At 41.2% G+C, this 263,315-nt stretch overlaps 1 protein-coding gene and 1 pseudogene across 5 annotated transcripts; one reads left to right on the forward strand and one right to left on the reverse strand.

Moving 5' to 3' along the window:
• Positions 1-27,680: 27,680 nt before the first annotated feature.
• Positions 27,681-237,925, forward strand: PRUNE2 (prune homolog 2 with BCH domain). Of its 4 annotated transcripts, XM_079790485.1 has the most exons (19): positions 27,681-27,829; positions 70,484-70,588; positions 73,520-73,722; positions 75,669-75,832; positions 87,603-87,755; positions 90,410-90,504; positions 158,813-158,971; positions 160,876-163,414; positions 167,117-167,425; positions 168,042-168,795; positions 196,095-196,174; positions 198,107-198,307; positions 208,815-208,988; positions 214,461-214,563; positions 215,205-215,336; positions 216,548-216,634; positions 220,769-220,867; positions 223,907-223,942; positions 234,486-237,923. In XM_079790485.1, the coding sequence occupies exons 1-19, from the start codon at positions 27,794-27,796 to the stop codon at positions 234,514-234,516; spliced, it is 5,460 nt and encodes a 1,819-aa protein (XP_079646611.1). In that variant the 5' UTR covers positions 27,681-27,793; the 3' UTR covers positions 234,517-237,923. The 4 variants fall into 4 exon arrangements, with proteins under 4 accessions (XP_079646611.1, XP_079646609.1, XP_079646610.1 ...); XM_079790483.1 differs by having other exon boundaries at positions 160,876-167,425; positions 234,486-237,925; XM_079790484.1 differs by lacking the exon at positions 223,907-223,942 and having other exon boundaries at positions 160,876-167,425; positions 234,486-237,925.
• Positions 34,331-35,046, reverse strand: LOC307111084 (small ribosomal subunit protein eS4-like; annotated as a pseudogene). The gene has a single exon. The product of its transcript is annotated as a small ribosomal subunit protein eS4-like (transcript).
• Positions 237,926-263,315: the final 25,390 nt, after the last annotated feature.

The raw sequence follows: 263,315 nt of genomic DNA on the forward strand, positions 1-263,315 counted from the left end.
TCAGTACATGAATTCTGAGGGAATGCAAGCATTTAGTCCATAATAACTGAATTTGGAAATTTGTAAGATGCATCTTTTTTAAAAAATGTCTTATTTGTAGCATAATATACAGGAAATTACACAAATTTTCTTTTTAACTCTTAATTATTTAATGCTAAGAGAACTTGATTGAAGTATAATCTATATACAATTGAATGTACACATTTTAATTGTACAACTTAAGGTTTTTAACAAGTGTTTACTGTCATTTACCCTTGTCATGATATAGAATACTAGAGACCCAGTGCACGAAATTCGTGCATGGAGGTGGGGGTGTGTCCCTCAGCCCAGCCTGCACCCTCTCCAATCTGGGATCCCTCTCACAATCCAGGACTGCTGGCTCCCAACCGCTTGCCTGCCTGCCTGCCAGATTGCCTCTAACCGCTTCTGCCTGCCTGCCTGATCACCCCCTAACTACTCCCCTGCCAGCCTGATCGACGCCTAACTGCTCCCCTGCCAGCCTGGTCGCCCCTAACTGCCCTCCCCTGCAGGCCCAATTGCCCCTAACTGCCCTCCCCTGCAGGCCTGGTCCCCCCAACTGCTCTCCCCTGCCGGCCCAGTCACCTCTAACTGCCCTTCCCTGCCCGCCTGGTTGCCCCCAACTGCCCTCCCCTGCAGGCCTGGTCACCCCCAACTGCCCTCCCTTGCAGGCCTGGCCCCTCCCAATTCTCTCCCCTGCAGGCCTGGTCGCCCCCAACTGCCCTCCCCTGCAGGCTGGGTCCCCCCCAACTGTCCTCCCTTGCAGGCCTGGTTGCCCCCAACTGCCCTCTGCTGGCCTGGTCACCCACAACTGCCCTCCCCTGCCGGCCATCTTATGGCGGCCATCTTGTGTCCACCTGGGGGCGGCAATATTGTGTGTTGGAGTGATGGTCAATTTGCATATTACTTCTTTATTATATAGGATATCCATCACTCCAAGATGGGGGGTGGGTGTTGACTATGGTGCCTCAATAAAGACTCTGGACACCAAAGCTCAGGTGAACTTCTCTGGTTATAAGTAGTACTTCATGGAAATGTAGAGGAGAAAGGTGATAGGCAGCTCTAGTAGTGATGATAAGGCGGTGAAATTTTTAAGGAGGTTGTTCAGGAGATGTTTCTCTCACAAGGTGGCCTCACCATCTATAGGGGGCATTCTAACAATTACAGGTACATTGAGCAATACTGGTGTACTGCTTAAAGCTGATTTTCAGTCATAATGAGTTTGGGTGCCTGCACCTCTCAGACATCTCATCCTTTTGACACCGATGGGTATGTGGAATCCCCAAGCAACTAACTTATGCGAAACAATATTGTCCTTTTATGTTGTAATAACACAACCAAAACTTTTCCTAAAGAACCGATAACAGTTCTTACGGGAAACTTTGCTGTCTTCTATATTAATATTTAATGGATGGAAAGATGCATTTGTTGGTGTTATTGAGATTCTCAGAAACAGAGATTCATTTATTCATTCAATATTTTATCTTATATATTTATTTAATAAATATTCATTGAGCACCTATTACATGCTGTGTTTTCAACTAGTTACTGAGGGAGACACAAATGAAAAGAAACTTCAGGGTCTCACAGTCAGGAGTGGAGGAGGCAGAACTTCTAATGAATTGCTCCTATTGTATCAAGAACAACTATAAAATAGTGTTGGGCTAGAGGAGATAGGAAAAAAAGGAGCAGCTGAAGAGGGGCACAGGGTTAATAAAATGGCTTTCAGATGTGAGAAGGGCTATAATAGTGCAACATACAAAATCTGATTGGGGTTCAGTGAAGGAAGAAATAATTCTCTGAGGGAGGTTGCCTAGATTTCACACAGAGTTCTCATTTTCCCCTCTTATTAATTCTTTTCTTTCAAAATGCTTTGAAAACATTTAAAGTAAAGATTAATAAAATCAAATAGTACCAAAAGTACTATAACCCCAAATAGTAATCTCTTACAGCAGTCACACCTCCTACTCCCATTGTATTCTCTAGAGGCAAACATTTTAGCTATCTCAGCTACTTCGTTTTGTATTGATCTAGGTACTTCTTAAGATTATGCTTATAATGATATTTCTTGATTTTTTTTTATCATGTTGACATTATCTATTTATTGATTTCCTGTTAAGGTAGATGAGAATTTTACCCTTTTAAATGTCACTCACTTTCTATTCTCTGTCCTTCCAAAAAACTTCTTAAGTCAACAGTCAGTGCTTACATTGTTATGATCACGTAAATATTGTTCTCTTTTCAATTTTCAAATATGCAATACAGTATTAACTGTAGTCATTATGCATCTCCATGATTTATTTTATAGCTAGAAGTTTGTACCTTTTGACTCCCTTCACCCATTTCACTCACCACTCTCAATCCTTGCCTCCAGCAACCACCAATCTGTTCTATACACTAGGTATACCGATTAATAATAGCAGATTTTGTAATCAAAGAAAACACGATAATTTCAAGAGAAACATGTCTTTAACTGGTTTTGAAGTGTGTGATGGTGCGTCATCATGAAGCAAAATTACTTTGCCGTGTCTTCTGGCACATTCTGGTCGTTTCATGATCAAAGTGTGGTTCAAATTGATTATTTGTTGTTGGTAGCGATCACTATTAATGGTTTCACCTGGTTGTAGAAGCTCTAATACACCACACCTTCCTGATCCCACCAAACACAGAGCATTGTCTTCTTTCCGAAGCGATTTGGTCTTGCAGTCCATGTTGATGGTTGACCTGGATCAACCCCTGATTTTGTGCATCTGGGATTTTCAAAATAAATCCACTTTTCATCGCCAGTCACAATTCGATGCAAAAAAAGACTTTTTTTCGTGCCATTGAAGCAACATTTTACTGATGACTTTTCGGTTTTCCATTTGTCTTTCGTTCAGTTCACGTGGCACCCATTTTCCTTCCTTTAAAATCTTTTCCATTGCTTGTAAATGATTGAAAATTGTTTGCTGATAATGCTTGTCATTGTTGGTCTTCAAACTTTTTCAGTTTACCTGGACGTCTTTGTCTTTCACATCAAAATCATTACTTTTAAAGCATTTAAACCAGCGTTCACAAGTATCTTGAGATGGAGCATGTTCACCATAAGATTCCTGAAGTATTCAGCAGCACATTTCTTCAAAATAAAGTAATAAATTAAAACTTCCTGCAAATGCTCTTTTTTTGGCACGAAATTTGACATTTTTAAGTGTAAAAGTATCTATGATGTTAACACCTTCAGCAAATTTGACATATGAAGTTTTGAAGCTTTTTGTCAATACAACAAAATAGCATACATATCAAATTGCATATATATCAACATATGTGTAACTCCATCTATTGAAAAAAATCCGCATTATTAACCGGTACACCTAGTATCTATGAACTTAGATGTTTGTTTAGATTCCATTTATAAGTGAGGTCATACAGTATTTGTCCTTCTCTATCAGACTTATTTCAGCATAATGCTCTCAAGGCCCATGCATGTTGTTGCAAATGGCATGATTTCCTTCTTTTTCATGGCTGAATAATATTCTATTGAGTGTGTGCCACATTTTATTTATCTGTTCATCCACTGATAGACACTTAGGTTGCTTCCATATCTTGGCTATTGTAAATAAGGCTGCAGTGAACACAGGTGTGCGGATATCTTTTCGAGTTAGTGTTTTTGTTTTCTTTGGTATTTACCCAGAGTTGAATCTTTAGATCATATGGTAGCTCCATTTTTAATTCTTTGAGGAACCTCCACACTGTTTTCCACTGTGGTTGCTCCAATTTACATTCCCTCCAAAAGTACACAAGCGTTCCCTTTTCTCCACATCCTCGCCAACACTTGTTGTTTCTTATATTTTTGATAATAGCTATTCTAACAAGTGTGATATGTAAAAATCTTGACTCCAGTGGAAAGCAATTGGTTGTTGCCTTATGAATAGACCTATTTTTCATCTATATGTAAATTCATTTTAGTTGTCCTTATGTGTGGTACCTTGAATTTCTCTTTGAACCATTCAAAACACATACCATATTTTTCTGTGTAAAGATGCCCTTATGTTTAAGATGCCGCCAACTTTTCCAACCCAAAATTAAAAAATCAATATTTTAAATATTAAACGGAACACATTTTTATTTAGTAATTACCACAGGTAATGTTTACATACCAGTACTATGATATTATGCAGTTTATCACTTTTCAGCCTCTGTTGCATCACTGCTCTCTTCTTCATCACTATTAGTTCCAGACATATCAATTTCTTCAACTTCTATTGTATCACTGCTGTCTTCTGAGTCACTGTCTATATATGTGAGATCTTCCTCATAAACTGGTGGCATTTTCTGAGCTAACTTTATTCGTGTTCTCATGGCAAACCCTTTTCTCCTCATGAAATTGAAGCACCATTTTGCCTTTCCTGTTTTCTCCACTGTCTGATCATACACCCAGTGGGAGGAGGTCCAAATTGTCTCTCTGCAGCTCTATTTCCATGCTCTTTTGCATAGCTGATTGCATTCAGTTTGAATTTTGCAGAGTAAGACAATCGCTTACTGGTATTTATCTTTTTAATTTTTGACATCTTTATGGGCTCAGAATGCTCTGGTCCCTGTTGCATCTATTCACTCTCCACCTCCACCTCCAGTTATGGCATCAGCTGACGTCAGTAACAATAAGGCTTGTGATTGGAGGAAGCCTGTTTGACAATGTATGGGCAGCTACGCACCTGTGTGGCTCCCTCCTCGGCTGACTTCCATGTATAAGACACCCCTCGATTTTCAGTCTAGCGATTTTAGAAAAAAATAGCGTCTTATACATGGAAAAATACGATACTCAATCCCTCATGAATTAATGAGTTAAACCTTTGACAGTTGTACATTTTATATCTGCATGAAAGTCATGACTACATCTTCTATCAAAAATCCTATCTAATGAAAGAATAATATGCAAATTAACTGTCACTCTGTCACAAAGATGGCGGTGCCCATAGCCACAAGATGGCGGCACTCAGTCCTCTCAGCCCCATCGGAGTCCCCTAGTTCCGGGGGGCGGCCACTGAGAGCGGGCAGTGTGAGCGGCCTGGCGGAATGCTTGTGTCATCGCCCCAGTGACGAGGCAAGCGTTCCACGCCTGGCCATGGATGGGCCTCTGGGCCACAGGGAGCCTCTGGGCAGCGGGTGCGGAGTGGCCAGGCCCCACAGAGAGCTACTGGTGCATGGATTCGTGCACAGGGCTACTAGTAATCTTATAATAGTCTTGGAGGTCATTCACCGAGGGATGTGGTAGAGTCACCTGACAGCCAGCTAACCTGTGTTGCCATCTTCAGCCCACTATGTCTTTTCTTGGCTCACAGAGGTGAATCTCAAGAAGCAATAGAACCTTAATTTTGCCTAATTTCCATTTCTCTAGCTTTTTTCCTTCCCTACTAATTTTAGTTAAAATTTCTTTGGTTTGCAGATGAAAAGCTCTTCCCTATTGATGGTAGCAATGTTTGGGAATTTGGATTTATGGTCTGACTAGTTGATGATCTCTGTAAATGGGATATAGAGGTCTATTTTCTATTGAGTGAGAGACAACAGAGAATCTGGATTGCTTGTCCTTTGTTTATATGTCATTATATTTATTTCAAATTTAAATCAATTAAGAATTTTATAGTCACCAAGAAGTACAACTTGTTGACAGGTAGTGGAAACCAATCTGTCAGTCCATGTGTAACACCTCCATCCTAGTCCATGGGTGACTTGGCCCAATCAAAAGAAGCATTCTACTCCCTCACCCAGTGATTGATTCAGTGGTGGGCATGTGACCCAACAAGAAGCAATAGGAAGTTTCCAGAGGGTCTTGTGAAAGAGGTAACACATTTTCAGCTGCACTTGCACATAAAGAATCTCACTTTGAACTTGCTGGCAGCATGTTTCCATACGAGCCTGAGAATGAAGAATCACATAAGAAGAGAGTCAAGAGAGAGGGAAAGTGAATCCCAAGGACATTAGTTGAGCTCCTAGAACGGCTCTGCAGTCAGAATACAGCCCTAGTCCCAGACTTGTCAATCCTTTCACTTCTGTTGTTTAAAACAGTTGCATTGTATTTTCTGTTATTTGTATTCAAATGACTCCTCACAATAAAAAGGGGTTCTTCGTTCTTGACACCATCTTCTGTCCTAGACCATCAAGTATATATTTATCTCTCTGTGCCTCCATTTACTCTCATGTTTAAAAAAAGATAAACAGATTTATTACTTCAAAGAGTTGTAAATATTAAATGATATTATTTAGAAAACATAAATTTGTTCAATAATGCTGAGGTGAGAGAAGCATCATATAGCTTAGGTTTTCAAATTTGAATTAGTTTAGGCTCTACAACTCTATTTACTAGAATGAGAAGCCACCCCATGCCAGGCAATATTATGGGCAACTTTTTCTCTTTAGCAAGGGATACCCTTGAATAAAATACGTAAGAACGATCTGATCCTTGGCCCATGATTGTTGTTACTGGAAGCTTTTAGTGCAAACCTGTATGGTCCACTACAAGGTGAGTGGTGCTACCACCTCTATGCTAAGTGTGTAGCCCCCAAAGCTATGATGATTGTTGGTTATTTCCTCTAGCAAACACACCAGCTCAACCCATGAGAAGTCCCACTGCATCAGTGTGCACATCCACTGCAGGACACGGGTGCTTGTTGAGCACATCTCCATAGTTCTTTCCTCAAACCGCTGGAGCCCCTAATAACCTTCGGCAGCTCCTCCTCTCAACCAAGCACCAATATCAACCCTCATCACTTTTCTCTCAGGAACACTCAGCTGACTTCCCCTCCCTATGAGAGCCTGGGTAGTGATGTATCACAGGTGTCTAGCCACTCATGCAGTTTCATTGCTGTGGCATTAAGTGTGGGGTGTAAGGTGTGGTGTTGTGTAACTCCAGAAAACTTTTAGTTCCTTTGTGTCTCATCTCGTTCGACCTGCTGCGTGTATATGAAAGTGCAATCAATGCACTGATAAGGTTTTATTACTGTCATCAATAAAGTGTTCTATAAATGTATTCTCTTCAAGGATATTATTCTGCTATACTGGGACTTCATGTTTCTCACATGCCTAGGGTAGAAGTTCTAGCAGCTGTCTGGCATTATTTTTTTCTTGTGGATAAATAAGGCCATCTGAATAAATATTGTAATTAGGACCATAATGACATATTTTGATTGCTTTCAATAAATAACAACAACCAGATTGTCTCATAGATGTGACACTAATGATCATTAATGGCCAAACTGTTAGATTTACATCAGAAATTCTTGGCTGAGGATTTTGTGAGTGCAAACTATGATGCTATCAAAGCAGAAAATAAATGTAAAACTTTCTGCAATTGCCTTGTTATCTTAGGATAATCTTCAGAAATTTATAACAGAAAAATGCAAGAAACTAGAAGCTGGTATAGCTTAACAGGTATTTTGTGCAGAAATATGGGTAAAAATGAGATTAAAAAGAACAGGGCTGAAACATTCTTAATAAGTCTGGGCTCTGCTCAGTCTTCAATTTTAGAAAATGTTAGTAAAATCTGGTCAAAAATAAAAAGTTGACATTTGTATGCTGATAGACTCTGAAACCCTCTAGTTCACTTAAAACTTTAGGATCATCGAATTTTGCCTTTTACTTTATTTTTTAAAAATATATTTTAATATGGTTTTATTGATTTCAGGGAGAGGAAGAGAGATAGAAATAGCAGTGATGAGAGAGAACCATCGATTAGCTGCCTCCTGCATGTCCTCACTGGGAATCGAGCCAGCAACTGGGCATGTGCCTTGACTGGGAATCAAACTGTGACCTCCTAGTTTATGGTTGAGGCTCAGCCACACTGGCCAGGCAGAATTTTGCTTTTTAAATTAGAAAGTAGTCAAATAAAGATGGCACATGTTGACATAACAGCACTATGACTCACTACTCTCTTTGTAATTACATCATGTTGCCATTTTATTTTTACACAAGTTTAAAAGATGCCAACACCTTCATTTATTTGCATCTTGCCCTTCCACTGTCCTTTGTAAAAATTAATCTTCCCATTTCTTTCATCTTATTGAGAGTTATTGATTCTGAACAAGTTCTTTATAGACTCAAAGTTTGTTATAGCTTTAAAAAAACATAAAAATAAATTGGTTTTTTATTAAAACTGCTAAAGGCTAGCTCTAAGAGTTCCCATGAAGTCTCAGTGGTGACACTGTTCAGCAGGTGCCAAGGAGAAGGTGAATCTGAGCTGCCACCAGCTGCTAGCAGTGGCACATGCCCTGAAGCTTCAGCAACATGACACCATTCCGCTTATTGAGACAAACTACTCCCATCCTCTGGACAGAGTAGGCTTTGGCAACACTGAGAAGTTAGCTGTGTGTCTCCAGGACCCTCTCCTCACCCTTCATTTATGTCACCATCACGTTGTGGAAGGAGCATCTTATACTATGCCATGCCTATGTAAAGCCCCCTTTCTGCCAGCCAGGACAGCCCACCTGGGTCTGTGCCTTCATTTACCCATTTCTGTGCATGCTGACCATGTTTCAGTCATTGTACCCACCTCATGTTTTTCCTGGGGAAAGAAAAAGTGGCATTGAGTTGGGTTTCGAGGAATAAGCCAAAATGACAAGGTAAATATGTGAAGAGGTTGCTCTAGTTCAGGGGTGGAAAACCTTTTTTCTGTCAAGGGCCATTTGGATATTTACAACGTCCTTCTCGGGCCATACAAAATTAGCCACTTAATAATTAGCCTGCTAAATGCAGTCAAACATCTAATTAACTCACCCCGAATGCTTTGGCAGGGTCAGACCATATGTTCCCCGCCCCTGCAGTTGGAGGGAATAGCATGAAAAAAACATGGAAGATTTCTGGCTTCCTGACTTATTTAGGGAAAGGCAAGTAGTCAGATGTGACTAGAGGCAGGTTATGTGGCATCTGGAGGAAGGAGGAAGTGATGGAACTGGAAGATAGGTGGAAGCTAGACTATGAAGGGCTGAGAACTAAATGTAGAAGACAGAAGAGAAATCATTCTTCCTCTCCCAGCAAACATTGGACTTTGAGAGACAACGTCTCCCCCATGGCTGTGTCACCACGTCTTTAGCATGGTGAGAATGTTAGGGTAGTTGGAGTGAGCATGGCCACGTTTGCAGTAGGGGTGGGCTACAGCTGAAGGGCCAAATCCAACCTTCTGCCTGCTTTTGTACAGCCCAAGGGTCTTTAAAAATTATGTTACATTTTTAAATGTTTGACTAAAAGGCAGACATGTGAAACTTATACAAAACTCAAATTTCAGTATTCACAAATAAAGTTTTATTGAAACACAGCCATGCTCTTTTGTTATGCATTGACTACAAGGGTGGAATTAAGTAGTTGTGAAAGAAACCATGTGGCCTTCAAAGCCTAAAACACTTACTGGTTGGCTCTGTTAGAAACATTTTTCTGAGTCCTGTTCTAAGCCCTTCAAAAACAAAGGAGTAGCCCGGCTGCAGTGGCTCAGTGATTGAGCATCGACCTATGAACTAGGACATCACGGTTTGATTCCCCATCAGGGCACGTCCCTGGGTTGAGGGCTCAGTCCCCGGTTGGGGGCATGCAGGAGGCAGCCAATCAAAGATTCTCTCTCAATATTCATTTTTTTCTCTCTCCCTCTCCCTTCCTCTCTGAAATCAATAAAAATATATTTTAAAAAACAAACAAGCCAAAACACCCCCCCCCCCAAAAAAAACCCCAAAGGATTAGAATACGACTGAGGAAACCAGTCCAAGATGTAGCCCTAGAAAGATATTTGAGGTTTTATGGAACTTAGTCTACAAAACACTTTAACTAAATTTACTAATTCCAGTGACTATGATTTCCCCAGCACTTATCTTCCTGTAGCATACTTGGAAGGTATAACATGTCATGTTTTCTTTAGTATGGCATATGTGGATTGAATATATATATTTTTAATTCAAAATGATTTCTGGGAAATCTGGAAGACTATGTTGACAGCTGTGGTTGACCTACATGTTTAGAAGCATTCCCATGGTTGAAGAATCATATAAAGAAGGAGTATCTTCCAGAAATGAGGTTCTAAACCAATATAAATAAATTGCTGAAAGATTTTCTAATCTTTTTATAATTCATGTCTCTTTATGAGAGCAGTAATGCCAATTACATATTTCTCCTTCAGTGTAGGTAATTTAAAAATTCTTTTTATATGGTTGGCAGACATTACGTTATATAATGTCTTTAAAAATTTTAAAGTAATCCTTACTTCCCGGTTCTACAAAAATTGTAATCACGTATTAATTCAGTTTAAAAGGAAAATTCATAATTGAGACGGTCTGGTTAAAGAAAGGTGAGTGAAGGCCATAATATAACGATAAGAGGGAAAAGCTGGTTGGTTGGGAGACCATACTAGAGTTCTCAGAGCTGCCTGCCAGTTGATGTATAGTATTTCCAAACAACCAGCATTCCCATCTGAGAACTTCTGCCCACCCCCCTGGAATGGTGAGAATAGAGGTTGTGTCAGCCAGGGTTCCATTGCTGCAAAGAGAAACATCTCTAGTTATATTAAACAGAAAAAGATTTAATACAGAGAATTAGCTGCTTATGAAATCAGTGGAAAAATTAATTACAATAAAAACTAGTCCAGCTGGTATATGGCAGAGCCAGTAGTTAGTTATTCTCAGAAATGTTTGGTTCTAAGAATGCACGTGACTCAAGCAATACTATGAATTGTGGAGGCTCGGACATCCTCAGAATTTCTTAACTGGAAATAGTTAAGACCAATAGTCACAGGTCTGCTTCTTTCTTTGTCAATAGGGGCTCTCTGTAAGTACTCAGGGTTGATAGCACAGACTCAGGTTTAATGGGTTAACCTCCTGGTCTTGGGTGACTTAAGTAGTCACTTTCAAGTTTCTCATGGCTGTTGTACACCATCCACAAGTGAAATCTCTTCCTTCCAAAAGTGAATAAAATACAATAATTTGGCAACGGTTTAAACTGAGAACTACTCTTTTCACTCTCCAACCTTCATCTTTAAGAGGAGGACATGGTGTTATACGCTAAAGCACTTGGAACTCTAATTTTTCTGCCCTTTGTATAATGTCTTATTTATGTCTTCATTGAGATCCTGTTATCAACATTCCTGACTACTAATAGTCTGCCCTCCCCATCTTGTAACTACTACACAATGACACATATTTTTTGGTAGAAGAATATAGATTAGAAAATATAGATGAATAAAAAAACAATAAATAAATGAACACAGAACTTGTATCACATAGAGATAACTACTATCAATGTAGGTGTTTATCTGTCTAGATGTTTCCAATGCAAAAATATGCATATATATCACTTATTATTAGGTTTGTCACAAAGTATTTCTGAAAATAAGCTGTCCAGAGCCCACGATCTCCTGATTTTGCCATTCCCTTATTCTGTATGTATGTTTCCAGCTCAAAGTCCATGATGGCTACCTGAGCCCTAACCATCATATCTAGTCCACTTGCAAGAATGAGGAAAGGGTAACAGCACACCCACTTTCTTAAGGGCACTTCCTTATACCCCACTGGCCAGAACTTAGTTGGGGAAATATTTTCTTTATTGCAAGTGGCTTTTTGCCCAATTAACCATCAGAGATTGTATTAACTAAGAAAAAAAAAAGGGGAAACAGATACTGGTAGGGGACAATTTTTTCTAAACACATATAGATAAAAAAGATTGTGTTATTTTTTGCTACTTTCCTAATGATTTTTTTTCATGTAACAATCTGACATTAATGCCTTCCTAAGTCATATGCACATATGTATAAAAATGTTATTTTGATGACATTATATTACTTTACAAGTACAAGCAATTTAATTATTTTTTATTGACAATGAGTTTTTTCAATGTTTTGATATTATAAACAACCTGTGGCAAATATTTCTGCATTTATGTACTTCTTTTCATACTTCTTTAGTCTGAGAATAGATTTTTTGAGTCAGATGGTAGGCACATTGTGAACATTTTTCATGTAGTCTTTTAGAAAAGGTCAGTGACAGGATCCAGCTTGTAGCAGCTCGTGAGAGTCAGTTGTCTGCATTTCTTTCCAACTTCGTGTTCATTGATGTCATACTGGTATCTTGAAATCAGCCACAGTGGGAGTATTTACAACATGGACATCAGCAAATACTACAAATCAGAGCTCTTTTTTATTTTTCCTCTGGAGAGCTGATTGTTAAACATTTACTAGCACACTACTGGAAAGTATATACAAATCTTCAGTCTTAATAGTTTATGAAGACCTATTTTTTTCACCTCAAAATTCGTAACAGTTCTTAAAACAGAAATAATTCCAGTTGTGATTGTATATCCCAATATTGATAATTTACAATACCCGCTGTTTCCTCTTGCCTTTCTTTTTATAGCTTGTTTAGAGATTGGAAAGAATTTGGGGTATATTTGGATATATTTTGTACTCAACCAGATCAGTATGGTCCACTAAGGACAACTAAATTTTTCAGAGACTTGGCATGATTGTGTGATAACTCCAAAGGGTGTCTGTATTCTGGAAAATTGTTATTTATAAAAACCTTTTAAATAATTGCTTTGGCACATATTGTTGTATTGCAAGGAACATCAAACTTGGTGACTCATGGAGAGGTAAAGGAAGTGATCAGAATCTCCAGGAGGTCTTTGGCTAACTTTCCACGATTATCCCAGGCACTCCACTTAAGCCCACAGGTGGGGTTCCTCCAGACCTTGACCCCCAACTCCCACTTAGGTAGCTAATAAACCACTGTATTAATGGGAATGTGTCACCTGTGCTGTAGTGGAATAAAAGTTTAGACCACCGAGTAATCTAGTTCTAAGAAGCTATAATTCTATGAGAAAGTATAAATGAAGGAGAAGCAGCTTGCATAATGAAAATGGTACTAATGTGGGAGTCAAGGTCTCCAGAATTCTAGGTCCTATATTGCCAATGGGCTGTGCAAGGAATCTGAGGGCTTCTTTTATCATGTTTGTATTCCACAGGCTTGATTTGCTGATCTAACCAACTACATTGTGCTTCAGTTTCCCTCACCATTCCTTCTAGGTCTTTCCTACAAGGACCTATAAGGAGCTATTCAAGAAATTACCATGTGGCCTTAGCCGGTTTGGCTCAGTGGATAGAGCATTGGCCTGTGGACTGAAGAGTCCCAGGTTTGATTCCCGGTCAAGGGCACATGCCCAGGTTGTGGGCTCCATCCCCAGTAGGGGGTGTGCAGGAGGCAGCCAATCAATTACTCTCTCTCTCTCATCATTGATGTTTCTATCTCTCTCTCCCTCTCACTTCCTCTCTAAAATCAATAAAAAATATATTTTAAAAAAAGAAATTACCATGTGGAAGAGTATTAGTTTTTCACCAATAGGAGCATAGGAACAGCCACTCTACTGCATATGGCTAATTATATGCTCTTAGACAAGTTTCAGCTTTCCCATCAGAACAAAAGGGGTGTGGGAGGGTTGGATTCAATTAGTGAGCCCTCGAGTTCAATGATTCTGTGAAAACAGTTCACCTGTATAGCAAATGTAGTGGAATCAAAATAGCCTTAGCAACAGAAACTAAACTCTCTTGAAAGAAGTGTTTGATCTAGCTTCCACAGAGTGCTCTATGAGAACATGATACTATGATGTTATATTTCATGTATGCTATAATTTGGTTCTCACTGGAAGAGTACTGCAATGATGTAAGAGACTGTTTATGAGATTATACCCTTGGGGAATGCTTGTGCCTCATGATCGTAAGGGCTATAATTCACTTACACAGAGACATCAAATGTTGTTACAAAGTCATTGGAAAATTTTTCATTATTTTAACATCATCCATAAATATGTCTTTTATTAAGTAATATGAATATGAAACAAGATCAAATTCTGTCTGAGCTCCCCTTTATACTGATCACCTATGGAGCATTTCAAATGTGTAGTCTCTCACAGCTCTCTTTTCTCATAAGTATCAATGGCAGTTATTCACCTAATGTAAGTTGGAGGGTGCAACTGAAATCACCAGAACACCCCAGAATATCTTTTCCACCAACACTTTCAAAATGTTTGCTACTTGATATGGAGAAATCCTTTTTCTAAGTTTTTATCTCCAGCATTCCCTAAAGAATATTGCAATATAAATTGGTCATTAGCATTGGCCTGAAATGGACAATGCCATTGCCAAATGTATAGTTTTCTAGGGCTGCTGTAAAAATCTACCACAAATGGGTGGCTTTAAGCAATAGGTATTTATTCTGTCACAATTCTGGAGGCCAGAAGTCCAAAACCAAGTCGGTTCCTTCTGGAGACCCTAAGGGAGAATCCGTTCCATGTTTCTCTTCTAGCTTCTGGGAGCTGCCAGAAATCCTTGGTATTTATGACCTGTAGACACATCACCAATCTGCCTCCATCTTCACATCACCTTCTCTGCTCTGTCTCTGTGTCTCAAATCTTCTGCCTTTCTCTTATAAGGACACTTGGCATTCGATTTAGGGCCCAAACAAAATCCAGGATGATCTCATCTCGGGATCCTTAGCTTAATTATATCTACAAAGACACTTTCCCCAAATAAGGTCACATTTATAATAGGTCCCAGGGGTTAGAACATGGACATATAGTTTTGGAAGGGAGTCACTATTCAGCCCACTATACTAAGGGAAGCCCGGACAAAAAGGGACCCAGGATAATAAATTTAGCCTGGAAGGCATGGTAAAAAGAAAGGTTTTAAAAGGTCACATCAAGATACTAGGTTGAAATTGAGAGCAGAGCTAGGGATGGGAAAAGGAGAAGTAATTTTCATTTTACTAGATGAACATTCTGAAAGGGGAGTTGATAATGCATGAAGAAAACTTTGCCTCTGGGCTCTCCTTGCCAATCACATTTGTTAGTCTGACAAATCATTGGCTCTCATGCTGTTGGTACCAACAGAGAAACTGGGAGTGTGACTAAAACTGAACTATAATGTGGGTGTTGTCTTTTCTGGCTCCTCATTTGTCTGTTGTTCATCAGTCTTCCATTTAGCAAACATTTATTGCGGACTTAATATGTTCCAGGAACATGGGATGTTACCTCCTTCTCAAGTGCATGTTGGGATCCTCTGTCCTTGTTTGCCCCCTGCATTGGGCTGGACATTTAGTGCAGTTGCATGTTGTCAAATCAGTCACTAAGATTACAATCAAGTAGAGTCCAAATTGCCCTGGAAAACTCCTTAAAACATCTATAAAGCACACTAATGTGGTTTTCTCTCTGTCTGAATAAATGGTTCAGACATAACAAGCAGTCACAGTATGAAGATGAATGGAGCACACCCTAGAATGATTAGCTTTCTTCTTCTAATGTTATTTCAGTTGTTTTTCCTGTTGCCAAGCTTATAGAATTAAGTTTCTGACAATTATATATTTGACTGTAGCCAAAGCCACATAAATAGCAGGTAGAGATATAGCAATTGGAAACTTCCAAAACTGTGTGAGCCAGAGGTAACTATAGGGATATTGTGTTTGCTTGTTTATTTAGAAGGCACTGTTGTGTGGTGAGGGAGTCAGACAGGTCAGGGGTTGAGTCCAGGTTCAACTACTTCTTTCTGTGTGATAGGGAAAATTCCACAAGAGACTCATACCACCTACCAAAGGCTAGGTTGCCTCCTGGTTCATTTGAATGGTACCATCATAAAGGAATCCTCAAAGCATTGACAACAGTTTAAATCTTTACTGAAACATCAAGAAGATGCATCAAAGAGGAAGTCCTTGCATGGTATAGAGAATACTTTCTTAAAACCCCTCTCCCTCATCTCTTTTCTAATACTTTACACATCACAGAAGGCAGTTATCTAAAATTCCAACTTTAAAAAATTATGTTATTATTGGTTTCAGAGAGATGAAGGGAGAGGGAGAGAGTGATAGAAATATCAATGATGAGAGAGAATAATCGAACAGCTGCCTTCTGCACGCCCCCTACTGAGAATTGAACCCTCAACCCAGGGATGTGCCCTGACTGGGAATTGAACCGTGACCTTCTGGTTCATGAGTCAACATTCAACCACTGAGCCACACTTGCCGGACTAAAATTTCAACTTTTTATCTTTTAAAATTCTGTGAATTCTCCCAAAGTTGTCTGCACACTGGTTGTCCCCTTCTCTCTCCCTGTCCTCTGAATTTCCTGATCTGAACTTTCTGCCCTTTTAAATCAAGGAGATGGTTTTAGTTTTTCTCAGTTCTCTTGTCCACTTTTCCTCAATCAGATGCACAAAGCACAAAGTAAAGCTACACAGAAAATTCTGAGATTAAATTTGAACCGAGCAGTCTGACTTTGCTTCTTCTTAGCTATATGATTTGGGGCAAGTCACCCTTAACTTTGTGATCCTCCTTTTTGTTTCTTAATTTGTAAAGTAAAGCTCAAAATACCAATTTGGTAAAAAGATGGATTGAGGAATAAAAACAAGATAAAATAAAATAAAATAAAATAAAATATATTCAAATTCCTAGCATAGTGCTGGCCCGTTACAGGCAATCAAGAATATGCTAGTCCTCTTCTTGCTCTTTTCTCTGTAGACAGACCTCTGTGTAGAGACAAACTGTAATCAAAGGCTGCTTGATCAATATGAAATCAGATCACATGAATGAAAGCTCTGAAGGCACCATGCTAGTAACTGACAAATCCATGCTACCATGAGAATCATTTCGCAATGGCTACTACAGGCTAGGGGTCTACTTTCCACCAAAATAAAGGTAGGATACTAGACAGTCATGAAACTTGCAGTGACTGCTACATTGGATAAATTTGATTTGGCTACTTTCTGTGGTTTCCATTTTGTGAAATTAGGAGTTATTATTCACCAGTGGTAAATTTTACAAGATGGGAATATGTCCGTCAGCACAATGTATATTTTAGCATTGCCAATGCCATGGAATAAATACATACAGCATTAGAAGTAGTTAGTCAATTAATGGGTTTTGAATTTACTTCCATGTTGGCTTTCCCGTCAAAATATATCTTCATTATTATTGTTGTTTTTGTTATTATTACCTTCTTTCTCTCCATCTCTACTACTCCCTCTCTTGGTCTAAGGCTAGACCACTAAAAGATCTACAACACTTTCTCCCTTACACAAGCAGGACTGACCTCCACATAGCAGTTCCAGTGGTTTTTATAAGAACATACATGAGGCCTCTGATGGTTTCCCACCATTATTTTATCTGGGATAAAATGCTAACATCCTACCTTGCCTCAAGGGTATTGATGAGCTGGCCCTGTCTCTCTATCGGAACACATTTCCGCTTCTCCCTCGTCCTGGGTGTTGCAGCCACGCTGGCCTGCCTTTTACTAGCACTTTTGCTCTCCTCTGCCTAGAGTGCCTTCTTCTCCATCTTTGCATGGCTGGCTTCCTGTTGCTCAGGCCACTTCATTTTAAGTAGACCTGGCCCTCCTCAGTTGTTCTCATGTCATTCTTTTTCTTCATTCCATCCACTACCCTCTGATATTTCGAATTGGTTGTTTATTTATTTAATTGCTTATTGTCTGTCTTCCTCCAACTGAAGTCTCCATGAGACCGCATGCCAATATGTATCTCCAGTGCCTAGAATAGTGCCTGGAACACTATAGGAGCTTATAAACATTATCCCTAGGTACAGGGATTTGTCACAGATATGAGTGCGAAGAGCAAACAAGTCCTTGATTTCTTTCACCTCCTTCTAGGTGTCTTTCCCTCATTTAGACTTGTCCCTTTCCAGAGCTCCCGGGATCTGTGGGTCATTAGGAGGCTTCTTTATCACAACGGGAAAGAATCCAGGTTTCCCGCCCCCTCCTCCTCCCTCTGGCAGCTTTCTCTACTTCAGGCTGCCTCTACTGTGTGAAAAGTTCAGCTGCCTCGATTTTTAATTATGCAGTGTTGCATGGGCATATTTGCATACGCAAATATTTGAGGAATTGAAATGGCAATTAACTAATGTATATTTGAGATTATTTTAAGCTCTCTGCTTGTCTTCCTGCTTTCTTTTTCTGTGGCTCAGTGATGCTGTTTCTCCATTCCGCATGTTTTCAAGTCAACGCTAACCTCAGTCAGAGTGCTGGAAGATACTGTCCTTGAATATAATTGAAAATCACCATTTTGATCCTTTTCTAAACTTAATAAGAGATGTCAAAGGTACCTGCATTTTTTCGATTTCTACCTGGTTAGTGAACCACTCTTTTTTTTTTTTTTAAATATATTTTATTGATTTTCTACAGAGAAGAAGAGAGAGGATAGAGAGCTAGAAACATCGATGAGAGAGAAACATCGATCATCTGCCTCCTGCACACCCCCCACTGGGGATGTGCCCGCAACCAAGGTACATGCCCTTGACAGGAATCGAACCTGGGACCCTTGAGTCTGCAGGCTGACATTCTATCCACTGAGCCAAACTGGCTAGGGCTATAGTTCGTTATTAATAACTAGAGGCTTGGTGCAAAGCTTGCCAATGGTTAGTGAATGGTTTTGGTGATAGCCAGCCAGAACATTTAAAAAAAAAATTTTAAATTTCAACTAACTACTCTATTGGGGAAAAGTGGATCTATATCAATTGATTGTTAAGTGAGCAAATGACCAAACTAGGTTCTTGTAGTTTGGAGTGATCATACAGCAAGCTTTCACCAACTACTGACTCCATATTCTAAAATTGTTTTTGGAATGTTTTTTTCCCTTCATTCACAGAAAGTAAAGTGTTGGGGCGATGGGGCACAGAACAAAGGATCCAGAATGCAGAAGAGGTAGTATCTGCTTCTGAATTCACTTTCTGAGCTAAGTTTAGTGGAATATTAACATCAATCTTTGAGAGGAGACAGAGCACTTAGATGGCAGCATTTCTCACAGGTGCTTAATTCCAAGTGGTGTAACCCAGGGAACTGGGTCAAGGAGAGCTTGACAAAGATGTGTGTTGGGGAGCAAATCCTGATGCCTGGGCTGAAGAAACTACAGCCAAGAAGCCAAATACTGCAGCTGGGCACCATGGCTCCATGTTAATGGAATTGGATTTTCTTCTTCCTTTCCTTCTGGAACTTTAGGAGTCTTATGATTCAGACATTTAGGGTAGGGACATGTAGAGCAAATAATTTTTGCCCTCATATAAATTGACATTTGGTTGGATTTTAAAAACATCAATTCAATTATACTTCTTTCTATACAGTATTACTGGAAACACATTGAACACTGATTTCTTTCTTTCTGAGTGAAATATCACCACCCTGCAAGAAGAGAGATCAATGGTTTTTGTTAAACAATAATTTAGCAGCATCCTTTTTAACCTGAAATTTGAGCCCTTTCCCCCCCAGGCTTCCTGTCATAAATAGATAATTCCTCTGAGGACATCAGCATTTAAAACAGAAGAAATCAGGTACCTTTAACAAATCCTGCTAATTAATTTTTCTTTTTCCAAGCTTGTTGGTTTACATCTCTTAATTACTGAGCAATAAATTGCTGTTCCTTAAAACACTTTTTTTTTCAAATGAAGATTTTTATGCTGTCTTAACATATTTCATCTGAGTTGTCTGCAAACATATTTTTATACTACAAAAATATTTAAAGACTTTTTATTGAAAATAAGACAATTTTTCTTATATTTTTCATGTTCCTTATGGATATAGGATGATTGCATTATTTAGTTTTGTAACCATAGAAGTTTAAAGTTGGAAATAACCTCATAAGTCTTTCATTTTTTCTAGAAAACAAAGTCCTTTTCTAGAAAACACATCCAAAGAACTAAAACTCAAGCCTTTGGCCATTAGTATGTGGTATTTTCCACTTATTTAGGGTAGAGAGTGAGTTTGAGGATAGGGGCTGGTTAAGGGAGCACATGGTGAAAAAGAAAAAACTCTGATAGCTTAGCCTTAATGTATGTACTTATGATACCCAAGCTTTGGGTACATTCACTTCTTTCTTTCTGGTGAATTTTCTGGTGCATCTGTGAATAGCAGGTGTGATATTTATTTGGCCAACCAGTATTGGGTGGGTGAGGGTGTGGCCAGGCCCCTTCTAAGTGTGATGGAAGTGTAATGTAATTGAAAGAGTAGTAATCTTTGTCTCCAGGTTCTTTTTTTTTTTTTTTTTTTTTGGTGTGCAGCCATGGACAGGCAGTGATATGCAATAGCTCAGCACCTGGACTCTGGGATTTGTCACCTGAGTTGGAATCCTAACTTGGTCATTTATTACTTGGGTAATTTTAGGCAAATTTCATCTTTGCGCCTCAATTTTCACATCTTTAAAACGAGAATAACAAGCCTGACCAGCATGGCTCAGTGGTTGGGCATCAACCTGTGAACCAGTAGGTCACAGTTCAATTCCCAGTCAGGGCACATGTTCAGTCCCCAGTGTGGGGAGTGCAGGAGACAGCCGATCAGTGATTCTCTCTCATCATTGATGTTTCTATCTCTCTTTCCCTCTCCCTTCCTCTCTGAAATCAATAAAAATATACTAAAAAAATAAAATGAGGATAACAATAGTACCTACTTAATTAATTTATTATGAGGAGTAAGTGCTATTAATAAACGATTAAAACAACATTTGACATAAAGTTAACTGCTCAATAAGCAATGACTTTTGTAATGAAAAGGGTTTGGATTTATTAATCCAGCGTCTGGATTTCAATATTTGGGCATGGCTGTACAGAATTTGGGGCCTCAGTTTTACTATCTCTAAAATGGGATCAGTTGTCTCTATTGCCCTGGATCTTGTAGGATTGTTGCAAGGACAAGAGATCACATAGGTAGGCTCTCAGGAATGGGAAATTATTAACATTGCACTCTACTTGTGAAATACTTGCTCAATAAAAATGCATAATGGGACCATAAGTTAAAAGTTATACTGCACTTCTGTACCGTGCAGGATCGTTTTGAAGGGACTTGAGATACTTTTCTGCAGGAAGAGAGTGTGTAAAGCCTGAACCACCTGCCCTGAGAGGAAGTGGAGACATTAAGACCATCATTCCCATCTTTCAGCAGGCCGCAGAGCTGAAAGCATGGCCACTGCCTCATTATCCTGATGACTCATAGGGCCAGAGCACTTACCCTCTCCGCTGCTGTTCCTTCAAATTTAATTCATTGTTCTGCAAGATGTCTGCAGTTCCCAGAAATGACACAAGTGGTGTGCACCCTAGTCAGAGCCTGGACATTTGACTCTCAGGACATTCTCCCAAGAGATCCTGGTCCTGCCACTCAGAAATACAGCCCCTGGCAATTCCATAAAACCCTCTTCTTTCTTAACAGAAACTCAGAGGATTGTAGCTTTATGGGCTCCTTTTTAAAAGTCTTGCGAAGCCTACTGTAAAAAATTGGATATCCCTGCCAAAACACATGGATAAAGAATGAGTTCCTTTTGATATTATTTTCATAATTGACAGTATTTGGTCATCCACAGGGTGAAAAGCAGACATTTGATAGTTGCTTAAACTCTAAATGAGAGGCACTAGTTAAATATATTAGCTAACCAGTTAATGCACATCAATCCTTCTTCAGTCTCTCATCCTTGAAGCAAGCTTGAAATGCTTTTAAGTCTAGTCGAAGTAGGAGGCACAGTCTCTGGACATCTTTTGTCACATGAAATAATTTAAAAGCAGTAAACATAACACCAAGGAGACAACCCCCATTGGAAGTGATGTTGACAAGTAAGGAAGCTCGATGGAAATGTGCCTGACTGGTGAGGCAGCAGCTGCCATTCAAGCCACATCAGTTTTAATTTTTTTTTTCACATTCCATTTTTAAATGTCAGGTATTTGTTTTAACCAAACAAAAAACTTTCCTCATTATTCTCCCTTCTGTTGTTAACATTTTCCAATATATGTAGGGATGTTAGCATTTGATATATATATTTTAATATATTTTATTGATTTTTTACAGAGAGGAAGGCAGAGGGATAGAGAGTCAGAAACATCGATGAGAGAAACATCGATCAGCTGCCTCCTGCACACCGCCTACTGGGGATGTGCCTGCAATCAAGGTACATGCCCTTAACTGGAATCGAACCTGGGACCCTTCAGTCCACAGGCCGAGGCTTTATCTATCCACTGACCCAAACCGGTTAGGGCAGCATTTGATATTTTATGACAATCTTGTAAAGTAACAAGGACAGGTATTATTTTCCCCATTTCACAGATGAGTAGATTGATGATCAGAGAGGTCATTGAACTTGCCCAACAGCACACAGGCAGGTCTCACATCCACGTTCCCTGATAGCATGCTGATGTGAGCCCCAGGGGTACTGACTCTATGGTAAGGAAACCTTCAGGTGCCTCTGTCTTGGTGCTGACTGCAGTAAGAGCCCCCTGAGGTGGATGCAGAGCTGCAGGGTTCCCATGAGAGACTGTGTATGTGTGTGTGTGTGGGGGGGGTGGGTGGGAGGGAGGGGGAAAGTGGTAATTTGGAAACATAAAACACACAAACCTTGCTGTAAGTGAGAAGTGCAGGCAGATACTTTATTGCAGAGAAACATCACAACTGGACCGGCTGCAGTGCTTTTCTCTGAAACAGGCGTCTCACTGTATGAGTCCCAGATTTCCAAAGGAGTGTAACCTTTACAAGGTGACTGCTAATCCATCTACAATTGAGCCAGATATTCCCCTCCTGTTGGGTTCTCTTCATAGAGACCCTTATGCCCACTTCTAGACCCTTTCTAATGACAACAATGGCAGCTATGGACTGGGAATTGGATACTTTGCATGTTTTATTGCATTAATTTTCACAGCAATCCTAAGAGAGAAGGTCATTCCTATTTTATAGATGAAGAGAATGAAACTTAGAGAGGATAATTTGTCCAAAGTTACTTCACCTGTCAATGGACAGATGCTCTGGTTACATATTGCTGCATAACAAATTACCCAGAAATCTATTGGCTTATAATAACAATCATTTTATTAGATCTCACTATTGTGTGGGACTGGAATTTAGACAGGGTACAGCAGAAACAGCCTAACTTTTCCACATGACATCAGCTATGGTGGCTTGACTGGGGCTAGGGAATCTATTTTCATGATGGCTCATTCATATGGTCAGCAACTGGACTGTTAGCCAGAGTTATTAGTTCTTTTCCACATGGGCCTTTGCATGTGGCTGCTTGGGTTTTCTCATAGCATGATGGGTAGGTTCCAAGGGTGTGTATTCCAAAAGACAAGAAGTGAAGGCTGCCAATCTCCTAAAACTGTTATGGTTTCTGCTGACTTTTATTGTTCAGGAAGTAACAGAGCTCTTCTGGATTCAAGGAAAGTGAACATAGACCTGACCTCTCACTGGGAGGAATGTCAAAGAATTTGTAGCCATGTTTAATCTACCACAGCAAGGATGAGAATCCAGGTTATAGTCATAACACCATATTGCATCTCAACTAGTTCAATACCAGATGTTGTTTTCAATGACCACATTTGTCTCTTTGTATTCTCGTGACCAGACCATGAACAACTTAAGGGCAGGGATCTTGCCTTATACATCTCAGGTTAGGCAGAATGCCTACCTGAACATAATCAATCTGTAATAATAAAAGTGTAATATGCTAATTAGACCGGACAGCCAAATGACCTTCCGGACATCATTCTGGACATCCTTCTGGACGAAGCTGTGGTGGCAAGGGCTGGGGCAGAAGCGGTTAGGGGCCATCAGGCAGGCAGACAGAATGGTTAGGAGCGATCAGGCAGGCAGATGAGCAGTTAGGGGTGATCAGGCAGGCAGATGAGCAGTTAGGAGTGATCAGGCATGCAGGCAGAGGGGTTAGGGGCAGGCAGGCAGGTGAGTGGTTAGGACCCAGCAGTCCCGGATTGTGAGAGGGATGTCTGACTGCCAGTGGGATCTGGCCTAAACCAGCAGTCAGACATCTCACAGGGGTACCGCATTGTGAGAGGGTGCAGGCCGGGCTGAGGGGACACCCCCCCACCCGTGCACAAATATCGTGCATCGGCCCTCTAGTGATTCATAAATGAGTGAATGATTGAGAGCTGAGTTCCAGTCCTGGCTCTGCTAAGCAACTCTGTTAGCCCAAACAGGATGTTGAAGTACTCTGGTTCTCTGTACCACTCAGTAAAATAAGGAGATGGAATTAGATTGATCCCTAAAGTCTCCCTTTTCCCAGCACTACCATTGCATTAGTCTGCTCAGGCTGCTATCCAAAATATCTTCTTCCTTCCTTGCAGGTGGCCACTTCTTGCTACATCCTCATGGAGACTTCCTGAGGATACATATTTCTTTCACATTGGATACAGGACAATAATTACCATTTATAGCTCATAGAGGTGGTGCTCGGGAACAAGATAACAATGAGGGATTCTGCGTTCTCTAGGCTCTGGTGCAGTGGGTGTGCCCTGAGGGATCTAGAAAAGGAGATCACTGTCATTTCAAAAGTATGTGCTTTTAGATGCAAAAAGACAATGGACAGACAATGATTGGCCTTTTTCAAGGAAGCTACAAGCCTAGGACATGACTACCCGCAATTACTTCATTTTTAGGAACTTTTATATTCAGACCATCCTATGTAGTTACTTTCAGTCTCCGGGTTTGTAAGACCCACCATGCAAGCCTCCCCTGAGCTTGTCAAGTTTAGTATGTGGGCCCTTTTTCATCTATAACATTAATATTTTTAAAAGCCTCCCAGGTGATTCCATTCTGCAAGCCAGGTTGATGATTTCTAATCTACAGTTAAAGGCGCTAGATTACTGGATGCTATGGAATGATAAGAAATTAAGGATCACAAGCTGACAGCCACTAAATAACTTGGGGTGTGCGTTGTATGGTATGTTGAATAATAGCTTCCCGAAGAGTCCACATCATAATCCTCAGAACCTGGGAATATGTTAGGTTACAAAGCAAAGGGTAATATGGGCTGCTAATCAACTGACTTTAAACGGGGGGAGATGATCCTGGGTTACCCAAGTAGGACCATGTAATCACAGAGGCCTTAGAAAGTGGAAGAGGGAGGTAGAAGAGAGTCAGAGGGAGGTGTGACTATGGAAGAATAATCAAAGAGATGAAACGTTGGTTTTGAAGATGGGAGAAAGCACCATGAATCAAGGAATGTGAGATACTTTTAGGAGCTGGAAAAAGCTAAATAAATGAATAAATGGATTCTCCCCTAGAGTCTTCAGAAAGGACTGCAGCCCTGTTGACAACTTGATTTCTCCTAGTGGCAGACTTCTGACCTACAGAACTGGGAGATTGTAAATTCACGTGGCTTTAAGCCACTGAGTTTGTGGTAACTTGTAACAGCAGGCTCAGGAAACTAGTATAGTTGGTCAGTTCAGGAGGGCTTCCTGGAGGAGGTAAATCTCAAGAAACTTTTGCAGGGACATTGTTGGTGGAGAAAAACTCTGGGTAATAGACGTTGGAATTTGAGTCCATCAGGAAAAATAACTAAATACATAAATAAATTAATTAGACAAATAAAAAAAGTAAGAAATTTCAGTGCTGTATAACACTTACCCAGAATGTTTAAAATCAAAAGTCAGAGGAATAAAACAGTATTGTGTGATTGCCACTAAATTCCCCAATGGAGTCAGAGGGAAATAATTATCGGGAATTTTTATCAGTAATGTTACTTGAATTGTGATCACTTCACAGACTTAAAGGCTGATGAAACACTTGTTATACCTGGATGGTTTTAAACTACTTAAGTCAGCAAAGAGAGCAGATAGGATCTGTAGCTTCCACACAGCTCATCGCCTGAATGTAAACTGGAGCTTAATGCTCCTATCACTCTCCTTTAATCAGGTCTCCAGACTCTGCTGATTTCTTTTTATTGGATCCTCCTGAATAAAAAATAATTGGATAACTTCTCTCCCTCCCTCTCTCTCTCTCTCTCTCTCTCTCTCTCTCTCTCTCTCTCTCTCACACACACACACACACACACACACACACACACACACATACACACACACAGAAATAGAGAGAGAGAGAGAGAGAGAGAGAGAGAGAGAGAGAGAGAGAGAGAATATGAGAGAGCAAAAAAGTCTTCCATATATAAATTTGTTCATTAAAGTATATTTACTGAGGATCTGTGTAAGACATGAACTGTATTAGGGATACATCCATGAATGAGGCAGGCAAGGTCTTTGTTCTCATGGATCTAACAGTCTGGGGGAGAACACAGGCAAATATCAGACAATTCATAGTGGAGTAGAAAATATAGGTTGTATGACAGAACATGGAAGGGCCAACTGACTCAGTCTGGGGGTGGACAAGGAGGAGTATATCAGGAGAGGCTTCCTGGAAGAAGACAACTTTTAAGCCAGTCACTCTCAATGTGTGGTACCTGGATTAGAAACATCAGCAAACACTGGAAGACTATTAAAAAGGAAAATTCTCAGGTCTATTAAGCCAAACCTATTAATCCTGAAATTCTGGGGATAAGGCACAGAAATCTGTGTTTTAATAGCTAAGTGGTTCAGATATAAGCTGACATTTGAGGATCATACCTGGGCTGCACATTAGAATCACGTAGAGCACTTTTATACCTGACTGATGCTGTAGCCCCACCCTCAGAGATACTGATTCAATTGGGCTGGGATAAAGCCTCGGACCCAGTATTTTTTAAGTCCTGGGTGATTACACTACAATTTTAATGTGCACTAAGCTGACAACTGAAGCATGTGTTAGCCAGGCAGTGTGGACTGGGAAGATGGCAAAAAGGGTATTGCAGGCAGATGTACAAAGGCCTAGATATAAGAGAAAGCCTGAGGTGGTATATCTGGGGTTCTGATCAGCTTAGAGAGTACACAGGACAAAACTCCATGGCTTAAAATAAGGTCCATAGCTACTTGTTTAAGTGCACAGTGCAGTACTTCTCAAACTTTAATGCACATAGAAATTGACTGAGAATCTTGTAGGAACACAGATCCCTGTGCACTAGGAAAGTTCTCTTGCCCCAGCTTCCCCTGAGTGTGCATGTCAGAGAGAGGATGCAGACTGCAGAAGGATGTGTCTCTGCATCAGCCCCAGGGCCAACATACGGGCCCCAGTTGGGGTGAACTGCAGATGCCCATTGCTGGGTGGGTATGTTTTGAGGCTAAGGAGGGTAGATGCATCCTAGTACAACCTTCCAGGCTGCTCTTCTGATTATTTCCCATCAAGGTCGTACTGCTTTTAGCTCAGTATTAACAGCCGCCTCACATCCCCGCCCCCCCCCCCCCTCCTCCGCCCCGCTTCACCCTCCTTCTCTCCCCATCTAGCTGAGCGCATCCCCTGGTCAGGCCAGCAGAGCCAGCTCATTAAGTGACCGCTGAAGCTCTCTGTAACCTGCCAGCCAGCCAGGGAGGCGCTGGCCGAGGAGGGTGGGCTCTTCAGGGGCCCTCTTTCCCCTCTCTCCCTCTTCCCACCTGCCCCTGGCTGTCAGAGCAGCGCCTGCGGCAGAGCCGCCCTCTGCAGCAGCCCCTTGCACTTGGCTCGCACTTCTGGGCGCTGTCCATGGTTGCAGCATCCTTAGGCGCGCCACGTCAGGAGGCCGCAGCAGGGCCCTGCGATTGGCCCAGGCGCCCTCGCCATCACCCCCCCAACACCCGCCCCCGGGTGCCGGTCTCCAGCTCCCGCCCCGCAGGAGCGTGCGGGCCAGCGAGCGGGGCGCGCCCTGGGGCTTCCGGCGGCACACCCACTTCCTTAATAGGAAAGGGTCCGGTGTCCCGAGGGGGCGGCGTAGCTCAGGGGTGGGGCTGGGAACCTTGAGACGCGACCGCCCCGGGCGCAGCCACAGCCGCCTCCGAGCGGCAGGAGGGAGCAGAAGGTCGCTGCGCCACGGGAGGCCACTACGCGGAGACCCGCGCCTCCCCTCCGACTGAGATCTTCCTCCGCACCCCTCCGGGTACCCCTGGTCCAAACCTCACACGATATGGAAGAATTTTTGCAACGCGCCAAGTCTAAACTGGTAAGTTGAGGAAGCAAGGCGTGTGTGCGTGTGCGTGTGTATGTGTTCTAATGGAGAGGAAAGGGCATTGCAGTGGAAGAGGAAGAAACAACTTTGCCACTTAGTTGTCAGGGTATGCGGGCTGTATCCTGGCAAGGCTCTCTGGAACTCGGGTGCTTTCAGCAAGCAGTCTGCCTCCAGAATCCTTCCCTACGCCAGACAGAACGCCGACCTGGGGGGTGGTCATCATAACCTAGCTCAAGTTGTGTGTCCAGTTTGGTTCCTTCAGCCTGAGGTTGGAGAGAGGCAGATCCAGCCAAATCTGCATTTTGCTCCCGAAGGCTAGAGGATGGGATGGGTGTGGTGCTTGGGGAAAGGAGCCCAGCCTCTGCAGAAGCAATAGGTGTCCGTGTAAAAGAAAAGTAAGGATCTCTTAGAACCGGCTTTAGCTGGAGGTGGTGGCAAAGCGTTAAGTGAGGAAGTCAGGGTGTCAACTAGGCAGGACATGTGCCAATACGCAGTTTATGCAAACATACCTCACACAGAGCTTGCTCCAGTGCAGGAGTTGGGGGTATTCTAATGTGAATCCTGTGTCTCTTGGGTCCCTATTCAGATCTGTAATTTGGGACAGAGAGAGAAGGGGAAGCCCCAACTGTTGCTGGCCGTGTGCATTTTGCCAGACTTGCTCTCCCGGGAGGAGACCAGCGTGTTGGTCGGCTGTGTTGAACTGTTTTACTGTACAAAGAGTGAACAACAATTTCACTGTATGTTGACAGTTGTTACATTCTAGCCGTTTCCTAATTCCGAATTGTTTTGGCTCTCCATCATAGCATCAATACACATAATGGAAATTTTTCTGTTTCTGCACTAAAAAAAAAAAAAAAAAAAAAAAAAAAAAAGCCTCTGCCCATTTAGAAGCAATATCTTTAATGAACAGTGAAAGCACTTTTTATGGGCCTGGCATTGGAGGAGATGCATAATGTATGATACCTTTAACCTTTAAACCTTCATAGAAGCCAAAATATAAAGTCTGCATTAAGGTGACGTCTTAATCACAAGGCAGGATATTTGCAGGCTTATTCCTGTAACTCACCCTCCAACAACAAAGGGGGTGTGGAGGAAAGTGTGGTTTTTACAATGGCTTAACTGTAAGTATCTTTTAAAAGACCATTAAAGTTGATTAATGCTAATATAAGTACTTTGTTTTCCACCTTAAGCCTCACGGAGAATGGAATGTTTGCCGGAATTTCAGAATTGAGAAAATATGTGATCATTTCTGTGTTTGTGGCTGACCCCCTTATGAGTTTCACGTGAGCATTAGAAGGAAAATACTGATTGCAGAAACTCCCTTGCATTTCTGATATTATACATCGACCCTGAGTTCTTCACCTGATAATGAGTGAGAGATGGTCAAAAAGGAAAGTCAATTTTGGCAGCTTATATATTTGTTTTTTGTGTGGATGAAAATGAATGGTTGATCAACAATAACTGCAGTTTTAGACCGCACCTGTACTCTGCTCGCCTTATGTTTATTTTAACAATAAACATTTAGATTGTGGGGTCTCATGTGAGCACGAGGTTTGTCTCATTTCTGAAGAGCAATTACTGGAATAAAAAGTGCCTATTTCAGAGTAATCAGTTTAGAGTCATGTGTAAGCTTATTTACCGAGTCCCTTCATTAGACGAGCAATTGCTCTACATCATTAAAAAAAAAAAAAAGACAGGAAAAAGAAGTGGTTGTTTGAAATACTGATCCCAGTCTACTGCTTTAGCCAGAAGAACAATTACTGCTAATTGTGTGTTTTTCTTGGAATAGAGTTCCTGTTAGAGATCACAGTTAGCACAGTTAGCCTTTCATATTCATCCACAGCAAAGGTGATTGGGTCACATTTTCTCTGACAAACTGTATTTTCTAGGTAAAAAAAATTTTTTTACTTAATATGCAACATTCAGCTATTGTAGTAAATAACATTTGTTTTAGAGGATGGATAGCCTTTGTTTAAGAGGGAAAAATTGAATAAATAATTATGGCAATTATTTGTGAGTTTATTCATAATAAAATAGTAGGCTTTTTTTTTAATTGAGATATTTTTGGGAAGCATTTTAAGGAGAAGAAATTATGTTGGATTTCACTTAAGCTTTATTAGAACAGAATTAAATAGAATTTATATGTTATATTTAAGCTGTTTTCCATCAGAAGCTAATACAGATTTATTTATATGATACCTAGACAAACTCTAATTGGCAGATTTTTTCTACCTACTTTATTTCTTTGTATTCTACAAGTATATGATATATATCTTTGAATGCTTTGAAATAGTCAATGTCCCTTCCAAACTCATAATATAACCTCATCATCATTGGAGCTAGCTAATTTCAATAGACCAAAGGAATTTAAAATTCCAAAATGGAATTGCTATTAGCCATAGATAAAACCTCCCACCATCAAACTTTGGAGAAATTGTTTGTGTGCCTTTAATTCCCAACTAGGAGCATTTATCATTTATCTGTCATTGTGAGGAGAGGAGAGGTTTCCCATTCTAGGCCAGGCCTTTGGGTTGAGCAGACATCTCTGAAGCAGAAGGATGCTTTTGAATTTTTATCAGGTAGTTTGGAGATGATTTCTGTTGAAATGGAGAGAGCACCCTCTCAATTCTATTTATTATTTCAGTCTGGTCTGGTTTTGCAAGTCCTTAAACTGAGGCAGATTCGCTGACACAATCCCATCCTCCTTTCCCCTCAGTCTCCCCTTCCAATACCACCTGAGAATAGATGAAACTGATCAGAAATGGCAAAAGTAAACCCCAAGTGTGGCATCAGAGGCATCCCCCTCTCCTGGAGCTCAAATGCTTCTCTAGGGGGCCTGCCTTCTGCCTTGTTAGGACAGGCGTGGGTGCCAGGAGCTATTTCATAAGAAAGAAAAACCTGGAAGGCAGCAAGAGACTGGTTCCTGCTGTGCACAGTCTCCAGAAATGCCACTTTCTTGACAAAGAAGGAATTGACACAATTACCGTTAAAACAATCAAGACAGTAGAGTAAGCAGCATGAGAGCTAGACCCCAAGGCAGGAGAGCTGGTAATCAAAGGGTGATGTTTGTTACTTTGGTTCACTACCCCAGGTGAGAACCCAGATGTTTCTGATCTGGACACTTCCTGCTAGCACTAGAAATGAAAGTGAAAACATATTTTCTTTCTCTCCTGCCATTGCCCACCTGGCTTTTCTTCCCCTTGCCTATATTCTGAGCTGGAATAGGGAAGGAGATCAAATCCTGTAGTTCCAGGTCAGCTCTTAAGTTTCAGCCATGCTTTTTCATTTTAGTTACACAAGTCTATGGTGGTGTCTTAGTCATTCTCTAGTTACACTATTTCTGTGGTAAGAGAAATTGAAGACAGGTAAGAATGAGAACTTCCTGCCCGAGGCTCTCATTTGGGAAATGTCTTCCAGTTTCATGGTGGCCAGCTCAGAAAAATATTCAGGCCAAGACAAAATATTCAGGCCTCATGATGGCAGTGAACGGTCCAAGTCCTCATGAATGCTGGGAGGGGGTGGGGATGGGAGGAGGTAGATGGGGCTCTGGCTGGCAGAAAGCCATGGTCCCCACACTGAGTAGTTTGGCTGCCCAGCCTCTCCCGCTGCCCAGACCCCACCAGCTGATGCAATTCAAGCAGCTGCTCAAGGCTGTGGCGAGGTGGGAGGAGGGCCTGTGCAGCGCACTGCCCTAAGTTGTCGGTCAAGCCAGCCTTGGGTGTGTGTGGCCAGAGTGTCAGCTGCTACCGGAAGGATACAAGGCATATTAATGCCTTAGGAATGCTGATTTCAAAGACGGGGTGGGGACAGGGCTACCACTACCGTCTGGGGAAGGCATCTGCCACTTCAGCAAGTGACAGCTGCAGGCGGAGGGCTCGTATCTGCGGTGGGTGTTGGTCAATAGGTGGACTTCTTCAGAAGAAAAGTTCTGGGTGAGCTACCTGCCAACGTATACTCTGTGGTATGTGGTCTAGAGACAAGAAAGCACACTCAAAACTCTACATGAACAACCACATTAGAGTTTATAGAGGGGCTGGGGTTTAAAGAAAGAAAAACACTGCAGCATGCCCACAGACCAGTGGTCGGCAAACTGCGGCTCGCGAGCCACATGCGGTTCTTTGGCTCCTTGAGTTTTTAGCAAAGGCCAGCTTAGGAGTACCCTAATTAAGTTAATAATAATGTACCTACCTATATAGTTTAAGTTTAAAAAAATTTGGCTCTCAAAATAAATTTCAATCGTTGTACTGTTGATATTTGGCTCTGTTGACTAATGAGTTTGCTGACCACTGCCACAGACTAATCATCTTGACTAGAAATTGGAGGAACATTTTCTTCCTGATTTCCTTTATGGGAAGAAGGTGGTGCGTGTCAATATAAAAACGTCTTTAAAGGGAAAGTGCCATACCTTTCAAAGAGCCGCTGTGGGAAGGATTGGCAACAGTGAGGTGCTGGCAGAGCAGTTTCCTTTGGCGAGCTGAGCTCACTCTGATCACCGTCCACGGGATCAGCTCCTGCCCCATTTGAGACCGTGCCTCTTGCCAGAGCATCCTGAGCAGGAAACTCAGGAACCCAAGCTCTTCTGTGAATGTGGAGCCGCCGCTCAGGGCCTGACGAGAAAAGAGCCCTTGGCTGCTGTAGTCCAGGAGTCAGCTCCATTTCTCACCGCCGAGCTTTCAGACCATGAGCTGTGCGTGTCCCAGCTTCAGGGCCTGCAGAGGAGACCCAGGCTTTTCCCTTGTGAATCTCAGAGTGGATTGGACTGCCTTAAAGGTGAAGAATTGGTCACTCCCATTCAGACAGCACCTAGGGTTTTGAAGGATGTGATCAGGTGAGTGAGGACACCCTTTAATCAGTGGTTTGGGGAATATTTTATGTTGACTAGGTAAAAAGTAACAGCGCTGGTCCCAGAAACCTGTTAGTTTCTATGAAGCCTTTATTTGGGCAGATAGTAACATCATTTTGGGTTTGGTGTACTTCTCTGGGGAGCTCTTGTAAGCAATGGTGCCTTGGTGATGAAGGCTTCACTCTTTCCTTACATCCAGGCCTCCTTAGAGTGTTAGCTGAGCAAAAAAATAAATAAATAAATAAAAATTAAAAAAATGGTGAGGGAGGAATACCTGGGTCTGGATGGAGGTTTCAAAAGAGGAAAGAACATCTGGGGACTGGAGAGGTAAAGTGCATGGTGTTGCCTTGGTTGTTGATTCTTTTTGAGCCCTGGGGCTTATGGGAGCGTCCTGGAGTTTGGAGTCTTTGAAAAGAACCTGGGAGGGGCAGGGCTGATATATTCACATGGACTTCGAATGATGGCACCCTCTAAGTCTGTGCAGAACACAACCTACACAATCATACAAGGCTGCCTTGCCATGGGTCCCACAGCAGCCTACTCAAAATCTCCGGCAAAGTCCCAGATCCACTTCTGTCTGAGCCCTGTGGCTTTTGTTTCCAGGGAAAGTTAATCTCTCATCTTAAGAACTCTTGGGAGGTTAACTGAGCCCTAGATTTCCCAGGAAAATCAGACCCATGAAGGTTTGGTTAGAAAAACAAAGCTTAAAAAAAAAAAAAAGAAAAAAAGAAAAACGAAGCTCATAAAAAAGCCTTGAGTTTTTAATTCTAAAAATGGAATAATGATGCCTACTTTGTGGGGCTTGTTGTAAAGCCAAAATACCTACAGCCCATAGCACAGAACCTGGAACGATGGTTGCTCTTCCCCGTTTACCCCCACGTTGGTCCTTTTCTTCAATTCCTTATCTCAGCGAATAACATTATTATTCATCCAGTTTCTCCAACTTGCAATTTCCTTCTCCTCTATCCTTCCAAGCAAGGCCAGCTAACCAGTTGGTCTCCTGCAGACCTCTCTCCCACTGCTATGAGGTATATCACCGTGAAAGCATCTTTCACACCTCTCCCACCCCTCCCTTAAAACCTCAGTCACTTCCCATTGCTCTTAGGAGAACAAACAGACAACACTCTTAATTTGACCCTGGGCTCTGGCCCAGTCTGCTGTCCAGTTTCTGCTGGCTGCTTCTCCTGCTCCCCACCATACCCCCTGGCTTAAATAACTCCTACCTCTTCTTCAGATCAGGTGAAGAAGAAGGGATGACTTTGATGAACAATCCCTCCCTCCCCCACTCCCCCACTTCATGTGTATAAGTCAGGTGTTTTATTGTTTGCTTGTTTGTTTTGTAATGCTTTTAGCTCACTTATCTCAGCTTGTCATTATGTCTTTATTGGGCATGTTTATTTGATTGATGAGAGTATGGACCATGACATGGTATCTCCAGGGCCTGGTACAGTGCCTGAAGCTCACTAAGTAGGGGTGTGTGTGTGTGTGTGTGTGTGTGTGTGTGTGTGTGTGTTTTGCAAGGGAGACAATGAATCATGCCATATTATCATTAATTAAGTACAAAGACCTTCCAATCCTGTCACCTAGAGATCATTTCACTTCCTGCTCTCTTTGACAGTCTCTCTCCTCGGCAATGAGGTCATACCTTTTCCTCAGGAAAGAGAAATACCTGGTTTATTGCCTTTCCATTAACAAAACTGTTGTTGGGCTGAGGGGCAGAGCTGCCGCTGTTGGCATCTTTTATCTGAACCACATCAAAGGAACCAGGATGGCCCTTTCGGTTGCTGATCACACCAATTCTTCCCAAGTTAGCACCTCCCATTATCATGCACATGTTAACAGTATCTAAGTCCTTGAAATCGGTAATCTTGCCAGTCCGTTTCAAATCAATCTGAATGGTGCCCTTCACTTGGATGAAGGGATCTGGGTAGTGGACCGTGTGAACGTCCTGAGTCACCAGATGAGGGATTTATTTTGTGTCTACAAAGATCTTTCTTACTTTGCACAACTTGCACTTGGCCTCCTCAGGTGTGATACGATAAACAACAAAGTCACCCTTGGTGCCATAGATCAGAGGGAAATGCTCTGTGGTCTTGTCAATGCTGATGTCCGTCCATAAAACCACCAGGCTAGGCTGTGTCAGTTCAGACCTCAATCTTAATGAATGGCTTCATGCAGATCTTCTTACCTTCACTGCCCGTCAGGGCAGATTTAAGTCAGTACCTTAGAAAAAGATGCAGGGCAAATATTCTCTCAGCTTGTGGGGATCAGTTGATGGATGAGGAACAAACACACCCATCAGTTTATCCAGCATCCAGAGCTTTGCAGTTGCTATATGCTTCAGGTGCTTCTTGGGACCAGGAGCCATGACTGTGCTAAGCACAAAAAGAGCAAAGTGTTTTCAGACTGAATGAAGCCATAAGGCAAAAGTCTTGCACAAAGTGGGACTCATGGTAGTGGCTCGATAAAAATGAGTAAGTGGATGAACAGACTCTTAGAGGTCTGAATCTGAAGAAGGGCTGCTGACAGTGTGAAGGACCCAGGTTGGTTGATTGGAAGGTGAAGGTGGTGAGAAACATTTAGATCACTTTGCACAGAGTAGGTACTTCGTACTAAATGTTACTGCAAAATAACAAGGCTAGCCCTGGCTGGGTGGCTTAACAGGTTTTAGTTGGTTGTAATATCATCCCCTATACTGAAAGGTTGCAGGTTCCATCCCTGGTTCAGGCACATACAGGAGACAATCTCTTTCTCTCTCTCTCTCTCTCTCTCTCTCATTCTCTTTTTTAAAAAATCAATAAAAACATACCCTCATGTGAGGATTAAAAAAAAAAAGAAAAACAAAATAACAAGGCTAGCTTTTATGCAAGGCTGAATGGAATGCATATGGTCTTGAATATATTTTGGCAACAGGACTTGTTTAGTTTAGAGTGTATCTACTCACATTTCAGAATTAGCTTTTTAGCAATTAATATATTATGCAGATACATCAAAACAAGTGGCTGAAAGTTAAATCAAAATCATATCTGTGTTATCATCCTTTATGATTGGTGACTTCCCTGGGAGCAGTAAGAACCACACATTTCTATGCCTGAGCCCCCAACCTGGTAACCTGAAGCAGCCTGTAGTGAAAGTTGCCAGCCCTGATAGGAAGGTTTAGGAAGGATCTCAGAGAGCACTTTTGGATTTGGAGGAACCTTAAAGATCCTGTTGTCCTCCTCACTTCTTTCCCTTAAATGCCATGTGGACTCATGGTGTGGACTCTGGGGGCCAGATGTCTGATTTCAAAGCCTGACGTTGCCATTTTTACTTACTCATCAGGCAACTTCACCCTTTTCTGAGCCTCGGTTCCCTCATCTGTGACATGAGAACAATAATAGCACTCCCTTCCCAGGGCTGTTGCAGGATGCGTGTACCAAGATGAGAATGTGTTCTTCATCCACAATAATCAAAGCATGATGGGAGCCTCTGATGACAAGAGAGCCAGAAAGCCCTGGTTAGAAACAGGGCAATTCTTAGCTCCCTTTGCTTCGACTAAAATTTGTGGACTATCTATACGAGATACATCTTTGTACATTGATACATTGATTTGAAAACTCAATGCCCACCATGGTCTTGTGAGGTAGCCATTATTCTCCTTTTGCAGGCTCAGTGAGGTTGGCCCAAGGTGCCACGGCCACTAAAGAGCAGAGGCTTTGTTCCCAAATCACCTGATTCCAGTTCCAGGACCCTTCCCCTCATCTGTAAGTACCTCTTCCCACCAGATGACCTGGAACATTTCATTCTTTTTAAATGAAAAGTGAGCAATTTGACACATTAATAGGAGGGTTGAGAGGTAAGTTCACTTGACCCAAGAGAGGTTCATTTCTCTGTGTTGACTGTTTTATATAAAAAACCCTCAGATAACTGAGTAATCAACCAAGGTTGTGAGCACAACTTTTGGTTTTGCAGATTTCTTCATTGTTGCCACTCGCTTGCTGGAGACTGGAAGGATTACTTGGAATGGTTGATTGTAAGGTGGGTGAGCTCACCCCAGGTGACACAGCTAGTAAGGAGAAGGCTGGCATTGGGGCTCAGCTCTCAGCTGTGCGGACAAGTCCTCCAGCTGAGTAATGTCCCAGAAAGCTGCTGGTTATACTTAAGATGCATGTAGGAGCACAGAAAAGGGGGAGAAAGGGAAGCGGAGAGAAGGTGGAAGGGAATGGAAACAGGAGAAAAGAGAAGAATAAAATAATTCAGGGAGAAAGCAAGTTTGAAAAGTGGTGAGAGAGAGAAGAAAATTCTTCCAAATCCAGGCTAGAATGAGTTGCAAGAGGCACAGTTCATGTGCCTGGAGTTCACTAATTGGGCAACATCAGCCAACCTAAAATCTCCTGAAAATAGGAATTATGCAAAGGCAACTTTTCTTTAGACAACTAGTGAAACATACCTTTATACTTAGTTCTTTCCTCACAGGAAAATGTCCAAACTCCATTTCTGAGCCCCTTCATGAGGTTATACCTGTAAGTCATTTAGAGAATGCTAGGAACCCAGCAAAGGCCCGGGGAATGTTAGCTGTCAAAGTCATCGTCTTTTAGTAATTTGCGCTTTGACAAGCTTGGTTTTCTCCGCTGGGGGTGATGGGAGGAGAGGCTTCCAAAGGCTGTAATTGCTAACTTACAATGGAGGAATTACACAAACAAAACCAAAATCAAACAGAATCTTTAGGAAGCAGACCCAGGCCCTCCATTAGTACCATTTCATCTGGTGTGGGGTAAATAGTGCTAAATATCTGCACAGCTTCTGGGGACCATAATATCAGTGAGGTCAAGTCCATCACTGGTGTTCACAGTAATGACCCTGAATCATCACGGAAGAAAGATCATTTAAGCTCCGTGTCCCATTTAAGGAGAAAAGTGAGGTACTCAAGCAATTTCAGAAAAATTTCCAACTTAGCTAATTAAAATAGAAAAGAAATTGTCACATGGAGGGTAAGCTGTGGTTTTCTGGAAAAGTCCCTTGCATAGGAGACCTCCTTCTTGAGTGAAGCCAGCTAAGTGAAATGTCATGGTTTATAACAGGTGAGTCAGGAGTCAGGACGGACAGTGATGGGGCGGAAGTTGTAAGCCTGATCGGGGAGGTATACGTAGGCCTGAGGCAGGTACAGGACATGAGAAACCCTACTCCCCACCCATTCCAAGTTCACAGCTAAACCTGGCTCTGGACTCCACAGCAAAGCTGCAGGAGTGACCAGGGGCCTGTAAAATAAGGTCCCTAAGAGCAGCCTGAGAGGGCTGACGGGCTTTCACTTATTTGAAAGTTTTTTATGGAAGCGTTCCCATTCATAAGAACCATTTCCTTCCTTCAGGTGAAAAAAACAGGACTTTGGGGGTGAGTGCTTTTTTCCTTTTCTTTATAAGAAAGGTCCAGTTGTTTTGCTGTAAAACTTTAACAATTGATTAAAGGGTACAAAAGAGATATGTGCATGCCTGCCTCTTGCTCTCCAAAATGGAAAAGAAGGAGGAGCTGAGGCAGAGGTGTATCCTGCATGTAGAAACAGCCTTACAGTCTTCAAACACACATTCTCTAGCAAGTGGTCAGCGGTGCTGGCCAGACGGCACCTGGCTCTGGGAAGACAGAAGTGTCACAGCAGGTGGGCAGATCAGCTGCTGCTGGCCATGGGTAAATCTGAGAGGACACATGCCCAGCTGCTCCCCTGGGAGACAGTGTCCCAGGGCCCCTCTCCAGGGAGGCAAGGGGGCTGGTCTCTCTGTACCCGCCCATCCCCCATTCTTTGCTTCCCCCCACCCCTCCTCCCGGCCCTGAGCAGCCCGGTTTGCTTTGCAGGCAGCATTCCCTGGCTGAGCTACCAGGGAGTATTCTTTCACCCTTTGGCGGCTACAATATAAACAGACTCCCAGAGCCACGGCCTGTTGGAGGGCTGGATTCTTTCAGGGCAAGGTGAGCAGTATTTCAACTAATTCTTGTGGATTATACAAGCCTACCCTTTGATTCAGGTTTTGTTTTATGTTTTGAGTGTTTATCAAGATCATTGGGAGAAATTTTTGTTTGTTTGATTTTAGGTTGTGGACAAACGGAAAGGCTGGTCTTAGGAAATGTATAAAGGTCACAGAAAAGGTGACTAAGAGGGAGAATTTTATCCTCTAGCTGCATATTTCCTCTATTTGTTCATTGTGCGTTTGCTTTGTAAGACCTGTGCGTGAATCAAAGTGATTTCAGTGGCTCCGTAACTATGTCCTGGTCACCTGGCCGATACCCTTGGCCTGTGGCCTGAAGTGCCATCATCCTTGGCTCCAGTCTCCAGGAAAACTGACATAAACTCATGGAGGTGGATGCAGATCAAAATGCCACTCCAGAATTGGCTTTTAAAATACTTTGAAAAATTCATTAGCTCTCCAAAACATTAGGACAGTCTGAGTCTTATGGAGGAAAAAAATGTGTTTCTCACTCCTGTGGCACTATTTCATGCCCAAAGAGTCTGCTGACCAAGCATGACATCGCTGTAGAAACCAGTTCACACTCAGAGAGTGTCATGAGCTAGCATTTCCATGGTCTGCTTTGAAGAATATTACAAACACTGAGCTGGGCTGGTTACTGCTGGCTCCTGAGTTGGACGTTGGCCATCGGCGAGATTTGTATCTGGCCACCCTGATCACTCTGTCACACTGGACTCGCGCTGACCTCTCACTTCAGAGAGCGGTGTGGACAACAGGCAGCATATAACATTCTGTAGCTATAGTCTTTTATTAGTGATTTCTTGCTGTGAAACTTAGTTATCGTAATCACAGACCTAACATGGAAACTATTGTGGAAGGATGAATCTTCAACTGAAACAGATGGCTTCAGACTTTGTGCATTTCCACCTCCTGGTATTATGTTTTAGGCTTCATTTATTTATAATATAATAAATAAACATTAAAGCAAATTTGGGAAATAAAAGAAGGCTGAAAAATGAACTGTGGATAATAGAAAAAATAAAAATTACCCACTTTCATTGAAGCATGACTCTTGGCAATATTTCTTAGTCTTCCTTTCCTGTGCATAGGATTAAAATAGGATATTTATATATTTTGATATCTTGATTTTTATTGTACTTGACATTGTTTATTAAATATTTCTTTAGCATTACATAGTATTCCAAATCAACATCTTAAATAATAAAAAAGACATACATGTTGATTATCCCTCCTTTTTGATATTGTTAATTGCATTAAAAAGTTTTTGTGCCTAAAACATTTTATCCTGTTTAAGATTGTGTCCTTAAAATAGCTTTTCAAATATGTAACTATTGGAGCAAAAGATATAAATATTCTTAAGTTTTTTGATAATTCTTTCCAACTGAATGAAATCCACCAAATTTCAAGACTCAGAGAGGTTAACTTGTCCCACAGAACACTGTGACAGAGCCACGCATAATTTTCAGGTCTCTTGGCACCTCGATCTGTGCTCCTGACAAACTGGCGAGGCTGCACAGATAGTGGGGAGAGTGCTATGCTAATGTTTAAAATATGGACCTGAGCAAATAACCCGAAGCTGCCTTGCTGCTAAATTAAGGCGATCATAATACAGTCTGGGCTACGCCAAGTACAGCTGTTCTTTGAGATCAATGCGGTAGAATCTGACTCGAAAGGCCACTTCCTCTTTTTCTTTTCACTTCCGCTCTCAATTATTTCAAAAGGATTGAGCCTTATGGAGCAGTCAAGCCAGTTGCTGTTGTACTTGGTGTGGTAATTCAAGTGCCATGGTATTGCACTTCATAACTGCTCCCACCTATGCAGTCTCATTCGATCAACCTTGGATAAGGACATGTTTCATATTTACATCACAGATGAGAGAACAAGGTCAGTGAGGGGACATGCAGCCTTGCCCAAGAACACACAGCTAGTAAATGGTGAAGTGGCTGTAGAATGTCTTCTGGGTCCCAAGCCCTTTATGCCAATAGGATCTGTAAGAACAAAAATTGGCCCCCACTTTCAAAGGGTAGTTTGAAAGTTTCATTGAGATTTTGGTTGATTTGGATTCATCTTCATAAAAGAAAACGGCCAAGTAAAAATACAGGGCACTTTTCCAAGAGGGAAATATCTAATGATGGAACAAATTCATACTGTAGCTGTGTTACAGGAAAGCAAGTCCATGGAGCTTTGGAGTTTTGTGTGATGAACTCGAACAGTTTGCAAGCATGAGATGTTTGGTGGGAACATGCTGAGCTCCACAGGTGCTGGGGACCAAGTGTCACCTGTGACGGGAAGAGGCTCCTGAGAGGCAGGTCTCTGGAGGGCCTGTGGGCTTCATCCCACACACCTGTAATGGGGGAACAGGTGATGGGATGTCACTTATGTTGACTTCAGTTGAGAGGTTTATGTAATGGGGGGACGGAAGTTTAATTGCCTGTAACATCAGCTCTTTCCTTGCTATGGAGGAGGAGGTGTGATTCTCTCTCTCTCTCTCTCTCTCTCTCTCTCTCTCTCTCTCTCTCTCTCTCTCTCCTCCCCTCTACCAACCCCATCCCCACTATTTCTTCATTTGGATCATATTCATTAACTGGCCTGAACCCTGTATGCAACCCATATTTATGCAATAGGGAGTAATTTCTGTTTAGCGCCATTTAATGTAATGTACACCGAATTCTTCTCCTTCAAAACACTACGAAACCTATTTTTCTGGACCAATTTTTCTTATAGCCGTGACCTAACAGAGGCCACACGATGGCTAAATTCAACACACACAAAGATGAAGATGCGTCAGACACATTGGCCTATGCATAGAGGTGCTGGGTTGCCTGTATTTCCCAATCTATTTTAAGAGTTTGATGAATTCATGCTGATGAAAAAAGTGAAACATCCACACATAATTGAAAGGAGATTTAGAGAGATGGAGCTCAAGGTTAGTCTGGGCTTGAAATTCTGTATTAATAACAATTTCAGGTTTATAGGACATCAGTTATTCTGAAAATCTAATATAATTTTTTAAGAGAAATTTATTATCTACAGGATGGTTTGTGTACAGTATGGTAATTCCTTTCTAGATGTCGGGTTGGGGAGCTTTAATATATGCTGAGGGAAATATATTTGGGGTGATATTTCTGGTAAGTGTTGGGATGGGAGTGGAACTGACTCTGAGAGACTTAGCTGTGCAGTTGTTAAATCATGCACATCTGCCAAATAATAAGCATGCTGTGGAGCAGGAAGTTCTGGAAGGAAACCCTGTGGACCACAACCCTCGCTATCCAACTCCTCACTGGATACATTTCTGCTTTTTTAAAGACTTAGAGTAGAGAACATGGGGAGCCAGATAGAGACATTCAGGTTAAGCTAGTGTCTTGACATGACCAATATGCCTTGTTAGGTCTTCTCTCTGCCCTGATTTCCCCATAACAACTTAATCCTGCTTCTTACCCCTGGCACTCACCCCTCAGCAAAACATGCTCTTGGCCAGAAAGCAAGGTAGTAGAATACTCATCAGTATTTACTGTAGTTTACACGGCAATCCTTGGAGATGGGCACTGGGATGCCTGGTATATAGCGCTAAATTTCTAGTATGCTATCTATACCTGAGAGTCTTAACTTCCATTTCCATTTCAGCATTCCTCAGGGGCGTGAGACAGTTACTTCAGGAGGAGTGGTCATAGGGGTCCTGTTAAAAGGCAGATTCTGACTCAGTGCTGTTTGAGGTGGGACCTGGGATGCTGCACTTCTGACACACTCTCAGGAGCTGCCAGCCCCCAGACCACAATTTGCATAGTGAGGATCTAGAGCTTTGATTTGCTGAGACACAGGCCGCTGTTCATGGCCCCTTTAAAGCACTCCTTAGACTTGGAAGGGGCTGCCCCCTGCTGAAATGGACTGTTTTTTCCAGAGGAGCTGTTGCCATGCTTACCTTCTAGCAGCCTCGTGGTGCAATCACACTTCGTGGGGATGCCCGATGAGACGGTGCTGCTGTCTTCCGGGGTGTTAAAAATCCAATGCCAAGGAAGAGATCTTTAGTGCTTATATTTCAGGTGAGAGAAGAATTAGATTGATGACTCTCTCTGCATCATCAATCCAATTCCTCATAAGGCAGGCCCTGTACATAATACATGCTTCTACTATGTGTTGCTGTTAAAATTATGTAATCTCCCTTATGCTTTGCCAGTACAAAACATGGGGCCACACATTTGTTAATGAGCTTTGGGGAGGGCGTGGGAGAGAAGTGAAGGAAGTGGCAGGGTCTTAGGAAATGCAGGCTCTTAACAAGACCCCTTGAATTGTCCCAGAGGGACTAACTGTAGGAAACACAATGTTTCCCTCAAACTGGTGTTTTTTCTCTCTCTCTCTCTCTTAAAACAGAACCATTCACAGTTTTCCTCTCCTTTATCTAAATTATTTTAAAATTTTCTTCTCATTTTGGGATATGGCCTTTCTGGCAGTCCTTTGCTTCCCGTTCCCTTGTTCCCTCCCTGTTGTTAGTGGTGCTTGTTTATATGTGAGCTTTTGTTGTGGACGGTGTTCCTTCATTATTTATGCCTTTCCTTTGTGGATGGCTTTTGCTTAGTCACCCTGCTCCTCTGGTGTGCTCATTATTCACACTCTATTTCCTACAGCCCCTTTGCCCTTTCCAATTCCTTTTCCCTTAACACCGACTTCTATTTCTATTAGGAGGAGCCCAGATGGGCTTCAGGACCTAATGTGATTGGGAGATGATCAGCAAACATCTTTCAGTTTTTAGGAATCATTTTAGATACTGCTTTGCATCAGTCGGCTTTCACTAGGTTATGTTCTGGTAGCAAAAATCTCCAGTGTCGGTGGCTTTCAACAGCAAAGGCACGTTCTCGCTCCTGTTACCCGTAGCTGTAGCTCCAGGTGCCGTCTGCATTCTGGATGCAGGCTAAAGAAGCAGCAACTGCACTGGACAGGCTGCTCGCGGGCAGAAGAAAAGGGAGCTGATTAGGTTCCCTGTTGGTTCTTAGAACTGGGAAAAGCCACTTCCAGTCGTATTGCATCAGCCAAAGCAAGTCACATGGCCAAGCCTGTGGAGTAGGAAGTACACTCCTCCAAGAGGCATGTACTGCAGTTACATGGCATTGCACAGGGAGGTACTGTGATCCTTCTATAGGAAGGGAGTTAGTGATTAGGAACAACGTTGCAGTGGAGTATATGCTCTAAAGGTGGAATTTATCCTGTCAGGTGGACACTGGACAGACCACACTTCCATTCTACCAGTGGTCATATCAGTCGGTAGATAGTCATCAAATAAAAACTTTGAATAAGAAACCTGAAGTAACTTGGCAGTTTTTAATATTATTAATCAGTGAAAACCTCCACTAGCTATTTCGTCATCTCTCATGCCTTCAGATGAGGCTTGGACAGTGTTTCTGTGGCACATTTGGGAAACTTTAGGCTGCATCTGTTTCCCAAGTTAGGGATGTGGGGAAGCTGGGTTAACTTTTTTAGATCACTAGGGAAGCATTAATGGAATAAGACTGCCTGGGAAAATCCTTTCAGTGCTCTGTGCCTTTGTTTCTTCATATATAAACTTGGAATAACAATAGATCCCCCTTATAAGAGGTCTTCAGGATTAAATTAGATATAGATGCCAAACCCTTAGAACTGTGTTTGATACATAATAAAAATATTTTGTTTTGTTTTCATGACAATGATGGTGATGACTTCTACCAGTTGGGTATTTGAACCCCTGAAAAATATATTAGGGATTCCAGTACCATCCATTATAGAGCTGATAGTTAATCAGACTTATGTTTCCAAATTTAAGGTGTACTTTAAATAAACTAAATAAAAATTAATACAGAAAGTAGGGGCTTTAATTCCTCTTAGCAAAATTAATCTCTAGGTTGAGTGTTCATGCCCTCCAGTCATTATGTGAGGTGAAAGCTTTAAAAGTTGTTGCATAAAGTTTCATCTGGTGACTACAGTGCATTTGGGGCATGTGTGAGTTGGAACTGCTGCATGGTTTGCTGGGGAATTCAGGAAGGGCAGAGAGGAGAGGCACGGGACTCTGTCCAAAAGCCAGTGGCTTGACCCTAGGGGACTTGTCCTGGGGGAAATGAGGAGAAATATGCAGGTCAGTGTTCTGTGGGGGGTTTACTAGGGAACAGAGTGAGGCTTCTGGCCTGGATGGCTGATTTTGTCCCATCAACTCAGCCTGAGCAACCCCAAGGTAAAAGGAAAGGAGCAAAGGTCATGGAATCAGAATGTCAAGTTAGTGACTTCTCAACTGTGTGACCATTTCTTAACCTCTTTGGACCTTGGTTTACTCATAAATGTAATACTACTTAATGTTTATTCAGCTATGGCCATGTACGAGAGTATCTTATATAATAAAAGGCTAATATGCAAATTGCCCCCTTGGGAGTTCAACCAGGAGTTCGACCACTCACTATGATGTTCACTGACCACCAGGGGGCAGTGCGGAATGAAGGAAGGCCCTGGCCGGCTTTGATCGCCGGCCAGCCCTAGGGACCCTACCCATATATGGATTTTGTGCACCGGGCCTCTAGTTATGTATATTCTTTAAGTATTTGCTAAATACTTTTATTTTCACAGTATTTCTATTTTGAGGTATGATTATACCCATTTTACAGGTAGAGAATCCGAGGTAGAGAGAGCTGAATAATTTGCGTGCACTAACACAGGCAGGAAGGGGTGGAGCTAGGTTTTCAACCCCAGCAGTCTAGCTCCCAAGGCTGTGCTCTTATCCACCAGGCTTTGCTGCCTCTGGATAAAGTCTACACTTAATCAGGGTTGCTGCTGTGAAGATTAAATCTGTTCATCTCTTCTATATCCTAGACCTCTACCTGTGATTTAATAAGTAGGTGCTCAATAACGTTGACGGTTATTTCCTATCCCCTCCTCTCTTTGCTTTCAGCTATCCTGGGAAGCATCAGGGAACTAGGATTAGTGAGGTACCTAGGAATGGGATGGGCGATCTTCAGTCCTAATTCTCCCTGGGCAAGGCATCACATACTTTTTACCTTGTCTTTGAAGTCCTACTTCTGTCCCATTTACTGCCTGAAGCTTTTTTCCACTGTTCTGGCCGTTACTACACCAAGCTAGAGGGTGTGATATCATCTTGTAAAGCAAGCCCCAAATTAAAAAGAATGGTGGCACAGTGTGCTGTTCTTCCCAGCACACCAGCATTTCCACATGTGGCATTTACAGAGCTGCTGCCATGAAGAAACATGTGGCAAACCTCTTCAGTGATTGTTTCTTTCACCTGTCTTCTCCGACTGGGACTCTGGTTCCATGTTGTCCTTGTGACCAGTGCATGTTTAGAGGCAGCATTCGGTCTTGGGAAAAGAAATGGCGACAGAGAAAAATGAGATCTGGATGCCAGTGCTTTCCCATCTACCTGGGAGCAGTGCGACCTCGGCAAGTTGCTGATCCTTTCTGTTTATGCAATTGCAAAATGAAGACTTGGGGTTAGTTCAAACCAGGGGCTCTAGCATTTTGAGATCTCCCAAGACAGGGATCCATTTTAATATTTCCAAACTAATACTGCTGTTAAATGGTAGATAAAAACTTTCAAAACATGGAGAAAGAAATTTGAAGGGCTCTCTAGTGCAGAGAGATTGGGGAACAAGAATCAGTTCTTTATTTTTCTTACAGCACCTTCCACCTGGTAGGACAAATTACTCACATCTTCGAGCCTCAGTCTTCTCATCTGTATCGTGAGGATAATTTAGACTCTATTTCAGGGAGTTTAGAGAGTCGCTGTGAAAATTAAATGAGATGATGCATATGGAACACGTAGCCAATGGCACGCAATACATTGTGACTGTTTTCCTAGTTCTTCAATGTGGGTTCAAAATTACCCAAGGGAGGATATTCTGGATTAAACAAGCCCTCACTAGGTTATGCCATAAATGTCCTGAACTCTAGGGTGGTGGACCTGGGTTGTTTTTTTTGTTTTGTTTTGTTTTTTTTTGTTTCAATAACCCAAGGATGGAACAGTTAATGCCTGCTTCCTTGGGAACTATAACCCAAGTGTATTTTGTGCAAACCTTTCAGCTAGATATGCCATCAATTGGTAACATGTGGACCCAGGCAAAAATAGGCGAACAGGAAGAGGAGAGGAAAAGGACGAGGGAAATATAAGGAGACCAATGTTCTTAAAACAGAGCAGCATTCCTTTACATGCTCTTTATAGCATACACACTCAGTGATAATTGCTACCATTTAACCAGGGCTGACTATGTGCCTGGCACTGTGCTAACTAATTTGCATGCACTATCTCTTTTAACTTTTGTAGCCACTCTATAATCTCTTCTATCTATTGGCAAAGGAGGTCACAGGACAGTCCATGTTCAGAGGGTGGAGAGATGGAGTCCACCCCTTCTCCTGATGAGAGGAGCGGCTAAGTTTCAGTGTAAGCACATGGATAAGGAAAAGGGACCATTTTTGTAATCAGTTTGCAATAGTCAGAAGATCATGTATTTCCTGGGGTAACTTCTATGCCCAAGAAATGGGGAGTCAGGTGATAAGTGCCTCCTAGCAGCTTGAGTCCCTCTTATTACAGAGAATCTAAGAGACAATAAAACTGAAATGTGATCCAATTGTTTGATAATGCTCAGGAGCCTTATTGCAACTATTTGGGGAATTTTGCGTTTTCTGAATTCACTTGGATTCTCATGTTCAAAACTAGCCCCAAGCTAAGAAAGTCATTTATCTGTTATCTCAAAGCTCTGCCAAGTGCTACATGGTTAGTGTGGTAACCAAAGCTGTAAATACTTCTACTAGTCTTTTCAAGGGAGAGAGAAAGAGTAATGAATGATAACTTCTAAAAATAAGCAAGGCCACAACTTACCAAATTATGAAAAGGGCTGGTCAGGACTGAACAGTATTATCCAAAAGGCGGGATGTGCCCAGCGGCGTGGCTCAGTGGTTGAGCGTTGACCTGTGAACCAGGAGGTCATGGTTCAATTCCCGGTCAGGGCACATGTCTGGATTTTAGGCTCGAACCCCAGTGTGGGGTGTGCAGGAAGCAGCTGATCAATTATTCTCTCCTCATTGATGTTTCTATCTCTCTCTCTCCCTCTCCCTTCCTCTCAGAAATCAATAAAAATAATATTTTTTAAGAAAAGGTGAGATGTTTTGTATTATAGGAAGTAAGATGATATATGAATTCTTGGATGGCTGGATGTGGTTCATGAAATTTTTTCTATATGTAAGCTTTTCATATTTAGTAGTAATAATACAATTTCCTTTTGAAATATATGCTTATATTAAAAAGTGAGTCAATTAAAATGTAAGCAAATGATGGGGGTAATCTGTGGGTAGGGCAAACATCTTGAAGGTGGTATGTGAATGATTCCTAGCAAATGGAGCCACATGTACAAACGCTTAGAGACAACCCCTCATTCAAAGTGAGAAAAGTAAGCCCGAAAGAAGTTGCTGAACGTAACATATATAAGAAAGAGCAGATCTGGGCTCTGACCCAGGCCACTGTCTCAAAATCTTCCCCCCCCCTTCCCCTCCCCCCAACTATACTAAATCACTCATTCCTTTTATTTATTTATTTATTTATTTATTTATTTATTTATTTATTTTACTTTAAAACAAGAGTAATTCCTTATAATTCAGATTGCTTTGGGGTTAAAAGGTGAGAGTTAATCATGACAGGTAGTTAAACTTTTATGATTTTGGAAGAGAGCTGTGAAATGCTCTAATCCCAATGGTACCTGTCACAGAATCTATTAAACCCAGAGAAATGAATACTTTGTCTGCTTCAGCTTTTAGAGATGGTAAAGGGAAAAGTTCCCATAAACTACTTGATAATCTTAGTCCTCATAAAACATTTTTACTGTGAGCATTCTAGCATTTGTAAAGTAGGGGCGGGGGTGTCTACCCTACATCTCTTAGGAAATAGCCGTGTTGCTGTAGGGATTCAGAACTCTCTGGGTACGGGGTCACTTCTGGTCCTCTGACTTTTCACTGTGCAGCTAGGAGGTCCACTCAACTGTGGGTGATAAAAACCAAGCCCAGGGGGCAGTTGCTTCTTCATAAGAACATTGTGGTTCATCTTCTTGCACAGGATACCCTCCCTTCTTCCAAAGAATTCCCCCTTCAAATCTTTTATGTGTCCAGGTGCTTTAAGAGTAGAGACTGCTCAATTGCCCTTCCTTTTCCTTCTCTTACTCTCCCTCAGAATTTAAAGAGAAAATTTGGTTCTCTAACCAGTTACCCTGTCCTCAGGTCGGCCTGCATTTTTGCGCTCAGAGTCATCAATGCCTTGCGTCTCCAATGGCCTCAAGGATTGGCTGACCTTTCTTTTGCAGAGCACAGTTTCTGAGAAATCAGCAGGCCCTGCAGCGTCTTTCTTATGCGGCTATTGATCCCTAACCCTGCCCTTGCTAAACAGCTTGGTCAGCCCCAGAATCTGTCAATAACAACAACACTGCTGAACCCACACTTCCTGCTAAGTCCAGATCCCACTAAGGGCCACAGGATATCTTTACTCTGTACCTAAGTAGACTTTATTTTCTGTCTTGAGCAAGGGTATCCACTAGGTAGATACTCTTTACAAGTTTCAGTGGCTGGAAGCGATATTATAAGAGATAACAGTTGTCTGTCCCTGAAAAAATTGTGCATTATTTGTAACCCAGAGAAAAATGTCCTTCTTCAAATAGTAGATTACTCATCTAACCATACTTGGTTACTACACTCAAATGTCTCCATATTTTTTAAGCATTAATCAAACAAATTCAGGAAAAAGTCAACAGCCAAGGAAGATCACCTTTGGGCTGTATGATTAGAGGGATTCTTAAAAGGTCACCTCAAAGTCTTGAGTACAGCATGCCTGGAATTCCACCATTAGAAAGCCATTCCTTTGATTATATTTATATGAAAAAATGCAGAGGTCCTCTTAAAACATGAATCCCCGGAGATTCTTCTTTCACACCCATATTCTTTTGTTGTTTACCTGTTCTTGAACATTAAAACTGATCGTCTAGCACATTAGTGATTATCTGGTTAAACCTCCTTATGTTAGAGGTGAAGAATCTGAAGTTGAGAAGACAGGAGTGTCTAGAGGGGTCTCCCAGCTCTAGTAGTAGAGTCTCCTGCCTCTTAATATTCAAGCTTTATGTATCCTATGGCATCCTGAGGAGACAACTTTCTTTTAAATGTGTCAGCCTGCATTAAATTATGTGCCTAAAAATATTTCATGTAATGAAGTTTGATTAGTGTTTCTCTAGAGTCACTGCAGTTCTAGAGAAAGAGCAGGCATTGGGGTAATTATATATAAAACTCCCTCTTGGGTTTAAGTCACTTCCAAGATCCAATAGTTACTTTAAAACTAGTGCATAAAGTGATATGTTGGGGTAGCAGAGATATTAGAAGCATTAGAATGATTGGCAGGCACTGAAGATCTATTTGTCAATTTCACTAAGAATGGTGGGATGATATCAGGCTTTACCCCCACCCACCATCACCAAGTGTAATGGGTATGTCGGGGTATCACAGAAAGAGGTTATAAATCGAAGGAAGGAGAGGGACATTTCTCTGTGATTCACCTCAATCATATCCAAAGAGATTTTGAGTTCTGAGTGTAAATTGTATATTTTTATTTCCATTAAATCATTAAAATACTTTTGCTTCTAAAACCCAAGACTGCCTCTTTGGTTTCTCTTGAGATGGGTTTCTCATGGGCAATAGCAGTTTCCAGTTTATATTATCAACTAGAGGCCCGGTGCACAAAATTTGTGCATGGGGGTGTGTCTATCAGCCCAGCCTGCACCCTCTCCAATCTGGGACCCCTCGAAGGATGTCCGACATCCCTCTCACAGTGCAGGACTGCTGGCTTTCAACTGCTTGCCTGCCTGCCTGCCTGCCTGCCTGATTGCCCCTAACCACTTCTGCCTGCCAGCCTGATCACCGCCTAACCACTTCTCTGCCAGCCTGATTGATGCCTAACTGCTCCCCTGCAGGCCTAGTTGCCCCTAACTGTCCTCCCCTGCTGGCCCGGTCACCCCTAACTGCCCTCCCCTGCAGGCCTGATTGATGCCTAACTGCCCTCCCCTGCTGGCCTGATCGCTTACAACTGCCCTCCCCTGCTGGCCATCTTGTGTCCACATGGGGGTGGCCATCTTGTGTGTTGGAGTGAGTCAATTTGCATATTACTCTTTTATTAGATAGGATACGTCATAGAGCCACATTTCCAAGATTATGATGTGCATCACATTCACCTGGGGAGTTCGCCAAAAACATAGGCACCTGGACCCCCTTCAGTTCTGCCAGTTAGAATGTGGCAGCATGGCATGGGGCTATGTGTTTTTAAAAGTTCTTTATGCTCCTGCATCCACTTTGTGATTTTGACATTCTTCTGTTTGAGACACATGTCAGAAGGATGTAGGAAAGAAGGACACTTAGCAGTGCTATGGCTAAGTGTTGGGAGAGCCTCTGTGCCCCAGTTTCTCATTCATACATCTATAAACATTTACTGAGCACCTACTTACTATGTGCACAGAGTGTTGCTAGGTTTGGGGCTTTACACGGATGACTCAAACACAAATCCTGCCCTGAAGTTGCTCAGAGTTTAGGACAAGTAGCTCTGATGACGTCTGTTTACAATTCAGAAATCTCTGGTACTGGAGAGGGGGGGTGGTCAGGAGAGGGTTCACAGAGAAAGGGATGTTTGCGCAGTTTTGAAAGAGGAGTCACCCTTCTCCAGGCAGATGAGGGAGAAGGGAATACTAGGTGGGGGAACCGCCAATGCCAAGGCTTGGAGATTGAGAGGTGGGCGAGTTTACAACACTTCAGGCCCTTCTCTGGGGCTGAAACACACTGAAAGGTGTGTAGGAGAAGGAAAGTCTGGAAAAATGGGTGCATTGGCATGAGAAATATATATTAAAAACAACAACCCAGACAATTACAGTGGGGTTATTGACAAGAAAGTAGATTGATTGCATGTGGAATTGGTGTTTAAATTGGTGACTGGACTTTTGGTGTTAATTTCTTATTAATTCATGGAGTCCCCATGCACTAACTTCCTCCTCAGCCCTTCTCTCTGATCTCATCTTGTGATGGTTAAAACACTCTTTCGGCTGCAAGCCCTTTCTGCTTCTTCCCCTAATCTCATCTTTTTTATTTCTCGCATGTTCTATATCTGAGGCTTTGCTTGAGCCTGCAGTTCCTATGACGTTTAAACCATCTTATTAGAATGTATGTGTCTGGTTCCTTTAATGTTAATTTTAAATTAAGCAGTAATGCCCAAGCTCCAGTGATGAGATGGAAAAATGTCGACTGTCTTTTACCAGTCAGACTGGCCTAGGAATGTAACTCAGATTTATTTTAAAGTTGTCATTTCCTGTTAATGTCAGAAAAATGTCATAAAGCTCTCTCTAGATTTTTAACTCATGGCTGCCAGAGTTTGTCTTGATCATTGCTTATTTTGCATGAGCTGCACCAGTAACAATCAAAACAAGGCCCTAGTTCAAGCATTATTACTCTTCCCAACATGCTTTTGCATGCACTTTGAAAATGTTTTTTTTTTTTTTTTTTTTACCAGGAATCCTGTGAATTTTGTAGAATGTTATTATTGTTTTCCCCAATGGAGTAGGTGAGCAAGCAGAGATCCAGTCTGATGAACAGTTTTCGGTAGTGATTATATTTTTTATGTTTAATAGGACTAGTATTTCATGTGATTCTGGCAACAGCAGTATCTCCTTGCATTTAATACTCTAAATGATGCCACGACCAAAGCAGAACTTGAAGTGCTGGTGTGGGCTTTAGTATTCACAATTAAGATCTCCTTTATTTGCACTACTAATTCAGGATTACATCTCCCTAATAGATGTACTGAGCAAGCACCGTGGTGACAAGATAAGTTGCCCTGTTTTGTTCCATATGTCTGTGTTCTAACTCTTCCACAGTTTTAATTGGTTCCCTGCAGAATAACATTTACAAGCATATGGTATGGAAAACGCTGACTGCTTTTGTTATCATGTGTTTTCGTATTGGTGGTGGCCCTGGTTCACTTAGCCTTTAAACGTGATTAGGAGGTGATTTAATGCACTTGATGGTGTACTTTTTCTTCACCTGCCTACTGGGTGTTAAATGCCATCAACGTAGTGCATCCGGTTGCTCGTTCACATTTGGGAAGAAAACTAATTCACAAAAGCTTTCACCGTGGGCCTGTGCTGCAGGATGCTGCTGCCTCCCTCCTCGTCTCGTGTGCTGTTGGTTTGCAGAGGCACCGGGAGGCTGCCTGCAATCACGCTTCCAAGGAGGATGCGCTGTTGGGAGCCTGAGAGAGCCAAGAGGCAAGCAGGGCTCTCTGGCCTCTTGTTTGGGAGATTTCCCAGCGATCCCTTGAAGAGGGATTACAGATGTGAAATTAGACTCATGGATGGAAGGGGGGACCGGCTGTATTTTGGATATTAGGACTACTTTGGGACTTGGGCGGTTTCCTCAGAGTGGAATGAAGCTGAATTATTAATTTTTCTGAGATTTCTTACAAGGCTTTCTTCTTTTTTTAACCTTTGTTTTGTGGAAAATTTCGAACACCTACAAACGTGGAAAAAATTGCAAAATGACTCTTCAGTAGACCTATGACTTAGTGTATTCCGAGGGCTGCCAAAACAAAGTACCAAAAAATGAGTGGTTTGCCCGACCGGCATGGCTCAATGATTGAATATCAACCTATGAACCAGGAGTTCACGGTTTGATTCCTGGTCAGGGCACATGCCCACGTTGTGGGCTCAATCCCCAGTGGCAGGCATGCAGGAGGCAGCCAATCAATGATTCTGTCTCATCATTGATGGTTCTATTTCTCTCTCCCTCTCCCTCCTCTCTGAAATCAAGAAAAATATATTTTAAAAATTATTTTTTAAATGAGTGGCTTAAGCACAGAATTTATTGTCTCACAGTTCTGGGGCTCGAAGTCTGAGATCTAAGTGTTCACAGGGCCATGCTCCCTCTGGAGGCACTGGGGAAGGTCTGTTCCAGGCCTCTCGTATCTTCTGATAGACTGAGATGTTCTTTGGTTTATAGATGGCCTTCTCCCATTGTCTTCACCTGGTCTTCCCTCTGTGTGTATCTGTGTCCAAATTTCCCCTAAGGACACAGTCTTATTGGATCAGGGCCCACCTGATGATCTCACCCCAACTGAATTAATTAGATCTTCAACAAACCCATTTCCAAATATAAGGTCACATTCTGAGGCACTGGGAGTAAGGGACCACATTCAACCCATAACACTTATATTCAATAACCATCACTGTTTTGCCAATGTTTCATCTGTTTCCATACCATACATGTACATTCTTGTTTCCTGGGGTATTTGAAAGCAAATCACAGACATCATGCCATTTCACTGGTAAATTCTTCAGTATGCATTTCTGGCTAATAAGGAGTGTGTGTGTGTGTGTGTGTGTGTGTGTGTGTGTGTGTTTCCCATCACCAATGTGCTCAATGGTGGTTGTTTTTAAATATATTTTTTGTTGTTGATATTATTACAGATATCTCCCATTTCCCCTCTTTCCTCCCTCCCCTTCCTCCCAGCCACTACCCACTCCTCCAAGTCTTCACTACTCTATTGCCCGCATCCATAGGTTATGTATATAAGTTTCTTCTTGTTCCCCCAACCCCACATCGAGGTATGTCAGTCTGTTCCATGTGCCCAATGGTTTTTAATTTAAGGAGAAGCATGGAAAGAACAGCAGAGACTCCTGCTACTTCTCAGCCTGGGAAGCTCTCACCCCTCGTCCCTGGAAGTAAGTCACCTCCTCTGAGAAGCCTCCTGACACTTTAGGGCAGCTAGTACCTCTGTCCTCTGTGCCCCACATTGTTTTCAGTGACCTGTAGCACATGGATAATCACGCTGCATTTGTAGCAGATGCAGTAGAAATTAAAACGGACTGGTTTTTGTGCCTCCCTGTCCTCTCTCCTCCCCATTCTCTAGGAGAGGCTTTCCTAAAAGTTCATGGTAGGGCAAGGAGCTCAGGGAGGGGGAGTTGAGAGAAGGGTTTGAAATGGGCTCCCAAGGAGGCCTTGATGATGGAACTGGCTGGTGCTTCACTCTGGGGCGAGGGGGTTGCTGGAAGTCCTCCAAAGTATAACTCTCCCAGTTGGCAAGGACTCAGGTCAGTGCGGCATGCTGTCTATTGTTGCTAGGTGGGGGCAAACAATGGACATCTCAATAGTATGCAGTTGTCTGTGCTAATCTGTATGTTTATTATTTTTGTTTTCTACAATGGTATTACCTATAGTGTAAAATTTTTTTCAAATTATCATAGTAATCCATAGTTGCCTCATTGGCCCCAAGATAATCAAGAGTTGACCATAATTATATGTGAAACGTATAAAATGGCCGAGGACGTAGAGTGAAGTAGGACTGAGCAGAACCTTGGAGGTACAGGGTTACCAGAAACTCTACACTGCTGTCAGTCCACCCGCACGCAGGGAAGCGGTCAAATGCGAGGTTTTATTATCCCAGTCCTGGGACAGCTACCTCAGGAAGTATCTCTGGACCTTATTTCTTAATTTGGGGAAGATAAAGGATCTATCGACCAGGATCTTTAGAGTTGTGTGAAATGATCAGAGAAACCGCATAATCTGTGGCAACAATTCCACAGTTGCTTTGGAGTCACCATTCACTTTGTTTGGGTGTGAATGACCCTCCTTAGGGCACAGCCTGTGGAATGTGAGTGGCGCCCCCTGGAGTACTCGGCCATCACTGTTGTTAACTGGTTAACTTGGGTTTCTCTCTCTCTAGTTAGCTGGGATTTGATGACCAAGCAAGTGAGAGGAGAGGACCACTTAAAGCATCTGATGGTCCCATTTTTTTTCTTGTGCCCAAACCCACACAATTTTCTACCAGCACCCTCTTACCACCACACCCAGAAGCTTAACCATCAAGGATTTTTTTTTTCATCTTATCCCTCCTTTCCACTCTGAGCAACTACATATCTCAAGATATGAGTGAATTAAAAAATCACTTCTCTCTCTCTCTCTCTCTCTACACACACACACACACACACACACACACACACACACACACACAATGTTGAGGAGTCTTGTTCTCTATTTTTCTTTGGATGAAAATATATATTAAATGTTATCCAAGGGCTCGTAGTTGCTACAGGCTTCTGAAACAGAAACAAACCATCACCACCAACAACAAAAAACTTAGGAGGATAGCAGAGGGCAGACTTTGATCTGTTTGTGAAGATAAACGATACTTTTTTAATCAGTTCAAAATCACTGCTAAAATACTAATACCCTTTGGGTCTTCAAAGTGTAGGTTCACTTTTCTGTTGTTCAGTGAGTAATTGACAAGTATTTCTAATAATATTGTTTGTGTCTATGTTGGTACCAGCAAAGGCTTCGCATCTTACCTTAGGCATTATGTCATAAGGTAGAAGTCATCAGTCATATGGTAGAAGTGTTAGGTTACTAAGAGTTTCAAATATTTGGAATTTTCAGAATAGGCACCACAATATTAAGAAATTAATATGTAATATTCTGGGTGTTTGGAATTCTAGGCTTCTACTAAGGAAATTACTCAAAAAGAACACTCTCTTAAGGAAAATAAAATGGTAAGAAAATTTGAGTCTTTAATTAAAAGCTTTACATTATTCATCACTGAACATAGCCACAAGCCCAACATGAACAAAGATTTATTTCACAGGATGAGTGCAAATATTTTAAAGCTGATGTCATCCATTTTACAGCTGTTTATTATGGTGAGAGATTTTGGTGGTCTGATGCATTTTTATTATGTTTTGTTATGATTTTCCTAATATTTTTAAACCTTTCTTATTTGTCGTTCTTATATATGTATTTTAATTAACAATCCAATATAACACTTATTTAAAAATTAAAATAACAAAATATTCCTTTACTGTAACAGCTTCTTTTTTTTTATGTGACAGATTTATTCAAAACAGCAAGGCAGAAAATTTTGTGTAAATGTTTTGTATTAAAGGTCCTTTCAATAATCTATTTAGTTGATTATGCATCTTAAAATGACAAAATTTTCCATATTGAGTGGCTATGTTTGGAGACTCCTGGCAATTCTCTCAAACAGAGGAGAGCAGACAAAGGGGAAGTGACTGGGGAATTGAAAACAGGTTATTCACTACTTAGACTGAGAAAATCATATTATCCCAAGTTGGAAGGGTCTTAAAGGGTCTTCTTGCTTAGAAGACTTGAAGCCCTTCATTGGGAAAGCTTGTCCTTATCAGAAGGTGGTACTCATTTCATGTTAATATGTTTAGACTTTTAAAATATCATTGGAATATACAGGATTTCTATTTGTACTTATTTCTCTATCTACATCTAAATATTCTGTGCCATAAGGCATGTATTTTAATAAAATTTATTGAATAACTAACTACGCTGTGCCAAACACTGTTTAGTTTGAAAGAGTTCCCTATTTTATAAAATATTTTGAAAAAGAGAGAGAGAGAGAGAGGTCACCTAAAAGGTGAGGGTTCTTCTGTCATAGAAAAACACACAATGCAATAAATAATGGCATCATTAAAAACTGTCATCTTTGCAAAGTACAGTAATTGCTCTGCACATCCCTTGCACATTTCCCCGTGAACCTGCATAAGTGCGCCTTGCTGGAAACGCACCTTCTCCTGCTTCCAGCCGCTTATCTGTTCATTATTGTCATGTCTGCGTGGGTTTTAGACATGCCAGGTGTGCGGTGTCACCTGCCTGACGTCCGCTCCAAATACTGACATTCACACGCGTGAGTATTAAAGCAATAGATCTTCCTTATGACAACAAAAAGCTGACTGCAGAAAAGCAAACACTTCTGGGAAAAGTCTTCCGAGCGCATCTGGGCTGGTTCCTGGGAGGAGAAAACCTGACTAATTAGCCCCGGCCCTTCCAATCTGAGAGAGCAGAAATAATTACAGCATCGGGAGCAACCTGTGCTTTGGAAGGCGACAGGTTCAGAGGACCTGATCAGAGACAAGGCTCACAATAGGAAGTTCTGGGAACTTAGTATGGAGTGGCAGGATATATTTTTTTTCTTTTCCATAAAGACTGATTAAAGAAAAATTAAAATATTTATGAATCATAAATTTTCCAATAAAATACATATATTTAAATTACAAAAGTAAATTCCTACAACTTACAAAAACCTGAAAGAACAGAAAAATAGCAAGAAAAAATTAAGTGTATTTAATTATGAAAATATTTATCTTCAGAGGAATTCGAGAAGTAGTAATGCAAGCCCAGCTTTCTAGTCTTGTTCTTTTTCCCTCTTGAGTGAAATTATACTTTGAAGCGTGGTGGGTTGTGTATTGTCCACCCGTGGGCAGAAGTTCTTTGTCCCAGAGATGCTGCTGTGAGAGGCTCAAGCGGGGCGTGTGTAAATGACCCGCATGGGTGGGCTTTCATCTTATAGGGTTCCTTTGGCCCATATCAATCCACAGTGCAGCTACTGGGTAAAGAGGGTGACTAAACTATTGAAAAAATAGAATCCTACGTAAGTGTTAATAGTAATATATCTTCCTCTTCATTCCTAGATATACCTCATTCAAGGGGTTGTTTGTATTGATAGGCACAATAAACTAGACCAGACCTTGAGAGTATTATGTAGAAATCTCAGCAACCCACCAGCACGTGTCTGCACAAAGATGAACACCTTGTTTTTCAGAAGGTTCTATATTCTTAGTACAAGGCCTTGAAAATGTGTTAGGAAGGATAGACAAAGACAGGTAAATTGGAAAATTTCAAAGGCCATCGTATCTTTTATTACTTTAGATCTTTTATTCCCAGTTCTTTATAGAAGTTACTATAAAAGTTTTACAGAAACTTTTAGTGCATGTCTTATAGGTTCAGAGAGTCATCCTCAGTTTTCCCATGATTTGCTGATAAGAAACAGTGTGTAAAGAAACCCCCATCTCTACCCACCTTTGTTCAGAACGCATTTCTTCTTTCCGTAGATGGGGAAAGTGAAAAACGTGGAAGCAGGTCTGAATCAAGATTAAAATCACAATTTGGGGCTATTTCTCTACCTTTCATCAATTGCTCTTGACTTATGCAGCCAGGATAAACGTTTAGACACACACACACACACACACACACACACACACACACACACACACAAGAACATAGGAGTAACATTAGGCTGCCAACATGAAGAGGGGAAAGAAGCAAAACCACGAAAGTAAAGCAAAGTGAAGGCTCCCCGCCCTTTATTTCCCCCCAGTAATTTTTCTGATGTGAAGTCAACCTGACAGTCCCTGGAAGTATCGCTGAGTTAGCCCTAAATTCTAGTTCCACTGAGAACGTTTTCCCTGTTTGATTGCATCACAGAAGATTTTGTTTGAATCATGCATCAGGGTGGAATGGGGTGGCTTTGGGTGGTCTGAGACGGTTTGTTATTTCTTTGCGGTGTGCTGATGGCGTCGTGAGCACTGCTGTTCCCCTCCACCCCTTTCCCATAAGACAAAGATAAGAAAGAATGTCCAAGAGGGTGTGGTGTGTGTGTGTGAGGGTTTGCGGGAGAGAATGTAGTAGGAGACAAGGGAGGAGAAAGACACACGAGGTGGCAGGCAGGTCATTTTCCCGTTTTGCTATTCTATTTGCAATCTAGACTTTAGCTGCTTATGAACTCAGAATTTGGGTTCATTTACTACTTTGGTCCATTCTTTCAACAGATATTTAGTGAAATGTTTTTACCAGGCGCAATTCTAAGTGCTGATTTACTTCTACAGGTAGAAACCAAAGACATGCTCTGAGTAGTTACCAAGGGGGTTCATTCAGGGGCCTGGGATTCTCATAAAACTCCATGAAAAAGATCTCCCCTCCCTTCTATCTTCCCTCCTCACTCCCTCTTCCTTCACCTTCCTTCTCTCTTTCTTTTCTGCTCCTCTTTTCCTTTCTTTTTTTCTTCTCTTTCTTTCTTGTAAGCCTCTTTGTTTATTTATCTCTGAATTCAGAATTAAATACGTCTTGAGAAAATGTACTGAAAAGATTTTTATTAGCTTATATTAGAAAACATATCAGAAAACCGCAGCAAACTTAAAAGGATGAGATAAGTAGGAGTTTGTGTATTTTCTTCCCTTCCTCTGAGGTCCACTACCTCACTTTGGAAACCTTTGGTAGGTTTCAACAGAGTGAATCCTAAGGCGTCTTCTAGCTCTAAAGTTTAAGTAAATCTGAAAAATATAACACCAGTAAGTCTCTCGGAAGTACTTGATCCAGAGGAACTCAAGCAGTCCCTTTCAAGAACAAAATGCAGATGTATTCTGTGGTTGACAGAAGCCAGATGACCCGTGGGAGCTAATCATGAGTCCTCTTTAAGGCCATGGTTCCCAAAACAGCCACATGATTCTCAGACTCCCCTGCAGACTAGGAATCTGAATACCAGGAGTGGGACTCAGCAGTGTGCATTACAATAATGCCCTATAGGTGATCCTAGTTCAGTCAGCAAAGCGTTAGTGTCACCCAGGTGGGAACCATAGCGTGCTTTTCTTCTGAGAGGCAGGATCCAGGAAGGAAGAAGCAGCCACGTGCCACTGTGGGAAAAATACTGGAGTACGTTTTTCCAGGTCATTAGATACTGATCTAACTCATTTGTTTGGTAATAGCAGCTTTGCTTCTGTTTTATGGATATTCCATAATTTATTCAACAATCCTTGATTGTTGTACATTGAGGTTGGTTTTTATTTTTATTCTCTCCATTAGAAATACCACTTTAATAAACATTCTTTGGGATTTTATTACTTATCCATATTTAACAATGGATTTATTTTATTTTTAAATTTAATTTATTTTTTAATTAAAAAACATTTTTTTTCAATTACAGTTGGCATGCAATATGATATTAGTTTCAGGTGTACAGCATAGTGGTTAGACATTTATATAACTTACAAAGGGATCCCCCATAAGTCTAGTACCCACCTGACACCATACATAGTTATTACAATATTATTGACTATATTTACTATGCTATACTTTGTAAATGCCAATTTGTACTTCTTAGTTCCTTCATCTTTTCCACACCCCTCCCATCTGGCAACCATTAGTTTGTTCTCTGTATCTATGAGTTTAACAATGGATTTTAAATAATGATAAGAAATTTAGATATATCCATACTTATTGTGATTTTATTTCTATAGAATAAATTACTAGAAGTGGAATTAAAAGGTTGGATCAGAAAGTGTGAACATCCTGCATTTTAATGGATACTGTCAAATTATTCCCACATTGGTTGTAGTATCCCTTACTGCTACCTACAGTTTAACCAGGAATGGATGTTAATACTCTTAATTTTTTGCCAATCTGATAGGCAAAAAAAGAAATGACATTTTATTGTTGGTCTAATTTGCATTTCCATGACTACTAATGAGGTTGGGTTTCTTTTCATATATTCATTTCTTCTTCTGTTAATTGCCTGCTCACATCCTTCACCATTTATTCCATTGTTTTTTTAATCATTATTTGGAATTTTTCATGTTTTAGGAATATTGCCCTTTTAATGGCAAGCTGGTGAAAATATTAGGCAAATATTATCTCCCACTCTATTGTTTCTCTTTAATCATTCTTTTTGGTGCTGTTGTCTTACCAAATTCCACTGCTTTTAAAGACATTCCATAATGACACATTTAACACCATACATTTAATTTTAAGGTGCATTATCATTTTTTTATGAAGCTAATTACAAAACAGAGGAATAAGTGCATTCCAGTCAAGAGCTAGGAGACCAGGGCTGTTTTCCACGGCTCTCCTCCAGCAGAGTCTGATGAGTACTATCGCAACATTTTCAGAAAGCAGAGTAAGTAGATTGAGGAGAAGATGACACAGAATGTTCTATTGCTCTCCAGTACTTGAAACGATGTCATCTTAAATAATGCATGCTTATTGCATATCTAATGCAACTTATTGAACAAGTTGTTCCATAGATGCCCATGGCCAAAGAACAAAGTAATACCTACTGTTACGAGGGTTGAAAATGTTAATCACATTTTAATAGTTTATTTGTCAAGGAGATTAGAACAAAAAACCTAAAAGATATGAATAGAAAATTTTATTAAAAAATATATTCATATGAAGAAAATGGCCTAAAGCACTCATAATCATAACTAATCTAAATTAACATTAAAATATTATTTTACTGATCAAAATGATAATGCTTAAACACAGTTGAAGGTTTGAAAATCAGGTATTTCTGTGTGTGAAAAATGTAACTTTCTACAACCCTTCTGGTGAGCATCAAAATATTTACATTCTTTGACCTAGAAATGTAAAATCCAGGAGTTGACACTGAAGAAATAACTAGAGCTAGGCACAAAAATTATCTTTCAAATATTTACTGTGGTCTTATTTAATTAAAAAAAATAGAATAAATTAAATCTGAAATAATAAGATATTGACTAAATAAATTTTAATGATCATATTAAAGAATACTACATATATTAAATGTCATAATTATTAATTTATTTTTTTCAATATTTATCGAGCACTTACTCTGTGCAAAGCAATAGCCTGGTGCTGGGGTCACAAAAGCAAACATATATCACCCCTGGCTATCACAGCATTTATATTTTAGAATTTTGTAAGAACACTTAGAATGTTGTTTAAAAAGTGGTTACAAAATATTATGTATAATAATAACAGTATTACAAAAGAGAACACATAAAAGTATAGAAAAAGTTGGAAGGAATATATTAAATATTCATAATGATTAACTTTGGATCTTGAGGGGTTTTTTTTTTCTTTGATAAGTTTCTACGTTTTCCAAATGTTTTATGATGAACATACATTATTTTATAAAATAATTAATGTATAAACCTTAGATGTAGATTTCTATGTCTATGTATCAGGGATCTCCTTTCTCATTTGGTTTTTAAAACTCTTTTATTGCCTTTGACATTAATCATTTAGAAAAAGAAACTCTTCTAAGCTTTCCATAATGTTCAGGTATCTCCTAGTGGTTTTAAATTTTGGAATGACTCCAACCTGGAGTTCTGCATTTAAAAAAACACACTACATATATATGTGTGTGTGTGTGTGTGTGTGTGTGTATGTGTGTGTGTGTGTGTGTGTGTGTGTGTGTGTGTGTGTGTATCAACTTATTGAACAAATTGCATTAGGTATCTGTACACCCCCTACTGGGGATCAAACCCAAATCCAGGCATGTGCCCTGACCAGAATCTGACTGTGACCTCCTGGTTCATAAGTTGACACTCAACCACTGAGCCACCTGGCTGGGCTGGAGATCTATCTTAGCTTGAGCTGCCATAACAAAATAGCATAGACTGAGTGATTTAAACAACAGAAATTTATTTCTCATAGTTCAGGAGTCTGGAAGTCCAAGAGTAGGGTGCTGGCATAGTGGGGTTCTGGTGAGAGCTCTCTTCTTGGCTTATGGACAGCCTTCTTCTCCATGTGATGTGATCTCACTTGGCAGAAAGAGAGAGGGAAAGAGAGAGAGTGCAAGCTGTCCGGCGTGTCTTCTTATAAGAGCACTAACCGTGTCTTGAGGGCCCCACCCTCATGCCTTCATCTAAATCTAATCATTTCCCACAGACCCTATTTCCAAATATCACATTGGGGGGTAGGGCTTTGACATGAATTTTGGTGGTGCACAATTCAGTCCATAGCAAGCACAGTAAAGAGGCACAGACAGTGGAAGATTAGAAGAGGCAGCAGAAAGCCTTGTGGACCTGGGTGTGCATCCATATAAAGCCAGACGAAAAAGACTATAGCTCAAGTTTGAAAAGGGAAAGTTTGAGAGATTATAAAGACCTATAAAACCATGAAGGACAAACTTCTTGGATGGGACAACTGCATAAGCTAGAAGGAAGTAGTACTTAAATGGGAGATTGAAGAGCCCTACCCAGTTGGTAATAAATGTATGGACCCATTTCCCCCAACAGTGGAATGGCTGGAATATAGCATCTCTTAGGAATCTATGAAGAATAGTCCCTATAGGACCTTTCCGGAAAGCTATGGATTTGGGAGGACCATCCTTCTTTATATTTGAAGCTGTGGAGGGAAAATAATGATGCTGCTCCCCAAAAGTTGTCCTTTGAGGGTACTGTTAGAAAGAGAATCTTAAAAACAAATTAAGTGCTGTAAGTGAAAGAACAATTTGGCCCAAATCATTATTACTATCCAGAAGGTGTAGAGCAACCATATATGAGGTCACTCCTTTTGAAAACACTCTGCTTTCAAGATGGGCAGCAAGTGGGTTGTAGAAGAACAGATTCAGCTGAAAAGGAAAAGGAGTGGTTGAGTCAATGTCCAATACTCCAGCTGAAAGAAGCCTGACCTCAAGGGAACTGGGGACCCAGACTGCGAACTAAGAAGGGCCTCAGGCAACACTTGGGTTTACCTTTTGGTTCCCTCATCACCTACCCATGATGGTTTCTTGCATTTGACGATATAGAAAACGATACAGGTGCACATGATCTGAGCTCATACTGACTCCCAACCCCCATTTTTCCCAAATGAGAAATCTTTAAAAAGGGCATTCCCCAGCATGGCAAAGAGAAGGCTGAGGGGGAATATTGTTGGGGTTGGTTGGGCAGGCAGTGAGGGAAGAGGTTATAAGCAATATATACTATTTGAATTGAGTAGGTTTAGTTTTATAATCAGTGAGATAATTAAATTACCATAAAATCATTTGAGTCTTATCATTGAAAGCTTTTTGCCTTTTCCTAATTTGATGGCTTATAGTCATCTATTACATCACCAACTAAATTAAGACATTTATGAGAAAATTAAATATAAAATGTCTATGTCCTGAATTTGTGGATTCTGGTAAATGTTTCTGCTTTTATAGCTCTCAAAGTGGCCTCTAGGTCACTTATGATTGTTTAATAATTAACTATTAGAATAGAACTGGATTAGGTGGCCAGTGGGCTAGAGTTTCCTATTTGTCAATATCATGGAGACTTGGAAAACAAAAAGGAATAAGGCATCTATGCTGATTCCAGAAATTTTATATACACATACCCCACGCCCTGTCCACAACTCCCAGCTACCATCCTCAAATACACAGACATGTATCCATATAATAGTTACCATTAAGCCAGATAGAATGAAGTAGTTTTGGTCATGGAAAAAGATCCATAGTGATTTGTTAAATGAAAATAAAAGGAACTTTCTAAAGAATAGGAATAGGAGCAGCCCATTTCTGTGAAGTATGTGTGTTAATATTTGTGCATAAATATAAATGTGAAATAATCAACAATATGTTAACAAAGTAGTTGTCATTATTTTGTTAATGTTGTTGTGTCTGACTTATTCTAATGGCATGTATTTATTTTCTTACTGGAGTAATAAAGAAAACTAAAGAATGAAATACAAAGGTTCCAATTGGTGGGGGAACCCCTGCATCCTAGAGACCTTGTACGGAGTAATAAGCATTTCCTTCCTTTTTTTTTTTTTTTTTTTACTTTCGGTTGATGCCATGTTATTCCCTCCAGCATTCTCTCTCTCTGTGTCCCAACCTTTTTCCAGGTAATGATAAGATTATGAGAATTTCAGGAGTTCAATTCTAGAAATCTTTTAAAACCCAAAGCTACTATCAAGAGGCGCCTCGTTTGTTTACCAAATGAACAAAGGATGTGACTTCATCCATATCTGGCAGAGCTGGTCAAAGGGCTTTTGTCCTGGCCTTTGGAGGACCAGGTTGGTCTGGGCATCTCCACAGCTCCCTTAGTCCTTGCTGCTCGTTGGACTGTGGTTCTTTAGGCATCCCCTCCCACCTGGCTTTCCTGGTGGAGTCAGGACTTTCAGGCGCATGAGCAGCCTGTTAGTTTCCTCCTGCCAGACCTCTGAGTCTTCTAACGTAGAATCATGGCAGCCACAGGTGCATGGGGTCTCCTGGGGAGGAAGCAGGCTGTTTTCTGAACCACCCACAGCCAGCCTCCAGGAAGGGAGTCCCTTCGTTGACTTGGAGTTACTAAGTCATCAAGGTAGCACTAGCTCAACTGCCAACTCTTTTCTATGCCTGAGATGATTTGGAGATACCATCCAATAAATTCAAGAGACTTTCTTTTCTCTCGCTTCTTCGTTTGCTCGTTAAGGGTAGGGACTAAGAAATGTGTCCTGATTTAATATGTGAGGAAAGAGATTGGCCAACTTCTGTGAGTTTTGTCTACAATGCTTTTAATACAAAATAATTTTCAATAAATTATTTTTGAAAAATTTTCATAAAGTTTTTAAGAAAAGGATTTAGGGAGAATAGGTATGGAGAGATCATGTATAGCTGTATTGCAAGGACTTGTTGACTAAAGGTTTACTTGGCATTTTAGATGTGGAAAGTTATAGGTGGGAGGAGCTTTATTTCTTGAGGGAGGAGTTATGAAAAAGCTGATGGAGGGACCTGAGCTTTCAGCAGCCTTCTGGAAGCCCTCTTTCTAATCAATTCTGTTTTCTGTGGGTGTGTTTGAAAGTGCTTTTGCCTGAGAAGTGCAGTTTCCTTTAATGGGCCATTGAATCCGAATGCTTAGGCATTGTGCTGGCTTTTAAAAAGAGATAAGAGTAAACTTCATTAAGAAGTCTCATTTTAGTGATGTATAGAATTACATTTTGAAAGCATATTAAAGTTGTGACTGGGAATACCGGCATGTTCAATATATTTTCTTTTATACATTGTTTATGAAAAGATTCTGTCCATCTACTTGGAAATGTAGGTGACAAAGCAGTATAGTATCTATTTCAACCCATTACCAGGATTCCATTGTTTTGGTCTTGCACATCGCTGTTTTTAGGCATTAGCAATGAGTCCTCCTTGGTTCTTGGTGTGCCTGAGTCTAGGGAATGAGTGTTTACTTTCCAGATCTATTTACTCCTGGCTAAGAGTTTACAAGGTCACATTTAGAAAATGTATACACTGGGCAGTAGTTATTTGTTGAACATGCTGGCATACTGTCACCTCAGGGCCTTTGCACTTGCTATTCCCTTTGCCTGAGGTATCCTTGGGTCCCAGTTCACTTCAGGTTTTTATTTCACTGTCACCTTCTCAAATGTATCTCATCTCAGCACACCCGTTCTCCTCCACTTATCATTATCTAATTATTTGGTTCATAATCTCCTTGCACTAAATACAAGAGTCATATGGGCTGGGATTTTTGTCTGTTTGGTTCACTACTATATCTCTAGGGCTTATTACTGTGCCTGACACAAACTGGTTTTTATTAGGTGAATGTCAGTAATTCATTGAATTGATAAACTTGTCATATGTCACTTTTCCTTGGACACAATTTGTCTGTTTGTGAATAACTCAGACCCTAATATGAGCTGTATCAAGGGACATAGATACGAAGAGTGAACATCTGCAAGTCTGTGGAGGGCCCCCCAGACCTGCTGCGAGAGGTGCAGAGTGTCATCGTGGTCGGGAATCTCCTCTGAGTTCCGTTGACCAGTTTTACTGCTGCGTCTGCAGGTGGGGCCATTGCCACAGAGTAGACCCAGCACTGCAAGGACCCCCTGTTCCCTTCCCCGGACACTTGAAATCAGTCCCCAGACTTTTCTGCCTTGACCCCTGTGCTTGTTCTGTTCACACTGTCAAGGTCGTTTGTGGTGGGAAGCTTGAAAGTGGGGTGGCATTCTCTGTTTCTTGACCCCCCCAGGTTGAAGATCCAAATCTTGCACATTCCTTGAACTTACCTATTGGGTGAGTCTACACAACTAATGTCATGGTCTCTTCCTACAAGCAGGCAGGAGTCAGTCCGAGCCTGGTTACTGTTATCTCCACCTTGTGCCACCCTCTAATTATGTCTTATCAGTGGTTTTTGGTCTGAGGTCGAGCCTATCACTTTTAAGGCTTATTGGCAGGCACCAAAGGTACTTTCTAGTTGTGATGTCCCTTCTGTCTGGTCCAATATTCCCAGCCCACGTGAAATTTCTGGTCATATTTTGGGATTGTGGTATAATCCCGGGAAGGGCTCCTTAGAATGAAAGTAGGTTACCTTGGTGAGTAACTCATTAACCCAGGGGTACTCATTGGCATGGTCTCTCCATTGGAACTGTGAGTGGGGAAGCAGATAGATCCCTGAGAGCATGGGCACCAGGATGGTAATTTTGATGTAGGAAGGTGGTGAGGGGGAGAGAGAGTTGGAGCCTGGAAATTTGCTGCAGGTGGCAGACATGAGCGAATGGCAGGAGAAGATGCCATGACTGTGAGGGAACTTGAGGTGTGGGAAGAAGGGGACTCAGAGGAGACAGGGGAGAGCATGAAAAGACAGGCATGTGGCACCAAAAAGAACCCTCCTAGTTTTGCACCAGGATCTTCTATAGCCTGGCCTACAAGATGATATGAACTCTATTTCTCTTTAAATGAAGGACAAATAAATCCTAATCTTAGAAGATTCCTGAGTTGTAAGAATTGGTCCAAGATGCTCTGGGTTTATAGTTCTATTTAGCTCATTTCTTTTTCTGAGTAGTAATTGGTTTGTACTTGGAAATGAATTGATACATAAGTCTTCCTATCCCCCCCCCCCCCAATGTCTTCTTTTATGCAAGTAGAGTGTTGAACACAGAGCTGTGCCTACGAATTATCGAACCTAGATAAGAAAGCAGATAAGTCAGTTTCGACGTAATCTTGGTAGGATAAATGTCTGAAGCCTTGCTGTATTCAGAATGCATATTTAACATCCTCTTCTTTCTTCCACCCCATGCTCATTCGTTTTGTAGACTCTGAAGTCGTTATGGCATTATAGAGTGGTTGGTGCAGGGCAGAGACAGGGCTCACTGAACTGGGTCACGAGTTCTGGGAATAATCTTGGCCACATCACAGACTCCGTTGACCTATACAAAGTGTTGTTAATCTGCCTTACAAGATCTGGGAGGAGAAATGAGGTAATGTCTACTCAGACCTTCGAGCTTCTCGGAAGAACAGCATTCTACAGTAATATGATTTCCTAATGCATTTGTTTGTATTGTAATGGAGTATAATTCCATTTACCTAAATTTCTTTGGATGTCTCTAGAATATCTGACAGTCTTGCTCAGGGAAAGCAGTCTGGCTTTGGGAGTAAGAACTGGGCCTAGAATAGAACCCTCAAAGGGTACTCAGCCAAATGAGCCAGCTGTAAATCTGTGAGATGAAGGGAAGGAAGTTGGGAGAGGAAAATATGGGAGGTAGAGTTGATGGAGATGGGGGAGAGAGTTGGAATTATCTTCAGAGAGTTTATATCATACTTTTAAATCATGTTGTTTTACTAAAGATTAATACTTCAATATATTTTAAAATGTGATTATTTTAATTGAGCAGTATTATATATTGCATGACTCATCTGTAATATTGATCCTGCTGTCATTCTCTATATTGGTAGACTCTTTAACTCAGCTTCCTTCAAGATTTACTTTATTATGTTCCTTGGGCTAACCTGATGGTTTAATAACTTGTTCTAACTCTGATACCAATAGTTCTATACCAATACTAACAGATTTATAGATTCATTTGTAAAATACTTGGTAAATTACTAAAGAACACTTTACCTTTGTTCTGTAGATATGGGAATAAGTAAGTCTTTTTTATTGCATTAGTGCTGAGCAGGGTAATTTTTTACATAATCTTTTTGAGCAGTATTACAATTGAGTTAGCTTTCTAGTTAGTCCTAAAACAGAAGTTAAAACAAGATGAAAGTGAGGGAAGTATACATATGTGTCATCTCTGACATACTATAAAGATGTCAAGTTAGGTTACAATTATCATTACTGGACAGTTTTGTTGTGACATTTTCTAGAAGTGGTTGGTTCTTTGGCATTTCCAACCCAGTTATTCAAAAGGAGGTCAGCCCTCTATAAAGGAACATTAAGTAACTATGGAGTTAACCAGGAAAGACAAGTGTGTATCTTCTTTTCCAGAGAGGTGATTATATACATTTTTTAACAGCAACTGATTTGTATTTTTAGAGGAATGATACTAATCATATTCCTTTCTCAGGGTGGGGTGGGGGGAGGGGGAGAGAAGTGCTACAACTTTTATTTGCTAAATTATAGAGTATAATGCAGAGAGAACATATCCTGTCACCCGAATATGACATGAAAAAAGTAAATTCCTACCAAAGTTTGTGTTGTATGCCAGGAATGTATGAAAAAAGGCACTTTGTCAAATTAAGAAGAACATTTTATATAAGAAAATGATGTGAAATACTATGGAATTGCTCTTTAGACCAAAATAATCTTTTACTAAAAAATTATGACTCAGAGTTATAGTTCATATGAGCTAGACTGTGAATAATCTTAATAAAACTATATTTTTTGTTGGAGGAGGTAATCTAGAGGACATAACTACCGATTGATCTGTGAGCCAGACCCAGACAATCAGAGGCCTCTCATGCCCTCTCCTGCCCCACAATGTATGTTCCGCCCACCGGTCCCACAGTGGGAACCTTTTACAAGGATGCAGTCTTGAGATAGTCTCTTGTTGAGACACTCCATGACTGAACCCAGGGAAAGCCTCTATATAAATGTCTAAGATTCTGGCAGGAGGGCGCAGAGATCTCTTGCTTTGTGGCCACTCAAGACAAGCTTTGTAAGTTCCCTCGCTCATTAAAACTGCCACCTACAAGGTGGAGTGGCCTGCCTCTTTCTTTGGTCTCTCTTTGCCCTCTGTGTATGAGGGCCAATTTCTGATTTTATCTGGGGAAGCTCTCTCTTCCTGACAATTTACTAAAATTTGAACTAACATTTCTGAAAGTTAACCATGTTGTGCAATGTTATGTCTTGGTGTAAAACCTTCATGATAAATTTATGATTTTCTACATAAAATCATATGTACGTGTATGAGTGTAGCTAAGGCCATACTTAAAAAAAAAAAGATGGAAAAATGTCCTGTTTATATTGATCTGTTGCGTGTTAAATTGTGATGTTCTTTTTGAATATGTTTCAGAATCGAAGCAAACGCTTGGAGAAGGTCCATGTGGTTATTGGACATAAATCGTGTGACTTGGATTCTCTCATTTCTGCCTTCACATATGCTTACTTTCTAGACAAGGTGAGGGAAAATAAAATTATGCTTTTTAAATTGAATTGCGATGTAAATTTTAAGAACACACATTTTCTGGGAATATAAGAAACCTATTAAGTTTTCATGTTCTGGCTTATTGTTGCAGAGAATAATCCATTATAATCCATTAATAATCAATAACTATTTATTGATCACCTACTATATGGTAGGCATTGTTATGGTTATTTCTTCCTGATTCTCTTCATACAACATTATTTCAATAAGATCAATGTTTTCAAATTGAAAAGAAAAAATGTTTTGTAACAGTTAATTAGTTATATGGGAATTCAGAGAACTAACAAAAGTAAGGGTCAGAATGTCTTGTTTTCCTTTATCATCCTTTTTGGAAAGTCTTTCCCTTGGGAGTAGAAAAATATGTGCAGAATAACCTGCATGAACACTACATGAAGCACAGAGCTCATTGGCTGAAACTTTCAGTAACAGAGATATTACATGTCACATCTATATTGTTGTGGCCTTTTAGCCCTGACTGTGTACAACAAGGTCATTCTCAGTTAGTGATAATCTCCCCTGAGTGAGAATCTTTGTACTCTGTAAAGTCTATAATATGCCTCTAAAGGTGAAAAAGGCCTTTCAATAAGTCGTTTTAAATTTTCTATTTCATAAAATTCATTAGCCCATGGTAATGCATTCTCTCAAAGCTGAAAAAGGTACATTATGAATATTTTGGTGCTATTTCCAATTTCACACAATTTTTAATTTTATGGAGTACATTAGCTTTTTATTCCCATTTTATTTGGATCCTTGACTCTTAGATTATGCATAGCCAATCTAAGTGATTTAATTCACATGAAACCGAGTCTTCCAGGATGAGCTGTGGTGGCAAGAATGGCTTTAGGGCAGCAGCTGACCAAAATGCTGGGTCAGGTACCCTGATCTCTACATACGGGCTTAATAGCAAATTCATCTTAAAAATTTTTTTTAATCTTAAAATTTGTTAAACCTTACAAGGGAGATTAATTGGTATGAGGAGATAAGTGTGCCTGTGACAAGGCATGCATATTAAACACTGATCTTATTAACTGGATTTTTGGTTCCTAGAAAAAAATGCCTGTCTCAAGAACATAGAATTGACTGAACCAGACTGACTTTTAGACTGATAGTGGCATGGATTCTTAAGGAAATCATATACTAGTTATACCATCAACAATAACAATAATGTCTTGAATGAGATAATGACATCCAACAAAAGGAGTGGGAAAAGTAGTTGTGATAGATAAAACAAACAGATAAAAATAAAGAGATGTGTGGCCACTTTTCTCCTTTGTCTAAGGTTTGCCACTGAGCATGGAGACAAATATGAATTACTGACGGGCACACACTGGGGATTTGTTATGTTTTTGTGCCTTGCTCTGAGTTTACTGGACCAAGTCCCTTACCACGGGTCTGCATCTCCATCTTAATTTTTCCTGAGAACCTGGCTATTCCCTCTCAGAGTAGTAGCACGTAGGATAAGTAGAGAGATTTGCAGCTTCACATATAAGAGTCTATTAACTACTTTCCACTCAGGTGGGTAGGCTCCATTATAGAGATGGGGAAAACTAAGGTTCAGAAAAGAAATTGGCTTTCTCAAAGTCACACAGCAGAGGCTGGGCCTTGATCCTGGTTCTTCTGACTCTAACCTCAGAATAGGTCCTGCCAGGATAGGCTCAGGCTGCATGCTCTTGACTCAAGTTTCAGCGTTAGGAGTTAGATATGACTCCACCAGTTAGTCAGGAAAAATAACTTGCCATAGATAAGTAACTAATGATTATGATAGAGTTGTGACTCAGTATTAGCCTGACAGGTTGGAGAAGAACTATTTTGTTGGAGTGGTTTTTTGCTTCACATTAGATAGCAGTGGGTGATTCATTTTTTTCACTCAACAAATACGTATTAAATGTCTATTCTGTGCCAGACCGCTGTTTGCACCAGGAAACATAACTGAACAAAACAGACAAAATGTTCTGTTGTCTTAGTGCTAAGAAAGATGGTAAGGATGTTAAACTTGTGTAGTAAGTAAAGACTATGCTTGTGACAGAGCTGGTGATGATGTGAGAATAAAGGTCATTTACTTTATGCAAAAATTCACCAAATGTCACCAAACCCCACATTTTCTCATTGATTATTTAGAGTTTATTGCAATATGCTCAGAGTATTTTTTTAAAACCCCTGTATTTTTTTTAAATTCCTATAGAAAAATCTGTTTATATTGTGAATCTGAAATTCTCTAACTCCTACCCATCTTCTCTAACTCCCCCTATTACCACAATTTTAATAATAGGTTTGTTAATATAAGATTTTAAAAATAATAAGAAACCAGCAGAAATCACAACAATTAGCCTATGGGCCAAAATCTGGCTCATTGAGTTTTCATTGACCTATTTAATGTTTTTATTTAAAAAATGAATTGTAACAATTAAACATCACAGATAACACCTCAAACTGTAGATTTCCAACTTTTCTTGAGTAATCGAAGGACTTAACTATCCCGGGCCTGGATTTACAATGGGCTGGAGCTGAGTGACAGGCATCCCATAGAGATGGGACATGTATGGCTTTCTGTGTCACCACAGTCCTCACCTGCCCTATTTCAGTCATCCTAAGTTTCTGCTGATTCCATAAGGAGGTGTGAATTTATTTCCCCTGAAGAGCACAATGTATACATTTTTAAAAAAAAATTTATGGAGGGGTTGAAGAGAGACAAAATATTTTAAATAAGGGTGAAAAACATTAGGAGCCTCTTACCCATGGATAAAACTCTGCTAATGGGTTTCAGGTAAAGTTGGTTATGAAGGTCAAATGGCTTAATGAGGCCAAAGGACCTTTGTACCCTTCACTGGTGGAACTCAGCTTGAGAAAATGTAGGTGTATTCCTTCCTCCTGCCATTGTCAGAATATGAACTTCTTTCTCCATAGGTCAGTCCCCCCGGGGTTCTCTGTTTGCCAGTGCTGAACATACCCAGGACTGAGTTCAGCTACTTCACCGAGACAACGTTTATTCTGGAAGAGCTAAACATCTCTGAATCATCCCACATATTCCGAGATGAAATTAATCTGCATCAGCTGAATGATGAAGGAAAGTTATCTATAACACTCATTGGCAGCAACGTGCTGGCGAGGTGAGGCTCTGGAGGTCTGGTCTTTTCAGGAAGGCTCTTCTGGGCAAAGTATCACCTTGTTCACGACGTTTGTGGTTCGGGGAAATGTAGAAGGCAGAGGACATTCAGAGGAAAGGAAATATTTTTTCTTCTTTTATGGCAAAATCTGGGCTATGCCAATTTTCTGTTTTTACATTTGCGTTTCAAATATATGACATCTTTGAGTGGAAAGTTCTTGTAAAATTGACCAAAATTATAATTTTAAACCACTTTAAACATTTGTTGTAGCAAGGCAACTCTCATGTGTATTGATGCTGAAGATGGGTAAGAAAAATAGAAACTAAACACTAAATAAAACTGAAAGGTTCTTAAGAAAGAAATCTCAGTAGTGAAATGGAAATTTATGTAGATGGGCTATGAAAGTCATTTGATCATTGGCTCATCACTCTTAGCATTATTATACCCTAAGAGCAGGATAGATTTTTTTTAAAGTTCGTGTAATTTGAACTTTCTATTTCATGGACAAAAACCTTTCATCTATTGTTGCAAATGACCTACCCAAGATACCACATGCAGTTAATAGAGGAGTTTGGATGAAAACTTGGGTTTTCTTCATCCTTCAATAAGTACTTAAGAATTGCTAACTAATACAAGAATCTAAAGGTACATTAAGAGTAATAAGACAAATTACTTAAGGACCTTACAAGCCAACACAAAGATGCCCTTTGATAAGCTCTCTAGTGCTACTGAATGAAGAATCAGAGTTAAACATCTGAGTGGTTTTAGATGTTAGGATTTTTTTTGCATACTTTGCCAATTTGCTAATTATTGATGACATTAACCAGTGGATATTGACTTTAGTATACATAAAATAAAAGCGTGTACAATATCTAATTTTTTAACCTTTTTTAGAAAGCATATTTCATTATTAATATATTGTAATGTTACATATGCAGTTATAAACAGTTTTCACAATAATTTCCCATGGTGTTTGAAACACAAAATTCTTTTGACTAATATTTATCTATCAGTCATTGATAACTGGCTGAGAGTTATTGGTAGGTTATTTGACTGACTTCATTTATCAGTATTCAGAATGATCACATGCTTTACTAAATTTATGTTAACCTTTCAGACCAACAAATGCAAGTAGATATTAAAAAAAAAACAGTTGAAAAAAACCAAAGGACTGAGCTATGAAAAATATGTAGCAGTTGAAATCTTCAGAAGAGTTTTGTTACCAATTAAAATTGAAAAATTTTTGCTTGTTTTGAGACTGAAGTTGTGAACTCTGGCTTTGAGATAGTTTATGAAATAGAATGCTTTCCGAGAATAGAGTTCTTCATTTCCTTCACTGCTACTCATTTGGCTTTGGCACAAGAGAGAATAAAGTTAGTTTTATCCAGATTTTTCTTCAGAAGTAAATAAGCCCATAGTATTTTTTCTCCAGCACTATGACTGGATGTGCAAATGTTGGAACCAGATTATCAGAGTCTAAATACAAGTCAGTCTACTTACAGGCTTTCTGACCTTGGACAAATTTCTTTGTCTCTTCATGCCTCTGTTTCCCCATTTGTAAAGTGGAAATTTTAATAAAATCCATTTCATAGGGTCATTTTATAGTATAAAATGTGATAATACTTCAAAAGTATTTATAACAGTATCTGACCCATAGTGGAAGCTCAACAAATGTTAGCAATTATTATTATTATTATTATTATTATCCAGTAGCAAAGTGAGAGAGAAGTACAAAGGTGTGAAGGCACTCTAAGAATCTTGGGGGACGTAATTAGTTAACATGAAATGTGAAAACACATAGAATAAGGTTCTTCTGAGTCATATGCACTTACTAATATTTTTGGCTATTGAGAGGAAGTCATTTGTGTGGGAGAAGAGATTAAATAATTCCCCAAAGTAAGAAAACATGCCATATTTCTTTCTCTTCCTCTCCTCCATTTGCTTTCCAGTGAGGACAAAGCTTTAGAATCGGCTGTTGTCAAAGTCATTAGTCCAGTTGAGCAGAGCGATGCTGGGCTTGGGTTCGGCGAGTCTTCCTCCTCCCTCGTGGTGAAAGAGATTCTCCAGGAGGCTCCCGAGCTCATCACCGAGCAGCTGGCTCATCTCCTCAGAGGTGAGATGACTCTTTCTATTAAATACTGGAAGGCTTAATGGAGTGTCTCTCGACTTGCTCATGCGGAAAGAGTGCGATCCATTCTTGGGTTAACAATCCCTTTAAAGACCACGGGAAGCTTCATCAGAGAGGCAGGGAGTAAAGAGTTTGTTAAAGAGTAGCATTATATAGAATATTAAAAATGTGCATTTAAAAATAGGCATGACGGATCTTTGCTGTTTCAAGGCAAGAATATTAAATGGAGCTCCTGCACCTCTGCTGGGGAGCGGGAAGCGCTCCTCTGACCCTTTCCCAGCTCCCGGAGTTGTTTCTTGCCCCACAATGTGAATATGGGCCAGACTTCCACGGTCTCACACTGAATATCTCCTAACGCTGATACCTGCTTGGTTTATATAATGCTGTTTGGATGGCAAACTGCACCTTTCATTTTGGCAACATTGTGCAAGGTGGACTTTTATCGTCACATTGTCACCTCTTTCTCCCCGTCTTGTAATGTATTCCATTGTTACTCAGCCTGCGTCAGGCACTCTGGTCTGCAGTCAGCAAGTGCTCCCTAATCTCTATTTCATCTCCATGGAGCCCACTGCTTCCAAAAGTGATTTCCAAGCTGGAAACTGTCAGCTGACTTTGGTGCCACAACAATTCCATGCTGCCTCACTTAGGACAGTTTGGGGTTTTGTATTATGAGTTTTGGTGTTTGTTTTTTCTTTCTTGAACATGGCAGACATAGATTTTTTTCAGACGTATTTAACCCAAGAAAGTAAAAACGAGTGATGAACAGGCTGGAAGAATTTAAAACGAGTGATGAACAGGCTGGAAGAATTTAAAGAAAACCGAGAGAATGTTGACTCAACTCTTATTCTTTTTACAAGTCTCAATTTTTATTATTCGATTCAACAGACAAAGAATAACATTTTAATAATATAATCAGAACAAACAACACATAGGAAAAAGAAAATAAAAACTGCACATTGTTGATTGCAAGTATAAACAAAACAATAAAAAAAGTAAAATAGCTAGTTCTGTATATTAAATGCCTAAACACAGTTTTGAATAAACACCATATGTACCAATATTTGTATCCAATATTTGTACAAATACATACCAATATTTAAATTATGTAAACACATTAAGTTTCTAATGTGATCATTGAACTTGTTTCTTGCTTGTTAAAGTGTCTGATATAGATTGAATTAATGACAATGTCACTCATAAGGGATAATGTTTTGTTTTAATAAGATACATAGTGGAGAAACCAGCTCACAGAGGTGTATTAGTGGGAGTGGGACAAGATACTTGAAAGCAATATCAGCACATTCAGGATATTAATTTAATTTTTATGCGGAATTAAGCAAGTGAAGTTATATTCTCAAGAGTCATCTTTGATCCTTCATAAGTTGACTCAGGTCTTTTTAAAGCCTTTTCTTCACTTTGTCTCTACCACAATTTGGAAGGAAAAAAAGTTTAAGAGTCATAAAGTTCCTGTAAATGTTTTAGAACTAATGGCCCCAGTAAACCCATTTGAAATATTTTTCTGGCTAATGGCATCTGTAAAATGCTCTATGGGAAACTGTGCCCTCAACTAAACTAAGCAAGCACAATCATTTATCTCCGTGGCAGAGCAGAAGGAAAATAAGGGTAATTGGGGATCTCAGCCAAGAGGGAAGTTGATTGATATTTTGTTTGCAAACTAAGAAGGTTTGGCTTATTGTTCAAAAAATACATGTATTATTTAGTAGGAAAGAATTGTAGTCAATGAGCAGTTCATCTTCACGGTTTTCTATAGATAGTAAAATTGACAGTCAAATTGGTACAAAGATGATTTTGTTGTTGTTGATGATGCTGATGATAATATTCAGATGTAGGGAATGAGAAGGAATACAGACCCTTTTGTTAGTGGCCATGGCTTTAGTTAGCCAAGCTACCAAGAATTAAAGCTGTGGTAAAGGACTTTGGCTTTTCTTATCTTCAGAGGTTTTCCATAGGGTTGGGCTTGAAGTGGGGCTAGGAAGCAGCCAGACCAGTGAAATCACTTCATTGTTACTCGGAAATTGGGATGTGAGAAGTGAAGTGCCTCGCCTGTGAAGACTGCCAATACTGATACTGTCATGAGAGTCAGAGTCACTGGGGCCTGGGAGGAGGAGACAGAGGTGGCGTATGTGAATGGAAAGCGGGCCCTGGAGACCTTTTGCCAAGATGGGCAGGAGTGCATGTGTGTGCTGTGTATGTGGAGCGGAGAGGAGACGTCACTGAATCGTCTTGCCCAGAGGGAACTAACAGATGGTGTTCCAAGGAGTTTGACTCAACTGTTCACAAGGGCAATGGGCAATTTTTAAAAGGTACTGAATTTTAAGTAAATATAAGAAAGAAAGAAAGTCAAATTTTGCATTATTCACTAAACTCAAACCTAGACTTCATACTTTTCCAGTCATGTGCTAATACCAAACCTAAAGGGAGGTGTTTTTTTTATGTGCCTATAAATAATTCTAGCAATCTTTATTTTCATAATATAAAAAGTTTTCTTTCTAAAGGGTTTCTCTATAAATGGCTAAGATATTAGTTTGTATTTTGGGGCGATCAAAATGATCATTAATTTGACACACATTTCTAGAACATGTCTTTATGCATTCTTCTAGGTCTTGAAGGAATGCACAATTTCTTTGCACACCCTTGCCATAAAGAACTTTGAAAAATGTCTGCTTCCAGATGTTGTGAGACTAGATATGCACGGCTGACTTGGAAGAGTCTTTAAAAAGCTTCATAGTTAGAACTCTGAAGAGAATATATTATTGTGAACTTTGTACCCCCAAAATCTGAATTTGCTAAGAACTAAATAATCAGTTGGGTTGTTGGTTGCCTTTCATTCCCAGGGTCAGATCTGAGAACACACCATGCGGAGGCACACGGGTGTGCTATGAAGGGCCAAGATATTGATCCCCTCAATCCTTGGAGAGCTCCCTAAGTCTGCCCCTTAGCCTCTTATGCTGAAAGGAATATGTACTTTTCAATGCATTTCTTAATTTCTAAAAGGTTGGGCCTGCGCTTCCTTAGTTGTGCTTGTTAGCTCTTCTCTGCTCAACTTCTAAGTATTGCAGTACCCTGGAACGTTGTCTTGGGCATTTTTGCTCTATACACTGACCTCATTTAGTTCTGAGACTTAAAACATAGTACTTAGGCTGTGACTCCCTGTATCTTCAGCTGTAATCTCTGTTAGATTTTCAGGTTTATACCTATGCCCACGTGACATCTTCACATGCATGTCTAATTAGCACCGCCACCTTTCTCATGGCTGTAATGGAAACCTTTAGTTCCCTGTACCTGCAAACCTGCTTTTATCCCAGTTTCCCTAATTCAGTAAAAGGCACTGGCAAAAAGACAATTACTCAGGTCACAATCCGTCCTGCTGACATACATTTAAAACATAGCCACGGTCACTACTAGTGATCGAATCCAAGCCACCATTCTGTCTCGACTTGGCTAATGCGATAGACTCCTGACTGTTGCCCCATTTCCTACATGAAACCTATTGCCTATGGAGTAGTCAGAAGGACCTCTGAATAATATAAACCAGGTCCTATCAACCTCCTGCTTAATACCCATCACACTCAGATCCAAGCACCCCCCCCCCCCTTGCAAACTACAACATGATCTTCCCCTCCTACTCTGACATCCTCTCATGCTATTTCCCCCTTTCCCACTGGGTGCTCCAAGGACAGGGGCCTTTCAGTCTTCCAAATATGCCCAACTCTTTCCACTTTTGAGGATTTACATAAGCTGTTCCCTCCTCTGGAATGCCTGTTTCTATCTACCTATCTTTCTTTCTGTCACCAGTCTGTCTCCTCCCTCTTGACCCCTCACTGCAGAATGTAAGCTTCATGAGAAGAGCGATCTGACATGTTTTGTTCACTGCTCCACTGTTGTGTCTCTGGTGCCTGGAACAGAGCCTGCCACATAGCAGACCCTCAGTAAATACTGCCATAAAACGAATTTTGCAAGATTGTTTATGTACTTTCTGTTTTTTTTTTATGGCTAAATTGATTTAGTTAGTGCTGTGATATTTTAATATCCATTGCATTCCAGCCCACCCTTCCAGTGTTCTTAATGTCCAAACTTTGGACATTATTCATTCTGACTATTAATCCTTTTTTTTTTTTTTTAGCTTTTAGAAATCCTAGACTTTGTCTTGTTATTTTGCAAACATTTGTTTTTATTTTTAGCAGTTGGTTGTTATATATATGATACATATATATTGTATATCATTTTAACCTTTTCATGGAGTATATATACACATACAGAAAAGAATGTAAAATATGAATATAAAAACATAAATATATGAGTTATTACAAAAGGAACCCCCCTTTACCAATAACTCGGGTAAAGAAATAGAACAGTCTTAACTAGTTTGGCTCAGTGGATAGAGCATCGGCCTGGGGACTCAAGGGTTCCGGGTTTGATTCCGGTAAGGGGCATGTGCCTTGGTTGCGGGCACATCCCCAGTGGGGGGTGTGCAGGAGGCAGCTGATCGATGTTTCTCTCTCATCGATGTTTCTGACTCTCTATCCCTCTCCCTTCCTCTCTGTAAAAAAATCAATAAAAAAAATATATATATTTAAAAAGAAATAGAACAAGGTGACCTCTTGTACACCTTTCCATCACTGTTCACTTCCTCTCTAAATAAAGGTAACCAGCATTCTGATTTTCATGGCACATAACTTCCCTGTATATCTTTATAGTTTTTATCACCTTTGTATGCACCCCATAAAACTACAGATTGGTTTTGCCTGTTTTATATATTATGTAACAAGAACCGTATGGTGTACACTCTCATTGTTATTAGACCTCTACACTTATATTAACTGTAGTGTCTATTTGCTCAGGTCAGTTATCTATCATCTGTCTATTCATTATTTATTTCCTCCCTTTTTTCATAGAATAGTTGAAGTGGTTTATGCAAATATAAGAAAAACAAAAAAAGTCATGGTCAGGAAACAAAACCATGTATAGAAAGGAATAAGATCAAGATATAGTAAAATAAAATAGAGTGAAAATAATTTTCAGTTTGAAACTCTGGATATGAGCTTCCTGGAATCAATGAAAATGTAGAAATTTAATTAATTGCAATATTTACATTATTACTAAAACACACATACCAGGACTTCATTTTTTAAAAAAGTCTAAATCTCAAGTGTTTTTTCCTTGTATCAGTCTTCTTGGAAAAAACACTTAATAATGTCATAGACATCTCCAACATACATAATAGCAGTTTGCATAGGAACTGGATACAATATGTCAGACACATCCCCCTTCTCAATTGTCTGTGAGAATGTGCTCATTCACATGAGATCATAAACGACCCTGATTTTTGGAAATGTCTATTCACTTCTTCATCCCTTCCCTATCTCTGTTTTTGCTGTTGTGGTTTTCTTTGTTCTTTGCTTTCTTTCTCCTTCCTTCCTTTCTTTGTCATCCCTTCCTCTCCCGACTCTTCTCCCTCCTACTGTCTGCTTCCAAGATCTGTCCAAGATCTGTTATCATTTTCAGACAAGCTGCAGCTGGAACTATCTAAAAGTCAAATTACACAGTCATGGTGGCCTAACATTGGTATTTGGTTATGCCTGGGGTTTGTGCCCAAAGCAAACAATTACTGTAAACCCGCCAGACTCCTCAATCCATATTCTTTTATTTCCCCAGAGATGTGTGTACTAGAAGACTGTTGCCAAATTTGAGGAACATTAAATTGCTGAATCATCGCATTGGGGATGTGCGTGTGCGTGTGTGTGTGTGTGTGTGTGTGTGTGTGTGTGTGTTGTGTGTGTGTTTCAGGAACCAGCTGGCAATGATGGGATTTCAGCCATTAACCAGGCATATTTCCATCAAGACAACACTTTCCTCAAAAGATTTTCACTTGTCTTTGTATAAGGCCTTGACAGAGCCTCAATATGAACAGTGAAACAAATAACAGCAATTGTTCTTAGCGCAGGACGTGGAAAAACGATGCCCTCGGTTTTTAGGAAACAATTTCTCTCCTTTCTATTAGCAGCTCCATTTGAACTTTAATAAAGAATAGTTCCTTGCTATTTTAGTAGCCTGGACTAACAGCTTCAAAAAGGTCCTTTTAAGGAGGTCAAATAGGAAAGGAAGAGGGCCAGCTTTTTTTTTTTTTTCCCCTCTTGCCCAAAGAATGAATCATCCCTCTCCTGAAATGGTTACAGAGTCCAAGGGAATTACATTGCTTGTTTTGCTTAGGAAGAGGAAAGGCCTGTATTGGGGGTAGGGGAAAGAAATTATTTTTTCAGCAAAATATAAAACCAGAACAATTCTCCAACCTCAGAGCATTCTGTCATACAAAGATAAGCCTTATTAAATTCAGACATTTAAAATTTATAAGATTATTAAGCACTGAATAATATGTTTATTTTTTTCATCCCCTTTCAGCCAAAAATGTGAGCTACGTTGTATTTTCTATATTTTTCTCCTTCCTCTTTCCCTCCCTCTATTATTCATTCTTTAATGTTTTTGCTTCAGCATGAAAAAAATCTATCTCAGGTGAAACAAGAAACAGATTTAAGTCCCTTCTTTTCTGCTAAGAGTTCATCCTGCAGAATATGCTTTTACTGGTAAATGTTTTCCCCAAACAACTTCTGGCTTCGTTAGATCATGTTTAATATTAATGTATTGCAATTGCTTTTGGTAAGTGGTCCTTCACTTCACCATTCTTTTCAATAAAGACTATTGCAGGTGACTTTTTCCTAATGGAATGAAATGTTTGTTACTATTTTATAATAATTGCTTTCTCTGTTGCTTGTTGTTCATTCCCCCTGGCTGGTGAATAGCTGGGACGCTTTTGGGCACAGTGTATAGACTTAAGTAGTTCTTGAGTTCTGCAGAATTTGCTGGAGGTTAAATCAAAAGCAGGTTTGAATTTGAAAGAGGTGCCTTTGGCTACCGTATATTCTGATACTGATAGGCAACTAAGTATGTAGTTGAATGGGTCTCTAATGTGAAGAAGAAAAATTTCTATAGATGAGTCTCTTGGATAAATTTGGGCCATAGTTTTTCTTATGCAGTAGAAACATCTCAGAGTGTGGTGACTATCTTTTTGATGCTCATTATTTTTCTCCATCTGTGTCAGTACATCGTCTTCTTTCTATGTGTCAAGTCATATTTCATCATCAACCAGAGTCAATCTCTTTCCATTGAATTATTCTGTAGGACTCTGTTTAGTGCAATATCTGTTAGATTAACTTGTGAGTATCGCTTTTCTATAGTATGTATTTTAAAAATTAAGATCCTCAAATAAAAGAAATTGGGTTATTGGTTTGACTGTAAGCCAGGCACATTTTTAAATTCCTAAGTATCTTATATTTTGATGCGATTACAGTTTTTTAATATTTAAATTTGATTTTCAAGTTGTTATCCTATCTAATAAAAGAGTTATATTCAAAGTGACTGTACCTCCACTACACCTGCAAGCCCCACCCACCAGCCAATCAGGAGCAAGTATGCAAATTAACCCAACCAAGATGGCTGTGACCACGGAGCGAGCAGGAGGCTTGGGTTTCCCCTGCAATGGAGGAAGCCAAGCTTCCTGCACACCCTGGCTGGCCCAGGCCTCAGCTCAAGGCTACAAAGTTTCAATTATAGAAGATAAATAAATCCCAACAAAAATGGCAGCAGCTGGAGAGAGCAGGAGGCTTGAGTTGCCCCCAGCAATGGAGGAAGCCAAGCTCCCGCAGCCCTGGCCTCCGCTCAAGGCTATAAATTTTCAATTATAGAAGATAAATCCCAGTTACCAGGGCCTCCACTTGGGTCACCCAGGTGGGGGGGGCGTGGTCGGCCTGCAAACCACCACAGGCCCCTCGCCAGGCTGCCCCATGCCCCAAGGGAATCCCCACCCTAATCCGGGACACCCTTCAGGGAAAACCAGCCGGCCCCCACCCCTGCACCAGGCCTCTATCCTATCTAATAAAAGAGTAATATGCAAATTGACCATCACTCCAACACATAAGATGGCTGCCCCCATGTGGACACAATATGGCCACCACAAGATGGCCAGCAGGGGAGGGCAGTTGGGGGGGGACCCAGGCTTGCTGGGGATAGCAGTTGGGGGGACCAGACCTGCAGGGGAGGGCAGTTAGGAGTGACCAGACCTGCAAGGGAGGGCAGTTAGGGGTGAGCAGGCCTGCAGGGGAGGGCAGTTAGGGGCAATCAGGCTGGCAGGGGAGTGGTTAGGGGGTGATCAGGCTGGCAGGCAGAAGCGGTTAGGGGCAATCAGGAAGACAGGCAGGCGAGCAGTTGGGAGCCAGCAGTCCTGGATTGTGAGAGGGCAGTCGGACATCCCTTGATGGGTTCCAGATTGGAGAGGGTGCAGTCTGGGCTGAGGGACACCCCTGTGCACGAATTTCGTGCACCAGGCCTCTAGTTATTTATAGAAATACACATTTTGTGTTATTAAACTTATATCCAACTTGTTAAATTTACTTACTATTTTAAGCTCATTTGTAGATTCTTTGATTTTTTTTTTTTTACAGACTCAAATAGATAATCTCTGAGGAAAGATGTGTTTATTCCTTTTTTCCCTTTACTTACATACACTTTACTTCTTTTGCTTGCCTTACTGCTCTGGCTAGGATTCACAGTTCCCTACTGAATGGAAGTAGTCATTGCAGGCATCCTTATCTCATTTGGATTTAAGGTGGAAAGCTTTTAATACTTCACAATTAAATATAATATTTGCTTTCTGTACTTGGTTTTTATAAATGCCCTTCATCAAAATAAAGACGTTGTCTTCTATTTCTACTTGGCTGAGATTTTTATATAATGATCAAATCTTGTCTTTTATCAAGTAGTTTTACTATTGACATCGTTTGAAGTGATCTTGATTTTTTTCTCTTTTATTCTATTTATAGAGCAAGTTATATTGATTACTTTTTGAATGTTAATTTGTCCTTGAATTTCTAGGAAATCCCTACCTGGTGACTATATGATATCCCATTACATATTGCTAATTTGATTTGGGACTAGTTTAAAATATTTTTAAAAATCTGTGTTTATGAGAGGTTTGCCTCTAATTCTTTCTTATAATGTCTCTATTGAACATTGGTGTCAAGATTATGCTGGATCCCAGAAATAAGTTGGGAAGTGTTCTTTTTATTCTTTGGAGGAATTTGTGTAAAATTAGTATTTTCTTTCTTAAATGTTTGGGACTATGGGTATTAAACTATGGATTCATTTTTAAATAAAAAAAGAACCATCCAGATTTTTAACTTCTTCCTTCCAAAACTCTTTATATTAGTCTTTTCAAGGAGTCAACTTTTGGTTTTATTAATTTTCTTCATATGTGTTTGTCTCCTATGCCTTTATGTTTTTCTCTTATCTTTATTATATCCTTCCTTCTACATTTTTTTAGTTGAACTTTCTGGGTTTTCTTTTTTTTTTTTTTAATTTGTTGTTTTTATTGTTAGTCCTCACCCAAGGACATTTTCAGTTGATTTTTAGAGAGTGAAGTGGGAGGAGAGAAATACTGATGTGAGAGAGTCACATCAATTGGTTGCCTCCTGCTCACACCCCAACCAGGGCCAGGGATCGAACCTGCAAGCCAGGTATGTACCCTTGACCTGGAATCAAACCCAAGACCCTTTGGTGCATGGGCCTACACTCTGACCACTGAGAAACACTGGCTAGGGCTGGGTTTTCTTTTAATATCTTATGCTTTTAAGGCTATAAAATTTCCTCAGAGCACAGCTGTACTTACATTCCACAAGTTTAAATGTCATATTTTCTTTATTATTTAATTAAAATATATTATAACTAGAGGCCCGGTGCACAAATTCATGCATGAGTGGGGTCCCTCGGCCTGGCCAGCGATCGAGGCCTAAAAGGGGGGCCAGCCGGCAGGGTGGGAGGGGCTGTAGGAGGTTGGCTGCCTGGGAGGAGGGGCCATGGGAGGTTGGCTGTGGGAGCACACTGACCACCGGGGGCAGTTCCTGCATTGAGCATCTGCCCCCTGGTGGTCAGTAGCACATCATAGTGACTGGTTGACCGGTCATTCCTGTCGTTACAGTCATTCGGCGTAACAGTCGCTTAGGCATATATATATATATATGTATATATACATATATATATATATATATATATATATATATATATATATATATATCCATTTACATTAGCAGCCCAGTGCATGAAAATTTGTGCACGGGGGGGGGGGGGGGGGGGGGGCTCAGCCTGGCCTGCACCCTCTCGCAGCCCTGAAGCCCTTGGGGGATGTCCACCTGATGACTTAGGCCCGTTCCCAAGGGAATCAGGCCTAAGCTGGCAGTCCAACATCCCTCTGGCAGCCCAGGAACCCTCAGGGGATGTCCAATGGGCCTAAGCCACAGTTGGATATCCTTAGCGCTGCCAAGGAGGCAGGAGAGGCTCCTGCCACCGCTGCTGTGCTTGCAGCTGTCAGCCTGGCTTGTGGCTGAGCGGAGCTCCCCCTGTGGGAGCGCACTGACCACCAGAGGGCAGCTCCTGTGTTGAGCGTCTGCCCCTGGTGGTCTGTGCACGTCATAGTGACCGGTCATTCCACTGTTAGGGTCAATTTGCATATTACCCTTTTATTATATAGAATTGTGATTTCTTTTTTTACCATGAGTTATTTGGAAGTGCATTGTTTAGTTTTCAAAGATTTGGAAATTTTCTAGGTTTTGTTTTATTATGATTTTCAGACTGTTCATGTGGTGGTCACAAAATATAACTGATTGCAATGCTTTGAAATTTGTTAAGATTTGATTTATGCCTCAACAGATAGTCAATTTGAGTAAATGTTTCTTTTGTCATTGTTGATAGCAATGTTCAATATATGTGAATTAAGTCAAATTTGTTGCTCAAATATTCTACATCTTTATACACTTTGTCTACTGGTTCTTAAAGTTGGTGAGAGAAATGTGTTAAAATTTCCCACTGTGACTATATATTTATCTTTCTTTGTCCTATTTTGTCAATTTTTGCTTTACATATTTAGAAGCTATGTTATTAGCAAATATAAATGTTGTATTAAAATACTAGATGAAGAAAGGGGACTTTCTCCTTTCAGCATAGTCTTACTGCAGTTGAAATGCAATAGGAAAAGCTTTATTCTGCCTGGACTTGGTGTACACTTTAACTTAAGAAATAAATAATGCAGAATGAGAGAGAGAGAGAGAGAGAGAGAGAGAGAGAGAGAGAGAGAGAGATTTCAGAGAGGAAAAAAAAAAGGGAGAGAGAGATAGAAACATCAATGATGAGAAAGAATCATTGATTGTCTGCTTTCTGCATGCCCCACACTGGAGACTGAGCCCACAACCTGGGCATATGCCCCATCCAGGAATCGAACTGTGACCTCCTGGTTCATAGGTCAACGTTCAACCACTGAGCCACGCCAGCTGGGCTTACCATTAACTTTCATTCTGAAATCATGTAAAACCAACATTTACCATTTTTATGTATTTGTGTGGGGTGGGGAGAAGCTATATATTTTGTTCCTTTATCCATAAAACTCTGTGTCATAGAGCATGCTATGGTCAGTTAAGTTGTAGAGATTAATATCTGGAGAAAATGAGAGAGGGCAGATGGTAACCAATGGATTTTCTAAAAATCACCTCTTGAATGCTACACTGTGGAGGCTCCTGCTCCAGCAAGAAACTGGAAGTGGCAGCAGAGGTGGAAGGTCCAGCAAACACTGCTTTTCCTGGCTGCTTCCTGGCTTGGGTGGAACGTTTAAGGCTGTTTTATTCCTGCCTTTTAGGTAGCATCCTTTTCAAGTACATGACCATGGAATCTGAGAAGATCTCAGAGAAGCAGGAGGAAATCCTTTCCATCCTGGAAGAAAAGTTCCCTAGCTTACCTCCCAGAGAGGACATCATCACGGTGCTGCAGGAGAGCCACTCCGGGGCTCAGGGTGAGTGACCATCCGGCTCTGCCGCAGCTCCCAGCAGGGCTGCTGTGTGGGGTGGAGTGCTGCCAGGCCCCACAAGGTGAATTTGATGCTCACACTTGTGGACAATTTCCAGGCACCTGGTGTCGGCTCACCTGGAAGCGGGCAGCCTGCATGCAGCCTGTCCTCTGAGGCCTTTGTGTCTGGGTGTGTGGTTAACTCACACGTCTCATGCCCACCCCAGATGATGACATGAAATCTCCAACCTGAGCAATGTCAAGCACAATGAGATTTTGTAAATCAATTAATTTTAGAAAACAAAATAAAAGAGAAGACAGCCGAGTAGATAGACTTGTTCTCCAAGTCTAGGCTTTCTCAGTACAGCGGATTCCCTGCATCAGTTGTTTTATAATAATAATAATAAATAGCTACAATCCATAGAGTGCCTAAGATACACAAGGTTCCGATGGCATAACTGCATGGATTCCTCACTGAGTCCCCGTGACAACCCTGTCAGGTCCTGTTTTATCCCCAGTTTCTAGGTGCGAACACTGGAGCACAGAGAGGCGTCGTTGCTTTTGCATCACACACACCTGCCTGGTGGCCAGGCCAGGATTTATACCCAGACAACCTACCTTTAAGGTGCAAAGCTTTCTCCCTTAGTTTAGAATTGCCCAGGGGCAGGGCCTGAGGCAAAGCAGTTTATCAGAGATGTGACCCCAGAGAACACTGATAGGGGATGGAGTTAGCTCCATGGGCAATCAGGCCTTCATCCAACTAGGGAGCCCTGGGAAAGAGTATAAACTTGCACCTCAGTGTTATCCCACCTGAGGAGCCACCGAGCGCAGTGGTGTGTTGGAACTTGTTCACAGGACAGGAGCTCCAGGAGCTGATTGTTAGTTTCAGGGGTTTTGTGAGTTGGTCAGTCTTAGGTTGGCAGCAATGACAGCATTCGCTGTAGACGAATTGACACCAGAGAAATTGACACTACATGTACCACAAATCAGGTTTTGTTGCTGATTGTTTAACATTTACCAGTATACCGCTGGGATATTGATGGCCACTCAGTCCCTGGGGCTGTCAATTCCCCCAGAGCAGCCTCTGGTGGCCAGAGAAAGCCCTCAGGAAAGGAGATGCAGGTGCTGCTGGTTGAGCGTCATGCTGGGCTCACTGCAGTGGCAGGTGTGGGTGGGGCCCTGTGGGTTCCACACTTTCTTTCTTTTTTTTTAAATTTATTTTTATTGATTTCAGAGAGGAAGGGAGAGGGAGAGAGAGAAACATCAATGATGAGAGAGAATTATTGATCGGCTGCCTCCTGCATGCCCCCTACTGGGGATCGAGCCTGCAACCCAGGCATATGCCCTTGACTGGAATTGAACCTGGGACCTTTCAGTCCGCAGGCCGACGCTCTAGCCACTGAGCCAAGCCGGCTAGGGCAGGGTTCCACACTTCCTGTTACAGATGCACATGTGTGACGATACGGTATGTATAGCTGCACAATGGTGTGCATTTCGTCATTCATCTTTAAAACTAGGCCAAACTTTTAATGTCACAACATAGTCTATAAATCATTTCATACTGCAGTATGATAGAGTGCAGCCTTTCAATCTTTGAGTCAAAGAAACATATTTAGTACCTGTTTCCCAGACTGCGTTCTAAACTGAGAGGAAGGCAAGTGATCGACTCTGGTGTCTTCATGCATCTGGGAAGGATGTATGTGCTTTGCTGGGCTTTCTGATGGGTCTTCTTCCCAAGAGGATAGTTCTAGTCAGATAGTCAGACCCTTTCCTGTGTTTTGGCCATAGACTTCATTGAAACACATTGGTCAGCCAACCACAACTATGCAGTCCGGATATTTTCACCATTCCAGATGATTTCTCCCATCGTTTAAGTAATTCAGTATCTCCTATGTCAGAGCCTATTACAAGGGTGACCAACTTAATTATGACAGTTTTATGGGTCACATTTATAAAGTGCATTTTTTATAAAATTATACTAGAAAACCTGGGGATCACCTAAAAGCATCCAGAAAGCAAATGATGGCCTTGTTAGGTATTATTTGGCTAGATTGCTGAGTAATGGGTATGATACGATAGTTTTTGTTTGCCCACCTCCCTCCATTGCACCTTCTGCCCTTGTTTGCCCTGGAGATTATTGCCTTCTGATTGGGTTTGGTTAATGGGAAGAATTAGTAACAGGTGGGCCCTGAGGGTCTCCCGAAGAAGAGAGAGGCTGTCTTATTCCTTCCCTGCTCCCTTTCTGATTTGGCACCGAGTCTCTGGCAGCCCCTCTTCTGCAGGTCCAGATCTCACTTCTTCCCTTCGTCCCTTTGCCAGCCTCTGGGCGCTCACCCTGGTTTATTCTCTCTTTCAGTCCTGCCCACAGCTCTGTAAGTGTCCTGCCATTAAAGAGTCTTCTTTTAGATTATGAGGGGTGAATTCTTTTACCTGCTGGGATCCTAAATGATGCAAATATTGTCACTAATGTGATTTTTGCCTTAGTGTGTGTGTGTGTGTGTGTGTGTGTGTGTGTGTGTGTGTGTTTATGATGGATAAAAGCATTATTAGTGGGGAAATATTGAAATTAACAGATTAAGTAATTTAAGTAATTATTCCTTGAAATTACTAGGGAAAAAAAGTTCCGCAATTTAACATACTGTTTTCCCTTCTCATCCACAGGTTTAAGTATTGAACAGATAATGTTGAAGGACCTAAAAGAACTGACAGATGGAGAAATAAAAGTGGCCATCAGTACCGTGAACATGACCCTGGAGGTAAGGGAGGGAATGCTTTTTGGCAGTGATAGAGTTTCCACGATGGCGTCGGAGCGCCTGGGGTACAGCGCTCTCCACCACATAAGTCAGTGTTCGGCTTTTGCTGTGAATACTTCTTTGCAATCGGTTTGATTAGAAATGCAGGTTATTATTTTGGGTGAAAACACTATACTAAGTCGATGAGTGCTGTTGATTCATCTCAGTAAAACAATACCTCACATATGCACGTGTATGTGTGAGTATAACCTATTTGATAGCAATGATTATACACTTGATTGGATTCACTTCTGGTTTACATTTTGTTCTGTGTGCCACCCTGAATTGTTCATAGAACTTTTCTAAGAAAATAAGCTGTCCTTTGGCCTTTGTAAGCTGATTGGATACATATCATTTTGGTAACCAATGATGACATCTCAAGTATTAATAAGACCCTCCTTCCAATCCCTTCAATGAATGACTCAGAGTGAATGCTACTCTAGTCTTTGTGTGCTTCCTTGGTAAATTATCCTTTGTCTACTACGGGGATTTTCAATGACTTGTGTGTTAATCTTAATTAACCTCACTAATGGGAATTATATTTTACAGAGGCACGCTTGTGCTGTGCAGAACTTTGTGTATTTCTTTATATTGTTACTAGAGGCCTGATGCACGAAATTCATGCAAGAGTAGGCCTTCCTTCCCCTGGCTGCCAGTACCGGCTTCCCTCTGGCACCCGGGACCCAGGCTTCCCTCACAGCCCCGGCTTTGTCTGGAAGGTCGTCTGGTCTAATTAGCATATTACGCTTTTATTATTATAGATATTGCCTTGATCAAGCTACCCACCTCTGACTGAGGCATTGAGCTCTCAAGTCGTATAGATGGAGATAAAAATTACAGCATAGAAATTTGTCTTTTGGTTTTAATTGTATGTTGCTGCTCTTTTATTTATTTTTTTTCTCATGGTAACGGTGACTGTATCAATATGTATATTTCTAGGGAATAGCAGGCATGCATATGGGTGTCCACACCTCAGAAAACCCAAGAGAAAACCAGGTGGTTTTTTTTCTGTGATTTCTTTAATGTATTCCCTATTGATTGATATTGTAATTCAGCTCTTGGATCCACATGAGTACCAGGAGGCAACTGTTGTCACTTAAGATAATCAGGCATCGTGGTTATATAGTGTCTCATAGTTTATAGAACACATTCTTATTGTATGTGGAAACTCAGCTGTTTCTATAGACTTACAAACTGATCAGTGCTTCATATAATTAGATGTTGATATAACTCAAAACAAGAAATACATGCAATTTGGGATGTAGTAACTAGATAATCACCTTCAATTAGAAATCTGTTTTGTGTCTAAAAGTCCAAGGAAAACGTGGATCTTACAAGGGTCAGTAGCTCTGAAAATCATTTCTCCTAGTTCAAGCCTTAGGGTTTTCTTTCTCTTTCCTCCCTCCCTGTCTCCCTTCATTTAATAGCATCTTATTAGGTTTTTAAATGCCTTGTTTGGAATTTCATTCTAAATTAACATAGAACATCTTGTAATTGCTTAGGAAACTGTCTGTAGTTAGCAAAGTACTTGAAGGCTATTAGTGTTATAGACTTACCGTAGCTTTAATGTACCTTCATTTATATTACAGCGGTATACAAATGGCTTTGTCAGACATGTTAAACTGTAAATGTTTAGCAAGCTGAAAAAGTGATAAAGTGATCACCTTATTCTTGACGTAATTTACATAGAGGCTCAGTAATTAATCAGGCTGGTTAAGTACATCTTGGAAGTGCTGTATGATTTTCTGGGAAGATGGAGGACATTTGTACATAGAAAGAGGGTACACAGATTAAATTCTAATCAGCCGAATGGGAACTTTTCACTTGTGCAGAATGGGGATATTAAAGATGACCGAGAGACAGCAAAGGAACTCAATAACATTCTATATCTTCTCTGAAAGATAAAATGCACGTTGTTTATTAAATCTGTCAGTTAGAAAAACCCCCAAGTTTAGGGTAGGGTTTGGTTTTTCCCAGCAGCTTATCCTGAGAAGCAGTGGCATTTCCCCAGTTCCTACTCCTGCTTGACTGTATCTCAGCATTCCTTTCCCATTCCTGGGTCCTCACTTTTTAGAATAGTGACAGAATCAACACTATTTTATTTTGTGTGTTTTGGAACAGCTGTCGAATTGCCCTTTAGATATATACTCAAAAAAGTAGTCTTAATTCCTATGACTTTATAAGTCTCACTTGTTCTACAAAGTATGGTCAAGACCATGTTCATGATGACGCTTATAAACTCTTCATTTTTTTATAACCACCCTCTGAACTCTTGCAAAATTTAGTCTAAATGGCCAACTTGGGACTTACTAGTATACTGTACTACCTCTTTCATTAATTTGAACTTGTTTCATATATTAATTATAGTTAGACAATATTTTAAGTGAATTGAGGGTTAATGATCTTTGAGTTCTATCTCCCTTTAATTTCCTGGCCCAATGCTGGGCACATAGTAGGTATTTAGTACATATTGGTGTCTGAGATTTGTTCCTTTGATATTTGATTTTTATTTCCTTTTGAATTTAAATAGCTAGAAAAGCAAAGCCACCTAGCTGCGCATCTAAGTCAATCCTCTTTGTCGCTTCCCGATTCATTTTTTCCAGATAATTATGTCTGAAGGCTGACATACAACAAGTGAAGTATGGCCCACATATTTGTAGAGAGTACTGCTCATCCAGCTGTCCCCAAATGCAAATAGTTAGCTGTTGTCACTGGAAGCAATCAACTGGAGGTCCCGTGGCATGTCAGGGAAATGAGAAAGAAGATTCCTTACATTGTCAGCGGTCCTTTGCAATGCTGCAATTCCACAGTTGTACATGTCATGGCCTTTATTTGCCTAGTGACCCAATTAACTTTCTTGGGTAGAAATATTGAGAAAATTAGAAGGATTTGTGTCCTTGCAACATACACAGCATGTTCTTCAGATTGAAGTATTGGTTTGGGAGGTAGAAATCACTGCCTTGGACAGATGGTTGTCTCTGGCCTTCTATGTTAAAGGGAGAAAGCTATTAAACCCTTTGTCTCTTATTTTTATTGTAGCATAGATCACAAATGAGAGTTGTAATCTAATCAAGGTTATAGAAGTTATTGGAAGACCTATCATAGAAAGGAAGTAATTATAATAATACTGAGTTTCGATGCTTTGCTCAATATATGAAGTCAGAATGAATGTGACATTGAGGAGCAATGAATAAAAAATGGCCTTATCAGAAACATGGGGGAGAGGGGTGTAGCCTTTCTTACAGACAGTACTTGGAAGTGAGGACCAAGGGAAAGACACTATAGTCTCATTTCACATGGCCTCCGCCCAGGTCATTCTGAGTCTGACTACAGCACACACCACATATTGGACTCCACTTCAGTGACTATCATTGTACCTCATCCTTTGTGCCCTTTTCGTTGCTTGCTAGTTTATTTATCAAAAGAGAAACACAGGTGGGTTTGATTCTGTTTCAGTCCTTCATTTTAGTGGTGGAACCATTATAGAAAAATAAAAGTTGCCAAAAACAAAATCCATTTTAAAAACTAAAAAGTATAAACATTAAGAATAATAAAGCCTTAATCAGAAAAAAAGAAAGACGGGAACTTATGGATATTAACGCACATGCTTAACTGGAACACACTTGGCCTTTATTGTTTTGCCAGCAGATTGAAGTGGTGATTGTACATCCTAGTTTACTCCCTAGTAAAGCAGTATATTAAGATCTAAGGGGAAGAGAAAAATCTTTCCATTTGAATGAGGTACCACTGAAGAAACTAAGGATGTGCCTGGTAGTACTACATTAATGGTTCCCTTGCGAACACCAGATAGTATTATGACTCCTTGAAGCATCTCCTGAAGGGCTGTTAGTCATTAGCATCATTCCTCAGAAAGAACAATAACCAGCTAATGACCTGACCCCTTTTTATTTTGCTCAATCTCATTATGATGTATTCCTGCATACATACTGTACCAGTCTGCTCAGGCTGCCAAAACCAAGCACCACAGACTGGGTGACTTACACAGAAATTTATTGTCTCACAGTTCGGGAGGCTAGACGTTTAAGATCTGGTGTTGGCAGGATTGGTTCCTTCTGAAGGCTCTGGGAGAGAGGGCATCTGTTCCATGCCTCTCGCCTACCTCCTGGCTGTTTGCTGACAATCTTTGAATGTTCTTGGCTGGTGAAATCATCATACACATCTTCCCATCATCCCTATGCATGTCTCTGTGCCCAAATGACCCCTTTTTACACGGACACCAGTCATTTTGGATTAGGACCTACCCTAATGACCTCATCTTAACTGTTATGTCTGCGTTGATCCTATTTCCAAATAAGGTCACATTTTTGAGGTGCTGGAGGTTAGGACCTCAATATCTTTAATATACAAATTCAACCCATAACATACACTATCGATAAAAGTAGCCATTTTCCAGACAACTGAAAAGAATAAAACTATCTGAATGAACCTGTTGCCTGCTAAGCACATCTTATCTATTGCTACCATGTGGTTTTATTTCACACCAATTCCTTTAAATGGGGATTTTCAACTCTTGAAATGTTGTCTCCTTTATCCTGCCTGTTTTCTCTCTGCGGCTCTGCTGTGCTCTCGGCCCAGGGCCTCCTCATGACCAGACACTGTCATTTGAAACCTGGAACAGAGCACATGAGCTGCATTCTGGTAAAGTGACTCACACTGCTAGCGCATTCTGCCCTGCAGAGGTTCCAGCCAAGCTGCACCCTGGAACACTGCAGAGGGAAAAATACCAGCGTTTCCTCTTAGCCTTCAGAGCGCAGGCCGGAATGAATTCCTGAGATCTCTGTTACACTCCTCCCTGACAAAAGGGAACATTGACTCAGGCCACAGTGAAGCATCACTGGACTATTATAACTGGTGATTTAAGAGTGAGAAATCCAGTGTACTAATTTAAGCACTAAATGTGATTTCTCATTGTTTGAGCTCTGATTTTTTAAGAGTTCAGGATGAAAGCACCTCTGAGTATTTACCTATATTATTTTGTCATAGAATGCATAGAAACATTTGGGGGAAGCACATATTATTTTTGTTTAGCATATTCTTCAAAACACCAAATGTTTACACTGAAGGTGATTTTTAAAGCCAACTGGCCAACCAACAGAAATATACACAGCCTCTCCTCCAGGTTCTTAATTAAGTGCTTCCATTTCCTTTTTCGGTCCAGGTCTGCCAACTGCTCTTGTGAAGAAGGAGTGAACATTTGATGATGCGTGCTCACTGTGTATCAGACAGTAGAGTAAGGACTTGTAAACATTATCTCATTTAATCCTCCAGCAACCCTGTGAGGAAGAGGTACTGTGATTACCTGTGCATTGGTTAAGATAGCTCCAGCTGCTGTAACAGATAAATCTCAAATCTCAGACACTCAACAGAGGAGTTGTCCATATTTTGTTCATGTAGCAATCCAATTTGGTGTTCCTGGTTGGGTGGCCAGAAATGATTCAGAGACTGTCTTCAATCCATGGCTCCCAGATTGCATGCGGACAGCTCTGTCCTCTCTGCCATGATGAAAATGAGCTTGGAGGGCCAAGGTGGGAAGTTCTTATGTGTCCAGTCTGAACATAGTATCGATCTCTTCGGCTCACATTTCATTGGCTCAGGTACACTGTCACATCTAACTGTTCTTCTAGCCATACTTCTCTTTAAATGGCCATTTATGTCCCTAAATGGTAAAAAATGCCTCAGTACAGCTTTTCTAGCTCTCATTTTGCAGCAGGAATACGACACGTGCTGATCCAGAGTTTAGAAATCATTATCCATTGTGCAATCTTTGGCATAGGGTAGTGTCCTTGTCCTCTCTCCTTCTCTCTGAAGCACTGAAAAAAAAATGCATTGACGTGGAAAGAGTGAAAAGGGGAAGTATAGACAATGCAGAGCCCGCTCCAGGCATAAATTCTCTTCAGAGTCCAGAAACCCCCGCTGACTTCCCTGGACAACTGTGCAGTGGGAATGAGGTAATGAGAGCAGGTGTGATGATGACATGGCCTTGTCTGGAGGCTGTGGGGGCTTTAAGTGACGTTGCCTAGACATGCCTGTTTGACTCTGTGCATAAGAAGAAAGCTGTGGGAGGAGCTGCATGACGTTCTAGGAAGCTCATATGTGGTTCATTGGTAGTTAATGAACAGGGTAGAGTCCGTGTTCCATTTCATGGTCTTTTACTTGCTGCATCTCTAGTGGAGAATGACTTTGTGTGATTTAGATTTACATGCAAACGTGGGTGTGTATTACTCATTACCATTTCCCCTTTTCATTAGGCCCCCACCCCAACATGCTTGTGCAACTGCTTTCGCACCAAGGCCTGGAATAGAACAGAGCTGCAATACCCTGACCTGGGGGTTTTGAGGTCCTGATGTGTTGAGTCCAATTTGCTTCCTCCTCACTGCCTCCTCCTCCTCAACATAAACGGGTGTTCCAGTTAGGTACTGCAGTGTGGCAAGCCATCCTCAGAACCCACAGGCTCAAAACAGATGACTAGCTCTTGTAGTTCTGTAGATTTATTGGGTTCAGCTGGGCAGCGCTTGCCCAGTTTCTCACACTGTTGCAGTCAGATGGTGATCCACTGTGAGTTCAGTAGGGACTGTCACCTGGCTTGGGTTTCTCATAGCATGACACTTAGGTTCCCAGAGTTAGGGATGAGGGAGGGAGGAAGAGATGGAGGGAGGGAGGGAGAGAGAAAGAAATAAGAGTGAACTTTCTAAGAGACTCAGGTGGAAGCTGCACTTCTTGTGACCTAATGTAAAATGTCTCAGAATATCACCTCCATCATATTCTATTGTTCATGCCAGTCTCTAAGGTCAGCACAGACTGATGATAAAGGGCAGGCAGCAGTGGTGTGCTGGGAAATGTTTAACGATGAGAGCTCTCTGGGGCGGGGGAGGGGGGTTAATCAATCTATCTTTCTATCCATGTATCTGATATAAAGGATATATAGCACACAATTTACAAATAATTTACTCTTTAAATTACATACAATCATTTGAATCTCACAGAATGAATTAGTTAATTTTTGTGCAACTCTTGGTTGTCTTGATGAACAAGTGTTGTTTCCACAATAATGTAGCTGATATTTTTATTTTCTATAACAAGAAAGTGAAACCAAGATTTTAATCTGAACTTCACCTATTTGTCAATAACATGACTTCTTTGCTGAGTAGTTTTCAAATACTAGAAGAACATGTCCTCAGGAGTTTTGGGGACGTTTTTTGTGCTATTCACAGTGTGATGGCTAGACCCACAATCCACTTTAAGTTTAGCCTGCATAATTAACTTTTTCTCCATTACCTCCCTAAGTCTAGACAAGGCAAATTTTCTTTATAAAGAGCTAGACAGTAAATATTTTAGACTTTGTGGACCAGGAGGCAAAATGGAGGATTTTATGTAAGAACTTAAAATAACAACTCTCTGAAAGTGTTTGGCTCATGGGCTGTACTCAGACACGCAGAGTGCTGACTGTGGCGAGTGGGCAGTCATTTGCCAACACCTGCACTAAACAATCAACGAAGCAGTAAAGCAGGCTTTAATATGTAGTGTTTCCGATTTTCATGGTGTAAATACATACTATTACCATGGCCAAGTTCAAGGTGCCAATGTGATATCTCAAAACGGGGTTGGTAGTTATTGGTAACATTGTGTTAAGAGACTAGATCTTAAGCATTTACACACACACACACACACACACACACACACACACACACACACTCACACACAGGAGAAAAAAGCCACGATTAAATATACTATAATTTTATTCGTCAAAAACCAGATTGGGAAGAGATGTGCAGAAACAGTGCGCCGGAGACTCAGACTCCTGTCCTGGAAGCCCTGTCTTCCCCACGCTGTGTCTCTCCTATTCAGCTGGGCTCACAGAGCTGGCTCTCTCTGGGAATGAGTCCTGGATTATCACCTTCCTCCTGCGCTCCAGCCATCATGGGCGGAACCAGTGAGTTCTGATAATGCTCTTTGGGCCACATCATGGAGTTTCCATACCATTTTTAATATTCTCTGTCTTCCCTTGGTAGGTTCGCACAGCTTCTCCCTTTTCCATTTGTCCATCTGCTCCTTTCAGAAGCCCTGCTCCATTTTTCACTGTCACTTCTCCTACCTGGGCAGCACCACACTTCCTTCTGGTAACTTTACAGTACACATTTGTTATTAAAAAGCCAATAAAAAAATCTTTCCATATGTCATCTCCGCTTTGATGCTGTATTTCTGGTACCTGTGCCACCTTATTTGGGGACCTCTCCTGGACGTTCACCGTCACCTTTGGGGAAATGGGCATATTATCAGAAGGCATTTTGAATCAATTCATGTATTGCTGCATCTTATATAAATAAAAATTGTACATTTATAGACCTTCAAAAGCAATCAGAAGGCAATCCTGTTTTATTGAAATCATTGAGGAGGAGGAGGTAAGCTGACCCTTTCCTTATGAAGGAAATCAGGTGTCAATGCCCACCTTTCTGAGAAATGAGCTCCATGGTATTGGTAGAATTCAATCCTCTCGTTATTGCCCTTTAATAAATGTTGCTATTTGGAAAGCGAATAGGTAAGCTTTGATTCTAGTCATTTTTATCATCTCATGAGATGACAAGGAAACCAGAAAACAGCCTATTAAGTGAATTCATTCTCAACTTCAGCACTGCTGAGGGAATTAAGAAATAGCATTTCACAAAATATATCTGGGACAGTTTGAACTTTCTTCATAGTACACTATCGAATTCTCTTCTGCATCTTTCTCTATGAGAAGGGAACCCCTCAGGACATAGTGCTATGCTAGGATGACTCCTCTTTCACTCTGTGAATACATTTTTTAAGTGTACTATAATGTCATTTTGATGGCTTAATTTCTGGAAGGATTTGGCTAATTACATTTTTTAGGAATGTGGTCAGACCAGTGTTAGCTGCCTGGTGTTGCTTTTAATAGCAGCTGTTGCTTACCTATTTTCTCATTTATTTTTCTCTCTCTCCTGCTTTCAGAGTTATTGTGCTGCTTTGGAGACCTGACCTTGGTTTAAATTAGTTTGTCTGTAATGCTCCTGTGAATGAGATGCAATATTTTAATAGTTAATTACTACTACATCGTATCAACTTGTCATAGAAAAGCAGGCTGTGAAGCGAAAGGAAAATTGTTCCCTTTGCTTGTGACAGAAGAAACATCTATAAAACAAAAACAGTGGATTGCGACTGTGTTAGTCCCCTTTCCCCATCCTTGTAGGTAAAAGCTGAATTGGTTCCCTAAGTAACAAGGATTCATTTTTTTGTACACACTGAAATGAAATCATAAGTTTATACCAAATAGCCAGTGGCAATTCGGATAAATAAAAAGACTCAAACAAAGGAATAATTTAGGATAGTTACTTTCTAGAATAGACACCTTTTTTGTTGTTTGTTAACCAATGGTGATTGCTAATGTTGGCTGTGCTGAGCCTGTTTGGAGAAGAGTGGATTATTATAGGTCGGTGGTGTCGCCTAGTGGTGGAAAAGGGAAAAGGGTTAAGTGCTAGACTGTGATATGGTAATTGTCTTTTCTTATTTCTTCAAAAGAATAATTTAATGCTCACTGTACTTAAGGATGGCACTAGAGTCCATACCCTGAATAATTCAAATGAAAAATTAATATGATAGTAGCCAACATTCATTGATTGTTTACTATGTACCACACATTTTCTTATTTTCTCAGTGAACCTTCATGAGAAAAGGTTCACTGAGAAAATAAGTGAACCCTTTGAAATAGGTCTATCATTATTTTTATCTTATGAATGAACTGTAAAAGACTCTTCCAGAAAAGGTAGAATATGACATTAAGTATTTTCGGCTTTGTTTTGCCTTCCAACATTTTAGACTAGTGTGTTTTTGTTTGTTTGTTTGTTTTCATTATTCCAATATGAAACCTAATTTTCAGTTTCTTCACATATGCTCTTGCCAAGCTCTTCCACTCTGTAAAAACCTGTGGGTGACTCTACATTGTTCTGGCCTTTAAGGGTGATATATGTATTTCGGAGAGTGGAAGGGAAAAGGAGAGAGAGAAACATCAATGATGAGAAAGAATCTTTAATCTGCTGTCTCCTACATGCCCCCTACTGGGTATCGAGCCCATAAACCAGGCATGTGCCATGACCAGGAATTGAACCATGACCTCCTGGTTCATGGGTCGATGCTCAACCACTGAGCCACACCAGCTGGGTCAGGATGCTTTCTTTTTATCACAAACCAGTCATCTTGTACCTACCTGTGCAAACAATGACGCTTCCAATCTATACTACATTCATTAACATCACCAGCTTAGCTTACAGCCCATCAGACTGGATGTGTATTTGGCACACCCGGGTTAAAGAGGAGAGCTTGAGTGCATGCACTGATTTCATGCATCTATTTAATTTACCCATTCATATAGTCATTTGAAATCAAACGTGTATTGAGTAGCACCTATGTGCCAAAATATGGATTTGATACTGCAACAAAATTATTTCAGTCCTCCCTAAATTTAGGAATGATGGTAATTCTAATAGGTTTTAATAGGCCAATACAGGATACCAGAGTTCTGACTCAATAGCTTTGGGGTGGGGCTTGATTAAGAGCAAGGAAGCATCAGTCCCTCACATTGAACTGGACAGTGGGTTCTGGACGGCCCACTCAGAGGGACTCATATGTGTCCCTTTCAAGTTTGGGGTACACAGTGTGCTTGCTTGTGTTTCACTCCTGCCTAGAAACTCTAAGGAAATGTGCTAACTGGCTGTGCTGACAGTGGGGGCACAGAACAGGTGGTTGTGTGGAGTAGCCTTCTCCCCAAGAAAATTGTCAGAGTAGTGGATGCAGGAAGGAATACTTATGATAAACCCGATCTGGCCATGGGCAAGGGAGGGCCAGTGTGCATTTTTCAGAGATCCTGCTTACAGGGCTGACTTGAAATGAAAATGAAGCAGATCTCAACTGAGAGAAGTGGGAGGCAGAGCCAGCTTCCTCAGGGCTGGGGAAGTGAGGAATAGAAATGGATTTCAACTGTCCAGGAGCACAGGGAAGATAGAAGATGGGAGGTCCAACAGATCCATGCAGAGCCCGTGAAAGTAACCCACCTTTGAGAGTAGAAGCTCTAACAGAATTTAGGAAGTTTAGAAAGTAACAGTGAAGGAATAACTTTCCTACTCCTTAGACCTCATCTTTCCTATGCTCCAACCCCACTGAAGTCAGGAACTAGAGTTAGGAGATGAATGAGGAGTAGAGCTGGGGAAAGAATGAAGAGGAGATCACATCCCCTCCCACCCCCGCCCACCACTCTATAACAGATTGCAATTTTGACTACTCAATTGAGACTACATCTTGTGAATTGAAATGATTTTTAAAAGCTTTGTTACCTAAAGGTGTCCCAAAAAATCATGGGCTTTGCCTGATTTTTTTACACAGGATCAAGGTAAGAATTAGTCCCATGGCATGATACCACAATTGCCCCTTATGAATCCTGCCTATTCTGTAGCCTATATAATAAAAGGATAATATGCAAATTGACCCTAATGGTGGAACGACTGGTCTCTATGACGTGCACTGACCACCAGGGGGCAGATGCTCAATGCAGGAGCTGCCCCTGGTGGTCAGTGCACTCCCACAGAGGGAGCTCCGCTCAGCTACAAGCCGGGCTGATGGCTGCGAGCACAGTGGCAGTGGCGGGAGGTTCTCCCGCCTCCTTGGCAGTGCTAAGGATGTCTGACTGCGGCTTAGGCAGATGGACATGCCCCGAGGCCTCTCAGTCTGCCAGAGGGATGTCCGACTGCCAGTTTAGGCCCGATCCCCCAGGGAGCAGGCCTAAGCTGACAGGTGGACATGCCCCAAGGGCTTCTGGACTGCCAGAGGGATGTCTGACTGCCAGCTTAGGCCTGATCCCCCCGGGGAGCGGGCCTAAGCCGGCCAGTGGACATCCCCCGAGGGGTCCCAGATTGCGATAGGGCACAGGCTGGGCTGAGGGACCCCCTGAGTGCATGAATTTTCATGCACTGGGCCTCTAGTATATCTATAGAAAACCATGAGTCACTGTTTCCTCTAAAGTAAGGAAGGTGGTCTTGTCCCTTCCCTCATTCCATACATTCCTCCCTGCCAGGTATTTGTTTCTTTGGGAATTCTTTCTTCTTTTTTAAAAAATATTTTTTTATTGATTTCAGAGAGGAAAGGAGAGGGAAAGAGAGATAGAAACATCAATGATGAGAAAGAGTCATTGATTGGTTGCCTCCTGCATGCCCCACACTGGGGATCGAGCCCATAACTGGGAATCAAGCTCGTAACTTGGAATCAAACTGTGACCTCTTGGTTCATAGATCGATGCTCAACCACTAAGGTATGCCTGGCAGGTGGGAATTCTTTCTTCTTAAAAACCTTCTCAATTTTAACTACATGAGAATCTGTTGGAAGTTAGATGGAGAAAGCATTGAGAGGGGGAGCAAACAATGTGTTTTGCTTCTGCTCCTCTCCCCTAAGGAAAGCCCTGTGCCTACAACATTTTGGTGTGTGAACCTGAAATGAAGTGATTTTAAACTGAACCATACTTTACAAGAAAGTGTCAGTGTCAGCATGAATTTTAAAAGCTTTCATGTCCTGGACCAAGTTTTAAACACATTATATAAAGGGGAAAAAAGCTTTCTTTGAAAGAGCAAGAACACAGTATTAGAACTTTCCAATCACTAGTATGTGTATTTTTGTAGCAAATTTCAAGTACATGAGGCTTTCTCTTGTATGTTTAATTAAGGTTTATTTACGGGTTTGAACTTTGGATATTCACCCATTGCTTGACATTGGTTTTTTGATATTTGCAAACTTGCTTCCATTTTATATTCCTTCATGTGTTGGGCAGCAATATGGTACATAGATTTGTTTTTGTTGCTAAAGAAGCAAGTAAACATGTTAACATTTAATCTTCCAGTAATGGCATCAGAAACAAAAAAAAATCTCAGCAACTTACAATGCTGTTCGGAGATATTTTTCCGCTGCCTGTTGTGAGAAGTTAGGGTATGTAAAATAAATGATGTATGGAGCTGTAGGAATGCGACTTTTCCAGACTACCTTATGTCTAAGGAACATTAAACATAGGGTTCTCGTTTAGCAAATAAATAACCATTCATTTCAATGGCTGCATAGTCTGGACTTTCGTGCATATTTTTGCAAAGATAAGGAGAGGCCATTAGGGATTTAATATAAAATAAATCGCCAAGGGGTCTTCTTGTAGCCCTCGTCTTTCTGCCACATGGTGTGTTACTAATGTGCATAAATGGGCTTAAATGAATTTGTTATCTGTATTACATTTGCAGTATGTATATATTTATATATTATTTTTTAATTGTGTTTAAAAATAAAAACATTAAATACATCATTTTGGTGAGTTGAAGACGTAGAATACGCAAATCAATCAGCTTCAATTAGTATTAAAAATGTCAGTATATGAGATTTGCCTGTGGGTGTATTTACCCCACAGAGTTTAATACATTTTAGTTTTGTCATCTATGAGGTAGCCATATGGTTAATTTGTCACCTTATAAGAATAGGCTGTTACAATCCAAGCTCGATTAATGACATAACGCTTATGCGCCATTGTAAGTCCACGTCTTGGTTGTCTTATTGATGCCCTAGGTCAGATTCTGAACATCGTCTCTACGCAGTACTGATGGCTCCAACTAACTAAGGAGCTTTGCTGCTTTACCCTCTTCTCAAGCTACTCTTACCACGTTTGCAGTGCACACACAGGAAATGTTCTGTGTCATAGTAAACGATTTGATAATATCTATTATTACATCCACAAGGTAGTTTCTGTAAGAATTTGCCTTTAGACGTTCTCCCTCTCTCTCTCTCTTCTTACCGTAAGTGAAAATTGTAGTTTTTACAATGATAGATGAAAATTAATAAATTATAATCTGGTAAAATTTTAAACATAGATATGGTCTTCTTTAGATTAGATTCTGGGATGATTCTAAATGGTTTTGATAATATTTTAAAATATAGTTCATCATCTCATGAGAATAGCTTTGATGTTTGCCCCATAGAAATAGCTCTTATTAAAGACATTTTAAGAAATTAGTTACTTAGCCATGTCAATTCAATTAATTTTTATTGCTTTTCATTAATAACCTGCTAAATGACGTTGAATTGTTGTAGACATGCTAAATGTTTAATGTCTATTTCATATTTCAAACACAGACTGTGGCATAAATATATTCTAATATTTTTATGGCTAATCAATTTTATTTGAGGTGACCATTTTCAAAGAGAGCAAAAATTTATAAATTACATGCAGCCAATATTTCCTTTTTAAGCAGTCGTAATTCATTGCTATCATATATGGAAATATCATTCAGTTAAAATATTAGATAACTATTAGACCTTGGTTACTAGCTTTCACTCATATTTGTTTCTGAATGCAAATGAAATCACTGTTTTATAATCTAATGCAAGGGAGAAGGCAGTTGGTGAGCATGGGTGTGTAACCTTTGCATTTGACTGGTAAAGAAAATACTACTTACTTTGACTTTTCTAAATTTGACCCATTTATCATGTGAGGGTTGTTATTCTTGCTTTTATCACTGCTTTACTGGAGATGTTTATGGGGCATGGGCTTGAACAGCAGGAGGTGTTTTTTGAAAAATGTTAAGTGTAAAAAATATCTTGTAACTTATTCATATGTTATTCAGTGTTTGTTTCCACTCTTTGACAATGTGTGCACACAATCCAACATTTATGAGTAATCTTAACTGGATGAAAATCACCCTCGATTCCTTATCAATCCAGAGACATAAACAGAGGGGCTGAGGCTCACTGCAGAGGTGAATTCCACGTCCAGTGTCCTCCTTTGCTAACGCACTAACTGATACAGAACTTATTTAACCTCACAGATGTTAGCAATCCATTGCCAAAACACCCAGCAGCACTTTGGGGTAACAATTAGAGGTAAAGAAGAAGAATTGGAAAATTAATTTGGATATTTTACATTTAAAATAAAGCCCATAAATGATGGTAAAAAAAAAATTACCTCATTTGCATTTTGCTTTGCTATTCCCAAATAAATGATCCATCACATCTCTGATAGAATGAAAGAAAGAGGCTGGGATTCTAATCCCTGAATCTTTGCTCTCTCAGCCACTGCTCCTATACATTCCAAGTAAGTGCTTGCCCTGTACAGGATATTTCAAGAAAATAGGCACCGTGGAAGTGGCTCTCACCTCTTTTGTGGTCAGTGAACCCTTTTCAATGCAAGCACTTGTCACATTTGAGTGTGAATAAATTGTAAACTATACTAAGCAGGTTAGTATGGAGCTTAACACAATTGCCGCTAAACTAAGCAGAGATTAAGGCATCTATAAAGCCATCCACAGTGACCACACAGTTCTGCTTGCCCTTCTCGTTGGAGTGGGAGTTTTACTGCTTTGACCACCTGGTTTAATGTACTCCTGGGCCAAAGCTCTCTGACTTTCTCACACACACATACTCTTTCTCCAGGCCAAGCATGTGTAACATGGCACCTCCTCTGTTCAACTCAGAACAAATGATATCCACCCCCTACTCTGAATCTCACTCCTCCCCTGTTCAATATTTGATTAAGACTCTAGTAACACTCTCTGTGCTTGACTGGGGCAAAAATACATTTAACACATTGATCAGGATTTGGCAACACATCTATGGCTTGCTCCATTCATTGAACATTGCGGATCTTAAGTTTTGATATCACTGCCCTGTATATGAAGTCTTCTACCCTGGGGACGTGGATTGGATCACATGAGACTCTCTAGGGAGTGTTATTTTGCCGAAGTTAACAGCCAAGCAGGACGGTGGGTTAGATCCCATTTCCTCTGAGCCCTTCCTAGCCTTTGGTGTCTGACTATTTCCAGTATGGAAAAGAGTCAGGGATGCTCACTTCCCAGAAAAGAGAGATTTTGCACCAACTCAGATCATTTATTATAAAATCCTCCTGCAGATCCATGGCCTGCTCATGTGTTTAAGAACGGTCCAATGACAGTAGAGAGAAAGGGGATCCTAAAGCTCTTTGCTGCTGTTTGAGATACCCCAGAGCAGGACCCTCAGAGCATTCTGATGCTTAATCTTTAGCCTTTTTCTTCCCAGTGAGCACTTAATATTTTAAAATATGTGGTTTACCCAGGTTCATAAGAGCTCTGTTTGCAATAGGCAAGAGGGAGTGGAAACGCTGATGCTGGCTGCTTCCTCAGACTCTCTTTGGGGAGTGGGCACAGGCCAGAGCTTCCCTGGGTGCTCACACCCATCGGAGGTGTTCCACTGTGCTTCCCTCCCTCCCTCTCCTGAGTCCCAGCCCTTTCCCTGGGTCCTGTCCGCATCTTTCTCAAAGTCTCCCAGCATCTAAGCTTTCTTCCTTCCCTTTCTGATGATTCTCCTCTCCCTCAGTTCGAGGCTTCTGAGTCTGTGAAGTCTCCCAGATCTGTCATTTATTCCTTGAGTCCTTTCTCTGTTACTCAGCTGCATCGCCTCCGCTATGAGCAGTGGATGTCCCATGATCTAGCTTCTCTGAGACCAAAACCAGGAAGTTAAATGAACTGGGAATGAGAGCATACTGTTTATTATATTAAAATTCTATCACATACTACATCTCCTACTTCTCATGTATGTGCTGGAGGATAAAGACTCTCTGGGGCAGGCCTTGCCTTCATTTGGCTCTGGCTACAATGCCACACTAACGTGCAGTCAGAGGCCACCAAGGAGGGTGGGTTTCCTCTGGTTGGGCAAACCGGCCAACTTGCCGTAATGAATTCTCGAAGCCACACAATGAAAGGAGGAAACAGTGGCTACCAAGGACAGTTTGACTGCAAAGGTCAGTTAGAAATATCAATTAACTGTGGGTAAGGGTGAAGAAAGGGGGAGGAGTGAAAAGAAAAAAGAGTTAAGGCCTGACTGCTGTAGCTCCCTATGAATCAGGAGGTCATGGTTCGATTTCCCGTCAGGGCACACGCCTGGGTTGTGGCCTCGGTGTCCAGTGAGAGCGTGTGCAGGAGGCAGCCAGTGGATGATTCTCTCTCATCATTGATGTTTCTATCTCTCTCTCCATCTCCTTTCCTCTCTCTGAAATTTAAAAACAAACAAACATTTTTTTAAAAAGAAAAACGTTAACTGATTCCCTACTCTTGCCGAGCACTATAATTCAGCTTTCACTTGTGTTCTGTGGAATCCTCACAAGGGTAGATCCCTGTGGATCCTTTTCCCAGTCCCATTTTACAGATAAAAAATAGAGGCTTGCAAAGGTTGACTGCCTTCTCACACTGAAGTGAGTGTCTGAGCAGGAGCCAAACAAAGCTTTTGGAAAGTGGAAAACTGATACCGAAAGGAAACGTGCCCAGCACTGTAGTTCTGTGTCCTTCGATGAAGCCACCCAAACGGTCTGCATGAGCGAGGGTGGTCTCCTCAGGGAGGCAGAAGGCAGCACTTTTTGCTTTCTTTCCTGAGTTCATAGAGAGGGACAACTAAAGGGGGGGGGGGGGAAGGGCACTTTGTGTCAAATAAGAATGTCTAGATATAAGACATGAATTTGTGGTTCTCTAAATATATGTTCTAATAGATTTTGACTATATTCTTCATCCTGTGCCTTATATTATACTTCACAATAATGAATAACAGAAAAGGAAAAAAGTCATTTTAAAACTTGAACTCCACCTGATAATAAAACTTACTGTTCTTGACTTCAGAAAGTTTGGTCATTAACTATCTTCATTGTAGTTGAAAGCCTCATTGGATTTTTAACCATGTTGTTTCTTGGATGCTTGCTGGATATGATTACACTCCAAATAAATGGAACAGAATTAATTCAAGAGTAAAATCCTTTCTCTTTGTGTGTCTCAGCCTGAAAGTTGCCATATGGGAAGCTCAGCTTCGTTCTCGCAGCAGGCCTAATTTATGGCAAACACACATCCACACTCGGTGAATATGGAAAAACACAGCTTTTCTCCCACTTATTTTTATAAGATCTACTGTGCGCTTTTTTCTTTGCTTTGCCTGCACTGATTCTAATTTAAATAAATGCAGGTTTCCTGGCAATATGGGGTGGGAAGTGGATACAAGAAGAATCAATGACATCAAATCATCTCTAAAGAGATGGAGAGAATCAGGGACTTTTATCGTGTCCTGCTTCCTAGATCTGAGAACCCAGGCGTCAGAAGTAACTGATGAAGTGTTCTGATATTTCACTGGCAGGAATATTACCCCTTGCCAATTGGGGGCCATTGCATCAGGAAGCTCTGCAGTGTTCTATAGTTGGCTCATTACTAATTAATCTCTCAATTAATTCATTATTTCAATAAACTAGGCCCTGAGCTAGGCATGGGAATTACTGAGACACAAGACATGGCCTCCTTCAAGTTGCTCCCAGAAGACAGACAAGATTTTAGAAAATCACCATAAAGTTGGGTACTTACTTGGACTATGAACAAAGTCATCCTGGAGGTTCAGGGAAGGCTATAGAGGAAAAGAAGCTTCAGACTGTTGGAACAGGACTCCGTATCAGTTCCTTCTTCCACCCTGCCTTTTACTGGCCCATTTGGAAGTGCCACTGCAATTTCCCAAGGAAACAATGTATTTGGCTATGGAGAAAAGAGGGAATAGATATTGTGTGAGATGTGTGTAATTTTCTACCTGAAGAAAGAAATTTGTAAGAGGGGAAAAGTGAAATATACACAACAAACATAAGGAACATGGCAAATGATCAAATTTTTAAAAGTCAGCAATAAGGATAAATTTATACTCAATTGATAATTTGAATAATATAATAAATAAATGATGTAACAATGTAATCTGATAATAAATAAAGAGAATAAAAACACTTTGGTGATGAGAGAATAAGAAAAGCTGTAACAAAGAATTACCAAAGTGATATAGTATGCCAAAACACTATAAGAAAATGTAATTTAGAGTTAGGATTTTAGAAAAAGAGATTTTCAATAAGTTTAAAAAATTGACAAAGCAGATAAAGAAATTCGAGTTCCTAATTGGCATTCTCAAGTGTAGCAAACTCTGTGAGTCCTTGGTAGGGAGGGAAGGTACAGAGGGTCGTGGGTGGGGGAAGGAGCATTTCAGGTCTTGCCCCATGACTGTGAAGGCCCAGGAGTGATCCCCTCATCCAAATGGTGTAATCAGTCATCCTTCTGGCTTCCGTGACTCTCTCCCCTCAAACTCTGCAACCATGGGCCACAAGGAGCCTTTGGGGTTCTAATTTGCATGATTCCATGAGGATCCTGCTGTTAAGTGTAATCGGTAATAAAGGGAGAGGAGTAAGTCAAGGAGGCACAGGAAAGAGAAGATAATGAGTTTGATTCAGGATTTTTTGAGTTTTAAATACCTTAAGTTTAACTAAGGCAAACATAGCCAATAGGCAGCATCTTTGGAGATAACCAATAAGGGCCTGAGCATTCAATTAGTGGCAGGAAATCAAGACTTAAGAGTCATTGTTATTTTTGAGCAAAAGGGCAATGCAACAGAGTGAAGACAGGATTGGTAAGTAATGTGTTGGGAGTAAAGATAAAGACATGGAAGCGAAGGATAGATGCAAATTTATGTCAAGAAAAGGAGTCAGAGATGGCCAGAAGGTAGTATCCGTATTAGGAGAATTAAACTCACAACATCAGGCTCATTGGCTTAACTCAGTGGTCGGCAAACTCATTAGTCAACAGAGCCAAATATCAACAGTGCAATGATTGAAATTTCTTTTGCGAGCCAAATTTTTTAAACTTAAACTTCTTCTAACGCCACTTCTTCAAAATAGACTCACCCAGGCCGTGGTATTTTGTGGAAGAGCCACATTCAAGGGGCCAAAATGCCGCATGTGGCTCAAGAGCCGCAGTTTGCCAACCACTGGTTTAACTGATGGACTGAGATCCCTGCATTGGGTCCTGCTGTTGGCTGTGGTTCATAGAGACAGGGACAGTGATTTCTCAAAGTTCTTTGTACCCTTGTGTCTTTTGACCAATGTGAGCTTAAATCTAATATTTCTTTGAAACTTTTCTATTGGTATCATTTAGAGTTTTTTCTTTTCTTTCCTGTGAGCATCAGTTCACAGATAACCTCATTCACTGGACCACCAATGAACAAAGAGGGGATGGAAGTTCAGAGATATCTGTGGAGGCACCTGAGCTGCCTGAATCCTCTCCAAACCTGCTAAATGATTCCTAAAAGATGAGAAAATTCAAATTCTGGCTTCCGCTGAGAATTGAATATTCCCCCAAATTGCCTGATGCACAGCCCCAGCTGAGACCTAATGCAAGTATTTTGTAAGAGAACTCACAAATGCGAGGTGCTTCTAACAATATGTGTCAAGCAGTGTGTAGCCGATGGTAGGAGTTAGATTTATGCATATTGTGGTTGTCCATTTCCAGCTGCTTTTGTGAAGTCAAACTTTTTTTATGTTAACAGATCACATTATTATCACATTTAGTGGAGAATAATGAGATATGATGGTGATACATCATTGGCAGCTCATAGTGCCATTTGAAAACATGCTTGTTTTTTAAGTCTGCAATAATGGGTCAAAGAGAGAGAGCCACACTCTGACATGCACACAGGCACAAACAGCTCTTAACAGTTAGTCCTGAGTAGCTCTTTGTAAATGCTCTATTGCCAGGAATGAATCTCAACAGGGTCTCATAAGAGAGCTCTATTTCTCCCAATTAACAAAGGAGATAAAGACATCTCAAAATTGAGATAGGTGACCAGTGGGATTTGCTAAAATTCTGAAGAGCATTGTGTATAGATTGAAATGGATAAAGGTTACCTCTGGGGATTAGTGCTGCATTGATTTTGTGAAAGCTTATTTGATGGCCCAGCTGGTGTGGCCATGGTTCGATTCCCAGTAAGGGCACATGCCTGGGTTTCGGGCTCGATCCCCACCAAGTATGGGGCGTGTGGAAAACAGCCAATCAATGATTCTCTCTCATCATTGATGTATCTATCTCTCTCCATTTCCCTTCCTCTGTCTGACATCAGTTTTTGTTGTTGTTTTTTAAAAAGCTTATTTGATGTTGTGAAAACAAATGTTCAACTCACCCAGAGGCCATATGAATTAGTGGAGAACATTGTAGTTGCCATTCTGGATTGCCTAAGTAATCTCTAAACCTGGTAGTCTATTCTCTCTTTCTTTCTATGCCTCACCTTTGTCTTTCTTCATCTCTGTTTTACCCTTGGAGACTATAGATAGAGAAAGAAATGAAATGTGTTATCTAGGATAATAGAACCTTCTGAATCTTTGCCCACACCCCAAGCTTAACACTCCAAGTTTAGGGGCATGCCCTGAAAACATTCTCTCTGTGGCTCTTGCATCCCATAAATTTATCTAAACCTCTTGTATCAAGTTATATTTTCAATGTGTGCTATTTCATGTGAAAATGAATTCCATAAGTGTCCCTATTTTGCATGAGGTGAGATAAAAAAAAACTGTATTAAAAACTGTACATCATTCAAGATTTAGGGAATGAGGAAGAGCCTCTCAGGAATAATGTATGACTCACATATCTGGGGAATTATAAATTAGAGAGATTTTGTTGGAGGACATGGGTGGGGGTGATGGTGATGACAAATGAGGCTAAAGGTATGGAGAGAGGCAAGGTCATTGAGAGCCTCAGTGCAAGGCTGAGCACTTGAACTTTATACTAGAAGGAAACAAAGGGGAGGGATAAAAGACTCCATCATCTTCGGATTGTAAAATGCCATTGATGTCCCTCAGGAGTTTTTTAGTTCCAGCAGTGATATTTAAAACTAAAAGTTTTTTACGTAAGAATATGTAATTAAATTCCCACAGTTGCATGTAACATTGAATTCTTCCAGGTTAGCAGAATGGTTGAGCCCTAGCCAGTTTGGCTCTGTGGATAGAGTGTGGGCCTGGGGACTGAAGGATCCCGGGTTGGGGGCATGTTCGGGAGGCAACCAATCAATGTGTCTTTCTCACATTGATGTTTTTCTCTCTGTTTCTCCCCTCCCTTCCACTCTCTCTAAAAATCAATGCCAGGGAAAAAATATCCTCAGGTGAAAATTAACAACAACAAAAAGGATTGATCTGGTGGAATTAAATGGAATAACGTTTTGAGGCCTTGAAAATGGGCACAAACGTGAAAAATGAATTTCAGTGTGGAAAAAGGCACTTAGGATGAAGGGATTAGATAATTCACTTCATAGTCATCATGCTATGTGCTATCCAAATAGTCCTGGGAAGGTCCTGAGACTCAGTACCTATGCTTTATCGATGCTTTGGGTCAATACTCTGCTTTAGGGAAAGCAGTCAGCCAAATGCTGGGTGATGATATAAACATATTTGGTCTTTAAACCATAGAGAACATGTTGTCCTATCCATGTAGAAAGGTCACAGTGCAGAGCTGGGAACCAAATATTAAAAATGAATGTGGCAACCAGAGCCTTGAAGATCAAATGTTATGATGCCTTTGCTTTGCAGGTTAGAACACGGAGGCTAGGAAATATGAAATGACTTGGTCACAGACACACAGTTTAGATGGCAGGGCCATTATTCAGATCTTCTGACCTATGGTTACCTCCTCCCCTGATTGCCCATGTCACAGCCAGTTCAGGGTTGGATTTGGTATGTTATATGTCTTGCAAAACCATCCTGCCTATTTGGCTCTCTCATTGGTAATGGTCACTTCATGACTGTATCTTAAATCTGAAACTACTGCCAAATAAACATTGACAATAGGATTGATTTTCCTGTTTACCCTTTAAGGAGTCCATCCATTTATGTTCTAATGTCCTTCCCCCATAATCAGCAACTAGGCATTTGCTGAAGTCACACAGCTAGATAGTAGCAGGTTAAAGCCAGGACTTCTGGCTTCTGGTCTGGTTCTCAGCCCACCTTGTAAGTCATCCAACCATCAAGACTTTCAATAGGCTGATGCATCGATGGCTTGGAGAACAGCAGTTTTTGATGATAATCTAGAACTGTGTCACTGCTGAGATTCAGAGTGGACTAGCTCTTTGCCTATTGACTTTGGTGTTTATTAAGACACTAAACACTTGTGTTATAATTCGTTCAGATGTCAAGTAGCGGTTTCTCAAGATCTCTCCAAATCAAGCTATACTGCTTGGAACTCCAAAATTTTATTTTTATTTAACATACCCATATAGAACTTAACACATGGCTGGTATTCTTTGAAGGTTTTTACAAAATTAACTCATTTAATCCTCAGAGCAATTCCAAGAAGTGGCTCTATTATTGTATTAACTTGTTTAATCCTCAGAGCAATTCCAAGAAGTGGCTCTATTATTGTCTCCATTGTTTGAGATAATGAAAGTGAGGCACAGAGAGAATAAGAACTTTTCCAAGGTCATAGAAATATGAAGAAGCAGTATCTGGACCGAGTCCATGCTCTTAACCATTCCCCTGTACTGCCTCTAATATGATCAAAAGTACTGCGTGTTCTTCCAATGAAGGGCATCACGTCACTCATTCTCTCCCTCTCTGCCAGTTCTTCGGTGTCACTCTCCAAGGGGCCTGAAGTCCATTTGGGCTTCCTGACCTTTTCTTCATCTCCGATTGTCTAGCCTACCTGTATCCTGACTCTGAGATCTCCATCTTCTTCGCTGTACTCTTTGGTTACAGGGAATTGGCGTCCAGTCGGGTAAAAGATAAAATATCAGGACATTTTAACTAAATCCTTTATCCATTCTCTATGTAGTATGCTAGGTAGTAGAGATAGAGGGAAGATAAAATGCAACAATTCTTCCCCTTGTGGAACTTTCAGTCTAGTGGGATAGTTAGACTTTAAACAATTACACAAATATATAGTTCAAACTGGGAACTAAACATTAATATGAAGAAAAATATAGGGTGCTGCTATGAGAAAATATTATAGTAAAATCCAGTTTACATTAGAGAGGCTGGTTGTGTAAAGTCTCCTTGAGAAAGTGATTTTTAAGCTTTTAAATCAAGGGTAAACTATAGTGAGCCATGTAGTTACTGCTACCTAGTTTTTTAAAGGATTTTTGGGGGATATTTCATAGGCCTGAATGTTTAATTGCACTTCTTTGGAAAGCCCTTTTTATGCATTTGTTGAATTAGAGGCTAACGAAGATAACTCTTTAAGAAAATACCATTATATTTCCTAACTATGAGAACAAAAGTCCTTGTCCAAAGATGGACTTGACAAGTTATGAGAATCTACCCATTATTCTGGTTTACTCCTTGTCACTTTCTGTAATAGACTTGTATTTTATCAGCAGCCCTCACACAATTTCTTTGTGGAAAAAAAATTTTTTTCTGTATAGAAGAAAGTTTATCATTTGGAATGTTAAATGCAATTATATTGACATATGGTGATAATGGGATAAAGCATACGGGTTAAAGGTTGCAGGAACCATGGCTTGGCAATTAGCGATGTAAATGAAACATTCATTATCCATCATGCTGAGAAGTTGATGAACTGTACAGTAAATCTGAGCCCACAGTCAGGACTGAGATAAGTCATTTCAGACAATATAGTGGAGTATTTATGAGCACCAGGGACAATGTTTCAGATTCTTGTCATGGAGGTTTCTTCACCTATTAGTTTATGTTGGATAAAGACCTTGCAAAATCCAAACCACAATACTTTCCTTCCACGGGAACATATGAATATGAGAAACTTTCTCTTAAAATGAAGCATTTTGAGAGTCAAAGGGACTAGATGTTGACCACTGATTTTTTTTTTTTTTACATAAAAGTCCATTTCATAAACAAGATGTGTGGTACATTACTTGTTTTGAAGAAGAGCTTTGATGTATTTCAAAATGGAACCTTGATTTGGGAAGGAAATTATATATTTAGAAATCTTGGTCTTTCCCCCAAGTATTTTAATGCTGAAGGTTGGATTATATAGAAGTAATTGCTATTTTTTAAAAATATATTTTATTGATTTTTTACAGAGAGGAAGGGAGAGGGATAGAGAGTTAGAAACATCGATGAGAGAGACACACTGATCAGCTGCTTCCTGCACACCTCCTACTAGGGATGTGCCCACAACCAAGGTACATGCCCTTGACTGGAATCAAACCTGGAACCTTTTAGTCCACAGGCCGATGCTTTATCCACTGAGCCAAACCAGTTAGGGCTGTAATTGCTATTTTTCAATTCTATACCAGATGACGGAATGGAATATTAAGATGCCTCAAAAAAATAATGTCTAAGCTTTTTACTTTGCCTATTGCCCATTTAATTATCTTGGGCATATTCTAAAGTATTTCCTGTGAACATGAGTATTGCCCATCCAGAAAATGTGAATGTATATTGATTTTATGTTTTATTGAAGCCTCAAGCTTTAAAAATTTTAATCATTTAAAATAGTGTCTTTCAAAGTGAGAAAGAATCATTGGAGAAATAGTAAAACCTCATTTATTTAAGACTAGAGGCCCAGTGCACAGATTTGTGCACCGGTGGGGTCCATTGACCTGGCCTGCAGGGATTGGGGATTGGTGGAAACTGTCTCTCCAACATCCCACTGAGGGGTCCCGGATTGTGAGAGGGTGCAGGCCAGGGAGGGACCGCAGGAGGGCTTCAGGGCGTGTCTGGTCTGTCTCTCCCAGTCCCAATCGGCTGGCAGTCCCAATCGGCCGGACCCCAGCAGCAAGCTAACCTACCTATTGAGCATCTGCCCCCTGGTGGTCAGTGCATGTCATAGTGACTGGTCAAACAGTTGAACGAATGGTCGGACACTTAGCATATTAGACTTTTATTGTATAGGATAACTCTTGATGTAGTTAGAAAGCTCAAGAAGTCAACTGGAAAGGAAATGTATAGCGATGATGCTCAGCCTTTGCTCAGAACCAGAAATACCTTTGTTAACAGCTCAATGTGTTGAGGCTCAAGAAAGGACAAATAGGGCCATGTCAAAACTGTGAAAGCTAATGATGATAATAGTAACATCTGACATTCCTTAAATTTGACTTTATGCCATTTCTTAATTCCCCACCCCTACAGGCTAAGTCAGGTATTGTTCTAAGCACATAAAATAAATAACTCAATTCATCCCTCTAATAACCCAATGAAGTAGGTCATATTATTATCCCACTTTATGGATGAGGATCCTGAGGCCCAGAGGTGAGAAACGATCATCCAATCATCCATGTTCACACAGCTAGTAAACATCTGGGCTGAGCCTCCGATCCAGCCCTGTGCAGTCCCAAGTCCTTATCAAACTACTTTGCTCTTGAACTTGCTCCATGCTGATCTTCCCCACCACTGGCCATCTGATTATTCCAGTTTTGCATCAGTTTGGGGGCATTCTTCCCTTCATCATCGGGCATCCAGTGCCTTCCAGTTTTTGTCTTCCCCTGCCAAACCAGAAACAAGTAACCTTTAGGACTTTAAGAGAAAAATAATCCATGCCAATGTGTTAAGTTGCTGGATCTGTATTCCCTTATGCTTTTTTAAAAAAATATTTTTATTGATTTCAGAGAGGAAGGGAGAAGGAAAGAGAGATAGAAACATCAATGATGAGAGAGAATCATTGATCGGCTGCCTGCTGCATGCCCCCCACTGGGGACCGAGCCCGCAACCCGGGCATGTGTCCTTGACCGGAATCGAACCTGAGACACTTCAGTCCACAGATCAACGCTCTATCCACTGAGCCAAACCCGCTACGGCGTCCCTTATGCTTTAATGGGGATGAAAGGCTGCATTTCTGCCTTAAGAGAATGTTGGCTGTCTCTAAAGCAGGTTGGATTAGGTCAGTCCTCTGTTCAAAAACAGCAGTGGCTTTGGTCCTCAGCCTTGACTCACCTAGGAAACTTGAAAACACATTCTCAAGCCTACATCCAGAGATTCTGATTTAATTGGTCTAGACTTGGCTGTAGTCACTGATGTTTTTAAATAGCTCCTTGGGAGTGATTCTAATTGTGGCTGAGGTTGGGAACCCCTGGATACAAGTATATGTATGGTCACCTCTAACCTCATCTACTATGACTTCCTCTCCTCCCCCTTCCCCACCTCCACCCCCTTGCTATCTTCTCTGTTACAGACATGCAACTTCTTTGGTATTTCCGGGGCATGACAAGCATGCATTTGCCTCAGGGACTTGTACCTACTATTCCCCTTTGACTGAAACATGGTTCCCCCAGTTGTCTGCATAGTTAGCTCCCTGAACTTGCTTCAGTTCTCTGCTCAAATGTCATCTAAACAGTGCGTACTTCCCTGACCACCTTTTATAAAACAATGCTCTCCTTCCTCCTGATATCCCCTATCTACCTTATAGATTTTTATAATCTGTAATCTACTAATCTATAATCAATAATCTATCAACTACTTTGATAATTCTTTGTATCATCCCTATCACAGTTGACATATGATGTGTTGACTTGCTTTTACATGTATTATATCTCCCCAAAGTTGAAATGTAAGTTTCACAAGGGCAGGGAGTTATCCTGTTTTGTTCATCGCTGTATATCCACGTCTAAAAGAATGCATTGCACAGAGAAGGAGATCAAAAATATTTATTAAACTAAATAAATGAATACATTTGGAAAGGAGCGAAGGAGGCCCTGCATCTGCAATTCATTTCTTCAGTCCGTCAGCAAACTGGACTGAGTGCCCTTCGTGTGCCTGGCTCGGAGCTCTGCACTGCGGACACCATTTCACGATGCCTGGTGTGCAAGGCTCAGGTGGAGGTGCTAGGGAATGAACGCTCTTGCCTACTCCACTGGCCCTCTACATTTTCTGCCTTCCCGCCATCCCTATGCTCATCACACTCTCCCTCGGCAGACTTTCTCTTTCCCCACTGTCAGGAGCAGGATGGTGTGAAAAAACCTCTCTACTAAAAGTGAAGTTTGGCACCCTCTCCCACTTCACACGGGATCCCCCAGCACTTTCCTCAACCCTTGGTCCCTAACAGCCCAGATGCCTGGGGCCCATGCACTTCTCCCTGTTTGTTCTCTTCCCACCTCCCACTTCTCTCCTCCCCACACCTCTCTCTGGTTTAGAGAAGTAAAACTATTCCTTTTCCTCTGCTCTGCCCAAGTTTTCAAATAGATCATCTAGTTGTTATTTGAAACATCCAATTAAGTTTAAAAATACCTACTTTCCTAGTTCTTCAGACTTAAAATAGATTTGCTGTCTTCTAAATAGTTATATCATTTTGTTTTCACGTGCCCCTTCTTTTTATAATTCCCATTTCTCTACTTGTTTTATTCCATCAATTACTTCCCACCTTCTTTCTGTGGGGTTATTTTTACCAAAATTAATTAACACATGGGTTCTCCTAATAAGTGTCCTCGTTGTTAGATTCCCTTTACCCATTGTAACATAGGAACAGCAAGAAAAGATTCTGGCATTATTATTGCACATATTTATGTAAGATGTATTAGCTTGCATGTGATGTGACTGCAGGGTGAATGTATGACAATTAGAAAGCCAGGTAACATGAATTAAAAAATTGTCCAACATACATCAACTTTTCTTCCAGTTTTTCATTCTGGTATCCTTGTTTACAAAGATTTCTATTTCTTCAGTGGAAAAGGTTTGGGGGTACAGTGGGCTGTCCATTTAATTCTCTCTCAATCAGTACATATATTAATTCAGAGTTTTTCCTTGCACTGGATGACTTCCAGCAGCGACAACAAAAGACCTCTCTGGTAAAGTAAAATTAACTTGGGAAGTAAGTATGTGCTTAAAGTAGCAGAAAGTAGGGGGGTGGTGTGGGATCTCAGATAACAAATTCCAGTTTAAGAAATTGTTTTGTCTATTTAATTTGGTTTGATTTTTGTTTCCTAATGTAAATTGTTTCTTTTTGAAGATGGGAAGGCTTTGGAGGAAATAGGAAATTTTCTAGTTCACAGAAAAGAGCAAAAAGTGACTTGGGTTGTTCTTCCCACCTTTTGAAAAAGCCACTGAGTTTTTGAAATCCGCGTGGCTGCCTGTCACAGATTTACTCATCACAAGTTGCAATTAGCCTTCCTGGCAGAAGACCAGCAAATTCACAGAGGCTGTCTTGCTTTGCTTTTAAGAGTTTGCTAGAGGTTGGGGACAAACGGTTCCCAGAGTTTCAAGGCTCTGTATGAACTAAAACAAGTGATTGGGTAGGCTTGACCTATGTCTTGCTGTGGTTGTACAGGCCCAAAGTGATGACTGTTGTAATTTTTAAAAACAATTAAACTAGCCCTGGCCGGTGTTGCTAAGTGGTTAGAGCGTCGGCCCGTAAAGGGTCTTGGGTTCAATTCTTGGTCAAAGGCACGTACCTCGGTTGCAGGTTTGATCCTCAGCTTCAGTTGCAGGGGCGGGGTGCGAGAGGCAACCAATCGATTGTCTCTGTACACATTGATGGTTCTCTCTCACCCTCCTTTCCACTCTCTCTAAAATGCAATGGAAAAATATCCGTGTGAGGATTAACAATAAATAAATAGATCAATTAATTAATTTATACAATTAAACTAAATATTTTGTACAAAATAATTTGAATATTGAACTAAAGACGCACGTCTCTTAGCCTCTCCATACCAGTAACCAAGAACTTCTGTCTGTGGTGGGCACTGATGTCTGCACATGGAGAAGCATTGCATTTTGGCACGAGAATTGGCTAAAAACAACAAACAAACAACCAGCAAAAGCCTGTTTTCCTTCAGCAGCCAGGGAGCAGAAGGGAGGCCTTTCCCAGGTGACCCCCTGGCCTAAACCTGGAAGTGGAGTTCGTGGGTCAAAAGGCAGCTTGTGTTGTTGCACCAAGTACTCTGTTCTCTGACTTCTCATGGCATATTTGCTGCAATGTTGCTTTCTATTTGGCATCAAAATAGTGGAAGCATCTTAACGAACTCACTGAGCCCCAGGCTGTTAGTGTGGTCCTGACCCCAAAGTGGGCATTCCTACTGCCTTTCAGTGAGGAAGCCCAGCGGCTTCTCCTTCCACACTCAGCATCCTCTCTGTAAAACACGCCTGCGTGTTCTGTGGGCTTCGTGGGCAGTAAAGGAATAGGGTGGCTTCTCCCCGCAGGAAATGATTAGAAATAAAAGCAGAATGCATTAGCAGATTCTCAGGTTGACTCTTCAGCCAAAATGACATTTCATTTTGGTTTTCGTGGTCTCGCTGAATTTTCTGAAAACCAATTTGCTGAATGAACATTTAGCAGATTTTGAAAGTAATGTACTTTACCACAAACTTTTGATGTGTGCAGGACTCTGCTCAGTGTTACCTGAACACCATCCTTGAACATTCAGATTAAACTATCCATTCCCACTCTAGTTTTCTTCATTGAACATACCCTCATGTGACCTTGTTATGGCTTGTGTCTGTCTCCTGGCTAGCATTCAAGTTCCCTGGGTCAGGGATTTTGTTCACTCCTGTAGCTCCTACTCCTAGAAGGGTGCCCAGCACATAGTAATCTTTTTTGAATGTTTGAATAAATAACTCATCTTTAACAGCTTTGGAGGATTCTCCATTTTCTTATAAAGTAAAATATTTTTATTAGTGGGAATTATATAAAGTAAGGATTTACACAATTTTAATATAGTATAAAATCCATACAGAGTCTCACACTACACAAATGTCTAATGATTTATGATTAAGTCATAAGGGGATACCAATTACTTCAGTGATAAGAAATTCAAAGGAAGAGGTCAGCGTAGAGTGAGGTGAGTTAGATTTTTTCTCCCCAAAGTGAGTCTTTTATGAGATGACTTTAACTTCCATTTTCTTTAGAAGCCTAAGATAAGCAACCTGAGAGAAAATGAGAAGTGCTAGCTAGAGATAGAGACTTGAGAATCATTAACACTAAGATGCTAGTTCAAGTCCAGAGTGTAAACAGCTTTCTCAGGGAGAGACCCATACCTGTATGAAAAAGGGGGTAAAGGCATAAAGAAATGGAAAACAAGAAGATAAACCATTCTATTTGAGTATATCATTCGTGACTGTAGTCAATAGTTTTAGTAGAGGAGCGATTTATGCATTTGTTCAATGGATATTTATCCATCACTAATGTGTGAGACCCCATCCTAGATACTGGGGAATACAAGCAGTGAATAAGACAGATGAGGTCTATGATTTCATGGACCTTACCTTCTACTTGGTTTGGGGGTTGGGGCAGGTGTGGTGGTGGTGGAGGTAGACAATAACCAATAAATAAGGAAAATAGGGTAATTTTGAAAGTAATAGTGTGTGTGTGTGTGTGTGTGTGTGTGTGTGTGTGTGTGTGTGACACAATAGTAGGGTGGAGAATACTACACTGGATCAGATAGTACTTTAGAGAGAAAGGTCTCACAAAGGAAGTGATGTTTGAAATCCTTGTATAAGAGGAACCCAAACATTTTAGACTGAAAAATGGCAAATCCAAAGGCCCCAAAAGCAGGAACAAGATTGACAGCTTAAAGAACAAGAAGCTTTCTTGTTCTTTAAGCTGTCAATCTTGTTATTGGACCTCAGAGAGTGGGGGAAGTAATACAAGATGAAATGAGAGAGGAATGTTGGGACCAAATTGTGTGAATGAAAGCAAGATTCCCAAAAGAAATGGGTGGGAGGACATATTATCTGTGAACATGATCCAGCTGCCCAAGAAGCTTAATTGGGCAGAGAGGAATAGAATGTTAATTAGTTCAGATGCAGAATCTAATAATATGTGTTTTATATTAAATAAAGGAGAATTGAGCATCCTTAAAGACAAAAAGGGAACAATCCATAAGAGAAGAGAAACTTGACAATTTTCACTCAGTGTCCATTAGTAATATATTCTCCCCACAAAGTACACAGCCACTCACTCAATGCTGGCGTTAATCTCACACATAGAGGCTTTGCCTGGGTTATGAACATACGGTATCCTCCGAAACTTTCAACTCTGCTTAGAGCTAGTTTCTAAAAATCAAGAATGATACTATATTTACATTGGCATATTTATTATGATACTTAAAACTTCTAAAGAATAGGCCTCGAGTCAAGGATTTTAAAGCTGGATCTGAGAGCCCATCTAGTCTAACCTCTTGATATTATAGGTAAGGAAATTGAGGCCCCCGGAAAATACTGGTTTGGCCAAGTTCAGAAAGCAAAACAGTGACTGTGGAGGAACTGATTCTGTCCCCTATCTTCTGATTCAGAATGTCTTCTTACCAGATAAGGCTATGCCTTCTACATTTGAAGACTTTAACCCCAGGGATGGATGGATGGATGGATGGATGGATGGATGGATGGATGGATGGATGGATGGATGGATGGATACACAAATGCATGGATGAACAGATGGATAATTCATTCATTTATTTATTCAAGAAAGCTTGAACAGCCACCCAGTTAGACAGTATGCTAATGAAAATATGAGAGCTCCTTGTAGTTCCTGTCTCCACTTCCTCATGCCCCTTGTTTCCTTCATTTACTCCAGGCTAGTTTATAATACCATTGGCACTATTGGCACTTCTTTTTCAAACCAAATCTAAGGATTATTCACCTGTTCTTATCTTTCTTGGCATCTCAGCAGCATTCAAAACATTTTACTTCCTGCTTTGTAACAACCATCTTATCTTGACTTGTATTCTATCATTTTCTTCCAGATTCCTCCTGCCTCCTGGAAGCTCCTTTCCTATCTCTTTCGCTGGCTCCTCCTCTTCAGTTTAGCTTCTGAATATTGGAGTTCTCTGCTTGCTTCTAGCTCCTTGACTGTTCTCTAACTTCACGCCCATTCTAGGTGATCATATATCCATGATCCCTAAATGCATATCTGCTTCTGAACTCAAAACTTATTACCTCTAACTTGCCTACTTGACATCTCCATTTAAATGCCTAATGGGGTATCTCATATTTAACCTGTCCTAAACAGAACTATTGACTTTTCCCCTAACTCTGCCCTGCACCATTTTTCTCCCTCTTAGAAAATTCATTCAACTACATTTAACAAGTGTGGTCTACTAGTATATGTCAAGTTCTGTTCTAGATACTGGGAAGAGAGTTGTGAATGAGACAAAAATCCCTGTCATTAAGTAGCTTATATTCCAGTGGGGGAAGAAGGAGTTTGTGGAAACTAAGCACATGGCTTGTTCAATCCCCAAAGCCGTAGGCCCAGCCACCCGCTCTCACCCTGGCCATTGCAGTAACCTACCTAACTGGTCCTTCTGCTATCCAATTTCTACATAATGATCAGAGTAACTTGTATAAAACTCATATAAACACAAATTTTAAGTTGGATACTGTCCCCAAATTTAAAACTCTATTAGCTTCCCGTTGCTCATTGAATAAAATCTAAACTCATTTCCACAACCGACAAAGCTCTAATCCTTCCTGCCACGTAGGTCTTCCCTTTGGTCTCTTGACTGTAACCACACGAAATTTCCCTTTGTTTTTCTCATCTGCTGAGTTGCCCCAAGCCCTTTGTACTTGCTTTATCTTCTATCTGGAGATACTGTGACTTCTATCTGGAATACTGTGACTTCAGAACTTGGAGGAGCTGGCCATTTCTCATCATTCAAGAATGTCAACTTAAATATTTTATTACTTCGTAGATTTCTCAATTTAAACCTCCCTTCCACCTCGTTATGCTCTTTCCCGTCACTCTGTGTTATATTCTGCTTGGCACATAACACTACGAAAAATTATTTGTTTATGTATTTGCAATCAGAAAGTGCATGTCCAATGTTTGCTCACTTGAAGATTAGCTGGGATTTGTCTTGATTATACCATATATAGTTTATCTGAAACAAGATTGCCAAGTTGCTAGAAAATAGGTGTATCTATTTAAGCTTTTCGAATGTCAACAGCTGAGCTCCTGGCAAAGGGTTTTGCTCCACAACTGAGTCTGTTGATATATTGTCTTCAGTTAGTATGTGCCTACACCCACATGCAAGAATCAGGACTAAAGGATGCATAGTCAGTCATTCTGCATGGCCTGCATTTTGAAACATGTCAAGAAATGGGGACAGCTTAGACAGTTTGGAAAGGGGTAGGCAAGGGGATGGGTTCCTCTCTCTGAGTTTGTTAAGAGGTGAATGAACAGACTGGTATTAAAAAGTAGATTTCAAAAGTGGGCCTCCTCCAGAAAGCTCAAGCCAAGCACACAACATCTAGATTATTCCTGTTCATGGTCACTCTCCTTCCCCATGTTTCTATACCACTTGTACCTTCATTATTAATAGGTTATCTGGAGAAAATACAGAGTATTATCATTTAAGATTTGGGAACACGTTGAGTCCTTACAGGACTCAAATGCAGCATTGTTTTTTATGGGCGATGTAGAACTTAGGACAATAAATCACTTTTCCCAACAACACCACTATGCTGAATTCCAAATTGGCTAACAGATCCTTGTTCCAAGAATTCTTTGTGTTTAAAGTAATCAGACTTAAAAATGATTTTGGAATTTGTTCCAGATCTTATGGTGTCTATTAATGTATGGTTAGGAAAGATTTCAAAGCAATCTTTCAAAGTTAAATGACAATATTTTGAAGTCTTCTTTTAAATGTGATAGACCAATTGTTTGACCACCCCACGATACATAATATATTACAACTCCAAAGTAACATTATTTGGATCATAGTTTATAAGTCAATTTAAAATTGTACTTATATCCAATGCAGTAGACATAATTTCATATAAATGAAATTAATAAATGATGTATTAAGATAGGGTAGATAGACAGATATATTGTTATTTGGAGTTTATGAGGTTTTTCTTTACTTTGATGAATGTTCTCAAGTAAAAAAAAAATGGTGAAGTATTTTTGAAATTATTTGGTGAAAATTGCATATTTTTTCAATGTTTTTCTATGGACTTCTGTTTTCCAATGGAAATTCAGAGCCACCTAGTGACCAAAAGTAAAATGTCTAAAATATAAAACAAAACAAAAAATACTCCCAGCAAAAGAGAAAATCAGTCATTTGGCCCTGTCTTTGATGCCCAAGGATAAAATTCCATCCAGCTCAGGTCTACAAAATGAGAGTTTCCATGAATTTAGCATAACAAGTCTTTGGTTCATTTGGGGTTAAAGATTCCAAACATAGATTTAATACAAATACTACTTTATCAATTGAAATACTTATGATCTATACAAATATAAGCTACTACTCCTCACAGACTAATATCCTCTTTCTTGATAATGTGGCCTACTCTGGAATAGTCTATGCATTTTATTTCTTGCGAAAAAAGAAGGGGTGTGTGTGTGTGTGGGGGGGTATCTTACAGAAGATAGGGCTGACAGTGGGAGAATGAGGAAGCTAAGAGGCAGTGCTAAATGGCCCAACGGAGGCTTCTGACTCCTATTCATTTTGGAGCATAAGGATTTAGGCCAGTGGCCGGCAAACTGTGGCTCGCGAGCCACATGCGGCTCTTTGGCCCCTTGCGTGTGGCTCTTCCACAAAATGCCACGTGCAGGCGCGCACGTACAGTGCGATTGAAACTTCGTGGCCCGTGCGCAGAAGTCGGTTTTTGGCTCTCAAAAGCAATTTCAATCTTTGTACTGTTGATATTTGGCTCTGTTGACTAAAGAGTTTGCCGACCACTGATTTAGGCACTAATCCAGGAGGACCCACCCACTACCCTCAGCACTTGCAAATACTGTGATGTTTGCGTGCAGATCCCTCTAAAACCAAACTGACAGCGTGAACAGTTCAGTCCTACTTCCTAGTGTCATCAGGCCTGCATTGAACTCAGTTCTGTACAGTTTGTCCCAAAAGTCTTAATGCAGTTTTACTCCTTAATAGTGTCAGAAGTATAACTACTATGAGCTTACAAAGAACTGAATTTGAAAAGTGTAATTATTTTCCTTTCTTTCACACTTACTTAGTTTTGTAAGGGTTTGAGTAATTTTGAAACTTCAGATTTTCTTTTTTCATCTCTTGATCGAAGAGCGCAGACATTAAATGGAAGAAAAATTATAATTAAAAATTACTTTTTCCAAATTTACAAAATTAAATACATGTAAAAGGAATAAAAATAACTTTCAAATGCTGTGCTGTGTATGCTTTTTAAAAAAAAATCCATACTTCTGAAGTCATTGAAGTATAAAAACTGCACTAAGACTTTTGGGATAGATTATATTTATAAACTAATGCCATTTTTCTCAGATTTTCTCAACGTGTGGTCCATGGTTGACAGCACCAGAATCTCTTGGAATGCCTGATAAAATGTGAATTCCCCGGGGCCTGCCTCATATCTCTGGGGTAGGAACCAGGAATCCACATTTTAAATGCATTCCTTAGGTGACTCTTTTTGACCCATGAACTAATGTTTATTTTCAGTGCTATAATCTTTTGACCATTCCACAAAAAGAAAGCTTTGGGTCTCATTAATAAGTTCTCCCTCACCTCAATAATTCACTTTGGAAATTATTTATTGGCACTCTCTAATATTAGTCATCTCCAGCAGAAAGACTCAATGCTTTATGGGTCCTTTTGTTTAAAAAATCTTGGTCTTAATCTTAGTCTAGGCCCATTACTCATTTACATGAGAGTAAAAAGCAGTTATCAGCAACTCACATGGCTCAGAATACAGCCAAGCAATCAATTAAAGTTTCTCTTTGAATTTGCCAGTTGACAGTATTTATTCTGGCAGTAGTTAGTGCATCTAAATATTAACTAATTAATATAGCTTGTAATATTCACTGCTGGTTTCGTTGAATGAGGTGGGAGTGGGTCAAATCTGCAGGCCATTCCCAGTCTCCAAATGCAAATAAAATAGCATTTGTTTGTAGGTGGAACCAAATGATTATAAATGAATGGTGGGCCATCTCCTGGGATTGGACATAAAGGTCCTGTAAACGGAGAATTGTATCAACAAACAGCTGTTGGGAAAATACTATTATGTTGTAATAGCTGCTATTAAAATCCATTAGCAGTCTTGATGGCCTGTTTGAATTTGATGCATCATTTGCTCTGAATAGCATTTCTTCCTAAAATTTTGTGGCAGAATGTATGCAGATTGATAGGCAGTAGCAGTGACATTCCGGGAGATTGATACCTATTTCACACTTTGCCTACACTGGCTAATCCAGCCCTGAGAAGTGCTGCAAAAACTACAGTTTTACGTTCCACTGAGGGGAAATATTCAGCATCAAGACCTTCCCCCCACCCAGGGCCTTCTCACACTTAGTGTGAAGCCTTTATTTTATTTCTAAGACAAAGGTTTACACGGTATAAGCGGGTTCCCTGTTTCCCACTTTTTAATAACCTGGCTTTCCTCATTCCAGTACCTTTTCCAGACTCTACGGAGGCCTCTAGGGAGGGCACAGTACCCCCAGGACGCAAGCTTGGCCGAAAACATTAGATAGCTAATAAGATTTTGAAAAACGCATGTGTTGGCAAAGAGCATGCAGCTGTTGTATGGGTGGAGGTAGCCTCCAAAGAAGCGGCCAGGAAGAATGGGGAAGTAGCGCCATCTGGCGGGCGAGCAAAGCAAAAAGCTTCCAGGGGTTTTATTAATCCAAAGAGGAGAGCAGCCAGGGCTGGGTTTACTAGTATGCCAAGCCCACAGTTCCTGTGTGTCCTGTGTGTCCTCTGTGATCAAGGATACATTTCATGCAGATTAGACGAAACATCAGAGCAAATATCCTGTAAACGTTGGGTGAGTTAAATCAAAATGTAATGTTGTGTCTCATAAAAGCAGTTCCTTTTGACACATGCACTTACAAGACCACTTCTCAAGTGGGGGATTTTCAGATTTTTGCCAAAATGGCTCTGTAAAGAGATGCATTGTAACAAGACTCCAGTCAACTGTAATCCTATATAATAAAAGGCTAATATGCAAATAGACCGAACGGCGGAATGACTGGCCGCTGTGATGTGCACTGACTACCAGGGGGGCAGACACTCAACGTAGGAGCTGCACCCTGGTGGTCAGTGCACTCCCACAGGGGCAGCGCCGCTCAGCCAGAAGCCAGGCTCACTGCTGGTGAGCGCAGCAGCGGTGGCAGCAGCACTAAGTATGTCTGGGGAGCAGGCCTAAGCTGTCAGTCGGACATCCCCCGAGGGCTCCTGGACTGCGAGAGGGTGCAGGCCGGGCTGAGGGACCCCTCCCCCCCCCACACACACACACCCCTGAGTGCACCAGGCCTCTAGTTAAAAAATAAAATTTTAAAATAGGAAAAAGGAATAAAATAAACAAGATTCCAGGTATTTGAATGCACAATCACAAGTTGAAGAGGCAAGAGAAGCTATGAAACAAAGACTTCAAGCCTTAGGTAGGTCCCTTATCATCTTTTTCTTTAAATGCACATATAACTCTCACTAAAGTTATATTTATCAATATTCTGCACAATGATAGAAAACATTAATTTTAAATTTACATACAATTTTACGTGATCAATGTTTTTAAAGAACTTTTAGCTTGATCTTACATTCACCTTAAGCCAATTCCCTCCTAAATTTTGGAATCTGGAGCTTTGAACCTTAAAATAAAACTTTTTATGGATTGAGAGGTTTAATTTTTTAATGTATGCAATAAAGAAAATGGCAGTTTAGGGCCTTTTCTTTCTTTCTGATTGATGAAGAACACAGCTAATCTCTCTCTTGAAGAGCAGGACTCGAATGTGCGCTCCCAAAGGTATCCTGGGTTTTCTTCAGATCCAGATTTCATAGTTCTCTACATTGCAATGGAGGAGAAAAGCCCACTGCTTTCAAAACCACCACTGGTTTTCTGACTTAGAGTTTTGTAAAGGATAGAATCTGGATATCTGTACTTTCTATCACAATAACTAACCATATCTGTTTGTTTGTTTATTTATTTTGGTTGGAGGATGGAAGGATCAGTAAGAATTTCTAGTGATATTTTCTAGGAGAGCTTTTCCCAAATATGACGATTTAAACAAACCAAACAAATATTCTGCCACATCACATTATGGATTTGTCTGGTATGCTTCCCAAGAAGACACAGATTTAGGGTTTGTCTACTTCCTGTGACAAAGGCAGAGGGGAATCCAAGGTATAGAGAACAATAACTTAGTGATCCGACCGTGACAGGTTATCTCTTACTCTTTAAAAGTGAAATGTAAGGAGCAAAGTGTTTTTGTTCACAATAACTATTCAAAATACAATCTGTGCAGGCACGGAGCACACACTAACTTAAAAGTATGTTTTTTAAATTTATCTTTATTGTTGAAAGTACTACAGATGTTCCTTTTTTCCCCCCATGGACACCCTCCACCCTGCACTCCCCCTCCCCAGGTCTTCACCGCACTATTGTCTGTGTCCATGGGTTATGCACCTATGCATATCAGTTCTTTGGTTAATCTCTTTCCGTTTCCCCTGCCCCCTTCCCTCTGAGATGCATCAGTCTGTTCCATGCTTCCTTGTCTCAATTCCAGGCCATTCTCCTGACTCTAAATTTTAGTAACTTCATTGTTGAATATCAACGTATTGACCTTACTAAGGTGTGTATGTGTGTGCGTGTGCATGCGTGTGTACGTGCACGCGCCCCGGGGAATTGCTGCCATCTGTCAGTGAAGAATACCTACCGTTCTTGCAAAGAACAGTTGTTTGTATCCATCCAGACTGCTTAGCAGAGTATATGAGGAGAGGCTATTGGTGAGGCAAAAGGGAAGTTTAACTTTAGTATTGTGTGTATGATACGGGTTTAGGTTTAGGAAACCTAATGTGTGGAGCCAGAAATGCTTGGCAAATTGATAGAGCAGGGACCTTCTGTTAAATATTAATCATTTCTTTCCTTAAATTTTATACTTGTCTTCTACGATAGCTCAGAAAATAACAACAAATTCCTGTTGTTTTTGTTTCGGCATTTTGCAGCAGAGGGTCAATATCAGTCCATATTCCCACAGTATGTCTTTTGGGTATGAATTAGCAACTTCCAAGTTATATTTGTACACCTGGCGTTTAATTAATTCCTGAACACGTATGGATATTTTTTTAGCATAATGTACAACTCTCTTGGTTTTCATACAAGCACTGGAAACTCACAAGGCAAATGGGAACTTGTCCTCTACTCTCTAATCCCATTACTATAGACTTAGTTCAATACCTCATCTTGTTTTACCCAGAATATAGCAATCAAGACTGTGACTAGTTCATGGGTGCCTTCGTGTAAGTTAGGGCAAGACCCCGTCCTTCAGGTAATAGTGCCACTCGCCCCTCGAAATGGCTTTGTGAGTAGAGCCTGGCCTGGATCCTGGACTGAATTTCAGCCCCCCTACTCTGGTATTGGATACCCTGCTCCAGCACAACCTGCAAGTGATGGGCCTGATAGAGAGACTATTATGGGCTATCTGTATGTAACAAGCTTTCTGATCTTGAATACAAATCATCTCCCGTCCGCCCTTCACATTAAAAGGCAAGTCTAATTGCACTTACTCCCTTGCTGAAATCCTTCAGGGACTCTCTATATCTTTCCAGTTAAAATGAAACTTTCCTGTATGGCATTTAGCGTCTGATCCTGGTACCAACTTGTATGGCCTCAAAACAGAATTTTTTTTTCTCATTATCTTAGGAGAAGTAGGCCTTTCTGCTGATAGGAAATGTCTGAACTTTGGCCAGAATTCTTACTACAAGAGAAGTGAAGAGTATAGAGGGAAAATGTCTAATTGGGTTCGTTTTTAAATCAGATTGTTTGGGGGTGTTGTTTTTTTTATGTTGAGTTGTATGGGTTCCTTATATATTTTGGATATTAACCCTTTCTTAGATATCACATTTGTGAATATCTTCTCCCATTCAGTAGGTTGTCTTTTTGTTTTGTTGATGGTTTCCTTCACTGTGCAGAAACTTTTTAGTTTGATATGGTCTCATTTGTTTATTTTTGCTTTTGTTGCCCATGTAACCAAAAGACATATCCAAAAGAAGGGGGAATAAGGAAGACAACAGAATTGTCTTCAAAGAGAAGAATGGCCTAAAAGAGATTTGTTTTTCTTAAAGCAACCGCTTAAGGAATCCCTTCAAGGATTTCATTTCTTAAGGGGGCCAGTTGATTTTCTTCCTCTTAGAGAAGTCGTCTTCCCACATCCAAGAACCAGTTCTGTTACAGAAGTCCACATAGTGAAGCAGAGGGAAGAGCTTCGGGGTTCAACAGACCTGAGTTTGAATTGAGCCTCTTCCTCTGCTGCCTGTGTGACATTAGCAAAGTTGCTAGTCCCTTCGGACCCTCAATCTCCTCACCTATAAAACGTGCAAGATAATAGGATTGTTGGGGGAGCTAAATCATAAGGGGATAATGCATTTAAAGAATCTAGTACAATTCCTGGCACATTGGAGACTCAATAAATATTTAACTTTCGCATTAATTAGGACTCTAGTTTTAAAGAGAGAAAACTAACTTGACTTTATTAAAGAAAAAGGAGAGAAAAGGTTTCACTGGCTCATATTTCTAAGCCGTGGGCTCTCTTCCACCTCTTAGCTCAGCTGCCTGGCTCTCCCTCATTCTTCCCTTCTGGACTAGTGGTTGTCAACCTGCTGTAGATGCACTTGGGAAATTTTTACTGTTAGAGAGGAGCTTCTCTCTCTAAGCTCAGAAGGATGCTAATTAATGCTTGTACGGACACATGTCCCTTCCATTTACCTGACACCAGGGATAGTGAGAGTAAGGTTCACTATAATTAGTCCAGATCGGATCACCTGCCTATCCCTGTGGCCAGAGAGAGGGTTCTGTAAACAGAAGGAGAGGAAAGGTGTGGGCAGACAGAAGCAATACATACATACTACTGTTTTCTTTCCTCTTTGCTGGAAGGTGGAACTGTTGGTCAAAATCAGGACTCATTGAAGCAATGGGTGCATGGTCATAAGCAACTTGCGCAGGGTGTCTGGGACTTGACTTGAGGCCTTCTCTTAGAGAACAGCCCCTTGCAGTTGAAGCTGACCAGCTGGGAGGAGCCAACTGAAGAGGCTCATTAAAGCATAGAGTGGTAGGCAGCGTCCTTTGATCTGCGCTCTGTAAACAAGGTCCAGAAAGAGCGGTATGGAGCCCTGGCAGATGCGAAGCTTTGGTGAAAGCTGGAGAGAGCTACAAGCTACATTGGGATGGGACTCAAGAGTCAAGGCTTCTTTCCCAAACAAACAGGGGTTCATAGTAGGGGTAGGAGTGGGTAGGGAAGGGAAGAGAGAGATTATCCACCTTGTGAGGACCATTGCCAGAACTTGGAGGGCAATGCTCGGAATGCCTTTGTAAACCAGATTAGCAGTCTCCCGAGTTCATATTCAGCCTGGGATGGGTAGGGAGGCTGCTTAGGTCTGATGTGGAGTATGCCAGAGGGGTAACAAAGGGCAGCTACGGAGAGTCATGGCAATGAGGTGAGAACAGCCCCCTCTTGGAGTGGACAAAACCCTAGTTTGTGTAATCCCCCAAGTCCCTGCACTTCGCTGTCTAGCCCATCACCATTAATGTGAGGCATCTCCCATTAATGGGAGTCTTCTGTGGTCCACCCTTCATTCTGGAAGGAATTTTCCCTAATCGCTCATCTATTGCTTTAACTTCAACCCCTTTATTGCTTTGACCTTGGAATGTTTGGTTTGCCTGGTTTAAATCCTACAAGGATATTTGCCAACCGGATACACTAATATAATAACACAGCCTCTGAAGTTGGCATAGGAGACACATCTGCAGAGTTTTTTTCTTGTTTGGGTAGATAATGACTTGCATTTTGTTCGGAAGGAAACTGACTGTTTAACAAATGAGTTGCTGAAGGCGCCTCAGTTAACTCTCAGAACCACAAGTGCTTAGTGCACTTAGACAAACTTGAGCATGTGATCCGACTCTCTATATTACAAACCAAAAACAAACTCATAGTTCTTTTTATCATTCTCTCATTTTCCCTTTATTGTATTTTTTTTAAACTACAAAAATATACATCCTTATTTTATTAAGAAAAATGGTAGAAATCACATAAAGAAATCTAAGTAAATTATCCTGCACGTCTACACCCTCAATTACCTTTCCCCAAGGTAACTAAAGTTAACAAATGCAATGTTTACACAACCACATACAGATTTAAATACATATATATGGATATATATGTGTGTATATATACATATATATGGAATGTGTAATTATATTGATGTTAACAATAGAATCATACTATCTACATTATTCTGGAACTTTTTTCTCTTAACATTATGTCAGGTAGAGATCTATATCTAACTCTGTCTTTTAATATCAAACTAGAGGCCCAGTGCACAAAATTCATGCACAGGTAGGGTCTCTAGGCATGGTCAGCGATTAGGGCCGATCGGGGCCTTCTGGTTGCCAGCTGTCGGCTTCCTTCCCCAGCCTTCCTTCGCTCCGTGCTGCCCTCCTGGTGGTCAGCGCACGTCATAGCAAGTGGTCTCTCAGTCAAACTCCCACGGGGACACTTTGCACATCAGCCTTTTATATATATAAACTAGAGGCCCAGTGCACAAAAATTTGTGCACTGGAGGGTGGTCTCTCAGCCCGGCCTGCCCCCGCTCACAGTCTGGGAGCCCTCAGGGGATGTCCTACTGATGGCTTAGGCCCGCTCCTTCCAGGGAGCGGGCCTAAGCCACAGTCTGCCTCCCTCTAATGTAGATAGTATGATTCTATTGTTAACATCAATATAATTATCCTGCACGATCAGGGGAAGGTGCTGCCCCCATCATTCCACCACTGCTGCCACTGACAGCTGCCGCGGTTGCCTGCCCTTGGCCCTCGCAGCCTCCACAGTGCCTGCCCTCGGCCCTCGCAGCCACTGCGGCTTTGTCTGGAAGGACATCTGGAAGGATGTCCGGTCTAATTAGCATATTATGCTTTTATTATTATAGACTAGAGGCCTGGTGCACAAATTTGTGCGTGGGTGGGGTCCCTCTGGGTGGCCTGTAGGGATCAGGCCGAAACTTGCAGTCCAATGCTGCCTGCAGCTCCTATCTGCCACTCCCGCTCATCCCGGCCCCACTGTGCCTGCAGCGGGCTCGCGCCCAATCAGTCCTGATCGGGAGAGGCTCACGCTGTCGCAGCAGTGCTCACCAGCCATGAGCCCTGTGCCTGGCGCCCTCCTAAGGGGTGTGGCCTGCAGGGTCAGGCTGAAACTGGCTCTCCAACATCCCCTGATGGGTCCCGGATTGTAAGAGGGTGCAGGCCAGGCTGAGGGACCCCACTGGTGCACGATCGGGCCTGGGAGGGACCACAGGAGGGCTCCAGGGCATGTCTGGCCCATCTCGCTCAGTCCCGATTGGCCAGACCCCAGCAGCAAGCTAACCTACCGATTGGAGCATCTGCCCCCTGGTGGTCAGTGCACGTCATAGCGACTGGTTGACCAGTTGACTGTCTGCCCTCTGGTGGTCAGTGCACATCATAGCAAGTGGTTGAGCAGTCTTAGCATATCATTAGCATATTATGCTTTGATTGGTTGTTCGGTTGTTCTTCCGTTCAGTCTATTTGCATATTATCCTTTTATTATATAGGACTAGAGGCCCAGCACGCATGAAATCATGTGTGAGTAGCTCACTTCCGCTTGCCTCAGCTGGTTGCACCACCCATCGCCGCTCATAGCTCGCTGCCCCACCCTCCGCCGCTCATAGCTCTCCACCACTCATAGCTCTCCACTGCTAGTAGCTCTCCACCATTAGTAGCTCTCGTCCCGCCCCGCCCACTGCGAGAGCCACTGCTCGTTTGGTCGTGATGGTGTTACAGTGTGACGGCCACAGGCCTTTTATATAAATACCAAAAGAGATGGTATTTCTTTCTGGATGGAACATGACTGTCCTTTTATGGGAAGAGACTATCCCCATAGAGGGACAATCAAATTGTTTCCAACTTTCTGCCACCATGAAACAATGCTGCATTAAATATCCTCAGGCATATATTCCTACATAGTATTTCTTTTATAGAATACTTTATCAAAACTTTTAAATTGTTTGGCTCATAAGCTATATTTATTTTTAATAGTGTCAGATTATTTTTCAGAACTTTGTTGTAATTCAGCCCTGGCTGATTTGGCTCAGTGGATAGAGCGTCGGCCTATGGACTCAAGAGTCCCGGGTTTGATTCCAGTCAAGGGCATGTACCTTGGTTGTGGGCACATCCCCAGTGGGGGGTGTGCTGGAGGCAGCTGATCGATGTTTCTCTCTCATCGATGTTTCTAACTCTCTCTCCCTCTCCCTTCCTCTCTGTAAAAAAATCAATAAAATATATTTTAAAAAAACTTTGTTGTAATTTGCACTCTTACCAACTATATTTTCCTGTGTCCTTAGCAGCTCTGGATTTTTTTCTGCCTTTAAAATTTTAGATATATGATAGTAAAAATGGTGTCTCATTTGTGTTTAATTTGCATTTTCCTTAATACTTGTAAGATAGAACCTTTTTCATACGTTCAGTGACCATTTACTTTTTTTCTTCTCTCAATTGCAAGTTTATTTCTTTTGCCCCTATTTCAATTGGGTTGTTTGCCTTTTTCCTTATTGATTTTTTGGCAAGGTTGTGTATGTTAGGGATTTATATTTGCTTGTCATAAATTCTACAGATCATTTTTCCAGTTCATCATTTATCCGATGTGTACCAATTATGTTAACACTATTTGTTAGTCAAAACACTCATTTCCAATTGAATTTGAAATATCATCCTTGTCAAACATTAAATTCCTATATATACTTTCTGGACTCTGTATCCTGGTTCATGAACCAACTGCTGGTGCTGTTAGCTGGCATCTATTCCGTGACACTTATTTTGTGATATAACAAATATGTTTTGATGATACCAGGAGAGATCACAACATAATATTGTAGTTTAGAAAAGAATCATATAAAGAAAAACAGTCTTATGATATTTAAAAATTAATACCGTTAGTATTACCATACCTGTTCTAAAAACTCAACTGATAAGAGAAATAAATACTACCCACAGCTACAATGCATCTATAGACCATATTTATATATAATTGACAAATGTATTATACGTAAATGGAATTTTCTGGTTTATTCTATGTGAAATTGAAATTTTTGAGTGTAACCTGAGCCATTAAGTCTTGTCTAGAAATCTGCTTTAAAATCTTAATGTGGTCTAAGCACTAGGAAGGGATTCATTTTGTATGGAGTGCAAACCTCACTGATTTAGAAAAATGTAGGAAAAGCCAATATAAATAAGTGAGCTCTGGATAAGAGATTATTTTTTAAACTAGAGGCCCGGTGCACAAAATTTGTGCATGGGAGGGGGGAGTCCCTCAGCCCAGCCTGCACCCTCTCCATTCCGGGATCCCTCTCGTAATCCGGGATCGCTGGCTCCTAACCACTCACCTATCTTCTGACCTGGTTGCCCCTAACTTCCCTCCCTGGCTGGCCTGGTCGCCCCTAACTGCCCTCCCCGGTTAGCCTAGTTGCCCTTAACCACCTCTGCCTCGGCCCCTGCCACCGCTGCTTTTTCTGGAAGGATGTCAGGAAGATGTCTGGTCTAATTAGCATATTACCCTTTTATTAGTATAGATAAGCATAAGTTTTCTAGCATAAAAACTTGAATCAACCAACAGATACCTGATAGCTAGAAGAAATTTGGGTATCTACTTTAATTACCAGTTAAGAAAGATTTCTAATAAAATATAAAAATTTTTATTTTAATTATAAAATGTTAATTAAATATGAAGATTAAAAATATTATTATTAAGCAAGTAAAACATTTCTCTTGCAGCATTTGGGAACCACAAAGTGTTTTCATTGAGAAAACAAATGTAAATTTTGAACAGTCTACCATTTGAATTAATTAGTAAAGTTTATATTAATGAAATTTTTATTTAATGTCCTTTGGCTCTGTTCTTTGAATTGACTCACATTGGTGGTCAACCAGATGACCTTTCAATGCCTAATTCTAAATTTATCTCAGCATATACTTGGAAATGATCTCTGCTCTTTTCATTGAGCAATGCATATTCAATTTTTAACATTTTATTGAGAATTAGTCCAGATCTACAATCCCTCATCTGCAATTCTGAAATCCAAAAAGCTCTCAAAAACTCTAGGATTTGTGAAAATCTTTGACAGCCACTCTGACCTGATATTTATAGTCTTTATCCCACTATATACATTTTGTTACATAAATATTTGTGTGTGTAAGAGGACTGCCCTAGCATAATATTCATTATATGTACCACATTACCTTTCTCAGATAAAACCAATCCTGAATTGCAAAATACAGGTGTCCCTCAAAAAATGTATACACACTTTAACAGTTTATAGCTCAATTTTGAAAATGAAATGTATTTTAGTAAACTCTGCCTTTATAATTATTCAAAGTGTATATATACATTTTTGGGGACACCCTATATATCCTTGGTCCCAGGGGATTTCTGGTAAGAAATTATAGACCTATATTTGGGAAAGGTTCGGTGGAGCTTTTTTGTTACCATTATTAATGATGGCATCAAAGAATATTAGTACTATCATTTATTGAGTACTTACTGAGTATACAGGTATTGCTTTAAACTGAGAGCTGGAGGCTATAACTCTTCACCGTGAGATACGCAAAGGCAGAGCTGTGTTGGATATAGTTGGTATCCCCTAGGAATTCCAGCATGTATTCTCACATCTTATATATGTCCACGAGATTTTTCTCTTACTCCCTGGGTCCCCGTTTCATTTCTGCACTGTTCGTGTTCTGTGTGGAAAATAGGTTTCATACAAACTTATATCTTAGCTCTCTACCTACAAGTATCTTCTTAAAAGCAGAGGTGGATAGCTTTGCTCTTGGTTTCTCGGGGCACTTTGAATTAAATATCCTTTTATTATCCACTCATAATGTAGTTTGGTCGTGGTCCTTAAACCCTTAGTTCCTCTTTATCTCAGTTTCCTCACTTGTAAAATGAACTCAAATACCAGCCTTACCCATTTCATGGGGTGATTGTGAGGCTCTGAGGAGCTAATATATGTAAAGGTCTGTGAAAGGTAATAAGTGTTCTATGACACATGATGACTGACTTCATCCTTCTAAAAATATCTTCCCAACGCAAAGTCTCTTGAATTCTAAAATATGATCGTCTACAATTCTCAGAGTTCAGAGTTCTAGACAGAGGTTACCTAGAGTTGGATCCCCAAAAGGAAATGATGACTCCGAGCATGCCCTGAAGGGCATTCCTCGACTTCTGTGAGTTTTTAGGGCAAAGTTGTCGCCTAGGACCCTGCCATCTTCAGAGTGTCAGTGAGCTTGCAGACGCGCAGTGGTTAAATCAATAGTTAATGATGTTCGTCATGTAATTTGAGCCTCTAGTTTGTTTATGCTAGACCAACTTTATCCATACTCCAAACAAATTATCTCTTATAATTACCAGCCCGAAGATAAATCTCTAAATGTTTTTCTGATGATAGTGCTGTGGTTGGCAGGTGTTAAAAGTGCCTCCCAGGGACAAAGATTGAAGATGAGCTTGTTCCCGCGAATCCTTCAGGCGAGGATGTTGAGCTTTCTCTCTCACCATGTGCAAAGGAGCCTTGTATGGTGCCCTGTTAATGAAATCTAACAGGCAAAGGTCGTATATCTTTACAAAGAAAAATGCAAAGCTGGTATGTGATAAATGGGCTCCGTGGGGATCAGTGAATGAGGTTTGGTGAGAAAACCCACGTTCATACAATTGGCGTGGTTTCTCTCTAATGTTATGCCTTAAATATCTCCTCGTAGCGTCTCCTCACCTGGTAGAATGATTAAAATAAATACAAAAATGAGAAATCTATGTATCTTTAGGCTTTGAACCAAAATGATTGGTCATCCAATTTAATGTTGAACATTAATCACCAGAATAAAGAGTTCACATTAGAGAAAGCTGTAGATCTTTAAAGAAATTCTTTTTTATAAATTACCTAATATCAATGTGCTTTTAAAGTCTCGTAAAGAAGTCTTAATATCTATATGCTTTTATTAGTACTAGTAGAATGCTAATTAATACATGCAAATGTGCAATGTTTTAACCAAAAAAAAATGTGCTGTTTGTAAATAGACTGAAAATCAATATGCTTTGAGATTTAAAAATAAGTTAAATCTGGAATTATAAAGAGTTAAATAAATCAGATATTGTTGAATCAAATAACTGCTGGTTTTAGGAGAAGTTACCAGTTCATTTGCTGTAGTTGTACTGCTGAGCTAAGAGACAGTTCAATAAATCAACTCAAGCTTGATGGATTCTTCAATTCATTGAAATGAGTGTGTGGAAGAGAAAAGAAATCTCTTAGTATTCCCTCTTTGACAAAAGGGTATGCAAAGAGCCTGAATGGATGAATGGTTGATTAATTTTGCTAGAAATTTTCTTGACAGCAGGAAATGTGTTTTTGCATTACTTTGTTTGCCTGGGATTTATTTGGTAGAGTATGAATTATTGCATGGAAATTTGTACCTGAGGCAATGTTGCTAAAGTAGATAGCTCCTGGAGAGTCTTCTGACTATGGGACCTATAATATTTTTATATGGTCTTGCACTCTACACCCTTATGGGTTGCCCTACAGCCGTTTACGTAGATGTCTGCTCTCCCTGATGTTAGTAGTAAAGTCAAGCACTGCCCGTAATTCAATATTGAGCTTGGTTTAAGGGATCATCTGTGTCCCTTTCAAGAAAGGATGGGGCTGGAGGCAACCAACTGCCAAAGCTTGATAATTCCTAGACTCATCAACCTGACAGTTTACTTAGAGACTCTTACCTTTAAATAAGGAAGAGAAGGCACAAGGTATGCCCTTGTGCTTCTATTTACAGTAAGCCCACAAATGAGCATATTTCTTAGTTTTATCTCAAGCAAGGATACAGCTAGCTATACATGAAAAGACCTAGGCTGCTGTTGGTGACAGCTAAACTTTGTGAGACTAGAAATAGTCTCTCTACTTACTACTGCATACCTTTCCCTAAAGCACAATGAATGCTATGTCATACAGGTGACCTTTTCTGGGTGGGTAGAAGGGTATGAAGGCTTATAAGGTCTCAGAACCTCTACTGGGGCACTAGGTGATACTTTAATTGCTTATACAGGGGTGGGAGGGAAAGTACTAGTGTACCGGTTAATAATGGTGGATTTTGTAATCACAGAAACCACAGTAACTTCAAGAGAAACGTCAAAAGTGCTTTATTCAAAGTAATGTCCATCGCTAGCTACACATTTCCCCCATCTTTCAGGTAATTTGTGGATACCATCCCAATAGAACTTTTCTTGTTTTGAGGCAAACCATTCAGAGACCCAATTTTCCACTTCTTCGTACGTTTTGAAGTGCAGCTCAGAAAGTGCGTGTGCCATGGATCGGAACAAGTGGTAATCTGAAGGAGCAAGGTCTGGTGAATACGGCGGGTGGGTTAATACTTCCCAGGCAAGATCTTTTAACGTGTCTTTAACTGGTTTTGAAGTGGGTGATGGTGCGTTATCATGAAGCAAAATTACTTAGTCATGTCTTCTGGCACATTCTGGTCATTTCACGATCAAAACGTGGTTCAAATTGATTATTTGTTGTTGGTAGCGATCAGTATTAATGGTTTCATCTGGTTTTAGAAGCTCATAATACACCACACCTTCCTGATCCCACCAAACTCAGAGCATTGTCTTCTTTCCGAAGCGATTTGGCCTTGTAGTCGATGTTGATGGTTGACCTGGATCAACCCATGATTTTGTGCATTTGGGATTCTCAAAATAAATCCACTTTTTATTGCCAGTCACAATTCGATGCAAAAAAGACTTTCTTTCGTGCCGTTGAAGCAACATTTTTCTGATGACTTTTCGGTTTTCCATTTGTCTTTCGTTCAGTTGATGTGGCACCCATTTTCCTTCCTTTAAAATCTTTCCCATTGCTTGTAAATGATCAGAAATTGTTTGCTGAGCAATGTTTAATCTTTCTGCAAGTTGTTTTTGAGTTTTTTTACATGAATCTTTATCCAATAATACTTGTAATTGTTGATCTTCAAACTTTTTCAGTTGACCTGGACGTTCTTTGTCTTTCACATAGAAATCATCACTTCTAAAGCGTTTAAACCAGCATTCACAAGTATCTTGAGATGGAGAATGTTCATGTTCACTATAAGCTTCCCAAAGTATTCAGCGGCACTTTTCTTCAAATAAAGTAATGAGTTAAAACTTCCCGCAAATGCTCTTTTTTTGGCACGAAATTTGACATTTTTAAGTGTAAAAATATCTATGATGTTAACACCTTCAGCAAATTTGACATATGAGGTTTTGAAGCTTTTTGTCAATACAACAAAATAGCATACATGTCAAATTGCATATATATCAACATATGTGTAACTCCATCTATTGAAAAAAAATCTGCATTATCAACTGGTACACCTAGTAGGTTTACAGTTGTTTATATGGAAAATAATACAATTAATAAATAAGAATATAAGAATACACTTTGTGTTTTGCATACTCACAACTATAAACCTACTTTTGCCCACCCCTATATTTAGACCTCCTCTGCTGCCATATTCAGATGCTGGAATACTGCAAAGCACAAGGAGGAAGCCACTCATAAATTATTCAGCAACTTCCGGCATATTTTGTTGTCCTTCAAGGGGTTAACACCAGAACTTCTCTTTCTTTTAGGTGCCAGACTGGAAATTATCGATAGCATAAGGCACAGCATGTAACCTTTTTGCCTACTTTTGCTTGCATTATGTATATGTTTTATTTACAGACCAACACCAAATCTCCTGAATGCCTATGACCATGGTACATATATTATTTCTGAAAAATAATGTATAGAGAAATTTTCTCTTAAAAGTTTTCAAACGCCCACACTCTACTAAGCCATGATGCTGCAAAATAATTTTTTATCCAAAATTGACTTCTGATATTTTCTCTTTAGATTACAATACGAGAATGAGAAGTGGTTAAGAGAAAGACAATGTTAAGTTAAATAAGTTTCTCTCCCCCTTCCTCTCTCCAATCAATCAATAAACAAGAGAAATGCAGAATCCCAGGCCCCATCCCAGACTTGCTAAATCAGAATCTGTATGTTAACAAGATTCCCAGGTGGTGTGTATTAAAGTTGGAGAGGCTCAAAATCCTTATTTTTTGTGGGGTGAGGAGATAGGGCCACACACCTTGCCTCTGACAGTAAAAGCTCTCTCTCTTGGCCTTTCCTGAACTAATGGTTCGTTGAACTAGACACGTTTTCCGTTCTGCTTTGTAACACGTACTGACTGATAACCCCAGGTGAATGCTCCCAGCTCTCTGAAAATGTTCTAGAATTCACAGGGCCATGTGTACCCTTTAATGAATTCAGTGTTTACCAAGAACCAGCTCTGTTTGCTCCCAAACCTGTTTATACCAGTTGTGCTAGTTAACACAGTTACACAATTTAAAGAACACGTGGATGAAATGGGAATAGGATGGTTATTTCTAAGATGAATGCTTTGGAAAGATTCCGTGAAATAAAATGAAACATACTCTCAGTAAAACATGCTCTCAAATTAGGGCAATAGCAATGTCACCTGGGAGCTTGCTAGAGAAATTACAATTCCTGACTGGCCCCAGACCTGCTGACTCAGAAACCCTGGGAGTGGGCCCAGGTATGTTTCCAGAAGCCCCAAGTGAATCTGATGCAGCTAAGGTTTGAGGCCCATTAAAAGCACAACGTGGAATAAGATCTTGCTTCTCCAATTAATCGATCTTGTTTCTCCAATTAATCGGGGTCGTTATACTGTCTGGCTAATTTGTCAGGCACTTTCCTGGCAGCTCCTTCAATCAGAAATTTTAGAGCTTACACAATTGAAACAATGGGCTACAACAAAAGAATCTTAGATAGAAAAGGTAAAAAAAGATTATCTCTAAACTGCACCTAAGGATCTAGTAGTTGACAGAGAAATGTACTGTTAGCAAAGTTGTAGCTGTTGGTGCTGTGGCTGCTGTCTCGGGAGCTGACTCTGAGAGAGCTGGACTAAGCGTTTTATAGATTATCTCATTTTATAAAGTAGGTAATATCCTCATTTCCCAGATGAAGGAACTGAAACTTAGCAGGATCAAGTAACTTGCCTAAAGGTGCAGAGATAACAGGGTTTGGGGCTAGGATTTGAATCCCTGGCTATCAGAGTTTAAACCCATGCTTTTAAGTACTTCCTTTTATTATTGCTCATTTGCAGGGATTTATGGCTACTTTAAAAAAAAATAAGACGTGAACATACATTTTTGGAATTGGGTTTTCCCCAGTGACTATGAAAGTTCACCCAGTGATTAGCGAATGGAAATAAGAAGCACTGATGTAGAAACTGTGTCTACACAGCATGAATTGAAAATGTTTATTATATCAATATGACCACTGTTTTCCACCTTAGCTGCACATTAGAATAATAGCTGGAACTCTCTGAAATAATATGCTGCCCAGGACCCATCCTTAAGCCAGTTAAATTGAAATTTCATGGGTTGGGGTCTGAGTATTTGTGTGTGTGTGTGTGTGTGTATGTGTGTGTGTGTGTGTGTGTGTGTGTGTGTATTAGTAGTTTTTATTTCTTGGTAAGTATATATATAGTTTTTAATCCTAAGGTACAGCCAGGATTGAGAACTGCAGATACAGACATACAGATTCAGATAATTCAGGCTCAGAAATGGACATTTTTGTTGTTGTTAATCCTCACCCAAGGACATTTTCCCATTGATTTTTAGAGAGAGTGGAAGGGGGAGAGACAGAGAGAGAAACATCGATGTGAAACAGACACATCAATTGATTGCCTCCCTCACGCTCCCCAACTGGGGCTGGGGAATTGAGCCTCCAAGGTATGTGCCCTTGACTAGAAACTAACCTGGGACCCTTCAGTTGTAGGACTGTTCCAACCACTGAGCCAAACCGGCTAGGGCAAAATGGATTTTGAATTTTTCCATGTAACCTGTTATCAGACCAGGATGCTAGCCATTCATTGAATACTTGCAATGCCCCAGGCATGTTGCATTGTACTCATATAGCTGCCCTATTTTAGGGTTACCATAATGGAGTTAAAGTATGCCTGTCATTTTCAGAAATCCCAAATATAAAGTTCTGTGTTTTAAAATGCCCTATTTACTTATAACTGACTTGGATTGATATAATTTTTTTAGACTAACAAAGCTCTGGAAAATACCTAGGAGAATCTCATTTTCCTGAAACAGGAAGTATATGTTTTAGTAAAATCCTGCCTCTTTCTTTTACATAATTCTACTTTTTTCTTTGTGTAAGATTATCAAAATGCTGTTTATTTTATAAGCATACCACTATAAACTACAAGACAGTAGATGGGAATGTTAAATGTTTTTTACCAGCTTAGAAAAAGGAAATATGTGGCCAGTTGGTCCTAAGTAATTACATAAATGCTTCCCATTCATGATTTTATTTTTTAGTTCTCCTACCTCTTAAACCAGACAGAATTAATGATACGTCTTGCTTTATGCCATAATGTTTCTAAAAATGTTGAAAGTGATATGATTTTTTTTAAGTTTACAAGAGTCTCCTACAGTGGTTCTTAATTGGGGCATCTTTGCCCCTCAGAAGACATTTGACAATATCTGGAGACATATTTGATTTTCACAACTAGGGGAAGGAGTTTGCTGTTGGCATCGAGTGGGTAGAGGCCATGGATGCTGCTAAACATCCTACAGTGCACAGCAGAGTCCCCGCAATAGAAATTACCTGGCCCAAATGTCAATAGCACTGAGGTTGAGAAACTCTGCTCTAAAGTTATTTCTTTTTACCTGTTATGAATTCTAACTGTGTTTCTGTATTTAGCCTGCTTAACACCTTTTTATAAATAACTCTTGTATAAAATATTTATATACACAACTCCTGTTCTAGCAGAGTTAGCTTAAATACTCTCCCTTGTTGGGAGGGTCTGTAGATCATTTCTAATTTGTATTTAAAGCATTTGAATGCCTCATATGCAGGGTATAAATAGCAATAAAAATTTGACAGTTGTGGTAGAGATTTAAGCATTTGAAGACTTCAGGGGTCAGAAAGAGAATCCCTCCATTGACCTGAAAGAATACAGATTAAGACTTGGCCTTGTTTTCCTGGATTGATTAGATGACTATGTTTTTGATTGATTAAAGCATAATTTTCATTTTACAAGCCTAATATTTTTATAGATTTGTTTTTGTCATTCCTCTTTATAATGCCCTTCTTAATTAGGTGCAAATTTCCATTCAAATGAAAGTTAACCAAACTACTTCCCTGAGGTTATCCTTCCAAGCATCAAGTCTCCTCCTATGACTGGGCTTTGTGGGCTGGAAATAAAATAGGAATTTGGGAAATTATTTGAAGTGTGTGTAGGAGGTTTTAGAGCGTGTGTGTACATGTGCATGTGTGTTTGTGCGTGGATGTGTACATGTTAGTGCTTTGTGCTTGATATCTAGGGGTTTATCTGCTCAGCACCTCTCCTCTAGGAAGTGATTCTTAACACATCACTCTTGTTATAACATGCACCCTGTCTGTATTTTATAGTCTTCCCAATCCACCTCAATTGCTTGGTGCAAAATTCCTTCTCCAGGGTTTTCAAACTCAAGACCACAAGGGAAGTGGGCCGTGACTAAAATGGAAAGGTCTACAGTGGAACTGCGCCCATGGAGAACACTAGTTGGCTGCAGGAGTGGAGAATGAAGCCAGGAAGGGGACGGAGAAGCAGGTGGCCAACACAGCCTTGGCAACCGCCCTCCTCCCAGCCTGTCCCCCAACTCTTCCTTTGCTTCTTTGAGAATGCTCCCAGATCCTTCTGACTCTCTCTTATGCCAGTTTGAGTTCACAGTCTTGTGACTTGCAACCCAGAGAGTCACCACAACACAAGTGTCCTTACCTGGAAATGAATTCCTTCAGCTCCCCACACACAGACTTCATCAAAGGAAAATAAAACCACAAACCCCAGAGTGTATCTGTTTTCAGGAGGGGGTTTCTGGTAATTAGTGTAGATTGCAACAAATGGCGCACACAGACTGTTGGCTCTGCGTGTGAGCTCCAAGATTGGTGTTTACCCTATTATATTCCAATTTAAGAATGTCATAAAGTTTATCAGGGAGCACATGGAAACTAGCAAGAACACACATAGGAGTGGTGAGAGGTGTGTGCCTTGATATATAGATTTTTTTTTTTAGACTTCCAAAAAAATGACTTTTCTTGGGTTGATAGCAAGGGGGACACAACCGTACTCCCCACTTAAGCTTGGTGATGGTGGGGTATTTTTAGCAAATGAGTTGTCAGCAGAAAGGCTTCATTAGACCCATCAGGGTATCTGCCCATGAGGAACGAATCCCAAACTGTACTGGCAGTTTCCTTGAGCCAAAATGATGAAGCACCTCTGACAAGAGCCATATTGTGCTCCCCATGTGAGAAGCGTGAGGAACAAAAGAGACAGTGTGATCGTCATTTGGTCAGGTTAATATTGACACAGCTTAGAGACATCGGAAGTGTGTGTGTACACGTACAGCAAGCACTCCGGAGACGTGGCTGGTGGTTCCCATCAATCAGAAAGGGGCACCCCCAGAGGAAGGAAGGTCTCCTGCTTCCTTGAAATATTGTTCAAACTAGATGATTTATTTTTACAAAGGAAAATAAATAAAGCCGTTAAGTGTTCAGGCTCATGGCTCAAAACAAGCCAATAGGGATTTTTTTTAAACATCTATACACAATTATGGAAATCATTTATTATTATTATTCGATAGCTAGAGTGTTATCCAGGTTTTACGGCATGCCTGCCCTAGCTGGTGTTGTTCAGTGGATAGAGCGTCGGCCCATGGACTGAAGGGTTTCAGGTTTGATTCTGGGCAAGGGCATGTACCTCAGTTGCAGGTTCCCCGGCCCTGTTCAGGGTGTGTGCAGGAGGCAACCAATCGATGTGTCTCTCTCACATCGATGTTTCTCTCTGTGTCTCTCCCTCTCCCTTCCCCTCTCTCTAAAAATCAATGGAAAAATATCCTCGGCTGAGTATTAACAAACAAAACAACAACAACAACAAAAATACAGCATGCCTAATGAGAGGATTTCCCATTATGGGTGGGTCCTAAGTTATTCATTCCCATGTAGGAATCCTTATAAACATACATGAACACAAAAGGGTCCCTTAGGTGAACAACAGTCTGGCCTTTTTCTCACTGAGCCCCTAAATCCATACTGTATGGAAAAGCTTTGAAGGTTAAGGTCTGTCCCTAAATTAGTCTGAGCGAGTTAATGAGATGATGACTTATTTGCTTCTAATTGGTTGTGTGCCTCCCCACATGCAAGAATTCAATCTACTGTTAACTAGTGTGAGAGCCTGCTTAGGCCCTCTCTCGCAGGAGCGTCTTTTTCCAGGGCAACTCCCTGTAACATCGGTTCTCAATGACACAGTTAATGAGGCTGAGGCAGGACTCATTCACCACACTTAACTTCAGGTTGACCTGAAACCAGCCCACTTCATTTCTAGAAGTCCTTAACTTAAGCCTGTGCTTTCAGGTGAATTACCTCCCAATGCACTCTTCCTCTGTCTGGCTCTCTTTATTAATGATATGGTTATAGGAGGCAATAGATATTGACATGAAAACTGTGACATTCGGATTTCAGTAAACATGTGCTCTCCCCCTCTATTCTTGAATTTCAGAACTCAAATGATGACCTTACAAAGGTGATTGCCTAAAAGACTCCTGGTTTCTCCTCTAATGCTTATGACATGCTTGACCTAAATTGAAGCATCTGCAGGTTTATACTTAATTTTGTCTTTGATAGTTGTGCCTGTACAAGAAGACTTTGCTTGAAATGATGATGATATGGTAGGCTTTTCCTATTAAAATGCCCACTCTCAGGGAAAATAATTGCCTCTTTCGTCTCCCTGCCTGCTTCTTACAATCCTAATTCCTGTTTTTTTTGTGGGCTTTTAAAAAAGAAAAGTAATGTTGGAAGCATCCTTAGATGATGAGATTTTTACATACTGAATGACAAAGTGGGATTTTTTTCCATTGTGTATGTCTAAGCTATTAGAGCAAAAAAAATTATGGTACATGAGAATAATTCTGGGTAACCAGGAATTAAGCCAGTTCTGCTTTTTTTATGTGTGTGTGTGTGTGTGTGTGTGTGTGTACATACCAGTACATGTTCAACCTTTTTAAAGTACATATTACTGCAAGAATATCACAGCATTATTTGTTGTAGTAGTTTCTTTGGACAAGTTTTTAATTTTAGGTTTATACACATACTAGTAGCTTGTTTGCACGAAGATTCGTGCAATAGACCTTCATTCATCTGGCTGCCTGCACCACTTTTCTGCCGGCACCGGGGACCCAGGCCTTGGCTGTGGCCACCGCCTTCTGCCTTTTTCAGGGTCGGGGCTTGGCCCCGGGCAGGGGCCTTGGGCTCGGCCGCACCCAACATCCCTGCTAAGGATCGCAGGAGCCGACCCCCAGTGGTTTCCTGTGATCCGTGCAGGCTCCCTGCTGGTGCCCAAGGCCGGGAAAGCCTCGGGCGGCTTTCCCGGCCTTGGGCTCGGCCGCACCCAGCGTCCCTGCTACCGCAGGAGGCGAACCCCAGTGGTTTCCTGCAATAGGTGCAGGCTCCCCTCTGGTGCCCAAGGCCGGGAAAGCCTCCGCCCCGAGGCTTTCCCGGCCTTGGGCTCCGCCACACCCCAACGTCCCTGCAACGGTTTCCTGGTGGGCATGGTTGGTGGGCGTGGCTTGGTTGGTGGGCGTGGCTTGGGCGTAGCGAAGGTGCGGTCAATTTGCATATTTGTCTATTATAAGGTAAGATAAGTTAATGATCAGCCTACATTTATATTTTATAGAGTAGATGAGAAAGTAGAAATTGATCTTAAAGTATGATAATATTGGATCATCAAAAACTTAAGCAACACATTATTATTAGCATTTGTTAAAAGCAAGGATGTGGCTTACTTGTGTATAATGACTAGGGAGAATCAATACTAAACAGAAGTATATGAAGTAGCAAATAACATTTTTATTAAATTAAAAATGAAATTAGTATATCTTTGGTGATGAAAATGGTCCCATTCAAGAATAACATAAAGTTTAGAACATGGGCTCTGAAGTCAAACTAACCTGGGTTCAAGTCCTGTTTTTCACATGTATGAGCTGTGTGAAATCAATTGTTTAACCTCTAAAAGCCTCCGTTTTCTCAATGCAAAAAAAAAAAAAAAAGATAATATTACCTATCCCATTGGGTCATCTTAAAATTTAAATGAGATGATGCAAAGCATTTAACAGAGTGCTTAATGTAGAAGTAGTGCTTTATTAAATTATGTTAGGCAATGTATTGCTTTAAATGAGAATTATATTGATATGTATATATATGTGACTTATTTACTTATTTATTTATTGTAATATTTTTAATTCTAACAAAATCTTTCACAAAACGGCTTTTTCTTTATCTCTAAAAATGAGAACATACACTGTCTCATTGTATTTTCAAAATATGATGTCTAATACAATTTTAATAAACCCAGCGGAGTTTGTACTACTAAAATGCCTTGACTAGCTTATGAAAATAAGAACAATAGGGTTTTTAAAAAATGACATCTGGTAAAAACATGGGAAATATCCTTGCTTACCAATTAAAGGGTGTACAAAAAAAAACAGAATAAATAAAATCTCTTAATTTATGCATTTTGTGTTCTCATAAATCATTTTCCTGTCAAAATTATCAGACTATTATTGCTGAATATTTTAAACATCATAATGGAATTTTGGTAGCATAAATCATAAAGCTTCCAGTTAGAACATTTGCATACATACCTCAGCATTTTTCTTATATCTTGATTAAAAAATAGTCTTCAGTCCAGAAATAAATCCATGCAAAATATAAATGTCAAACTGTCCTCTTAAATTTCAGTAACTCAGCAATCCACGCTGGCCCACTGTGCTTACAAGATAGTTGTGGATTGTCAGACTGTGTTTCTAAGATTCACAAGTCTCAAGAGTGAAGCTGTACAAGCTTTTGTTTTCATCGTGGTAATGATTTTTATCTAGAGGCATCCTACCTACAGATGATACCTGCTCACTTGATTTTTCCATTTCCTGCAAAAAGAAAAATAAAATTCAGATATAACAAATCTGGGAATATCTTGTCTATGACATTAGAAAATAATTTGTTTCATTTAATAGAAGCCTTACTCAATATGTTTCATTTGTAGTTTGTAAGAGAGACAGCTGTTTTGGATTACGCATGCAGCCCAGAATGCTGGACCTACATGAGAAGTATTAGCATCAGGAGTAAAATCCACTGAAGGTCATATAACACTTGGAGGTGAAACTGTGGAAATGATGAAAAGGCTCTATCAATGTGATTTAGCTGCGGAGAAAATCACTACACCTTTTTTGATGCTTTAAAAGTGTGTGTAGTGAAAAATGTGTAGTGAAAGCATGTGTAGTGAAAAATGAAAAAAAAGCATGTGTAGTGAAAAATGAAAGCTCATTCATCGCGTCTAACTTGGAATTAAGAATAAAGAATCTATTGAGATAAACTTTGCCTTACCCAGAGTTTCTATATCCTACACCATTTTTTAAATGGCATGGCTTTATATTTGCCTTTGTGTAACTTCCTCTATCCTCTCACATCTAGGAATTTTGCATATGAATCACTTTTAAATGTGATTATTATTTGAAAGTTGACTTGTATTATAGAGGATATAAGGCAAGAAATTGTAATATGAAAAACCAGTTCCCATACCAAGAAATTGTAAAATACTTTTTACGAATCAGTTTAATCCCATGAATCCTCAGAATGATCTTTTGATAGCTGAAGAATTAGGAAAGAAAAGAGATCTAATGTTTATTGTCTACTATATGCCAGGTACTAGGCCGGCTTTTTGATATATGTTCTTAATTCAACAGTCCTATGAGGTGGATTTTTACAGATGAGGAAAATCAAGGCTCAAAGAGGTGAAGTAACTCACTGAAGTTGTCCAGCTAGTAAATGCAGAGCCCAGGGTTAACTCTGGAGTTCAGCTGACTCCAAAGCCTTTACTAGAAACCTTGGAAAGAGTGTCCTAAAATAATGGAGACACAATCAGATTTTAGATAACCAATCTATATATATAAAAGCCCAGTGACTAAATGGCAGAATGACCAGAATGACCGGTCGACCAGTCACTATGACATGCACGACCATCAGGGGCAGATGCTTAATGCAGGAGCTGCCCCCTGGTGGTCAGTGTGCTCCCACAGCAGGAGCAGCTGCTAGCAGGCCCAGGGTGAGCCCGAGTCTCCGCACCTATCAAATACCTGAGACAATTCAGACTCTGGCCTGACCCCACCACCAGTGATACAGGCCCTCTAAGGTGTGTTCTAGAATGAGCACGGGGAGCTGGCATAGGAGGATGGCAGGAGGGGACATGACTGTGGACTCCCCGGGGAGGCTGTCCTGATGGCTGAGGATCCTGGAGCACGGCTGCCCTGAACATCCCGATGGTGTCACTGACCTGGCATCACACATCACGGACATTCACTGAGTGGCTTTGGGGTGCAAAGCTCTCCACCAGGTTCCTCCAGGACACAGAACCTACTTTTACCCAAGACATTACCCCAAAATATCAGCTCAGACTAATCTCCTCATTCAGCAGCTGCTCAGAGGGTGGGTCTACAGCCGCATAGCTGACCAGGATGAGCGTCACTCCCACAGCGGGCCGATCCCCACAGGCCATCTCCCTCCCACCACCACTAGTGCATGAATCTGTGCACCAGACCTCTAGTTTTATATAATTATAGAAATTATTTTTCACTTAACACTGTCATGGGTGTTTTCCTGTGTCATTCTTTGATAGCATGATTTTTAATAGCAGCATAATATTCTTTTGTGCGAATTTTCCATAGTTTATTTAATCATTTCTCTATTGTTGGACAGTTAGGTTATTTCTATGTTTTAGTTACTAAAGTAATAATTCAGTGAATAACATTTTCCACAAACCTTTTTTGTATATATCTAATTTTTTATTTAGAATATATTTCCAACATTGTATGAGAGTGCCCATTTAGAAATACTTACCAATAACAGGAAAAAGAAAATGGAATATTTTATTATCAAAGTATTTCTTTAATTATCAGTGAATTCAGATATTTATTGGCCATTTGTAGTTCAACTCTGAATTGTCTTTTGTTTTCTACAACTATTTTTCTATTGCTTTGTCTACTTTTTCTCCTTGATAATTAAAATTATATCTTTATATCTAAGATTATATCATCTGAAGGACATTAAATCTTTCTCCTCCCAGTTAAAAAAAAAATAATCACACAGAGAAAGACAAATACCATATGATTTCACTTATATGTGTAATCTTAAAAAATAAATAAATAAATAAACAAGCAAAATAGAAACAGACTCATAGATACAGAGAACAAACTGCTGGTTTCCAGATGGGAGGGGAATTGTGGTCTGGGTGAAAAAGGTGAAGGTATTTAAGAAGTACAAATTGGTAGTTACAAAGTAATCACAGGGATGTAAAGTACAGCACAGGGAATATAGTCAATAATATTGTAATAACTATGTATGCTGCCAAGTGTGTACTAGACTTATCAGGGGGATCACTTAATAAAATATATAAATGTCTAACCACTTCATTGTGCACCTAAAACTCATATAATATTGAATGTCAACTGTAATTGAAAAAAAATAAAATTAAAATAATAATAATTACATTGAGAAACTTTTGATTGGGTTTTAAGCAGAAGAGTGTCATGAGTCTATTTACATTTTTAAAAGCTCTCTCTTGGTGCTATGTGGAGAACTGACATTAGGGAGACAAGAGCAGTTTCGGGAAGGCCTCTTGGGGATCTGCCACCAAAGTCCAGGCAAGAGATGATGCTGACTGTGGCTATGACAGTAATAGAGATGGAGAAAGGGAGAGAATGTTTGGACTTGAGCTATGTTTCAGAAGTGATCAGGATTTGCTGGTGCATGAAGAATCAAGAATAATTCCTAGATATTTGGCTTGAGTAACTGATAGATGGTGGTGCTATTTAATGATATGGAGGAACCTGGGGCGGAGGTGGGTTGTATTGTATTTGAAATGCTTATTAGACATTTACAAGGAAATGTCACATGGATAGGCAAGGTTAGAGTTCAGGTGGATGCCGATTTGGTTGTCACTAGCAGATAGATGGTTTGAATGCCATGTGACTGGGTGAATCACCAGGGAGAATGTGTAAATAAAGAAGGTTGGAAACAAAGTCTGGGTAGTAAACATTTGGAGGTTGGCTGAGAAAAAGAAACCAGCAAAGGTGACTGAGGAGCAGCCAATGAGATGGTAGAAATGTCAGGAAAGTGAAGGAATTAAGTGTTTTAAGAAGGAGGGTGTGTCAACCTCATGGAATTCTTTGGAAAAGTCAAATAGAGTGAGGACAGGAAAGTGATTTTTGGATTTGGAATTTTAAAGAATAGGAGCTTGAGTACAGTGATGGGAGCAGAAACCTAGCAGGAGGGCTTCAGGAAACAATCTTACCTAATAAAAAAGAAACATGCAAATTAACCATCACTCCACTACACCCACAGCCAATCAGAGTGAGTATGCAAATTAACCCAACAAAGATGGAGGTTAATTTGCATATACAGGTGGAGCGGAGTGAAGCTTGCTATGAGGGGAAGTGGGGAAGCGGAGGGAGCTACTGGAGTGGTTCTCCAGACAGAAGCAAGGACTTGCTGGCTCCGGGCGGCCCGGGAGCAGGGAGGTGCCGGCTCCCGGGCAGCTGGGAGTGAAGCCAGGGGAAGGAAGGCCTATTCTTGCACAAATATCGTGCAATGGGCCTCTAGTTAATAAATAAGTAATAATACAAGAATAAACTGTTTCACATACTCACAGTTGTAACCCTACTTTTGCCCACCCATGAATGAACAATGCAAGAAGAGTGGGTTTTTCTCTCTCAAGGACTACTCACATTTAACTACTCATATGTTCACAAGACATTATTAGATCACTTTTATTTCAAGTGATGCACTAAAGTTATCAGCATATGGCATAAAGACTAAATTTTTCAGAGCAATGGAATGAGAACTAAATAGGAGAGAATGGGAATTTCCACTGCATTTGTCCACACACTTTCAACCACAAATACAGTAAATCTATTGGACATGTCACTGTCACTCTCTCGGTTGTTGTACTGGTTAAAGTAGAGCTATATCATTTCTGTTCCTTGCTCTTTGTCACTGTGATCATCAACCTTTTTTTAGGGCCCTTGAGATCTACACCTTAGCTTTTGGTCAGGAAATAAGAAAACCTTTTTCTCCCCCACATTTCCAGGCCTCCCTACTCATTCCAAAACTGAATTACTAAGGCAAAGGGACTCATGACCTCTAAGATGTTTAATGATCAATTCCATGCTTACCAACTGATGGGAATTGTCTGGATTTCTGCCTATCAATTCCCAGCTATAATAATTAGTAAAGGAACTTCCTAAATTCCATGCAGCCATCTCTGGCTGGGGTCCTATTTGAAATGTGAAGGCTGTATTGGGGGTGTGGGGTGGGGTAAATGAAAGGAGGATCCCTTTGTTTTCTAAATCTTTGGTAAAATTGAGTGGGCTATGTATACATATAAATTTATATAATTTTAACTTAAGGTGGGGGAAGCCTTTTGGAGACATTCGAGCAGACTAACAAATAGTATTTGTATACACGTAACTAAAACAGTAATTTATCAGGTAGATGGCGAATGGGGGGAATGAAATGTCAACCTGTATCTACAGTTGGGTTGTGTTGATGATGAAGTGCTGTTTATTCAGGGCCAGCCCAGCTTGTCAGCAACATAAGAGCCACCGCAGCACATGACTCCCTGCGTAGCTAGAAGACAATAATAAATTATCTCCTATGCAAACAGCACCGGCATAAAAGCAGAACAAACAGCCTCTGCCTCCCGGATTCCTGAAGATTCTCACTCATTCCCTTGTTTGATTCGGTTTTAAACATGAAACTCCTGGCATTATGCTAAAGACAGTAAGATGGAAACTGGTTTGGGCAATTTTATTAGGGTAGGTAGGACAAGGTTGTTGATGATCTCTGTTTTGGGGTTACTATAAAACTTAGGTATTTTGTTTCTTTAACATGCTTGAATGAGTCCCAGAAACCCTTGTTTCATCAGTACTTCATCTGATCCTGTGGAATTTGGGGCCACCCAGAGGAAAACTGGGAGGGTGTTACTCAAGGGTGTTTGAGCCTAAGAATCACTTGTGGAACATAATGAAATATAGATTCTTGAGCTAGTCCTCAACCTGCTAAATGAGAAGATGCAAAGCAGCCCGGAGCTACACACTCCAGGGTGATTGTTATGATGAGGATAGTGTGAGGAGCCAGGGCCTGAGGGTGTGAGTCAGTAAGCCCTCAGACAGCATTGAGATAACCCAAAGGACTGCTTCATAGGGAAATATACCAATGAACAATACCGCCCTAGAGCAGTGCTTTTCAGATTTCCATGTGCGTCACGTCACCTGGGATTTGTGGAAAGGGCAGATTCTGCTTCACTAGAACTGGGGCGTGGCCTGAGACTCTGCCCTGGACTTGAGTCCAGCAAGACCCTAGAGCTGTCATTTTAACACAGAAGGATCCCAATAGATTGGAGCTCAGCCAACATCTTGGAATAGCAAATGTTCCACTTGTATGGCTTTGAATAATGCTGATTCTACTGAATCCTAATCTTGCCCTCAGATACCAGTGAAATCGGCTCTCTCTTATTTGAGTGACCCAGTGGGAGTGTCATGATCATGTTATTATATGTCAGACTCTCTTAGAAATGTTGTGTCTTCTTTCAGGAGTTTATAAATGCATTTTGGGGTTTTATGTACATAATTTAAAAATAATTTTGAAAGGTCCTGGCCACTGTTGCTCAGTTGTTAGGGCACTGGCCCATACACCAAAGGGTCACAGGTTTGATTCCTGGTCAAGGGCACGTACCTGTCTTGCAGGTTCAATCCCTGCCCCTGGTTGGGTGGGTGTGTGAGGCAACCAATTGATGTGTCTTTCTCACATCGATGTTTCTCTCTCTCCTTTCCTTTCTCCCTCCTTTTTCCCCCTCTCTCCTTCCCTCCCTTCCACTCTCTAAAAATATACATATATATTTTAAAAGAACATTGTAGAGCTTCTTGTGCTAAAGCCTTCAGTCACTGGAGATAAAATATATGTAGCTGCTGTCCATTCTTGTTTTCCTTTGGAACCATATCTGGCAGAAAGTTCAGTATTGAGGCTCTTGATGGGTAACACCAAGGATTATTTGAAATAATTTTATCTATTGAATGCACATGTATAATATGAGGTCTGTTTGTTTGTTTTTTAACCTTTTGCACTCGGATGTCGAGTGTGACTCGACACGGTTAGCATTAGAATAAAGGAATCGAGAAAAAAGCAAGTGAGTGCAAAGGGTTAAGTTTATTCCAAATATCTACTTTTATTGTGAGTGAATTAATTTTTTAAGTATCGGCTTAAAAATTGTTAATATGACACTTGGACAATAAATGAAAAGCATCAAAGCTGACAGTAGGCATTTTGGAACACATGCTTCCAAAGCTAGTGTATTTGAACATCATAAATTGCATTAGCAAGTCAGTACAGTAGACCCTTGGAATTCATCAACAATATATTCTGAGGCCTTTGTGAATTCCCATGTGCAATTCCTTGTAACCAAAAAGTGAATGAAAGTGGCCTCGTGAGATGCCTAATAAGAGTGGCTGCTGCAGGAGTAAAAAAACAAAGGCCCCTTGAGGTGTGGAAGCTGGAGATGGGCTGAGCCCACAAATCTCCAAGTGTCCCTTGTACCCTCTTAGGGGCTCAGAGACCTTGAGAGTGAACTCAGTAGAATTAGAGTACATGTGATGTGGATATTTTAAATAGTCTAGTAAATAGTGTAAGCCACAAACATCATATCCACACATTTCAAAGAGCTACAACATACAAACATTAATCTGGCGTGAACAAATCTGCACCTATATGCACTGAGGAGGGGGTATGTGGTACTTCCACTTCGTGTAGTATACATTTCTGTATTGCTTTAATACTTTACCAGGGGCATGCATAATTCTGATGACTTTTGTCATCAGAAAAAAATTAATAGAATTCTTTATCTATCTTGAGTGCATTATCATGGTGATTTTCATTAAGTAGCACAATATACTGTCAGTTGATTGATTATATATGACTAGAGGCCCAGTGCATGAAAATTCATGCCCTGGAGGGGGTGGGGTCCCTCAGCCTGGCCTGCCCCCTCTCACAGTCTGGGAGCCCTCAGGGTTGGGAGGCGCCCCGGCGATCAGGGGAAGGCAATGCCCCCATCACACCTCTGCTGCTGCCACTGCCAGCAGCACAAGCCTCGGCCAGCCCTGGTTACCTGAGCCACGGGTGGCCCTGGGCAGCTGGGCAGCCACCATCTGAGGCTTGCCTGCACCTCGGGCCGGCCCTAGGCAGCTGGGAGGCTGAGGGGACTGGAGGACTCTGGAGGCAGGCACGCGGAGCAGCAGACCCAGCCTTGCTGCGCACCTGCCACCCCAGCGGGGATGAGGGGACTGGGTGCTGCCATCTTGTGGCTCTGGGCGCCGCCATCTTTGAGGGTGTGGCAGTCAATTAGCATATTCCCTCCTTATTGGCTGTGGGCGTCACCATCTTTGCAATGGCATGAGGGTCAATTAGCATATTCCCTCTTTATTAGATAAGATGATTATATATATGCCACATATATGCTGTGATGGAGGATTATGTAGCACAGGTTGATTTATTTTGTATATGTGTCTCTCCATTCAATAGACATTTCTTGAGCCACTAGTATATGCCAAGCATTGGTCTTCACTGTATTTCTTTAAGAAAAAGAGACACCCATGCCAGCAAAGTGGTTCTCATTGTAGTTAGTAAAACTTGAAAAGGCCAGCACACTTTCCGAGGAGGTGAGCCATAGGTCTGGGTACTCCATGGTAGCAGTTGACTTTTCTGCAGTTATTCATTTCTCCTTCTTACCACATATAACAAGCAGATCTGACATCACAGCCTTTACACAAATCTTCTAGACATCTACTGAATACACGTGTATAATAAGAGGTCTGATTTTTTTAAAAAGGGTTAAAAAGCATTCAGTAAACTCAGCTAGGTTCATCCTTATGAATTCTACTTGAAGTTAATAATAATCATTAGAAAACATTATAGAAAAGAACAATAACTTCCTACTTGCTATTTTTCTAGTGATAAGTTGCAATAATAGCAGACATTCTTATGTTCTAGGATCAATAAGATAAAATGTCAGTATTTGAAATGAAAGTCAGTATTTGAATAAATGTTTTTAGGGGAAAAACAGAGATCTTATTAAGGTATCTGTTTCTTATATAAACTGTTCTTAATAATAATGGCAAAGGCTCCTTCCTTTCTTGGTTTTAGGAAAACAAACAAGCAAGGTACGTCTTAAGCCATCGCATGAAACTTTCCAAACTTCCTTGAAGTGTTTATTTCACTTGTATCTAATAATATATCTCTGTCGCAATACATCATAGGACTGGACAAATGTGTGGCAAACCGCCCAAAGCTGAGCAGTTTGACATTAATATCAAATTTCCTGTTGTTGTTTCAGAACTGTGTGTTTCACGGCAATATCACCAGTGATTTGAAAGCATTTGCAGACAAGTTCGGTTTTGATGTCCTCATCCTCTTGGCCAGCTATCTGTCAGAGGAGCAGCAGCCAAGACGACAGATTGCTGTGTACTCCGAGAACTTAGAGCTGTGCAGTCAGGTAAGGATCTCCTCCAACCCTGGTACGTTTCACTGCATCCTGACCTGCTTGCTCTCAGAACAGGTGGTGGAGGATGGGAATGGATTGGTGGCATAAGGAAAAGGGCCCAGGAGAAAAAGTCCTAGAGTTTGAGTTTTAAGAATTGTTGGGGGTATTTTGTACATTGAGCCTTTTAAAAGAACCCCATAACCATTCTCTTCTGGAATGAATCCTTAGAGGGGGATAGATCATCGCTTTCTTATCCAAACGAGGGCCAGTCTTCCTTTGGGTGCTGTTTTCTTAGTCCCCGCCTGAATGCCTGTTTGGTGCCCAGTGTTGAGTAACTGTAGATCTGATGCTTTAATCAAAGTTAGCCTCCAGGCACTAGAATTCTGACTGGGTAATCAGTTGGACCCTCTCGTAGAGAGCTGAATTTTATAACGCAAGCCTGTGGAAAGTATATAAAATGTAGACAAAATTAATCAAAATACCAAACCAGGTATATTTAATAAGTAATATGAGAGCATACATGATTCATTATAATATGGACACCATGGCCTAGAATGAGTTCATCCACCAGTCTTTCCTCACTAATGGATTAGACACCTCATGTATCCACAGGTGGCAAGGGGCAATGTCTCGACTTTTCTGCATCCTCACTTTCGGTTCCCTAAGAGACCTATCTGGTCTTTCTTGACTCTGAGGCTGCTCTGTGCTTTCTCGTGTCCACATATGAAAGAGGCCCCTGTCCCTGCTACAGATGCATTTAGTATCCTCTTTCTGACCCATACTGTGCATTGTGTCATCAGCCTGAGGCCTCAGTGCTTTGCTCTGCCTTCGGTTTCAGAGCTGAATTTTATTTTCCCATGGACAGGAGTTAGGTCTCCTCAGCCTTCAGTATGGTGGTTTTTCACATGACATTTAGTAGCAAGTCAATTTTTTAAAGGTTAATTTTAAAAAGACCAACGTAGAAGAGCCGATGAAGCCCTTGTCGCCTCCACCCCACCTCTCCTTTCCTCACCCAGCCTCCCCACCAGAGACAGCTCTTTGGAACCTGGACCAATACAGGGTCAGGACTACTCACTCCTAAGGAATCCCTCTTTGTTCCTGTGGTCACTGTTAGTCAAAGGTCAGCATTTGCAGCTCGACTGTCTGAGTTCAAAATGTGGCTCCTTCACTTGTTAGCTGCGGTTGGACCAGGTATTTCATCTTCCTGGGTCTCCGTTTACTCATTGTCAAAACGGGGATGAAGAGTTCCTACCTTGTAGAATTGTCGTGAAGATTAAAGGAGATAATGCACATAAAACCTTTAGAACTGGGCTTAGGATATGAAAACATTCAATGAATGTTCATGATTAATCACTGTTATTATCTATGCAAGCTCTGTAGTTACTTATGATTATTTTTCTTGCTTCTGATGCTGCTGATGTTGTTACCTTCACTAATCCTGTGGGACCATTTCAAAAGCCTCATGTGAAAATATCCCCAACACTCCCTAAAAACCAGGGAGCTTTCCCACTAGTCCTGGTCAGCAACCAGCGTTATTTCTGTGCATTATTTTTCAAATTTGAAAAAAGTTTGCCCTTTTTTTCACACTTCCACTTCTGTTGGAAGATGGTGTTATATTACACTGAGGAAAGAATTTAAATGGTTTTAGATCTCTTTTTCCTACAACTCTCAGAAGCTGGCAAAAGTGAGCCCCTGTGTTTTAAGTTCAATGAAAAGCCAATTTGATAGGATTAGAGAAAGAGTTGGTGGTGTATTTGGTGGAACTTTCTATGCATCATACAATTTTGTTATTTGAATTCTTCTTTAAAGACAGATGAACACAGATTAATTTTATGTTAAGAAAAATTAAGAAAGAGGAATTGCAAAGAGCAGAGAGTACCTTCGTGCTCATGTAAACCCCTGTGTTTCCCTGACAGATTTGCTGTGAGCTGGAAGAGTGTCAGAGTCTTTGCCTAGAGCTGGAGCCCTTTGAATGTGGCTGTGATGAGATCCTGGTGTACCAGCAGGAGAACCCCGCAGTGACTTGTGACCAGGTGGTTCTCCTTGTCAAGGAAGTCATCAATAGGAGGTGTCCAGAGATGATCTCCAACAGCCGGACATCTTCCACCGAAGCCGTGGCAGGCAGCGCCCCCCTCTCCCAGGGGTCGTCTGGGATTATGGAGCTGTATGGCTCTGACATAGAGCCACAGCCCAACTCTGTGAATTTCATAGAAAACCCTCCAGATCTCAACGATTCTAACCAGGCCCAGGTGGATGTCAACACAGACCTCGTTAGCCCAGACAGCGGGCTGGCCACCATTAGGAGCAGCCGTTCATCCAAGGAGAGCTCGGTTTTCCTCAGCGATGACAGTCCAGTGGGAGAAGGTGCTGGGCCTCACCATAGCCTCCTCCCAGGGTTTGACTCCTACAGTCCCATCCCTGAAGGGGCAGTGGTGGAGGAGCACGCCCTGTCCAGAGAACATGGGGAACACTTTGACCTCTTCAACTTTGACCCAACACCCATGGTTTCTGGACAGTCCCAACCATCTTCCCATTCGGCTGACTACTCCCCATCAGATGACTTCTTCCCCCACAGCGATTCGTCAGAAGGACAGCTCCCCTTGGGGCCTAAAGAGCTCAGTGGGATGGGGATGAACATGTCTAATTATTCATCCAGCTCGCTTTTGTCGGAGGCTGGCAAAGATAACCTTGTGGAATTTGATGAGGAGTTTGTCCAGCCACAAGAAAGCCCCGGGGATAACTCTCAAAGAAATTTGAGCCTGACAGATTTTGTGGGAGAGGAATCTCTTTCTCCTGGAAAGGGCGTCCCACCAACACCTATGAATAGCTTTGTAGAAAGCTCCCCATCCACTGAAGACCCAGCTCTACTCTGTTCAGAAGACATGGCCCCGAAAACAGTCGACGCAGGTCACACAGGGCCACCTCAGCCTCGTGCGCGGTGCAGCAGCTGGTGGGGTGGTTTGGAAATTGACTCTAAAACGATTGCAGATGCGTGGAGCTCCAGTGAACAGGAGTCTGTCTTCCAGAGCCCTGAGTCCTGGAAAGATCATAAGCCAAACCCAGTGGATAGGAGAGCCTCTGATTCTATATTTCAACCAAAGAGTCTCGAGTGCTCAAAGCCAGGTCCCTGGGAGTCAGAATTTGGTCAGCCTGGGCTGGGCAACAAGAGCATTCAAGACCAACATGAGGAAAGCTTGCAATTTCAGAACCTGCCCACTGAGAAGTCGCATTTGCCAGACGCTTCTCCTCAGGGAACAAACCATCTGATAGAAGACTTTGCTGCTCTGTGGCGCTCAGATCGCTCCCCCACAGCAATGCCTGAACCGTGGGGCAACCCCATGGATGGCGGTGAACCAGCTGCCACAGTGTCATTCCCAGCCTGGGGTGCATTTGGAAAAGAAAATGACACCGAGGCTTTAAAAAATACCTGGAATCTGCACCCAATGAGTGGGGAGGCACCTTCTGTGAGAGACCCGAATGAGTGGGTCGTGGCAAAAAGTGGATATTCTTTTCCTGCAGAAGACCTGGCGGACAGGTCGCCCAGTGAGGCAAGTAATGAAGCAGCTCCAGAAATCTGGGGCCAAAAGAACCATGACTCCAGGGCTGACATCCTCATACCTGGAAACCCCAGGTCTGATCCAGATCACGCCTGGAATAGTTCTAAGCCCACAAAGGAAGATCAGGATGGTGGCATGGATCCAAAAATGAGGGGAAAAGTCTATGAAAAGGTAGATTCGTGGAACCTTTTTGAGGAGAGTATCAGGAAGAGAGGGCCAGACATCCTAGCTCCTTGGGAAGATTCCTTCCTGTCATATGAATGTTCCGATTACAGTGCCTCCAACATAGGGGAAGATTCGGTACCTTCCCCCTTAGATACCAACTATTCCACCTCCGATTCCTATACATCACCGACATTTGCTGGAGATGAAAAAGAAACCGAAAATAAGCCACTTGCTAATGAGGGAGGTTTTGAGTCAAAAGATGCTAGCTCTACCATGGAAGAGGCTGAAATCCCTCCTCAGTCACCACTGCAGCCGCCTAGACATCGAATTAGCTCAGGTCCTGGGAACCTAGAAATGTGGGCTCCACCTCATGCAGATACTAGTTCTGAAAGAAATGCCACTCACAACCCAGATGAAGATGTACTCAAGACAGAGCCCACAGATGACAAGGACATCTCCGTGGAGGAGGACGTTGGGGAGAGCAGCCAGTCCAGTTACGACGACCCCAGCATGATGCAGCTGTACAACGAAACCAACCGGCAGCTCACGCTCCTGCACAGCAGCACCAACTCAAGGCAGGCGGCCCCCGACAACCTCGACTTGTGGAACAGAGTGATTCTGGAGGACACTCAGTCCACTGCCACCATCTCGGATAACGATTTGGACTGGGATGACTGCAGCGCAGGTGTGGTGATCCCTGGTGAAGGTCAAGCACAAGGACACACAGCTGAAGGTACCGAACCCGAAACCCGATTTTCAGTGAGACAGCTAGAACCGTGGGGCATGGAGTATCAGGAAGCAGCCCAGGCAGACTGGGGACTCCCTGCTTCTTATGAGCACAGCAAGGACACCGCTCCCAATGAACATCACGTGCTGAATGAAAAGAGCGGACAGCTCATCGCAAATAGTATTTGGGATTCTGTCATGAGAGATGACGACATGTCCTCATTAATGCTACCAGGCCCGCCATATGTTACAGATTCAGAACAAAGCAGAGTGCCTCCCGAAACTCCCAGCTCTGAAAAAATTAAGGACAGTGCCATTCCAGATGTGCTAGAAGCCTCTGGAGCCAGTGAGTCAGGAGCACTTGGTCTAGACCAGGAAAACACGTGCAGAGGAAACCTGCCAGGTGATACAGCGGCGTCCCTGGCAACCAGGCTGGAGAATCCAGGGCATGTTGTATGCTCAGATCCATGGGAAGGTCCTCGCTATGGACAAAGTGAGGATGAAACAGAAACCCACAGAGCTGTTGATAGGGAGCACCTGAGCGAGGAGGAAGTGATGGATGGAGCCTCGGGAACTTCTGGAAAAGGGCAAGGTGACCAGGAATGCTCTCCCCTAGTTGTATCTGAACATGAAGAAATCTGCGATGAGTCAAGCAAAATCAGCTCTCATTCAGTCACTTCAAGTCCTCAAACTGAGGAACCCCAGGAGGCTTTAGAGCATGAGAAGGGATCTTACAATTCAGACCCCTGTGATGTGCAAACTGAGGTGTCCACAAACCACCTACAGGCAAAAGAGACCTGTGAAGAGCACCTCGTGAATCACAGAAATTCAGGTGAAACTACTGACATTTCAGATAAACTGACTTTAACAAAAAATGTATCTTTACCTGAAATGGATCTTGAGATAACTGAAGAATGTAACATTCTGGAGCCAGAGAGCGTGAACCAAGAGCCACCTCCTGCATGTCCCCAAAGCCTTGATGTTTGGGATGGCCCTACAGACAGCGATGTGCAAGTCAGTTGCACAAGTTCTGAGATAACTAAGAATCTTGAAGATAAGAGTGCTGAAAACAGCCCTCCAGGAGCCAGTTCTTCAGGAAATTATGACAGGGAGAGTGTTTCTAGTGAGTATTCACATTCCAGTGCATCAAGTCCTGACCTCAATGATTCTTCGGCCGCACAGCTTTCTTGGGATCATGGACCCAATACTGGGTGTCAGAAGGAGACTCAGGATGACTGGAGTAAACAGAATCACCAAGAATCTGGACTCATTACCACTGATGGCCAAGTAGAAGTAATTACCGAAATGAAGGACCTGGAGAAAAACAGAATGGATAAGTTTGAAAGGAGCTTAGGTCAAAAGGTTCCTACATATTTAGAGATATGGAATGACTCAATAGATGGTGATTCCTTTTCCTCTCTATCCAGCCCTGAAACAGGCAAATATTCCGAATATTCAGGTGCATATCAGGAAAGAAATCTAGTGGTTAGCCATCAGGAGAAAAATGAACATGATATTCCTGAGGCTGTGCAGCCGGAGGATGCCAAGTTCATGTCAACAAGCTCAGGTTCCGATGATGATAGCGTAGGCGATGAGGAGTCAGTGGAGGAAGAGAGCCATTTGGTCACTTGCCAGGTTGCTCAGAGCGAACCCAGAGCTTGGGACTCATTAAATGAATCTAAGTTCTTGGACATGGAAGATCCCAACTCTGAGGAATTACCTGCCTATGTAGGCAGTTCAGGACCAGCAGAGAATGAGAACACATCAGACCCATTCTGTCACAATCCACAAAGCAGCCCTGATCACTCTAATTTCTCACCACTAAAGGAGACTGACACACAGATGATAGCAGTAGATAAGGAGACGAGATCCCCAGAAACAGGGACAGGAAATATCATATGGCAAATATCTCCCAAAACTGAACCAAAGAACGAAAACAATTCTAAACTGGAAATGCTTGACTTCCCAGCTGAGAGCACTGAGTGGTGGAATGCACCTCTTCAGGAAGGGCAACCAATTGAGAGTGCATTTGAGGGGGAGCTGTCTAACTCAGGTGGTATGTTAGAGATGAATTCTTCAGTATACCAACACATGGGTCCCTGGGGCATTCCCATCCAGGGTGATATGGAATCCATGGACACACATTGTACTAATCCTTTCAGTGATGAACATCAGTCACCCTTTCTGGATAGTAATGCAGAGAACTCCCATGAGCAACTTTGGAACATTCAACCACGGCAGCCAGATCCAGAAGCTGATCAGCTTAGCCAGCTTGTAATATTGGACCAAATTAAAGAAAAGGATCTCAGAGAACAAACTTTCATGTCTTCTGCTGGTGACAAACTCACTTCTGAAACACCTAGCCAAGAGCAGTGTCATGATACAGTGCTGTCTGTCTGGGATCAGCCAGACCCAGCATTTACTCACATAGATGAAAATAGATGTGTTACATCTAATGTCTCAACTATTGCGTGTCAAGAAACAAATTGGTGGGAGGAAGAAAAATCGTACCCCAGTGAAATGACAAATTCATGCATTGCCTCCAAAGATTCCCCTGCTGTCAGTTCTTCTACCCAGTTGATAAAAAAGTCAGGGGCTGAATGGGATGGCTCTACCCCTAGTGAGGGCCCCCAAAGCACGTTTGTTCCAGATATCTTACATGGCAACTTTCAAGAGGGTGGGCAGTTGGCTTCAGCTTCGCCTGACTTGTGGGTGGATGCTAAGCAGCCCTTCAGTTTGAAAGCAGATGGTGAGAATCCTGATATACTGACTCACTGTGACCAGGACAGCAATTCTCAGGCTTCCAACAGCCCTGATATTTGCCATGATCATGAAGCCAAGCAAGAGACTGGGCAGCACATCAGTGCTAGGATGGGACCTGAAGGGGAAGCCAATGAGTTATATCTCGCCGAGCCAAAGCTGGATGAAGAACCCAATCACGAGCCTGGGCAGGAATTTGTTCCATACAGTTCAGAACCGTGTTCTGAAAACAAAATTCCACTGCCTCCCACGAGCGATCAAGTAAACACAAACAGCTCATATCAGCCTGCTGCCTCTCACAGTGGTTCTCCCGAACCTTCTGAAATAAATGATGAGAACAGCACAGGTTTCAAAGCATCAGAAGAAGGAGCCGACCCCGAGATGGCACCAGTTTGGGAGCCCATAGACAGAACAATCCCAATGATTAAAAAGGTGGGAACCGCTATTTTTGTAACTCACCAAGAGCCAACCATGGATGGCAACAGCTCTTGGATCTCAGAGGACTTTTCTCCTGAAAGTCAGACAGGGGAAGCAGCCTTGTTGGACCTCGAGCAGCCACTGACTGCTGAGGACCCTGCCTCAGTTCCCGACGCTCTGCTCGTCTCGGACACGTGTCTGGATGTAAGCGAAGCTGCCTTTGAACACAGTTTCAGTGATGCCTCCGGTCTCAACACGTCCACAGGAACCATAGATGACATGAGTAAACTGACATTATCAGAAGGCAATCCTGATACACCAGTGGATGGGGATGCCGGGAAGCAAGATATCTGTTCATCTGAAGCCTCCTGGGGTGATTTTGAGTGTGATGTCATGGGCCAAAATATTGATGAAGATTTAATGAAAGAGCCTGAACACTTTCTCTATGGTGGTGACCACCCCATGGAAGAAGATGCTCTGAAGCAATCACTGGCACCTTACACGCCTCCCTTTGATTTGTCCTACCTCACAGAACCTGCTCGTGGTGTCAAAACAGCAGAGGAAGCTGGGACTCCAGAGGATAAGTCTATGGGGAGTGAAGCAGGAGAGATATTGCTTTCCACTCTTCCTGATCGAAGAAGCAAGGAAAACCACACTGAGACCCAAATCAGCCAACCTGGACACCAGCTGGTTGTACTGCATATTCATGAAGACCCTGAGTCAGTTTCTTTGCCTGTCAGAGGTGATTCCAACATGGAGTTGTCGCCATCAAACATTGACTGGGAAGTAGAAACAGATAATTCAGATTCACCAGCAGGTGGAGACATAGGACCATCAAACGGTAAGAAACATCCCATTCCACCAACCCCCAGAAACTGCTGCTTTCATTCAATTAACCCGTTTGCAAAACATACTCTTCCTACCAGTGTGGGTAAATGGGAACTAACTACATTTGCAAAGCACGCCTACCTAGCCAAGTCCTATATTACAGCAGGAATATCTCCTGCTTGTATAATACCTATCTTTGAGAATACATGAGAAGATTAAACATATTTTTTTGGTTTAAACTATCTTTATTATAGTTTACACTCAATATTTCTTTGTATTAGTTTCAGGTGTACAGAATAGTGGTTAGACAATCCTGTACTTTACAAAGTGTTCCTGTGATATTTTAAGTATCCTCTTGGCACCATACATAGTTCATTACAATATTATTGACTATATTCCCTACGCTGTACTTCACATCCCTGTGACTATTCTGTAACTACCAATCTACTTCTTAATCCCTTCACCCTTTGCACCCAGCCTCTCCGCTACCTCACCTCTGGCTGCCATCTGTTAAACAGATATTTCTCAAATTATCTCTCCTTGGATGGATCATTTGCAAAGATCACAAATCACATAATGTGTTAATTAAGCCTTGTTTCTCCCCTTCTCACCTCATCTTCCACGTTTAGGTGCCAGCAAGGGAATATTCGAGTTTGAAGAAGCAGCAGTAATTCCTACCCAAGAGCCTGAGCCGATAAAACCAGAATTCGGAGAAGAAAGGAACACGGAGAATGAAGACCATCAGGCACAACACCTGGACTACATACTTGTAAACCATGAAGAAAATTCACCCCCAGAGCCAGAGGCCTCCGAAGCAAGAGAAAGCACATGGGAATTGGAAGAGTTTCACGGAGGTTCCAAACGAACGGGGCTGCCAGAAACTCAAGTAGCAAACTTCCCAGACACTTGTCAGTCTGACTCCTTAAGTGAAAGGCAAGATCATTCCGCAGAGAGAATGTCTTCTGAAGATGGTAAGAGATCATCTCTTGAAAGCCCTGGGCAAGAGCAGAGTTGGATGGTCTTGGGCCATAGTGAGGTTGGCAATCCATCATCAGAAGCTACGGACGAAGGGTCTGGCAGGGCTGTGGAGCCAGCCTCTGATCACAACTCGGGCATGAGTCCCCAAATGCAGGCTCTGGGAGAAACAAAGCCTCTAGAATCTGTGGCAATAGAGGAGGCCTCTGGTCTGTGCAGCCAATCTCAGGAGAGCAAGAGCGGAGGCAGGGCTGGCCCAGATACAGTTATGTTGCAGACTGTCGCCCATGACAATGAATGGGAAATGCTTTCACCACAGCCTTCGCAGAAAAGCATAATCCCTGAGACAGAAATGGAGGAGGAGACAGAGTTTCTTGAGCCCAGAACAAGGAAACCAAGACCCAACGGGTAAGCAAAAAACTAAATTTACTTTCTTCCTGAAAATGATTTTATTGGAAACCAGGGAAACGGTGAGGGATGATGGGATATTAAGAATACCTAGTTTTGCTTATATTTATTGCAGAGCATGCCATCAATAGAAGTAGCTGCTGGGTAGCCATAATGATAACCATGATTTGTATATATTTTCAGCCAAAAAAGCCCCTCAGTTTCCACCCAGAATCTTACACTTACCCTCCCAACATTTGTCCTGCTTAACACCAGTATCAGCCTTATACAGGCCATTGGAACCAGAATGGGAAGGCCACTAACAATTATTCATAGCACCAGGCAGTTGCACCGTTATCTTACTTAATCCTTACAGCAACCCCAAGATAGTAGGTATTATTCTCTTTATTTTACCCATACTGATGGCGGGAGGGGACTTAAGGATCAGAAAGATTCTATGACTTGCCTAGAATTAAGTAACCAGCGTGAACAGTACGGGGGCTTTTTACCCCCAAAGTCTATACTTTCCAGCAGACACACAGAAAAGGTGATTCTGGTTTTATACAAGTACTTAACTTACTGGTGGGAATAAGGAGACTCCACAGCAAGCTTAAAGTCTTAGTGTGAAACATCATTCCCTGATTGGCTGGAAAATCAACAAATAACCATTAAACCAGTGGTTCATTTATTCATCCATTCACTCACCACATGGTTTTTGGAAGCTGCTCTGTGCTGAGAGTCTGGGTAGCCATGGACATAGCAGGGAACAGGATGTGTCCCTTCCCCCAAGCTTCCAGGCCTTGCTGACACTGGTTAGAGTTGTTGGTGTTTCTCTTTGTTTGCTCTCCTGCTTCCGGAGACAAAAGGGCAGATTGTGAAAAGTAACTTAAGTAAAAGGGTAACTCATGTTTCCCCCTTAAAATGTAGTGGAAAAAACATACCGTTTTTTTCTACTCATTTTGGGAGTATAAAGGAGAATACACACCACATAGCCACTGTGGGTCAAGGAATCTGGACTCCAGCCTGATGCTATCATGTCGGTTATGTATTTTAGGATAACCCTAGGCTTAAGTCTCCTCATCTGTAAAAACCAGTGGGTTGGGCTGGAGGATGTCAAGCCTTCCATCAGTAGTAAATCCTGCAAATTTAATCTGTGTATAGCTACAATACCTCCAGGAAAGCTTTGGTATTCAAAAATTATGTTTCTCCAGGAAGGAAGGGATCGGAGAACACACAATAGCAGGGGTATGTTGAGGCTTAGTCAAAGGCCATAAAGAGTTAAAAGCTGTACCAGATTCCAGTGAAGCTTCATAAATCCAGCATTTTCAGTTGGTCTAATCTTTTTTTCTTCCTGTCAAGCTATTTCCTTCCAGAGACCCCAGATCCGTTATCAGAAAGAGAGCAGCAGATGGATCCCAGCAGCCCTGCTGGCATTGTTATAGATTGAGCTAAGAACGCAGGCAGCCTGGAGTTGGCTGAGCTACTGTTTGGCTTCTTGTCTGAGTTTTGCACATGGCCCTGAAGTCAAACAGATGATAGGATTCCATTGTGCCACTTGCCCCTCTTCTTTCAATAAGGTTTCTTTGTGCAGCCCTTTCTGCTCAGCTCCTGCCATAATGAAAGTTGTCTCGCAGTTGGAAGAGGGGGCAGATTTTCCTGCTGGCATTTGTATTACCTGTTGCATAAATAATTTACTTGGAAATATTTGTATTATTAAGACTCTAGTGTTATTACCAGCATTAATAGTAGTATGAAAATATTAGTACTTGAAAACTTAGCTCTGTGCTAGATTTTGGAGGAGGCAGAATTGTCTGAAGCAGTGATTCTCTAAGGGGGGGTCCCAAACCCAGCAGCCTCAGCATCGCATGCGTATTAGTTAAAAATGTGGATTACCAGCCCCACACCAGACCTCCCGACTCTAGAACTCAGATGAGGTCCAGTCATCTGTGTTTCAGTACCTCCACCAGGTGACTCTGATGCACACTAAAAGTTCTGAGAACCACTGGTCTAAAACTTATCCCCAGCCCTCTAGGGGTTTACATTTAATAAGGGAGTTAAACATAACTGAAAAGGTAAATAATAGTGTAATACTTAAATGAAGGTAGTTAATGACCAACGTCAGTTTAAATAGAAATAGCTACCAATTACAAGCATTTGCCATGGACCAGGTACTAAGCACTATGTATGCATGATTTCACATTACTATGGTAACTGTATGAGGTAAGAAGTATACAAAGGAGGAAACTGATGTGCAGAAAGGTTGAGTCACTTGCTCTGGTTTATAGTTAGAAAGTGAAGACATTGGGATTTGCATTTGAATCTCTCTATGTCCAGAGTGTGCATTGATGCTAGTACGTAAGAGGGGAGGTGTTTTTCTGGAGGAATCCGGGACAGCTTATTATCCAATAGGATCAGGAGGCAGAGTTCCCAAGGCCCATTATACTCGAAGGGGTCCAGGAGAGGCTTTGAATTTCTTTGGAAGTCAAAAGGAAAAAAAATCATTACTGGATACTCCCTTGTGGATTATATTTCTTTCTGCCAACAAGGATGTAAAATTAATTTTTAGATTTTCTTTTTTAAACGAAGGAAGGAGCCCATGAAGGCAAAAGTGCCTAAGGCCTATGAAAGTCACATTGCGCCCCACAGGGTGCAGTTCGAGATAGACATTAAATGAAGGTCATGATCTAGAAAGGCACGGTAGTTGGGGGGAGTGTGTGTGTGTGTGGGGGGGAGAGGCCAGCCACATTAACCAGGAAGAATATGGTGAAGGAAATCATGGAGACGGGAAAGTAATTGCAGAAGCAATATAAGATAACCATATTTTCCCAACCAAAAACCCGGAACATATTGTAACAGATAATCTCATCTTAGGACAGAATACCCAAAATCAAGACTGTCCTAAAAATAAATTAAAACCTGGTCTTCAGCCCTAGCTGGATTGGCTCAGTGAATGGACCCTTGGCTTTTGGACTGAAGGGTCCCGGGTTCCATTCCTGTCAAGGGCACATGCCCGGGTTGTAGGCTCGATCCCCAGTAGGGGGCATTCAGGAGGCAGCCGCTCAATGATTCTCTCTCCTCATTGATGTTTCTATCTCTCTCTCTCTCTCCCTTCCTCTCTGAAATCAATAAAAATATATTGAAAATAAATAAATAAATAAATAAATAAATAAATAAATAAATAACCTGGTCTTCAAAAACAGAAGTAGGCCCAGGCAGTGTGGCTCAGTGGTTGAGCATTGACCCATGAACCAGGAGGTCAGGGTTCAATTCCCAGTCAGGGCACATGCCTGGGTTGTGGGCTTGATTCCCAGCAGGGGTATACAGGAGGCAGTCAATCCATGCTTCTCTCTCATCATTGATGTTTCTATCCTTCTCTCTCTCCATTCCTCTCTCTGAAATCAATAAAAAAACAAACAAAAAATAGAAATAGGCTGTGATATGACACACTAGCTACAAATTGGCTTCTTGCCCTCCGCTCATCCAAGCACAGCCCTTCCCAGCATTCACACTGTTTTGAGAGCAGTAAGCCCTATTTTCAAAACCTGAGGAAGATGAGGTGCTTTTTCTCCTCATCCTCCACCTACTAATTCTTTTTCACAAAACTTACTGTGAATGCGGAGAGAGAAACTCTCTCCTTTATGATTTTCAGCGCAGTGTTCTAGTTCCCTAGGTTCAGTCTTCCCAGAGGCTTTTGCCAACACTTTGGTCATCCCCCAGCTATAGTCGTCCTCCCCTAAACCTCCCCGCCCCCTACCTCAGCTCAGGATCGCTCAATAACTCCCAAGAGTGATGGACAGGCCTGAGTTTTCCTATGTGGTCACAGAGAACATCTGCAGAGGAATCAGCAGCACACGGACTTACCTGAAAATTAAGAACCAATTATACGTTTATTTTAAAAAGAAGGCACTGTTGCAAGGATATCATATGAAGAAGGGATACTTTGATTATATATTAATCAGGGTTCTCCAGAGAAGCAGAGCCAATAGGAGCAATAGGAGATCAGATAGATGATAGATAGATAGATAGATAGATAGATAGATAGATAGATAGATAGATAGATAGATAGACAGATGATAAGATAGAAACTGTTTCAAGGAATTGGAATTGGCTCACACAATTTTAGGGACTGAAATCTATAGGACAGGCCATGGGCTAGAAATTCAGGCAAGAGTTGTTACAATCTTGAGTCCAAATTCTGCAGGGCAGTGGAGTCTCTGGGTTTCAGACTTGAGAAGAATTCCTTCTTTTTCGGGAACCTTCAGATTTTGCTCTTAAGGCCTTCAACTGATTAGATGAGGCCCGCCCATGGTTGGAAGATAATCTGCCTTACTCAAAGTCTGCTGGTTTCAATGTTAATCACATCTGAAAAATACCTCCATAGCAATATTTAGGGTGGTGTTTGACCAAAGAACTGAGCACCATAGCCTAGCCAAGTAGACATGTAACATTAATCATCACAGGTTATATTCAAAAGCCGGAACTACATGCTAAGCAGGTATGAAACCATTACCATTTGTAAACTCACCATCTGAATTATATAAAAATGAACAATTGATATACAAATATATTGGCTTTCTATAGGTGTGGGGCAAGGAAATAATTTCCCAGAGGACTAAGAAAACTGACAGTACTCATCCAATCTTTTGTAGATACATGCAGCGGGGGGGGGGGGGGGGGGGGGGGAGAGGGGGCATCGGGGAGAGGGGAGGAGTAGTTGTTGTAACATGTACTTTTGAAACAGTATTTGGCAATAACCCGATCCTTATATTTGTGGAGCTATATCTTGTCTCCTAGCTCTGGGAGGTGAGTTACTTGGTACTCTCTGAAATAAAAATCACCTTCAAACACAATATATTTCATATTCCACATGACCTGCTTCTTATGGTGATTTCTGTGCATTCTTTCTTTTTTAAATTAGTCAATTTTGAACTTTATTTCTGTGTGACGAGATTATGGGAAAGAATTCATATTCTTCACTCTGATCCCATGTGGTCTTTTTATGTTTTTCACGAGTCCTCTAAAATCAGGCTTTTTCTGTCCAGGACTTCTGGTTGAGGAGTTAGTACATTGGGTCTCACATCCATGTGAATGTTGAAAATGAAAAACAGGTAAAGCAATTATCCGTTCCCTCTTTCTCTCAGTGTTGAGTGATGATATGTTTGGGCACTCAGAGAAGAATCAGGCTCTTTGAGCACACTCTGCCCTCTCTCTGGGTCCTGCTGTTTGGATGGGCTGTATCCCAGTTCCAAACATTTGCCCTTTCTTCGACGTAAGTTGATACTCCATAAACTACAGCAATCCCTTGTTTATTCACTAGTTATTGGCTTTGCCCTGAACTAAACTGAGGAGACCAGACTTGGCACTGACTCTGTGTTCATTTATTTTTGTGATTGTATTTGATTAGTTGGTGTATTTGGTGAATTGGAGGTGATAATTACCATTAAAAGTCTTTAAGTTTGCACTTTTATTCAGGCCTTAGTCTCCTCTTTTTTTAAAAATAAAATTTATTTTTGGTGTCTCCCCCTCATCCCACCCCTATCCCTGCCACCTCTGCACATCTGGCCAGCCCAACCCAGACTTCCAATAAGTGCTTACGGATAGACAAATATATTCTTTTCTTTGGTCCACCCAATTGCCACTTGAGATAGGGCAAGTTTTATTATCCCTAATTCATAAACTGACTTAAGCGAGCTGTTTAATGTCCTCCAGAAATGAGAAAGTGGTCAAGTTGGTACTTGAATGTAAGTCTTCTTCCTTCCAGCTCAGACACATAGGCCACAACAACCACGTTCTTGAACTTCTTTTATAGGTTGATTCATTTATTCCTATTCTCCCATGGTCCCATTAAAAGGCACATCAAGTTTAATAGCCCAAGTTCCCACCGAGACAGTTTGAGAGTAACTCAGAACTTGGCTCTGACCCTTTACACTGTCCCATGACCTTCTGAGCTCGGTTCACCCACCCCTGAACACATGTTTCCCACCACAGCAAATCCGTGAGAGCCACTATCGTGTGTGGGCTGCTCCCCATCTGTGGTGTGTGAGGCCAACCTGAGTGGCCGGAGGCCAGAGGGACATGACAGAAACAAAGCCCCTCAATGTGCAGTTAAGTTTTTCAGATATTTATAGATGTGGTATTTTGTGGTGAGGCATTTTATAGCAAGAGAAAGCCACGGGCATCGAGACGAGGTACGACTCAGCTGTCCTGTGGGAGGGACTCCCACAGAGGAGCCTTTTGTGTTGTGTTGGCTTCTAGTTTGAGGGGAAAATCCAAGGTACTTCTCTGGCTGGAATGGAAGAATGTCAAAACTAATGTCAGAAAAAAAGACCTTCATGAAAATTGATAGCATTTTAGGAAAAGGAGAAATCGTGGCTTTTAAAAGCAGGATGTATGCGTGTATCGGGGACCCAGCAGGAAAGAGATGGCACATTCAAATGAGGATAATTTGAGAAATGTTTAATGAAGGGGGTATTTATAAAGATGGAGGCAAAGTATGAGGAGCCCACAGGAATAGCGCAGGAATAGCAACAGTACAGATGTTACCTTTCTTCGGCCTCAGGAGTGAGGGGAGGGGGTTCTTACCACAAGAGGAATTTGGGGTTGAAAGGGCCACAGTGAGAAGAGTGGTGACCTGCCTAGGGACAGCCAGCCTCAGGTCTTCCCACTGGAGGGAGCCCAGTGAGTGCATATCCTTTATCTTCCTCAGATCACCCACCAGGGGGCCTCATTGGCCAATACCCAGTGGAATTCAGTGGGCGAGGGAGCCTCCTGGGACAGAGAGTGGGTGGAGTAAGTAGGACAGAGGACCTGAAGCAGCAAGCAGAAGTTACCTGGCTTCATTGGACCGTGGTGGGAGCTCAGCGTCTGAAAAGTGTACTGTGATGTATTCACACACAGGATTAGCTAACTCTTCCTCCAGTGCGTTGGAGGGTCTGTTTCCAGCATCCACCCAAGTTCTTTGAGAACAGAGGCTGTGAAAAAGTCACTGCAGGATAGGGTCACCCTGGAGTGACTTTTAGAAATCCAAGGTGTACCAGTAGAGGACCTTAGAATGCTACCTTCCCTCTTTCTGAACGGTTGGTTAAGAGATGTGGCTTCTTTTGATTATTAACATAAGAATTTTGTTTTAAGTAATGGCCAGGGAGTAGAGTTTTTGTTTGTTTGTTTGTTTTGTTTTTTGTTTGTTTGTTTGTTTTTTAAAGAGTTAAACAACTTTATTAAGACCAGAATAGTTGGGAGAAAAATAAGTAAAGAGTTTCTCAATATTTACTTAAATGTTGTCATTCCTTCCATTTCACCACGGTACGCTCGAACTTCTTGCTGGGGTTTAAGACTCTGAGGTAGAAGAACATTGCCATAGATAGGATACTTTCCCAAATATTCGGTTGTTGGGTAATGCACGCCAGACTCTTCATAAATCCTTGCGGTTCCATGTGGACAATGATGTCGCCCGCACGTGCAGCTCTGACACAGGTGCCAGCTCTGCATGCTCTCCCTGGGGCCCACTGTGCGGTGCCTCCGAGCAGCCGCTGCCCTAGTTCCCACGCACCTGCCCTTGTCCAGGCTGGCGCCGGGAGACGGACGCGGTGGGAGTAGAGTTTTTAATTCACTCCCATAAACTATCTCAACATGTTGATCAACTCAGAATCAGAATTTATGGAAGACTGAGTAAAAATATGTAATGCATATGTTTCTTTCCATGTTCCAAAATCTTCCCTGGCTGAAGCCTAAGCAAGCAGAGGCCTATGGGCATGAGGACACCATAGTTTTCTTTATCCTGTATCTTTTTGTTGTGTGTCACTGGCTTACCTTGATGAACAACTTTAGGTCAGCCCAGTGGCGCTCATCTCTATGCCAAGGATGTTACTGAGACCAGGATTTTCTCCTCAGAGTGCCTGTGCTCTTGTGAGCAAATCCAATCCAATTTCCATCATGACTATTAGCCAGGGAGTCTGACTTCCTCTAATTAATAACATTTATGTAATTGATCATGTTTGTTATTTTGAGTCAGCTCCTTGGAAGCTTACATTTCACAGCCAAATTTATCACTCACCAGTATCAAGTGTATAGAATTCTAGAATACGTATTTTTATTATATTAATTTAAATCCTAATGCCATGTTGTGGTCCTTCAGTATTTTTCTTTCTCAGCTACTTTTAAGTCATGTGATGGTGGTAGATTTTTACATATCTACCAGCGTTGCCTTAAAGTGAAAGTTTAAATATGTCCTCTTCATAGAACTGTTCATGGTTCCCCTGAAGAGACTTCATTCTATTTCTTGCCTCTTTGCTCTTATCTCAGCACCTCCTTTAATTCCTTGCTCCCCTGGCCTTTTTTCTGCACGTTGGAATTCTGCTTTTCACTGAAGACCCAGGCCCTGACCAAATGTCTCTTCCTTCCTAAAACATGCTCCATCTTTTCAATCAGAAGTCCTCCCTCCCTCTCCTGCATCTCCCTGTACTTTGCAGCCTTTTGTGGGCTTCCTCACAGTCTGCCTCATGTTATATTTATAGCTCTCTTATCAGCCTACCTGGTTGTCGGCCCCTCAAGGCTGTGATTTGGCTTGTATATCTTTATATCCGGGTTGAATGCTCTTCTCATGTCTGTGGCTCACCAGCTTCTACAACTGTTTCATCTAGAGTAGCAGTAACTGTACCACCAAATTATTCCAGCCCAGTGATTCTCATCCAGGAGTAATTTTGCATCCTCACCCAGGGAACATTTGGCAATGTCTGGAGACGTATTTGGTTGTCACAACTGGGGTAGATGCTGCTGTCATCTAATGGGTAGAGGCCATGGATGCTGCTACATAGCCAACAGTGCACAAGGGAACCCCCCCCCACACACCACCACCACCACCACCTGCTCTCTGCCAATAGAGGATTATCCAGTCCTAAATGTCAAAGTGCTGTGATTAAGAACAAAGCTCATTCACAATATCCTGCTTTATTTTCTTCCTACCACTTTTTTTCTATGTGAAAAGATCTCCTATATTGGTTCGGTTGATTCTGCTGTGTCTGTCTCCTCCTAGGAGAATGTACTCTCCAAGAAAGCAGAAGTGTGGTTTGTCTTGTTCATTACTGTACCCCTAGAACAGCACCTGCCACCTAATAGGCACCCCATCAATATGCCTGATGAAATGAATGGAAAAGAAAGTGAAGTTTGTCCAATATGAGCTGTGATAATTTCTGGTGTTTGCTACTTCCTCTTCCAGGACAGATGTGCGAGCTTTCGTTTGGGAGTGTTTTAGTCAGTTCAGACTGCTATAAAAAATCACCATAGACTGTGTGACTTATAAACCACAGAAATTTCTATCTCACAGTTCTGGGGGCTGGAAGTCCAAGATCAGCGTGCCAGCAGGGCCTGGTTCTGGTGAGGGCCCTCTGCCTAGTTGCAGACTGCTGACTTCTCATTGTATCCTTGCTGGCACAACGAATGAGAGAACTCTCTGGGGTCTCTTTGATAAGGGCACTAATTCCATTCATAGAGCTCCATCCTCATGGTCTCATCTAACCCTAATTCCAGAAGGCCCACCTCCTAATACCAGTGCATGAGTGGGAGGAAAAGTTTCAACATATGGATATGGGGGCACACAAGCATTCACTTCCTAGCGGACATACGCACCTTTCTTTTTTAATGTTGCACGATTCGTTTTTTCCCTTCCTTTGAAATTGGAGACCATAGCTACCTGTTATTTGTGCTCTTGTGCTCCTCCCATTCATTCCAGTTCCTCCAAGATAACAGCCTTTCGGTTTTCCTAGAATGCTGTTATCCACTTCACTCACCTCCTGGAGAAAAATAGGTGTGCCCGCCCAATTTTCTTTTCTGGGTCCTCTGTTGCCTGCACCAGTTTGATTGTCCAGAGAGGAAAACTTGTTCTATCTGTTATACCATCAACTCAGGAAGCAATTGACAATATATAAGTCTTCTTCTTGCTTTTATTTTTAACCTCCATTCGTTAATAGTCATTTACAAGTATTAGGTTCTCAAAGAATAACTAAAATTCCACTGGAGAATCTGACTTCTACCATGTCCTTTTTGTCTCTAGAATAGGATGCTACTCATTGTAGTGAAGCAGTAATTCTTTTCAAAATAATCCTAACTGCTTCCGTGTAATGAATACAGTAATACAATTCCGCAAGTGATGAGCTGACTCTGGGTTCGTGCTATGATGAGAGAACATCCTGCATAACAAAAGGAAATGTCACTTATGAAAACAGAAGTCTCCCGCTTCCCTATTTAACCAAGTATTACTTAAATGTTGTGAAGGAATCTGTGACTGGCCTGATGACAGACTTAATCTCTTTCCATATCAGCTGTTGACTTTTAAAATAGACATTCTTATTTAAAGCAGATTTAGTCCCAGTGTTTGTTCTTCCCACACTTACCTCTTCTTTCTGAGGACTCCAACGGCTGCCTTTTTTTCAGCTGAGAAGGGAAACTCCTCCTAATGAACCAGAACTTCACAAAGACATGATCCCCCTTTGTCCGCCTTCACCCTGGGCGCCCAGAGTCAGCCAACTCTGAAACCATCTTTTCTCCCCTGACGATTTTTGGCTCATCTTTGGGAAACACACCTAGGCTTTTGCTGAACCTCTGTAAAGTCACACCCTCCTGATTCTGCCACCCCTAATCTCCCCAGAGCTGAAAGACAGATGGCACATGAGAAATGATTTTATAACTGCTCATAATTCTGAAGAATTGTGTAAGCTTTTAACATAAAAGAAGATATAAAACCTTGCTTCTTTCTCTCTCCCTTCTCCACTGCCCTCCCCTGCCCCCCCCCCCCCCCCACAACAGCCATAGGGAGGACATGACCTGCCCTTCATTTTAAGACTAGGAACTAACATTTCCTAAATCCTTACCATGGCCAGGTCCTCTGCTGAGTAATTCACCTTCCCACTTTATTAGTTAGACCATTTGGAGATTACCTAAATCTGCCTAGTCCCCTATTCTATCATAGCCTGCTCCCAACCAACCCACCACTCACCCCACCAAAAAGGGAAAAAAGATCTAACAACCTAGTTCTGACGATGGTACCATAGTTATTATTCGCATTGGCAGTTTGCCTAAATATGACCAGAAGTCTTTGGTTTGTCTGACAATGTTGTTGTTTTTTCTTTGAAGATCAGTCAAATCAAGGCATGCCTTTCCATTATGTAAACTTTTCATTCATATTTTCTGCTTTCACTACATCAAATACTTCTGCTGGTGTTTTTAGAATTAATAGCAGTATTAGTAACTAATACTTACTAATTGTGAGTTCATTTTAACCCAGACTCTCTAAGATCTCTGTCTAGATCAGTGATGGCGAACCTATGACACGCGTGTCAGCACTGACACGCGTAGCCATTTCTGATGACACGCGGCCGCATGCCGAGGATGAAACATTTGCTGCTCCTGAGGATGAAACATTTGCGACTGGAGTCTTGGAGTTAGTTTTTTCCTCAAAGTGACACTACCCAAGTTATGCTCAGTTTTTTGGCGAAGTTTGACACACCAAGCTCAAAAGGTTGCCCATCACTGGTCTAGATGATCTTACTTTCAAGTAACATTAATATTATTATTATCCATTTGCGAATCAGGAATCCAAGGCACCAGGCAGTTTAGTAACTGCTCCAAACTTGCTAACCAGTGATGGAAGTCAGATTCCAATTTGGGCCTCTGACTTTGGGTCCACATGCTTAAGGTCACACACCTTGCTCCCAACAGCACAAACCGTGAGGATCTCAGGCAAACCTAACTTTCTCTAGCACTTCTTGATGTATCCCACTGTGCTCACGTATAGCCCTTTATTCATAGTCCAGGAAGTGTAAATAAGTGCACCACCTTTTTACTGGGTGTGTTGAGAAGCTACAGGATTTTTTTTTTTTTTTAATAGGTTTCAGGGGAACTAAATTCCTTCCAACCTTTGCTTTGGGCTCATTCACATCCAATCTCACTCAGTAACAGGAGTGGCAGCGATATTTCTGAACAGGCACAAAACCCAAGTGCATTTCTGACTTTACAAGCTGGGTGAAAGAGTATTTTGTATTCCCCAATGAAACTCTGCACGGCCCAGCTCTGTCCCCCCATCCCGGGCTGTGGTGGTGGTGGCGAGTACACTGAGAGATCTGGGAGGCAGGTGATCATCCTTATTTAGATGTGCCAGTGATCATGTGACCAGAAAATGGAGGCGAATCAGTATTTGCAGTTAACTGCTCCAGAAGGGAGATGCTGAGGAGCTGTAACGGAGCATCCTTCTCACCCTCCCGGCGGCCAGGCCCCTCGCATCCTCCTCCGAAGGTAGGTGGGTCCTGGTGCGCCTTAGGAGGATGGGGTGTGGGGAGGACAGATTGCAAGGGAGAGTGTTGTCCCCGAGACTGGTCTGCTGCTGCTGGGGAGTTGGAGGGGGAGAAAGGAGGGGGGCGTGAGGATGCCGAGCCCTGCCCAGCCAGCCCCTCACAAGTGACAGCTGGCAGCTGCTTTTCCTTCTGTGTCAACTCACACAGGCGAGGCCTGTGGTCCTTTATGCTCTTCCCTGCCCCTCCCTCCACGATCAGGTAATTAGGGAACACAGACTCTGCACGGCTAGACACATTTTTTTTTTATTCCTTCGTGTCTATGATGAAAATGAAGATAGAAACATCGAAGGGAGCGGCACTTGGGAAACATTTTAGGACTTTCGCTCAATGGGTATTACAGTGTCTTTGGGGATTATTTGAGAAGCTGAGCGACCCTGGTACCGTGGCATTTTTATTTCTTGTGTTATTGCTAATAGTTATTGAAGGTAGTAACATAAACTTCTCATTTTTCTAATGAATCTTCTAGCCTTTCCATCTTCCCTAAGTTCTAAGCTGCGGAATAGATCATCCTAAAAACGGGGCTTATATTCTCTATTGCCTTTTCAAAATCAACAGACAGGATGCACTACCTATAAAATATCAATATTTCCCCGAGAAACTAAGTTAAGTGAGGGACTAAAAAAATATTACTACCTGGTCAAATTCAAATAAGAAATACATAGGTTATTGAATTCTGTGGAAACCAAAAAGAAACACAACTAGACTCCCACTTAGAAGGAATGATTTAAAGTATGATTCTGCTGGGGGTCAGAGTACCAGCCATGGTGACGGAAGGGCGGAGGGGGGCATAACCTCTGTAAACTGGCCCCTCCTTTCCTATGAACTCTTGACATGGTGTCGATCTTATGTAAGCTGCTATTCAAGCCCAGCCTCCAGGCTCACTTCCAACCAGATGGCAGTCCTAAGCCCCCTCCCTACCCCACTCCCCCACCACACACACACACACACACACACACACACACACACACAGAAAAATGGGAGCTGCTAGTAATGCGTCCATTTTGAAATGTTCATGTGATGAAAAGTTTTCTGAAAGTCATAATTGATAAATTCACAGAGTGTAAATCGTTCTATTAAAATTCTTGGTGTTTAAAATAATGGCCCTTGAAATTTCTCTTAATTGATAACAGAGACTTCTTATCTGGGAGGAAAAAAACACCTTTATGGAAATGTCTCTATTAGTAAATTACACATATTTAGGATAGCGATAGCTCAGTACTTTAAAAAACAGCTTGGACCTTGCCTTGCTCTGCAAATCAAAGACAAATAAAGAGGAGGTTGTTGTCATTCAAAGTTAGCAACACCTAAACATCCTCAGGGGAGTTAGCTTTGTAATGCAAAATTACCCTTTTAGTCAGAAATAAGAGCTGAAGCTCACAGGTGCTTAGTGCTTAAGGATAATGGGCCAGATTGTTCTTCCTATTAGCAACAAGTCAAATTAAGGCTCTCTTTGCTGCACCCAGTGAATTTTCATTTGGTTTTTCATTCTTGAATGGCTTTGTACTTGGGGGAGGATTTAGCTTGTATCAAAGGATCGGAATACCTCCTTGACCTCTAGATGTCATCCTTTCTAGCTAGCTAGAAGACAAGGTCTGGGGTTTGCACCTAGGTTCAGGTACTTAAATAGAGGTTACAGTGGGAAAGTTGGAGTTCTCCTACAGAAAAAAAAAAAAAGAAGAAGAAGAAGCTTTTTATTCTTCTTAGCTAGCCTGGAATTGCTTACATTTTGTTTGCATGCCAAGATTTTGCAGAAGCTTCACCCCTACCAAGCCCCTGATAGAGTGTTTGTTTTTTAATTTGGGATGGGTTCTCAATTCCTTATCAATCCCAGTTAATAGGATAGTTGGGGTGAAAAGGGGCAGAGGGAAGAGTAGTGGGAGACAGATTCTGTCCTGTCTGCATCGGAGTTGACAACAATTACATACAGCTCCTTCTGGATTAATAACGGCAGGAATCGTTGGGTACTGGTCGATAGGTGTGTAAGAGGGTGTAGGAGAAGAGGCAGGGGTGGATGCTCCCTTTTTGAGCACCATATCATTTGAGGGCTCTGTCAAGCCATTTGCCTGCAATTTTGATAGTTGCCTGATTTTCTGTATTATTCTTGCATGCTGAACTTCAACTGCTAAGGTAATATAGGCTGAAAAAAAGTCTTAGAATTCATTTTGACTCACTTCTTCAGTTTACAGGCAAGAAAATTAGTCCTTGTTAGAGTGAGTAATTGGATCAGGATTACACAGTCAGTGGCTGGGCTGGGATCAGAACCAGGGTGGCCTACCTCTTGATCTTGTGCTGTTTCCTTCCACCCCAGGGTCTTTGAGAAGCCCTTAGCAAAATCTGATTCATATATTTGCATTTGTCAGTGCTTTAAAAAAATGCAAATTTAAAAAAACCTAGTCTTCTATTTTTAAAGATAAAGTGGCATTTTCTAATTTCTTACAACCCTTAGAAATTCGGGGGAAATGAAACTGAACACCGCTGCGTTTAGAACAAGATGCTATCCCTAAGGAATGCATGTGATACAGAGGTAATTACGATGCAATGTCTTACCTCACTTTAGTGGGGAGGAGGGGGTAAAACAAATGGCTTGCAAAGCCCAAAGTGAAGTAAATTCCATAAGAGGTATAGCCCAAGGGGCGCTGGGACCTCAGAGGTGGGAGAGCCTTGCTCCTTCTCGTTTGTTATGGAGGAGCAAGGACAGGACTCATGGATGAGGTAGATTCAGTAGTTGGGGGAAAGAGCATTTCAACAGAAGGGAATATAAATCAAACTGTAGAGGCCAGAGAACTATCAGCAAAATTTGAGAAACGAGGAGCTCATTTTGTCTGCAAGGCAGAGCATTTGGGGGCACCGAGGGTGGAAAGATCTAAATAGTGGAGAGCCCCGAGGGTCAAACAAAGACGTTTATATTAAATGTGTTGGTTTTGGAAGTCAGTGTTTTGTGAGCTGGGTGTTGTGATTGGCAATGGACTGGCAATGAATGAGGTGGGAGAGATGGGAAGCAAGATGGGAGGTGGTAGTCCACCTGAAACATAAGAAGATGGAATTGTGTCTGGGATGGAAAGAAGAGAGGCAATTCCAGATCTGCAGAATTGGAAGGAAGGTATAGTGCTTCAAAATTGAGGGAGATGAGAATCTGCTGGGGAGGTGCCTGGGGAAGAATGGTCACACCCTGGGATAGATGATCATTTCCCTCCTCATGATTGAGAGTCTGCAGTATTGCTGCACTTGACTTAGTTAATAAAAGCAAGGGGAAGAAAGCATGATGCTCCCTCCTCTGAACAAGATAGAGCCAGCTTTGGCAAAAGCCCTTGCAAAAAGCTAAACCCACATCTGATTAGTCAGCATTAGGTCATGGTCCGAATGCTGGACCGTGGTTTCTATGACTGCACTTTCATTGTCACCAAGAGCACAGGTCTGCAAGCTTCGGTATCTACTGAGGTGGACCTATGTGGGTAGGGTGTGAAGAGGAGGGTGGCATCTCGTCCTCTTCCCTCCTGAGCAGTGTCTGTCTGACTCTAATCTTACAAGGAGAGAAAGGAGGACTCCCAGTTTGAGAACAGGCATCAGGCCAAATGGTGCCCCTGACAAGCTGAAGAACAGAATGAGTCTTCATTGTGAGCTTGGGGGCTGGGGACAAAGCCGGAGAAAGGGAGGAAGAGAGCTCAGATGTCATGTATCCTCACTCCCTCCCCAGCCTGTCCCCAAGGTCCAGCCCAAATACTGCCTTTTGTCTGGTGGCTTCCAGGCTCACCCACTCTGTGCCCACAGCTGGAGGAACTATTCCTGTCTCTGAAAGTCCGTGGCTAGCTCTCCTGGCATCTTACCTATCTGTGCCGTTTTCTGTGGGCCTGTATGTGTCCTTTTCTCTTTATTCTCCTAAATTTTAAAGTTCTCTGGTGGCAGAATGCATGTTTGAACCATTCTCTTTGTAATACCCCCTTCCCCAGACTACTTTAACATTTTCTATATAGTTCTAGGACTGAAATGTTTGTTGAACTCCTACGAGAAAGACTAGCCTGGGAAGCAAACAGCGAGTACCAGAGAAGCTGCATCTGTCACAGCTTGTGGGAACCTGGTTTGCAAACCCTAGGTGGGTAATCTAAATAGTTCAGGTGTAGTTTTGCCTGAAGATAGAGATCTTTCAAAAATCTCCTTCAATTTAGAAATTCAGAAAGAAACACGGGCTTCCTGTAGTGCCCTAAAGAGCACGACTTAGTGTCCCAACCCAACAAGGAAGCCCCATTGATGAAGCTACAGTTGCCCATGAAGCGAGAGAACCACAGGAGGGATAAAAATTACACTTGGCAATTGCGTGTTTCTATGTCAAACTCCCAGAAATAGATGAAATTACAAGTTCTAAAAATGGCTGTTCTTAAAATAAAACAAGTGAAACCAACATGGTGTGATCTTAAGAGAGCAGCTGTATGTTAGAAGGGCAGGTAAATGGAGATGAGCGCTAGAGATTATTGGTTCATGGGAAGGTCAGTATTGATAACTGAAGGAAAGAAAGCTTGGGATGGAGTAAAGCCCCATCTCTGGGCTGGCCACGGGGAAGTTTTCTGTGTGCATCAGACTAAGTTTAGGGGTGATTAAAGGTTAAGTTCTTGATATAAGACTGGAGACTGGCTTTCCCATGAGAAGCATTTACCAATTTATAAGCTCAAAGTTTGTTTCTAACTAGCTTGATGGTTAAGTGGCTAATCGGAGGCTGTTAATTTTATTTTCAAGTACTACTAAATTTTATTCACCATTGGGACCTGGTAATTAGAAAATGTGAGGGTTATACCAGACAGAGTCTTAGAATTCTATGTAATATTATAATTCTGTGAACAATTATTTAAAAATATAAGCACGTTTTCCCCCTTAAATAACTGTCTACCTTTACACAATGAAGACATACCAATGGAAAATAGCTAAATGAACCAGATCTTCCTGTGAAGTTGGCATAGCTGTATGGTTACTGACTATATCTCCGCAGAGAGTATGAAATTAATCAAGTCTCATAAATTAGTTTCATTGAATGTGATTATACTTTGCAGGGGCATGTGTAAGTAAAGGGGATGGCTTCTTTCTCGCAGTCTCAAGGGGCCTGACAGCTTCTCTCTGCCTCTAGCTCCATCAGGCAGTAGGGCTTTCTCATAGAAGGGATGAAGGGAAGGACTGATAATGCCTCTTCCAGAGCTAAGATTCTTCTTGAAACTGGGGGTGCTGGTGAAAGCGGTCAGATACTGTATTACTCTACTAGAGCTGCCCTAACAAAGTACCACAGACTGGAAGTTTAAGCAACAGAAACTTATTTCTCACAATTCTGAAGGTTAGAAGCCTAAGAGCAAGGTGTCTTCAGGGTTGATTTCTTCTGAGGCCTCCTCTCCTTGGCTTGTAGGTGGCCATTTTTTCCCTGTGTTTTTATAATGGCTTTATTTTAACTTACTTGCCTCTTTGAAGACCTTATCTCCAAATACACTCACATTCTGAGGTCCTGAAGGTTAAGATTTCAACATATGAAGTTGGGTGAGGTGCGGGGGTGAGTGGACAAAATCCAGCTCATAACAGTTACCTGAGGAATGTGACAGTGAATGTGCTGGGAATCCCTGTTGGTTCCATGATGAGTGACTGGCCCATACTTCGTTTGTCATTCTTCATAAGGGTTGAGTCTAAGGGTTGATTCACGGGTTCCATGACCACCTTGGAAACTCACAGTGACCATGGGAGGCTTAGTTTAGCCCCAAATCTTCTAATAACAGTAAGAGTAATATTAAATAATATGAGTAATAGTAAATATTACAATATAATATGAGTAATATTTTTTGAAATTTTTATTATTTCATGTTTGTATCATCATCAAATTCACACTGCTCAAAAAAAGTGGTGTTTTTTTTTTTTTTACAATAAACATCTTTTACATATACCTTGGTATATATCTGTGAATATTCTGTGCTACCTGCATTTAAATTTTTTAGAAATACAGCCCCAAACTATCATTAACTTACGTACTTTATACTCACACAACCCCATTTTGGAGTGCCACTTGCACAAAATATTAAAGCACAATTTTCAAAACACATCCAACTTTGAGAAATGAAATTTTATTCAAGTTGTTTTCATCTAGAGCAGGGCTCAGCAAACTAGGGCCCCAGGTCAAATCTAGTCTACTGCCTGTTTTTGTAAAGTTCTATTGGGACACAACCACAACACAACCACACTTTTTCATTTACATATTGTTTATGGCTACTTTTGTGTGACAATCATTGAGTAGTTGGGACAGAGACTGCAAAGCCTAACATATTTAGTATTTGGCCCTTTACAGAAAAACTTTGCTGACCCAGCTCTAGAGAAGTTAAAGGCTAAAGTCCTCTACCACGCCCTGTGGATCAGCAGATAAAACTGCGTGAGCAGCAGTTGAAGAGTCTCCATGTAGGCGCCTGTTGTTCACATTTCTGGTGCTGGTGCCAGCTTGTCCATGCTCTTGAGTGACTTAGGGGAAGAAAATCAATCTAAGACAGTGCAGATGTTGCATTGCCCTGTGAGGAGAGAGGAACCCTTGTGAGTATATTTCTTTGGGCAGGAGCTTAGGACATGGAGGCATTTACAGACAGGTCTGCACCGCGGAGAAATTCCCGGTGGCGCTGAGCTGCTGAAGTGGGAGGTGGGCGGGGTTGCAGGAGTCTGTGCTGAGGCTTCCACCTGGCACTGCAGACTTTAACCTTGAAGACAAACAATGGTGCACTTCTCTTCCCCCTGCCTTCCTAAGAACCTCATCCTTGCTTAGCCTCACCTGCCCCAACAGGTTCATAATATTGTCAGAGAGGAGCTTGTATCTAAGGGAGAGGGCACAGTGAAATCTACACTGGGTGAACTTTACCTATTAAGTTTGTAGCAGTTACTTCTTTGTAATTCACATTTGTAAGAGTCACCTAACTTTTCTAAATTATTTTTTCACAAAAACTTAACTAATTCTAATAATTTGTTGGTAGGGAATTTTGATAGTCAAGTTCTAATATGTGGCAAGAATGAGGAGCATTTACCGAAGAGCAGAGCATCTTTACGAATCTAAATAAGGCTGTTTGTTCAAAAGGTATTTATTTAGTCATTTCCACCACGTTAGGCCCTAAGCATTGGGAGTGGCTGCCCTCCATGCATCCCCCATTTACAACCAAGGTTTTAATTATTGTCTGAAAAGAAATGGTTTACATGGTATTTAAAGGCTTTCCTTCTATTCCTGCTCACTGTTTCTCAAACTTTAGTGTTCATAAGATATACTGTAAAGAATTTTACACACAAAACTGCATATACTACAATTCAGGGAGCAATTCAAGAACTTACCCAAGGGTCATGTGTACTGCAAGTGATTTTTGCTACCTGCAGATTTTTAGAATCCAGCCCTGGGTAAGGAGACAGCATCATGCCCTTCTCCTCTGAGAACAGATGGCTATGGTTTGTGGGTTTTTGCAGAACCCCCAGAGAATGTGATAAGTGGGTGAGTGCTCAGTGCCCATCTTCCTTTTGTCTACTGTCTTCCAGTTTCCATACACTGTCACCCCCTTTTTCGTCTGCCTCAGCTGCTGACTTCTAGGGGCCACAGCACTTCTGTTCTAGGGGGAGTGAGGCCCAGATGGGCAGCTAATTGTTGCCAAAGACCTCATTTCATGAGCTCAGACCCAGCTTCCTCTTTGTTATGGGACCCACGCTCCCATCCTTTCCTGGGTATCAGCTTGATGAAGCCGAGTGTGAAACCAGTCCTGCCTCCTAGTTGAGTAATTTGATAAGTGCCCTAGGGCTTACAGAGCGCCCTGTACTCCTGCCTCAGATTGTGCAGCCTCCTTTATCAGACAAGAATCCTGAAATGGCAGTCCTCCAACCACTGGGCTTTAAAGGGCTAATCTATGTACTTAACAAAGGAAGGTGCGCACCTTCTGAAAGGTTGCGTTTGTGTTTTTTCTGTTTTCTCTTTATCTCCGTTTCTAGAGAGAGTAACTTTATCAGTTCAGTATATCTTACTTGACTAGAAGGAAGACAAGAGAATTTTAGGAACTCTGACATAAAGGTACTGTCTCTTTATGTAATCATTTCCCCAAAATATAGCAGCATAACCATGCAGTATTTTTCTAAAGAACAATTAACATTTTAACCTGCTACCTCACGTCTATGGAGTTGTATTTTTCAATTGCCAATCTTGTAAGAATGATTTGTTGCCCCAGAGGGCTGCCGGTGTCCGGTGTCCATGCTTGTCAGGAAACATTACCATCTAGAAATGCTGTCTCTGTGTGTGTAAGGCCAAGTCTTGGCTCACTGCTTGTTTCCTATTAAAAAGCACCTGAGCTCAGGCCAGGCTAATCCTTCAACAACAACTAAATCCCTCCAGATTCAGAAATGCTGGAAGGATGTAAAATGTGGAATGCGCTTACCTCTGTACCTGGACTAAAGGCACGAAGGTGCATTTAACTGTGTCCAAAAGTTTTGCATTTGTGGTCCTTCGCTCTGTGGTGTCAGGACTGCCGTGCATCTGGGTGCTGGCTTCCTTATTAAGAAGCATAAGTACCAGAAACACAAACTCTACTCCTGCACATGGGACCCGTTCGCAAATTGGAGAATTCCAGTCACGTCCCCTTTCCCCTGCTTGGTGGTGTTCATGATTAAGTAACATTGCTTCACATAAGGGCATAGTTTTTCCAGCTTCCTGTGTCGAGTTGGACCCTTAGTTAATTGAGTCCATTATTTCCTAACATCTGAATTTAAGGCTATTTTTCCCTAGAAATTTCTCCAGCTGCTTTCACAAGTTTTCATATGTAGGACTTTATTGTTCAGTTACTTGTAAGTGTGTTTTTCAGTTTTCAAACTGTCTGTTAGTGATTGATTTCTAGGTATATGGCCCTGAAGTCCGAGAATACTGACTTTTGGTGTTTCATGAGATATTTTATTTAGTGTTGGGTTTTTTTTTTGTGAGTCTGAAAAAATTGTGTATTTTTAAAAATATATATTTTATTGATTTTTTTACAGAGAGGAAGGGAGAGGAATAGAGAGTTAGAAACATCGATGAGAGAGAAACATTGATTCAGCTGCCTCCTGAACACCCCCTAATGAGGATGTGCCCGCAACTAAAGTACATGCCCTTGACTGGAATCGAACCTGGGACCTTTCAGTCCGCAGGTCAACGCTCTATCCACTGAGCCACACCAGCCAGGGCTGTGTATTTTTATTGAGTGCAAATCTGTCCAATAGATCAAGTTATATCATTACATTGTTTAGGTCTTCTATAGTCTTATGTATTTTTTCAGGTTGATTTATAAATTCTTAAGAAGTGTATTCAAATTATTTCCCATGGAATTAATTTCTCTTTATAATTTATATCCAGTTTTTGTTTCATTTTTAGGCTATGCTGTTAAAAGCATATTGGCTCTGGATTATTATTATATCTTTTCAATTAGTCTTTTTATCATAAAATAATAACTTATCATTAAAATGCTTTTCTGACTAAAGTGTTTTTTTTATTTGACTTTAATGTTGTTGGTACTAGCTTTCCTGTGGTTAGTATTTCTGATATATCTTTTTATATCATTTTATTGCCAACATTGTTATTTTTTAGATGTCCCTGTTTTAAGCAGCATGGCTACTCAGGGTAGGTAACCCTACCTGCTTAGACAGAAAACCCAAATCTCATTGCTTTATCACAACAAAGGTTTAAAAATTACTCTTTAATCATTACAATCTCTTTCATATTGGGTGGGGTTTTTTTAGGACTTTTATTATTAATCCTTCTGTTTACTGTATCTGCTGGCAATCTCTCATAGTGTTTCTTTTCTAGTGTAACGTATAGTCTTTTTTTGCGGGGGAAGAGGGGCTATTTTGGTATGAACTTATCTTTCGGAGAGTTTTTTCTTTCCCCTAGGTAGATTCCCAGTGAATCCTAGGTTGTAAAGGTAGCACTACCAAGTGGTCACATTTGATTCTTCTGGAACCCTAGGCTAGGTCTAGGTCTTCAGTGGTCCTAGATGAATTTTCATTTTAATTTCTTGACTTGGGTTTCCTGCATCATCCAGGTAATGTAAATTAAGACATGCTTGGCACACGGTTAGTGTCTCCAATTCTCATGGGATGTTTTCTTTTCCACCCAAGGTTTCAAGCAGACTAGGCTTTCCAAGGCCAAAGGGTAGGGTTTGTTCTCATCCCTTTTATTAAGGAGGCAGTTCTTGAAGGTTCAAGGCCTCATTTAGAAAGTTCACATCTAGGCCTTTCTTCTAGTACCTGGAGATCACTTGTCCTAAGGCCTATGTCCAGTCCAAAACCTGTGGGCTACCTTCTCATTAGCTTTCTAGAATAACTCTTTATTTCTGGCATCTGGGTAAATGTATTAAATACTTTTTGGGTGTTCTATCTTATACGGCATTTCTTTGTATTCATGATGTCACCTGGCATTATACCCAGCCAGACACTTTTTAGCAAAGAGAGAAAGTCTCAGAGTAAGAGAATGTAATAGTATTGTTTTATTTTGATTATATTTCATTTATATGCATATTTTAGGCAAGTGATTCTAATTTCCATAAATATTAGTGATGCAAGCATTTCTTTCAAAATAAATCTATTTAGCTAAAATAAGTCAATTTAAAGAAAAATATTAAATTTATAAGTGCTAGATGGCTATGAGAAAACCATAAGGTAATATATTAATATTCATGCTTATGGAATAACAAAGAGTATTTGATGCCCTTCCTAACATTTGTCACCATTTTTTTTGTCACCATTTTTTTAAAAATGTTCTTTCATGCTTTAGCAACACAGACAAGAAGATGTGTACCATCAACATGACCCTAGGCTGAGAATGTGGGAAATAGGTTATCCAGGTTAGGATAACAGTATGAATCAGATATTCCCTTCAAAACAAGCAGTAAAGATTAAGAGGTGGTAACAAAGAAATCCATCTCAGGGAAAAACACAACAAAAATTCCTTTCCTGTTCCCATATCCAGCGAGCTTTAGTCAGGGGCCTCAGCGCCTACAGCCTGCCTGAGCCTCTCTGTGGCCACCAAGGCACTTGCTCCTAATTCTTCTGACCAGAATTGACACCTGCCACTCCCATTCTCATTTCATTTGTCAAAGCAACTCACGTGGTCGCCCTAATTTCACAGGAGAGCAGCAAAGTACAATTTTACCATGTACCCAAAGGCCGAGACCCAGAAATAGTTGATGAAATAATTGGTTCCTAATGACTTAGAAACCATTCAGTAAACAACAGTTCTGGATCCATCCTCTAGATGGAGACCTGGAGCTGAGCATCTGTTTGGGAGGTCAGCCCTAGTGGAGTCACACTAGTGTGTTTACAACTCCCTCAGCTGCTTTGGTAGGTAGCTCCAGTCTGTACACAGAAAACCCCAAATTAAGTAGTTGCTATGGCTTGATAAGGAAGAACGTCCCTTCACACTGGACTGATTTGTTACCTGACTGATCCCAAGAGGCTTCCATTACCAATTGTAAACCTCCATTCTGTTCAATCACCAAGTCCTCTGTTTGACCAGTTCGTTTCTACAAATATTTATGGACCTGATGTGCGAATGTGGCTGAAGTATTTACAGTCCGTGCAACCTGGGTTCAGCTTTCCCTCTCTGTCCCTGGGGTTTCCTAAAATGTCTGCAATATCCACAAGTTTGAGAGAGTGCCTCTGCTCTGATCACCCCCCTGATCACAGACTTCAGTATTTACCTTCCCCCACATAGGCCACATCTGGCTTTCTAGCACCTTCTTGACAGGGTCTCTGCTCTGTGTTACAAAGACATATTAAGAGACAAGAGCTCTACTCACTAAGGTTCTGTGGCACTTACAGGCTCTGTGGGGATCTGTGCTTGCGATACTGAAATGTTCCCTTCCCTGGGTTGATACTAAAATTATAGCAACTTTAATTATGTTTTGTCCAACCATGACACATACTTCAGTTAAATCGCTGATCCTGCTATTATGTTAAAAATGAGGGGAAGTAATACCTTAAATTTATTCAATGCTTTATAATTTACAGAATTCTTTCATGCGTTTTATATTCTCCACAGTCACTGTGATGTTAGGTATTTATTATCACCAATTAAAATCACAAAGATGGTCCGCTAACTTCCTCAGAGTTAATTAGCTTATCAGTACTAACAGTGGAACTATAACCTCATATCTAGGACTCTTTCAATTATTCCATGATGTTGCCCATAACTTACAAACAGTAACAAAACCTACAAAAATTTAAGACTGATACTATCTATTTAAAAAACCTTTATATTTATTTTGCAGTTAAGGTCAGTACCCTTATGGACTCTGTCAGGCCATTAGTGAGTGGTATCCTATATTTTTTTTTTTTTTAGGTTAACTCGTAGGCAGAAAATAATGTGTTTGTACATTTCGGGTATTTTAACCTCGATAATTCAGTATTTATCAGGGTTTTACTTCTACCAGGTGCTGGAGTAATAACAGTAAAGAAGACAGACATAGTTTCTGCCCTCATGAAGTTTCAAGGCTAATGGAGAAGGCAACTATAATAGATGGCAAAAGAACTACAACAATAATAAAAAACATTTTTATTCTTTCGGTGTTATTTTCAGGCATTGCACATCCTTCTTCTCTTATTGGTGAGCAAACTGAATAACTTGCCATATGACAAGTGACAGACTAAAATTTGAATCCAGCTGCTCTCAACAGCCGCCTCTGGCCACTTTATAGGTACTGCAGTGCAGGGTCAATGTCAAGGAGAATACACAGAAAACTTCAGATGACAAGGATCATTGTAAAGAACAAAATGGGAAACCCAGACATCCACCTCTCTGGGTCCCAGGACTTTCCCAACTGGGGCCTAGTGCGGGCCTTTTTTTTTTCTTCTCACCACTCCCACCTCTACCAACAGATAGTTTGGTCTGCTGCCACCCCGTGTGATGTGTCTGTGTTCGGCACAGATTATCTTGTTCCTTTGATTCACACACCAATCTCTTGCACTCTGTTTTTCTGTTAGGGTTCAGGCTTTATTTTAGAGAACACACATGGTAGAAGTCACAGCAAACGTACTAAGAAAGAATGTCCCCGAGGTTGTGTTTTTGAAGGGTCTGTGGGGTTGATGGGTAAGGACACAGGCATTTACCTCACTCTGAGGAACAGCATTAAGTTATTGGTGATTGTCATCATTATTTTAATCCCATTGTCCCATCTCCACCACAAGAGTGAGGCTGGTCTCTTGTTCCTCTATATCCTCAGCACAGTGGTCAGCAAACTCATTAGTCAACAGAGCCAAATATCATCAGTACAACGATTGAAATTTCTTTTGAGAGCCAAAATTTTTAAACTTAAACTTCTTCTAATGCCACTTCTTCAAAATAGACTCGCCCAGGCCGTGGTATTTTGTGGAAGAGCCACACTCAAGGGGCCAAAGAGCTGCATGTGGCTCACCAGCTGCGGTTTGCCAACCACTGCCTCAGCACATAGTAGACACTCAATACATATTCGTTGAATAAATGAAGAAGTACAGTTATCACTAGAGGTGTAGAGTTTTGTTTTCATCAGAGTGTTATTGATAATTAGGATTTTGAATTGGATCCTGGAGAGTTTGATCATCTACATAAGCAAACTCCAAATATTTGATAGACCCAGATTGAAGTGGAGAGAAGGCTCAATAAGAGAGAAAGAGAGGGACTAAATTTAGAACTTAACAATAAGGTTTATCATGGTTAAATTTGGATTAGTGTCTACATCACAAGGATTCACCCCGGATGAGTGAAGTTATATGGAAGCCACCAAGAAGATAAGTACATTATCATGATAAATGAGGATTTACTGAATGAGGGATGGGAGATGAAAATAAGTCAAGAGGAATTGACTGAACAGTGTGGCCAGTTTCCTACAAGAGCATATAAATTTGTCACAGTTTTCCTCAGTATTTTTCTATTCCCCTACACTTGTCTTACCAAGTAGGCTAATATAAATGGCCCTGGGCTTGGCATTGATTAGAGAGAAGAGACGGTAACTCATGACTAGAACCATCTTCACCAATATGTAATTCACAATGAATTTTTAAATTTTAAAGAATTAAAGAAAATAACATTGGTTGATACCTTCTTAGGAATTTTAGGTACTTTACTTAATTGCTTAATCTTTTCGACAACTCATGAGGTAGGTGGTATACTAGTATCCCTATCCTATATAATAAAAGGCTAATATGCAAATTGACTGAACAGCTGAATGACTGGTCGCTATGATGCTCACTGACCACCAGGGGGAAGACACTTAGCGCTGGAACTGCCCCTTGGTGGTCAGTGCACTCCCACAGGGAGAGCACCACTCAGCCAGAAGCCGGGCTCTCTGCTGGCAAGCGCAGCGGCAGTGGCGGGAGCCTCTCCCGCCTCCAGCAGCACTAAGGAGCAGTGAGCCGAGCAATAAGGAGCAACAAGCGAGGGGTCCTGGACTACAAGAGGGTGCAGGCCGGGCTGAGGGACATCCCACCCCCACGAGTGCATGAATTTTGTGCACCGGGCCTCTAGTTTTACAAATAAAGAAAGTGAGACCAGCAGAGTATACTTTTCTCGGCCCATGTTATTTAAGGGATCTGCTCAAATTTACACAGAGGAAGAGATATATACAAAGTCAGTTCTATCTTTACTCCAAAGCACATATATTCCTTTCTTATTGAAAAATATATATTAGATACTCTCTTAAGTATATTTTATTAGTGCTTTGCTTTTCCTGTTTCTGAGTTTTTTTACTTGGGGTGTGTTTACTTATGTGAGCTGGTAGGAGGAGTGACAGGCCGCATGTACCGAGTGACATTGGTGTCCATGGTTCTCATTCACAGTAACCGAGAAGGTCTTCATTCTAATTTATGGTCACTTAGAGTGGATTCAGTACATGTACTTGATTCATTCCACGTGAATTAAAAATACTATCCTGGAATCTCGATGTTCTCCTTTCAAAGAAAATTAAACCCCACGCAACTTTGAACACTCTTTGCTTTGCTGTCTTTCAGACCACTGCCAGAGGATGTAGGAATGGACGTCCCCTTTGAGCAGGGAATGCTGAGTCCTGGTGCTGCAGACATGAGGCCTGGTGAGAGGAGCATTTGTTTATTTCCTTCAGTGCTATTCTATATTCAAACATTTTCATTATTCAGTGAGAGAACACTTCCTATGCCTCCAACTTGTGAAGAAAGGGAGGGAAAATATGTGTGAAGAAGGTGTTAGGCTCAATTTGGTTAATTTCAGGGTTGACTTGAATATTGATGCTCACTAGTGTGGGCCACCTTTTATATTCTGAGCCATGGCCTTATCTGGCAATGTTTCCACTTCCTGTGATAACTGGCTACTGTATATCATAACAGCAATTTCTAACTAACATCTAAGTTCACCAACTTTATACTTAAGTGTGAGAATGTTTAAAATTAGAAATGTGATATCAAGAAGGCTCAGTAACCTGGTTATTAAAAAGAAAGAAAGAAAAAGAAACCCTATACTCTAAGGGTGTACAACCCAAGGCATATTCAAAAAGGAATTTTAAATTAATATTTTGCAATCTACGTGACTTCCACTTTGTCCTTCTACTAAGGACACTTCTTTGAACTGTACCAGCTTCAGGATCATACCAAGATCCTGAATCCTGACCTTATCAGCCAAGCCTGAAATGGAGTAGGAAGAAGGGAGTCAAATTTTTTTTTGTCTAAGCATTTAAGTACATTCTTCAGAATACTAGTCATGTGACTTTTTTTTTTTTTTACTGTTAACAGTTTTACAGGTGATCCAATTTCCCCCTCCCCTCTTTGCTCCCTCTACCCAACCCACACCTCACCCCAGACCCTTACCACACTATTGTCTGTGTCCATGGCCTATGCATATGTGGCTATTTAAATTAATTAAAGTTAAAATAAATTGGAGAAGTTCAGTTCTTCAGATACACTAGGTTTATTTCAATTCCTTAACATTTGTATTGTTACAAAGATTTCTTCTGGATAGTACTGTTCTGAGAATTTCTGTAATATAGAAATTCATTGTTTTTCAAACTTATTGGTCACTAGAAACTTTTTCAAATAATAAAAACATTATACGTAACATGGTTTGGGTGATGTTCTATACAGAACATCTTAATGGCAAAAAAAACCAAAACGGTGTTAACTTCCTTATGAAAAGACCAGATTTGAATTCCAGAATTGAGAGGTATACCAGAAGGCCTTCAAAATACTTTGTGAAAGAGAATCCTGAAATTTCTATTTTTAGGAATATTTAATTAGGATCAACTTGATTAAAAATTACTTCTCCAGCTCTTCTTCTGTTAAGTGAATGACACATTAGTGGCAAGATATACATATTACAATTAAAATATAGCAGCTACTTCCAGGAGCCTTAACATAAGACCATCCCCTTAAGGTATGGGAACCAATGACAAACAATATTGGCATAAGAAGTAATGTAATGACTGCTCAATAATTTTAAAAAATGTAATCTGGGAGGATACCTCAGTTTTATTAAAAATAAAGAAAGGAAGAATGCTAGCCAAAGAAATATCACTGCACATCATCTGCAGAGTTATCAGAAGCTGAAGAAAAGTATTTGGGGGCTATCTGTGAACATAGCAGATAAAACTCTTACCCTCCATTCCATAGGATTAGTCTGCATGAACCATGATCAGTTATATGTAAGCTTAACTGTCTTTCTTATACAACACACACCATAAAATTAAATTTAATATTACATCAGTTTTAAGTTCTGAAATCTGAGCAGGGCAGTTCTGAAAACTAGTTTTCTGCCAATTTAGCAATGGCTCCCACTTCCTATTTCTACACGGCCAGGGCTGATGGGGCTGAGACAAGCCAGCACTGAGGCCACTGGTCAAGAAGGGGGTTCTAAATCCCAGAGAAGGATATTTTTTTAGCAGGTCTACCTTCGCTAAAAAGGCTTTACAGGTGTTTTTCCATTGGGTCCCACAATCACTCTTGGCCGTCATGTATATGGTCTAATACCTGATGTGTTTATTCTGTTTCTTCTTTAGAACCACCCAATTCATTGGATCTTAATGACCCTCATCCTCAGAGAATCAAGCTCACAGCCCCAAATATCAATCTTTCTCTGGACCAGAGTGAAGGGTCTGTTCTCTCAGATGATAACCTGGACAGTCCAGATGAAATCGATATCAATGTGGACGAACTCGACACCCCTGACGAAGCTGATTCTTTTGAGTACACTGGGCATGGTAAGTTGCCAAGTTGGCAAGGCCAACTTTATGTGAAAAGTGAAAGATTATCTCAGTGGCATTAATAACAAACCTCCCATTTTGTTGCTGTTGGCTCTTTTCTGTGATTTCTGGAAGCTTCTATTTGTATCTCAGCTCATAGGTGGCTGTGATTGACAGTTTAGAGCTTGTCAAAGGTCACGCATAGCCATTGCTCTTTTGTTAAAACCTTACTCTATTCCAGACCTATGCTAGGCACTGGGATTGAGGGAAGGCTGTTACATGCTGTATTGTAAGAAAATTGGAGCTGGGTTTGCAGAGAAGAAGAATTTAATCTGGAAGGAAGATAAAATTTGAAGCAGAGAATTACCAATTTCTCTGTACAAGCTTCCACTATCTGAAAAGTTCTTCTCCCAGATTCTTACATAGCTGCTCCCTTCTCTTTATTCAGATCCCCACCCCCACCATCCAGTCACTCTCTATCCTAGTGCTCATTTTATTTTCCATATCACTAATTGAAATCATGTTATTTAACTAATTGTCTGCATGTCTATTGTCTTTCTCTTCCCACTAGAGTGTCTGATCCATGAGGGCAGGGAAGGACGAATGGAGTAGGCTGTGGTGAGGGAAGAATAAAAAGGGAGAAAATAAAAAGTTGCTGCATCAAACACAGACACTCCTAATACGAATATCAGTCTCATTTTAATTCTTTCTCTTGCTCAATGATATGGGGTTTGTTATGGAATCTAATGAACAAAATAAACTAACAAAGTAGAAACAGACCCATAGGTATAGAGAAGAGACTGACAGCTGTCGGAAGGAAGAGGGGTTGGGAGGTTGGGTGAAAGAGGAGAAGGGATTAAGCAAAAACAAATCAAAACAAAAAACCCTCATAGACACAGACAACAGTATGACCATTACCAGAGGGAAAGGGGGGTGGGGGAAAGTAGAAGAGGGCAAGAGTATGTTTCTACTTTGTTAGTTTTTATAAATTCAATTAGAATAGATAAATAAGTAAATAAAATACTTTTGCTCTTTAAAAAAAATTAAAATACCATTACTAAATGATGCCCTGACTTTTAGAGCCATGTTCATTCCAGCAGTGTCATTCCTAGGGGAACATAATTAGGACATTCATCAAATTAGTGAATTAATTCAACCAATGGTCATTGAGCCACCAGGGACTACAAGGTTGACCAGCACAGATTGAGTCCTTGGCATCACAGAGCGAAAGGCTTTATCTCCTCAAGCTAATAATAAAAAGAAATAAAAAATTAAAAAAAGAAGTGGGTAAACTACTAATTCTACAGTTTATGCTTTTTTTTTTCTTTTTCTTTTTCTAGTCGCTGAATCACACAATACACTTTTAATATTTTATTGATATTTTACAGAGAGGAAGAGAGAGGGATATAGAGTTAGAAACATCGATGAGAGAGAAACATCGATCAGCCGCCTCCTGCACCCCCCCCACTGGGGATGTGCCCACAACCAAGGTACATGCCCTTGACCGGAATCGAACCTGGGACCTTTCAGTCCGCAGGCCGACACTCTATCCACTGAGCCAAACCGGTTTTGGCAGTTTATGCTGTTTTAAGTAGTGATTTTATATTGCATTTTTGTCATGCTTTTGAATTTCTATAGTCGTCTGGGCATTTGACCCTATAGGTTGAAATACACAAATAAGAGGCCAAAGAAGGGCTTCCATTCATACTGTTTTCTACCATCTCAGAGGTTCTTCCCCAGCTACTCCATCCATCCCAGCGACCCCCAGCTGCCCCGGCCCTTTTCCTGCTAAGATATTCTCACATGTGTGAATCATGTCTTGATTTACAATCCCACAGAAGACAGCTGTGGCGTGACCCTGTGGGCTCCTCCTGCCCCTCCCCCTGCACTTTCCTGTTGCCCTGGGGAGCTCTATCACACCACATCTGAAGCTTTTATTTTTATAAATAGTCAAACTGCCAAGCAAAGTGGTAGTGGCTGAACACACTGGTAATTAAAGCTGCCACTTGCTGACATAGTTTTTTTTTAGTCAATACAGTTATGCTGAGAGAACCAGTTTAACAGCCACAACCCTACTTTTAGGTCTTAAATTCAAAGGACAGAATTTGAATATAACTTGAATGTTAAAGTCCACCCTGATTGTCAGATGAAAGATGAATGTTTAGACACTTTTAAACAAAAAGCATCAAACACTGAAAACACAGAGTCTATCTGAATAGCTGTATTTTATAAACATGTAGACATGGATAGCTGACTGTGTTGAAAGGGATGGAATACATTTTAGTCCCAAATTATGAAATCCGTGCTTAAAAGCTGCATGTGTTTTGGGTTTCTTGTGTGAGCATTTGGAACTGGGCATATACATTCTAAACAAAACTGGAGTTTTTAAGGCACAGTATTCCAAAAGTGTTTGGTCAGTGATTTATTCTATTTAATGAATACTTTCATAGTGCTTACTATGTGCCAGGATCTATGCTAGCTACTTTATAAATATTAACTATGTTAATCCTCATGTCAATGCTATGAATAGCTATTTCCCTATTTTAAGATAAGAACACTGAGGCACAGAGAGGGTAAGTAATTTACCTAAGATCACACAGCTAGTAAATGTTAGAGCCAGCATTTAAGCCCCGAGTTGTTGTCCTTGCCTCCTGGGCCATCCTGCTTCTTGATAAATATATTGACAATGACTAGGAGAGAGTCTTTTACTAAGTTGTGCTCATATATCTGAAGCCAACCCTGACAGCACCCCCTCACATTTACTCACCCTTTTATTCAGCCATTTTCATGGCTGAGGGTTCTTGAAAGACATTCAAGTCATTGCCTGTTTTTCACAGTAGCTAATGACCAACCCTTACTGCCAGTTTATTTTCCTACACCGTGATTTTGCTTAATGAAAAAATTTTGAATTTCACTATCAAAAGATGTTAAATTGGTTTTTACTTCCAAGCAATTTTCTTTTAATAATTGTGTCCAAATAGTTGGAAAATATCATCAAAGTGCTGATATAATTAAGGTTGGATTTCCTTTGATATTTACAATTGCCAAAGATATGAGAAATATGTAGGTAGTGAAGGACTTAGGAGGTCAGTCTTTCTATTAAAGGAAATCTGAGTTTTCTTTTTAATGCTTCATTATACTAACCTTAAAAACTTCAATATATCCAAAGGTCAGAAAAGATGATGACCTAGTTCTGTTTTCCAAACCAACTGCAAAGTTACTTTTACCATAATCCAGATCTCAGCAAAGGCATTTCATAAGAGAAATGGAAAAATGATAAAGAATTTTAGCCTGAATATTTCTGATAAGAATGTTATAATACTCCTGTGCTTTTATATTTTTTTCTTCCTAAGTGGTGTTTAGTCACCGCATTTAAGCTACCTTTTCTAAAACTAACCTGTAACTAGAGTCTTTTCTGTGAATAAGGTACCCCGAATTTTTCTAGATGGTCAGGGAGTCACCACATTTAACTTCCCTGTTTGCTGTCTTTCACTATTTTCACAGCCAGCAGGCAAGCAGCTTATAAAATCAAGTCCATGTTTTAACTCTGCATATAAAAGAATCAAGTGTGGAGGTTATTTTATTTTATTCACAAGCAACCTTGTGCTGTAATGGTGTGGTCTGAAAGGTTGATTTTTCTTTGTACTTTTGTATGATGAGTTTTTACATTCAAATGTATTGCTTGCCTGCTTTTTATCACCATAAAAATGTTAGAAACTTGTTTACTGAGTACAGGATGTCTTTCCTCTAACAAGAAAAAGTTTAAACATAACATCTTTTAAGATTATTTACATTACTAGGGGCCCGGTGCACGAAATTCGTGCACTGGGGTTGGGGGGTCCCTCAGTCCAACCTGCCCCCTCTCACATACTGGGTGCCCTCAGGGGATGTCCTACTGATGGCCCACAGGGAGTGGGCCTAATCCGAAGTCTGGCCTCCCTTTGTAGGAGGCAACCGGGCTGATCAGGGGAAGGCACCAGCCCCATCACCCCGCTGCTGCAGCCACTGCCAGTCACCACAGCCACCAAGGTGTTTTCATCAACACAGACTCCAGTCCCTTCACCAAGAAAAAATGACAACTTTCTTTAGGCATTTTCAAGATGTGTCTTTCATAGGATATGCATTTCTTTTTTTTAATCCTCACCTAAGGATATATTCCCATTGATTTTTAGAGAGTGTAGAAGAGAGAAAGCGAGACAGAGAGAAACATCAATGTGAGAGGGACACTTTGATTGGTTGCCTCCTGCATGAGCCCTGACCATGGGCGCCAGGCTGGGGGGCATGCAGGGACCCCTGGGCCGCACGCAGTGGTGGCCGCCGGGGTCTCCACACACCCCAGAGGCCAGCAGCCAGCCCCCCATCATGGGCGCCGGGCTGGGGGCATGGACCCAAACTGCCTCTTGGTGCTGGAGCATTCCCAAGCGGCTGGGGGCACTATGGTGACACGGGATGTTCCCACCCCGCCCCAGCCGCTTGGCGCCTGCACCTATAGGCTCGAAGTGGCCAGGGGGCGTTCTGGGACCCCTGCCTCTCAGGACCTGAGCAAGGGGCCTACAGGCTCGGAGCGACCTGGGTCCCGAGGATGTTTATGGGACCCAGGCCGCGTTCTGGGGCCCCTGCCGCTCAGAACCTAAGCGCGGGCCTACAGGCTCAGACTGGCCTGGGTCCTGAGGATGTTTGCGGGACCCAGCCCCTTGGTGCCTGCACCCTTACAGGACCCAGGCCGCGTTCTAGGACCCCTGCTGCTCAGGGTCTAAGCGTGGGCCTACAGTCTTGGAGTGGCCTGGGTCCGGAGGATGTTTACGGGACCCAGGCCGCTCAGCGCTCGCATATGCAAATTAACCGCCATCTTGTTCACTCTGATTGGCTGTGGGCGTAGCGAAGGTGCGGTCAATTTGCATGTTTGTCTATTATTAGGTAAGATCAGTGCAAGATCACAATAGAGACAGCTAGTCACGTTCCCTAGATGTACGTCCCCAACTGAAGGCCACAGCTGACATAATTTCTAATTAGTCCATAATGACACCAATGGTGGATTCCTTACTGTGGTCTGTATAGCATTCAAGAGCTTGTGTACTAAGTCATTTCACAAAACATGGGAGAAAATGTTCAAGTTGACACTTCCCCTGTGTACCAGGCTCAATTGACTTCAACAGTGGCCAGAGAGAAAAATTGGTTACTGAGAAAAAAGAGACAAAGAAAATCAAGCATTTCTTAGTGGAGATGGCATGATACCAAAAATGAAATCTGGAGGACCTGGGGATAGAGTTAAATGAGACCTGAAAATGTTCACAATAGTGAGAAAATGATGGCTAGGGGGAGGATGGTAATTTATAGTTATAGAAGAATTGTTATTAAGATCGGGTGGATATTACTAATTCAAGGAAGTAAATAAAGCTAGCTTTACTTTTTACTAGCTTATATTGTGGACTTCTAAAAATGAACCTTAAGAGATGTACCCCTAGCCCTTAAATAATTTCTTTTGCCCCAGTCCTCAGAGGTGGGGAAGGAGAAGGAACCCCAGCAACTGGCCAGCTCTCACCCTCTGAAACATTAGCAATAACATTTCATAAAATGGTCCAGCCTCAAAATTTTATACTAAAATTAGTAATAGTACTGTTGTTTTCTAAAATAAACTGTAGGAAAATGTGTGTGTATATATACGTATTCTTAAGGTAGAGGTGTCCTTTCTTATTATGATACAACTAGAGGCCTGGTGCACGAAATTCATGCATAGGTGGGGGAGTTCCCTCAGCCCGGCCTGTGCCCTCTCACAATCCGGGACCCCTCAGGGGATGTCTGACTGCCAGTTTAGGCAGTCGGACATCCCTCTCGCAATCTAGGACCTCTGGCTCCTAACTGCTCGCCTGCCTGCCTGATTGCCCCTAACTGCTCACCTGCCTGCCTGATCGCCCCTAAGCCCCCGCTGCCGCAGCTTCATCCAGAAGAACGTCCATAATGACATCTGGAAGTTCGTTCAGCTGTCCGGTCTAATTAGCATATTATGCTTTTATTATTATAGATAATAAAAAAATAAAAATAAAAATGGACAGAGTCAACAACATAAAATATTATATTTACACTAGAGATCCGGTGCATGAAATTCGTGCATGTGTGTGGGGGGGTGTCCCTCAGCCCGGCCTGCACCCTCTCCAATCTGAGACCTCTCGAAGAATGTCCTACTGCTGGTTTACAGGGATTGGGCCTAAACCAGCAGCTGGACATCCCTCTCACAATCCAGGACTGCTGGCTCCTAACTGCTCACCTGCCTGCCTGATTGCCCCTAACCACTCTGCCTGCTGGCCTGCTTGTTCTCAACTGCCCCCCACCCCCACCAGCCTGATCACCCCCAACTGCCCCCATGCCAGTGTGATTGCTCCCACCTCCCCTCCCTACTGGCCTGCTCGCCCCCACTGCCTCCCTGCTGGCCTGCTCACTCTAAACTGCCCCCCTGCTGTCCTGATCACCTCCAACTGACCCCCACTGATGGGGTGAGGGACTGAGGGCTGTTTTCAGGCTGGCCACACCCCCTTCAGGGTGGGGGTCCCCACTGGGGTGCCTTTTCAGCCAGGGTCAGGGGCTGATGGCTGTTTGCAGGCTGGCCAAGCCCCCCAGCGGGGACCCTTACCCCCTGGGAGTGTGGCCAGCCTGGGTGAGGAGCTGAAGGCTGTTTTCAGGCTGGCCATGCCCCCTGGTGATCCAGGCTCCCAGCCCCTCCTTTTTTTCTTTTCTTTATTTTTTTTCAGTGCCTCCTTGAGTGGAGGCCAGGGCCCTGGAAGCAGGTATCTGGGATTTATTTATCTTCTATAATTGAAACTTTGTAGCCTTAAGCGGAGGCCAGGGCCAGCCAGGACAGGCGGGAAGCTTGGCTTCCTCCATTGCCGGGGGCAACCCAAGCCTCCTGCTCGCTCCAGTTCCGCGGCCAACGCCATCTTGGTTGGCTAATTTGCATACTTGCGCCTGATTGGCTGTGGGTGTAGTGGAGTGATGGTTAATTTGCATGTTTCTCTTTTATTAGTGTAGATTTGGAAAAAAAACACAAATTTAAAAGGAAAGCATAAGACAAGAAAATAATTGCACTACGTGACAAAGTTCTATATAAAGAACTCCCATAAACCAATAAAGACAATAGGTAAGGGACTTAAAAGTGCCTCCCATTCAGTGAGAGAAATATAAATAACCAATAAGTACTTAAAAATTCTCACCTTCTTTTGCCCTAGCCGGTTTGGCTCAGTGGATAGAGCGTCGGCCTGCGGACTGAAGGGTCCCAGGTTTGATTCCGGCCAAGGGCACATGCCCGGGTTGTGGGCTCGACCCCCAATAGGGGGGGTGCAGAAGGCAGCCGATCAATGATTCTCTTTCATCATTGATGTTTCTATCTCTCTCTCCCTCTCCCTTCCTCTCTGAAATCAATAAAGAAATATATTTTTTTTAAAAAATTCTCACCTTCTTGCCTTGGCTAGTTTATCTCAGTGGTTAGAGTGTTGGCCCTCAGACTGAAGGGTCCAGGTTCACTTCCTAGGCAAGAGCATGTACCTGGGTTGCAGGCTCGATCCCAGCTGGGAGGCAACCGACTGTCTCTCTCACATCCATGTTACTCTCTCTCTCCCTTCTGCTCTCTCTAAAAATCAATGGGGGGAAAATATCCTTTGGTGAGGATTAACAAAAAATAAACAAAATGAAAAATTCTCACCTTCTTTAATAAATAAATACAAATTAAAACAATAAAGAGACAGGGTTCACCCTAAATTGTCAGGGCTTATAAATTTTGATAAGCTCCAATGTTTTTGACAGTGTGAGGACACTGTCAAACTCAAAACCTCAGCATATCAGGACAATGCTCTAAGCAACTGAGCTACTCGGCCAGGGCTCTAAGGCTACTTTAAAAACAGAGTTTATATACATTGAGACAAAAAGAGGCCTGTGTGATATTATTGAAGAGGACCACATTATAGAACAGTGTGTCTAGAACATGCAGAATATCTGGAATAATCACACATTTGGAGGGGAAAGGTGTATGTGTACGTATGCACATAGAAAAAAGAATACATATCAAACAATGAGTGAGAGTGACATTAAAGATTTTTGTTGTTTTCATGATCAATTTCTATATTGCTTGTACTTTTATTAGTGTGTTTTACCTTTGTTGTTATTGTTGTTAATCCTTACCTGAGGATATTTTTCCATTGATTTTTAGAGAGAGTGGGAGAGAGGGAGGGGAAGAGAGAGAGAGAGAGAAACATTGATGTGAGAGAAATACATCAGTTGGTTGCCTCCCACACATGCCCCGACCAGGGTCAAGGATTGAACCAGAAACCCAGGCACGTACCCTTGACCGGGAATCGAACCCGAGACCCTAAACTGTTTGGGCCAACACTCTAACCACTGAGCACCACTGGCCAGGGTGAGTGTGTTTTACTTTTATAATCAGAGAGAAAAAAGAATATACAAAACTTTGAAATGAAGTACCTCAGTAAAGCATGCAGAAAACAACCCACACAGATCACCCAGGCCAATTTAGAACAGGCCAAAAAGTCTCAAACAGGATGAAGAGGGGTTGGTGGACGGTGAGTTCATTGCAAGGGAGAGCCTGTGTATACAGCAGCATCAAACGACAAACCAACAACAGAGCCCAGAGTTCTGCAGGCACAGAGACCAGATGGAAAACAGGGTCCCTGGAAGGGAGCTAAGAGGAGCATCCCAGGGCCCTAACCCAAACAGGAAGGGAGAAGCAGGGAGGGATTCCATATGCAGATGATGGATTTATACCAGCAACACAGTGCTTGATCTGAAGCCAAAGGCTGCTGCTTTCCATCCTTAGTGAGCTGCTGAGCGCTGGTGGGAACACAGAAGAGGCCGGGAGAGGCAGGGCTCTGTAGGTGGTGGTAGCTGTTGGTGTTGGCAAAAAAGCCTAGGATTGCTTCCCAACTGGACTTCATTTTATTATTCTAAGTTGCAGGTAAACTAGACATGTTTGAATGCGTCTTATGGAATCTTCCAGAGCATAATAGCTTTGTTGTGGCTTCCTTACAGACTACCTATACTTCCAGGAACTTGTCAAAGCTTTATTTACCCACTCACCCTCCCCATTTTTATTGAGTACTCTGTGCAGGTTTCCAAGCTAAGTGTGGAGATGAATATCAAAGGTCGGGCAGAGCTTCTTAGCCCAGGGAACTCACAGCCTCATAGTAAAATAAACAAGAATGAGACAAGCACACATTCGAGTTACAATGTGATAGCTTAGAAGAGTAGAAAAGGTCAGGGTTTGTTTATATTTGTTTTCTGACTCTGTGACGCAAGGTAACTACTTCAGTTAGTTTTTGCATTGGTATCATGTCTAGTATAATACCCACTACTGTGCCTGACACATGGTAGGTACTCAAAGTATTGCTATTATTATCCAAGTCCCATAAAAAGAATATAAGTAAATCAAAGGTCATTTCTTTGAATGGAAAAATAAGATAGCCCAGCTGGTGTGACTCTGTGGTTGAATGTTGACCCATGAACCAGGAGGTCACCATTCGATTCCTAGGCAGGGCACATGCCCGAGTTGTGGGCTCAATCCCCAGGAGGCAGCTGATTGATGATTCTCTCTGATCATTGATGTTTCTGTCTCTCTCTCTCCACCTCTCCCTTCCTCTCTCTGAAATCAATAAAAACATATTTTTAAAAGAAAGAAAAATTAGATAATATCTCACAGAATTATTTTGAAAGTTATCAATAATCGTTTCCTTCAAATTACTTAAACCTACAAAGATTAATCATTGTTAAACTCTGCTAGTACTTCAAGTAAAAATAGAAACAATTGCTGTTTATTCTTTTAAAAAATGTAACATGATTGCTTTTTCTGGATGCACAAGAGTGGGTAGTAAATTTCTCCCCCGAGATGCTCAGTGGGCTTTTTTGTATTGCCTTATGCACCTATAAATAGGAGTCTTGAGAATTTGGGGCCTTGGAACATTTCTGGTCTACAAAGTTACTTTCTTGTGTTTACTGTAAAATCCTGCTCTAGCATGTTTTGAAAAATTCATAGGAAGTATATCAAATTTATGTCCAGATATGCTCCAAATAGGGAAGGAGGTTCGGCTCCATTGTAAGAGTCTCAGAGCAGGGGTCTAGACAGTGGTATCATCAAGAGACTAAGACCCTGCACACTCAGGATACACCAGGAAACGTGGCCCAAGGAACACAGGATTATGTGGACCTTTTACCCCATCAGAAAGGCCTGTGGTCTTCATCCTATATGACCAAGGATGTGCTGGTACAGCCTAGACCCTCTTGGACCACTGCTGACACAGCACAGCTCTAGCCCTGCATCTGTCCCCACCCTCAGCTTGACCTTAGCAATGGATCTGATTGTTCAGTCGGTGAATCCTCAGACTTCCCTGAGTGTCGTCTACGTGATTTGTATAAAATAGGCCGTTCCACCAGGTTGACTCTGCCAGGAGGCAGCTGGCTGTTGAATTGCCTCAACTGTGAGGGTCTTGCTCCTTCAGTGAAGCCTGGCTCTGTGCTTCCTTTACAGAGAATCCCACAGCCAACAAAGATTCTGGCCAGGAGTCCGAGTCTATCCCGGAATATACGGCAGAAGAGGAGCGGGAGGACAACCGGCTGTGGAGGACAGTGGTGATTGGAGAACAAGAGCAGCGGATTGACATGAAGGTCATCGAGCCCTACAGGAGAGTCATTTCTCACGGAGGTAGTCCAGCTCTGTGTGGGTCTGGGCACAGGGGAACAGGCAGTCTTATATTTTTATTAGAAAATGAAACTAGAGTTCTCTGCAGCGTGACACCCCACAGACCCTATTGGGCAGCCAGTGTTTAGGGGACTGTAGAGCTAAAGATATCGCTTCATACCCAATTCTATAAACATTGCAAAGCCGACTATGCAAAAATAACTTTCCACTGTGAAAAATGCTTTTCATATCACAGATCTGATAGTTACAATCTTCTATGCGAATTTCTTGAAAGCCGGAGTTGTCCAGTTTCATAATGTCTGTTCAGAATTCATTTGGGTTGGTTGTAGGGTTTAAGTGAATCGTTTTTTGTAGCCTGCAGTAAATCACTACAATAGAGCTGCTTCTAATTACAAAATAGTATTTTGAATCCTCTTCAGAAGCTTTGGGAAATCTTTTTAGACTCAGCCTTGTCATTGTTTTCCCCTCCCTGAGACTGGCTTTTCTCTAAACTCCGTTACACCTGTGCCTGACAACAGCCAGTTCCAGCCAAAACCTCCACGTGCCTAGTGAGGGGGCAAGGGAGAGAGGGAAAAGCGGTGTTTCGTATTTCTAGTGCTTTCTTGGAGCTCCAGAGCCTGGACTAATCTGGGATTCGCAACAAGTCAGATGAGCAACACATTTAACATGGTCAACTTCAGAAAGCATCGACGGCTTTTTTATTTTTCTGCTGCATGCGCTCCTTCCCTGCCGTCCCGAGGCACCCCCTGACCACTCGGCTGTTCCGGAACTGTGTGAGCTGACAAGGCAAACGTTCTTCCCTCTTCCTCATCCAGGACAGGGAAATAAGCATCTTGGGACGACATTAAACTCCTAGCTTTTGTTTTCTAACTAGCAGAAGGACATTGTGTTTTTTCAATCAAATTTCCCTCCACCCGCAAATTTCCCTCTTTCCAGCCTATGCATGGCTCCCTGCAGGTAAGTATCCGACCACCCAGGGACTCCAACCGTGACAGAGAAGGAAAATGCCAATAGGTGTCCTCAGCCATGACCTTCCTTTTTCCTGCTTCACAGTGTGGCCTGAAATGGCAATATGTCCCCATGATAGTGCTGTGGGCTGGGGCCGTTTCCTCTGAGAGAAACTTTCCCCATCGCCCTCCAGAACAGAGCTGGCCTGACCTCCCGGAGGTGACAGACCAGTGGTCAAAGAGCCAACCCTTTGTTAGGATGAAAACCACAGCCTGAACGTCACCCAGATCTTCCCAGAAGGCCATGCCTCCTTTGCACCACCCATTGGGCACAGAGGTATGATTTGTTTGGAAATAAAAACAAATCAGAGGCTAATTATAAAAGTAGCCTGTGCTCATTCTAAAAAAAAGGACAAAAAAGTGTAGAACAGTGATAATACTTATACATTTCTACCCCCTTGGTCTTAACTGAAGAGCCATTGGTTATAAAGAAGGCAGGCTCCCTGCTTCGCTGCTCTCCTGACACCTCTTGTCCCTCCAGTACACCCACCTGCCTGTTCTTTCCACCACAGTGAAAGTATGTGGGTTGTGCGGGTGGGTCCGCTGCCCGAAATAGGAGAGAGCGGTTGTCATCAGCACGGTAGGGACAGAAAAAGCCCTCGCTTCTGCTTGTCACGTCCTCAGGGATAACCTAGTTTGCTGCGCCCTCCATCCCTGCCACCTGCTCCCACTGGCATTAGCTCCTCTTCGTTCCGTTGCTGAGTTCGGTTTTTGTCTGTGTGACTGTCCAGTTTGGAAGACAAGGCCACCTTTCCTACCCCCAGCTCCACCTCGTCTTTCTCTGGGCGCTGGCCTGCATGAGTGTGCCACTGGCTGCACCCATCTGGCCCGTCAGCGAGATGCCGCCTCTTCCTCTGCCCTGAACAGCTTTTGTGCTCTGTCGGCAAAGATCGTTCAGATGTTGCTTCTGAATTTGCCAGAGCTTTGTCTTCTGTGTTGGAAACTCACACCACGTTTTTAGACCTTAGTGATGAGAAGGCAGTCCTCCTTAGTTACCAGTCTGTGGAGTTGGCCATCCTGGCTTCTGATGAGCATTTAATAATCAGCGCCCCATTGTGGATGGGGATCTTGTTTTGGTGCCTTGCATTTTGCTCTAAGGATGTTTTCCCATTCAGGCCAATGGAGAAGTGCCAGCTGTTGTGCTCTGTGCAACTGCAAGATGAGGGTTGGGGATGATTAAAAGAGCTGCATGAATTAACTAGAAAACAAGGCCTTACCAAGTGTCCATACCAGTTGGGGATATCAGTGTGGGAGAGCAGTCTTTGAACAAATAATCAGGTCCTCTGCTTTGGTGACCTTGCTATGAGCTATTGTCAGAGGCCCTGCACACATTTACAATAACGGGGTTCAAGACCCAGTTTTGCCAGGAATTAACTTGTGATCTTGGTAATTAATCACGTAACTTCTCTGGGCTTCAATCACTTCATCACTCATAAGAGGGTGACCAATATTCCTGCCATCTGCTTAAATAAAAAAGAGCAAAGAGAGGGCTGGGTGGTTTGGATCCGCCAGCAGCGTGGGGTCACTCTGAGGCCAGAACTGGCTTTTTTGAACTTGAAGCAGAGAATATATTTAAATGACCAAGGGCATTTGTGCCATAGCATTGTAACAAGGAGTTTCCTTTCTTTCTTCCTTTCTTTTTTTTTTTACTTCTTTTATTATAGGAGATTCAGGTAACCTTCTCTGCCATGTTGCTGGACAAATGATCCTGGAAAGAATGAGAAGAGTTACTGGCTGGTGTGTGTATGTGTGTGTGATGTTTTGGTTGTGACTGTGGCATCTTTCCTTCTGTCTCCATTCCATTTGCGGGCCAGCAAACTTGTGTTACGTCCCTTTCATGCCTGTGTGTTCTGCCTCAGGTAAGGTTTGCATCACTGCTTCAGAGGGTCCCAGGAGGCACCATGGTGGGATTGCTCATGCACCTCAGCACGCATGCCCTGAATTCACCTCATGGTCATTGAGAAGAGAGGCTAATAAAATACACATTTCTAAAACCCAAATTTCAAACGCATCATGCAGTTGCTGGTGGGCAACTTCACATGAGGAAGCTGCATATTTAGAATAGCAATCGGGTTAGCCAATCCCCTTAAGGAGATCTGTGCAGGACAAGAGGGAGTGGTCCACTCATTCTAGTCATTGCACTTAGTCAGCCGTTGCTATTTACGGTATCTCCAAAGCCTGACAACAATGGCAGCAGCTCTTGACTTGGAAAACTCTCCTGAGGAGCTCTTTTCCTTCCATGTCCTTTCGTACATCTCCTCCTCGCCTCCTGTTTCCTTCCTCTCTCTTTTCTTCCCTTCCAACTGTTTAGGTGCCCCAAAGTACAAAAAGCCATCTTTGTAAATTTTAGTAATTTTTACCTAGAGCCATTCCTGACTTAGACAATGGTCAGAAGGTGGTAAGTTGGTTAAGCATTGTTTGGTTACATGAACTCCAGGGAACATGACAGCATTCCAAGGACAGACAGCATGGACACAGAGCTGAACTGCCATTTAAGACGACCTCTGAAATACTCTTCATAAACTCCAGGCTTTCATTTTTTAAAAAAACCTCATAGAAATTCTTCAGAAATAGAAAAAGAAATCAAAGCAACTGAGCAGTCATGATCTTGAAGTTACTCTGACAGCCAGACCGCTACATTTAGAAAGATGCTTTCAAAAGGATGCTTTTGCACCTGCTTTTAAAGCTGGATTCATTATGTCTGTTGTCTCTTCTGATGAAGCCACCTTTTTCATTGTGCTGAGTCTGCATTGCATACCTTCATGGTGTAGGATTAGTGTAGCTAAGTCAACTTATCCTTTATGAATTTCCATTTTATTTAGGCTTCTTAAATAAAATTGTTCGGAGGAAAAAATACTTCTTGTATTGAAATATATATCTTTCTGTCGTTTTCCTTCATATCACATTCTAAAAAGGAGTTGGCAAATATCGACATATTGGAAAAGATGAAACTAAGGCAAAGAATCCAGAGGGAAGCTACTGCAACCCTGTTTCACAAACATGTGTTGCATCAGATGTAGACTTACATAGGTAGCCTCTTCTGTAAACACTGTATACAACCTCAAATTAGTAATACACACGAACCCATAATTTGGTATATTTTTAGATGGTATCACTCTCTTCTCCACCTCTTTTGTGGTAGAATCCCATTCTCTCTTTGTAGAGAACATCTTATTAAACTGCTTTTCAAAAGTTAAGCCCCATCCAAATCTATATCCAGCCAGTATTTTACTGCCTTGTCATCACCAGAGGGGTATTTAGAGTTCAGAAAGAATGAGACACACTGAGTTCTGAGAGGACTGGATCAGGCGTGAGCGTGTGTCCTGTCCTCCCCCTCAGAGCTTTGAGGAAATCTCTGTAGTGATTCTGAAGTCCAGAACTATGTTATGTGACAAAAATTATAAGTGTTTAAAAGGGGATATAAAAACATGACCCTACAGTGCATTGCTTCCATGTTGAAGTCTGGAAGACATGTGAGATCCCATACACAAACCTGTGGGGATCTGATCAACCGCTGCCATGAATTTCAAAGATGAGCTCTAAGGGAACACAGAGCTTGATTAAAGGATGGAACAGAGCTTTCCAAAGTGGGTAAAATGTCCCGAGATATCTCTACATTTTCCTTGGCCCTTGGAGTTTCAATGACCACACTTGTCTGCATCTCCTGCCTCCTTTTTTCTCTCACCACCCTCTGCAAATAGAACTCCACCCATGTTACCAAGAAGTAATTCTCCAGTTTTTTCCAACACATATATTTTCATAAAACTTCTTGAGTTTTATGAAACGCTTCTTGAGTTTGCCCTCTCTCTAAGAGATGAGGTTCTGACTTCTGTGCCCAGTTATTCTTCACCTGAGAGTGTTTCCCTCACCGTCTATTGCACCTGGAGATTGCAGGGAACCAATCCTCTAAACCAAAGCCAAGACTGTTACTTGTCTACTCACTAGCATCTGGTCGCTGAAGTCTGTGAGTCTGAGATTGTAGTGGAATTTGGTGATGAAATTTTCCCTTCAAGTTAAAACTTAAAAGAGCTGAAAATGATTACTCTGGACCTCTTTTTTAGCCATGAGAGGAAAAAAAGTATTATATAAATTACGTTTTTAAAATATATAAATTAGAAACCCATAAAACAGAAAGTGTTGCTCCTATCCTTTGATAAGTTGAGTGCTTATACACCCAGTCATGGCTATGTATAACACATATAATCGTTCACAATATATGGATACCCTATATATGCAAATATATTCACACACTATATTTAAGACTCTAGATAACATATGTTAACCACTAAGAGATAATTATATGTGTATATACTTATAAAAGTACCGTCTGTATAATACTCAATTAAAGATATATCTATTACATCCATATCCACACACTTGCCAGGGTTTCCAGATTTATCCTTTAGGTTAAATATTATCTTGTTAAAGCTTTCAATTGGTTACAAATGTCTTTTTGTTTGTCCCCCAGGATACTATGGGGATGGCCTAAATGCCATCATTGTGTTTGCCGCCTGTTTTCTGCCAGACAGCAGTCGGGCGGATTACCACTATGTCATGGAAAATCTTTTCCTGTGAGTGATACTTACAACAAAGTGCTTTGAGTTAATGTCTGTGGGCATGTATGGCAGATCAGCATCTTTAATAAAAGGAAATAAATGATGTAGACTGTGCTAAGCCTTTGAGAAAAAGCCAATGAAATCTCTGTCTAGGAACATTGCTCAAGAGACTAAAACCTTTAAAGTCACTCTTGTCAGTAGAATGGATTGAAAACTAAACAAACACAGCTTGGCCTGCATTTTAAAATGCTGTAACATTTCCTCTGGGTGAAGTGTTAATATTTATTCACCGATAACATGTTCTTAGTCAACGGATGAGGACCTGGCTTCATTTAGATCTGCCCTTATTTAATCTGGGTTGCCCTTACTATATGATAACACTGTTGACATTTTTGAAAGTTAGGTTTCTCACCCACACGTATTTTTAGTGTACCTGCATTTAAAAAAAAAAAAGATAACTATTATTTAAATGAACAGTACTCACTCTCAGAAATGATCTTAGGTAACTGCATTCTTCTCCAGGTGAAGAGGTAATATGCACAACCATTCTCAAATGTTATACACCCTGTTATTTCAATGTTATCTAATTATGGTGTCGATAAGATGAAGTATTTCATGTGGGCACTGAAAACACTCCTCTTCCTTCCTGTGATCAGATATGTAATAAGTACTTTAGAGTTGATGGTAGCTGAAGATTATATGATTGTGTACTTGAATGGTGCAACCCCAAGACGGAAGATGCCAGGGCTGGGCTGGATGAAGAAATGCTACCAGATGATTGACAGACGGTAGGTGGGCTCCATTATTTAATCCCTAGTTTTATTTTCTCAATAATTCCTATTTCTAACTCCCTCTTAGTCTACCAAAATGCAATTATTTAGGAACATTGAATTATGCAGAGTTGAGATAATAAATGATAACATATTAATCCAAGTGTCACTTGGTGCCCCAAGCAAATCCTCCCCAGATTTTGTTAAATGTTGTAGTGTCGGACCAAATGACCAAACTATGCTTTAAACTATGCATGTTATTGCCACATCAAGGTGCAATTTGAGCTGGTAAACCAGCATCCACCATTCTCTACTGGTGCCATGTGATCTTGATGCTATTTATGTGCATTGGGACTATTGTGATTTTGGAAAATGTTGAGCTCTTATTTCAGTATTCACTGTTAATTCATGTTAACCACTAGCCCATATGGTGCCTTTAGGTGCCCCTTCTTCAAGATACTTTACTTTCATTTGTACTGGTTTTAACCTTTTGCACTCGGATGTCGAGTGTGACTCGACACGGTTAGCATTAGAATAAAGGAATGGAGAAAAAAGCAAGCGAGTGCAAAGGGTTTTAATAGAACAAAACACATTATTGCCATGTATAGGAAAACTGTCATAATAAACATACCAGTTTATGATATCTATGATGGGTATAGCATCCACTTAGATGTGGCTCCTTACATAACAGCACATGAGTGCCCTGTTACAGTAACTAAAATTCGTTTAATGAATCAAACATTCATAAAGTAGCATTACTAATGCTGAAAAATGTGCCTGAAAATCAAGAACCTTGAAATGGTAACCTGCAGGCCAAACAACCACTTGATATATGGTTCCTGTTTTCACTATATGTAAGAAGACACCAAGACTCAGAGATCAAATAAATTAAGTTGCTTGTAAAAGTATACTTTTCAAAATAGTAAAGATAATGCTGACAAAAATGAAAAGCATTGTTAAGCAAAAATATGCCATGACGGTTATAGATTTATGGACTCTGTGAATACAACCACTTTAGTTTACATTTATTCTGAGAAAATAAGGCTTGAATCACAAGTTTCAAATTACATATCAAAAAGCATTTTTTATTAATTATGACTATTCTACACTTTCCCTATTGGTAATAGCAACTTGCCTAGAACTCTATATTCTTATTTGGGAACATGCTTTCTGTTTTAATTCCCACTAAAAATGGGTTATGAGTAACTGTTTTTCCTTTTTCAAACTAGGTTGCGGAAGAATTTGAAATCGTTCATCATTGTTCATCCATCTTGGTTCATCAGAACACTCCTTGCAGTGACACGACCTTTTATAAGGTTTGATTATTATTATAGTAAAAGTAAAAGCATTATTAGTAGATTTTTAAAAATATATTAATTGACCTATAAACAAGAATTCATAAACTAAGAGGGCATTTAGGAAGACATTTGACTCTGCCTTTCCTGGAAAGATACATTAGACTCCAGTGAGAGCTGCTAATTAAGAGTGAGCATCTATAATAATAAAAGGGTAATATGCTAATTAGACCAGATGTCTTCCGGAAGTCATTCCTGATGAAGGCGGTGCCAGAGGGAAGCCAGCCCGGGTCCTGGGTGCCTGCTGGCGGCCAGAGGAGGGAAGCCCGGGTCCCGGGTGCCTGCTGGCAGCCAGAGGAGGGAAGCCCAGATCCCGGGTGCCTGCTGGCGGCCAGAGGAGGGAAGCCCGGGTCCTGGTTGTCAGAGGGAAGCCGGTGCCGGAAGCCGGGGGAAGGAAGGCCTACTCTTGCACGAATTTTTGTGCATCGGGCCTCTAGTTATTTCATAATGACTCTTTCACCAATCATTATAAAGCATGAGCTCTATGTGGGTTGCTGTAACATAAAAGATGAAGGGGTGGGTTTCCAGGACACCTTACAAAAAGGAATAGATAGTACTTTTAAAGTGATACATGGTATTTTGTAGAGAATAGAAAAGACAAAATAACATGACAATAGAAAAGAAAGACAAAAACCAAGGACAGAAGTGGGAGCCATGACTTATCTTAATTGTTCTATTTTTGCTGAACAAATATCATGTGGGTCACCAAACTTAGGTAAAGAGCCTGGGTAGCCGTGTTGACTGCTGTTTTAAATCTCCCATAAGGATTCTAGGTTTCCTTTTGGTTCATTCAGTGCGTATTTATTCATCATTTATGTTGTGCCACATGCTATATACCCTTACATTTTGGGACTGCAAAGAAAAGTAAGATAGATGTCATAATTTAGAAAGACTTGGAACAGCTAAACAAAGGGGACAGTATGCATTTTTTAGAGAACTTTAAAAATATAATAAAATAAAATCTTGCCTAACATAGGGATAAACTGACATTTTTCTACCTCCGAGTTATTAATGAATCCCTAAGCAAAATTCTGCTAACCTTACTTCTAGAGAAAAAAATTTGAGTTTAAAATCCCCGCCCCCCTTTTTTTTAACATAAATTTTACTGTGTCTTCCAAATTCTACCTTTTTTGCTCAGTGTTCACTTATAATTATTTAACATTCCCATTTTCTACTTACGACAATTGAGTGGCATGATTCAACCTAATTTTCCTCTGACAAGGTTAGCTCTTTACTATGCCATGTCAAATTGCCTTAAAAATAACATGAAATATTTAAAGTATACAAAGAAACATTTATTTTAACAATAGCAGAAAATACTTTGACAAGGAGTAGGAATTCATGTACAGTGAATAGCTTATAAAAAGTTTAATGTGTAAAAAAGTAAATATTAGAACTGATATGGATTTATTGATTTTTAATAATTCAATCTTTATATTTATAAAACAAATGTTTCTTATTGATAAATCACAAAATCTTTATTACTATAAAAATATTGAAAATGCTTAAAATTCAACATTATTTATTGAAGGGAGTTTCAGTACAATAATAATTACAACAACAATAATAGCAAATGGTGTTGTGGTAAATTACATATAATAATGGCTTACATTTATTGATGCTTAGGTGCATTATTTCATTTCATCCTCATAACAGTCTTCTGAAGGAAGTGCTATTTACTATTTTCGTGATATAGGAAAAAACCCTGAGGATCAGTGAGGTCAAATAAATTGTTTAAAGCAGGAGCCAGCAAACCCTCTGTGTAAGGGATCAGAGAGTAAATATTATAGGTTTTGTGGGCCGTATCGCCTCAGTCACAAGTACCCAGCTCCACCATTGTGGGGCAGAAGCAGCCACAGACAATATATAAACAATAAGCATGGCTGTGTTTCAGTAAAACTTGAATACTGAAATTGAATTTTCTAAATATTTTACATCACAAAATATTCTTGTTTTTGATATTTTTTTCTACAATTTAAAAAATATAAAATGCATTCATAGCTCAAAGACTGTAAAAAGCAGTTAACAAGTTGGCTGTGGCCTGTGGGCTGCAGTTTGTCAACCCCAGGTCGAAAGTAACATAGAAGTGAAACTCAGGCTTTGAACCCAATTGTCTGCCTAATTCTAAAGACCACACACTTGTACATACACATTGTATTTACAGTTCCATCATGTAAGACCCTCTTTTAATATCCCCCTTCTGAATCAATACACATCAGTGTAACCAACTTTTACGCCCTGAAGAAGAGGCCACTTAAATGTATTGTGGTCTATTTTATAGGTTGTTGGTAGTGTGTGTTCACCCAAGTCTTAGCAGGGCTAGAAGTGACTGTATGGGGAGGAAGGTTGCTCACAAGGCATAGCCCGTGACCCAGGGTCAAAACTGCAAGTAAAATGCTAAAAGGGTAACTACTATGAGAGAGGTATATGACAAATTCCTTTTTAAAAATGAGTGGTCTGTTGTGCCAAGCACTGGGCTAGGTGTTGGAGACTGATGAATTAAATAGCTCAGTTACTGTCCTTAAAGAGGGCAAAGCAGACAGAGGCATACAATAAACAATTAAAGCACAATGAGGGGTGATGACTCAAGATGAGGGGGAGTTCTGGGGTCACAGGTGGAGAGTGAAGGCTGATAGTCTGCATTGAGAAAGGAGCTTTCCAGGAGAATGAGCCTTTAAGGTGAGTTTTTTAAAAAAATACATTCTTACTGACTTTAGAGAGAAAGGGAGAGGGAGAGAGAGAGAAACATCAATGATGAGAGAAAATCATTGATCGGCTGGCTGCTTCCTGCGCACCCCACACTGGGGATCGAGCCTGCAACCTGAACATGTGCCCTGACCGAAAATCAAAACATGACCTCCTGGTTCATAGGTTGACACTCAACCAGTGAGCCACGCCGGCTGGGCAAGGTGAATTTTGCCGAACTAATAGGATTGGCTCGCTAAAACCAGGTAGAGGAAACAGCAGGTACAAATATACCAAGAAGGAGAGGAGGTGGCATGTTTAGAGAACTGTACATTCCAGCGAACGTAACACCGGAGATGGAGGTTTCCCCTTGCGTGCCTACTTCCTCCCACTCACTCCATTCACTCTGTCTTTTATCAAAACCTGAATCTAGCACACAAAAATCTGGAGGAAGGAAGAGGTCCAGTGTAGCATATCATTGGTAGTGTGCGTTCACCCAAGACTCATCAAGGAGGGCTAGAAGTGACTGTATGGGGAGGAAGTTGCTCACAAGGCACAGCCACTGATCCAGGGTCAAAACTGCAAGTAAAATGGAAAGATAGATGTACAGAGACATGACCTCGAGGAGCTTCCTGCTAGAATGCACAGTAGTTGAAACAGAAGGAAGTACAGTTGGCAGGCAGCTCAGCACAGTCCCAGTAGACTGGGGGAGGACCTTTTCATTGGAAACCATCTGAGGAAATTCAGTGCTTGATCAAGTTCCCGTTCAAGCGGAATAATAATGGATTTTTAAAATTAGTTTGCAATTACACCAGAAATAGAGACATGCGCTCTTATAAAAAAACATCTAATCATTTAGATGGAAGTGGTTTGTGATTGAAACCCAATCATTGGAACCGTTCTTTAACTTTGGTTCATCTGGAATGAACTCTCAGACTAAAACTTTACAGAAAAAAATTTAAAATATTTAAAATGTAACTAAAACTAAAAAAAAAGAAAGAAGAATAAAATGACAAGATTTTTGTTTGTTAAAAATAAATAAACAAGCAAACAAACCGTAAACCAGTGGCAGTGCAGAGTGGCAGGAACCACGGGAGGTCATGTGATGTGTGGTCCAGAGTGTAAATCCAGGCTTTGCCACTTACCTGTGCCTCGGTTACCTTATCTTTCCAAAGAGAATAATGAGAGTGGCTACTGCACTAGCCTGTACTAAGCAATAAATGAGATAATTTATATAAACCACTTGGTGTCTGGCACATAGTAACTACTCAGATAATGTATCCTTTCTTCTCAGGAGAGTGCTGGGCCAAGGTATTAAGTGTATCAGGATTTTCAAGACAAGGCAGTGACCTTAGGCAGGATGAAGGAGCAAGTAATCATAGATTTTTCTTTCCTTCCTTTTTTTTTTAGTTCAAAATTCAGCAGTAAAATTAAATATGTCAGCAGCTTATCAGAGCTCAGTGGGCTGATCCCAATGGATTGCATCCAGATTCCAGAGAGCATCATCAAGTAAGTCCTGATGGTTCTGAAGATTTGGTAAGAAATATTGCATGTTTGGAAAAGGAGATTGGAAAACAACTCGTTTCTTCAATAGTGGGGAAATGGCATTATCTTATGGTTAAAACCAATATTAAATATTCTCCAGTAATATATATATATATAGCTTAGGACTCAAGATTACTGTTCTGTTCTTTTAGATCCTTTTTCACATAATCTTCTTTTGGAAGTATTGACTAGTGCTCGTTTTCACTCTGAATTTTGCTATTATTTTGGAGAAAGCATAAATTTAACACAATCAGCACATTTGTTACTTGTGTCTCCCCCTCCACACAGACACAATCGGGTGTGAGCATAGCACGGATTTCTCTATCGCCTTATATAAAGTTATTTGTCCGCATGATCCTAGGGAAAGAAGGGGGGAGGGGAAGTAACCTTTCTCTGTTTTCTTCTGAATCCTTTTCCTTCATAGTTCCCTTCAGGTGAAAAATAAGGCTGAGTGGTGAGTAGCAGTTACGGGCAGTTCCTTACTGAGCACAGGGTAATTAAGGCACCAGCGCTGGTGCTGAAGGCCACAGGATTGTGCTACAAAAATAGGAGTATAAGTTAACTAAACAACCACTTGGAGCTGGGACTCAAAAACACAGACACAGGAGAGTGAACACTCCTCTTGTTTCATGGTTACAAAGAACCATTGTTTTCTGTGGACCGTGTTTTCTTTCACTGTGTCTAGTTCCCTCGTTTTTTATTTGAATCAAATTGAGAGGAAGGTAACCATCAGCTCAAAGAAAACAGACAAGGATACCCCATCTTTCTTCAGAAGATGGATAAGAAAAATGGACCTTCCAATCTGGGCACCCCCATAGGAAAAATAGTCCTCATTAAAAAAAAAAAAAAGGCATAGAAACTGAAAGGGAAGGATTCTCATTTTTGTGTATCTTTGCCGTGCGGGGCTCGGAAGTGCGCTCTATATCATTTACAGATATGGGAAGACACGTCAATAAAGAGAAGTTGCTCGTGCAGAGTATAAGTAGGAACAAGGAAAGATGGAACTAGAATAGGTTTGGCTGGCACCCAAGTTCCTGAGCCCTTTCCTAGTACTTTCCTTCTCCTCCTTTAATGTATCCATCCAAAGTCAAAGCTCAGGAGTAGATGCATTTGATGTCTCTAAATCCCAGCATCAGGCAAGAACCCAGGGTACTGACGGGGCTTAGAGTGGCCATTGGCTCAGCTGAATCAGAGTGTTCATAAAGTCTCAGCAATGGCTCTCATCTCCTTTAGCTTTTAAGGTTCCCACAACCAGCACACCTCACAGCTCCGGCCTGCTGCTTCAAAATGGTGCACCCCATCTCAGAAATCAACTTCTACTCTTAAATTAAAAGAAAGTACTGGAGCACTGGCCTCCTATAATACTGTCTCTATTTGTAAAAAATGACAAGGACACCCTCTTTTCAAGTGGAAGTGAGCATTGTCCGCACTCTAGGCAAATACAGAAATGCTTCTATGGGGTGGCTGTTGGGAAAATATGAGAGAATGGGCTTTGGAAGCTTAGCATTAGATGTGAATCTTCCTGCCTGCCTCTAAGTGTCTCTGAGACTTTAAGCAACATGTGAAAACTCTCTGCGTCTCAGCCTCAGCCTCGGGGTACTGGAGAAGTGAGGTGTAGGTCATGGGGTGGCCCTGAGGACTGAATGAAAACAAAGTACACAAAGCATTCAGAAAGCCTCCTGGCATGAAGTTGATGACTCAGAATGTTATTTATTATAATCATGTTGCTTTTAGAAATGCGCTGTCATATGAGAAACTTTAGTTGAAAAGTTAAACATGCCCTTTTCATTCATCTACACACGTTTGTTTCCAAGGGCTCCATTAAAAAGTCACTTCAGGCGGAAGGGTCCCATTTGGAAAGATTTTCTTCTGGAGAAAGAAATTTACAACCACTCATGTCCCTCCTCATGAATCCATGTTATCTCCTGTCTTCCATAACCCGTCTCCTCTGGTCGGCTTTTCTGCCATTTTTGTTACTGGCCTTCATTGCCTCATTTTCATGTTATGCCATTTTCAAATTGATACAAGCCATAGCTCCATCCTATCACTGCGTAACATTCAGAGTATCTAATCTCAGCCAATCCCAGCAGCGATATTCAGCTGGGATGGAGCTTGTCATCAAAGGGCTTAAATGAAAGAAGCACTTGCCTAATCTGGAATCAAACTTCTAGTCACTGATTATAGTCAATTCTTGTTATTTGCTGGGGTGATGCTCTAGAACACCAAAGAGCAAATACTAAACTGTTGTTCCTAGAGGAAGTACAGGGTTAGGTTCCTTTGAGCCTCTGGTCACATTTTCATCAACCAATCAATATATAACCTTGTTTTATGTGTTTCTGTTTAAAGATACCTTGCTAGATATATATTGCTGATTAATTATTATTGAACTCATGGCCAACAACACTATAGAACAAAGTTTATCTAACACACATATATTCCCCATAAGGTACAACCCAGCCTTCTTGTGCTTGGGATCACTACACAGCATTTTATCACTATGTTTGGGGGCCATTTTAAATGGCAAAATACCAACAAAAAGCAAAACAAACAAACAAACCCCAAACCATGGCACTTAATAGATGGCAAAAAGAACACGTGTTTACAGCATGAGAGCTGAAACAAGAAGGCAGAGCCTCACCTGTCCCACATCAGCTGGGCAAGTGCACATCAGGTGGCGCACATTTCCTGCCACTCTAAGGCCACCTACAAGTGATCATGAAAGTGCCACAGGTCTTGAGTTGGGGTTTGCAAACAAAGGTTAGCAAGTAGGTGAATTTGCAAACAAAATCTGTAAATAATGAGGATTGGCTGTCTAACATTAGAAATCCTAAATCATTGGTTATATATCTAATTAAAATAAGATTACTCCCAAAATGCAATGGGATTATTATTTGGGTAGGCTTTTTCTCTCATGTTCTGACTGTTCTTTAAAACATTGACCTGTCTTTTCGTTTTCATCCGTTGGCTCATTTTCCTCATTGCATCCATTTTTTATCTCATAAGGTACGATGAAGAGAAATCTCATAAGAGAAGTGTGAGGTAAAAATCTCTTGATCTACAAGTCATGCTGGACCCTCTGTGTGTGTGCACCAGTGTCTTATTCGTGGGTGACCTCAACATGCTACCAGAGTCCTTGCATCAGTCCCTGGTGTATACCATCCTCAGTCTTTGTCTTGTGTGTAAAGCTGTTGAGGTCAACCTAATTTGCAACTGAAACCTACTAAACAGATACATCCCTGACGTGGCCCAAGCTGCAAGCTAACTTTAACTGTACTCAACAGACTGATGTGGATGTTTTCAGCTTTATTCAGCCAGCATGTTTCTGATCTCCTTGCAACTTTCATATCCACCATTATGAAGGATTTTGCAAAGTAAATATATGTAAACACTGAATGGGAGGAAATGACGCCATATTTAATTGAAGGATTGTCTCTCAGGGCTCCACAGGACAGTTTTTGAAAGCAAATCCGCTCCACTTACGTTTGGCTCTGCTTTGCTGGGTGACTGTCTCACGCTCTGCTTGCTTTTTTTTCTTTGTTTTGTTTTCTACACTGATGCTTTTTGCTCATGCAGACTGGATGAAGAACTGAGGGAAGCATCAGAAGCAACTAAGTAAGACTTGGTTTTCATTCAGCAGCTGGCGTGGTGTTGGCTTGCATTTCAGGAATGAGTTGGGAGAGCCTGCATGCCGGGTGTTGTGTTTTTTGCATCCTGATAATAACGCTGCAGTTTAGAAGTTCCCTTTGTCTGTGATAGATGCAGTTGCAGTTATTTGTCCTACAGCCTATTTGCCCCTAGAATCTTGGGTTATCGTGAAGAATTTACTTGTTACTGTTGTTTAATTTTTTAAAAAATGCACATGCAATTTTATGCTCCACAGCAAAAGAACATATCACAGGTACACACATACACACACACACACACACACACACACACACACACACTATAATAAAAGCGTAATATGCTAATTAGACTGGACGACCTTCCGGACAAAGCTGGGGCTGTGAAGGAAGCCTGAGTCCCAGGTGCCAGAGGGAAGCTGGTGCCGGCAGCCGGGGGAAGGAAGGCCTACTCTTGCACGAATTTCATGCATTGGGCCTCTAGTGTATATATAACCCATATACTATAATGATCATCTGGATGTTATATTGGGGCAACAAAACCTTACTAATGGAGAGAAATGATTACAAGTGGAAATCATTTTTGTAGAACCAATTTAATGACTTTCCAATATTATTTTTCAACACCTTATTTCAGTGGTTCTCAACCTTTCTAATGCCGCGACCCTTTAATACAGTTCCTCATGTTGTAGTGACCCCCAACCATAAAATTATTTTTGTTGCTACTTCATAACTGTAATTTTGCTACTGTTAATGAATCGTAATGTAAATATCTGTGTTTTCCGATGGTCTTAGGCGACCCTGCTAGCGGTTCTCAACATCGGAAAACACAGATATTTACATTACGATTCATTAACAGTAGCAAAATTACAGTTATGAAGTAGCAACAAAAATAATTTTATGGTTGGGGGTCACCACAACATGAGGAACTGTATTAAAGGATCTCGGCATTAGAAAGGTTGAGAACTACTGCCTTATTTAGTGACTTGGAAATATTGCTTAATCAACAGCTTTTGAGCTGTTTGGCTAAACAGGAAAAAAAAAAATCATTGCTCACTATTGTTAAAGTATAATTTCCAAAAAGTCAAAATCACAACTTTAACACAAATATAAAATGAATTCATGCCAGTGATTTTATTTAACTAATTACTTAATGAACTAATTAGATTTTATTTAACTAATTACTTAAGGTGTTAAAAATAGTTCAAAGAGCATTTCTGAAGCTAGAGATCAATAGGCGATTTATGAAGGAATGTTAGGATAAGATTGTTGGTTTAGGTACAAGACTGATTAATGTTCAGCAGGGCAATAAACAACCTTAGGGTTATCTTTTATGCTGGACAAACATTATTTGCATCTCTGCTCAACAAAAACCTAAAAGTTAACCTCTGGTCCTACGAGTTGTAAAATAGTCCTTCAGTCCACTCAGCGCTGCTTTGAAAGAATATCCAGTAATTTCCTTTTTATTTCAAAATTACAAGTAATTTTTCTGACACTATATGTTAAATGGAGACAAGTACTATTTGGCATGTTTGCTGTGTTTCTCTATTTCAAATGTTGCTTACACTGTTAATTTTTATGACCAGTTCCCATTTTAATAGACATTGCAAATGCAGAAAATCTGGACAATGTGCAAACAGCTACAAATTCTGTATAAATAAAATCTTAATTAGTGGCGTTTTCCTGCAGAGATGTAAATGCCAATTCCTCATGAAAACAATCCATTTAGATTTTTTTCCTATGGCCCATTTTTATTGCACGTAATCTGTAGAATTATTTCCCTCTAGTGTGAATCTTTTGGGTTAAAAATTCAAGGAAAGTATTTTGCTTTAGAAAGTTTAGCATTAGGGTAGTTTACTGGTACAATATTTCTATCCTCTAGTTTTCTTTTAACATAACTAACACCCAGTTAGACTAACAATACTCAAAATTATGTAAATTTTTACTCTAACAAATTCTTCTTAGGCACTAACTCAACTGTTAAAAACAAGAAGTCGTGGAAGGAAGATATTAGGAATCAAGGAACCAAATGTCGGTGTAATGTAAAGCATTCATTGGTACTCAAATTGCAATGTGACATGAGATTCCCCAGAGAGAGAAACAGTAATGAGTTTCTCTTTAAGTTTCTTTTTTTTTTTTAAACATGTTTTTATTGATTTCAGAGAGGAAGAGAGAGAGATAGAAACATCAATGTTGAGATAGAATCATTGATCACCCTGCCTCCTATATGCCCTCCACTGGGGATTGAGCCCGCAACCTGGGCGTGCGCCCTGACCAGGAATTGAACCGTGACCTCTTGATTCATACATAGGTCAACAGTCAATACTGAGCCACACCGGTCAGGCTAAGATTCTTTTTTTTTTTTTAAGGATAACATATTTATGAAATTAGAAAGTTGTTTCCAAGACAAAGAATGGGGGGAACTGACATCAATAATTTTCCAGCCAAACCCATTAGAAAGTCAGATTGGCATGTTTTTCCACTAGTACCATATAATCTTGCCTCTTTCAGTAGACTTTTTTCCCCATCCATATTTTTACTCTTCCTGCATAGCTACCATTGAGAAACAATCATCATATTTGGTTTAGTTGTATAGCTTTTTTTTTTTCTCTCTCAACCCCTTCCTTTTGTTCTCTTTCCTGTCCCCACACCCCTGTCTCCCCAGGTTTCTAAATGGTCTCAGGTCGTGCTGAGATGTCTTGATCTCCTTCCTAAAAGAAGCACCAAGCTCATCCCCAGCACATAGAGGCTCAGTAAATTTTTGCTGCATGAATGATGAATCTGCATAAGATTAAGATTGTTGCTGTGAAGCAGTGGTTCTCAGACTTTATTGTGCCTCAGAATAACCTGGAGCACTTGCTGAAACACTGCATCCTGGGCCTCCCAGCAAAGCTTCCGATTTAGCAGGCCAGAGAGCCTGTATTTCTAACAGTTCCCTTGATGCTGGTCTCAGGACCTTGCTTTGAGAATCACCACCTTAAAGTAATTGGCCACATAAAAATAATTAGATTTGTCTTGGCGGGGGGAGGTCTATGCTCTGACTTTGGAATCAGTGGCTAAGCCACCTGTCTGAATTCTCCTCCAATTGACCCTCCTTCTTTTGATGGTGACATTACATGTTATGAGAAATTGAAATATATTTGCACATTTGAAAATGTTCAAGGAGAAAGAATTTTACTCTGTTGATCCCACTGATAATTGAAATGCCTCTGTATCCTACCATTCTGGAAAACCAACTACATCTTCTCAACAACCTTTCAGTCTCTAAGGTGACCCCCAGATCCTTGGACAGACTGTGCATGATGATTTGGGGTTCAGAAAACACAGTCACTGCAGATCTGTGGTGAGACTGTAGAAGCCAGATATCCCAGGTTCTTTCTAATAACAGACAAATGCACCCTGACTTTCTACATGACCTTTATTAGAAAGCTGCAGGCTGGCTCTAACCAAAGGCAAACATATGCCCTGCCAGGGAACAAAACCTACTGTCTATTGTTTTGCTTTACTCCCACCTGTGTTTTCAAACATTCATCCTCTCTCCACATACACACACCGCCACCAGCACCTCTCACTGCCTTTCAGAAGGTGATTTCTTCAGCCTGCCTTATTATTATTTTTTTTAACTTTACATCTATACAGAAAAGAAAATACTTTTGAAAGTTACATTGTATATAGGGAGCCGTTCTTAGGTTGAAATGGTGCAAAATCCACCTGCTGCCTTTAGAGTGACAATATCCACTGGATGGCAAATAGCTGTTTTCTTTGGAAGAAGTATGAGAAGTTAAAAACCAGAAAAGCTAGCTTTGGAAGATTTCCCTTCCTTGATTCCAGTCCAGCTTTGCTAGGTTTTTCTAGCACACTGTCAACACTTGCCTGACTGTCCTTGTTCACTAGAGTTGCTAAATATACTATACTACTCCTCCGTGAAAATACCAGACCATCAGAGAGAAGGGTGGGGAGAGAGGGGCGGGAAGCCCTCTTCCCTTCCCAGGGAGAGATAGCCTTCGGACTTTCACATCAATCACCATGCCTCTTACTTGCAAATGGATATATAAATTTATGAAATTATTCACATTATAAAAGGAATTCTCACATGTAAAAAAGATCACAGAATCCCTGTAACTAGTATTTGCCAACAATAAAAGAGTTAACAGAGGAGAAAAAGTAAAAATTCGCATCGGAAATTAATAGAAAGCAAATCTAAAATTTGCTTAACAGAGGAATCACACCAATATGAAATATCAAAAGCAGCCAATATTACACCAAAAAAGCATAAACACATTCACACACCATAACACGACATTTATTTCATGATTCCGTAGGGTTACATTCTTCTTTCGGGACATATTCAGTTCTGGTTATTGTTGGGATTCACTTGTCTTGCCTGAACACAGCTCAGCTGTGTGGTTGCAAGTGTCCTATTATTTTTCTGAAACAAGGACAAGAAAAGCTGACACTAGCATTTTTCCTTTCAGTGTCTTGGAAAATCCTCATTCTTGTGAAAATAGAAAGTTAAGTGTTATATGTAAATGAAATTAAGCTGCTTGAGAGGGATTGTTCTTTGTTTATAAAACATTATACTATTTGGATTATAAATAAAAGTTTGCAATATATTTCCAGAATAAACTAGATTGAAAAAAATCAGGAGGGAAAATGACAAGGACAGAAGAGCCCACTTGGAGGTGTTTGGAGTTTTCAGTCTTCTTTATAAGTTTCTCAGTGATGGGCAATTACTATATTTCAAAACTAACAGTAAAAGAATCGCAGCTTAATTGCATCATTGCAGGTGTAGATATGTTCAATATTAGCAATGGGACAACATTAAGCAGTTTAAAATACCCAAGTCTATTGTGCTTGCAAAGTGAAACAGTGGAGAAAATGTTTACTGCTTTCTGTTTTTTCCTTGCACTCAGAACTAGCTGCCTTTACAATGATCCAGAACTGTCTTCTATGGAGAAGGAGTAAGAATTCACCGTCAGTAACAGCTCTGTGGTTACTTGCAGTATTGTGTGGGTGGGCTCTGAAAGAAACAGATATATTGAGGACTGGGTAAACCTTGCTCAGATGTTCAGCGTTCATGTTCTCCACTCCTGAAATTAGAAACTAAAAATGGACTGTGCCGTCTTAACACCGTCTCGTCGGTCACCATTATATTCCTTATAGACAGCCAACATTTAGATGTGACATCCTATTTTTCCAATGCACACATTAGGAGAAAATGAATTTAGAGCTAAATGTAAGAGCATTTGGGTGAGAGGAACTCAAGACTGCTTTCTGAATTAACATCACCTATTTTAATTAGTGAAAGTTGGGACTTCCATTTGAACTTAATATTTTGGTGCATGGGAGAGAACTGTTTTGTTTGTTTGTTTTGAAATTTCCAAGAGGCAGTTGAGTCTGGATGGGGCTGGAGGAATGATCTAAATCCGTGGTCGGCAAACTCATTAGTCAACAGAGCCAAATATCAACAGTACAACGATTGAAATTTCTTTTGAGAGCCAAATTTTTTAAACTTAAACTTCTTCTAACACCACTTCTTCAAAATAGACTCGCCCAGGCCGTGGTATTTTGTGGAAGAGCCACACTCAAGGGGCCAAAGAGCCGCATGTGGCTCGCGAGCCGCAGTTTGCCGACCACGGATTTAGTCCATCTAGTCCCGTCCTGTGAGAGATAGAAATCAAGCCCGTAGTGTGTTCTTACCACATGTCAGGCTCTGCAAAAATCTTCACACACATTAGCTGATTTTTATCCTCAGAATAAGCCTCTGCGGTGCATTTTATATGTAAGGAGAGAGCAGCTTAGGGAGCTTGTCTGACCAGCCCAATGTCTTACAGTCGTAAAGTGGCCCAGAGCTGGGACTGGAACCTGCAGTGCAGTTCCAGAGACGATGGTTTTTAAATCCAAGGGAAGTGGTCTTCATGCTGGAATGGGTGTGCAACCTCCGACCTAACCAAAGACTAGCGAGGACAAAATTAGGCGCCTAAGAAAACAGTTCATTATTGGCCTAGTCAGCTTCAGGGAATGAACTGTGGCCACCAACATGCTCTCAGAGGGAACCTGCCCCCCCCCCCCCCCCCCCCCCCAGGTTAGGGGCTCCTAACCTGGTTTGAGTGGTGGAGAATTTAACATTGCCCTTCCCCCCAATCCAGAAGGAGGGGCAAACATCAGATTTAAATGTGTTCGCTATTGTCACGTTTTGTTTTCTTTGGGCCTCCTTTCCCTCGAGGTCACAAGGGAAGTTATAGGATCACGGCGCAATATTTCTGCAGTTGCCATGGTGACCTTACAGTTTAAGGAAGTTTATGCACACAAAAATCCACAGAAAAGGTCCCGGCTGAAAAGCAACCAAGAACAAAGGCTGTCAAGGGACCTTTGAAATCACGCAACTATTTTTTTGAAGTTTACACTTATCCCACACCTTTGAGATGAAGACAACTGCTTCAAGCTAATTGCCACACAGAAATTCTGCAAAGCAAAAATATCTGTCCCTTGGCCCACCAGAATTTTTTTTTTTGCAAATCTGACTTTTCTCTGCAAAACAGCGCCCCCTAGAGCAGAGTCCTGCACCCAGAGTTAATGAGCTGTGTGGACAGAATGTCACTCACTGGCCTATGGCTGCTACATCTGCGGGCATACCCACTCCTTTGTCTGCCTGGTCCGTTTTGTTCCTCATTTGTTTATAGTCCCTTTTGGTTTGGGGAGAGAGCAAAGCACTGCTTCTTGTCTGGGTTTCTTCCAGGGCTGGACATGGGAGAGGAAGGGATGCTGCAAATTACTAATGTTACTTCCTGCTTCTCAGAACAGTTCTCCGTGCTTCCCCGTTCTTCAGCCCCCTCTTGCCAAGCCCTTAGGAGGCACGTGGTCCTGGTGCAGACTGAGATCCGGGATGAGGGGCAAGAGTGGCTAAGAATTCTCCCTACTGATTTCCAGCCCTGGATTTCTGGCTTTCTTCAGTGTTAGAATAAGGGGCTTCGTTTTCCTTCTGGTTCCTGCGTGGAAGCATTTTACACCTTCTAGTACTGAATGGGTACACTGCAAAATGGGCAAAGCCTCTTCCAAGGAGCTCAGTCAGGCTTCCCCCGCTTCCTACCTGAACACAGAGTTTTTATCTATTATTAAACACTATTGTTAGACACGTTGTAAGGAGCCTCATTTAACGCGTTAGAAATAAAATGGCCTATAGGAAAGTTGTCAGAAGGTTGCTAGTCTCACTGGAAAGTTATAGAAAACTAAGCCCATTTGCCAAACGTGAGGAATATTCCTTTCATATTTCAATTCTGATTAAAAGTACGTGGGGGGTTTTGTTGTTACATTTTGTTTTGTTTTCTAAAAAGCATACCATTTCTCAAAGTAGCCCTAGGTGCTTGCCTCCCTCACTTTTAGGTTTGGATTTTATTTATTCAGATGTGTCCTAAAACTTGCAACATGCCGTTTTATATTTTTACATTTAAAAAATCGTATATGATCCAGGGGATGTGCTTCTATTCAGGGAGACTTAAGTTAGTAGCATTGTTGGTAGCTTGATTAGCTCTACAAGATAACTGTTGTCTCAAAAAATCTTCAGTGTGGTTTCCTGTATTTACTTAAAAATCGTTCACTTTTGACTGTCTCATAAACTGGGGAAATGTGTTTCAATGTGTTTTTTGTTGTTGTTGTTGTTGTTGTTTATTTACCCAAAGCTGAAGGGATAAATTAAACCCTAAAAGGTTTACACCTCAGTATGAAAAATAAGGTGTTTAAAAATGTGAATCATAGCATAAGTGGGTTGTTTTTTATTGTTTGTTTGTTTGTTTGTTTAAGATTTTATCAGGGGTCTAGAGAGTAAAACAAAGTGACTGTGCACTTTAAACTTTCCAAGATGACTTCAAACATTCTGACCCACATTCACACTTTTCAGACAGTGTGCCCCAAATGTTGGTTTAATATTCTCTTTGTCTGTGAGAGAAACTGAATCATCACCATGTAGAAAAGAATAAAATCTGAGTCATCAAATCAAACTTACTGCAGACTTCTGGTAATAACTGCAGCTGGGAAGTAGAATTTAGAATAGAAAATAAGACCAAGAAGGACTTGTTTTGTAAAAGCATACTAGAAAAAGATCTAGGGGTCATAGTGGATAACAGGAGAGCTCCATGGTAAACCCTGCAGATAAGAAAACAAGTCAGATCCTTGAGGGCATAAAGAAGAGATTAATATCCATGGTGATCTGACCTATCCTGGCAGTTAACATGTCTGGGTCCGAAAACTCCCCAAGGAGACAAAATTATTATAAGTAGAGTAATTAAGCAAACATGATTTTCCCATTTCAAAGACACCAAGCTACTACTACTACTACTACTACTACTACTACTACTACTACTAATCTATACTAGTACTACTAATAGACATTTACTGTGTGTTCACTGGGCACAGTTGAAAACACTTTAGACTTAATAAAGCTGTGAGAGATGATTGTTCTATTTCACAGATTCAGAAATGGAAACTTAGAGAAGGTAGGTAACTTGGCCAAGGCCCTAGAACTAATAAGGGGTGGAATTGCTGAGGGTGTTTCAAAGGAAAGACACTTCACTACCTTAGGCTGGATGAGCAGGCAGTGTGGATCACCAATGGCTTTATTTGCAAAGCTGCCACAATGCGCACTGCTCAGCGGCTGCAAATTCCACAGGCAGAGTAACCCTGGCACTTCTGCCTCAGGAGGGCGGGTCTCAGTGAAATCTGCAGATATTTCCCAATGGCCCTTTTCAGGGAATGAATTTTTTTCTTTTTTCATGGCTGAAATTCCTCCTCTGAGTGTTCACTGAGTGTAGCTCTCTTCTCTGTAGGTACCAGAAAGTCATGATATGTTTGTTACAGAATTTACCAGGCGATTGAAAAATACCCAAGAGTACTCAGATATAGGAAAAACCCATTTATTTTCAGATGTACTGGTACCGTGACTCAGGGGAACCTGTTTCCAAACCCTGAGCAAATCAATATGGAGGAAGCTTTCCCTTTATACCCTTTGGTTTCTTTGTCCCCCAAATAAGGATCAGACTTCCGGACCTTTCACGGGCTTTGAAAGAAGTCCCAAATGTTGGCATGGGGGCTGTGAGACCACACCTGAAGGCCTGGCCTGGTGCTAGCGCTGACAACCCCGGAGGGTTGTGTATGGTTCATGGTTTGTAATCTCTGTAAAATGGGAGTATTTAGGGAAACAGGTCTTGCAAGACCAAATAATTAAGGAAGGCGCAGTGACTAGACTATAGGCTAACAGGAATGTGCATTAGGGATGCTGATTAACTAGGCAGAGAGTCAGGCTGCTGGTCTCCCCCCCAAAAAAATGTCTTATTTTCCTCATCATGTTCACTCAGAGGCAAAAGAGAGACACAGTAGCCCGAGGACATTTTAGACTTATTCTCTAGATATTTGGGAACCCACTAGACATTCTTAAAAACAAGCTTCTCTTAGGTTATAAGAATCCATCTCATTAAAGTAGGCTAACCCTTTTCAGGCAAATCCTTTGGCACTGGAAAATGTTGGGGTTGGGTGTTTGCTTGTTTTTTATTTGCCATTGCTGTTTCATTGTTTATACTTTCTGACTATTTATCATTTATCACATATTACTTATTTCAGGCAGATCATGTATTTGCCCCACAAGGAACAGTCATTTACTAAAAATCGGTAGATCCCTTATTTCCAAAATGCAGTAACATTCTTCATAGTAATCAATTTAAGGAATAAGGCTGAACACGAGTCTTTTTCCTCCTTCGATCACTTCAAAAGGTGTAAAATGCTTCCAGACACAGTTTTGTAAAAATAAACAGGTTCCATCCTTTGTTTTACCAAATTTTTCAGTGTAAAAAACTTGCATGGTGTGTTTTCAGTAAGTCCTTTGAGAAAAAAGAAGCAAACACATGCCACCCTCAATCATTGCTGAATGTTTCTCACTCCGTTTCTCATTTTTTTCTTCCTTTTTTTTCAAGCCTTGACCTGAAGTTAAAAGAGAAGCCCTAGTTGGCCGTGGCAGGATGAAGAGGATGCTTTTCTGCTTCGTGGTTCTGTTGAGACATATCTACCCGGAAGAGACAGGGCTGATGGTACTTTTCCCCCCTTTGCACTACCTGGTGCCATTCTAAATTTCTAAGGGGAAAAACAGTAAGGGAATTTGTTTACTCTTAACATGTTTTATGAAATTGTGTGTATTTTCCTATTTTGCCAATTATGTGCCTCAAAAATTTTAGTTGAACCTTAGCAAGAAAGTAGGACCTTCCATTTTCATATTTTGTTAACCCGTGGTGCAGTGGTATTTCATCTCTTAGACTGGTATTGACCAATAAGATAACTTCAATTCACTGTTAATTATAAGTGGATTCGCTTCCATAGATTAGCTCCGTGGTGATCATTTTAGGTTTAAAATACACTGGGCTCAACTCTCCCTGGAAATGTTGTCCCCACGTAACTCCACTTTTAAAGTCCTAAACTTGTTTAACACAGCCAGAAACCAGAAATGAGTGAAACCACCCTCGCTTGGTTCTCGGTTCTTGTCCACATGGATGAATTGTCTCTAACTTCTCAATGGGAAAGCCAGGCTTTCTAGTTCACATCGATTTTATTTTAGTGATCAAATTGGGCATCATGTTTCCTGCGAATTTGTTTTTTAAAAAAGCATTTCTCCAGTAAATGTTGAAGACTTCTGCATGGAGAAACTCAAGGATCGTTGTCCACATTTTTGGTGGCTGTCTGTGCTTCAGGTCATAAACTTAATTCAAGATGCTCTACTTTAAGTGGGCCAAGGGTAAGCTGGCCCACTTAGAAATTCATTATTTGGTACCATTCAGTTATCTGAATCTCTCTCAGACCTTATAAAAGGTAATCTGCTTTGAAACACTCTAATCTGATCACAGGTTTAAAAGTTAAATACGAGTATGTACTATCATTTGCAAACTATCCCTTTATAATTTTCATATGTCCTTTAAAATACCAGTCTGATTTTGAATCTATGGGCCTCTAGCAGAAGATGACAAACTACAGCCCAATGTAGCCACGGCCTTCTGGTTAAGAATGGTTTTCACACTTCTCGGTTGAAAACATTTTCTTACTATTTTTATGACACTTGAAAAGTATTCAACTTTCAGTGTTCATGAATAACGTTTTACTGAAACACGACCACACAGATCTATTTATGAACTCTGTGCGGCTACTTTCATACTGTAACAGCAGAGTTGAGTAGTTGCAATGGACCCTGGAGCCTACAAAGCCCCAAACACTTAAAATCTTTACAGAAAAGTTCACTGAGCCCTGCTCCAGCACATACATCCTTTGCCCTGCTCCCCCATTTGTATGTAGATATTCGTTTCTCTAACAGAATGCACAAGGAAGACTTCAAATGAACTTATTCTTAAAAAATAAAGTTTGGCAGAAAAACACATGGCCAGCTAGAAAAAAGTTGTGTTTACATGCCCCTCAGTGAAGCCTGCTGAGAAGGTTTTGGGCTATTTGCAGGTGTTGCCGAGGTCCTGATCTCACTCTGGGAACTATTCTTAGTCTCCAGCATCACCTATTACTAATGAGCTAGCAAAAATAAACACGAACTGGAGAACGGGGTTCCACCATAATCTTAAGGTGGTAACTACATCCAGGAGAGCTGTCCGTGACACTCTGAGCCCTGGGTATCGTAAGCTTTGAAATGCTGTGAAGTGGACTTTGCACAGGTGACTGAATTTCACTGATCTCATTTGCTTCATGTTGGTCTCCCAGATATGTTCTCATACCTCCATAAGCCATACTTAGGTGTTCCCCTCTTGGTTTCTCTCAGCTGAATATCTTATTGAACTGTGCTCTTTGGGGTCTTCTCCCTCATCACATCGACTTGTCTTATAGAAAAACCCTAAAGCATGCCTTCTCTCACAGCCCAGCGCCACCTTTGGAAGCCCAAAGTATGCCTCTCCCAGAACTTAGTGTTGACATAAGTACAGTGACCCAATATTCCAGTCTGTCCGCCCACTTATCATGGTTGCCCTGGCGTAATTATTAACGATGCTTCCTTTTGCTCAGTTATGTCCCATTTTGGAAGATGAATTACATGGTCCCCCTAGCCACAGGAAGTAATGAAGAATCTGGTATTCAGCTTAATGGTGAAGCCTGCAGACTTAGAGCTATTGATAGAGGGCTTTTGTTATATTCAGCCAGACATGGCAACAATCTCACCATTCACATTTTCTTTGAACTGGTCCAGCCTTCTCATGGAAGACTACTCAGGTGGCATTCTGTTTGAAGTTTAACCTTCCTACACGGAAATTACAAGCATCTTTTCCAATCAGTGATTTTACTTGGGCTGTTCTATGGGCTGTATAACCATTCTGATAGTTAAGCATTTGCTACTTTATTATCTTAGAAAGACAAACTAATTTCATTGCATGTGCTAGAGAAAAGCCACCATGTAAATTCAATCCAAATAAATAGAACCCTAGAAGAATCCTGAACGATTAATCCCTAAAGCAGATAGGTATGCAGATGTAAACGTTCACATCATTAGCTATCTAGATCTTGCATTCTGAGCATTCTTGCTTTGGTCCTGACTTCTGGGAACTGTTTTGCACTGTTCTGCAGATTTGTAGTTAAGGGAACCAAGGGGCAAAAATATTTACTTCCCGAAGTGGCAACTGCTCTTTGCTTAGCTCCTTGATTAAGAGAAAACAAAAATTCTCCCCAGAAGATACTGTCAAGGAGTGAGGGCAATAGCTGGGTATAGAAGAAAACTCTGAAGTCCCTATTGAAGCCATACAGTGATTTATGGGGTTATCTTTTAAGACATACTCCAAGATGTGTGAGGAAGTCACTACCCCAAGCCTTTGTGTTATTAAGATCCATTTTAAGTGTTCATTTACAGTACTGTGTTTGCAATGCTCATCTAAATCACAATGCCTCAGTAGTTTGCTCCCTTAAACACATTTATGTGTGCACAAATTAATATTTTATATATTTAAAAGGTTTTCTACCATGTATTGGATTGCTCAGAGTAAAATATCTATTAGACTTTGTTTAGATAAATAATTAAATAAATTATCCTTAAATAGTATGGATTAATAATATAAAGATATGTAACAATACTATATATATATAGAGAGAGACTCTCTGTATAACTGAGAAATAAAAATTGATTCCACAAGTTATGGCTTTCTTTCTTTGAGAAGGTGAGAATCTTCTTCTAGCTTCACTGTGGGGCAGCCTTATCCGGATGTCACTCCAGCTTGGCACTTGGTATTGAGGAGAGTATAAATTTTGGCTTTGTTGTTACCTAAATTTTATTCTTTTTACTTTTGCCTTCTATACCTCAGTGATAGAAGCTTCCAAAATGTGTGTTTATCCTCTGGGTGAGCCACGTCTCGCGTTGGAAATGTCTCTATGTTACATGGTTACTTGATTTTGTCAGTTCCTTTTTCTGTCCCTTGCCTTTTCATGTCATATATTTATTTTAAATTAAAATGCATTAAGTAGCTTTTTAAAAATTTTTTTATTTTAGAACCTTAAGGCAAAACCAGAGCTGGGAATTACCACTGTGGTGTGTTTTTTAAACTAATAAATCAATCTGTACAGCTGCTTTGCAGAAAACTAGAATAACCAAATCAGAAGTGGCTCTACAGCTCTGACCGGTTTGGCTCAGTGGATAGAGCATCGGCTTTCGGACCAAAGGGTCCCGGGTTCACTTCTGGTCAAGGGCACGTACCTCGGTTGCAGGCTCCTCCCTGGCTCGGGCCCTGGTCGGGGCTCATGCAGGAGGCAACCAATCAATGTGTTTCTCTCACATCGAGCCCAGCTGGCATAGCTCAGTGGTTGAGAACCCACCTATGAACCAGGAGGTCACGGTTCAATTCCTGGTCAGGGCACATGCCTGAGTTGTGGGCTCAATTCCCAGTAGGGGTCGTGTAGGAGGCAGCCAATCAATGATTCTCTCTCATCATTGATGTTTCTGTCTCTCTCTCTCTCTCTTTCCCTTTCTCTCTGAAATCAATAAAAATATCTTTTTTAACTTTTTAAAAAAATAAAAATCAATGAGGGTGAGGATTAACAAAAGAACAAAAACAAAAAGAGTGAAACATTGCACGTTCTTGTGATCTATGAATGAGTTCTGGTGGATATTGTTCTCTACTCAACAAAAGGAAGACAGACAAGAGAGGTAATTACAGGAGAATGAAGGGCCTGGTCGTACAACGTAAACTGCCACATTGTTCTGCTCCCTTTATGTCACTGTAGTAGTGGGAATTGGAGGCAGGCTGAGTGCCCAGCACTAGGGGAAAGGATGGGTGAGATGTGGATACACATTATGGCATATTACGCAGCTCTTGGGAGCAACAAACTATGCATTCATAGAGCAACACTTAAATCATAGGGCAAAGTGGAAAAAGTAAGAACTCAATATTTATAGCGTAGTGCCACTTATGTAACTGCTCATTCTACACACACACACATCACACACGCACACAATACTACATATTATCCAAACCCATGCATGTTTAAGGACTTAGCACACTCATTAGAGTGAGTGCAGGGAGTAAGGGAAGGAGTGAGCATCCAAGATGAAGTTTGGAGATGAAAAAACAAAATAAACATTTTACGGGCTGAAGTTAAAAGTAACTAAAATGAAGATACCTTAAACTCTCAACTATGGATGCCAGAACCTTCAGTCATCTATTATAAAAGAAAAGCTGTGTTAGGGCACTTTGGGTCCCCAGGAGGCTATTCCCCTCCCAGCTTCTCCTGCGGCTGTACCGTTTCCCTGGGCTGGCAGCGTCCCTGTGCTGCAGCTGCCAGAAGCTCGCCTTGGATTACATCACCCTGTTTGGTTATGGGGCTTTTAATTAAGCTGGTGCCTTTTGACACATCAATCATCACATGGCTGTGGGCTTTATAGAGCAAAGAGATTGCTTTGTGAGGCCAATTTTCCTAGAGTTTCACATTCACCTAAAATAACTCTCTTTAGCCAGGCAAAATTATTGATTTTCAATATATAATGATTTTAATGATAGTTAGATAATGGTTGCTAATGAGTAACTGTGATCCACTACCTCTCTAACCTTACCCCTAGTGAGAGACCTGCAACCTTGATACTTGGTCATGTCACAAACACTTTCCTCCTTAGATCTGTGAACTGAATTACTGTTGCCCCCGTATTTTCTATCTGTTGTATTGCTACATAACAAATTACAGCCGATTCTAATTATTCAAGGTAGTTATGTCCTATAAAGCCACTGAGGACTCTGAATGAGCAAATATTGAACCATTGCTCCTAGAAGAAATGCAGGGTCACATCATTTCCATGCACTGATCAATACATAACCCTGTTTATCTGTTTCTGTTTAAAGACACCTTATTGAATATACATGGTTGATTCATTAACATTGAAATCACAGCCTTCTTGTGCTTAGGAACACCAGAGAGTACTTCAGTTCTATGCTTGGAGACCATTTCAAACAGTGAAATCACCAACAGAAATTTAAAAACAAACAAACATGGCACTAAATGGACTATGAAAAGGACACGTGTCTACAATATTAGAGTTGAAACAAGAAGGCACAACCTTGCCTTGTTCCGCCTCATCTGGGAACGTGTGCATCAAGCAACTCAACACTTTCACTGCTCTGTGCATGTCCCTAGTGACTGTGAAGGTGCAGTGCATGTTGGTTTGAGAGTTACAAATAAATTTTAGCGGGCAGGCGAATTTGCAAGTATGCAATCTTTGCGTGATGAAGATGGACTGCGTCCCAAAACGCAGTGGTCTCAAGCAATACACATTTATTCTCCAGTTTATCTGAATTAGAAATCCAGGTGCATCTTAGCTGGGTCTCCCACCAAAGGTCTCTCACGGGCTGCAAACACAGTGCTGCCCCAGCGTCTCTCACAAGACTCCATCAAGGTTCAACTGGGGCAGAATCGACTTGCAAGTTCATTCACATGGTGGTCGGCATGATTTCATTTCTCAAAGGGCATCGGACTCCTTTCCTGCTGGCTTTTAGGGGGAGGCCGTCCTGGTGCTTTGACTCAGGGGCTCTAATAAGACAGCTTGTTTCATTGAAACCAACCTGTCAGAGTCCATCCAAAGATGGAAGTTACAGTTTTTTGTGACTTAACCACAAAAGTGAGATCATGTCGATTTTGCTGTATTTTTTGGATCAGAAATAAGTCACTAGATCCAGACTCAAGGAGAGAGGATTACACAGAGGTGTAGATACGAGGGGGTGGGGTTCATTGGATGCCATTGTAGAAGTTGGCCTACCATATCCCCCAACCCCCTGCCAATTCCTGTTTGACTTCCTCTCAACCTACAAGTGATGGAATTTCTCAATGTTTCCCTTTCTTTACGTTTTCTGCCATTTCCCTATGACTTCAACAACACATTTCTTTAGATTATTCAAATCCTTGTTACAATCCCAACCTCCAAACACTCGCCATCGTTTTCTCACTCTAAGTCTCTGAGCCCCTTCCAATCTCTGAGGAAAAAAATTGAATTCTCTCCCTTTTCCTGCCCTGATGAGACCATTTCTTTACTATGCCATTGTCACTAAAGTCACAGACACTGTGATTTAAATCCTGGTCTGCTTACCAGCTATATTACTTTGAGATAGTTACTTAACTTCTTTGAGCCTTGGTTTATTCATTTATTAAATGTGGATAAAACTCTCATTTTACACACTTATGTAAAAGTTTAAATGGGATTTAAATGTCCAGCCTAGGACTTAATACATAGAGAGCCTTCAATAAACATTAGTTCTCTTCTCCACCCTCTTCTTCATCTTCCCACTCACCAAGCCTTTTCTCTGTTCACTTGCCAACTTCTCCAAATCCATTGCCAAGCCCACCTTTAGTTTGTCAACTATGTCAGCATCTCATTTCCTCTCCTGCCCCTCTTCTAAACAGGCTAATTCTTTTTAACCTTCCCTCCTCTTCTCTCAGTTGTAGCTATTTTACTCCATCCTCTGCCTTACACGCGCCCCCCCCCCCACCAATTCCTCCTAAGTCTCTGTCTCAATAAGTATCCATTAGAGCAAAAAGATCCAGTTCAGAATCACACATAGCAGTTAATTGTCATGTCGCTTTATCTCCTGCAATCTGGAACAATTCTTTAGTCTTGACTTTCATAAAACTGACACTTATGAAGGTAACTCAGTTATTCTGTAAAATGCCCCTCGACTTGTGTTTGCCTGATAGATTCAGTTCACCCAATATCAACAACAATATCTCAGAACTGATTTGTGTTACTTAATTCTCACTGTATCTTGGTGATGTTCACTTTGAATACTTGGTTAAAATTATGTCCACTGCAAAAGTACCTTTTTCTCTTTGTAATGCATTAGTATTTTGTTAGGAGGTATTTTGAGAATAGGTAAATATACTATTGCGCATCAAACTTTCAATTCATTCATTCATTTATATCAATATAAACTCATGGAACCCGATGTTATTCAATGTTATAATCTGTTATGAATGATTATTTATTTTGATCCACAAGTTGCCTAAGTCTGGCCAGTGGGAGCCCCTTCAATCTGACTTCTATGTTCTTTGACATGTTCCTGTCAATCTTTGAGTACGTTTTTACTTTCTGGTGCAAGATATTTCAGGGTTCCAGGCCCATCTTGTATATTCTCCACCCAGCCTTTGAAATCACCCATTTCTTTAAGGAGCCCTGTCCCTCTCAGTGGAAAATAATATTTGGAAGCCAAGATCTGAGTGCTCATTGCTAACTGGGGTGCCATCACTCAGAGGACCTCTTAGGAACAAATCTAGGGAAAACAGACACAAACATACACACACTTATTTACATTGATATTTATTTCTTTATATATAGAGAGATCCGTGAGTTCACACTGATATTTCCCATCTCAATCCAATATTACAAAATTCATTCTATTTCTCTTTTAATATTTATAATTTTCTTCTCCAATTGTGAGAAACCTGGCTCCCATTATTTTTAGCACATTTCTTAATTGGTCAGTCTCCCTGCATGTACCCAGTCTTCCATAGCTACCCCTGCTCTCACCCCTCGTACCATCTGCCCTCTCATTCCCCCAGGCTCTGACACTGCACACAGGGCTGTCCATCTTCTTAACCAGATGTACTCCTCACCCTTCTTGGGAGCTAAAAGTGATGGAAGCCCATGGTATAGATGCCTCCCTCAGCCTGTGCAACCTTTGAAACCCAGCATGAGGGTTCCCCCCTTATCATGTCCTCCTCAGCCCACCCAGACTGCTCGGTTGCCTTGTAGCCTAAAAGCTACCAAGAAGTGCCTCAGACTGATGTAAGCAGAAGATTCACTGACAACTCCCACAGAAGGATTATTTTGAACAGCCCAGGATCAAATCCTCTAGAATTCCAAAGAATTCACATAGCCAATCTTTGAACGATAAATATGAGTTGAATAGGGAAAAGGCAGGAATCTGGAGGGTATGTGCAGTATCTCAATGATGGCACATGTAATTATTTTTCATCTGTTTTCCTTTGCTTGGTTGAAGCAGAGAATTTGTATCCAGTCAATATCAAATATTTACATTATAATAATATTGACACTGTGGTAGAGGTTGGCTGTGCAGGTATGCCTTTAAGATAAAGTCATGGCACGATCCAGTTTCAAATAGCTCCCATTGAAGAGAGTGACCAAAAGGTCAACCACCAACTATAGTCGAGGAGGGATGGACCCCTCATTGACCTCCATGGTCTGCAGAGGGCAAGAAGAGTTTAGAGGATGGGGTCATCTTTTGAAGTCCTGCAATGAGGAATTGTTCATCCTCGTTGTATAGATAAGGAAACTAAAGTATGTGAGCAAAATATCACATACCAAGTTAGATGATGGTTATTGACAAACCATAAAGATAATGTTTTGTCTTCCTTTTCCATATTCCTTTAAGGAATTCCTAAGATCACAAAAACAACTAGCAGGTGAATCCAGATCTGTCTGGCTTCAAAATTCTCACTCCTCCAAATCTGGCCTGTGGATCAGGAAGATTAGCAACATCTAGGATCAGGTTCAGCTCTGTAAGTTGTGTGGGTCAATGCAAAATAACCTTGGCCCCTTGTTCCAAAAGCAGGAAAAGTGTACCACTGAAGTTACTAAATATAGAGGGTTTTTTTCCCCCTCTACAGTCTTTTAACTTGTTGTGGTATATCCTATTTGCTATTTAATGTCATACTGAGAAAAAAAATTAATTAAAAATTTGAATTACTAGCATGGATTTACCATTCATCTTTTTATCATGTAATGTCAGTTTTAAATGGAAATGTAAATTTAACTCATGTGGAAGCATCAAAATTACACAATTTGTACTTTGTCACTTGTACACATGTGTTGTGTTCTTACTAGAACAGTGGAAAAGCTGAACAAAGCAACTCAGCTGTTTTTATTTTACTTTTTAGTAAGCACACATTCTAACAACTATCTCTACCTTCTGTTTCCTGATGAATAAGGAAGGACTTAGAGGAAATAGAACTTTTCTTTTTATGGCATCATTTTCAGCAAAAGTTGTGGGCTAATAAAGAGAAATAATACAAAATGGGTATGAGAGGTTTCCCTGTTCATTCATACTTCTTAGAACATCATTTCTTCCTTCTATGTTCATAGCACATTCTGGTTCCAAGGTTGTCAGTGCCTTCAATCTTCTTAAGTCATAGACATGACACATTCCCCAGAACTTGCTTTTGAGACTGGATGAGCTCCCATCAGAATTTTGTATTCAAGGGGCATCTTGAACACTATATGCAAATGGATAGCAAGAGAAAGGGGCATGCACATGCATACTGGACTGCATCTACTCCTCCACTCCCTTACAGGCTATCTTGTCCCATCAAACGTTACTTACAAAACACAAGTTCAAATGTAAAATCATTAAGAATTTCAAGAAGGTGACAGTAAAGCATGAAACCAAGCTCAGGTCTCTTCTGTATACAGGACCCGGTGTTGCTACCCAGAAAGCTGGCTCTGCCTGGGAGCTTGTTAGAAATGTAGCTTTCCAACCCTCCCTCCTCGCGCTGGCTCAGAATCTGAGCCTTGACAAGTTCCCCAGGTGAGGTTGTAGACGTGTCCAAGTTTGGGAAGCTCCTTACAGTCTAGACCACTGAAGATTCTGTCTCCCTAGCTTGACGCTGATGTTATGCCCTGGCTGGATGAGTGAACGTGTTTACCCTGGTCTTCCCCCTTCCTCTTCCCTCCTGTGGGTCTAACTGAAGCTCCCCCAGTACGTCACCAACCCCATGGGTCTACTGGCTTTTTCAAAAATCTACTTATGTGGCATTGCTGAAATCTCATGCTTCATCTGCCTTCCATCCATGGCTTTTGTATATTCACGAATCCTTTGGCAAGGAAGAAACCACAAAGACAGATTTTAGGGGCTGGGTCAAAGGTGAAGCCCCAATAGGATGAAAGCCTTGTTAATTTACATGTCAATGTGTAACTCAGATGTCTTTATTATCAAGAATTCAGAAGTAAGAATCTTGTTTTCCTCTGTGTTTGCTATTTAGTTCATTCATTTCCCTACTTGTACTAGCTTTAAATTTTCCCAGTGTGTGAGGATTTACTATAGTTTTCTCTCTACATTTGTTTGAGATTGAAAATAATAATAAACACCCTTCCCCGAAAATCTTTAGAAAAAAAGAAGAGGAGGGGAAGGAGAGAAAAGAGTGAAAAATGTAATTCTCTTTGACATTCCCAAGAATAATAACTTGAGAAAAGAAGTTAAATCAGAATTAAGAAACATCACCTTCTTCTTGTTTCACTTTCAACCTCAGAAATAAATAGGATCACTTTTCAGCCAGAACAGAATCACCCCTCCACTTGCACCCCAATGTTGCCAGCCGATACAGTATTTTTTTTACACAACAGTGGCTCCCCTCCTTCTGTGTGGGAGGCATGAAAAAAAGTAGGGGAAAAAAAAGAAGAGAAAGAGAAAAGACAAAGAAATTTTAAAAAGAGGGGGGGAAAAAGAAAGAAGAAATAGGTTTGAAAAGACACCAGTTACTCCTTTGGTGGGAATGGCCTCCTTTTCCTCCAAAGCTTCATGGTCAAGCCCTGCAGAAAGCATCCTGCAATGAGCAACCTGGTCAGAAGCCAATATTAGCTCAGTAGCTGCTTATAATTTGTCAGAACTTTTCTGATACACAGACATCTCAATTTTAAAACCAAGCTTGTATGTTCCCTGAGCAGGACTAGAAATGACTGACAAAAAAAAAAAAAAAGCCTATGGTGGGGAATGAGGAAGCAGCATAGAGGAAGTGGAGGGACAAGACTTGGACCCACAAACTGGGGGGCATGATTAGAACTCACAAGAGAGACTTGGGGGCATGACTGGGACACACAGAGAGTGGGGCATGACTTGACCAACAGAGAGAGTGGGGGCATGACTGGACCAACAGAGAGAGTGGGGGCATGACTGGACCAACAGAGAGAGTGGGGGCATGACTGGACCAACAGAGAGAGTGGGGGCATGACTGGACCAACAGAGAGAGTGGGGGCATGACTGGGACCCACAGAGAGAGTGGAGGCATGACTGGGACACACAGAGAGTGGAGGCATGACTTGACCAACAGAGAGAGTGGGGGCATGACTGGGACACACAGAGAGTGGGGGCATGACTGGGACCCACAGAGAGAGTGGAGGCATGACTGGGACACACAGAGAGTGGAGGCATGACTTGACCAACAGAGAGAGTGGGGGCATGACTGGGACACACAGAGAGTGGGGGCATGACTGGACCAACACAGAGAGTGGGGGCATGACTGGGACCCACAGAGAGAGTGGAGGCATGACTGGGACACACAGAGAGTGGGGGCATGACTGGACCAACAGAGAGAGTGGGGGCATGACTTGACCAACAGAGAGAGTGGGGGCATGACTGGACCAACAGAGAGAGTGGGGGCATGACTTGACCAACAGAGAGAGTGGGGGCATGACTGGGACCCACAGAGAGAGTGGAGGCATGACTTGACCAACAGAGAGAGTGGAGGCATGACTGGGACACAGAGAGAGTGGAGGCATGACTGGGACACACAGAGAGTGGGGGCATGACTGGACCAACACAGAGAGTGGGGGCATGACTTGACCAACAGAGAGAGTGGGGGCATGACTGGACCAACAGAGAGAGTGGGGGCATGACTTGACCAACAGAGAGAGTGGGGGCATGACTGGGACCCACAGAGAGAGTGGAGGCATGACTTGACCAACAGAGAGAGTGGAGGCATGACTGGGACACACAGAGAGTGGAGGCATGACTGGGACACACAGAGAGTGGGGGCATGACTGGGACACACAGAGAGAGTGGGGGCATGACTTGACCAACAGAGAGAGTGGGGGCATGACTTGACCAACAGAGAGAGTGGGGGCATGACTGGGACACACAGAGAGTGGGGGCATGACTGGGACCTCCTGAAAGTCTTGGGCTTTTTAGCAGCTCCTCTCCTTCCCCTTCCCCCGACTAAGGCAAGGGCAACAAAGAAACACCTCAGTAATTAGCTCTTTGGGGGTGAGTTTTTACTGCATAACTGTGTGCTGTGAAGTATTTCCTTATAAATTGTCCTGCTTGCACAATGACTGCATTCTCCTGTGGATCACCAACTCAGGACGTTTGGTAGCAGGACTGACAGGCACATTTTAAATTCATGGGAAATACAAAACCCCCTTTGTGGGCGTTGGTTTCAGCTGCCGCCTCAGGTAACAAGAGTTGAGCTAAGTTTTCCTCCTTTTCCTTTCCTTATCCATTGATTCTCCAGCCAAGGTGCTATCAAGTAGCCTGCTGACCCATAGGCCAAGGGAGGGAGGAGGAGATGAAAAGCGAGTTAATTCACCAGATGGAGAATGGGATGGTTTCATCAGGAGACAGCTCTGCATTTCCAACGCCAGATCAAAATCAGGTTCAAAAAGTCAAGTCTTGCTGAAGGTGTAGAAATCTGAGTGGGTCTGAGCTGGACTAGGATATGGGGAACTCTCACCTCCTCTCCTCCATTTCTCCACGGCCTGGAGCTAGGAGGCTCTAGGCTGGAAAATCTCCACTGTCTGCAGTCAGAGGCCTTGCAGTTAGACCGCAGTTCAAATCCCATTTCTGCCCTTGGGCAAGATGACATCTCTGAACCTCAATATGTTCATCTTTAAAACAGGGACAATGCTACCACCTATCTCGTTGGCTTTCTGGGAGAAATCAACGAATGAGAGAATATATGCAATAGCCTAAAAGCCCAGGGCACATAGAGCTTAATAACAAGTAGCAGTAATCATAGTTGTTGTTATTTTTTTAAAGGGGAAGCTATTGCCCAGAAGTCCAGCCTCGTATATTTCCAAAGGACATAATGAAAGAAACATCAGTGAGTTGGCAAGGCCTCAGGTGACTCACTTCCTGGAGAACCCAGAGTTCTGGCCAGCAAGCTCCAGTTCTGGGTGCATTAGGTGGAATAGGTGGAACCACACCACTGTCTTTCATGAGCAACGCCTTCTCTCCGTTTTTGCCTGGTTTCCCTTCCCCTCTTCTGCCCATCTGGGTCTCTTTTTTCCTCTCTTTTCTCCTCCAAAGGTCCCATCTGCCCCACTCTTTCCTTAGCATTGGGAAAGTCACCTCAGGATGCTGGCACCCATCTGCCTCTTCAAGGCAGTGAGGACGATGGAGAAGATGCTGCCTAAATCCCTTTGGAAGCAAACCTTCCACAATTATCCATTCCTCTTCCCTACCCCTCCCCACCTTTTCTTTTCTTTGCCCTTTGAGCAAACTACTCGAGAAAAATTCTAGCTGGTTAAGCTTCAGTGACATGCCAGTAAAAGGTATGGCAATGGAAAAAGAAGGAGGAGGAGGAGGAGGAGGAGGAGGAGGAGGAGGCCAAAAAAAAAACCCAACAACCCACAAACAAACAAGCACCAGGGATCTTGGGCTTCCTTAGTAGGAGAGCAGGACCTGGTTTACAGTCCCACCATGACTGCATGATCTGTGGAAGAGGAAGAGGTGATGCCTCAAAAGAAATCACAAAGGAAGAATGGACATTGGGTTGGGGTGGAGCAAAAAGAAAGAACTACTAAGCCACTGGGCAGACAGAATAAAATTACATGTATCTTTCTCACTTTGGCATTCATTTATTTATTCAATCATCTATTCAGGTATTCACCTTTGAGTGTCCAGACCACTGGAGAGGCAAGTTTTACCTGAACGTGAGGATATTTAGAAATTGTCATATTTGAATGTCTGTTAAAATATTTTGTGTTAACAATAGTATAGGATCTATTCAGGAAGCAGAGTACTAAATTGAGTATACCTCAAGGCCAACCAAGTCCTTGAGGGAATGATTACCTAGACCAGTGGTCGGCAAACTCATTAGTCAACAGAGCCAAATATCAACAGTACAACGATTGAAATTTCTTTTGAGAGCCAAATTTTTTAAACTTAAACTTCTTCTAACGCCACTTCTTCAAAATAGACTCGCCCAGGCCATGGTATTTTGTGGAAGAGCCACACTCAAGGGGCCAAAGAGCCGCATGTGGCTCGCAAGCCGCAGTTTGCTGACCACAGACCTAGACCAAACCAGGAATACTGAGCATTCAGAGGACCCCTAGATATAAGCCAGCCCTACAATTCTCCATGTGGGGTGATTTTGCCCCGCATTCCAGGGATATGGGGAAGGGAGAGGGAGCACTCCACTGGCATCAACTTGGTAGAGATCAGGACGCTGCCAAACATCCTATAATGCACAAGAAGCTCTCCACACAAAACATTATCCTACCCCAAACGTCAATAGTGCCGAGGTTGAGAAACCCTTAGCAGATGGACAAGGGGCCCAATAATCATGATGCCTTTCCATGAGTCTGAGGACTGTCTCTTCATAAGTGCAGACCATGGCCAAAATCTAGTTTTATTCAACCAGGTGCTGGCTCTCCCACTGAGAGAGTCAAAGTGTCTCTGGAGGATCCTTGCTCAAGACCCCTCCTCTTCCTGCTCTCAAACCGTGCAGGGCTCATCCAATCCAAGTTCTGCCTGGGACTGTGCATGTTGAGCTAAATGTTTCAGTAGAGAAAGAAGAAACAGTTTTCCAGCAGCCAGGACAAGACTGATGTGAAATTCCTGCTTCTGTGGCTTCCTTTAGCTTTCTCATTCATTCGAAGTCTAATTCTCTGGCTTCTCTTGAATCTTCTGAACTGCACCATATATCCTTTTTGCTCTACTTAGCCAGTCAATTTATGTAGCTTATAACAAAGGTGTTCTAACTGAAACAGAAAATCATCCCATCTCCTTGGCATAAGCCAGGCCCATGCTTTGCTCCAGCCTCATTCCTGGACACTTTCCCCTTCACACCCTTCACTCCAGGCATCTCAGGACAGTGTTGGTTTCCTGCCTGTGGCCCCTTCTCCACTCTCTTTGCTGAGATGCCCTTCCTTCTACTGCACTTGGATGGCCCTCGGCAAATATTTCCTCTTGTCCCTCCTCCCTGCCTCTGTAGGGTTGCTTGGGTACCCTTAGCCTGCTGTGCACACTCTTTTTTGCTCTTTCCCGCTGCACAATAAGTATTTTCCCTCTTACCTGACTTCTCCCTTAGCCTGTACCTCCTTGGATAATAGGGGCTGGATTTAGTCTCTGTATCCCAGCATCTGACTTGGTGAGTGGCATCTTCTATGTGCTCAAAGTGTTGCCGGGTCTTAACTTTACAGCCGAGCCCAGTATTGTAACTTTCTGTTTAGTGAAGCACAAATATGCATGCATCTCTTTTGTGTGTTTAGTATTATCATGGCACCATATTACTTCCAGGCAGAAGCAGGGCATAAATAGAGATTGTCATTTCTAAAAACAACAACCTTGCTACATAGTGATGCCCTGTGGGTCACCCTGTGGGGCAAGCATGTCAAACTCGCAGCCCACAACCAATATTTCTGTGGCCCAGTCAATATAACAGTATGTAAGAAACATTTTAATAAAAATTTCATAACTTAATTTTTACAATATCCTGTTATACATAATTCTATATAATAAAGAGGGAATATGCAAATTGACCATCACTCCATCACAAAGATGGCTGCACCCACAGCTGAGGCCAAATTCCCATAAGTAGCCTTAACAAGCAATCAGCAGGGACCTGAGGCTACGCCCTCCCCCGCCCCCCGTGGGACTTGACAGGGGACCTCAGGCAGTGTCCCCCACCTGGTGGGGCTTGATGGAGGACCTCAAGGCACGCCCTCTGCCCCGGTCTGGGCTGGGGGACCTGAGGCTATGCCCCCTGCTTGATAAGGGTGGGACTGGCCGGGTTTGGATCGAGCCCAATTGTGGGGGGCGGGGGGGGCGGCCGGGGCTGGGTCTCACGCAATTTTGAGGTGCATGTGGGTGGGCAGGGACTTGACTCTGGGTCCTGTGGTGAGCCCCAGACTCTGACAGGAGGTAGGTGTTCATATACATTTTACTAATTTTCTTTCATCTCTGATACTTCTATTATAGAGAAAGGGCAAATAGCAATATTAAATTATTTCCTCTAATTAATCCCCTTTTAATGTGCACAAATTTTGTGCACCAGGTCACTAGTTATTAATAACAAACTACAACGTTCGCTAATGACTGATTACTATAATCGTGTTACATTCATTTCCCTTCCCCACCTTACGTGTAGGTGCACCATTTCTCTCCACTAATACTAGCAGCGAATATTTTAGCAGCTGATTGCCATGTCATTAGTCTTTTACTGGCTTGTTTGGTGTGTGCAACAGGAAATATTTCACTTTTGGAGAACAAGAAAAATAAGTTTATTTGCGTTACGCTTATTAATTTGTGCAGTTATTCATTGTCTGATAAGTTAATGTTCAAGAAAAATATTAATTTTTATTTAAATGTTCTATTATTTTATGTTAACAATTACTCATTTATTCAGCCCTTTGTATTCAGCATGTCTCTATGGAAATAAACCTACGTTTCTATGAAAATTGAAGCTTTTGTTTTTTTGCGGCCCTCATAAACTTAAACCTTGTTTATTTGCCTGTGTTAGCCTTTGAGTTTGACATGCATTCATTAGCCCAGCTCTGTTATCTGCCTTATATCTTCCAGGTACCACTGGGCTAAGAAAGGCCTTGCTGTCACAACCTGCCCCCAGAAGTACTTAGGAATTTGTGAAGGCACTCAGAGCAAGCCAAATGTAAGAGGAAGCCATGAGTCAGTGGTTTCTAACTCCTTTCGACCTCATTGCCCCACTGTCTGCTAAAACTGACCACTTCCTTGCAATGTTCACACTGCCTTTAGCTTTCTCTAGCATGGGGATTTCTTAACTCTACCTTCCCCAACTTTTAACCTCATTTTTCTTTTGAAAAGGTGCTGCATTTATTTTTCTTTTCTGAAATCTTTTAAAAATGAAGTCTAAGTCTCTCTGATGGAGAACAACATTAGAGTCCAATCTTTATGTGTAATCCATATCAGGCTGGTGGCCTCACGGACTTCTTTGGTTTGAATGAGCTTGTTAATTAATTATTCTAGCATCCAAGAATAAATGAAAAGCAATCTAAATATCTATTAGAGTCTCTTATAAAAATGCCAAGATGGGATTTTATTCATAATATATAAGGAAGCTTCTTAGAAACAAGCCAAAGAAATCATATACCTATATGCATAGCCCATGGACACAGGCAATAGGGTGGTGAATGGGAGATAATCTGTAATACTATCAACAATAAAAAATATATTAAACAAACAAAAATAAAAGAAAGCAAAAAAATAAAAAAATAATAAATAAATAAAAAGAAATAGCCGAAACCGGTTTGGCTCAGTGGATAGAGCGTCGGCCTGCGGACTCAAGGGTCCCGGGTTCGGTTCCGGTCAGGGGGCACATCCCCAGTAGGGGGTGTGCAAGAGGCAGCTGATCGATGTTTCTCTCTCATCGATGTTTCTGACTCTCTATCCCTCTCTCTTCCTCTCTGTAAAAAATCAATAAAATATAAAAAAATAAAAATAAAAAATAAATAAAAGAAAGCTTCTTAAATTCATTCCTTTTGCATACATAGAAGCCTTGAGAAGCAAGGAATTTTCAGACTCAGAGATTCCATTTGGTTGGTTTCTTTTGTTGAAGTAGGAGATAATTCAAATAGATAACACACATATCTGGACAGTAGACAGTAATGAAAAGGGAAGTCCTAGAAGTTGCTATCTTGGTGTCAGTACACAGAGGAAGTTTCTACAGAGGAGACTAAGAGAAGTAAAGTTGGTAATGGAGGTATCATTGAAGAAAGAACCTCACTCTTGCAACGTTTACATCATAAGATGATCCATAAATTGGCAAACTGAATTAAATCGGAAGTTCTTCAAAGTGCTTCCCATAAACGTACAGGCTTCTGGTTTCAGCAAGATCCAGCATGTGCCCCCCACCCCTGCCAGGCACCCACATTTGATTTTCCCAGAACACATGTGCAGCTCTGTGTATTGGCTATATTTTTAGTCACATCAACTTCGTAAGCCATAATGAAGTTAGGATTGTCCTACCAAAATTTTGTATTCCATTAATATTCCCTGACAAAATGTTTCCTATGAAAATGTCATATTTGCATAGGTTTTTGTAGTTTTTAAAGCATTTCAGAATGCCTTTCTTCACTTCATCTTCATAACAACTATCTCTATTTTATAAAGGAGCTCTTATCACACATCTTACTTATTTGATTTACTCATCATCCCATTTATACAAAGGACTAGAGGTAGAATAACAGGCTTCACACTGCTGGCAAAGTGCAGGGCCAGGTCTGGATGCCAGGCCCCCTGCCTCCTAGCCTGGTGCCCTGTCCGCTAAGTTCTTGATCTTAAATCTGTGCCCAGAGATGGCCTCCAAAGGAGACTTGATCAGAAGCACAGAACTTTAAGCGTTGACTCGAGGTGTATCATGGTGATGATTTAGGGCTGCTTCGCCAGCCTAAAATAATCCTTATGTCAAAGAGACATGTTTTAGAGTGACAAATTCTGCTCCTCTTCAGGACACACACAAAAACAGGAGCTTAGAATTGATGTGGGGAGAAGGATTGAGTGGGTTGAGGAAGGTACGTTGCAGCTGCTTTGGGGACTGGGAGATACAGGTGAGGATGGCATCGCCACAGCAGGGGGTGCCTCTTGAGGGGGTCAAAGTGCAAGAGATCATAAAGGGCAACTGCACAGATTTCTGGTTCTGTGCAGGAAAACCACACCCCAGTGGGATGAGGAGGGCATCCAAGCAGGAGAAGGTGGCAGAGTCTAAGCAGGGTGAGAACATCTTCCACGTGGTGGTGACATCAGGGCAGGGCCAGGGCAGGGTGAGAAGTCCATACGCAGCAGGGAGGGGTAGTGGCCATGACTAGAGTTTGGTTACATACTTGACAATTGAGCAAACAAGGAGATTCAAGGATATTGGGAGCCAAATTTCTTACTGTTGGAGTTAGGAGTTACAAATGTGGAAAAGGAGAAAACTAGAATAAATGTTGTGGTGTTGGATAGGCATTGGATATATTGGGGTGAACTCATGGCTTTCAACATATATAGATAGATATAAAAAATATAGATGAAAATGTATGTATGTATTGACATATGTATATGCTCTGTAAATTTGTAAATAGCTATATATTTACATATATACCACAATGTTGTCTGCTGAGAGGAACTCTAATAGCAATCAACATAGCCCAGATTTCATATTCTTGATACCATTCTGCATTTCTTGGAAAAAATGGCTGATTACAAGGCTGAGGCAGGGAACATACAGGATGGACTTTGTACCAGAAGCAAGGAATTGATAGGGACATAACAAATGGACACAGAAGCCAGCTTCCATATCAGAATAAGCTATCATTATAATGGACATAACTTCTTCAATAAAATTGAAAACCATGAGTCCTTAGCCACATAAATATATGGAAAAAATTGCCAGTTTTAAGAGAGAATGGGATAGTTACATAGGCTCTCCCACACAAAATATGTATTAGTTACAGCAGGGAGAAGAGTAGTGTCCTAGTGATAGAGTGGCAGATACCACCATAATGAAGTGATCGAAGTGAGCATCATCAGTAATGGGAAAAGTTGAAGTCGTGTACTCCTGATAGGATGCAACAAGAAGAATAAAGCATCACTTCTTGTTAAAGATGCATAAATTAAATCTTATATTAGTTAAACCCAAAGTGAGTGATGTCTATAAAATAATAGGCCTGTAATCTTCAAAAGCATCGAAGTCCGAAAAGTCAAGGAAAGACTGATGATCTAACTGTTGCAGACTCGGGGAGACTAAAGTGATTGACAATTAAATGTAACAAGGGATTCTAAAGTGGATCCTTTTGCTGCAATGGACTCCTTGGACGAGTGCTAAAACTTGAATGGGGTCTGAGGAGTAGACAGTTGAAATGTAATGGTGTGAATTTGCAGATGTTAATGAGTGTATTGTTCTTACTTTGAGGAAATACCCGCTGACTTATGGGGAGGCGATGGGATATTGTATCGTGTAGTTAATGTACTATCCAATTTGTACTGTTTTTGCAGTTTCTGTAAGCTTGAGATTGTTCAAAATAAAATTCATTGTAAAACAAAACTAGTTGTCAGTTTTAAGAAGGGCAACAGCAACAGAAAAGAAAGAAAAAGACTACATTACATCAGGAGCTGCAATGGTGGCAGGAAAACATTAAGTGATCTGAATCCCACATGGACCCCTTGCCCAGCAGACAGAACGCCCTTTGCAGGAAGTTACCCCATTCAGGTGGACAACAAGGTAAAGCCACACCCATTCCAAACAAGGCAACCAAAAGGCTTTTATAAATTCCATAACCACAGACAAGCCCCAGAGAGAATTTGCAAAAAACAAGTTCCAGGAAAAGGAAAGGGTCTCATTCCCCATCCCATTATTATCCAGAAGGTGTTTCTCTTGTTTGTATAAATACCACCTTTTAATTGGTAAAATAAGTCTCTTCCTTTCATTTAAAGAAGAATGGCAGCCCAATGAAAAGCTTTGAACTAGGAAAAGCTTTCTTCAAACACAGTGTTGGACAACAGGAAGAAAAACAGTGCACCAGCCGCCACAATGACTAGTACGAGCTGTCTGTGCTCCTCTGAGTTTTTTATGTGCCGCCTTTTTAAGCACCTATAACCCTAGCATGCGGTTGTTTTCTGAGTGTAGCATAGAGGTTACACACAGGCTTGAAAGTTGACCAGCCAAGTCCTATGTCTGGCCCCTGCCGTCTCGGGGACTTTGAGTTATTTCCTAAGCTGTTATCAGCCTCACTTTTCTCCCACATCCAACAGGGTCAATATATTCCCTTGTCTTGGGGTTTATGAGAGGATTGAGTAAGAGTAAGATAATGGATGTAAAGCACTTAGCACAGGACATTGCACATTTTATATAGTCAGTAAATGCCTGTTTGAATTATAAGCACTCTTTCGTGTTTTTCAATATGTTTTTATTGATTTAAGAGAGAGGAAGAGAGAGAGAGAGAGATAGAAACATCAATGATGAGAATCATCAATCAGCTGCCTCCTGCATGCTCCCTACTGAGGATCCAGCCTGCAACCTGGGCATGTGCCTTGACTGGGAATCGAACTGTAACCTCCTGGTTCATGGGTCCATGCTCTACCACTGAGTGACACCAGCCAGGCACTTTTCTGTGTTTTTAAAGCATCGTCATAATTACAGTTATTGGCTGCTCCTGAAGAGCTGCTCGAGGAAAGCTTTGGTAGGTGTCTTTTTCAGTGGTCAGTGTGGCAGAATCTGCCAGCTGTTTAACAAAATTGCTTGCCTTTTCTTCCTCAGCACACAGCTGGGCGACCTGCAGTTAGATGTGCTGTGTAACTGAGTGCTGGCAGCAGGGTGTGAGCAAAAGCTATGTGTGCCATTGCCCATGCTCAACTCCCCAGGTTCTCTCTCCTTTGGGCTCACTGACATGGCAACACTCCACCTCAGTGTGGCTTTAGAAATGATATTTTTTAAATGGCAGAGACACCATTTGATTAAATCCTGCAGGGTAACCTTTCCCTGACAGCCAGCAACCCCATCTTCAATTGTTAATGAATGAGAAATAAGCTTATATTGTGTTTGAGTGATTACTTACCTTGTCTTTGTAACAGCAGCTAGCATCACTCTGATACATACTGTTTAGGCATGGTTCTAAAAGAAGACGTAGGAGAACTCAAAACTCTTTTAAATGTCTCTTCTAGACTCTGTGAGAAGAAACCACAAAAAAAGACAGCTACCCTCTGGCAGTCTAGAAACTTCACTCTTTCTGGAGCGGATGCTCCTCCTGTCTCCCAGGCTGCCTTCTGTAGGCCTCATTTGCTTTTTCATCCTCACTTCTCACCCTCAGATATCTTCCCTTCTAAACAACCCTCATTCCTTTCCCCAACTGCTGGTAAAACATAAAGAACGTATTCCTTTGGTGATCATAATTTTTAACTCTTACCTATGTGCAACCTCATTGTTTGCTGTGCATAAAGGCAGAGATCATTGATGAAAAAAGAAATCCGGAAAATGCTAAAAGCCACGAATTCAAAGAAGCAACAGAAGCACATGACAACCAATAGCCACAATAAAGAGGCAAACAACCCAATTAAAAAATAGGCCGAAACCGGTTTGGCTCAGTGGATAGAGCGTCGGCCTGTGGACTCAAGGGTCCCAGGTTCGATTCCGGTCAAGGGCATGTACCTTGGTTTCGGGCACATCCCCAGTAGGGGGTGTGCAAGAGGCAGCTGATCGATGTTTCTCTCTCATCGATGTTTCTAACTATCTATCCCTCTCTCTCTTCCTCTCTGTAAAAAATCAATAAAATATTTTAAAAAAAATAGGCATGCCATTTGAGTAAACATTTCTCCAGTAAGACAGACAAATAGCCAATACACACATGAAGATATGTTCAATGTCATAGTCATCAGGAAAAAGCAGTATTGTTGAGGAAAAACACATATTTAGCCCTATCCCAATAAAAGTTTTAAACTCTAAGAATAGAGAGGAGATCCTGTAAGTGTTCAGACAGAATGAATAAGTTATCTACGATGGGAAAAGAATCGCATCAGACCACAGGCATCGCCTCAGACCACAGCACTGGACGCCGGAAAGCAGGGAAACATCATTACGTAATACTGAGAGCAATGCCATACCCAGGCGTCATTTCATTAGTTTGTGAGAGTAAAAGGAGGTATTTATGAGGGAGGATATGCAAGATTTCAGATAGTATATCTATGATGTGTTCCTTTTGAGGAAAATACAAAAAGACTAATCAAATATCAAGTAAGTTAGAATATAAATCTAAATATGGGAAAAGATGAAAACAGAGGAGTCATTGGTAAGAATTAATTTTTATACATAGTGCATAGACAGAAACATTCTGACTACAGATAGATAAAGTACGTTAAATGAGGACTCTTGAAATGGAAGATTTAGCCTGGCTGGCATGGCTCAGTGGTTGAGCATCTACCTATGAACCAGGAGGTCACAGTTCGATTCTTGGTCAGGGCACATGCCTGGGTTGTGGGCTCGATCCCCAGTGGGGGGCATGCAGGAGGCAATAGGTCAATGATTCTCTCTCATCATTGATGTTTCTATCTCCCTCTCCCTTCCTCTCTGAAAACAATAAAAAATAGTTTGGGGGCGGGGGAATTGAAGATTTATATTATAAGAATATTTCAAATAGCAATCTAGAATTAAAACACTAAATGATAATCAGAAAAATCTAGGTGTTCAAAGGTGGGAAGGAGGAAGGAAATAGAAATGTTTGAAAATTTACCAGGCATGAATTTCTAGCTAAATTTTATTTACTTTTAAAGGCCTGATCATACTACAGTTGTCTCCCCTTATCCACAGATCCACAGGGGTGGATATACTCCAAGACCCTCAGTAGATGCCTGAAACTGTGGATAATCCTGAAATATATGTTTTTTCCTAGACATACAAACATATGATAAAGTTTGATTTAGAAATTAGGCATAGTAAGACAGTAACAACAATAACTAATAATAAAATAGGATAATTATAACAATATACTGTAATGAAAGTTATTTGGGGCCATTATTAAGTAAAATAAGGGTCACTTGAACACAAGCAGTGTGTTACTTGAGCACAAGGACTGTTGATCTGATAACTGAGAGGGCTACCAGGTGACTAAGGCCGTTCAGAGTGTAGAGATGCTGACTCACATCCTGGGTGGGACAGAGCTAGACGGTGTGAGATTCCATCACGATACTCAGAATGGTGTGCAATTTAAAACAGGAATTGTTTTTTTCTGGATTTTCTTACTTAATATTTTTGGACCTCAGTTGACCCCAGGTAACAAACTGCAGAAAGCAAAACCTTGGGTAAGTGGGGGGACTACTGTACTTTTATTTAAACGTTTACCAGCTATAGAAAAGGATGGGGGAAAACCCAATTAATTTTATAAAGTCAAAACAAACTTAAAGCTGATAAAGGAAAGACAAAATTTAAAATTATAGACAATCTCATGAATATAGATTTAAGAAATCTAGCTAAGACATTGACAAGTAGAATCCACTCATGTATCCAGAAAAACAGACCATGACTTATTCCATGAAGTCAAGGGTGGTTTAGTACCAGGAAGTATCACAACACAATCTATTACATCAGTCCTCTGAAAGAGAAAAGCCACAGATTGTATCCTTAGGTGTTTAAAACTTCTTTAGTAAATAGGCAGCCATTCCTAAAGAGTAAAATAAGAATTTAAAATATTATTTAATATAATAAAGTTGATTTACCAAACCAGTGGCAGAAACATACCCTAAAACACAAAATGCTATAGCCCTAGCCTGTTTGGCTCAGTGGGTAGAGCATTGGCCTGTGGACCAAAGGGTCCCGGGTTCGATTCCAGTCAAAGGGCACACACTGTGGTTGCAGATTCCTCCCCGGCTCAGGCCCTGCTCCCCAGCCCAGGCCCTGGTCGGGGCGCATGCAGGAGGTGGCCGATCAATGTGTTTCTCTCACATTGATGTTTTTCTCTATCTGTCCCTCTCTCTTCCACTCTTCCTAAAAAATCAATGGAAAAATATCTTCTGGTGAGGATCAACCAAAAAATATAAACAAACAAACAAATAAATAAATAAATAAATATTTTTTTTAAAAAAATACAAAATGCTATAAATAATTTTAATTAAACAGAAACTACACAGGGTTATTCACCATCATCATTATGACTAAACACTGACTTAAAAGAACTCCCAAACTAATTAACAAAACAAAAGTAAATAATTGAGGCCCGCTGTCATGGGTTCCACTGGCCTGGGTTGAGGCTCAATCCCCCGTGGGGGCATGCAGGAGACAGCCCATTGATGATGTTTCTCTCCCACTGATGTTTCTATCTTTGTATCCCTCTCCCTTCTTCTCTAAAAGTCATTTAAAAAAATTTTTTTTTTAATTTTAAGGAAATATTTGACCTAACATTTGATAATAAGAATTGAACTCTGTTTTTGCTAATGAGGTGACTGTTAACCAAGAAAAGAAAAAAAAGCAGAAAACAAACAAAACAAAAACCAAGTATAGGTAATAAGAAAATTTGTAACGTGAGTCCACAAACAATAAATATTCTCTGTATCCAAACAATAATTACGTAGACATAGAAACATGGAAAAGTATTTTATTCACAATGATGGCAAAATAAAAAATATTTCAGGGTAAGTTTATTAAAAAAACAAATCCCATATGAATATAAATATGTACATATACATTTGTAGTATATTATATGACATTATATTACTATATATTACAGTTATAAAAATATACAAAATATATAATTTATTGAAGAAAATAAAACAGGATTTGAACAAATGAAAAGAGAGACTATGTTCTAGAATGGACAAACTAATGCCATAGAAATGCCAGTTTTCACAAAATCCTATATAATAAAAGGCTAATATGCAAATTGTCCCCTCGACCAGGAGTTCGACCAGCAGGCAGGCTGGCCAACTGCCCATGTCCCCTCCCCCTGGCCAGGATTGTGAGAGGGATGTTGACGGCCAGTTTAGGCCTGATCCCTAAATCAGTAGTCAGACATCCCCCGAGGTGTCCTGGATTGGAGAGGGTGCAGGCTGGGCTGAGGGAGCCCCCTTCTCCCCCCGCACGAATTTCGTGCAACGGGCCTCTAGTTAATATATAAACTTAATGTGATTTCTATTGCAACATTGTTTTATTGCTGCTATAACAAATTATCACAAATTTAGTGTCTTAAAGCAATACAAATCATTGTCTTACAGCTCTGGCTGTCCAAAGTCCAGTATTAGTTTCACAGGGCTGGAGTCAAGGTGTCAGCAGGGGAGGTGTTACTGGAGGCTTCGAGGAGAGAATTCACTTCCTTGCTTTTTTCAGCTTCCCATGGCCACCTGCCTTCCTTGGCTGTGGCCCCTCCGCAAAGCGCATCACTCAGGTCTGCTGCTGCCATCACACCACCTCCTCTTCCAACTCCGGCTCCCCTTGTGTTCCCCTTGTAAGGACTTTTGTGATTACATTGTACCCACGGGGTAACTCAGGCTGACCTCCCCATCTCAAAATCACTAACTTAACCACAGGTACAAAGTTCCTTTTGCCGTATAAGGTAACACTCACAGGTTTCAGGGACTAGGAAGCAGCCATACATTTTTTGGGGGGAAGGAGTATTATTCAGTCTACCATCCGATAGGATATTTTAAGTTGTTACAGAAAAGTAAATGGCCAGGAATGTATGAAGAAGAGAAATAGTAGGGGAGGACACATTAGAAGGCATTATAATAAAATCAATATAGAAAAAAATATAGTACTATAGAGAAATAAAATAGATTTGTGGAATAGAACAGAGAATCCAGAAAGATATATCAGTATACAGGGGGAACTTAACACTATACAAAAGTACTATTTCAACTCAAGGACATAATAATAGGTTATTTGATAAATAATGCTAACATAACTATCAAGTCACAAAAAGAAAATGAAAGCATACATATCTCACAAAATACAAAGTGGTATAAATTGCATAAAGAACGAAGGCTCAGATGCAAATTTTTAAAAAGTGTGTAAAAACCTAGGGCAGTGGTCGGCAAACTCATTAGTCAACAGAGCCAAATATCAACAGTACAACGATTGAAATTTCTTTTGAGAGCCAAATTTTTTAAACTTAAACTTCTTCTAACTCCACTTCTTCAAAATAGACTTGCCCAGGCCGAAAACCAACTTCTGCGCATGGGCCACGAAGTTTCAATCGCACTGTACATGCGCGCCCGCACGTGGTCTTTTGTGGAAGAGCCACACTCAAGGGGCCAAAGAGCCGCATGTGGCTCGCAAGCTGCAGTTTGCCAACCACTGACATAGGGCATGTATAATGTAGAGATGAGAAATACCATCTTAACTGAGACGGGAATCCCAGAAGCTACTTTTAAAAAGACATATTTGAACATAAATAAATGAAAAACCTGTATTTGGAAAATGTGCCAGGTAAAAATCAACTGACAAAGCAATGTGGTTCAAAAATGTTGTATGCCAAAGCCAAGTTAAGTGTTCGTTTCTGACATACAAAGAGCTCTTGCAAACGGATGGGAATGAGACGAAACCCATTAAAACCAGCATGAACTGCCTGCTGTCAGCTGCTCCATTTTTCCATCTTTCTACCTCTAAGGGAGGCTAGCTCATTGCTGGGGAGAATTTTCAGAGCTCTCTAAAATATTATTATTTTTATAAGCCCTCAGCTGTCAGAACCAAATGAATGATGGCTTTGTTGGTGACTAATGTGAAAATGGTTATCTGCTCCTGCCGGTGAATCAAATATTTTTCACTTCTTCCTCTGATGCTGTTGAAACTGAAAAAATAAGAATGTTATTCATTTGGTTTCTTTCCTCTTCTCTTTCTGCTGGAGATCACTTAAAAGTTTCCACAATGAGCTAAGTTGTGGGTGTGTGTGTGTTTTTTTTTTTAATGGACCGAATGCCATTTTGCTTTGCAGAGTAATTCTCCCATCTGAATTTCAGATTTTAAGGTGGGGTGTTTTGTTTGTTGCAGTTTGTCAGCTTTTCCCTTCCTCTTTGATTCAGTAAGCTGTGCTAAATCTGAAAAGAAAAAATAAGGAGGTTCTATTTCTCTCCAGAGTTGGCAACGTAGGAGGGAAACAGAACCTCATCTTATGCCTAAGACTGTACACTCACTTACTTGTTACACCCATTAAAGAACTTTCTATCTTAATTCAAACTCTTTCTCTTCTAAACTATAAGTCCCGACAGAAGTCAGTGTGTTTTGCAGCCCAAACGCTATTCACATCTACAACTGACACAAATGCTAGATGACATTTGTGGTGTTAAGAGTCAGAAAGAGAGAAAATGTTTTCTTCAGGGAAACAATACAATGGGAGGAAACAGAGGATGGAGTCTCTTACCACGAGGTTTATCCTCTCTAAGCCTCAGTTTCCTCATCTGTAAAATGGGAGGGAAAATACTATCTGCTTCACAGGGTTGTTTTGGAGACGCCATCAGAGAATGCGCAGAGCTTAGTCATGAGCCAGGCATATAGTAAGATTTCAAATGCTGCCGCTGATTATTTTGTTCTTCTGTAGGTTCTCCAGCACTAAGTAGGAGAGTGGCTGTACAGCTGGCCCTGACCAACTTGGGGGGTTAGGGGCCACCAACACCACCCCAGTGGAAAATCCGAGTATAGCTTTCGACTCCCCCCAAAAGTTAACTACAGCCGGCCCGTGGCATCGGCAAATTCAACTGAAAACAGTATTTTCTGCAGAGGTTGGGAATGAAAACAGTATTTTCTGCAGAGGTTGGGAATCTGTGCTTGGGGAATGCAAAAACACTGCTTTCTATCGGCGGTTCGTCGAATCTGCAGGTGCGAAACCCACGGCTACAACCGGCGGACTGGAGGTGTTGGGGGGGGGG

The sequence above is a fragment of the Cnephaeus nilssonii genome (genome assembly GCF_951640355.1).
Source record: "Cnephaeus nilssonii genome assembly, chromosome: 14".
Lineage (NCBI taxonomy): Eukaryota > Metazoa > Chordata > Mammalia > Chiroptera > Vespertilionidae > Cnephaeus > Cnephaeus nilssonii.

What these genes read in the sequence shown, in the direction of transcription:
- PRUNE2 (XM_079790483.1), top strand. Translation starts at nt 27,794, where the DNA reads ATGGAAGAATTTTTGCAACGCGCCAAGTCTAAACTG. An exon ending in AGACATAGGACCATCAAACG is followed by an intron (nt 167,426 to 168,041) that starts GTAAGAAACATC and finishes TTCCACGTTTAG; the next exon opens with GTGCCAGCAAGGGAATATTC. An exon ending in ATTCCAGAGAGCATCATCAA is followed by an intron (nt 220,868 to 223,906) that starts GTAAGTCCTGAT and finishes TTATCTCATAAG; the next exon opens with GTACGATGAAGAGAAATCTC.